Consider the following 284,363-nt stretch of genomic DNA (forward strand, 5'->3'; position numbering starts at 1 on the left):
TGCTGGGGGTAGTTGTCCTAATTCATACGCAGCCAGCTAAGTGTTACAGCAGGCTTGCGCAAAATTTTTTCCTAGCTCTGCGTTGCCTCTTACATTACTGCTGTCATCCTGTCCAGAGTGAAACAGTCTGCAGTGATTTTACATAGTCCAGGGCCCGTAGTGGTGGTGAGGCAGGGACAGTGAAAGACATATCCAGTCCATATAGGCAGTGGGCTTTTCCAAAAAAATTTGGGAAAAAAAATCTATTTGGGCTGCCTGTGACCGTCCTGACTGTACTGCGTCTCTGCTGGGGGTAGTTGTCCTAATTCATACGCAGCCAGCTAAGTGTTACAGCAGGCTTGCGCAAAATTCTTTCCTGGCTCTGCGTTGCCTCTTACATCACCGCTGTCATCCTGTCCAGAGTGAAACAGTCTGCAGTGATTTTACATAGTCCAGGGCCCGTAGTGGTGGTGAGGCAGGGACAGTGAAAGACATATCCAGTCTATATAGGCAGTGGGCTTTTCCAAAAAAATTTGGGAAAAAAAATCTATTTCGGCTGCCTGTGACCGTCCTGACTGTACTGCGTCTCTGCTGGGGGTAGTTGTCCTAATTCATACGCAGCCAGCTAAGTGTTACAGCAGGCTTGCGCAAAATTCTTTCCTGGCTCTATGTTGCCTCTTACATCAGCGCTGTCATCCTGTCCAGAGTGAAACAGTCTGCAATATTTTTACATAGTCCAGGGCCAGTAGTGGTGGTGAGGCAGGGACAGTGAAAGACATATCCAGTCTATATAGGCAGTGGGCTTTTCCAAAAAAATTTGGGAAAAAAAATCTATTTCGGCTGCCTGTGACCGTCCTGACTGTACTGCATCTCTGCTGGGGGTAGTTGTCCTAATTCATACGCAGCCAGCTAAGTGTTACAGCAGGCTTGCGCAAAATTATTTCCTGGCTCTGCGTTGCCTCTTACATCACCGCTGTCATCCTGTCCAGAGTGAAACAGTCTGCAGTTAATTTACATAGTCCAGGGCCAGCAGTGGTGGTGAGGCAGGGACAGTGAAAGACATATCCAGTCTATATAGGCAGTGGGCTTTTCCAAAAAAATTTGGGAAAAAACTCTATTTGGGCTGCCTGTGACCGTCCTGACTGTACTGCGTCTCTGCTGGGGGTAGTTGTCCTAATTCATATGCAGCCAGCTAAGTGTTACAGCAGGCTTGCGCAAAATTCTTTCCTGGCTCTGCGTTGCCTCTTACATCACCGCTGTCATCCTGTCCAGAGTGAAACAGTCTGCAGTAATTTTACATAGTCCAGGGTCAGTAGTGGTGGTGAGGCAGGAACAGTGAAAGACATATCCAGTCTATATAGGCAGTGGGCTTTTCCAAAAAAATTTGGGAAAAAAAATCTATTTGGGCTGCCTGTGACCGTCCTGACTGTACTGCGTCTCTGCTGGGGGTAGTTGTCCTAATTCATACGCAGCCAGCTAAGTGTTACAGCAGGCTTGCGCAAAATTTTTTCCTAGCTCTGCGTTGCCTCTTACATTACTGCTGTCATCCTGTCCAGAGTGAAACAGTCTGCAGTGATTTTACATAGTCCAGGGCCCGTAGTGGTGGTGAGGCAGGGACAGTGAAAGACATATCCAGTCCATATAGGCAGTGGGCTTTTCCAAAAAAATTTGGGAAAAAAAATCTATTTGGGCTGCCTGTGACCGTCCTGACTGTACTGCGTCTCTGCTGGGGGTAGTTGTCCTAATTCATACGCAGCCAGCTAAGTGTTACAGCAGGCTTGCGCAAAATTCTTTCCTGGCTCTGCGTTGCCTCTTACATCACCGCTGTCATCCTGTCCAGAGTGAAACAGTCTGCAGTGATTTTACATAGTCCAGGGCCCGTAGTGGTGGTGAGGCAGGGACAGTGAAAGACATATCCAGTCTATATAGGCAGTGGGCTTTTCCAAAAAAATTTGGGAAAAAAAATCTATTTGGGCTGCCTGTGACCGTCCTGACTGTACTGCGTCTCTGCTGGGGGTAGTTGTCCTAATTCATACGCAGCCAGCTAAGTGTTACAGCAGGCTTGCGCAAAATTCTTTCCTGGCTCTATGTTGCCTCTTACATCAGCGCTGTCATCCTGTCCAGAGTGAAACAGTCTGCAATATTTTTACATAGTCCAGGGCCAGTAGTGGTGGTGAGGCAGGGACAGTGAAAGACATATCCAGTCTATATAGGCAGTGGGCTTTTCCAAAAAAATTTGGGAAAAAAAATCTATTTCGGCTGCCTGTGACCGTCCTGACTGTACTGCGTCTCTGCTGGGGGTAGTTGTCCTAATTCATACGCAGCCAGCTAAGTGTTACAGCAGGCTTGCGCAAAATTCTTTCCTGGCTCTGCGTTGCCTCTTACATCACCGCTGTCATCCTGTCCAGAGTGAAACAGTCTGCAGTTAATTTACATAGTCCAGGGCCAGCAGTGGTGGTGAGGCAGGGACAGTGAAAGACATATCCAGTCTATATAGGCAGTGGGCTTTTCCAAAAAAATTTGGGAAAAAACTCTATTTGGGCTGCCTGTGACCGTCCTGACTGTACTCCGTCTCTGCTGGGGGTAGTTGTCCTAATTCATACGCAGCCAGCTAAGTGTTACAGCAGGCTTGCGCAAAATTCTTTCCTGGCTCTGTGTTGCCTCTTACATCACCGCTGTCATCCTGTCCAGAGTGAAACAGTCTGCAGTAATTTTACATAGTCCAGGGCCAGTAGTGGTGGTGAGGCAGGAACAGTGAAAGACATATCCAGTCTATATAGGCAGTGGGCTTTTCCAAAAAAATTTGGGAAAAAAAATCTATTTGGGCTGCCTGTGACCGTCCTGACTGTACTGCGTCTCTGCTGGGGGTAGTTGTCCTAATTCATACGCAGCCAGCTAAGTGTTACAGCAGGCTTGCGCAAAATTTTTTCCTAGCTCTGCGTTGCCTCTTACATCACTGCTGTCATCCTGTCCAGAGTGAAACAGTCTGCAGTGATTTTACATAGTCCAGGGCCCGTAGTGGTGGTGAGGCAGGGACAGTGAAAGACATATCCAGTCTATATAGGCAGTGGGCTTTTCCAAAAAAAATTGGGAAAAAAAATCTATTTCGGCTGCCTGTGACCGTCCTGACTGTACTGCATCTCTGCTGGGGGTAGTTGTCCTAATTCATACGCAGCCAGCTAAGTGTTACAGCAGGCTTGTGCAAAATTCTTTCCTGGCTCTGCGTTGCCTCTTACATCACCACTGTCATCCTGTCCAGAGTGAAACAGTGTGCAGTTAATTTACATAGTCCAGGGCCAGCAGTGGTGGTGAGGCAGGGACAGTGAAAGACATATCCAGTCTATATAGGCAGTGGGCTTTTCCAAAAAAATTTGGGAAAAAAAAATCTATTTGGGCTGCCTGTGACCGTCCTGACTGTACTGCCTCTCTGCTGGGGGTAGTTGTCCTAATTCATACGCAGCCAGCTAAGTGTTACAGCAGGCTTGCGCAAAATTCTTTCCTGGCTCTGCGTTGCCTCTTACATCACCGCTGTCATCCTGTCCAGAGTGAAACAGTCTGCAGTTAATTTACATAGTCCAGGGCCAGCAGTGGTGGTGAGGCAGGGACAGTGAAAGACACATCCAGTCTATATAGGCAGTGGGCTTTTCCAAAAAAATTTGGGAAAAAAAATCTATTTGGGCTGCCTGTGAGCGTCCTGACTGTAATTCATCTCTGCTGGGGGTAGTTGTCCTAATTCATATGCAGCCCGCTAAGTGTTACAGCAGGCTTGCGCAAAATTCTTTCCTGGCTCTGCGTTGCCTCTTACATCAGCGCTGTCATCCTGTCCAGAGTGAAACAGTCTGCAGTAATTTTACATAGTCGAGGGCCAGTAGTGGTGGTGAGGCAGGGACAGTGAAAGACATATCCAGTCTATATAGGCAGTGGGCTTTTCCAAAAAGATTTGGGAAAAAAAATCTATTTCGGCTGCCTGTGACCGTCCTGACTGTACTGCGTCTCTGCTGGGGGTTGTTGTCCTAATTCATACGCAGCCAGCTAAGTGTTACAGCAGGCTTGCGCAAAATTCTTTCCTGGCTCTGCGTTGCCTCTTACATCACCGCTGTCATCCTGTCCAGAGTGAAACAGTCTGCAATATTTTTACATAGTCCAGGGCCAGTAGTGGTGGTGAGGCAGGGACAGTGAAAGACATATCCAGTCTATATAGGCAGTGGGCTTTTCCCAAAAAATTTGAGAAAAAAATCTATTTGGGCTGCCTGTGACCGTCCTGACTGTACTGCGTCTCTGCTGGGGGTAGTTGTCCTAATTCATACGCAGCCAGCTAAGTGTTACAGCAGGCTTGCGCAAAATTTTTTCCTAGCTCTGCGTTGCCTCTTACATCACCGCTATCATCCTGTCCAGAGTGAAACAGTCTGCAGTGATTTTACATAGTCCAGGGCCCGTAGTGGTGGTGAGGCAGGGACAGTGAAAGACATATCCAGTCTATATAGGCAGTGGGCTTTTCCAAAAAAATTTGGGAAAAAAAATCTATTTCGGCTGCCTGTGACCGTCCTGACTGTACTGCATCTCTGCTGGGGGTAGTTGTCCTAATTCATACGCAGCCAGCTAAGTGTTACAGCAGGCTTGCGCAAAATTCTTTCCTGGCTCTGCGTTGCCTCTTACATCACCGCTGTCATCCTGTCCAGAGTGAAACAGTCTGCAGTTAATTTACATAGTCCAGGGCCAGCAGTGGTGGTGAGGCAGGGACAGTGAAAGACATATCCAGTCTATATAGGCAGTGGGCTTTTCCAAAAAAATTTGGGAAAAAACTCTATTTGGGCTGCCTGTGACCGTCCTGACTGTACTGCGTCTCTGCTGGGGGTAGTTGTCCTAATTCATACGCAGCCAGCTAAGTGTTACAGCAGGCTTGCGCAAAATTCTTTCCTGGCTCTGCGTTGCCTCTTACATCACCGCTGTCATCCTGTCCAGAGTGAAACAGTCTGCAGTAATTTTACATAGTCCAGGGCCCGTAGTGGTGGTGAGGCAGGAACAGTGAAAGACATATCCAGTCTATATAGGCAGTGGGCTTTTCCAAAAAAATTTGGGAAAAAAAATCTATTTGGGCTGCCTGTGACCGTCCTGACTGTACTGCGTCTCTGCTGGGGGTAGTTGTCCTAATTCATACGCAGCCAGCTAAGTGTTACAGCAGGCTTGCGCAAAATTTTTTCCTAGCTCTGCGTTGCCTCTTACATCACCGCTGTCATCCTGTCCAGAGTGAAACAGTCTGCAGTGATTTTACATAGTCCAGGGCCCGTAGTGGTGGTGAGGCAGGGACAGTGAAAGACATATCCAGTCTATATAGGCAGTGGGCTTTTCCAAAAAAATTTGGGAAAAAAATCTATTTGGGCTGCCTGTGACCGTCCTGACTGTACTGCGTCTCTGCTGGGGGTAGTTGTCCTAATTCATACGCAGCCAGCTAAGTGTTACAGCAGGCTTGCGCAAAATTCTTTCCTGGCTCTATGTTGCCTCTTACATCAGCGCTGTCATCCTGTCCAGAGTGAAACAGTCTGCAATATTTTTACATAGTCCAGGGCCAGTAGTGGTGGTGAGGCAGGGACAGTGAAAGACATATCCAGTCTATATAGGCAGTGGGCTTTTCCAAAAAAATTTGGGAAAAAAAATCTATTTCGGCTGCCTGTGACCGTCCTGACTGTACTGCATCTCTGCTGGGGGTAGTTGTCCTAATTCATACGCAGCCAGCTAAGTGTTACAGCAGGCTTGTGCAAAATTCTTTCCTGGCTCTGCGTTGCCTCTTACATCACCACTGTCATCCTGTCCAGAGTGAAACAGTGTGCAGTTAATTTACATAGTCCAGGGCCAGCAGTGGTGGTGAGGCAGGGACAGTGAAAGACATATCCAGTCTATATAGGCAGTGGGCTTTTCCAAAAAAATTTGGGAAAAAAAAAATCTATTTGGGCTGCCTGTGACCGTCCTGACTGTACTGCCTCTCTGCTGGGGGTAGTTGTCCTAATTCATACGCAGCCAGCTAAGTGTTACAGCAGGCTTGCGCAAAATTCTTTCCTGGCTCTGCGTTGCCTCTTACATCACCGCTGTCATCCTGTCCAGAGTGAAACAGTCTGCAGTTAATTTACATAGTCCAGGGCCAGCAGTGGTGGTGAGGCAGGGACAGTGAAAGACATATCCAGTCTATATAGGCAGTGGGCTTTTCCAAAAAAATTTGGGAAAAAAAAATCTATTTGGGCTGCCTGTGACCGTCCTGACTGTACTGCGTCTCTGCTGGGGGTAGTTGTCCTAATTCATACGCAGCCAGCTAAGTGTTACAGCAGGCTTGCGCAAAATTCTTTCCTGGCTCTATGTTGCCTCTTACATCAGCGCTGTCATCCTGTCCAGAGTGAAACAGTCTGCAATATTTTTACATAGTCCAGGGCCAGTAGTGGTGGTGAGGCAGGGACAGTGAAAGACATATCCAGTCTATATAGGCAGTGGGCTTTTCCAAAAAAATTTGGGAAAAAAAATCTATTTCGGCTGCCTGTGACCGTCCTGACTGTACTGCATCTCTGCTGGGGGTAGTTGTCCTAATTCATACGCAGCCAGCTAAGTGTTACAGCAGGCTTGCGCAAAATTCTTTCCTGGCTCTGCGTTGCCTCTTACATCACCGCTGTCATCCTGTCCAGAGTGAAACAGTCTGCAGTTAATTTACATAGTCCAGGGCCAGCAGTGGTGGTGAGGCAGGGACAGTGAAAGACATATCCAGTCTATATAGGCAGTGGGCTTTTCCAAAAAAATTTGGGAAAAAACTCTATTTGGGCTGCCTGTGACCGTCCTGACTGTACTGCGTCTCTGCTGGGGGTAGTTGTCCTAATTCATATGCAGCCAGCTAAGTGTTACAGCAGGCTTGCGCAAAATTCTTTCCTGGCTCTGCGTTGCCTCTTACATCACCGCTGTCATCCTGTCCAGAGTGAAACAGTCTGCAGTAATTTTACATAGTCCAGGGTCAGTAGTGGTGGTGAGGCAGGAACAGTGAAAGACATATCCAGTCTATATAGGCAGTGGGCTTTTCCAAAAAAATTTGGGAAAAAAAATCTATTTGGGCTGCCTGTGACCGTCCTGACTGTACTGCGTCTCTGCTGGGGGTAGTTGTCCTAATTCATACGCAGCCAGCTAAGTGTTACAGCAGGCTTGCGCAAAATTCTTTCCTGGCTCTATGTTGCCTCTTACTTCAGCGCTGTCATCCTGTCCAGAGTGAAACAGTCTGCAATATTTTTACATAGTCCAGGGCCAGTAGTGGTGGTGAGGCAGGGACAGTGAAAGACATATCCAGTCTATATAGGCAGTGGGCTTTTCCAAAAAAATTTGGGAAAAAACTCTATTTGGGCTGCCTGTGACCGTCCTGACTGTACTGCGTCTCTGCTGGGGGTAGTTGTCCTAATTCATACGCAGCCAGCTAAGTGTTACAGCAGGCTTGCGCAAAATTCTTTCCTGGCTCTGCGTTGCCTCTTACATCACCGCTGTCATCCTGTCCAGAGTGAAACAGTCTGCAGTTAATTTACATAGTCCAGGGCCAGTAGTGGTGGTGAGGCAGGGACAGTGAAAGACATATCCAGTCTATATAGGCAGTGGGCTTTTCCAAAAAAATTTGGGAAAAAAAATCTATTTCGGCTGCCTGTGACCGTCCTGACTGTACTGCATCTCTGCTGGGGGTAGTTGTCCTAATTCATACGCAGCCAGCTAAGTGTTACAGCAGGCTTGCGCAAAATTCTTTCCTGGCTCTGTGTTGCCTCTTACATCACCGCTGTCATCCTGTCCAGAGTGAAACAGTCTGCAGTAATTTTACATAGTCCAGGGCCAGTAGTGGTGGTGAGGCAGGGACAGTGAAAGACATATCCAGTCTATATAGGCAGTGGGCTTTTCCAAAAAAAATTTGGGAAAAAAAAATCTATTTGGGCTGCCTGTGACCGTCCTGACTGTACTGCGTCTCTGCTGGGGGTAGTTGTCCTAATTTATACGCAGCCAGCTAAGTGTTACAGCAAGCTTGCGCAAAATTCTTTCCTGGCTCTGCGTTGCCTCTTACATCACCGCTGTCATCCTGTCCAGAGTGAAACAGTCTGCAGTTAATTTACATAGTCCAGGGCCAGCAGTGGTGGTGAGGCAGGGACAGTGAAAGACACATCCAGTCTATATAGGCAGTGGGCTTTTCCAAAAAAATTTGGGAAAAAAAATCTATTTGGGCTGCCTGTGAGCGTCCTGACTGTAATACATCTCTGCTGGGGGTAGTTGTCCTTATTCATACGCAGCCAGCTAAGTGTTACAGCAGGCTTGCGCAAAATTCTTTCCTGGCTCTGCGTTGCCTCTTACATCACCGCTGTCATCCTGTCCAGAGTGAAACAGTCTGCAGTTAATTTACATAGTCCAGGGCCAGCAGTGGTGGTGAGGCAGGGACAGTGAAAGACATATCCAGTCTATATAGGCAGTGGGCTTTTCTAAAAAAATTTGGGAAAAAACTCTATTTGGGCTGCCTGTGACCGTCCTGACTGTACTCCGTCTCTGCTGGGGATAGTTGTCCTAATTCATACGCAGCCAGCTAAGTGTTACAGCAGGCTTGCGCAAAATTCTTTCCTGGCTCTGCGTTGCCTCTTACATCACCGCTGTCATCCTGTCCAGAGTGAAACAGTCTGCAGTAATTTTACATAGTCCAGGGCCAGTAGTGGTGGTGAGGCAGGAACAGTGAAAGACATATCCAGTCTATATAGGCAGTGGGCTTTTCCAAAAAAATTTGGGAAAAAAAATCTATTTGGGCTGCCTGTGACCGTCCTGACTGTACTGCGTCTCTGCTGGGGGTAGTTGTCCTAATTCATACGCAGCCAGCTAAGTGTTACAGCAGGCTTGCGCAAAATTTTTTCCTAGCTCTGCGTTGCCTCTTACATCACTGCTGTCATCCTGTCCAGAGTGAAACAGTCTGCAGTGATTTTACATAGTCCAGGGCCCGTAGTGGTGGTGAGGCAGGGACAGTGAAAGACATATCCAGTCTATATAGGCAGTGGGCTTTTCCAAAAAAATTTGGGAAAAAAAATCTATTTCGGCTGCCTGTGACCGTCCTGACTGTACTGCGTCTCTGCTGGGGGTAGTTGTCCTAATTCATACGCAGCCAGCTAAGTGTTACAGCAGGCTTGCGCAAAATTCTTTCCTGGCTCTATGTTGCCTCTTACATCAGCGCTGTCATCCTGTCCAGAGTGAAACAGTCTGCAATATTTTTACATAGTCCAGGGCCAGTAGTGGTGGTGAGGCAGGGACAGTGAAAGACATATCCAGTCTATATAGGCAGTGGGCTTTTCCAAAAAAATTTGGGAAAAAAAATCTATTTCGGCTGCCTGTGACCGTCCTGACTGTACTGCATCTCTGCTGGGGGTAGTTGTCCTAATTCATACGCAGCCAGCTAAGTGTTACAGCAGGCTTGCGCAAAATTCTTTCCTGGCTCTGCGTTGCCTCTTACATCACCGCTGTCATCCTGTCCAGAGTGAAACAGTCTGCAGTTAATTTACATAGTCCAGGGCCAGCAGTGGTGGTGAGGCAGGGACAGTGAAAGACACATCCAGTCTATATAGGCAGTGGGCTTTTCCAAAAAAATTTGGGAAAAAAAATCTATTTGGGCTGCCTGTGAGCGTCCTGACTGTAATACATCTCTGCTGGGGGTAGTTGTCCTAATTCATATGCAGCCAGCTAAGTGTTACAGCAGGCTTGCGCAAAATTCTTTCCTGGCTCTGCGTTGCCTCTTACATCAGCGCTGTCATCCTGTCCAGAGTGAAACAGTCTGCAGTAATTTTACATAGTTGAGGGCCAGTAGTGGTGGTGAGGCAGGGACAGTGAAAGACATATCCAGTCTATATAGGCAGTGGGCTTTTCCCAAAAAATTTGAGAAAAAAATCTATTTGGGCTGCCTGTGACCGTCCTGACTGTACTGCGTCTCTGCTGGGGGTAGTTGTCCTAATTCATACGCAGCCAGCTAAGTGTTACAGCAGGCTTGCGCAAAATTTTTTCCTAGCTCTGCGTTGCCTCTTACATCACCGCTGTCATCCTGTCCAGAGTGAAACAGTCTGCAGTGATTTTACATAGTCCAGGGCCCGTAGTGGTGGTGAGGCAGGGACAGTGAAAGACATATCCAGTCTATATAGGCAGTGGGCTTTTCCAAAAAAATTTGGGAAAAAAAATCTATTTCGGCTGCCTGTGACCGTCCTGACTGTACTGCATCTCTGCTGGGGGTAGTTGTCCTAATTCATACGCAGCCAGCTAAGTGTTACAGCAGGCTTGCGCAAAATTCTTTCCTGGCTCTGCGTTGCCTCTTACATCACCGCTGTCATCCTGTCCAGAGTGAAACAGTCTGCAGTTAATTTACATAGTCCAGGGCCAGCAGTGGTGGTGAGGCAGGGACAGTGAAAGACACATCCAGTCTATATAGGCAGTGGGCTTTTCCAAAAAAATTTGGGAAAAAAAATCTATTTGGGCTGCCTGTGAGCGTCCTGACTGTAATACATCTCTGCTGGGGGTAGTTGTCCTAATTCATATGCAGCCAGCTAAGTGTTACAGCAGGCTTGCGCAAAATTCTTTCCTGGCTCTGCGTTGCCTCTTACATCAGCGCTGTCATCCTGTCCAGAGTGAAACAGTCTGCAGTAATTTTACATAGTTGAGGGCCAGTAGTGGTGGTGAGGCAGGGACAGTGAAAGACATATCCAGTCTATATAGGCAGTGGGCTTTTCCCAAAAAATTTGAGAAAAAAATCTATTTGGGCTGCCTGTGACCGTCCTGACTGTACTGCGTCTCTGCTGGGGGTAGTTGTCCTAATTCATACGCAGCCAGCTAAGTGTTACAGCAGGCTTGCGCAAAATTTTTTCCTAGCTCTGCGTTGCCTCTTACATCACCGCTGTCATCCTGTCCAGAGTGAAACAGTCTGCAGTGATTTTACATAGTCCAGGGCCCGTAGTGGTGGTGAGGCAGGGACAGTGAAAGACATATCCAGTCTATATAGGCAGTGGGCTTTTCCAAAAAAATTTGGGAAAAAAAATCTATTTCGGCTGCCTGTGACCGTCCTGACTGTACTGCAACTCTGCTGGGGGTAGTTGTCCTAATTCATACGCAGCCAGCTAAGTGTTACAGCAGGCTTGCGCAAAATTCTTTCCTGGCTCTGCGTTGCCTCTTACATCACCGCTGTCATCCTGTCCAGAGTGAAACAGTCTGCAGTTAATTTACATAGTCCAGGGCCAGCAGTGGTGGTGAGGCAGGGACAGTGAAAGACATATCCAGTCTATATAGGCAGTGGGCTTTTCCAAAAAAATTTGGGAAAAAACTCTATTTGGGCTGCCTGTGACCATCCTGACTGTAATGCGTCTCTGCTGGGGGTAGTTGTCCTAATTCATACGCAGCCAGCTAAGTGTTACAGCAGGCTTGCGCAAAATTCTTTCCTGGCTCTGCGTTGCCTCTTACATCACCGCTGTCATCCTGTCCAGAGTGAAACAGTCTGCAGTGATTTTACATAGTCCAGGGCCCGTAGTGGTGGTGAGGCAGGGACAGTGAAAGACATATCCAGTCTATATAGGCAGTGGGCTTTTCCAAAAAAATTTGGGAAAAAACTCTATTTGGGCTGCCTGTGACCGTCCTGACTGTACTGCGTCTCTGCTGGGGGTAGTTGTCCTAATTCATACGCAGCCAGCTAAGTGTTACAGCAGGCTTGCGCAAAATTCTTTCCTGGCTCTGCGTTGCCTCTTACATCACCGCTGTCATCCTGTCCAGAGTGAAACAGTCTGCAGTTAATTTACATAGTCCAGGGCCAGCAGTGGTGGTGAGGCAGGGACAGTGAAAGACATATCCAGTCTATATAGGCAGTGGGCTTTTCCAAAAAAATTTGGGAAAAAACTCTATTTGGGCTGCCTGTGACCGTCCTGACTGTACTGCGTCTCTGCTGGGGGTTGTTGTCCTAATTCATACGCAGCCAGCTAAGTGTTACAGCAGGCTTGCGCAAAATTCTTTCCTGGCTCTGCGTTGCCTCTTACATCACCGCTGTCATCCTGTCCAGAGTGAAACAGTCTGCAGTAATTTTACATAGTCCAGGGCCAGTAGTGGTGGTGAGGCAGGGACAGTGAAAGACATATCCAGTCTATATAGGCAGTGGGCTTTTCCCAAAAAATTTGAGAAAAAAATCTATTTGGGCTGCCTGTGACCGTCCTGACTGTACTGCGTCTCTGCTGGGGGTAGTTGTCCTAATTCATACGCAGCCAGCTAAGTGTTACAGCAGGCTTGCGCAAAATTTTTTCCTAGCTCTGCGTTGCCTCTTACATCACCGCTGTCATCCTGTCCAGAGTGAAACAGTCTGCAGTGATTTTACATAGTCCAGGGCCCGTAGTGGTGGTGAGGCAGGGACAGTGAAAGACATATCCAGTCTATATAGGCAGTGGGCTTTTCCAAAAAAATTTGGGAAAAAAAATCTATTTCGGCTGCCTGTGACCGTCCTGACTGTACTGCATCTCTGCTGGGGGTAGTTGTCCTAATTCATACGCAGCCAGCTAAGTGTTACAGCAGGCTTGCGCAAAATTCTTTCCTGGCTCTGCGTTGCCTCTTACATCACCGCTGTCATCCTGTCCAGAGTGAAACAGTCTGCAGTTAATTTACATAGTCCAGGGCCAGCAGTGGTGGTGAGGCAGGGACAGTGAAAGACATATCCAGTCTATATAGGCAGTGGGCTTTTCCAAAAAAATTTGGGAAAAAACTCTATTTGGGCTGCCTGTGACCATCCTGACTGTACTGCGTCTCTGCTGGGGGTAGTTGTCCTAATTCATACGCAGCCAGCTAAGTGTTACAGCAGGCTTGCGCAAAATTCTTTCCTGGCTCTGCGTTGCCTCTTACATCACCGCTGTCATCCTGTCCAGAGTGAAACAGTCTGCAGTAATTTTACATAGTCCAGGGCCAGTAGTGGTGGTGAGGCAGGAACAGTGAAAGACATATCCAGTCTATATAGGCAGTGGGCTTTTCCAAAAAAATTTGGGAAAAAAAATCTATTTGGGCTGCCTGTGACCGTCCTGACTGTACTGCGTCTCTGCTGGGGGTAGTTGTCCTAATTCATACGCAGCCAGCTAAGTGTTACAGCAGGCTTGCGCAAAATTTTTTCCTAGCTCTGCGTTGCCTCTTACATCACCGCTGTCATCCTGTCCAGAGTGAAACAGTCTGCAGTGATTTTACATAGTCCAGGGCCCGTAGTGGTGGTGAGGCAGGGACAGTGAAAGACATATCCAGTCTATATAGGCAGTGGGCTTTTCCAAAAAAATTTGGGAAAAAACTCTATTTGGGCTGCCTGTGACCATCCTGACTGTACTGCGTCTCTGCTGGAGGTAGTTGTCCTAATTCATACGCAGCCAGCTAAGTGTTACAGCAGGCTTGCGCAAAATTCTTTCCTGGCTCTGCGTTGCCTCTTACATCACCGCTGTCATCCTGTCCAGAGTGAAACAGTCTGCAGTAATTTTACATAGTCCAGGGCCAGTAGTGGTGGTGAGGCAGGAACAGTGAAAGACATATCCAGTCTATATAGGCAGTGGGCTTTTCCAAAAAAATTTGGGAAAAAAAATCTATTTGGGCTGCCTGTGACCGTCCTGACTGTACTGCGTCTCTGCTGGGGGTAGTTGTCCTAATTCATACGCAGCCAGCTAAGTGTTACAGCAGGCTTGCGCAAAATTTTTTCCTAGCTCTGCGTTGCCTCTTACATCACCGCTGTCATCCTGTCCAGAGTGAAACAGTCTGCAGTGATTTTACATAGTCCAGGGCCCGTAGTGGTGGTGAGGCAGGGACAGTGAAAGACATATCCAGTCTATATAGGCAGTGGGCTTTTCCAAAAAAATTTGGGAAAAAAATCTATTTGGGCTGCCTGTGACCGTCCTGACTGTACTGCGTCTCTGCTGGGGGTAGTTGTCCTAATTCATACGCAGCCAGCTAAGTGTTACAGCAGGCTTGCGCAAAATTCTTTCCTGGCTCTATGTTGCCTCTTACATCAGCGCTGTCATCCTGTCCAGAGTGAAACAGTCTGCAATATTTTTACATAGTCCAGGGCCAGTAGTGGTGGTGAGGCAGGGACAGTGAAAGACATATCCAGTCTATATAGGCAGTGGGCTTTTCCAAAAAAATTTGGGAAAAAAAATCTATTTCGGCTGCCTGTGACCGTCCTGACTGTACTGCATATCTGCTGGGGGTAGTTGTCCTAATTCATACGCAGCCAGCTAAGTGTTACAGCAGGCTTGCGCAAAATTCTTTCCTGGCTCTGCGTTGCCTCTTACATCACCGCTGTCATCCTGTCCAGAGTGAAACAGTCTGCAGTTAATTTACATAGTCCAGGGCCAGCAGTGGTGGTGAGGCAGGGACAGTGAAAGACATATCCAGTCTATATAGGCAGTGGGCTTTTCCAAAAAAATTTGGGAAAAAACTCTATTTGGGCTGCCTGTGACCGTCCTGACTGTACTGCGTCTCTGCTGGGGGTTGTTGTCCTAATTCATACGCAGCCAGCTAAGTGTTACAGCAGGCTTGCGCAAAATTCTTTCCTGGCTCTGCGTTGCCTCTTACATCACCGCTGTCATCCTGTCCAGAGTGAAACAGTCTGCAGTAATTTTACATAGTCCAGGGCCAGTAGTGGTGGTGAGGCAGGGACAGTGAAAGACATATCCAGTCTATATAGGCAGCGGGCTTTTCCAAAAAAATTTGGGAAAAAAAATCTATTTGGGCTGCCTGTGACCGTCCTGACTGTACTGCGTCTCTGCTGGGGGTAGTTGTCCTAATTCATACGCAACCAGCTAAGTGTTACAGCAGGCTTGCGCAAAATTTTTTCCTAGCTCTGCGTTGCCTCTTACATCACCGCTGTCATCCTGTCCAGAGTGAAACAGTCTGCAGTGATTTTACATAGTCCAGGGCCCGTAGTGGTGGTGAGGCAGGGACAGTGAAAGACATATCCAGTCTATATAGGTCGTGGGCTTTTCCAAAAAAATTTGGTAAAAAAAATCTATTTCGGCTGCCTGTGACCGTCCTGACTGTACTGCATCTCTGCTGGGGGTAGTTGTCCTAATTCATACGCAGCCAGCTAAGTGTTACAGCAGGCTTGCGCAAAATTCTTTCCTGGCTCTGCGTTGCCTCTTACATCACCGCTGTCATCCTGTCCAGAGTGAAACAGTCTGCAGTTAATTTACATAGTCCAGGGCCAGCAGTGGTGGTGAGGCAGGGACAGTGAAAGACATATCCAGTCTATATAGGCAGTGGGCTTTTCCAAAAAAATTTGGGAAAAAACTCTATTTGGGCTGCCTGTGACCGTCCTGACTGTACTGCGTCTCTGCTGGGGGTAGTTGTCCTAATTCATACGCAGCCAGCTAAGTGTTACAGCAGGCTTGCGCAAAATTTTTTCCTAGCTCTGCGTTGCCTCTTACATCACCGCTGTCATCCTGTCCAGAGTGAAACAGTCTGCAGTAATTTTACATAGTCCAGGGCCCGTAGTGGTGGTGAGGCAGGAACAGTGAAAGACATATCCAGTCTATATAGGCAGTGGGCTTTTCCAAAAAAATTTGGGAAAAAAAATCTATTTGGGCTGCCTGTGACCGTCCTGACTGTACTGCGTCTCTGCTGGGGGTAGTTGTCCTAATTCATACGCAGCCAGCTAAGTGTTACAGCAGGCTTGCGCAAAATTCTTTCCTGGCTCTATGTTGCCTCTTACATCAGCGCTGTCATCCTGTCCAGAGTGAAACAGTCTGCAATATTTTTACATAGTCCAGGGCCAGTAGTGGTGGTGAGGCAGGGACAGTGAAAGACATATCCAGTCTATATAGGCAGTGGGCTTTTCCAAAAAAATTTGGGAAAAAAAATCTATTTCGGCTGCCTGTGACCGTCCTGACTGTACTGCATCTCTGCTGGGGGTAGTTGTCCTAATTCATACGCAGCCAGCTAAGTGTTACAGCAGGCTTGCGCAAAATTCTTTCCTGGCTCTGCGTTGCCTCTTACATCACCGCTGTCATCCTGTCCAGAGTGAAACAGTCTGCAGTTAATTTACATAGTCCAGGGCCAGCAGTGGTGGTGAGGCAGGGACAGTGAAAGACATATCCAGTCTATATAGGCAGTGGGCTTTTCCAAAAAAATTTGGGAAAAAACTCTATTTGGGCTGCCTGTGACCGTCCTGACTGTACTGCGTCTCTGCTGGGGGTAGTTGTCCTAATTCATACGCAGCCAGCTAAGTGTTACAGCAGGCTTGCGCAAAATTCTTTCCTGGCTCTGCGTTGCCTCTTACATCACCGCTGTCATCCTGTCCAGAGTGAAACAGTCTGCAATATTTTTACATAGTCCAGGGCCAGCAGTGGTGGTGAGGCAGGGACAGTGAAAGACATATCCAGTCTATATAGGCAGTGGGCTTTTCCAAAAAAATTTGGGAAAAAACTCTATTTGGGCTGCCTGTGACCGTCCTGACTGTACTCCGTCTCTGCTGGGGGTAGTTGTCCTAATTCATACGCAGCCAGCTAAGTGTTACAGCAGGCTTGCGCAAAATTTTTTCCTAGCTCTGCGTTGCCTCTTACATCACCGCTGTCATCCTGTCCAGAGTGAAACAGTCTGCAGTAATTTTACATAGTCCAGGGCCAGTAGTGGTGGTGAGGCAGGAACAGTGAAAGACATATCCAGTCTATATAGGCAGTGGGCTTTTCCAAAAAAATTTGGGAAAAAAAATCTATTTGGGCTGCCTGTGACCGTCCTGACTGTACTGCGTCTCTGCTGGGGGTAGTTGTCCTAATTCATACGCAGCCAGCTAAGTGTTACAGCAGGCTTGCGCAAAATTTTTTCCTAGCTCTGCGTTGCCTCTTACATCACTGCTGTCATCCTGTCCAGAGTGAAACAGTCTGCAGTGATTTTACATAGTCCAGGGCCCGAAGTGGTGGTGAGGCAGGGACAGTGAAAGACATATCCAGTCTATATAGGCAGTGGGCTTTTCCAAAAAAATTTGGGAAAAAAAATCTATTTGGGCTGCCTGTGACCGTCCTGACTGTACTGCGTCTCTGCTGGGGGTAGTTGTCCTAATTCATACGCAGCCAGCTAAGTGTTACAGCAGGCTTGCGCAAAATTCTTTCCTGGCTCTATGTTGCCTCTTACATCAGCGCTGTCATCCTGTCCAGAGTGAAACAGTCTGCAATATTTTTACATAGTCCAGGGCCAGTAGTGGTGGTGAGGCAGGGACAGTGAAAGACATATCCAGTCTATATAGGCAGTGGGCTTTTCCAAAAAAATTTGGGAAAAAAAATCTATTTCGGCTGCCTGTGACCGTCCTGACTGTACTGCATCTCTGCTGGGGGTAGTTGTCCTAATTCATACGCAGCCAGCTAAGTGTTACAGCAGGCTTGTGCAAAATTCTTTCCTGGCTCTGCGTTGCCTCTTACATCACCACTGTCATCCTGTCCAGAGTGAAACAGTGTGCAGTTAATTTACATAGTCCAGGGCCAGCAGTGGTGGTGAGGCAGGGACAGTGAAAGACATATCCAGTCTATATAGGCAGTGGGCTTTTCCAAAAAAATTTGGGAAAAAACTCTAATTGGGCTGCCTGTGACCGTCCTGACTGTACTGCGTCTCTGCTGGGGGTAGTTGTCCTAATTCATACGCAGCCAGCTAAGTGTTACAGCAGGCTTGCGCAAAATTCTTTCCTGGCTCTGCGTTGCCTCTTACATCACCGCTGTCATCCTGTCCAGAGTGAAACAGTCTGCAGTAATTTTCCATAGTCCAGGGCCAGTAGTGGTGGTGAGGAAGGGACAGTGAAAGACATATCCAGTCTATATAGGCAGTGGGCTTTTCCAAAAAAATTTGGGAAAAAAAAATCTATTTGGGCTGCCTGTGACCGTCCTGACTGTACTGCATCTCTGCTGGGGGTAGTTGTCCTAATTCATACGCAGCCAGCTAAGTGTTACAGCAGGCTTGCGCAAAATTCTTTCCTGGCTCTGCGTTGCCTCTTACATCACCGCTGTCATCCTGTCCAGAGTGAAACAGTCTGCAGTAATTTTACATAGTCCAGGGCCAGTAGTGGTGGTGAGGCAGGGACAGTGAAAGACATATCCAGTCTATATAGGCAGTGGGCTTTTCCAAAAAGATTTGGGAAAAAAAATCTATTTCGGCTGCCTGTGACCGTCCTGACTGTACTGCGTCTCTGCTGGGGGTAGTTGTCCTAATTCATACGCAGCCAGCTAAGTGTTACAGCAGGCTTGCGCAAAATTCTTTCCTGGCTCTGCGTTGCCTCTTACATCACCGCTGTCATCCTGTCCAGAGTGAAACAGTCTGCAATATTTTTACATAGTCCAGGGCCAGTAGTGGTGGTGAGGCAGGGACAGTGAAAGACATATCCAGTCTATATAGGCAGTGGGCTTTTCCAAAAAAATTTGGGAAAAAAAATCTATTTCGGCTGCCTGTGACCGTCCTGACTGTACTGCATCTCTGCTGGGGGTAGTTGTCCTAATTCATACGCAGCCAGCTAAGTGTTACAGCAGGCTTGCGCAAAATTCTTTCCTGGCTCTGCGTTGCCTCTTACATCACCGCTGTCATCCTGTCCAGAGTGAAACAGTCTGCAGTTAATTTACATAGTCCAGGGCCAGCAGTGGTGGTGAGGCAGGGACAGTGAAAGACATATCCAGTCTATATAGGCAGTGGGCTTTTCCAAAAAAATTTGGGAAAAAACTCTATTTGGGCTGCCTGTGACCGTCCTGACTGTACTGCGTCTCTGCTGGGGGTAGTTGTCCTAATTCATATGCAGCCAGCTAAGTGTTACAGCAGGCTTGCGCAAAATTCTTTCCTGGCTCTGCGTTGCCTCTTACATCACCGCTGTCATCCTGTCCAGAGTGAAACAGTCTGCAGTAATTTTACATAGTCCAGGGTCAGTAGTGGTGGTGAGGCAGGAACAGTGAAAGACATATCCAGTCTATATAGGCAGTGGGCTTTTCCAAAAAAATTTGGGAAAAAAAATCTATTTGGGCTGCCTGTGACCGTCCTGACTGTACTGCGTCTCTGCTGGGGGTAGTTGTCCTAATTCATACGCAGCCAGCTAAGTGTTACAGCAGGCTTGCGCAAAATTCTTTCCTGGCTCTATGTTGCCTCTTACTTCAGCGCTGTCATCCTGTCCAGAGTGAAACAGTCTGCAATATTTTTACATAGTCCAGGGCCAGTAGTGGTGGTGAGGCAGGGACAGTGAAAGACATATCCAGTCTATATAGGCAGTGGGCTTTTCCAAAAAAATTTGGGAAAAAACTCTATTTCGGCTGCCTGTGACCGTCCTGACTGTACTGCGTCTCTGCTGGGGGTAGTTGTCCTAATTCATACGCAGCCAGCTAAGTGTTACAGCAGGCTTGCGCAAAATTCTTTCCTGGCTCTGCGTTGCCTCTTACATCACCGCTGTCATCCTGTCCAGAGTGAAACAGTCTGCAGTTAATTTACATAGTCCAGGGCCAGTAGTGGTGGTGAGGCAGGGACAGTGAAAGACATATCCAGTCTATATAGGCAGTGGGCTTTTCCAAAAAAATTTGGGAAAAAAAATCTATTTCGGCTGCCTGTGACCGTCCTGACTGTACTGCATCTCTGCTGGGGGTAGTTGTCCTAATTCATACGCAGCCAGCTAAGTGTTACAGCAGGCTTGCGCAAAATTCTTTCCTGGCTCTGTGTTGCCTCTTACATCACCGCTGTCATCCTGTCCAGAGTGAAACAGTCTGCAGTAATTTTACATAGTCCAGGGCCAGTAGTGGTGGTGAGGCAGGGACAGTGAAAGACATATCCAGTCTATATAGGCAGTGGGCTTTTCCAAAAAAAATTTGGGAAAAAAAAAACTATTTGGGCTGCCTGTGACCGTCCTGACTGTACTGCGTCTCTGCTGGGGGTAGTTGTCCTAATTTATACGCAGCCAGCTAAGTGTTACAGCAAGCTTGCGCAAAATTCTTTCCTGGCTCTGCGTTGCCTCTTACATCACCGCTGTCATCCTGTCCAGAGTGAAACAGTCTGCAGTTAATTTACATAGTCCAGGGCCAGCAGTGGTGGTGAGGCAGGGCAGTGAAAGACACATCCAGTCTATATAGGCAGTGGGCTTTTCCAAAAAAATTTGGGAAAAAAAATCTATTTGGGCTGCCTGTGAGCGTCCTGACTGTAATACATCTCTGCTGGGGGTAGTTGTCCTTATTCATACGCAGCCAGCTAAGTGTTACAGCAGGCTTGCGCAAAATTCTTCCTGGCTCTGCGTTGCCTCTTACATCACCGCTGTCATCCTGTCCAGAGTGAAACAGTCTGCAGTTAATTTACATAGTCCAGGGCCAGCAGTGGTGGTGAGGCAGGGACAGTGAAACACATATCCAGTCTATATAGGCAGTGGGCTTTTCTAAAAAAATTTGGGAAAAAACTCTATTTGGGCTGCCTGTGACCGTCCTGACTGTACTCCGTCTCTGCTGGGGGTAGTTGTCCTAATTCATACGCAGCCAGCTAAGTGTTACAGCAGGCTTGCGCAAAATTCTTTCCTGGCTCTGCGTTGCCTCTTACATCACCGCTGTCATCCTGTCCAGAGTGAAACAGTCTGCAGTAATTTTACATAGTCCAGGGCCAGTAGTGGTGGTGAGGCAGGAACAGTGAAAGACATATCCAGTCTATATAGGCAGTGGGCTTTTCCAAAAAAATTTGGGAAAAAAAATCTATTTGGGCTGCCTGTGACCGTCCTGACTGTACTGCGTCTCTGCTGGGGGTAGTTGTCCTAATTCATACGCAGCCAGCTAAGTGTTACAGCAGGCTTGCGCAAAATTTTTTCCTAGCTCTGCGTTGCCTCTTACATCACTGCTGTCATCCTGTCCAGAGTGAAACAGTCTGCAGTGATTTTACATAGTCCAGGGCCCGTAGTGGTGGTGAGGCAGGGACAGTGAAAGACATATCCAGTCTATATAGGCAGTGGGCTTTTCCAAAAAAATTTGGGAAAAAAAATCTATTTCGGCTGCCTGTGACCGTCCTGACTGTACTGCGTCTCTGCTGGGGGTAGTTGTCCTAATTCATACGCAGCCAGCTAAGTGTTACAGCAGGCTTGCGCAAAATTCTTTCCTGGCTCTATGTTGCCTCTTACATCAGCGCTGTTATCCTGTCCAGAGTGAAACAGTCTGCAATATTTTTACATAGTCCAGGGCCAGTAGTGGTGGTGAGGCAGGGACAGTGAAAGACATATCCAGTCTATATAGGCAGTGGGCTTTTCCAAAAAAATTTGGGAAAAAAAATCTATTTCGGCTGCCTGTGACCGTCCTGACTGTACTGCATCTCTGCTGGGGGTAGTTGTCCTAATTCATACGCAGCCAGCTAAGTGTTACAGCAGGCTTGCGCAAAATTCTTTCCTGGCTCTGCGTTGCCTCTTACATCACCGCTGTCATCCTGTCCAGAGTGAAACAGTCTGCAGTTAATTTACATAGTCCAGGGCCAGCAGTGGTGGTGAGGCAGGGACAGTGAAAGACACATCCAGTCTATATAGGCAGTGGGCTTTTCCAAAAAAATTTGGGAAAAAAAATCTATTTGGGCTGCCTGTGAGCGTCCTGACTGTAATACATCTCTGCTGGGGGTAGTTGTCCTAATTCATATGCAGCCAGCTAAGTGTTACAGCAGGCTTGCGCAAAATTCTTTCCTGGCTCTGCGTTGCCTCTTACATCAGCGCTGTCATCCTGTCCAGAGTGAAACAGTCTGCAGTAATTTTACATAGTTGAGGGCCAGTAGTGGTGGTGAGGCAGGGACAGTGAAAGACATATCCAGTCTATATAGGCAGTGGGCTTTTCCCAAAAAATTTGAGAAAAAAATCTATTTGGGCTGCCTGTGACCGTCCTGACTGTACTGCATCTCTGCTGGGGGTAGTTGTCCTAATTCATACGCAGCCAGCTAAGTGTTACAGCAGGCTTGCGCAAAATTTTTTCCTAGCTCTGCGTTGCCTCTTACATCACCGCTGTCATCCTGTCCAGAGTGAAACAGTCTGCAGTGATTTTACATAGTCCAGGGCCCGTAGTGGTGGTGAGGCAGGGACAGTGAAAGACATATCCAGTCTATATAGGCAGTGGGCTTTTCCAAAAAAATTTGGGAAAAAAAATCTATTTCGGCTGCCTGTGACCGTCCTGACTGTACTGCAACTCTGCTGGGGGTAGTTGTCCTAATTCATACGCAGCCAGCTAAGTGTTACAGCAGGCTTGCGCAAAATTCTTTCCTGGCTCTGCGTTGCCTCTTACATCACCGCTGTCATCCTGTCCAGAGTGAAACAGTCTGCAGTTAATTTACATAGTCCAGGGCCAGCAGTGGTGGTGAGGCAGGGACAGTGAAAGACATATCCAGTCTATATAGGCAGTGGGCTTTTCCAAAAAAATTTGGGAAAAAACTCTATTTGGGCTGCCTGTGACCATCCTGACTGTACTGCGTCTCTGCTGGGGGTAGTTGTCCTAATTCATACGCAGCCAGCTAAGTGTTACAGCAGGCTTGCGCAAAATTCTTTCCTGGCTCTGCGTTGCCTCTTACATCACCGCTGTCATCCTGTCCAGAGTGAAACAGTCTGCAGTAATTTTACATAGTCCAGGGCCAGTAGTGGTGGTGAGGCAGGAACAGTGAAAGACATATCCAGTCTATATAGGCAGTGGGCTTTTCCAAAAAAATTTGGGAAAAAAAATCTATTTGGGCTGCCTGTGACCGTCCTGACTGTACTGCGTCTCTGCTGGGGGTAGTTGTCCTAATTCATACGCAGCCAGCTAAGTGTTACAGCAGGCTTGCGCAAAATTTTTTCCTAGCTCTGCGTTGCCTCTTACATCACCGCTGTCATCCTGTCCAGAGTGAAACAGTCTGCAGTGATTTTACATAGTCCAGGGCCCGTAGTGGTGGTGAGGCAGGGACAGTGAAAGACATATCCAGTCTATATAGGCAGTGGGCTTTTCCAAAAAAATTTGGGAAAAAACTCTATTTGGGCTGCCTGTGACCATCCTGACTGTACTGCGTCTCTGCTGGGGGTAGTTGTCCTAATTCATACGCAGCCAGCTAAGTGTTACAGCAGGCTTGCGCAAAATTCTTTCCTGGCTCTGCGTTGCCTCTTACATCACCGCTGTCATCCTGTCCAGAGTGAAACAGTCTGCAGTTAATTTACATAGTCCAGGGCCAGCAGTGGTGGTGAGGCAGGGACAGTGAAAGACATATCCAGTCTATATAGGCAGTGGGCTTTTCCAAAAAAATTTGGGAAAAAACTCTATTTGGGCTGCCTGTGACCGTCCTGACTGTACTGCGTCTCTGCTGGGGGTTGTTGTCCTAATTCATACGCAGCCAGCTAAGTGTTACAGCAGGCTTGCGCAAAATTCTTTCCTGGCTCTGCGTTGCCTCTTACATCAGCGCTGTCATCCTGTCCAGAGTGAAACAGTCTGCAGTAATTTTACATAGTCCAGGGCCAGTAGTGGTGGTGAGGCAGGGACAGTGAAAGACATATCCAGTCTATATAGGCAGTGGGCTTTTCCAAAAAAATTTGGGAAAAAAAATCTATTTCGGCTGCCTGTGACCGTCCTGACTGTACTGCATCTCTGCTGGGGGTAGTTGTCCTAATTCATACGCAGCCAGCTAAGTGTTACAGCAGGCTTGCGCAAAATTCTTTCCTGGCTCTGCGTTGCCTCTTACATCACCGCTGTCATCCTGTCCAGAGTGAAACAGTCTGCAGTTAATTTACATAGTCCAGGGCCAGCAGTGGTGGTGAGGCAGGGACAGTGAAAGACATATCCAGTCTATATAGGCAGTGGGCTTTTCCAAAAAAATTTGGGAAAAAACTCTATTTGGGCTGCCTGTGACCGTCCTGACTGTACTGCGTCTCTGCTGGGGGTAGTTGTCCTAATTCATACGCAGCCAGCTAAGTGTTACAGCAGGCTTGCGCAAAATTCTTTCCTGGCTCTGCGTTGCCTCTTACATCACCGCTGTCATCCTGTCCAGAGTGAAACAGTCTGCAATATTTTTACATAGTCCAGGGCCAGCAGTGGTGGTGAGGCAGGGACAGTGAAAGACATATCCAGTCTATATAGGCAGTGGGCTTTTCCAAAAAAATTTGGGAAAAAACTCTATTTGGGCTGCCTGTAACCGTCCTGACTGTACTCCGTCTCTGCTGGGGGTTGTTGTCCTAATTCATACGCAGCCAGCTAAGTGTTACAGCAGGCTTGCGCAAAATTTTTTCCTAGCTCTGCGTTGCCTCTTACATTACCGCTGTCATCCTGTCCAGAGTGAAACAGTCTGCAGTAATTTTACATAGTCCAGGGCCAGTAGTGGTGGTGAGGCAGGAACAGTGAAAGACATATCCAGTCTATATAGGCAGTGGGCTTTTCCAAAAAAATTTGGGAAAAAAAATCTATTTGGGCTGCCTGTGACCGTCCTGACTGTACTGCGTCTCTGCTGGGGGTAGTTGTCCTAATTCATACGCAGCCAGCTAAGTGTTACAGCAGGCTTGCGCAAAATTTTTTCCTAGTTCTGCGTTGCCTCTTACATCACTGCTGTCATCCTGTCCAGAGTGAAACAGTCTGCAGTGATTTTACATAGTCCAGGGCCCGTAGTGGTGGTGAGGCAGGGACAGTGAAAGACATATCCAGTCTATATAGGCAGTGGGCTTTTCCAAAAAAATTTGGGAAAAAAAATCTATTTGGGCTGCCTGTGACCGTCCTGACTGTACTGCGTCTCTGCTGGGGGTAGTTGTCCTAATTCATACGCAGCCAGCTAAGTGTTACAGCAGGCTTGCGCAAAATTCTTTCCTGGCTCTATGTTGCCTCTTACATCAGCGCTGTCATCCTGTCCAGAGTGAAACAGTCTGCAATATTTTTACATAGTCCAGGGCCAGTAGTGGTGGTGAGGCAGGGACAGTGAAAGACATATCCAGTCTATATAGGCAGTGGGCTTTTCCAAAAAAATTTGGGAAAAAAAATCTATTTCGGCTGCCTGTGACCGTCCTGACTGTACTGCATCTCTGCTGGGGGTAGTTGTCCTAATTCATACGCAGCCAGCTAAGTGTTACAGCAGGCTTGTGCAAAATTCTTTCCTGGCTCTGCGTTGCCTCTTACATCACCACTGTCATCCTGTCCAGAGTGAAACAGTGTGCAGTTAATTTACATAGTCCAGGGCCAGCAGTGGTGGTGAGGCAGGGACAGTGAAAGGCATATCCAGTCTATATAGGCAGTGGGCTTTTCCAAAAAAATTTGGGAAAAAACTCTAATTGGGCTGCCTGTGACCGTCCTGACTGTACTGCGTCTCTGCTGGGGGTAGTTGTCCTAATTCATACGCAGCCAGCTAAGTGTTACAGCAGGCTTGCGCAAAATTCTTTCCTGGCTCTGCGTTGCCTCTTACATCACCGCTGTCATCCTGTCCAGAGTGAAACAGTCTGCAGTAATTTTACATAGTCCAGGGCCAGTAGTGGTGGTGAGGAAGGGACAGTGAAAGACATATCCAGTCTATATAGGCAGTGGGCTTTTCCAAAAAAATTTGGGAAAAAAAATCTATTTGGGCTGCCTGTGACCGTCCTGACTGTACTGCATCTCTGCTGGGGGTAGTTGTCCTAATTCATACGCAGCCAGCTAAGTGTTACAGCAGGCTTGCGCAAAATTCTTTCCTGGCTCTGCGTTGCCTCTTACATCACCGCTGTCATCCTGTCCAGAGTGAAACAGTCTGCAGTAATTTTACATAGTCCAGGGCCAGTAGTGGTGGTGAGGCAGGGACAGTGAAAGACATATCCAGTCTATATAGGCAGTGGGCTTTTCCAAAAAAATTTGGGAAAAAACTCTATTTGGGCTGCCTGTGACCGTCCTGACTGTACTGCGTCTCTGCTGGGGGTAGTTGTCCTAATTCATACGCAGCCAGCTAAGTGTTACAGCAGGCTTGCGCAAAATTCTTTCCTGGCTCTGCGTTGCCTCTTACATCACCGCTGTCATCCTGTCCAGAGTGAAACAGTCTGCAATATTTTTACATAGTCCAGGGCCAGCAGTGGTGGTGAGGCAGGGACAGTGAAAGACATATCCAGTCTATATAGGCAGTGGGCTTTTCCAAAAAAATTTGGGAAAAAACTCTATTTGGGCTGCCTGTGACCGTCCTGACTGTACTCCGTCTCTGCTGGGGGTAGTTGTCCTAATTCATACGCAGCCAGCTAAGTGTTACAGCAGGCTTGCGCAAAATTTTTTCCTAGCTCTGCGTTGCCTCTTACATCACCGCTGTCATCCTGTCCAGAGTGAAACAGTCTGCAGTAATTTTACATAGTCCAGGGCCAGTAGTGGTGGTGAGGCAGGAACAGTGAAAGACATATCCAGTCTATATAGGCAGTGGGCTTTTCCAAAAAAATTTGGGAAAAAAAATCTATTTGGGCTGCCTGTGACCGTCCTGACTGTACTGCGTCTCTGCTGGTGGTAGTTGTCCTAATTCATACGCAGCCAGCTAAGTGTTACAGCAGGCTTGCGCAAAATTTTTTCCTAGCTCTGCGTTGCCTCTTACATCACTGCTGTCATCCTGTCCAGAGTGAAACAGTCTGCAGTGATTTTACATAGTCCAGGGCCCGTAGTGGTGGTGAGGCAGGGACAGTGAAAGACATATCCAGTCTATATAGGCAGTGGGCTTTTCCAAAAAAATTTGGGAAAAAAAATCTATTTCGGCTGCCTGTGACCGTCCTGACTGTACTGCATCTCTGCTGGGGGTAGTTGTCCTAATTCATACGCAGCCAGCTAAGTGTTACAGCAGGCTTGCGCAAAATTCTTTCCTGGCTCTGCGTTGCCTCTTACATCACCGCTGTCATCCTGTCCAGAGTGAAACAGTCTGCAGTTAATTTACATAGTCCAGGGCCAGCAGTGGTGGTGAGGCAGGGACAGTGAAAGACATATCCAGTCTATATAGGCAGTGGGCTTTTCCAAAAAAAATTGGGAAAAAACTCTATTTGGGCTGCCTGTGACCGTCCTGACTGTACTGCGTCTCTGCTGGGGGTAGTTGTCCTAATTCATACGCAGCCAGCTAAGTGTTACAGCAGGCTTGCGCAAAATTCTTTCCTGGCTCTGCGTTGCCTCTTACATCACCGCTGTCATCCTGTCCAGAGTGAAACAGTCTGCAGTAATTTTACATAGTCCAGGGCCAGTAGTGGTGGTGAGGCAGGAACAGTGAAAGACATATCCAGTCTATATAGGCAGTGGGCTTTTCCAAAAAAATTTGGGGAAAAAAATCTATTTGGGCTGCCTGTGACCGTCCTGACTGTACTGCGTCTCTGCTGGGGGTAGTTGTCCTAATTCATACGCAGCCAGCTAAGTGTTACAGCAGGCTTGCGCAAAATTTTTTCCTAGCTCTGCGTTGCCTCTTACATCACCGCTGTCATCCTGTCCAGAGTGAAACAGTCTGCAGTGATTTTACATAGTCCAGGGCCCGTAGTGGTGGTGAGGCAGGGACAGTGAAAGACATATCCAGTCTATATAGGCAGTGGGCTTTTCCAAACAAATTTGGGAAAAAAAATCTATTTGGGCTGCCTGTGACCGTCCTGACTGTACTGCGTCTCTGCTGGGGGTAGTTGTCCTAATTCATACGCAGCCAGCTAAGTGTTACAGCAGGCTTGCGCAAAATTCTTTCCTGGCTCTATGTTGCCTCTTACATCAGCGCTGTCATCCTGTCCAGAGTGAAACAGTCTGCAATATTTTTACATAGTCCAGGGCCAGTAGTGGTGGTGAGGCAGGGACAGTGAAAGACATATCCAGTCTATATAGGCAGTGGGCTTTTCCAAAAAAATTTGGGAAAAAAAATCTATTTCGGCTGCCTGTGACCGTCCTGACTGTACTGCATCTCTGCTGGGGGTAGTTGTCCTAATTCATACGCAGCCAGCTAAGTGTTACAGCAGGCTTGCGCAAAATTCTTTCCTGGCTCTGCGTTGCCTCTTACATCACCGCTGTCATCCTGTCCAGAGTGAAACAGTCTGCAGTTAATTTACATAGTCCAGGGCCAGCAGTGGTGGTGAGGCAGGGACAGTGAAAGACATATCCAGTCTATATAGGCAGTGGGCTTTTCCAAAAAAATTTGGGAAAAAACTCTATTTGGGCTGCCTGTGACCGTCCTGACTGTACTGCGTCTCTGCTGGGGGTAGTTGTCCTAATTCATACGCAGCCAGCTAAGTGTTACAGCAGGCTTGCGCAAAATTCTTTCCTGGCTCTGCGTTGCCTCTTACATCACCGCTGTCATCCTGTCCAGAGTGAAACAGTCTGCAATATTTTTACATAGTCCAGGGCCAGCAGTGGTGGTGAGGCAGGGACAGTGAAAGACATATCCAGTCTATATAGGCAGTGGGCTTTTCCAAAAAAATTTGGGAAAAAACTCTATTTGGGCTGCCTGTGACCGTCCTGACTGTACTCCGTCTCTGCTGGGGGTAGTTGTCCGAATTCATACGCAGCCAGCTAAGTGTTACAGCAGGCTTGCGCAAAATTTTTTCCTAGCTCTGCGTTGCCTCTTACATCACCGCTGTCATCCTGTCCAGAGTGAAACAGTCTGCAGTAATTTTACATAGTCCAGGGCCAGTAGTGGTGGTGAGGCAGGAACAGTGAAAGACATATCCAGTCTATATAGGCAGTGGGCTTTTCCAAAAAAATTTGGGAAAAAAAATCTATTTGGGCTGCCTGTGACCGTCCTGACTGTACTGCGTCTCTGCTGGGGGTAGTTGTCCTAATTCATACGCAGCCAGCTAAGTGTTACAGCAGGCTTGCGCAAAATTTTTTCCTAGCTCTGCGTTGCCTCTTACATCACTGCTGTCATCCTGTCCAGAGTGAAACAGTCTGCAGTGATTTTACATAGTCCAGGGCCCGTAGTGGTGGTGAGGCAGGGACAGTGAAAGACATATCCAGTCTATATAGGCAGTGGGCTTTTCCAAAAAAATTTGGGAAAAAAAATCTATTTGGGCTGCCTGTGACCGTCCTGACTGTACTGCGTCTCTGCTGGGGGTAGTTGTCCTAATTCATACGCAGCCAGCTAAGTGTTACAGCAGGCTTGCGCAAAATTCTTTCCTGGCTCTATGTTGCCTCTTACATCAGCGCTGTCATCCTGTCCAGAGTGAAACAGTCTGCAATATTTTTACATAGTCCAGGGCCAGTAGTGGTGGTGAGGCAGGGACAGTGAAAGACATATCCAGTCTATATAGGCAGTGGGCTTTTCCAAAAAAATTTGGGAAAAAAAATCTATTTCGGCTGCCTGTGACCGTCCTGACTGTACTGCATCTCTGCTGGGGGTAGTTGTCCTAATTCATACGCAGCCAGCTAAGTGTTACAGCAGGCTTGTGCAAAATTCTTTCCTGGCTCTGCGTTGCCTCTTACATCACCACTGTCAACCTGTCCAGAGTGAAACAGTGTGCAGTTAATTTACATAGTCCAGGGCCAGCAGTGGTGGTGAGGCAGGGACAGTGAAAGACATATCCAGTCTATATAGGCAGTGGGCTTTTCCAAAAAAATTTGGGAAAAAACTCTAATTGGGCTGCCTGTGACCGTCCTGACTGTACTGCGTCTCTGCTGGGGGTAGTTGTCCTAATTCATACGCAGCCAGCTAAGTGTTACAGCAGGCTTGCGCAAAATTCTTTCCTGGCTCTGCGTTGCCTCTTACATCACCGCTGTCATCCTGTCCAGAGTGAAACAGTCTGCAGTAATTTTACATAGTCCAGGGCCAGTAGTGGTGGTGAGGAAGGGACAGTGAAAGACATATCCAGTCTATATAGGCAGTGGGCTTTTCCAAAAAAATTTGGGAAAAAAAAATCTATTTGGGCTGCCTGTGACCGTCCTGACTGTACTGCATCTCTGCTGGGGGTAGTTGTCCTAATTCATACGCAGCCAGCTAAGTGTTACAGCAGGCTTGCGCAAAATTCTTTCCTGGCTCTGCGTTGCCTCTTACATCACCGCTGTCATCCTGTCCAGAGTGAAACAGTCTGCAGTTAATTTACATAGTCCAGGGCCAGTAGTGGTGGTGAGGCAGGGACAGTGAAAGACATATCCAGTCTATATAGGCAGTGGGCTTTTCCAAAAAGATTTGGGAAAAAAAATCTATTTGGGCTGCCTGTGACCGTCCTGACTGTACTGCGTCTCTGCTGGGGGTAGTTGTCCTAATTCATACGCAGCCAGCTAAGTGTTACAGCAGGCTTGCGCAAAATTCTTTCCTGGCTCTGCGTTGCCTCTTACATCACCGCTGTCATCCTGTCCAGAGTGAAACAGTCTGCAATATTTTTACATAGTCCAGGGCCAGTAGTGGTGGTGAGGCAGGGACAGTGAAAGACATATCCAGTCTATATAGGCAGTGGGCTTTTCCCAAAAAATTTGAGAAAAAAATCTATTTGGGCTGCCTGTGACCGTCCTGACTGTACTGCGTCTCTGCTGGGGGTAGTTGTCCTAATTCATACGCAGCCAGCTAAGTGTTACAGCAGGCTTGCGCAAAATTCTTTCCTGGCTCTGCGTTGCCTCTTACATCACCGCTGTCATCCTGTCCAGAGTGAAACAGTCTGCAGTAATTTTACATAGTCCAGGGCCAGTAGTGGTGGTGAGGAAGGGACAGTGAAAGACATATCCAGTCTATATAGGCAGTGGGCTTTTCCAAAAAAATTTGGGAAAAAAAAATCTATTTGGGCTGCCTGTGACCGTCCTGACTGTACTGCATCTCTGCTGGGGGTAGTTGTCCTAATTCATACGCAGCCAGCTAAGTGTTACAGCAGGCTTGCGCAAAATTCTTTCCTGGCTCTGCGTTGCCTCTTACATCACCGCTGTCATCCTGTCCAGAGTGAAACAGTCTGCAGTTAATTTACATAGTCCAGGGCCAGTAGTGGTGGTGAGGCAGGGACAGTGAAAGACATATCCAGTCTATATAGGCAGTGGGCTTTTCCAAAAAGATTTGGGAAAAAAAATCTATTTCGGCTGCCTGTGACCGTCCTGACTGTACTGCGTCTCTGCTGGGGGTAGTTGTCCTAATTCATACGCAGCCAGCTAAGTGTTACAGCAGGCTTGCGCAAAATTCTTTCCTGGCTCTGCGTTGCCTCTTACATCACCGCTGTCATCCTGTCCAGAGTGAAACAGTCTGCAATATTTTTACATAGTCCAGGGCCAGTAGTGGTGGTGAGGCAGGGACAGTGAAAGACATATCCAGTCTATATAGGCAGTGGGCTTTTCCCAAAAAATTTGAGAAAAAAATCTATTTGGGCTGCCTGTGACCGTCCTGACTGTACTGCGTCTCTGCTGGGGGTAGTTGTCCTAATTCATACGCAGCCAGCTAAGTGTTACAGCAGGCTTGCGCAAAATTTTTTCCTAGCTCTGCGTTGCCTCTTACATCACCGCTGTCATCCTGTCCAGAGTGAAACAGTCTGCAGTGATTTTACATAGTCCAGGGCCCGTAGTGGTGGTGAGGCAGGGACAGTGAAAGACATATCCAGTCTATATAGGCAGTGGGCTTTTCCAAAAAAATTTGGGAAAAAAAATCTATTTCGGCTGCCTGTGACCGTCCTGACTGTACTGCATCTCTGCTGGGGGTAGTTGTCCTAATTCATACGCAGCCAGCTAAGTGTTACAGCAGGCTTGCGCAAAATTCTTTCCTGGCTCTGCGTTGCCTCTTACATCACCGCTGTCATCCTGCCCAGAGTGAAACAGTCTGCAGTTAATTTACATAGTCCAGGGCCAGCAGTGGTGGTGAGGCAGGGACAGTGAAAGACATATCCAGTCTATATAGGCAGTGGGCTTTTCCAAAAAAAATTGGGAAAAAACTCTATTTGGGCTGCCTGTGACCGTCCTGACTGTACTGCGTCTCTGCTGGGGGTAGTTGTCCTAATTCATACGCAGCCAGCTAAGTGTTACAGCAGGCTTGCGCAAAATTCTTTCCTGGCTCTGCGTTGCCTCTTACATCACCGCTGTCATCCTGTCCAGAGTGAAACAGTCTGCAGTAATTTTACATAGTCCAGGGCCAGTAGTGGTGGTGAGGCAGGAACAGTGAAAGACATATCCAGTCTATATAGGCAGTGGGCTTTTCCAAAAAAATTTGGGGAAAAAAATCTATTTGGGCTGCCTGTGACCGTCCTGACTGTACTGCGTCTCTGCTGGGGGTAGTTGTCCTAATTCATACGCAGCCAGCTAAGTGTTACAGCAGGCTTGCGCAAAATTTTTTCCTAGCTCTGCGTTGCCTCTTACATCACCGCTGTCATCCTGTCCAGAGTGAAACAGTCTGCAGTGATTTTACATAGTCCAGGGCCCGTAGTGGTGGTGAGGCAGGGACAGTGAAAGACATATCCAGTCTATATAGGCAGTGGGCTTTTCCAAAAAAATTTGGGAAAAAAAATCTATTTGGGCTGCCTGTGACCGTCCTGACTGTACTGCGTCTCTGCTGGGGGTAGTTGTCCTAATTCATACGCAGCCAGCTAAGTGTTACAGCAGGCTTGCGCAAAATTCTTTCCTGGCTCTATGTTGCCTCTTACATCAGCGCTGTCATCCTGTCCAGAGTGAAACAGTCTGCAATATTTTTACATAGTCCAGGGCCAGTAGTGGTGGTGAGGCAGGGACAGTGAAAGACATATCCAGTCTATATAGGCAGTGGGCTTTTCCAAAAAAATTTGGGAAAAAAAATCTATTTCGGCTGCCTGTGACCGTCCTGACTGTACTGCATCTCTGCTGGGGGTAGTTGTCCTAATTCATACGCAGCCAGCTAAGTGTTACAGCAGGCTTGCGCAAAATTCTTTCCTGGCTCTGCGTTGCCTCTTACATCACCGCTGTCATCCTGTCCAGAGTGAAACAGTCTGCAATATTTTTACATAGTCCAGGGCCAGCAGTGGTGGTGAGGCAGGGACAGTGAAAGACATATCCAGTCTATATAGGCAGTGGGCTTTTCCAAAAAAATTTGGGAAAAAACTCTATTTGGGCTGCCTGTGACCGTCCTGACTGTACTCCGTCTCTGCTGGGGGTAGTTGTCCTAATTCATACGCAGCCAGCTAAGTGTTACAGCAGGCTTGCGCAAAATTTTTTCCTAGCTCTGCGTTGCCTCTTACATCACCGCTGTCATCCTGTCCAGAGTGAAACAGTCTGCAGTAATTTTACATAGTCCAGGGCCAGTAGTGGTGGTGAGGCAGGAACAGTGAAAGACATATCCAGTCTATATAGGCAGTGGGCTTTTCCAAAAAAATTTGGGAAAAAAAATCTATTTGGGCTGCCTGTGACCGTCCTGACTGTACTGCGTCTCTGCTGGGGGTAGTTGTCCTAATTCATACGCAGCCAGCTAAGTGTTACAGCAGGCTTGCGCAAAATTTTTTCCTAGCTCTGCGTTGCCTCTTACATCACTGCTGTCATCCTGTCCAGAGTGAAACAGTCTGCAGTGATTTTACATAGTCCAGGGCCCGTAGTGGTGGTGAGGCAGGGACAGTGAAAGACATATCCAGTCTATATAGGCAGTGGGCTTTTCCAAAAAAATTTGGGAAAAAAAAATCTATTTGGGCTGCCTGTGACCGTCCTGACTGTACTGCGTCTCTGCTGGGGGTAGTTGTCCTAATTCATACGCAGCCAGCTAAGTGTTACAGCAGGCTTGCGCAAAATTCTTTCCTGGCTCTATGTTGCCTCTTACATCAGCGCTGTCATCCTGTCCAGAGTGAAACAGTCTGCAATATTTTTACATAGTCCAGGGCCAGTAGTGGTGGTGAGGCAGGGACAGTGAAAGACATATCCAGTCTATATAGGCAGTGGGCTTTTCCAAAAAAATTTGGGAAAAAAAATCTATTTTGGCTGCCTGTGACCGTCCTGACTGTACTGCATCTCTGCTGGGGGTAGTTGTCCTAATTCATACGCAGCCAGCTAAGTGTTACAGCAGGCTTGCGTAAAATTTTTTCCTAGCTCTGCGTTGCCTCTTACATCACCGCTGTCATCCTGTCCAGAGTGAAACAGTCTGCAGTGATTTTACATAGTCCAGGGCCCGTAGTGGTGGTGAGGCAGGGACAGTGAAAGACATATCCAGTCTATATAGGCAGTGGGCTTTTCCAAAAAAATTTGGGAAAAAAAATCTATTTGGGCTGCCTGTGACCGTCCTGACTGTACTGCGTCTCTGCTGGGGGTAGTTGTCCTAATTCATACGCAGCCAGCTAAGTGTTACAGCAGGTTTGCGCAAAATTCTTTCCTGGCTCTATGTTGCCTCTTACATCAGCGCTGTCATCCTGTCCAGAGTGAAACAGTCTGCAATATTTTTACATAGTCCAGGGCCAGTAGTGGTGGTGAGGCAGGGACAGTGAAAGACATATCCAGTCTATATAGGCAGTGGGCTTTTCCAAAAAAATTTGGGAAAAAAAATCTATTTCGGCTGCCTGTGACCGTCCTGACTGTACTGCATCTCTGCTGGGGGTAGTTGTCCTAATTCATACGCAGCCAGCTAAGTGTTACAGCAGGCTTGCGCAAAATTCTTTCCTGGCTCTGCGTTGCCTCTTACATCACCGCTGTCATCCTGTCCAGAGTGAAACAGTCTGCAGTTAATTTACATAGTCCAGGGCCAGCAGTGGTGGTGAGGCAGGGACAGTGAAAGACATATCCAGTCTATATAGGCAGTGGGCTTTTCCAAAAAAATTTGGGAAAAAACTCTATTTGGGCTGCCTGTGACCGTCCTGACTGTACTGCGTCTCTGCTGGGGGTAGTTGTCCTAATTCATACGCAGCCAGCTAAGTGTTACAGCAGGCTTGCGCAAAATTCTTTCCTGGCTCTGCGTTGCCTCTTACATCACCGCTGTCATCCTGTCCAGAGTGAAACAGTCTGCAATATTTTTACATAGTCCAGGGCCAGCAGTGGTGGTGAGGCAGGGACAGTGAAAGACATATCCAGTCTATATAGGCAGTGGGCTTTTCCAAAAAAATTTGGGAAAAAACTCTATTTGGGCTGCCTGTGACCGTCCTGACTGTACTCCGTCTCTGCTGGGGGTAGTTGTCCTAATTCATACGCAGCCAGCTAAGTGTTACAGCAGGCTTGCGCAAAATTTTTTCCTAGCTCTGCGTTGCCTCTTACATCACCGCTGTCATCCTGTCCAGAGTGAAACAGTCTGCAGTAATTTTACATAGTCCAGGGCCAGTAGTGGTGGTGAGGCAGGAACAGTGGAAGACATATCCAGTCTATATAGACAGTGGGCTTTTCCAAAAAAATTTGGGAAAAAAAATCTATTTGGGCTGCCTGTGACCGTCCTGACTGTACTGCGTCTCTGCTGGGGGTAGTTGTCCTAATTCATACGCAGCCAGCTAAGTGTTACAGCAGGCTTGCGCAAAATTTTTTCCTAGCTCTGCGTTGCCTCTTACATCACCACTGTCATCCTGTCCAGAGTGAAACAGTCTGCAGTGATTTTACATAGTCCAGGGCCCGTAGTGGTGGTGAGGCAGGGACAGTGAAAGACATATCCAGTCTATATAGGCAGTGGGCTTTTCCAAAAAAATTTGGGAAAAAAAATCTATTTGGGCTGCCTGTGACCGTCCTGACTGTACTGCGTCTCTGCTGGGGGTAGTTGTCCTAATTCATACGCAGCCAGCTAAGTGTTACAGCAGGCTTGCGCAAAATTCTTTCCTGGCTCTGCGTTGCCTCTTACATCACCGCTGTCATCCTGTCCAGAGTGAAACAGTCTGCAGTAATTTTACATAGTCCAGGGCCAGTAGTGGTGGTGAGGCAGGGACAGTGAAAGACATATCCAGTCTATATAGGCAGTGGGCTTTTCCAAAAAAATTTGGGAAAAAAAAAATCTATTTGGGCTGCCTGTGACCGTCCTGACTGTACTGCATCTCTGCTGGGGGTAGTTGTCCTAATTCATACGCAGCCAGCTAAGTGTTACAGCAGGCTTGCGCAAAATTCTTTCCTGGCTCTGCGTTGCCTCTTACATCACCGCTGTCATCCTGACCAGAGTGAAACAGTCTGCAGTAATTTTACATAGTCCAGGGCCAGTAGTGGTGGTGAGGCAGGGACAGTGAAAGACATATCCAGTCTATATAGGCAGTGGGCTTTTCCAAAAAGATTTGGGAAAAAAAATCTATTTCGGCTGCCTGTGACCGTCCTGACTGTACTGCGTCTCTGCTGGGGGTAGTTGTCCTAATTCATACGCAGCCAGCTAAGTGTTACAGCAGGCTTGCGCAAAATTCTTTCCTGGCTCTGCGTTGCCTCTTACATCACCGCTGTCATCCTGTCCAGAGTGAAACCGTCTGCAATATTTTTACATAGTCCAGGGCCAGTAGTGGTGGTGAGGCAGGGACAGTGAAAGACATATCCAGTCTATATAGGCAGTGGGCTTTTCCCAAAAAATTTGAGAAAAAAATCTATTTGGGCTGCCTGTGACCGTCCTGACTGTACTGCGTCTCTGCTGGGGGTAGTTGTCCTAATTCATACGCAGCCAGCTAAGTGTTACAGCAGGCTTGCGCAAAATTTTTTCCTAGCTCTGCGTTGCCTCTTACATCACCGCTGTCATCCTGTCCAGAGTGAAACAGTCTGCAGTGATTTTACATAGTCCAGGGCCCGTAGTGGTGGTGAGGCAGGGACAGTGAAAGACATATCCAGTCTATATAGGCAGTGGGCTTTTCCAAAAAAATTTGGGAAAAAAAATCTATTTCGGCTGCCTGTGACCGTCCTGACTGTACTGCATCTCTGCTGGGGGTAGTTGTCCTAATTCATACGCAGCCAGCTAAGTGTTACAGCAGGCTTGCGCAAAATTCTTTCCTGGCTCTGCGTTGCCTCTTACATCACCGCTGTCATCCTGTCCAGAGTGAAACAGTCTGCAGTTAATTTACATAGTCCAGGGCCAGCAGTGGTGGTGAGGCAGGGACAGTGAAAGACATATCCAGTCTATATAGGCAGTGGGCTTTTCCAAAAAAAATTGGGAAAAAACTCTATTTGGGCTGCCTGTGACCGTCCTGACTGTACTGCGTCTCTGCTGGGGGTAGTTGTCCTAATTCATACGCAGCCAGCTAAGTGTTACAGCAGGCTTGCGCAAAATTCTTTCCTGGCTCTGCGTTGCCTCTTACATCACCGCTGTCATCCTGTCCAGAGTGAAACAGTCTGCAGTAATTTTACATAGTCCAGGGCCAGTAGTGGTGGTGAGGCAGGAACAGTGAAAGACATATCCAGTCTATATAGGCAGTGGGCTTTTCCAAAAAAATTTGGGGAAAAAAATCTATTTGGGCTGCCTGTGACCGTCCTGACTGTACTGCGTCTCTGCTGGGGGTAGTTGTCCTAATTCATACGCAGCCAGCTAAGTGTTACAGCAGGCTTGCGCAAAATTTTTTCCTAGCTCTGCGTTGCCTCTTACATCACCGCTGTCATCCTGTCCAGAGTGAAACAGTCTGCAGTGATTTTACATAGTCCAGGGCCCGTAGTGGTGGTGAGGCAGGGACAGTGAAAGACATATCCAGTCTATATAGGCAGTGGGCTTTTCCAAAAAAATTTGGGAAAAAAAATCTATTTGGGCTGCCTGTGACCGTCCTGACTGTACTGCGTCTCTGCTGGGGGTAGTTGTCCTAATTCATACGCAGCCAGCTAAGTGTTACAGCAGGCTTGCGCAAAATTCTTTCCTGGCTCTGCGTTGCCTCTTACATCAGCGCTGTCATCCTGTCCAGAGTGAAACAGTCTGCAATATTTTTACATAGTCCAGGGCCAGTAGTGGTGGTGAGGCAGGGACAGTGAAAGACATATCCAGTCTATATAGGCAGTGGGCTTTTCCAAAAAAATTTGGGAAAAAAAATCTATTTCGGCTGCCTGTGACCGTCCTGACTGTACTGCATCTCTGCTGGGGGTAGTTGTCCTAATTCATACGCAGCCAGCTAAGTGTTACAGCAGGCTTGCGCAAAATTCTTTCCTGGCTCTGCGTTGCCTCTTACATCACCGCTGTCATCCTGTCCAGAGTGAAACAGTCTGCAGTTAATTTACATACTCCAGGGCCAGCAGTGGTGGTGAGGCAGGGACAGTGAAAGACATATCCAGTCTATATAGGCAGTGGGCTTTTCCAAAAAAATTTGGGAAAAAACTCTATTTGGGCTGCCTGTGACCGTCCTGACTGTACTGCGTCTCTGCTGGGGGTAGTTGTCCTAATTCATACGCAGCCAGCTAAGTGTTACAGCAGGCTTGCGCAAAATTCTTTCCTGGCTCTGCGTTGCCTCTTACATCACCGCTGTCATCCTGTCCAGAGTGAAACAGTCTGCAGTAATTTTACATAGTCCAGGGCCAGTAGTGGTGGTGAGGCAGGGACAGTGAAAGACATATCCAGTCTATATAGGCAGTGGGCTTTTCCAAAAAAAATTTGGGAAAAAAAAATCTATTTGGGCTGCCTGTGACCGTCCTGACTGTACTGCGTCTCTGCTGGGGGTAGTTGTCCTAATTCATATGCAGCCAGCTAAGTGTTACAGCAGGCTTGCGCAAAATTCTTTCCTGGCTCTATATTGCCTCTTACATCAGCGCTGTCATCCTGTCCAGAGTGAAACAGTCTGAAATATTTTTACATAGTCCAGGGCCAGTAGTGGTGGTGAGGCAGGGACAGTGAAAGACATATCCAGTCTATATAGGCAGTGGGCTTTTCCAAAAAAATTTGGGAAAAAAAATCTATTTCGGCTGCCTGTGACCGTCCTGACTGTACTGCATCTCTGCTGGGGGTAGTTGTCCTAATTCATACGCAGCCAGCTAAGTGTTACAGCAGGCTTGCGCAAAATTCTTTCCTGGCTCTGCGTTGCCTCTTACATCACTGCTGTCATCCTGTCCAGAGTGAAACAGTCTGCAGTTAATTTACATAGTCCAGGGCCAGCAGTGGTGGTGAGGCAGGGACAGTGAAAGACATATCCAGTCTATATAGGCAGTGGGCTTTTCCCAAAAAATTTGGGAAAAAACTCTATTTGGGCTGCCTGTGACCGTCCTGACTGTACTGCGTCTCTGCTGGGGGTAGTTGTCCTAATTCATACGCAGCCAGCTAAGTGTTACAGCAGGCTTGCGCAAAATTCTTTCCTGGCTCTATGTTGCCTCTTACATCAGCGCTGTCATCCTGTCCAGAGTGAAACAGTCTGCAATATTTTTACATAGTCCAGGGCCAGTAGTGGTGGTGAGGCAGGGACAGTGAAAGACATATCCAGTCTATATAGGCAGTGGGCTTTTCCAAAAAAATTTGGGAAAAGAAATCTATTTCGGCTGCCTGTGACCGTCCTGACTGTACTGCATCTCTGCTGGGGGTAGTTGTCCTAATTCATACGCAGCCAGCTAAGTGTTACAGCAGGCTTGCGCAAAATTCTTTCCTGGCTCTGCGTTGCCTCTTACATCACCGCTGTCATCCTGTCCAGAGTGAAACAGTCTGCAGTTAATTTACATAGTCCAGGGCCAGCAGTGGTGGTGAGGCAGGGACAGTGAAAGACATATCCAGTCTATATAGGCAGTGGGCTTTTCCAAAAAAATTTGGGAAAAAAAATCTATTTCGGCTGCCTGTGACCGTCCTGACTGTACTGCATCTCTGCTGGGGGTAGTTGTCCTAATTCATACGCAGCCAGCTAAGTGTTACAGCAGGCTTGCGCAAAATTCTTTCCTGGCTCTGCGTTGCCTCTTACATCACCGCTGTCATCCTGTCCAGAGTGAAACAGTCTGCAGTAATTTTACATAGTCCAGGGCCAGCAGTGGTGGTGAGGCAGGGACAGTGAAAGACATATCCAGTCTATATAGGCAGTGGGCTTTTACAAAAAAAATTTGGGAAAAAAAAATCTATTTGGGCTGCCTGTGACCGTCCTGACTGTACTGCGTCTCTGCTGGGGGTAGTTGTCCTAATTCATACGCAGCCAGCTAAGTGTTACAGCAGGCTTGCGCAAAATTCTTTCCTGGCTCTATGTTGCCTCTTACATCAGCGCTGTCATCCTGTCCAGAGTGAAACAGTCTGCAATATTTTTACATAGTCCAGGGCCAGTAGTGGTGGTGAGGCAGGGACAGTGAAAGACATATCCAGTCTATATAGGCAGTGGGCTTTTCCAAAAAAATTTGGGAAAAAAAATCTATTTCGGCTGCCTGTGACCGTCCTGACTGTACTGCATCTCTGCTGGGGGTAGTTGTCCTAATTCATACGCAGCCAGCTAAGTGTTACAGCAGGCTTGCGCAAAATTCTTTCCTGGCTCTGCGTTGCCTCTTACATCACCGCTGTCATCCTGTCCAGAGTGAAACAGTCTGCAGTTAATTTACATAGTCCAGGGCCAGCAGTGGTGGTGAGGCAGGGACAGTGAAAGACATATCCAGTCTATATAGGCAGTGGGCTTTTCCAAAAAAATTTGGGAAAAAACTCTATTTGGGCTGCCTGTGACCGTCCTGACTGTACTGCGTCTCTGCTGGGGGTAGTTGTCCTAATTCATACGCAGCCAGCTAAGTGTTACAGCAGGCTTGCGCAAAATTCTTTCCTGGCTCTGCGTTGCCTCTTACATCACCGCTGTCATCCTGTCCAGAGTGAAACAGTCTGCAGTAATTTTACATAGTCCAGGGCCAGTAGTGGTGGTGAGGCAGGGACAGTGAAAGACATATCCAGTCTATATAGGCAGTGGGCTTTTCCAAAAAAAATTTGGGAAAAAAAAATCTATTTGGGCTGCCTGTGACCGTCCTGACTGTACTGCGTCTCTGCTGGGGGTAGTTGTCCTAATTCATATGCAGCCAGCTAAGTGTTACAGCAGGCTTGCGCAAAATTCTTTCCTGGCTCTATGTTGCCTCTTACATCAGCGCTGTCATCCTGTCCAGAGTGAAACAGTCTGAAATATTTTTACATAGTCCAGGGCCAGTAGTGGTGGTGAGGCAGGGACAGTGAAAGACATATCCAGTCTATATAGGCAGTGGGCTTTTCCAAAAAAATTTGGGAAAAAAAATCTATTTCGGCTGCCTGTGACCGTCCTGACTGTACTGCATCTCTGCTGGGGGTAGTTGTCCTAATTCATACGCAGCCAGCTAAGTGTTACAGCAGGCTTGCGCAAAATTCTTTCCTGGCTCTGCGTTGCCTCTTACATCACCGCTGTCATCCTGTCCAGAGTGAAACAGTCTGCAGTTAATTTACATAGTCCAGGGCCAGCAGTGGTGGTGAGGCAGGGACAGTGAAAGACATATCCAGTCTATATAGGCAGTGGGCTTTTCCAAAAAAATTTGGGAAAAAACTCTATTTGGGCTGCCTGTGACCGTCCTGACTGTACTGCGTCTCTGCTGGGGGTAGTTGTCCTAATTCATACGCAGCCAGCTAAGTGTTACAGCAGGCTTGCGCAAAATTCTTTCCTGGCTCTATGTTGCCTCTTACATCAGCGCTGTCATCCTGTCCAGAGTGAAACAGTCTGCAATATTTTTACATAGTCCAGGGCCAGTAGTGGTGGTGAGGCAGGGACAGTGAAAGACATATCCAGTCTATATAGGCAGTGGGCTTTTCCAAAAAAATTTGGGAAAAAACTCTATTTGGGCTGCCTGTGACCGTCCTGACTGTACTGCGTCTCTGCTGGGGGTAGTTGTCCTAATTCATACGCAGCCAGCTAAGTGTTACAGCAGGCTTGCGCAAAATTCTTTCCTGGCTCTGCGTTGCCTCTTACATCACCGCTGTCATCCTGTCCAGAGTGAAACAGTCTGCAGTAATTTTACATAGTCCAGGGCCAGTAGTGGTGGTGAGGCAGGGACAGTGAAAGACATATCCAGTTTATATAGGCAGTGGGCTTTTCCAAAAAAAATTTGGGAAAAAAAAATCTATTTGGGCTGCCTGTGACCGTCCTGACTGTACTGCGTCTCTGCTGGGGGTAGTTGTCCTAATTCATACGCAGCCAGCTAAGTGTTACAGCAGGCTTGCGCAAAATTCTTTCCTGGCTCTGCGTTGCCTCTTACATCACCGCTGTCATCCTGTCCAGAGTGAAACAGTCTGCAGTTAATTTACATAGTCCAGGGCCAGCAGTGGTGGTGAGGCAGGGACAGTGAAAGACATATCCAGTCTATATAGGCAGTGGGCTTTTCCAAAAAAATTTGGGAAAAAACTCTATTTGGGCTGCCTGTGACCGTCCTGACTGTACTCCGTCTCTGCTGGGGGTAGTTGTCCTAATTCATACGCAGCCAGCTAAGTGTTACAGCAGGCTTGCGCAAAATTCTTTCCTGGCTCTGCGTTGCCTCTTACATCACCGCTGTCATCCTGTCCAGAGTGAAACAGTCTGCAGTAATTTTACATAGTCCAGGGCCAGTAGTGGTGGTGAGGCAGGAACAGTGAAAGACATATCCAGTCTATATAGGCAGTGGGCTTTTCCAAAAAAATTTGGGAAAAAAAATCTATTTGGGCTGCCTGTGACCGTCCTGACTGTACTGCGTCTCTGCTGGGGGTAGTTGTCCTAATTCATACGCAGCCAGCTAAGTGTTACAGCAGGCTTGCGCAAAATTTTTTCCTAGCTCTGCGTTGCCTCTTACATCACTGCTGTCATCCTGTCCAGAGTGAAACAGTCTGCAGTGATTTTACATAGTCCAGGGCCCGTAGTGGTGGTGAGGCAGGGACAGTGAAAGACATATCCAGTCTATATAGGCAGTGGGCTTTTCCAAAAAAATTTGGGAAAAAAAATCTATTTCGGCTGCCTGTGACCGTCCTGACTGTACTGCATCTCTGCTGGGGGTAGTTGTCCTAATTCATACGCAGCCAGCTAAGTGTTACAGCAGGCTTGCGCAAAATTCTTTCCTGGCTCTATGTTGCCTCTTACATCAGCGCTGTCATCCTGTCCAGAGTGAAACAGTCTGCAATATTTTTACATAGTCCAGGGCCAGTAGTGGTGGTGAGGCAGGGACAGTGAAAGACATATCCAGTCTATATAGGCAGTGGGCTTTTCCAAAAAAATTTGGGAAAAAAAATCTATTTCGGCTGCCTGTGACCGTCCTGACTGTACTGCATCTCTGCTGGGGGTAGTTGTCCTAATTCATACGCAGCCAGCTAAGTGTTACAGCAGGCTTGTGCAAAATTCTTTCCTGGCTCTGCGTTGCCTCTTACATCACCACTGTCATCCTGTCCAGAGTGAAACAGTGTGCAGTTAATTTACATAGTCCAGGGCCAGCAGTGGTGGTGAGGCAGGGACAGTGAAAGACATATCCAGTCTATATAGGCAGTGGGCTTTTCCAAAAAAATTTGGGAAAAAACTCTATTTGGGCTGCCTGTGACCGTCCTGACTGTACTGCGTCTCTGCTGGGGGTAGTTGTCCTAATTCATACGCAGCCAGCTAAGTGTTACAGCAGGCTTGCGCAAAATTCTTTCCTGGCTCTATGTTGCCTCTTACATCAGCGCTGTCATCCTGTCCAGAGTGAAACAGTCTGAAATATTTTTACATAGTCCAGGGCCAGTAGTGGTGGTGAGGCAGGGACAGTGAAAGACATATCCAGTCTATATAGGCAGTGGGCTTTTCCAAAAAAATTTGGGAAAAAAAATCTATTTCGGCTGCCTGTGACCGTCCTGACTGTACTGCATCTCTGCTGGGGGTAGTTGTCCTAATTCATACGCAGCCAGCTAAGTGTTACAGCAGGCTTGCGCAAAATTCTTTCCTGGCTCTGCGTTGCCTCTTACATCACCGCTGTCATCCTGTCCAGAGTGAAACAGTCTGCAGTTAATTTACATAGTCCAGGGCCAGCAGTGGTGGTGAGGCAGGGACAGTGAAAGACATATCCAGTCTATATAGGTAGTGGGCTTTTCCAAAAAAATTTGGGAAAAAACTCTATTTGGGCTGCCTGTGACCGTCCTGACTGTACTGCGTCTCTGCTGGGGGTAGTTGTCCTAATTCATACGCAGCCAGCTAAGTGTTACAGCAGGCTTGCGCAAAATTCTTTCCTGGCTCTGCGTTGCCTCTTACATCACCGCTGTCATCCTGTCCAGAGTGAAACAGTCTGCAGTAATTTTACATAGTCCAGGGCCCGTAGTGGTGGTGAGGCAGGGACAGTGAAAGACATATCCAGTCTATATAGGCAGTGGGCTTTTCCAAAAAAAATTTGGGAAAAAAAAATCTATTTGGGCTGCCTGTGACCGTCCTGACTGTACTGCGTCTCTGCTGGGGGTAGTTGTCCTAATTCATACGCAGCCAGCTAAGTGTTACAGCAGGCTTGCGCAAAATTCTTTCCTGGCTCTGCGTTGCCTCTTACATCACCGCTGTCATCCTGTCCAGAGTGAAACAGTCTGCAGTTAATTTACATAGTCCAGGGCCAGCAGTGGTGGTGAGGCAGGGACAGTGAAAGACATATCCAGTCTATATAGGCAGTGGGCTTTTCCAAAAAAATTTGGGAAAAAACTCTATTTGGGCTGCCTGTGACCGTCCTGACTGTACTCCGTCTCTGCTGGGGGTAGTTGTCCTAATTCATACGCAGCCAGCTAAGTGTTACAGCAGGCTTGCGCAAAATTCTTTCCTGGCTCTGCGTTGCCTCTTACATCACCGCTGTCATCCTGTCCAGAGTGAAACAGTCTGCAGTAATTTTACATAGTCCAGGGCCAGCAGTGGTGGTGAGGCAGGAACAGTGAAAGACATATCCAGTCTATATAGGCAGTGGGCTTTTCCAAAAAAATTTGGGAAAAAAAATCTATTTGGGCTGCCTGTGACCGTCCTGACTGTACTGCGTCTCTGCTGGGGGTAGTTGTCCTAATTCATACGCAGCCAGCTAAGTGTTACAGCAGGCTTGCGCAAAATTTTTTCCTAGCTCTGCGTTGCCTCTTACATCACTGCTGTCATCCTGTCCAGAGTGAAACAGTGTGCAGTGATTTTACATAGTCCAGGGCCCGTAGTGGTGGTGAGGCAGGGACAGTGAAAGACATATCCAGTCTATATAGGCAGTGGGCTTTTCCAAAAAAATTTGGGAAAAAAAATCTATTTCGGCTGCCTGTGACCGTCCTGACTGTACTGCGTCTCTGCTGGGGGTAGTTGTCCTAATTCATACGCAGCCAGCTAAGTGTTACAGCAGGCTTGCGCAAAATTCTTTCCTGGCTCTATGTTGCCTCTTACATCAGCGCTGTCATCCTGTCCAGAGTGAAACAGTCTGCAATATTTTTACATAGTCCAGGGCCAGTAGTGGTGGTGAGGCAGGGACAGTGAAAGACATATCCAGTCTATATAGGCAGTGGGCTTTTGCAAAAAAATTTGGGAAAAAAAATCTATTTCGGCTGCCTGTGACCGTCCTGACTGTACTGCGTCTCTGCTGGGGGTAGTTGTCCTAATTCATACGCAGCCAGCTAAGTGTTACAGCAGGCTTGCGCAAAATTCTTTCCTGGCTCTGCGTTGCCTCTTACATCACCGCTGTCATCCTGTCCAGAGTGAAACAGTCTGCAGTTAATTTACATAGTCCAGGGCCAGCAGTGGTGGTGAGGCAGGGACAGTGAAAGACATATCCAGTCTATATAGGCAGTGGGCTTTTCCAAAAAAATTTGGGAAAAAACTCTATTTGGGCTGCCTGTGACCGTCCTGACTGTACTGCGTCTCTGCTGGGGGTAGTTGTCCTAATTCATACGCAGCCAGCTAAGTGTTACAGCAGGCTTGCGCAAAATTCTTTCCTGGCTCTGCGTTGCCTCTTACATCACCGCTGTCATCCTGTCCAGAGTGAAACAGTCTGCAGTAATTTTACATAGTCCAGGGCCCGTAGTGGTGGTGAGGCAGGGACAGTGAAAGACATATCCAGTCTATATAGGCAGTGGGCTTTTCCAAAAAAAATTTGGGAAAAAAAAATCTATTTGGGCTGCCTGTGACCGTCCTGACTGTACTGCGTCTCTGCTGGGGGTAGTTGTCCTAATTCATACGCAGCCAGCTAAGTGTTACAGCAGGCTTGCGCAAAATTCTTTCCTGGCTCTGCGTTGCCTCTTACATCACCGCTGTCATCCTGTCCAGAGTGAAACAGTCTGCAGTTAATTTACATAGTCCAGGGCCAGCAGTGGTGGTGAGGCAGGGACAGTGAAAGACATATCCAGTCTATATAGGCAGTGGGCTTTTCCAAAAAAATTTGGGAAAAAACTCTATTTGGGCTGCCTGTGACCGTCCTGACTGTACTCCGTCTCTGCTGGGGGTAGTTGTCCTAATTCATACGCAGCCAGCTAAGTGTTACAGCAGGCTTGCGCAAAATTCTTTCCTGGCTCTGCGTTGCCTCTTACATCACCGCTGTCATCCTGTCCAGAGTGAAACAGTCTGCAGTAATTTTACACAGTCAAGGGCCAGCAGTGGTGGTGAGGCAGGAACAGTGAAAGACATATCCAGTCTATATAGGCAGTGGGCTTTTCCAAAAAAATTTGGGAAAAAAAATCTATTTGGGCTGCCTGTGACCGTCCTGACTGTACTGCGTCTCTGCTGGGGGTAGTTGTCCTAATTCATACGCAGCCAGCTAAGTGTTACAGCAGGCTTGCGCAAAATTTTTTCCTAGCTCTGCGTTGCCTCTTACATCACTGCTGTCATCCTGTCCAGAGTGAAACAGTCTGCAGTGATTTTACATAGTCCAGGGCCCGTAGTGGTGGTGAGGCAGGGACAGTGAAAGACATATCCAGTCTATATAGGCAGTGGGCTTTTCCAAAAAAATTTTGGAAAAAAAATCTATTTCGGCTGCCTGTGACCGTCCTGACTGTACTGCGTCTCTGCTGGGGGTAGTTGTCCTAATTCATACGCAGCCAGCTAAGTGTTACAGCAGGCTTGCGCAAAATTCTTTCCTGGCTCTATGTTGCCTCTTACATCAGCGCTGTCATCCTGTCCAGAGTGAAACAGTCTGCAATATTTTTACATAGTCCAGGGCCAGTAGTGGTGGTGAGGCAGGGACAGTGAAAGACATATCCAGTCTATATAGGCAGTGGGCTTTTCCAAAAAAATTTGGGAAAAAAAATCTATTTCGGCTGCCTGTGACCGTCCTGACTGTACTGCATCTCTGCTAGGGGTAGTTGTCCTAATTCATACGCAGCCAGCTAAGTGTTACAGCAGGCTTGTGCAAAATTCTTTCCTGGCTCTGCGTTGCCTCTTACATCACCACTGTCATCCTGTCCAGAGTGAAACAGTGTGCAGTTAATTTACATAGTCCAGGGCCAGCAGTGGTGGTGAGGCAGGGACAGTGAAAGACATATCCAGTCTATATAGGCAGTGGGCTTTTCCAAAAAAATTTGGGAAAAAACTCTAATTGGGCTGCCTGTGACCGTCCTGACTGTACTGCGTCTCTGCTGGGGGTAGTTGTCCTAATTCATACGCAGCCAGCTAAGTGTTACAGCAGGCTTGCGCAAAATTCTTTCCTGGCTCTGCGTTGCCTCTTACATCACCGCTGTCATCCTGTCCAGAGTGAAACAGTCTGCAGTAATTTTACATAGTCCAGGGCCAGTAGTGGTGGTGAGGCAGGGACAGTGAAAGACATATCCAGTCTATATAGGCAGTGGGCTTTTCCAAAAAGATTTGGGAAAAAAAATCTATTTCGGCTGCCTGTGACCGTCCTGACTGTACTGCGTCTCTGCTGGGGGTAGTTGTCCTAATTCATACGCAGCCAGCTAAGTGTTACAGCAGGCTTGCGAAAAATTCTTTCCTGGCTCTGCGTTGCCTCTTACATCACCGCTGTCATCCTGTCCAGAGTGAAACAGTCTGCAATATTTTTACATAGTCCAGGGCCAGTAGTGGTGGTGAGGCAGGGACAGTGAAAGACATATCCAGTCTATATAGGCAGTGGGCTTTTCCAAAAAAATTTGGGAAAAAAAATCTATTTGGGCTGCCTGTGACCGTCCTGACTGTACTGCGTCTCTGCTGGGGGTAGTTGTCCTAATTCATACGCAGCCAGCTAAGTGTTACAGCAGGCTTGCGCAAAATTTTTTCCTAGCTCTGCGTTGCCTCTTACATCACCGCTGTCATCCTGTCCAGAGTGAAACAGTCTGCAGTGATTTTACATAGTCCAGGGCCCGTAGTGGTGGTGAGGCAGGGACAGTGAAAGACATATCCAGTCTATATAGGCAGTGGGCTTTTCCAAAAAAATTTGGGAAAAAAAATCTATTTCGGCTGCCTGTGACCGTCCTGACTGTACTGCATCTCTGCTGGGGGTAGTTGTCCTAATTCATACGCAGCCAGCTAAGTGTTACAGCAGGCTTGCGCAAAATTCTTTCCTGGCTCTGCGTTGCCTCTTACATCACCGCTGTCATCCTGTCCAGAGTGAAACAGTCTGCAGTTAATTTACATAGTCCAGGGCCAGCAGTGGTGGTGAGGCAGGGACAGTGAAAGACACATCCAGTCTATATAGGCAGTGGGCTTTTCCAAAAAAATTTGGGAAAAAAAATCTATTTGGGCTGCCTGTGAGCGTCCTGACTGTAATACATCTCTGCTGGGGGTAGTTGTCCTAATTCATACGCAGCCAGCTAAGTGTTACAGCAGGCTTGCGCAAAATTCTTTCCTGGCTCTGCGTTGCCTCTTACATCACCGCTGTCATCCTGTCCAGAGTGAAAGTCTGCAGTAATTTTACATAGTCCAGGGCCAGTAGTGGTGGTGAGGCAGGAACAGTGAAAGACATATCCAGTCTATATATGCAGTGGGCTTTTCCAAAAAAATTTGGGAAAAAAAATCTATTTGGGCTGCCTGTGACCGTCCTGACAGTACTGCGTCTCTGCTGGGGGGTAGTTGTCCTAATTCATACGCAGCCAGCTAAGTGTTACAGCAGGCTTGCGCAAAATTTTTTCCTAGCTCTGCGTTGCCTCTTACATCACCGCTGTCATCCTGTCCAGAGTGAAACAGTCTGCAGTGATTTTACATAGTCCAGGGCCCGTAGTGGTGGTGAGGCAGGGACAGTGAAAGACATATCCAGTCTATATAGGCAGTGGGCTTTTCCAAAAAAATTTGGGAAAAAAAATCTATTTGGGCTGCCTGTGACCGTCCTGACTGTACTGCGCCTCTGCTGGGGGTAGTTGTCCTAATTCATACGCAGCCAGCTAAGTGTTACAGCAGGCTTGCGCAAAATTCTTTCCTGGCTCTGCGTTGCCTCTTACATCACCGCTGTCATCCTGTCCAGAGTAAAACAGTCTGCAGTAATTTTACATAGTCCAGGGCCAGTAGTGGTGGTGAGGCAGGGACAGTGAAAGACATATCCAGTCTATATAGGCAGTGGGCTTTTCCAAAAAAAATTTGGGAAAAAAAAAATCTATTTGGGCTGCCTGTGACCGTCCTGACTGTACTGCGTCTCTGCTGGGGGTAGTTGTCCTAATTCATACGCAGCCAGCTAAGTGTTACAGCAGGCTTGCGCAAAATTCTTTCCTGGCTCTATGTTGCCTCTTACATCAGCGCTGTCATCCTGTCCAGAGTGAAACAGTCTGCAATATTTTTACATAGTCCAGGGCCAGTAGTGGTGGTGAGGCAGGGACAGTGAAAGACATATCCAGTCTATATAGGCAGTGGGCTTTTCCAAAAAAATTTGGGAAAAAAAATCTATTTCGGCTGCCTGTGACCGTCCTGACTGTACTGCGTCTCTGCTGGGGGTAGTTGTCCTAATTCATACGCAGTCAGCTAAGTGTTACAGCAGGCTTGCGCAAAATTCTTTCCTGGCTCTGCGTTGCCTCTTACATCACCGCTGTCATCCTGTCCAGAGTGAAACAGTCTGCAGTGATTTTACATAGTCCAGGGCCCGTAGTGGTGGTGAGGCAGGGACAGTGAAAGACATATCCAGTCTATATAGGCAGTGGGCTTTTCCAAAAAAATTTGGGAAAAAAAATCTATTTGGGCTGCCTGTGACCGTCCTGACTGTACTGCGTCTCTGCTGGGGGTAGTTGTCCTAATTCATACGCAGCCAGCTAAGTGTTACAGCAGGCTTGCGCAAAATTCTTTCCTGGCTCTATGTTGCCTCTTACATCAGCGCTGTCATCCTGTCCAGAGTGAAACAGTCTGCAATATTTTTACATAGTCCAGGGCCAGTAGTGGTGGTGAGGCAGGGACAGTGAAAGACATATCCAGTCTATATAGGCAGTGGGCTTTTCCAAAAAAATTTGGGAAAAAAAATCTATTTCGGCTGCCTGTGACCGTCCTGACTGTACTGCATCTCTGCTGGGGGTAGTTGTCCTAATTCATACGCAGCCAGCTAAGTGTTACAGCAGGCTTGCGCAAAATTCTTTCCTGGCTCTGCGTTGCCTCTTACATCACCGCTGTCATCCTGTCCAGAGTGAAACAGTCTGCAGTTAATTTACATAGTCCAGGGCCAGCAGTGGTGGTGAGGCAGGGACAGAGAAAGACATATCCAGTCTATATAGGCAGTGGGCTTTTCCAAAAAAATTTGGGAAAGAAAATCTATTTGGGCTGCCTGTGAGCGTCCTGACTGTACTGCGTCTCTGCTGGGGGTAGTTGTCCTAATTCATACGCAGCCAGCTAAGTGTTACAGCAGGCTTGCGCAAAATTCTTTCCTGGCTCTATGTTGCCTCTTACTTCAGCGCTGTCATCCTGTCCAGAGTGAAATAGTCTGCAATATTTTTACATAGTCCAGGGCCAGCAGTGGTGGTGAGGCAGGGACAGTGAAAGACATATCCAGTCTATATAGGCAGTGGGCTTTTCCAAAAAAAATTGGGAAAAAACTCTATTTGGGCTGCCTGTGACCGTCCTGACTGTACTGCGTCTCTGCTGGGGGTAGTTGTCCTAATTCATACGCAGCCAGCTAAGTGTTACAGCAGGCTTGCGCAAAATTCTTTCCTGGCTCTGCGTTGCCTCTTACATCACCGCTGTCATCCTGTCCAGAGTGAAACAGTCTGCAGTTAATTTACATAGTCCAGGGCCAGCAGTGGTGGTGAGGCAGGGACAGTGAAAGACATATCCAGTCTATATAGGCAGTGGGCTTTTCCAAAAAAATTTGGGAAAAAACTCTATTTGGGCTGCCTGTGACCGTCCTGACTGTACTCCGTCTCTGCTGGGGGTAGTTGTCCTAATTCATACGCAGCCAGCTAAGTGTTACAGCAGGCTTGCGCAAAATTCTTTCCTGGCTCTGCGTTGCCTCTTACATCACCGCTGTCATCCTGTCCAGAGTGAAACAGTCTGCAGTAATTTTACATAGTCCAGGGCCAGCAGTGGTGGTGAGGCAGGAACAGTGAAAGACATATCCAGTCTATATAGGCAGTGGGCTTTTCCAAAAAAATTTGGGAAAAAAAATCTATTTGGGCTGCCTGTGACCGTCCTGACTGTACTGCGTCTCTGCTGGGGGTAGTTGTCCTAATTCATACGCAGCCAGCTAAGTGTTACAGCAGGCTTGCGCAAAATTTTTTCCTAGCTCTGCGTTGCCTCTTACATCACTGCTGTCATCCTGTCCAGAGTGAAACAGTCTGCAGTGATTTTACATAGTCCAGGGCCCGTAGTGGTGGTGAGGCAGGGACAGTGAAAGACATATCCAGTCTATATAGGCAGTGGGCTTTTCCAAAAAAATTTGGGAAAAAAAATCTATTTCGGCTGCCTGTGACCGTCCTGACTGTACTGCGTCTCTGCTGGGGGTAGTTGTCCTAATTCATACGCAGCCAGCTAAGTGTTACAGCAGGCTTGCGCAAAATTCTTTCCTGGCTCTATGTTGCCTCTTACATCAGCGCTGTCATCCTGTCCAGAGTGAAACAGTCTGCAATATTTTTACATAGTCCAGGGCCAGTAGTGGTGGTGAGGCAGGGACAGTGAAAGACATATCCAGTCTATATAGGCAGTGGGCTTTTGCAAAAAAATTTGGGAAAAAAAATCTATTTCGGCTGCCTGTGACCGTCCTGACTGTACTGCGTCTCTGCTGGGGGTAGTTGTCCTAATTCATACGCAGCCAGCTAAGTGTTACAGCAGGCTTGTGCAAAATTCTTTCCTGGCTCTGCGTTGCCTCTTACATCACCACTGTCATCCTGTCCAGAGTGAAACAGTGTGCAGTTAATTTACATAGTCCAGGGCCAGCAGTGGTGGTGAGGCAGGGACAGTGAAAGACATATCCAGTCTATATAGGCAGTGGGCTTTTCCAAAAAAATTTGGGAAAAAACTCTATTTGGGCTGCCTGTGACCGTCCTGACTGTACTGCGTCTCTGCTGGGGGTAGTTGTCCTAATTCATACGCAGCCAGCTAAGTGTTACAGCAGGCTTGCGCAAAATTCTTTCCTGGCTCTATGTTGCCTCTTACATCAGCGCTGTCATCCTGTCCAGAGTGAAACAGTCTGCAATATTTTTACATAGTCCTGGCCCAGTAGTGGTGGTGAGGCAGGGACAGTGAAAGACATATCCAGTCTATATAGGCAGTGGGCTTTTCCAAAAAAATTTGGGAAAAAAAATCTATTTCGGCTGCCTGTGACCGTCCTGACTGTACTGCATCTCTGCTGGGGGTAGTTGTCCTAATTCATACGCAGCCAGCTAAGTATTACAGCAGGCTTGCGCAAAATTCTTTCCTGGCTCTGCGTTGCCTCTTACATCACCGCTGTCATCCTGTCCAGAGTGAAACAGTCTGCAGTTAATTTACATAGTCCAGGGCCAGCAGTGGTGGTGAGGCAGGGACAGTGAAAGACATATCCAGTCTATATAGGCAGTGGGCTTTTCCAAAAAAATTTGGGAAAAAACTCTATTTGGGCTGCCTGTGACCGTCCTGACTGTACTGCGTCTCTGCTGGGGGTAGTTGTCCTAATTCATACGCAGCCAGCTAAGTGTTACAGCAGGCTTGCGCAAAATTCTTTCCTGGCTCTGCGTTGCCTCTTACATCACCGCTGTCATCCTGTCCAGAGTGAAACAGTCTGCAGTAATTTTACATAGTCCAGGGCCCGTAGTGGTGGTGAGGCAGGGACAGTGAAAGACATATCCAGTCTATATAGGCAGTGGGCTTTTCCAAAAAAAATTTGGGAAAAAAAAATCTATTTGGGCTGCCTGTGACCGTCCTGACTGTACTGCGTCTCTGCTGGGGGTAGTTGTCCTAATTCATACGCAGCCAGCTAAGTGTTACAGCAGGCTTGCGCAAAATTCTTTCCTGGCTCTGCGTTGCCTCTTACATCACCGCTGTCATCCTGTCCAGAGTGAAACAGTCTGCAGTTAATTTACATAGTCCAGGGCCAGCAGTGGTGGTGAGGCAGGGACAGTGAAAGACATATCCAGTCTATATAGGCAGTGGGCTTTTCCAAAAAAATTTGGGAAAAAACTCTATTTGGGCTGCCTGTGACCGTCCTGACTGTACTCCGTCTCTGCTGGGGGTAGTTGTCCTAATTCATACGCAGCCAGCTAAGTGTTACAGCAGGCTTGCGCAAAATTCTTTCCTGGCTCTGCGTTGCCTCTTACATCACCGCTGTCATCCTGTCCAGAGTGAAACAGTCTGCAGTAATTTTACATAGTCCAGGGCCAGCAGTGGTGGTGAGGCAGGAACAGTGAAAGACATATCCAGTCTATATAGGCAGTGGGCTTTTCCAAAAAAATTTGGGAAAAAAAATCTATTTGGGCTGCCTGTGACCGTCCTGACTGTACTGCATCTCTGCTGGGGGTAGTTGTCCTAATTCATACGCAGCCAGCTAAGTGTTACAGCAGGCTTGTGCAAAATTCTTTCCTGGCTCTGCGTTGCCTCTTACATCACCACTGTCATCCTGTCCAGAGTGAAACATTGTGCAGTTAATTTACATAGTCCAGGGCCAGCAGTGGTGGTGAGGCAGGGACAGTGAAAGACATATCCAGTCTATATAGGCAGTGGGCTTTTCCAAAAAGATTTGGGAAAAAAAATCTATTTCGGCTGCCCGTGACCGTCCTGACTGTACTGCGTCTCTGCTGGGGGTAGTTGTCCTAATTCATACGCAGCCAGCTAAGTGTTACAGCAGGCTTGCGCAAAATTCTTTCCTGGCTCTGCGTTGCCTCTTACATCACCGCTGTCATCCTGTCCAGAGTGAAACAGTCTGCAATATTTTTACATAGTCCAGGGCCAGTAGTGGTGGTGAGGCAGGGACAGTGAAAGACATATCCAGTCTATATAGGCAGTGGGCTTTTCCAAAAAAATTTGGGAAAAAAAAATCTATTTGGGCTGCCTGTGACCGTACTGACTGTACTGCGTCTCTGCTGGGGGTAGTTGTCCTAATTCATACGCAGCCAGCTAAGTGTTACAGCAGGCTTGCGCAAAATTTTTTCCTAGCTCTGCGTTGCCTCTTACATCACCGCTGTCATCCTGTCCAGAGTGAAACAGTCTGCAGTGATTTTACATAGTCCAGGGCCCGTAGTGGTGGTGAGGCAGGGACAGTGAAAGACATATCCAGTCTATATAGGCAGTGGGCTTTTCCAAAAAAATTTGGGAAAAAAAATCTATTTGGGCTGCCTGTGACCGTCCTGACTGTACTGCGTCTCTGCTGGGGGTAGTTGTCCTAATTCATACGCAGCCAGCTAAGTGTTACAGCAGGCTTGCGCAAAATTTTTTCCTAGCTCTGCGTTGCCTCTTACATCACCGCTGTCATCCTGTCCAGAGTGAAACAGTCTGCAGTGATTTTACATAGTCCAGGGCCCGTAGTGGTGGTGAGGCAGGGACAGTGAAAGACATATCCAGTCTATATAGGCAGTGGGCTTTTCCAAAAAAATTTGGGAAAAAAAATCTATTTCGGCTGCCTGTGACCGTCCTGACTGTACTGCATCTCTGCTGGGGGTAGTTGTCCTAATTCATACGCAGCCAGCTAAGTGTTACAGCAGGCTTGCGCAAAATTCTTTCCTGGCTCTGCGTTGCCTCTTACATCACCGCTGTCATCCTGTCCAGAGTGAAACAGTCTGCAGTTAATTTACATAGTCCAGGGCCAGTAGTGGTGGTGAGGCAGGGACAGTGAAAGACATATCCAGTCTATATAGGCAGTGGGCTTTTCCAAAAAAGTTTGGGAAAAAAAATCTATTTGGGCTGCCTGTGACCGTCCTGACTGTACTGCGTCTCTGCTGGGGGTAGTTGTCCTAATTCATACGCAGCCAGCTAAGTGTTACAGCAGGCTTGCGCAAAATTCTTTCCTGGCTCTATGTTGCCTCTTACATCAGCGCTGTCATCCTGTCCAGAGTGAAACAGTCTGCAATATTTTTACATAGTCCAGGGCCAGTAGTGGTGGTGAGGCAGGGACAGTGAAAGACATATCCAGTCTATATAGGCAGTGGGCTTTTCCAAAAAAATTTGGGAAAAAAAATCTATTTGGGCTGCCTGTGACCGTCCTGACTGTACTGCATCTCTGCTGGGGGTAGTTGTCCTAATTCATACGCAGCCAGCTAAGTGTTACAGCAGGCTTGTGCAAAATTCTTTCCTGGCTCTGCGTTGTCTCTTACATCACCACTGTCATCCTGTCCAGAGTGAAACATTGTGCAGTTAATTTACATAGTCCAGGGCCAGCAGTGGTGGTGAGGCAGGGACAGTGAAAGACATATCCAGTCTATATAGGCAGTGGGCTTTTCCAAAAAAATTTGGGAAAAAACTCTAATTGGGCTGCCTGTGACCGTCCTGACTGTACTGCGTCTCTGCTGGGGGTAGTTGTCCTAATTCATACGCAGCCAGCTAAGTGTTACAGCAGGCTTGCGCAAAATTCTTTCCTGGCTCTGCGTTGCCTCTTACATCACCGCTGTCATCCTGTCCAGAGTGAAACAGTCTGCAGTAATTTTACATAGTCCAGGGCCAGTAGTGGTGGTGAGGCAGGGACAGTGAAAGACATATCCAGTCTATATAGGCAGTGGGCTTTTCCAAAAAGATTTGGGAAAAAAAATCTATTTCGGCTGCCCGTGACCGTCCTGACTGTACTGCGTCTCTGCTGGGGGTAGTTGTCCTAATTCATACGCAGCCAGCTAAGTGTTACAGCAGGCTTGCGCAAAATTCTTTCCTGGCTCTGCGTTGCCTCTTACATCACCGCTGTCATCCTGTCCAGAGTGAAACAGTCTGCAATATTTTTACATAGTCCAGGGCCAGTAGTGGTGGTGAGGCAGGGACAGTGAAAGACATATCCAGTCTATATAGGCAGTGGGCTTTTCCAAAAAAATTTGGGAAAAAAAATCTATTTGGGCTGCCTGTGACCGTCCTGACTGTACTGCGTCTCTGCTGGGGGTAGTTGTCCTAATTCATACGCAGCCAGCTAAGTGTTACAGCAGGCTTGCGCAAAATTTTTTCCTAGCTCTGCGTTGCCTCTTACATCACCGCTGTCATCCTGTCCAGAGTGAAACAGTCTGCAGTGATTTTACATAGTCCAGGGCCCGTAGTGGTGGTGAGGCAGGGACAGTGAAAGACATATCCAGTCTATATAGGCAGTGGGCTTTTCCAAAAAAATTTGGGAAAAAAAATCTATTTCGGCTGCCTGTGACCGTCCTGACTGTACTGCATCTCTGCTGGGGGTAGTTGTCCTAATTCATACGCAGCCAGCTAAGTGTTACAGCAGGCTTGCGCAAAATTCTTTCCTGGCTCTGCGTTGCCTCTTACATCACCGCTGTCATCCTGTCCAGAGTGAAACAGTCTGCAGTTAATTTACATAGTCCAGGGCCAGTAGTGGTGGTGAGGCAGGGACAGTGAAAGACATATCCAGTCTATATAGGCAGTGGGCTTTTCCAAAAAAATTTGGGAAAAAAAATCTATTTGGGCTGCCTGTGACCGTCCTGACTGTACTGCGTCTCTGCTGGGGGTAGTTGTCCTAATTCATACGCAGCCAGCTAAGTGTTACAGCAGGCTTGCGCAAAATTTTTTCCTAGCTCTGCGTTGCCTCTTACATCACCGCTGTCATCCTGTCCAGAGTGAAACAGTCTGCAGTGATTTTACATAGTCCAGGGCCCGTAGTGGTGGTGAGGCAGGGACAGTGAAAGACATATCCAGTCTATATAGGCAGTGGGCTTTTCCAAAAAAATTTGGGAAAAAAAATCTATTTCGGCTGCCTGTGACCGTCCTGACTGTACTGCATCTCTGCTGGGGGTAGTTGTCCTAATTCATACGCAGCCAGCTAAGTGTTACAGCAGGCTTGCGCAAAATTCTTTCCTGGCTCTGCGTTGCCTCTTACATCACCGCTGTCATCCTGTCCAGAGTGAAACAGTCTGCAGTTAATTTACATAGTCCAGGGCCAGCAGTGGTGGTGAGGCAGGGACAGTGAAAGACACATCCAGTCTATATAGGCAGTGGGCTTTTCCAAAAAAATTTGGGAAAAAAAATCTATTTGGGCTGCCTGTGAGCGTCCTGACTGTAATACATCTCTGCTGGGGGTAGTTGTCCTAATTCATACGCAGCCAGCTAAGTGTTACAGCAGGCTTGCGCAAAATTCTTTCCTGGCTCTGCGTTGCCTCTTACATCACCGCTGTCATCCTGTCCAGAGTGAAACAGTCTGCAATATTTTTACATAGTCCAGGGCCGGTAGTGGTGGTGAGGCAGGGACAGTGAAAGACATATCCAGTCTATACAGGCAGTGGGCTTTTCCAAAAAAATTTGGGAAAAAAAATCTATTTGGGCTGCCTGTGACCGTCCTGACTGTACTGCGTCTCTGCTGGGGGTAGTTGTCCTAATTCATACGCAGCCAGCTAAGTGTTACAGCAGGCTTGCGCAAAATTTTTTCCTAGCTCTGCGTTGCCTCTTACATCACCGCTGTCATCCTGTCCAGAGTGAAACAGTCTGCAGTGATTTTACATAGTCCAGGGCCCGTAGTGGTGGTGAGGCAGGGACAGTGAAAGACATATCCAGTCTATATAGGCAGTGGGCTTTTCCAAAAAAATTTGGGAAAAAAAATCTATTTCGGCTGCCTGTGACCGTCCTGACTGTACTGCATCTCTGCTGGGGGTAGTTGTCCTAATTCATACGCAGCCAGCTAAGTGTTACAGCAGGCTTGCGCAAAATTCTTTCCTGGCTCTGCGTTGCCTCTTACATCACCGCTGTCATCCTGTCCAGAGTGAAACAGTCTGCAGTTAATTTACATAGTCCAGGGCCAGTAGTGGTGGTGAGGCAGGGACAGTGAAAGACATATCCAGTCTATATAGGCAGTGGGCTTTTCCAAAAAAATTTGGGAAAAAAAAATCTATTTGGGCTGCCTGTGACCGTCCTGACTGTACTGCATCTCTGCTGGGGGTAGTTGTCCTAATTCATACGCAGCCAGCTAAGTGTTACAGCAGGCTTGTGCAAAATTCTTTCCTGGCTCTGCGTTGCCTCTTACATCACCACTGTCATCCTGTCCAGAGTGAAACAGTGTGCAGTTAATTTACATAGTCCAGGGCCAGCAGTGGTGGTGAGGCAGGGACAGTGAAAGACATATCCAGTCTATATAGGCAGTGGGCTTTTCCAAAAAAATTTGGGAAAAAACTCTAATTGGGCTGCCTGTGACCGTCCTGACTGTACTGCGTCTCTGCTGGGGGTAGTTGTCCTAATTCATACGCAGCCAGCTAAGTGTTACAGCAGGCTTGCGCAAAATTCTTTCCTGGCTCTGCGTTGCCTCTTACATCACCGCTGTCATCCTGTCCAGAGTGAAACAGTCTGCAGTAATTTTACATAGTCCAGGGCCAGTAGTGGTGGTGAGGCAGGGACAGTGAAAGACATATCCAGTCTATATAGGCAGTGGGCTTTTCCAAAAAGATTTGGGAAAAAAAATCTATTTCGGCTGCCTGTGACCGTCCTGACTGTACTGCGTCTCTGCTGGGGGTAGTTGTCCTAATTCATACGCAGCCAGCTAAGTGTTACAGCAGGCTTGCGCAAAATTCTTTCCTGGCTCTGCGTTGCCTCTTACATCACCGCTGTCATCCTGTCCAGAGTGAAACAGTCTGCAATATTTTTACATAGTCCAGGGCCAGTAGTGGTGGTGAGGCAGGGACAGTGAAAGACATATCCAGTCTATATAGGCAGTGGGCTTTTCCAAAAAAATTTGGGAAAAAAAATCTATTTGGGCTGCCTGTGACCGTCCTGACTGTACTGCGTCTCTGCTGGGGGTAGTTGTCCTAATTCATACGCAGCCAGCTAAGTGTTACAGCAGGCTTGCGCAAAATTTTTTCCTAGCTCTGCGTTGCCTCTTACATCACCGCTGTCATCCTGTCCAGAGTGAAACAGTCTGCAGTGATTTTACATAGTCCAGGGCCCGTAGTGGTGGTGAGGCAGGGACAGTGAAAGACATATCCAGTCTATATAGGCAGTGGGCTTTTCCAAAAAAATTTGGGAAAAAAAATCTATTTCGGCTGCCTGTGACCGTCCTGACTGTACTGCATCTCTGCTGGGGGTAGTTGTCCTAATTCATACGCAGCCAGCTAAGTGTTACAGCAGGCTTGCGCAAAATTCTTTCCTGGCTCTGCGTTGCCTCTTACATCACCGCTGTCATCCTGTCCAGAGTGAAACAGTCTGCAGTTAATTTACATAGTCCAGGGCCAGCAGTGGTGGTGAGGCAGGGACAGTGAAAGACACATCCAGTCTATATAGGCAGTGGGCTTTTCCAAAAAAATTTGGGAAAAAAAATCTATTTGGGCTGCCTGTGAGCGTCCTGACTGTAATACATCTCTGCTGGGGGTAGTTGTCCTAATTCATACGCAGCCAGCTAAGTGTTACAGCAGGCTTGCGCAAAATTCTTTCCTGGCTCTGCGTTGCCTCTTACATCACCGCTGTCATCCTGTCCAGAGTGAAACAGTCTGCAGTAATTTTACATAGTCCAGGGCCCGTAGTGGTGGTGAGGCAGGAACAGTGAAAGACATATCCAGTCTATATATGCAGTGGGCTTTTCCAAAAAAATTTGGGAAAAAAAATCTATTTGGGCTGCCTGTGACCGTCCTGACAGTACTGCGTCTCTGCTGGGGGGTAGTTGTCCTAATTCATACGCAGCCAGCTAAGTGTTACAGCAGGCTTGCGCAAAATTTTTTCCTAGCTCTGCGTTGCCTCTTACATCACCGCTGTCATCCTGTCCAGAGGGAAACAGTCTGCAGTGATTTTACATAGTCCAGGGCCCGTAGTGGTGGTGAGGCAGGGACAGTGAAAGACATATCCAGTCTATATAGGCAGTGGGCTTTTCCAAAAAAAATTTGGGAAAAAAAAATCTATTTGGGCTGCCTGTGACCGTCCTGACTGTACTGCGTCTCTGCTGGGGGTAGTTGTCCTAATTCATACGCAGCCAGCTAAGTGTTACAGCAGGCTTGCGCAAAATTCTTTCCTGGCTCTATGTTGCCTCTTACATCAGCGCTGTCATCCTGTCCAGAGTGAAACAGTCTGCAATATTTTTACATAGTCCAGGGCCAGTAGTGGTGGTGAGGCAGGGACAGTGAAAGACATATCCAGTCTATATAGGCAGTGGGCTTTTCCAAAAAAATTTGGGAAAAAAAATCTATTTCGGCTGCCTGTGACCGTCCTGACTGTACTGCGTCTCTGCTGGGGGTAGTTGTCCTAATTCATACGCAGTCAGCTAAGTGTTACAGCAGGCTTGCGCAAAATTCTTTCCTGGCTCTGCGTTGCCTCTTACATCACCGCTGTCATCCTGTCCAGAGTGAAACAGTCTGCAGTGATTTTACATAGTCCAGGGCCCGTAGTGGTGGTGAGGCAGGGACAGTGAAAGACATATCCAGTCTATATAGGCAGTGGGCTTTTCCAAAAAAATTTGGGAAAAAAAATCTATTTCGGCTGCCTGTGACCGTCCTGACTGTACTGCATCTCTGCTGGGGGTAGTTGTCCTAATTCATACGCAGCCAGCTAAGTGTTACAGCAGGCTTGCGCAAAATTCTTTCCTGGCTCTGCGTTGCCTCTTACATCACCGCTGTCATCCTGTCCAGAGTGAAACAGTCTGCAGTTAATTTACATAGTCCAGGGCCAGCAGTGGTGGTGAGGCAGGGACAGTGAAAGACATATCCAGTCTATATAGGCAGTGGGCTTTTCCAAAAAAATTTGGGAAAAAACTCTATTTGGGCTGCCTGTGACCGTCCTGACTCTACTGCGTCTCTGCTGGGGGTAGTTGTCCTAATTCATACGCAGCCAGCTAAGTGTTACAGCAGGCTTGCGCAAAATTCTTTCCTGGCTCTGCGTTGCCTCTTACATCACCGCTGTCATCCTGTCCAGAGTGAAACAGTCTGCAGTAATTTTACATAGTCCAGGGCCCGTAGTGGTGGTGAGGCAGGGACAGTGAAAGACATATCCAGTCTATATAGGCAGTGGGCTTTTCCAAAAAAAATTTGGGAAAAAAAAATCTATTTGGGCTGCCTGTGACCGTCCTGACTGTACTGCGTCTCTGCTGGGGGTAGTTGTCCTAATTCATACGCAGCCAGCTAAGTGTTACAGCAGGCTTGCGCAAAATTCTTTCCTGGCTCTGCGTTGCCTCTTACATCACCGCTGTCATCCTGTCCAGAGTGAAACAGTCTGCAGTTAATTTACATAGTCCAGGGCCAGCAGTGGTGGTGAGGCAGGGACAGTGAAAGACATATCCAGTCTATATAGGCAGTGGGCTTTTCCAAAAAAATTTGGGAAAAAACTCTATTTGGGCTGCCTGTGACCGTCCTGACTGTACTCCGTCTCTGCTGGGGGTAGTTGTCCTAATTCATACGCAGCCAGCTAAGTGTTACAGCAGGCTTGCGCAAAATTCTTTCCTGGCTCTGCGTTGCCTCTTACATCACCGCTGTCATCCTGTCCAGAGTGAAACAGTCTGCAGTAATTTTACATAGTCCAGGGCCAGCAGTGGTGGTGAGGCAGGAACAGTGAAAGACATATCCAGTCTATATAGGCAGTGGGCTTTTCCAAAAAAATTTGGGAAAAAAAATCTATTTCGGCTGCCTGTGACCGTCCTGACTGTACTGCATCTCTGCTGGGGGTAGTTGTCCTAATTCATACGCAGCCAGCTAAGTGTTACAGCAGGCTTGCGCAAAATTCTTTCCTGGCTCTGCGTTGCCTCTTACATCACCGCTGTCATCCTGTCCAGAGTGAAACAGTCTGCAGTTAATTTACATAGTCCAGGGCCAGTAGTGGTGGTGAGGCAGGGACAGTGAAAGACATATCCAGTCTATATAGGCAGTGGGCTTTTCCAAAAAAGTTTGGGAAAAAAAATCTATTTGGGCTGCCTGTGACCGTCCTGACTGTACTGCGTCTCTGCTGGGGGTAGTTGTCCTAATTCATACGCAGCCAGCTAAGTGTTACAGCAGGCTTGCGCAAAATTCTTTCCTGGCTCTATGTTGCCTCTTACATCAGCGCTGTCATCCTGTCCAGAGTGAAACAGTCTGCAATATTTTTACATAGTCCAGGGCCAGTAGTGGTGGTGAGGCAGGGACAGTGAAAGACATATCCAGTCTATATAGGCAGTGGGCTTTTCCAAAAAAATTTGGGAAAAAAAATCTATTTGGGCTGCCTGTGACCGTCCTGACTGTACTGCATCTCTGCTGGGGGTAGTTGTCCTAATTCATACGCAGCCAGCTAAGTGTTACAGCAGGCTTGTGCAAAATTCTTTCCTGGCTCTGCGTTGCCTCTTACATCACCACTGTCATCCTGTCCAGAGTGAAACATTGTGCAGTTAATTTACATAGTCCAGGGCCAGCAGTGGTGGTGAGGCAGGGACAGTGAAAGACATATCCAGTCTATATAGGCAGTGGGCTTTTCCAAAAAAATTTGGGAAAAAACTCTAATTGGGCTGCCTGTGACCGTCCTGACTGTACTGCGTCTCTGCTGGGGGTAGTTGTCCTAATTCATACGCAGCCAGCTAAGTGTTACAGCAGGCTTGCGCAAAATTCTTTCCTGGCTCTGCGTTGCCTCTTACATCACCGCTGTCATCCTGTCCAGAGTGAAACAGTCTGCAGTAATTTTACATAGTCCAGGGCCAGTAGTGGTGGTGAGGCAGGGACAGTGAAAGACATATCCAGTCTATATAGGCAGTGGGCTTTTCCAAAAAGATTTGGGAAAAAAAATCTATTTCGGCTGCCCGTGACCGTCCTGACTGTACTGCGTCTCTGCTGGGGGTAGTTGTCCTAATTCATACGCAGCCAGCTAAGTGTTACAGCAGGCTTGCGCAAAATTCTTTCCTGGCTCTGCGTTGCCTCTTACATCACCGCTGTCATCCTGTCCAGAGTGAAACAGTCTGCAATATTTTTACATAGTCCAGGGCCAGTAGTGGTGGTGAGGCAGGGACAGTGAAAGACATATCCAGTCTATATAGGCAGTGGGCTTTTCCAAAAAAATTTGGGAAAAAAAATCTATTTGGGCTGCCTGTGACCGTCCTGACTGTACTGCGTCTCTGCTGGGGGTAGTTGTCCTAATTCATACGCAGCCAGCTAAGTGTTACAGCAGGCTTGCGCAAAATTTTTTCCTAGCTCTGCGTTGCCTCTTACATCACCGCTGTCATCCTGTCCAGAGTGAAACAGTCTGCAGTGATTTTACATAGTCCAGGGCCCGTAGTGGTGGTGAGGCAGGGACAGTGAAAGACATATCCAGTCTATATAGGCAGTGGGCTTTTCCAAAAAAATTTGGGAAAAAAAATCTATTTGGGCTGCCTGTGACCGTCCTGACTGTACTGCGTCTCTGCTGGGGGTAGTTGTCCTAATTCATACGCAGCCAGCTAAGTGTTACAGCAGGCTTGCGCAAAATTTTTTCCTAGCTCTGCGTTGCCTCTTACATCACCGCTGTCATCCTGTCCAGAGTGAAACAGTCTGCAGTGATTTTACATAGTCCAGGGCCCGTAGTGGTGGTGAGGCAGGGACAGTGAAAGACATATCCAGTCTATATAGGCAGTGGGCTTTTCCAAACAAATTTGGGAAAAAAAATCTATTTCGGCTGCCTGTGACCGTCCTGACTGTACTGCATCTCTGCTGGGGGTAGTTGTCCTAATTCATACGCAGCCAGCTAAGTGTTACAGCAGGCTTGCGCAAAATTCTTTCCTGGCTCTGCGTTGCCTCTTACATCACCGCTGTCATCCTGTCCAGAGTGAAACAGTCTGCAGTTAATTTACATAGTCCAGGGCCAGTAGTGGTGGTGAGGCAGGGACAGTGAAAGACATATCCAGTCTATATAGGCAGTGGGCTTTTCCAAAAAAGTTTGGGAAAAAAAATCTATTTGGGCTGCCTGTGACCGTCCTGACTGTACTGCGTCTCTGCTGGGGGTAGTTGTCCTAATTCATACGCAGCCAGCTAAGTGTTACAGCAGGCTTGCGCAAAATTCTTTCCTGGCTCTATGTTGCCTCTTACATCAGCGCTGTCATCCTGTCCAGAGTGAAACAGTCTGCAATATTTTTACATAGTCCAGGGCCAGTAGTGGTGGTGAGGCAGGGACAGTGAAAGACATATCCAGTCTATATAGGCAGTGGGCTTTTCCAAAAAAATTTGGGAAAAAAAATCTATTTGGGCTGCCTGTGACCGTCCTGACTGTACTGCATCTCTGCTGGGGGTAGTTGTCCTAATTCATACGCAGCCAGCTAAGTGTTACAGCAGGCTTGTGCAAAATTCTTTCCTGGCTCTGCGTTGCCTCTTACATCACCACTGTCATCCTGTCCAGAGTGAAACATTGTGCAGTTAATTTACATAGTCCAGGGCCAGCAGTGGTGGTGAGGCAGGGACAGTGAAAGACATATCCAGTCTATATAGGCAGTGGGCTTTTCCAAAAAAATTTGGGAAAAAACTCTAATTGGGCTGCCTGTGACCGTCCTGACTGTACTGCGTCTCTGCTGGGGGTAGTTGTCCTAATTCATACGCAGCCAGCTAAGTGTTACAGCAGGCTTGCGCAAAATTCTTTCCTGGCTCTGCGTTGCCTCTTACATCACCGCTGTCATCCTGTCCAGAGTGAAACAGTCTGCAGTAATTTTACATAGTCCAGGGCCAGTAGTGGTGGTGAGGCAGGGACAGTGAAAGACATATCCAGTCTATATAGGCAGTGGGCTTTTCCAAAAAGATTTGGGAAAAAAATCTATTTCGGCTGCCCGTGACCGTCCTGACTGTACTGCGTCTCTGCTGGGGGTAGTTGTCCTAATTCATACGCAGCCAGCTAAGTGTTACAGCAGGCTTGCGCAAAATTCTTTCCTGGCTCTGCGTTGCCTCTTACATCACCGCTGTCATCCTGTCCAGAGTGAAACAGTCTGCAGTGATTTTACATAGTCCAGGGCCCGTAGTGGTGGTGAGGCAGGGACAGTGAAAGACATATCCAGTCTATATAGGCAGTGGGCTTTTCCAAAAAAATTTGGGAAAAAAAATCTATTTCGGCTGCCTGTGACCGTCCTGACTGTACTGCATCTCTGCTGGGGGTAGTTGTCCTAATTCATACGCAGCCAGCTAAGTGTTACAGCAGGCTTGCGCAAAATTCTTTCCTGGCTCTGCGTTGCCTCTTACATCACCGCTGTCATCCTGTCCAGAGTGAAACAGTCTGCAGTTAATTTACATAGTCCAGGGCCAGTAGTGGTGGTGAGGCAGGGACAGTGAAAGACATATCCAGTCTATATAGGCAGTGGGCTTTTCCAAAAAAATTTGGGAAAAAAAATCTATTTGGGCTGCCTGTGACCGTCCTGACTGTACTGCGTCTCTGCTGGGGGTAGTTGTCCTAATTCATACGCAGCCAGCTAAGTGTTACAGCAGGCTTGCGCAAAATTTTTTCCTAGCTCTGCGTTGCCTCTTACATCACCGCTGTCATCCTGTCCAGAGTGAAACAGTCTGCAGTGATTTTACATAGTCCAGGGCCCGTAGTGGTGGTGAGGCAGGGACAGTGAAAGACATATCCAGTCTATATAGGCAGTGGGCTTTTCCAAAAAAATTTGGGAAAAAAAATCTATTTCGGCTGCCTGTGACCGTCCTGACTGTACTGCATCTCTGCTGGGGGTAGTTGTCCTAATTCATACGCAGCCAGCTAAGTGTTACAGCAGGCTTGCGCAAAATTCTTTCCTGGCTCTGCGTTGCCTCTTACATCACCGCTGTCATCCTGTCCAGAGTGAAACAGTCTGCAGTTAATTTACATAGTCCAGGGCCAGCAGTGGTGGTGAGGCAGGGACAGTGAAAGACACATCCAGTCTATATAGGCAGTGGGCTTTTCCAAAAAAATTTGGGAAAAAAAATCTATTTGGGCTGCCTGTGAGCGTCCTGACTGTAATACATCTCTGCTGGGGGTAGTTGTCCTAATTCATACGCAGCCAGCTAAGTGTTACAGCAGGCTTGCGCAAAATTCTTTCCTGGCTCTGCGTTGCCTCTTACATCACCGCTGTCATCCTGTCCAGAGTGAAACAGTCTGCAATATTTTTACATAGTCCAGGGCCAGTAGTGGTGGTGAGGCAGGGACAGTGAAAGACATATCCAGTCTATACAGGCAGTGGGCTTTTCCAAAAAAATTTGGGAAAAAAAATCTATTTGGGCTGCCTGTGACCGTCCTGACTGTACTGCGTCTCTGCTGGGGGTAGTTGTCCTAATTCATACGCAGCCAGCTAAGTGTTACAGCAGGCTTGCGCAAAATTTTTTCCTAGCTCTGCGTTGCCTCTTACATCACCGCTGTCATCCTGTCCAGAGTGAAACAGTCTGCAGTGATTTTACATAGTCCAGGGCCCGTAGTGGTGGTGAGGCAGGGACAGTGAAAGACATATCCAGTCTATATAGGCAGTGGGCTTTTCCAAAAAAATTTGGGAAAAAAAATCTATTTCGGCTGCCTGTGACCGTCCTGACTGTACTGCATCTCTGCTGGGGGTAGTTGTCCTAATTCATACGCAGCCAGCTAAGTGTTACAGCAGGCTTGCGCAAAATTCTTTCCTGGCTCTGCGTTGCCTCTTACATCACCGCTGTCATCCTGTCCAGAGTGAAACAGTCTGCAGTTAATTTACATAGTCCAGGGCCAGTAGTGGTGGTGAGGCAGGGACAGTGAAAGACATATCCAGTCTATATAGGCAGTGGGCTTTTCCAAAAAAATTTGGGAAAAAAAACTCTATTTGGGCTGCCTGTGACCGTCCTGACTGTACTGCATCTCTGCTGGGGGTAGTTGTCCTAATTCATACGCAGCCAGCTAAGTGTTACAGCAGGCTTGTGCAAAATTCTTTCCTGGCTCTGCGTTGCCTCTTACATCACCACTGTCATCCTGTCCAGAGTGAAACAGTGTGCAGTTAATTTACATAGTCCAGGGCCAGCAGTGGTGGTGAGGCAGGGACAGTGAAAGACATATCCAGTCTATATAGGCAGTGGGCTTTTCCAAAAAAATTTGGGAAAAAACTCTAATTGGGCTGCCTGTGACCGTCCTGACTGTACTGCGTCTCTGCTGGGGGTAGTTGTCCTAATTCATACGCAGCCAGCTAAGTGTTAAAGCAGGCTTGCGCAAAATTCTTTCCTGGCTCTGCGTTGCCTCTTACATCACCGCTGTCATCCTGTCCAGAGTGAAACAGTCTGCAGTAATTTTACATAGTCCAGGGCCAGTAGTGGTGGTGAGGCAGGGACAGTGAAAGACATATCCAGTCTATATAGGCAGTGGGCTTTTCCAAAAAGATTTGGGAAAAAAAATCTATTTCGGCTGCCTGTGACCGTCCTGACTGTACTGCGTCTCTGCTGGGGGTAGTTGTCCTAATTCATACGCAGCCAGCTAAGTGTTACAGCAGGCTTGCGCAAAATTCTTTCCTGGCTCTGCGTTGCCTCTTACATCACCGCTGTCATCCTGTCCAGAGTGAAACAGTCTGCAATATTTTTACATAGTCCAGGGCCAGTAGTGGTGGTGAGGCAGGGACAGTGAAAGACATATCCAGTCTATATAGGCAGTGGGCTTTTCCAAAAAAATTTGGGAAAAAAAATCTATTTGGGCTGCCTGTGACCGTCCTGACTGTACTGCGTCTCTGCTGGGGGTAGTTGTCCTAATTCATACGCAGCCAGCTAAGTGTTACAGCAGGCTTGCGCAAAATTTTTTCCTAGCTCTGCGTTGCCTCTTACATCACCGCTGTCATCCTGTCCAGAGTGAAACAGTCTGCAGTGATTTTACATAGTCCAGGGCCCGTAGTGGTGGTGAGGCAGGGACAGTGAAAGACATATCCAGTCTATATAGGCAGTGGGCTTTTCCAAAAAAATTTGGGAAAAAAAATCTATTTCGGCTGCCTGTGACCGTCCTGACTGTACTGCATCTCTGCTGGGGGTAGTTGTCCTAATTCATACGCAGCCAGCTAAGTGTTACAGCAGGCTTGCGCAAAATTCTTTCCTGGCTCTGCGTTGCCTCTTACATCACCGCTGTCATCCTGTCCAGAGTGAAACAGTCTGCAGTTAATTTACATAGTCCAGGGCCAGCAGTGGTGGTGAGGCAGGGACAGTGAAAGACACATCCAGTCTATATAGGCAGTGGGCTTTTCCAAAAAAATTTGGGAAAAAAAATCTATTTGGGCTGCCTGTGAGCGTCCTGACTGTAATACATCTCTGCTGGGGGTAGTTGTCCTAATTCATACGCAGCCAGCTAAGTGTTACAGCAGGCTTGCGCAAAATTCTTTCCTGGCTCTGCGTTGCCTCTTACATCACCGCTGTCATCCTGTCCAGAGTGAAACAGTCTGCAGTAATTTTACATAGTCCAGGGCCCGTAGTGGTGGTGAGGCAGGAACAGTGAAAGACATATCCAGTCTATATATGCAGTGGGCTTTTCCAAAAAAATTTGGGAAAAAAAATCTATTTGGGCTGCCTGTGACCGTCCTGACAGTACTGCGTCTCTGCTGGGGGGTAGTTGTCCTAATTCATACGCAGCCAGCTAAGTGTTACAGCAGGCTTGCGCAAAATTTTTTCCTAGCTCTGCGTTGCCTCTTACATCACCGCTGTCATCCTGTCCAGAGTGAAACAGTCTGCAGTGATTTTACATAGTCCAGGGCCCGTAGTGGTGGTGAGGCAGGGACAGTGAAAGACATATCCAGTCTATATAGGCAGTGGGCTTTTCCAAAAAAAATTTGGGAAAAAAAAATCTATTTGGGCTGCCTGTGACCGTCCTGACTGTACTGCGTCTCTGCTGGGGGTAGTTGTCCTAATTCATACGCAGCCAGCTAAGTGTTACAGCAGGCTTGCGCAAAATTCTTTCCTGGCTCTATGTTGCCTCTTACATCAGCGCTGTCATCCTGTCCAGAGTGAAACAGTCTGCAATATTTTTACATAGTCCAGGGCCAGTAGTGGTGGTGAGGCAGGGACAGTGAAAGACATATCCAGTCTATATAGGCAGTGGGCTTTTCCAAAAAAATTTGGGAAAAAAAATCTATTTCGGCTGCCTGTGACCGTCCTGACTGTACTGCGTCTCTGCTGGGGGTAGTTGTCCTAATTCATACGCAGTCAGCTGAGTGTTACAGCAGGCTTGCGCAAAATTCTTTCCTGGCTCTGCGTTGCCTCTTACATCACCGCTGTCATCCTGTCCAGAGTGAAACAGTCTGCAGTGATTTTACATAGTCCAGGGCCCGTAGTGGTGGTGAGGCAGGGACAGTGAAAGACATATCCAGTCTATATAGGCAGTGGGCTTTTCCAAAAAAATTTGGGAAAAAAAATCTATTTGGGCTGCCTGTGACCGTCCTGACTGTACTGCGTCTCTGCTGGGGGTAGTTGTCCTAATTCATACGCAGCCAGCTAAGTGTTACAGCAGGCTTGCGCAAAATTCTTTCCTGGCTCTATGTTGCCTCTTACATCAGCGCTGTCATCCTGTCCAGAGTGAAACAGTCTGCAATATTTTTACATAGTCCAGGGCCAGTAGTGGTGGTGAGGCAGGGACAGTGAAAGACATATCCAGTCTATATAGGCAGTGGGCTTTTCCAAAAAAATTTGGGAAAAAAAATCTATTTCGGCTGCCTGTGACCGTCCTGACTGTACTGCATCTCTGCTGGGGGTAGTTGTCCTAATTCATACGCAGCCAGCTAAGTGTTACAGCAGGCTTGCGCAAAATTCTTTCCTGGCTCTGCGTTGCCTCTTACATCACCGCTGTCATCCTGTCCAGAGTGAAACAGTCTGCAGTTAATTTACATAGTCCAGGGCCAGCAGTGGTGGTGAGGCAGGGACAGTGAAAGACATATCCAGTCTATATAGGCAGTGGGCTTTTCCAAAAAAATTTGGGAAAAAACTCTATTTGGGCTGCCTGTGACCGTCCTGACTCTACTGCGTCTCTGCTGGGGGTAGTTGTCCTAATTCATACGCAGCCAGCTAAGTGTTACAGCAGGCTTGCGCAAAATTCTTTCCTGGCTCTGCGTTGCCTCTTACATCACCGCTGTCATCCTGTCCAGAGTGAAACAGTCTGCAGTAATTTTACATAGTCCAGGGCCCGTAGTGGTGGTGAGGCAGGGACAGTGAAAGACATATCCAGTCTATATAGGCAGTGGGCTTTTCCAAAAAAAATTTGGGAAAAAAAAATCTATTTGGGCTGCCTGTGACCGTCCTGACTGTACTGCGTCTCTGCTGGGGGTAGTTGTCCTAATTCATACGCAGCCAGCTAAGTGTTACAGCAGGCTTGCGCAAAATTCTTTCCTGGCTCTGCGTTGCCTCTTACATCACCGCTGTCATCCTGTCCAGAGTGAAACAGTCTGCAGTTAATTTACATAGTCCAGGGCCAGCAGTGGTGGTGAGGCAGGGACAGTGAAAGACATATCCAGTCTATATAGGCAGTGGGCTTTTCCAAAAAAATTTGGGAAAAAACTCTATTTGGGCTGCCTGTGACCGTCCTGACTGTACTCCGTCTCTGCTGGGGGTAGTTGTCCTAATTCATACGCAGCCAGCTAAGTGTTACAGCAGGCTTGCGCAAAATTCTTTCCTGGCTCTGCGTTGCCTCTTACATCACCGCTGTCATCCTGTCCAGAGTGAAACAGTCTGCAGTAATTTTACATAGTCCAGGGCCAGCAGTGGTGGTGAGGCAGGAACAGTGAAAGACATATCCAGTCTATATAGGCAGTGGGCTTTTCCAAAAAAATTTGGGAAAAAAAATCTATTTGGGCTGCCTGTGACCGTCCTGACTGTACTGCGTCTCTGCTGGGGGTAGTTGTCCTAATTCATACGCAGCCAGCTAAGTGTTACAGCAGGTTTGCGCAAAATTTTTTCCTAGCTCTGCGTTGCCTCTTACATCACTGCTGTCATCCTGTCCAGAGTGAAACAGTCTGCAGTGATTTTACATAGTCCAGGGCCCGTAGTGGTGGTGAGGCAGGGACAGTGAAAGACATATCCAGTCTATATAGGCAGTGGGCTTTTCCAAAAAAATTTGGGAAAAAAAATCTATTTGGGCTGCCTGTGACCGTCCTGACTGTACTGCGTCTCTGCTGGGGGTAGTTGTCCTAATTCATACGCAGCCAGCTAAGTGTTACAGCAGGCTTGCGCAAAATTCTTTCCTAGCTCTATGTTGCCTCTTACATCAGCGCTGTCATCCTGTCCAGAGTGAAACAGTCTGCAATATTTTTACATAGTCCAGGGCCAGTAGTGGTGGTGAGGCAGGGACAGTGAAAGACATATCCAGTCTATATAGGCAGTGGGCTTTTCCAAAAAAATTTGGGAAAAAAAATCTATTTCGGCTGCCTGTGACCGTCCTGACTGTACTGCATCTCTGCTGGGGGTAGTTGTCCTAATTCATACGCAGCCAGCTAAGTGTTACAGCAGGCTTGTGCAAAATTCTTTCCTGGCTCTGCGTTGCCTCTTACATCACCGCTGTCATCCTGTCCAGAGTGAAACAGTCTGCAGTGATTTTACATAGTCCAGGGCCCGTAGTGGTGGTGAGGCAGGGACAGTGAAAGACATATCCAGTCTATATAGGCAGTGGGCTTTTCCAAAAAAATTTGGGAAAAAAAATCTATTTCGGCTGCCTGTGACCGTCCTGACTGTACTGCGTCTCTGCTGGGGGTAGTTGTCCTAATTCATACGCAGCCAGCTAAGTGTTACAGCAGGCTTGCGCAAAATTCTTTCCTGGCTCTATGTTGCCTCTTACATCAGCGCTGTCATCCTGTCCAGAGTGAAACAGTCTGCAATATTTTTACATAGTCCTGGGCCAGTAGTGGTGGTGAGGCAGGGACAGTGAAAGACATATCCAGTCTATATAGGCAGTGGGCTTTTCCAAAAAAATTTGGGAAAAAAAATCTATTTGGGCTGCCTGTGACCGTCCTGACTGTACTGCGCCTCTGCTGGGGGTAGTTGTCCTAATTCATACGCAGCCAGCTAAGTGTTACAGCAGGCTTGCGCAAAATTCTTTCCTGGCTCTGCGTTGCCTCTTACATCACCGCTGTCATCCTGTCCAGAGTAAAACAGTCTGCAGTAATTTTACATAGTCCAGGGCCAGTAGTGGTGGTGAGGCAGGGACAGTGAAAGACATATCCAGTCTATATAGGCAGTGGGCTTTTCCAAAAAAAATTTGGGAAAAAAAAAATCTATTTGGGCTGCCTGTGACCGTCCTGACTGTACTGCGTCTCTGCTGGGGGTAGTTGTCCTAATTCATACGCAGCCAGCTAAGTGTTACAGCAGGCTTGCGCAAAATTCTTTCCTGGCTCTATGTTGCCTCTTACATCAGCGCTGTCATCCTGTCCAGAGTGAAACAGTCTGCAATATTTTTACATAGTCCAGGGCCAGTAGTGGTGGTGAGGCAGGGACAGTGAAAGACATATCCAGTCTATATAGGCAGTGGGCTTTTCCAAAAAAAATTGGGAAAAAACTCTATTTGGGCTGCCTGTGACCGTCCTGACTGTACTGCGTCTCTGCTGGGGGTAGTTGTCCTAATTCATACGCAGCCAGCTAAGTGTTACAGCAGGCTTGCGCAAAATTCTTTCCTGGCTCTGCGTTGCCTCTTACATCACCGCTGTCATCCTGTCCAGAGTGAAACAGTCTGCAGTTAATTTACATAGTCCAGGGCCAGCAGTGGTGGTGAGGCAGGGACAGTGAAAGACATATCCAGTCTATATAGGCAGTGGGCTTTTCCAAAAAAATTTGGGAAAAAACTCTATTTGGGCTGCCTGTGACCGTCCTGACTGTACTCCGTCTCTGCTGGGGGTAGTTGTCCTAATTCATACGCAGCCAGCTAAGTGTTACAGCAGGCTTGCGCAAAATTCTTTCCTGGCTCTGCGTTGCCTCTTACATCACCGCTGTCATCCTGTCCAGAGTGAAACAGTCTGCAGTAATTTTACATAGTCCAGGGCCAGCAGTGGTGGTGAGGCAGGAACAGTGAAAGACATATCCAGTCTATATAGGCAGTGGGCTTTTCCAAAAAAATTTGGGAAAAAAAATCTATTTGGGCTGCCTGTGACCGTCCTGACTGTACTGCGTCTCTGCTGGGGGTAGTTGTCCTAATTCATACGCAGCCAGCTAAGTGTTACAGCAGGCTTGCGCAAAATTTTTTCCTAGCTCTGCGTTGCCTCTTACATCACTGCTGTCATCCTGTCCAGAGTGAAACAGTCTGCAGTGATTTTACATAGTCCAGGGCCCGTAGTGGTGGTGAGGCAGGGACAGTGAAAGACATATCCAGTCTATATAGGCAGTGGGCTTTTCCAAAAAAATTTGGGAAAAAAAATCTATTTCGGCTGCCTGTGACCGTCCTGACTGTACTGCGTCTCTGCTGGGGGTAGTTGTCCTAATTCATACGCAGCCAGCTAAGTGTTACAGCAGGCTTGCGCAAAATTCTTTCCTGGCTCTATGTTGCCTCTTACATCAGCGCTGTCATCCTGTCCAGAGTGAAACAGTCTGCAATATTTTTACATAGTCCAGGGCCAGTAGTGGTGGTGAGGCAGGGACAGTGAAAGACATATCCAGTCTATATAGGCAGTGGGCTTTTGCAAAAAAATTTGGGAAAAAAAATCTATTTCGGCTGCCTGTGACCGTCCTGACTGTACTGCGTCTCTGCTGGGGGTAGTTGTCCTAATTCATACGCAGCCAGCTAAGTGTTACAGCAGGCTTGTGCAAAATTCTTTCCTGGCTCTGCGTTGCCTCTTACATCACCACTGTCATCCTGTCCAGAGTGAAACAGTGTGCAGTTAATTTACATAGTCCAGGGCCAGCAGTGGTGGTGAGGCAGGGACAGTGAAAGACATATCCAGTCTATATAGGCAGTGGGCTTTTCCAAAAAATTTTGGGAAAAAACTCTATTTGGGCTGCCTGTGACCGTCCTGACTGTACTGCGTCTCTGCTGGGGGTAGTTGTCCTAATTCATACGCAGCCAGCTAAGTGTTACAGCAGGCTTGCGCAAAATTCTTTCCTGGCTCTATGTTGCCTCTTACATCAGCGCTGTCATCCTGTCCAGAGTGAAACAGTCTGCAATATTTTTACATAGTCCTGGGCCAGTAGTGGTGGTGAGGCAGGGACAGTGAAAGACATATCCAGTCTATATAGGCAGTGGGCTTTTCCAAAAAAATTTGGGAAAAAAAATCTATTTCGGCTGCCTGTGACCGTCCTGACTGTACTGCATCTCTGCTGGGGGTAGTTGTCCTAATTCATACGCAGCCAGCTAAGTGTTACAGCAGGCTTGCGCAAAATTCTTTCCTGGCTCTGCGTTGCCTCTTACATCACCGCTGTCATCCTGTCCAGAGTGAAACAGTCTGCAGTTAATTTACATAGTCCAGGGCCAGCAGTGGTGGTGAGGCAGGGACAGTGAAAGACATATCCAGTCTATATAGGCAGTGGGCTTTTCCAAAAAAATTTGGGAAAAAACTCTATTTGGGCTGCCTGTGACCGTCCTGACTGTACTGCGTCTCTGCTGGGGGTAGTTGTCCTAATTCATACGCAGCCAGCTAAGTGTTACAGCAGGCTTGCGCAAAATTCTTTCCTGGCTCTGCGTTGCCTCTTACATCACCGCTGTCATCCTGTCCAGAGTGAAACAGTCTGCAGTAATTTTACATAGTCCAGGGCCCGTAGTGGTGGTGAGGCAGGGACAGTGAAAGACATATCCAGTCTATATAGGCAGTGGGCTTTTCCAAAAAAAATTTGGGAAAAAAAAATCTATTTGGGCTGCCTGTGACCGTCCTGACTGTACTGCGTCTCTGCTGGGGGTAGTTGTCCTAATTCATACGCAGCCAGCTAAGTGTTACAGCAGGCTTGCGCAAAATTCTTTCCTGGCTCTGCGTTGCCTCTTACATCACCGCTGTCATCCTGTCCAGAGTGAAACAGTCTGCAGTTAATTTACATAGTCCAGGGCCAGCAGTGGTGGTGAGGCAGGGACAGTGAAAGACATATCCAGTCTATATAGGCAGTGGGCTTTTCCAAAAAAATTTGGGAAAAAACTCTATTTGGGCTGCCTGGGACCGTCCTGACTGTACTCCGTCCCTGCTGGGGGTAGTTGTCCTAATTCATACGCAGCCAGCTAAGTGTTACAGCAGGCTTGCGCAAAATTCTTTCCTGGCTCTGCGTTGCCTCTTACATCACCGCTGTCATCCTGTCCAGAGTGAAACAGTCTGCAGTAATTTTACATAGTCCAGGGCCAGCAGTGGTGGTGAGGCAGGAACAGTGAAAGACATATCCAGTCTATATAGGCAGTGGGCTTTTCCAAAAAAATTTGGGAAAAAAAATCTATTTGGGCTGCCTGTGACCGTCCTGACTGTACTGCGTCTCTGCTGGGGGTAGTTGTCCTAATTCATACGCAGCCAGCTAAGTGTTACAGCAGGTTTGCGCAAAATTTTTTCCTAGCTCTGCGTTGCCTCTTACATCACTGCTGTCATCCTGTCCAGAGTGAAACAGTCTGCAGTGATTTTACATAGTCCAGGGCCCGTAGTGGTGGTGAGGCAGGGACAGTGAAAGACATATCCAGTCTATATAGGCAGTGGGCTTTTCCAAAAAAATTTGGGAAAAAAAATCTATTTGGGCTGCCTGTGACCGTCCTGACTGTACTGCGTCTCTGCTGGGGGTAGTTGTCCTAATTCATACGCAGCCAGCTAAGTGTTACAGCAGGCTTGCGCAAAATTCTTTCCTGGCTCTATGTTGCCTCTTACATCAGCGCTGTCATCCTGTCCAGAGTGAAACAGTCTGCAATATTTTTACATAGTCCAGGGCCAGTAGTGGTGGTGAGGCAGGGACAGTGAAAGACATATCCAGTCTATATAGGCAGTGGGCTTTTCCAAAAAAAATTGGGAAAAAACTCTATTTGGGCTGCCTGTGACCGTCCTGACTGTACTGCGTCTCTGCTGGGGGTAGTTGTCCTAATTCATACGCAGCCAGCTAAGTGTTACAGCAGGCTTGCGCAAAATTCTTTCCTGGCTCTGCGTTGCCTCTTACATCACCGCTGTCATCCTGTCCAGAGTGAAACAGTCTGCAGTTAATTTACATAGTCCAGGGCCAGCAGTGGTGGTGAGGCAGGGACAGTGAAAGACATATCCAGTCTATATAGGCAGTGGGCTTTTCCAAAAAATTTTGGGAAAAAACTCTATTTGGGCTGCCTGTGACCGTCCTGACTGTACTGCGTCTCTGCTGGGGGTAGTTGTCCTAATTCATACGCAGCCAGCTAAGTGTTACAGCAGGCTTGCGCAAAATTCTTTCCTGGCTCTATGTTGCCTCTTACATCAGCGCTGTCATCCTGTCCAGAGTGAAACAGTCTGCAATATTTTTACATAGTCCTGGGCCAGTAGTGGTGGTGAGGCAGGGACAGTGAAAGACATATCCAGTCTATATAGGCAGTGGGCTTTTCCAAAAAAATTTGGGAAAAAAAATCTATTTCGGCTGCCTGTGACCGTCCTGACTGTACTGCATCTCTGCTGGGGGTAGTTGTCCTAATTCATACGCAGCCAGCTAAGTGTTACAGCAGGCTTGCGCAAAATTCTTTCCTGGCTCTGCGTTGCCTCTTACATCACCGCTGTCATCCTGTCCAGAGTGAAACAGTCTGCAGTTAATTTACATAGTCCAGGGCCAGCAGTGGTGGTGAGGCAGGGACAGTGAAAGACATATCCAGTCTATATAGGCAGTGGGCTTTTCCAAAAAAATTTGGGAAAAAACTCTATTTGGGCTGCCTGTGACCGTCCTGACTGTACTGCGTCTCTGCTGGGGGTAGTTGTCCTAATTCATACGCAGCCAGCTAAGTGTTACAGCAGGCTTGCGCAAAATTCTTTCCTGGCTCTGCGTTGCCTCTTACATCACCGCTGTCATCCTGTCCAGAGTGAAACAGTCTGCAGTAATTTTACATAGTCCAGGGCCCGTAGTGGTGGTGAGGCAGGGACAGTGAAAGACATATCCAGTCTATATAGGCAGTGGGCTTTTCCAAAAAAAATTTGGGAAAAAAAAATCTATTTGGGCTGCCTGTGACCGTCCTGACTGTACTGCGTCTCTGCTGGGGGTAGTTGTCCTAATTCATACGCAGCCAGCTAAGTGTTACAGCAGGCTTGCGCAAAATTCTTTCCTGGCTCTGCGTTGCCTCTTACATCACCGCTGTCATCCTGTCCAGAGTGAAACAGTCTGCAGTTAATTTACATAGTCCAGGGCCAGCAGTGGTGGTGAGGCAGGGACAGTGAAAGACATATCCAGTCTATATAGGCAGTGGGCTTTTCCAAAAAAATTTGGGAAAAAACTCTATTTGGGCTGCCTGGGACCGTCCTGACTGTACTCCGTCCCTGCTGGGGGTAGTTGTCCTAATTCATACGCAGCCAGCTAAGTGTTACAGCAGGCTTGCGCAAAATTCTTTCCTGGCTCTGCGTTGCCTCTTACATCACCGCTGTCATCCTGTCCAGAGTGAAACAGTCTGCAGTAATTTTACATAGTCCAGGGCCAGCAGTGGTGGTGAGGCAGGAACAGTGAAAGACATATCCAGTCTATATAGGCAGTGGGCTTTTCCAAAAAAATTTGGGAAAAAAAATCTATTTGGGCTGCCTGTGACCGTCCTGACTGTACTGCGTCTCTGCTGGGGGTAGTTGTCCTAATTCATACGCAGCCAGCTAAGTGTTACAGCAGGTTTGCGCAAAATTTTTTCCTAGCTCTGCGTTGCCTCTTACATCACTGCTGTCATCCTGTCCAGAGTGAAACAGTCTGCAGTGATTTTACATAGTCCAGGGCCCGTAGTGGTGGTGAGGCAGGGACAGTGAAAGACATATCCAGTCTATATAGGCAGTGGGCTTTTCCAAAAAAATTTGGGAAAAAAAATCTATTTGGGCTGCCTGTGACCGTCCTGACTGTACTGCGTCTCTGCTGGGGGTAGTTGTCCTAATTCATACGCAGCCAGCTAAGTGTTACAGCAGGCTTGCGCAAAATTCTTTCCTGGCTCTATGTTGCCTCTTACATCAGCGCTGTCATCCTGTCCAGAGTGAAACAGTCTGCAATATTTTTACATAGTCCAGGGCTAGTAGTGGTGGTGAGGCAGGGACAGTGAAAGACATATCCAGTCTATATAGGCAGTGGGCTTTTCCAAAAAAAATTGGGAAAAAACTCTATTTGGGCTGCCTGTGACCGTCCTGACTGTACTGCGTCTCTGCTGGGGGTAGTTGTCCTAATTCATACGCAGCCAGCTAAGTGTTACAGCAGGCTTGCGCAAAATTCTTTCCTGGCTCTGCGTTGCCTCTTACATCACCGCTGTCATCCTGTCCAGAGTGAAACAGTCTGCAGTTAATTTACATAGTCCAGGGCCAGCAGTGGTGGTGAGGCAGGGACAGTGAAAGACATATCCAGTCTATATAGGCAGTGGGCTTTTCCAAAAAAATTTGGGAAAAAACTCTATTTGGGCTGCCTGTGACCGTCCTGACTGTACTCCGTCTCTGCTGGGGGTAGTTGTCCTAATTCATACGCAGCCAGCTAAGTGTTACAGCAGGCTTGCGCAAAATTCTTTCCTGGCTCTGCGTTGCCTCTTACATCACCGCTGTCATCCTGTCCAGAGTGAAACAGTCTGCAGTAATTTTACATAGTCCAGGGCCAGCAGTGGTGGTGAGGCAGGAACAGTGAAAGACATATCCAGTCTATATAGGCAGTGGGCTTTTCCAAAAAAATTTGGGAAAAAAAATCTATTTGGGCTGCCTGTGACCGTCCTGACTGTACTGCGTCTCTGCTGGGGGTAGTTGTCCTAATTCATACGCAGCCAGCTAAGTGTTACAGCAGGCTTGCGCAAAATTTTTTCCTAGCTCTGCGTTGCCTCTTACATCACTGCTGTCATCCTGTCCAGAGTGAAACAGTCTGCAGTGATTTTACATAGTCCAGGGCCCGTAGTGGTGGTGAGGCAGGGACAGTGAAAGACATATCCAGTCTATATAGGCAGTGGGCTTTTCCAAAAAAATTTGGGAAAAAAAATCTATTTCGGCTGCCTGTGACCATCCTGACTGTACTGCGTCTCTGCTGGGGGTAGTTGTCCTAATTCATACGCAGCCAGCTAAGTGTTACAGCAGGCTTGCGCAAAATTCTTTCCTGGCTCTATGTTGCCTCTTACATCAGCGCTGTCATCCTGTCCAGAGTGAAACAGTCTGCAATATTTTTACATAGTCCAGGGCCAGTAGTGGTGGTGAGGCAGGGACAGTGAAAGACATATCCAGTCTATATAGGCAGTGGGCTTTTGCAAAAAAATTTGGGAAAAAAAATCTATTTCGGCTGCCTGTGACCGTCCTGACTGTACTGCGTCTCTGCTGGGGGTAGTTGTCCTAATTCATACGCAGCCAGCTAAGTGTTACAGCAGGCTTGTGCAAAATTCTTTCCTGGCTCTGCGTTGCCTCTTACATCACCACTGTCATCCTGTCCAGAGTGAAACAGTGTGCAGTTAATTTACATAGTCCAGGGCCAGCAGTGGTGGTGAGGCAGGGACAGTGAAAGACATATCCAGTCTATATAGGCAGTGGGCTTTTCCAAAAAAATTTGGGAAAAAACTCTATTTGGGCTGCCTGTGACCGTCCTGACTGTACTGCGTCTCTGCTGGGGGTAGTTGTCCTAATTCATACGCAGCCAGCTAAGTGTTACAGCAGGCTTGCGCAAAATTCTTTCCTGGCTCTATGTTGCCTCTTACATCAGCGCTGTCATCCTGTCCAGAGTGAAACAGTCTGCAATATTTTTACATAGTCCTGGGCCAGTAGTGGTGGTGAGGCAGGGACAGTGAAAGACATATCCAGTCTATATAGGCAGTGGGCTTTTCCAAAAAAATTTGGGAAAAAAAATCTATTTCGGCTGCCTGTGACCGTCCTGACTGTACTGCATCTCTGCTGGGGGTAGTTGTCCTAATTCATACGCAGCCAGCTAAGTGTTACAGCAGGCTTGCGCAAAATTCTTTCCTGGCTCTGCGTGGCCTCTTACATCACCGCTGTCATCCTGTCCAGAGTGAAACAGTCTGCAGTTAATTTACATAGTCCAGGGCCAGCAGTGGTGGTGAGGCAGGGACAGTGAAAGACATATCCAGTCTATATAGGCAGTGGGCTTTTCCAAAAAAATTTGGGAAAAAACTCTATTTGGGCTGCCTGTGACCGTCCTGACTGTACTGCGTCTCTGCTGGGGGTAGTTGTCCTAATTCATACGCAGCCAGCTAAGTGTTACAGCAGGCTTGCGCAAAATTCTTTCCTGGCTCTGCGTTGCCTCTTACATCACCGCTGTCATCCTGTCCAGAGTGAAACAGTCTGCAGTAATTTTACATAGTCCAGGGCCCGTAGTGGTGGTGAGGCAGGGACAGTGAAAGACATATCCAGTCTATATAGGCAGTGGGCTTTTCCAAAAAAAATTTGGGAAAAAAAAATCTATTTGGGCTGCCTGTGACCGTCCTGACTGTACTGCGTCTCTGCTGGGGGTAGTTGTCCTAATTCATACGCAGCCAGCTAAGTGTTACAGCAGGCTTGCGCAAAATTCTTTCCTGGCTCTGCGTTGCCTCTTACATCACCGCTGTCATCCTGTCCAGAGTGAAACAGTCTGCAGTTAATTTACATAGTCCAGGGCCAGCAGTGGTGGTGAGGCAGGGACAGTGAAAGACATATCCAGTCTATATAGGCAGTGGGCTTTTCCAAAAAAATTTGGGAAAAAACTCTATTTGGGCTGCCTGTGACCGTCCTGACTGTACTCCGTCTCTGCTGGGGGTAGTTGTCCTAATTCATACGCAGCCAGCTAAGTGTTACAGCAGGCTTGCGCAAAATTCTTTCCTGGCTCTGCGTTGCCTCTTACATCACCGCTGTCATCCTGTCCAGAGTGAAACAGTCTGCAGTAATTTTACATAGTCCAGGGCCAGCAGTGGTGGTGAGGCAGGAACAGTGAAAGAAATATCCAGTCTATATAGGCAGTGGGCTTTTCCAAAAAAATTTGGGAAAAAAAATCTATTTGGGCTGCCTGTGACCGTCCTGACTGTACTGCGTCTCTGCTGGGGGTAGTTGTCCTAATTCATACGCAGCCAGCTAAGTGTTACAGCAGGTTTGCGCAAAATTTTTTCCTAGCTCTGCGTTGCCTCTTACATCACTGCTGTCATCCTGTCCAGAGTGAAACAGTCTGCAGTGATTTTACATAGTCCAGGGCCCGTAGTGGTGGTGAGGCAGGGACAGTGAAAGACATATCCAGTCTATATAGGCAGTGGGCTTTTCCAAAAAAATTTGGGAAAAAAAATCTATTTGGGCTGCCTGTGACCGTCCTGACTGTACTGCGTCTCTGCTGGGGGTAGTTGTCCTAATTCATACGCAGCCAGCTAAGTGTTACAGCAGGCTTGCGCAAAATTCTTTCCTGGCTCTATGTTGCCTCTTACATCAGCGCTGTCATCCTGTCCAGAGTGAAACAGTCTGCAATATTTTTACATAGTCCAGGGCCAGTAGTGGTGGTGAGGCAGGGACAGTGAAAGACATATCCAGTCTATATAGGCAGTGGGCTTTTCCAAAAAAATTTGGGAAAAAAAATCTATTTCGGCTGCCTGTGACCGTCCTGACTGTACTGCATCTCTGCTGGGGGTAGTTGTCCTAATTCATACGCAGCCAGCTAAGTGTTACAGCAGGCTTGCGCAAAATTCTTTCCTGGCTCTGCGTTGCCTCTTACATCACCGCTGTCATCCTGTCCAGAGTGAAACAGTCTGCAGTTAATTTACATAGTCCAGGGCCAGCAGTGGTGGTGAGGCAGGGACAGAGAAAGACATATCCAGTCTATATAGGCAGTGGGCTTTTCCAAAAAAATTTGGGAAAGAAAATCTATTTGGGCTGCCTGTGAGCGTCCTGACTGTACTGCGTCTCTGCTGGGGGTAGTTGTCCTAATTCATACGCAGCCAGCTAAGTGTTACAGCAGGCTTGCGCAAAATTCTTTCCTGGCTCTATGTTGCCTCTTACTTCAGCGCTGTCATCCTGTCCAGAGTGAAACAGTCTGCAATATTTTTACATAGTCCAGGGCCAGTAGTGGTGGTGAGGCAGGGACAGTGAAAGACATATCCAGTCTATATAGGCAGTGGGCTTTTCCAAAAAAAATTGGGAAAAAACTCTATTTGGGCTGCCTGTGACCGTCCTGACTGTACTGCGTCTCTGCTGGGGGTAGTTGTCCTAATTCATACGCAGCCAGCTAAGTGTTACAGCAGGCTTGCGCAAAATTCTTTCCTGGCTCTGCGTTGCCTCTTACATCACCGCTGTCATCCTGTCCAGAGTGAAACAGTCTGCAGTTAATTTACATAGTCCAGGGCCAGCAGTGGTGGTGAGGCAGGGACAGTGAAAGACATATCCAGTCTATATAGGCAGTGGGCTTTTCCAAAAAAATTTGGGAAAAAACTCTATTTGGGCTGCCTGTGACCGTCCTGACTGTACTCCGTCTCTGCTGGGGGTAGTTGTCCTAATTCATACGCAGCCAGCTAAGTGTTACAGCAGGCTTGCGCAAAATTCTTTCCTGGCTCTGCGTTGCCTCTTACATCACCGCTGTCATCCTGTCCAGAGTGAAACAGTCTGCAGTAATTTTACATAGTCCAGGGCCCGTAGTGGTGGTGAGGCAGGGACAGTGAAAGACATATCCAGTCTATATAGGCAGTGGGCTTTTCCAAAAAAAATTTGGGAAAAAAAAATCTATTTGGGCTGCCTGTGACCGTCCTGACTGTACTGCGTCTCTGCTGGGGGTAGTTGTCCTAATTCATACGCAGCCAGCTAAGTGTTACAGCAGGCTTGCGCAAAATTCTTTCCTGGCTCTGCGTTGCCTCTTACATCACCGCTGTCATCCTGTCCAGAGTGAAACAGTCTGCAGTAATTTTACATAGTCCAGGGCCAGCAGTGGTGGTGAGGCAGGAACAGTGAAAGACATATCCAGTCTATATAGGCAGTGGGCTTTTCCAAAAAAATTTGGGAAAAAAAATCTATTTGGGCTGCCTGTGACCGTCCTGACTGTACTGCGTCTCTGCTGGGGGTAGTTGTCCTAATTCATACGCAGCCAGCTAAGTGTTACAGCAGGCTTGCGCAAAATTTTTTCCTAGCTCTGCGTTGCCTCTTACATCACTGCTGTCATCCTGTCCAGAGTGAAACAGTCTGCAGTGATTTTACATAGTCCAGGGCCCGTAGTGGTGGTGAGGCAGGGACAGTGAAAGACATATCCAGTCTATATAGGCAGTGGGCTTTTCCAAAAACATTTGGGAAAAAAAATCTATTTCGGCTGCCTGTGACCGTCCTGACTGTACTGCGTCTCTGCTGGGGGTAGTTGTCCTAATTCATACGCAGCCAGCTAAGTGTTACAGCAGGCTTGCGCAAAATTCTTTCCTGGCTCTATGTTGCCTCTTACATCAGCGCTGTCATCCTGTCCAGAGTGAAACAGTCTGCAATATTTTTACATAGTCCAGGGCCAGTAGTGGTGGTGAGGCAGGGACAGTGAAAGACATATCCAGTCTATATAGGCAGTGGGCTTTTCCAAAAAAATTTGGGAAAAAAAATCTATTTGGGCTGCCTGTGACCGTCCTGACTGTACTGCATCTCTGCTGGGGGTAGTTGTCCTAATTCATACGCAGCCAGCTAAGTGTTACAGCAGGCTTGTGCAAAATTCTTTCCTGGCTCTGCGTTGCCTCTTACATCACCACTGTCATCCTGTCCAGAGTGAAACAGTGTGCAGTTAATTTACATAGTCCAGGGCCAGCAGTGGTGGTGAGGCAGGGACAGTGAAAGACATATCCAGTCTATATAGGCAGTGGGCTTTTCCAAAAAAATTTGGGAAAAAACTAATTGGGCTGCCTGTGACCGTCCTGACTGTACTGCATCTCTGCTGGGGGTAGTTGTCCTAATTCATACGCAGCCAGCTAAGTGTTACAGCAGGCTTGTGCAAAATTCTTTCCTGGCTCTGCGTTGCCTCTTACATCACCGCTGTCATCCTGTCCAGAGTGAAACAGTCTGCAGTAATTTTACATAGTCCAGGGCCAGTAGTGGTGGTGAGGCAGGAACAGTGAAAGACATATCCAGTCTATATATGCAGTGGGCTTTTCCAAAAAAATTTGGGAAAAAAAATCTATTTGGGCTGCCTGTGACCGTCCTGACAGTACTGCGTCTCTGCTGGGGGGTAGTTGTCCTAATTCATACGCAGCCAGCTAAGTGTTACAGCAGGCTTGCGCAAAATTTTTTCCTAGCTCTGCGTTGCCTCTTACATCACCGCTGTCATCCTGTCCAGAGTGAAACAGTCTGCAGTGATTTTACATAGTCCAGGGCCCGTAGTGGTGGTGAGGCAGGGACAGTGAAAGACATATCCAGTCTATATAGGCAGTGGGCTTTTCCAAAAAAATTTGGGAAAAAAAATCTATTTCGGCTGCCTGTGACCGTCCTGACTGTACTGCGTCTCTGCTGGGGGTAGTTGTCCTAATTCATACGCAGTCAGCTAAGTGTTACAGCAGGCTTGCGCAAAATTCTTTCCTGGCTCTGCGTTGCCTCTTACATCACCGCTGTCATCCTGTCCAGAGTGAAACAGTCTGCAGTTAATTTACATAGTCCAGGGCCAGCAGTGGTGGTGAGGCAGGGACAGTGAAAGACATATCCAGTCTATATAGGCAGTGGGCTTTTCCAAAAAAATTTGGGAAAAAACTCTATTTGGGCTGCCTGTGACCGTCCTGACTGTACTGCGTCTCTGCTGGGGGTAGTTGTCCTAATTCATACGCAGCCAGCTAAGTGTTACAGCAGGCTTGCGCAAAATTCTTTCCTGGCTCTGCGTTGCCTCTTACATCACCGCTGTCATCCTGTCCAGAGTGAAACAGTCTGCAGTAATTTTACATAGTCCAGGGCCCGTAGTGGTGGTGAGGCAGGGACAGTGAAAGACATATCCAGTCTATATAGGCAGTGGGCTTTTCCAAAAAAATTTGGGAAAAAACTCTATTTGGGCTGCCTGTGACCGTCCTGACTGTACTCCGTCTCTGCTGGGGGTAGTTGTCCTAATTCATACGCAGCCAGCTAAGTGTTACAGCAGGCTTGCGCAAAATTCTTTCCTGGCTCTGCGTTGCCTCTTACATCACCGCTGTCATCCTGTCCAGAGTGAAACAGTCTGCAGTAATTTTACATAGTCCAGGGCCAGCAGTGGTGGTGAGGCAGGAACAGTGAAAGACATATCCAGTCTATATAGGCAGTGGGCTTTTCCAAAAAAATTTGGGAAAAAAAATCTATTTGGGCTGCCTGTGACCGTCCTGACTGTACTGCGTCTCTGCTGGGGGTAGTTGTCCTAATTCATACGCAGCCAGCTAAGTGTTACAGCAGGCTTGCGCAAAATTTTTTCCTAGCTCTGCGTTGCCTCTTACATCACTGCTGTCATCCTGTCCAGAGTGAAACAGTCTGCAGTGATTTTACATAGTCCAGGGCCCGTAGTGGTGGTGAGGCAGGGACAGTGAAAGACATATCCAGTCTATATAGGCAGTGGGCTTTTCCAAAAAAATTTGGGAAAAAAAATCTATTTCGGCTGCCTGTGACCGTCCTGACTGTACTGCGTCTCTGCTGGGGGTAGTTGTCCTAATTCATACGCAGCCAGCTAAGTGTTACAGCAGGCTTGCGCAAAATTCTTTCCTGGCTCTATGTTGCCTCTTACATCAGCGCTGTCATCCTGTCCAGAGTGAAACAGTCTGCAATATTTTTACATAGTCCAGGGCCAGTAGTGGTGGTGAGGCAGGGACAGTGAAAGACATATCCAGTCTATATAGGCAGTGGGCTTTTCCAAAAAAATTTGGGAAAAAAAATCTATTTCGGCTGCCTGTGACCGTCCTGACTGTACTGCATCTCTGCTGTGGGTAGTTGTCCTAATTCATACGCAGCCAGCTAAGTGTTACAGCAGGCTTGTGCAAAATTCTTTCCTGGCTCTGCGTTGCCTCTTACATCACCGCTGTCATCCTGTCCAGAGTGAAACAGTCTGCAGTAATTTTACATAGTCCAGGGCCAGTAGTGGTGGTGAGGCAGGGACAGTGAAAGACCTATCCAGTCTATATAGGAAGCGGGCTTTTCCAAAAAAATTTAGGAAAAAAAATCTATTTGGGCTGCCTGTGACCGTCCTGACTGTACTGCGTCTTTGCTGGGGGTAGTTGTCCTAATTCATACGCAGCCAGCTAAGTGTTACAGCAGGCTTGCGCAAAATTCTTTCCTGGCTCTGCGTTGCCTCTTACATCACCGCTGTCATCCTGTCCAGAGTGAAACAGTCTGCAGTAATTTTACATAGTCCAGGGCCCGTAGTGGTGGTGAGGCAGGGACAGTGAAAGACATATCCAGTCTATATAGGCAGTGGGCTTTTCCAAAAAAAATTTGGGAAAAAAAAATCTATTTGGGCTGCCTGTGACCGTCCTGACTGTACTGCGTCTCTGCTGGGGGTAGTTGTCCTAATTCATACGCAGCCAGCTAAGTGTTACAGCAGGCTTGCGCAAAATTCTTTCCTGGCTCTGCGTTGCCTCTTACATCACCGCTGTCATCCTGTCCAGAGTGAAACAGTCTGCAGTAATTTTACATAGTCCAGGGCCAGCAGTGGTGGTGAGGCAGGAACAGTGAAAGACATATCCAGTCTATATAGGCAGTGGGCTTTTCCAAAAAAATTTGGGAAAAAAAATCTATTTGGGCTGCCTGTGACCGTCCTGACTGTACTGCGTCTCTGCTGGGGGTAGTTGTCCTAATTCATACGCAGCCAGCTAAGTGTTACAGCAGGCTTGCGCAAAATTTTTTCCTAGCTCTGCGTTGCCTCTTACATCACTGCTGTCATCCTGTCCAGAGTGAAACAGTCTGCAGTGATTTTACATAGTCCAGGGCCCGTAGTGGTGGTGAGGCAGGGACAGTGAAAGACATATCCAGTCTATATAGGCAGTGGGCTTTTCCAAAAAAATTTGGGAAAAAAAATCTATTTGGGCTGCCTGTGACCGTCCTGACTGTACTGCGTCTCTGCTGGGGGTAGTTGTCCTAATTCATACGCAGCCAGCTAAGTGTTACAGCAGGCTTGCGCAAAATTCTTTCCTGGCTCTATGTTGCCTCTTACATCAGCGCTGTCATCCTGTCCAGAGTGAAACAGTCTGCAATATTTTTACATAGTCCAGGGCCAGTAGTGGTGGTGAGGCAGGGACAGTGAAAGACATATCCAGTCTATATAGGCAGTGGGCTTTTCCAAAAAAATTTGGGAAAAAAAATCTATTTCGGCTGCCTGTGACCGTCCTGACTGTACTGCATCTCTGCTGTGGGTAGTTGTCCTAATTCATACGCAGCCAGCTAAGTGTTACAGCAGGCTTGTGCAAAATTCTTTCCTGGCTCTGCCTTGCCTCTTACATCACCGCTGTCATCCTGTCCAGAGTGAAACAGTCTGCAGTAATTTTACATAGTCCAGGGCCAGTAGTGGTGGTGAGGCAGGGACAGTGAAAGACCTATCCAGTCTATATAGGAAGCGGGCTTTTCCAAAAAAATTTAGGAAAAAAAATCTATTTGGGCTGCCTGTGACCGTCCTGACTGTACTGCGTCTTTGCTGGGGGTAGTTGTCCTAATTCATACGCAGCCAGCTAAGTGTTACAGCAGGCTTGCGCAAAATTCTTTCCTGGCTCTGCGTTGCCTCTTACATCACCGCTGTCATCCTGTCCAGAGTGAAACAGTCTGCAGTTAATTTACATAGTCCAGGGCCAGCAGTGGTGGTGAGGCAGGGACAGTGAAAGACATATCCAGTCTATATAGGCAGTGGGCTTTTCCAAAAAAATTTGGGAAAAAACTCTATTTGGGCTGCCTGTGACCGTCCTGACTGTACTCCGTCTCTGCTGGGGGTAGTTGTCCTAATTCATACGCAGCCAGCTAAGTGTTACAGCAGGCTTGCGCAAAATTCTTTCCTGGCTCTGCGTTGCCTCTTACATCACCGCTGTCATCCTGTCCAGAGTGAAACAGTCTGCAGTAATTTTACATAGTCCAGGGCCAGCAGTGGTGGTGAGGCAGGAACAGTGAAAGACATATCCAGTCTATATAGGCAGTGGGCTTTTCCAAAAAAATTTGGGAAAAAAAATCTATTTGGGCTGCCTGTGACCGTCCTGACTGTACTGCGTCTCTGCTGGGGGTAGTTGTCCTAATTCATACGCAGCCAGCTAAGTGTTACAGCAGGCTTGCGCAAAATTTTTTCCTAGCTCTGCGTTGCCTCTTACATCACTGCTGTCATCCTGTCCAGAGTGAAACAGTCTGCAGTGATTTTACATAGTCCAGGGCCCGTAGTGGTGGTGAGGCAGGGACAGTGAAAGACATATCCAGTCTATATAGGCAGTGGGCTTTTCCAAAAAAATTTGGGAAAAAAAATCTATTTCGGCTGCCTGTGACCGTCCTGACTGTACTGCGTCTCTGCTGGGGGTAGTTGTCCTAATTCATACGCAGCCAGCTAAGTGTTACAGCAGGCTTGCGCAAAATTCTTTCCTGGCTCTATGTTGCCTCTTACATCAGCGCTGTCATCCTGTCCAGAGTGAAACAGTCTGCAATATTTTTACATAGTCCAGGGCCAGTAGTGGTGGTGAGGCAGGGACAGTGAAAGACATATCCAGTCTATATAGGCAGTGGGCTTTTCCAAAAAAATTTGGGAAAAAAAATCTATTTCGGCTGCCTGTGACCGTCCTGACTGTACTGCATCTCTGCTGGGGGTAGTTGTCCTAATTCATACGCAGCCAGCTAAGTGTTACAGCAGGCTTGTGCAAAATTCTTTCCTGGCTCTGCGTTGCCTCTTACATCACCGCTGTCATCCTGTCCAGAGTGAAACAGTCTGCAGTAATTTTACATAGTCCAGGGCCAGTAGTGGTGGTGAGGCAGGGACAGTGAAAGACCTATCCAGTCTATATAGGAAGCGGGCTTTTCCAAAAAAATTTGGGAAAAAAAATCTATTTGGGCTGCCTGTGACCGTCCTGACTGTACTGCGTCTCTGCTGGGGGTAGTTGTCCTAATTCATACGCAGCCAGCTAAGTGTTACAGCAGGCTTGCGCAAAATTCTTTCCTGGCTCTGCGTTGCCTCTTACATCACCGCTGTCATCCTGTCCAGAGTGAAACAGTCTGCAGTTAATTTACATAGTCCAGGGCCAGCAGTGGTGGTGAGGCAGGGACAGTGAAAGACATATCCAGTCTATATAGGCAGTGGGCTTTTCCAAAAAAATTTGGGAAAAAACTCTATTTGGGCTGCCTGTGACCGTCCTGACTGTACTCCGTCTCTGCTGGGGGTAGTTGTCCTAATTCATACGCAGCCAGCTAAGTGTTACAGCAGGCTTGCGCAAAATTCTTTCCTGGCTCTGCGTTGCCTCTTACATCACCGCTGTCATCCTGTCCAGAGTGAAACAGTCTGCAGTAATTTTACATAGTCCAGGGCCAGCAGTGGTGGTGAGGCAGGAACAGTGAAAGACATATCCAGTCTATATAGGCAGTGGGCTTTTCCAAAAAAATTTGGGAAAAAAAATCTATTTGGGCTGCCTGTGACCGTCCTGACTGTACTGCGTCTCTGCTGGGGGTAGTTGTCCTAATTCATACGCAGCCAGCTAAGTGTTACAGCAGGCTTGCGCAAAATTTTTTCCTAGCTCTGCGTTGCCTCTTACATCACTGCTGTCATCCTGTCCAGAGTGAAACAGTCTGCAGTGATTTTACATAGTCCAGGGCCCGTAGTGGTGGTGAGGCAGGGACAGTGAAAGACATATCCAGTCTATATAGGCAGTGGGCTTTTCCAAAAAAATTTGGGAAAAAAAATCTATTTCGGCTGCCTGTGACCGTCCTGACTGTACTGCGTCTCTGCTGGGGGTAGTTGTCCTAATTCATACGCAGCCAGCTAAGTGTTACAGCAGGCTTGCGCAAAATTCTTTCCTGGCTCTATGTTGCCTCTTACATCAGCGCTGTCATCCTGTCCAGAGTGAAACAGTCTGCAATATTTTTACATAGTCCAGGGCCAGTAGTGGTGGTGAGGCAGGGACAGTGAAAGACATATCCAGTCTATATAGGCAGTGGGCTTTTCCAAAAAAATTTGGGAAAAAAAATCTATTTCGGCTGCCTGTGACCGTCCTGACTGTACTGCATCTCTGCTGGGGGTAGTTGTCCTAATTCATACGCAGCCAGCTAAGTGTTACAGCAGGCTTGTGCAAAATTCTTTCCTGGCTCTGCGTTGCCTCTTACATCACCGCTGTCATCCTGTCCAGAGTGAAACAGTCTGCAGTAATTTTACATAGTCCAGGGCCAGTAGTGGTGGTGAGGCAGGGACAGTGAAAGACCTATCCAGTCTATATAGGAAGCGGGCTTTTCCAAAAAAATTTGGGAAAAAAAATCTATTTGGGCTGCCTGTGACCGTCCTGACTGTACTGCGTCTCTGCTGGGGGTAGTTGTCCTAATTCATACGCAGCCAGCTAAGTGTTACAGCAGGCTTGCGCAAAATTTTTTCCTAGCTCTGCGTTGCCTCTTACATCACTGCTGTCATCCTGTCCAGAGTGAAACAGTCTGCAGTGATTTTACATAGTCCAGGGCCCGTAGTGGTGGTGAGGCAGGGACAGTGAAAGACATATCCAGTCTATATAGGCAGTGGGCTTTTCCAAAAAAATTTGGGAAAAAAAATCTATTTGGGCTGCCTGTGACCGTCCTGACTGTACTGCGTCTCTGCTGGGGGTAGTTGTCCTAATTCATACGCAGCCAGCTAAGTGTTACAGCAGGCTTGCGCAAAATTCTTTCCTGGCTCTATGTTGCCTCTTACATCAGCGCTGTCATCCTGTCCAGAGTGAAACAGTCTGCAATATTTTTACATAGTCCAGGGCCAGTAGTGGTGGTGAGGCAGGGACAGTGAAAGACATATCCAGTCTATATAGGCAGTGGGCTTTTCCAAAAAAATTTGGGAAAAAAAATCTATTTCGGCTGCCTGTGACCGTCCTGACTGTACTGCATCTCTGCTGTGGGTAGTTGTCCTAATTCATACGCAGCCAGCTAAGTGTTACAGCAGGCTTGTGCAAAATTCTTTCCTGGCTCTGCGTTGCCTCTTACATCACCGCTGTCATCCTGTCCAGAGTGAAACAGTCTGCAGTAATTTTACATAGTCCAGGGCCAGTAGTGGTGGTGAGGCAGGGACAGTGAAAGACCTATCCAGTCTATATAGGAAGCGGGCTTTTCCAAAAAAATTTAGGAAAAAAAATCTATTTGGGCTGCCTGTGACCGTCCTGACTGTACTGCGTCTTTGCTGGGGGTAGTTGTCCTAATTCATACGCAGCCAGCTAAGTGTTACAGCAGGCTTGCGCAAAATTCTTTCCTGGCTCTGCGTTGCCTCTTACATCACCGCTGTCATCCTGTCCAGAGTGAAACAGTCTGCAGTAATTTTACATAGTCCAGGGCCAGCAGTGGTGGTGAGGCAGGAACAGTGAAAGACATATCCAGTCTATATAGGCAGTGGGCTTTTCCAAAAAAATTTGGGAAAAAAAATCTATTTGGGCTGCCTGTGACCGTCCTGACTGTACTGCGTCTCTGCTGGGGGTAGTTGTCCTAATTCATACGCAGCCAGCTAAGTGTTACAGCAGGCTTGCGCAAAATTTTTTCCTAGCTCTGCGTTGCCTCTTACATCACTGCTGTCATCCTGTCCAGAGTGAAACAGTCTGCAGTGATTTTACATAGTCCAGGGCCCGTAGTGGTGGTGAGGCAGGGACAGTGAAAGACATATCCAGTCTATATAGGCAGTGGGCTTTTCCAAAAAAATTTGGGAAAAAAAATCTATTTCGGCTGCCTGTGACCGTCCTGACTGTACTGCGTCTCTGCTGGGGGTAGTTGTCCTAATTCATACGCAGCCAGCTAAGTGTTACAGCAGGCTTGCGCAAAATTCTTTCCTGGCTCTATGTTGCCTCTTACATCAGCGCTGTCATCCTGTCCAGAGTGAAACAGTCTGCAATATTTTTACATAGTCCAGGGCCAGTAGTGGTGGTGAGGCAGGGACAGTGAAAGACATATCCAGTCTATATAGGCAGTGGGCTTTTCCAAAAAAATTTGGGAAAAAAAATCTATTTCGGCTGCCTGTGACCGTCCTGACTGTACTGCATCTCTGCTGGGGGTAGTTGTCCTAATTCATACGCAGCCAGCTAAGTGTTACAGCAGGCTTGTGCAAAATTCTTTCCTGGCTCTGCGTTGCCTCTTACATCACCACTGTCATCCTGTCCAGAGTGAAACAGTGTGCAGTTAATTTACATAGTCCAGGGCCAGCAGTGGTGGTGAGGCAGGGACAGTGAAAGACATATCCAGTCTATATAGGCAGTGGGCTTTTCCAAAAAAATTTGGGAAAAAACTCTAATTGGGCTGCCTGTGACCGTCCTGACTGTACTGCGTCTCTGCTGGGGGTAGTTGTCCTAATTCATACGCAGCCAGCTAAGTGTTACAGCAGGCTTGCGCAAAATTCTTTCCTGGCTCTGCGTTGCCTCTTACATCACCGCTGTCATCCTGTCCAGAGTGAAACAGTCTGCAGTAATTTTACATAGTCCAGGGCCAGTAGTGGTGGTGAGGCAGGGACAGTGAAAGACATATCCAGTCTATATAGGCAGTGGGCTTTTCCAAAAAGATTTGGGAAAAAAAATCTATTTGGGCTGCCTGTGACCGTCCTGACTGTACTGCGTCTCTGCTGGGGGTAGTTGTCCTAATTCATACGCAGCCAGCTAAGTGTTACAGCAGGCTTGCGCAAAATTCTTTCCTGGCTCTGCGTTGCCTCTTACATCACCGCTGTCATCCTGTCCAGAGTGAAACAGTCTGCAATATTTTTACATAGTCCAGGGCCAGTAGTGGTGGTGAGGCAGGGACAGTGAAAGACATATCCAGTCTATATAGGCAGTGGGCTTTTCCAAAAAAATTTGGGAAAAAAAATCTATTTGGGCTGCCTGTGACCGTCCTGACTGTACTGCGTCTCTGCTGGGGGTAGTTGTCCTAATTCATACGCAGCCAGCTAAGTGTTACAGCAGGCTTGCGCAAAAATTTTTCCTAGCTCTGCGTTGCCTCTTACATCACCGCTGTCATCCTGTCCAGAGTGAAACAGTCTGCAGTGATTTTACATAGTCCAGGGCCCGTAGTGGTGGTGAGGCAGGGACAGTGAAAGACATATCCAGTCTATATAGGCAGTGGGCTTTTCCAAAAAAATTTGGGAAAAAAAATCTATTTCGGCTGCCTGTGACCGTCCTGACTGTACTGCATCTCTGCTGGGGGTAGTTGTCCTAATTCATACGCAGCCAGCTAAGTGTTACAGCAGGCTTGCGCAAAATTCTTTCCTGGCTCTGCGTTGCCTCTTACATCACCGCTGTCATCCTGTCCAGAGTGAAACAGTCTGCAATATTTTTACATAGTCCAGGGCCAGTAGTGGTGGTGAGGCAGGGACAGTGAAAGACATATCCAGTCTATATAGGCAGTGGGCTTTTCCAAAAAAATTTGGGAAAAAAAATCTATTTGGGCTGCCTGTGACCGTCCTGACTGTACTGCGTCTCTGCTGGGGGTAGTTGTCCTAATTCATACGCAGCCAGCTAAGTGTTACAGCAGGCTTGCGCAAAATTTTTTCCTAGCTCTGCGTTGCCTCTTACATCACCGCTGTCATCCTGTCCAGAGTGAAACAGTCTGCAGTGATTTTACATAGTCCAGGGCCCGTAGTGGTGGTGAGGCAGGGCCAGTGAAAGACATATCCAGTCTATATAGGCAGTGGGCTTTTCCAAAAAAATTTGGGAAAAAAAATCTATTTCGGCTGCCTGTGACCGTCCTGACTGTACTGCATCTCTGCTGGGGGTAGTTGTCCTAATTCATACGCAGCCAGCTAAGTGTTACAGCAGGCTTGCGCAAAATTCTTTCCTGGCTCTGCGTTGCCTCTTACATCACCGCTGTCATCCTGTCCAGAGTGAAACAGTCTGCAGTTAATTTACATAGTCCAGGGCCAGCAGTGGTGGTGAGGCAGGGACAGTGAAAGACATATCCAGTCTATATAGGCAGTGGGCTTTTCCAAAAAAATTTGGGAAAAAACTCTATTTGGGCTGCCTGTGACCGTCCTGACTGTACTCCGTCTCTGCTGGGGGTAGTTGTCCTAATTCATACGCAGCCAGCTAAGTGTTACAGCAGGCTTGCGCAAAATTCTTTCCTGGCTCTGCGTTGCCTCTTACATCACCGCTGTCATCCTGTCCAGAGTGAAACAGTCTGCAGTAATTTTACATAGTCCAGGGCCAGCAGTGGTGGTGAGGCAGGAACAGTGAAAGACATATCCAGTCTATATAGGCAGTGGGCTTTTCCAAAAAAATTTGGGAAAAAAAATCTATTTGGGCTGCCTGTGACCGTCCTGACTGTACTGCGTCTCTGCTGGGGGTAGTTGTCCTAATTCATACGCAGCCAGCTAAGTGTTACAGCAGGCTTGCGCAAAATTTTTTCCTAGCTCTGCGTTGCCTCTTACATCACTGCTGTCATCCTGTCCAGAGTGAAACAGTCTGCAGTGATTTTACATAGTCCAGGGCCCGTAGTGGTGGTGAGGCAGGGACAGTGAAAGACATATCCAGTCTATATAGGCAGTGGGCTTTTCCAAAAAAATTTGGGAAAAAAAATCTATTTCGGCTGCCTGTGACCGTCCTGACTGTACTGCGTCTCTGCTGGGGGTAGTTGTCCTAATTCATACGCAGCCAGCTAAGTGTTACAGCAGGCTTGCGCAAAATTCTTTCCTGGCTCTATGTTGCCTCTTACATCAGCGCTGTCATCCTGTCCAGAGTGAAACAGTCTGCAATATTTTTACATAGTCCAGGGCCAGTAGTGGTGGTGAGGCAGGGACAGTGAAAGACATATCCAGTCTATATAGGCAGTGGGCTTTTCCAAAAAAATTTGGGAAAAAAAATCTATTTCGGCTGCCTGTGACCGTCCTGACTGTACTGCATCTCTGCTGGGGGTAGTTGTCCTAATTCATACGCAGCCAGCTAAGTGTTACAGCAGGCTTGTGCAAAATTCTTTCCTGGCTCTGCGTTGCCTCTTACATCACCACTGTCATCCTGTCCAGAGTGAAACAGTGTGCAGTTAATTTACATAGTCCAGGGCCAGCAGTGGTGGTGAGGCAGGGACAGTGAAAGACATATCCAGTCTATATAGGCAGTGGGCTTTTCCAAAAAAATTTGGGAAAAAACTCTAATTGGGCTGCCTGTGACCGTCCTGACTGTACTGCGTCTCTGCTGGGGGTAGTTGTCCTAATTCATACGCAGCCAGCTAAGTGTTACAGCAGGCTTGCGCAAAATTCTTTCCTGGCTCTGCGTTGCCTCTTACATCACCGCTGTCATCCTGTCCAGAGTGAAACAGTCTGCAGTAATTTTACATAGTCCAGGGCCAGTAGTGGTGGTGAGGCAGGGACAGTGAAAGACATATCCAGTCTATATAGGCAGTGGGCTTTTCCAAAAAGATTTGGGAAAAAAAATCTATTTGGGCTGCCTGTGACCGTCCTGACTGTACTGCGTCTCTGCTGGGGGTAGTTGTCCTAATTCATACGCAGCCAGCTAAGTGTTACAGCAGGCTTGCGCAAAATTCTTTCCTGGCTCTGCGTTGCCTCTTACATCACCGCTGTCATCCTGTCCAGAGTGAAACAGTCTGCAATATTTTTACATAGTCCAGGGCCAGTAGTGGTGGTGAGGCAGGGATAGTGAAAGACATATCCAGTGTCAGGACAGTGTCCGGGATATGGGGGTCCCTGAGATATCCCGCAACCCCTGTCCCTGCCTACTTGCCCCCCTGGGCTAACCCCCAGGGCGACAACTGGGCGGCGGTCCCTACCCTCACTAGGGAAGCGGGACACGGGAAGACAAACAGACACTGAAGACAAACAACGGTAGAATGGTCAGACAATCCGGGTCGGCAACAGGAGGGTACGCAGTACAGGGGGGTCAGGCAAAAACGTAGTCAAGGTCCAAAAGCAGAGGTCAGGAAAGCCGGGGTCACAAACAGGAGTCAAAAGAATACGCGGGTGCAGCTGGAAGACCAAACTAACACTGGCAAGGGCTGAAAGGAAAACACACCTTTTTAAATGCTGTCAGCGCTCCCGCCCCAGAAGCCGATTGGGGCGGGGAGCCTGACAGCAGCAGGGCTAATCAGGGAGGTGCTGGGGACACACCCCCAGTCTGCAGCACAGACAGTTACTAGGGAAGCCAGCCTGGTAGTCAAGTGCCTAGAGAAGCACCTGCTGCCTCCCTAGCAACCCGGCGGCGACCAGTCTGACAGCGGCCCGGGGAGATCACAAGAACCGGGGCTCCCCTACGCCGCACTCCTGTAACCCGGGTGGCAGGACCGGTGGTGTGGGCACGGGGCCCCCGAGAATTGCTGGTTCTGACAGTACCCCCCCTTCTACGGGGGGACACCGGACCCCCATGGCCAGGAGCGGGCTTGAGCGGGAAGGCCCTGTGGAATGATCGGACTAGGCGTGGGGCATGAACGTCCCTGGCAGGGACCCACGTCCTATCCTCAGGGCCAAATCCACTCCAGTGGACCAGGTACTGCAGTACACCTCTAACCCGTCGGGCGTCAACAAGCCTTTCTACTTCATACTCCAGTTCCCCCTGTACCAAAGAAGGAGGGGGCGGGTTCTGGGTGGGTAGAACTGGAGTCACGTATTTTTTAAGCAAGCTTTTATGAAAAACCTTGTGGACCTTCCAGGAGTCCGGAAGTGACAACTTATATGACATCGGGTTGATAACCTGCGACACAGTAAATGGGCCAATGAACCGAGGAGCAAGTTTCAGGGAGGGAACCTTAAGTCTCAGATTTTTGGATGACAATAAAACCTGCTCCCCGACCACAAAAGGTGCCGAGATAGTACATCTTTTCTCAGAGTATTTACGTAGCTTCTCTTGGGAGCCCTGAAGGTTCTTACGAACCTGGGCCCAAACTGTGCACAGTTCCTCAGAGGATATGTCAGCGGCCGGATTGTTCGAGACAAGGGGAGTAGAAAGCGAGAATCGGGGATGGAACCCATAGTTACAAAAAAAAGGTGACACTTGAGATGACGAGTTAACATGGTTGTTAATAGCAAATTCGGCGAGAGGCAGGTAGTTGGCCCACTGAAACTGGTTATCAGAGACAAAAAGTCGCAGGTACTGGATAAGTTCTTGATTCATCCGTTCTGTTTGTCCGTTACTCTCGGGATGGAAGGCGGAGGAAAAAGACAAATTGACATTTAGGTTTTTACAAAAAGCTCGCCAGAAGCGAGCGACGAACTGTACCCCTCTATCTGACACAATATCCTCGGGGATCCCATGTAGCCGAACAATCTCCTTGATGAACATTTCAGACAGAAGTTTGGCGTTAGGTAACTTGCAAAGCGGAACGAAATGTGACATTTTAGAAAAACGGTCAACTATGACCCAAATGACCGTATTCCCCAGCGAGGATGGCAGATCAGTAATAAAATCCATGGACAAATGGGACCATGGCCTGGACGGAATGGGCAAGGGAAGAAGAGGACCCTCAGGACGTCTCCTGAGATTCTTCCCCCTTGCGCAAACCGGGCACGCGGACACAAATAACCGTACATCCCTGGCCATGTGCGGCCACCAATAGAGTCTGGATACTAACTCTAGTGTACCCCTGATAAATGGCGGGGGCGTTACACAAGCCAAAAGGCATTACTAGGTATTCAAAATGACCGAGAGGCGTATTGAAGGCAGTTTTCCACTCATCCCCCTCCCGAATGCGAATGAGGTTGTATGCCCCCCTGAGATCAAGTTTAGAAAACCATTGGGCACCAGCGACCTGGTTGAGGAGGTCAGGAATGAGCGGAAGGGCATACTGGTTTCTGACTGTGATCTTATTTAGCTCTCTATAGTCAATACAGGGCCGGAGACCCCCATCCTTTTTCTCGACGAAGAAAAACCCGGCACCCACCGGGGATTCTGAGGGCCGGATGTGCCCCTTGGCCAAGCTGTCCTGGATATAGTCCCTCATGGATTCTCTCTCTGGAACCGTAACATTATAAATGCGGCCCTTAGGAAGTTTGGCCCCAGGAATCAAATCGATTTTACAGTCCCATTCCCTATGAGGGGGCAGGGCTTCAGATAATTGCTTGGAGAAGACATCCGAGAACTCGGAGAGGTAATCTGGTAGGGGAATCCCCTCGCAGGTGGAGATCCCCACCTCCACCGGACATAGGTGGTTGGCACAGCGGGGACCCCACTCTACCAGTTCCAACGTGTCCCAATTTACTACCGGGTTGTGCTCCCGGAGCCAGGGGAGACCTAGGACGACGTCCACAGACAAATCTCTCATCACCAGAAATGTGCAGGTTTCAACATGTAGGGCTCCTATAGTAAACCTTACCTCAGGGGTAACCAGATTAACTACCCCTGCTTGCAGTGGAGTGGAGTCCACTCCTGAAACAAGAATCGGAGTCTCTAAACGTAACAGAACCCCGGACAGTTGAGCAACGAAATTAAAGTTAACGAAATTAGCAGCAGCCCCAGAATCAACGAAGGCTTGCCCAGTACGGTGGAAAGAATGGAATTCTAGGGTGCAAGGCAATAACATTTTGGACAACACAGGGAGTACCTTGGCTCCTAGACAGTCCTCCGGACAACTGCCTAGGAGCGGACGTTTCCCCTGCCATGGCTTCTTGGCGCAGGTTGCAATGCGGTGACCCGGCTCCCCACAGTAGAAGCAGAGGTTCTTCTTCAGGCGATTTTCCCGTCGTTGCTTGGGGTTCATGGCTCCCAGCTCCATGGCCTCGGTGGTGGGAGGTGGAAAAGTCGGGTCAGTAGAAGAAGTGGGCGTGGGGAGTGGAGTGGTCCGAGCGGCGTGTCTGGCCCTCAAACGTCGGTCAGCCCGAATAGCCAGCGACATGGCTTGCTCCAGGGTTCTTGGCTCCGGGTGGGCCACGAGTAGGTCCTTAAGACCCTCAGACAGACCGGTCAAAAATAGGTCTTTTAGGGCGGCATCATTCCACCCGGATTCTGTACAGTGCTGGCGGAATTGGGAACAGTAGTCCTCCGCCATCTTGCAACCCTGGCGCAGGGCCAGAAGCTTGGAGACTGCGTAGCCGGCACGGTCGGGTTCGTCATAAATTTGACCCAAGGCGGAAAAAAAGGCGTCAAGGGATAGTCGGGCGGGAGAGCCAGCAGGTAATGAGAAAGCCCAATTTTGGGGCTCTCCCCTCAGGCGGGTAATTACAATTCCCACTTTCTGGTATTCAGTACCAGAGGAGTGGGGGCGGAGATCAAAGTAGAGCTTGCAGCTCTCTCTAAATGCGAAAAACTGACTTCTCTCTCCGGAGAAACAATCCGGAAGCGTGGCTCGAGGTTCTGTCATTGTTCCTGGAGCGGAAGGGGGCTGCATGGGACCTGCAGCTGCCGCTTGTTCCTGTCGCTGCAAGCGGGCTGTTAGGTCCTGGGCAAGGTTCGTAAGGAACTGGACCTGGTTCGCTAAAGTTGCCATGGCCTCCATCGAGGGGTTCAGAGTTGCCGGGCGGATGCAAGGGTCTGACCTTCGTTCGGCCAGTGTTACTGTCAGGACAGTGTCCGGGATATGGGGGTCCCTGAGATATCCCGCAACCCCTGTCCCTGCCTACTTGCCCCCCTGGGCTAACCCCCAGGGCGACAACTGGGCGGCGGTCCCTACCCTCACTAGGGAAGCGGGACACGGGAAGACAAACAGACACTGAAGACAAACAACGGTAGAATGGTCAGACAATCCGGGTCGGCAACAGGAGGGTACGCAGTACAGGGGGGTCAGGCAAAAACGTAGTCAAGGTCCAAAAGCAGAGGTCAGGAAAGCCGGGGTCACAAACAGGAGTCAAAAGAATACGCGGGTGCAGCTGGAAGACCAAACTAACACTGGCAAGGGCTGAAAGGAAAACACACCTTTTTAAATGCTGTCAGCGCTCCCGCCCCAGAAGCCGATTGGGGCGGGGAGCCTGACAGCAGCAGGGCTAATCAGGGAGGTGCTGGGGACACACCCCCAGTCTGCAGCACAGACAGTTACTAGGGAAGCCAGCCTGGTAGTCAAGTGCCTAGAGAAGCACCTGCTGCCTCCCTAGCAACCCGGCGGCGACCAGTCTGACAGCGGCCCGGGGAGATCACAAGAACCGGGGCTCCCCTACGCCGCACTCCTGTAACCCGGGTGGCAGGACCGGTGGTGTGGGCACGGGGCCCCCGAGAATTGCTGGTTCTGACATCCAGTCTATATAGGCAGTGGGCTTTTCCAAAAAAATTTGGGAAAAAAAATCTATTTGGGCTGCCTGTGAGCGTCCTGACTGTACTGCGTCTCTGCTGGGGGTAGTTGTCCTAATTCATACGCAGCCAGCTAAGTGTTACAGCAGGCTTGCGCAAAAATTTTTCCTAGCTCTGCGTTGCCTCTTACATCACCGCTGTCATCCTGTCCAGAGTGAAACAGTCTGCAGTGATTTTACATAGTCCAGGGCCCGTAGTGGTGGTGAGGCAGGGACAGTGAAAGACATATCCAGTCTATATAGGCAGTGGGCTTTTCCAAAAAAATTTGGGAAAAAAAATCTATTTCGGCTGCCTGTGACCGTCCTGACTGTACTGCATCTCTGCTGGGGGTAGTTGTCCTAATTCATACGCAGCCAGCTAAGTGTTACAGCAGGCTTGCGCAAAATTCTTTCCTGGCTCTGCGTTGCCTCTTACATCACCGCTGTCATCCTGTCCAGAGTGAAACAGTCTGCAATATTTTTACATAGTCCAGGGCCAGTAGTGGTGGTGAGGCAGGGACAGTGAAAGACATATCCAGTCTATATAGGCAGTGGGCTTTTCCAAAAAAATTTGGGAAAAAAAATCTATTTGGGCTGCCTGTGACCGTCCTGACTGTACTGCGTCTCTGCTGGGGGTAGTTGTCCTAATTCATACGCAGCCAGCTAAGTGTTACAGCAGGCTTGCGCAAAATTTTTTCCTAGCTCTGCGTTGCCTCTTACATCACCGCTGTCATCCTGTCCAGAGTGAAACAGTCTGCAGTGATTTTACATAGTCCAGGGCCCGTAGTGGTGGTGAGGCAGGGCCAGTGAAAGACATATCCAGTCTATATAGGCAGTGGGCTTTTCCAAAAAAATTTGGGAAAAAAAATCTATTTCGGCTGCCTGTGACCGTCCTGACTGTACTGCATCTCTGCTGGGGGTAGTTGTCCTAATTCATACGCAGCCAGCTAAGTGTTACAGCAGGCTTGCGCAAAATTCTTTCCTGGCTCTGCGTTGCCTCTTACATCACCGCTGTCATCCTGTCCAGAGTGAAACAGTCTGCAGTTAATTTACATAGTCCAGGGCCAGTAGTGGTGGTGAGGCAGGGACAGTGAAAGACATATCCAGTCTATATAGGCAGTGGGCTTTTCCAAAAAAATTTGGGAAAAAAAATCTATTTGGGCTGCCTGTGACCGTCCTGACTGTACTGCGTCTCTGCTGGGGGTAGTTGTCCTAATTCATACGCAGCCAGCTAAGTGTTACAGCAGGCTTGCGCAAAAATTTTTCCTAGCTCTGCGTTGCCTCTTACATCACCGCTGTCATCCTGTCCAGAGTGAAACAGTCTGCAGTGATTTTACATAGTCCAGGGCCCGTAGTGGTGGTGAGGCAGGGACAGTGAAAGACATATCCAGTCTATATAGGCAGTGGGCTTTTCCAAAAAAATTTGGGAAAAAAAATCTATTTCGGCTGCCTGTGACCGTCCTGACTGTACTGCATCTCTGCTGGGGGTAGTTGTCCTAATTCATACGCAGCCAGCTAAGTGTTACAGCAGGCTTGCGCAAAATTCTTTCCTGGCTCTGCGTTGCCTCTTACATCACCGCTGTCATCCTGTCCAGAGTGAAACAGTCTGCAATATTTTTACATAGTCCAGGGCCAGTAGTGGTGGTGAGGCAGGGACAGTGAAAGACATATCCAGTCTATATAGGCAGTGGGCTTTTCCAAAAAAATTTGGGAAAAAAAATCTATTTGGGCTGCCTGTGACCGTCCTGACTGTACTGCGTCTCTGCTGGGGGTAGTTGTCCTAATTCATACGCAGCCAGCTAAGTGTTACAGCAGGCTTGCGCAAAATTTTTTCCTGGCTCTGCGTTGCCTCTTACATCACCGCTGTCATCCTGTCCAGAGTGAAACAGTCTGCAGTGATTTTACATAGTCCAGGGCCCGTAGTGGTGGTGAGGCAGGGCCAGTGAAAGACATATCCAGTCTATATAGGCAGTGGGCTTTTCCAAAAAAATTTGGGAAAAAAAATCTATTTCGGCTGCCTGTGACCGTCCTGACTGTACTGCATCTCTGCTGGGGGTAGTTGTCCTAATTCATACGCAGCCAGCTAAGTGTTACAGCAGGCTTGCGCAAAATTCTTTCCTGGCTCTGCGTTGCCTCTTACATCACCGCTGTCATCCTGTCCAGAGTGAAACAGTCTGCAGTTAATTTACATAGTCCAGGGCCAGCAGTGGTGGTGAGGCAGGGACAGTGAAAGACACATCCAGTCTATATAGGCAGTGGGCTTTTCCAAAAAAATTTGGGAAAAAAAATCTATTTGGGCTGCCTGTGAGCGTCCTGACTGTAATACATCTCTGCTGGGGGTAGTTGTCCTAATTCATACGCAGCCAGCTAAGTGTTACAGCAGGCTTGCGCAAAATTCTTTCCTGGCTCTGCGTTGCCTCTTACATCACCGCTGTCATCCTGTCCAGAGTGAAACAGTCTGCAGTTAATTTACATAGTCCAGGGCCAGCAGTGGTGGTGAGGCAGGGACAGTGAAAGACACATCCAGTCTATATAGGCAGTGGGCTTTTCCAAAAAAATTTGGGAAAAAAAATCTATTTGGGCTGCCTGTGAGCGTCCTGACTGTAATACATCTCTGCTGGGGGTAGTTGTCCTAATTCATACGCAGCCAGCTAAGTGTTACAGCAGGCTTGCGCAAAATTCTTTCCTGGCTCTGCGTTGCCTCTTACATCACCGCTGTCATCCTGTCCAGAGTGAAACAGTCTGCAGTGATTTTACATAGTCCAGGGCCCGTAGTGGTGGTGAGGCAGGGACAGTGAAAGACATATCCAGTCTATATAGGCAGTGGGCTTTTCCAAAAAAAATTTGGGAAAAAAAAATCTATTTGGGCTGCCTGTGACCGTCCTGACTGTACTGCGTCTCTGCTGGGGGTAATTGTCCTAATTCATACGCAGCCAGCTAAGTGTTACAGCAGGCTTGCGCAAAATTCTTTCCTGGCTCTATGTTGCCTCTTACATCAGCGCTGTCATCCTGTCCAGAGTGAAACAGTCTGCAATATTTTTACATAGTCCAGGGCCAGTAGTGGTGGTGAGGCAGGGACAGTGAAAGACATATCCAGTCTATATAGGCAGTGGGCTTTTCCAAAAAAATTTGGGAAAAAAAATCTATTTCGGCTGCCTGTGACCGTCCTGACTGTACTGCGTCTCTGCTGGGGGTAGTTGTCCTAATTCATACGCAGTCAGCTAAGTGTTACAGCAGGCTTGCGCAAAATTCTTTCCTGGCTCTGCGTTGCCTCTTACATCACCGCTGTCATCCTGTCCAGAGTGAAACAGTCTGCAGTGATTTTACATAGTCCAGGGCCCGTAGTGGTGGTGAGGCAGGGACAGTGAAAGACATATCCAGTCTATATAGGCAGTGGGCTTTTCCAAAAAAATTTGGGAAAAAAAATCTATTTGGGCTGCCTGTGACCGTCCTGACTGTACTGCATCTCTGCTGGGGGTAGTTGTCCTAATTCATACGCAGCCAGCTAAGTGTTACAGCAGGCTTGCGCAAAATTCTTTCCTGGCTCTGCGTTGCCTCTTACATCACCGCTGTCATCCTGTCCAGAGTGAAACAGTCTGCAGTTAATTTACATAGTCCAGGGCCAGCAGTGGTGGTGAGGCAGGGACAGAGAAAGACATATCCAGTCTATATAGGCAGTGGGCTTTTCCAAAAAAATTTGGGAAAGAAAATCTATTTGGGCTGCCTGTGAGCGTCCTGACTGTACTGCGTCTCTGCTGGGGGTAGTTGTCCTAATTCATACGCAGCCAGCTAAGTGTTACAGCAGGCTTGCGCAAAATTCTTTCCTGGCTCTATGTTGCCTCTTACTTCAGCGCTGTCATCCTGTCCAGAGTGAAACAGTCTGCAATATTTTTACATAGTCCAGGGCCAGTAGTGGTGGTGAGGCAGGGACAGTGAAAGACATATCCAGTCTATATAGGCAGTGGGCTTTTCCAAAAAAAATTGGGAAAAAACTCTATTTGGGCTGCCTGTGACCGTCCTGACTGTACTGCGTCTCTGCTGGGGGTAGTTGTCCTAATTCATACGCAGCCAGCTAAGTGTTACAGCAGGCTTGCGCAAAATTCTTTCCTGGCTCTGCGTTGCCTCTTACATCACCGCTGTCATCCTGTCCAGAGTGAAACAGTCTGCAGTTAATTTACATAGTCCAGGGCCAGCAGTGGTGGTGAGGCAGGGACAGTGAAAGACATATCCAGTCTATATAGGCAGTGGGCTTTTCCAAAAAAATTTGGGAAAAAACTCTATTTGGGCTGCCTGTGACCGTCCTGACTGTACTGCGTCTCTGCTGGGGGTAGTTGTCCTAATTCATATGCAGCCAGCTAAGTGTTACAGCAGGCTTGCGCAAAATTCTTTCCTGGCTCTGCGTTGCCTCTTACATCACCGCTGTCATCCTGTCCAGAGTGAAACAGTCTGCAGTAATTTTACATAGTCCAGGGCCAGTAGTGGAGGTGAGGCAGGAACAGTGAAAGACATATCCAGTCTATATAGGCAGTGGGCTTTTCCAAAAAAATTTGGGAAAAAAAATCTATTTGGGCTGCCTGTGACCGTCCTGACTGTACTGCGTCTCTGCTGGGGGTAGTTGTCCTAATTCATACGCAGCCAGCTAAGTGTTACAGCAGGCTTGCGCAAAATTTTTTCCTAGCTCTGCGTTGCCTCTTACATCACTGCTGTCATCCTGTCCAGAGTGAAACAGTCTGCAGTGATTTTACATAGTCCAGGGCCCGTAGTGGTGGTGAGGCAGGGACAGTGAAAGACATATCCAGTCCATATAGGCAGTGGGCTTTTCCAAAAAAAATTTGGGAAAAAAAATCTATTTGGGCTGCCTGTGACCGTCCTGACTGTACTGCGTCTCTGCTGGGGGTAGTTGTCCTAATTCATACGCAGCCAGCTAAGTGTTACAGCAGGCTTGCGCAAAATTCTTTCCTGGCTCTATGTTGCCTCTTACATCAGCGCTGTCATCCTGTCCAGAGTGAAACAGTCTGCAATATTTTTACATAGTCCAGGGCCAGTAGTGGTGGTGAGGCAGGGACAGTGAAAGACATATCCAGTCTATATAGGCAGTGGGCTTTTCCAAAAAAATTTGGGAAAAAAAATCTATTTCGGCTGCCTGTGACCGTCCTGACTGTACTGCATCTCTGCTGGGGGTAGTTGTCCTAATTCATACGCAGCCAGCTAAGTGTTACAGCAGGCTTGCGCAAAATTCTTTCCTGGCTCTGCGTTGCCTCTTACATCACCGCTGTCATCCTGTCCAGAGTGAAACAGTCTGCAGTAATTTTACATAGTCCAGGGCCAGTAGTGGTGGTGAGGCAGGGACAGTGAAAGACATATCCAGTCTATATAGGCAGTGGGCTTTTCCAAAAAAAATTTGGGAAAAAAAAATCTATTTGGGCTGCCTGTGACCGTCCTGACTGTACTGCGTCTCTGCTGGGGGTAGTTGTCCTAATTCATACGCAGCCAGCTAAGTGTTACAGCAGGCTTGCGCAAAATTCTTTCCTGGCTCTGCGTTGCCTCTTACATCACCGCTGTCATCCTGTCCAGAGTGAAACAGTCTGCAGTTAATTTACATAGTCCAGGGCCAGCAGTGGTGGTGAGGCAGGGACAGTGAAAGACACATCCAGTCCATATAGGCAGTGGGCTTTTCCAAAAAAATTTGGGAAAAAAAATCTATTTGGGCTGCCTGTGAGCGTCCTGACTGTAATACATCTCTGCTGGGGGTAGTTGTCCTTATTCATATGCAGCCAGCTAAGTGTTACAGCAGGCTTGCGCAAAATTCTTTCCTGGCTCTGCGTTGCCTCTTACATCACCGCTGTCATCCTGTCCAGAGTGAAACAGTCTGCAGTAATTTTACATAGTCCAGGGCCAGTAGTGGTGGTGAGGCAGGAACAGTGAAAGACATATCCAGTCTATATAGGCAGTGGGCTTTTCCCAAAAAATTTGGGGAAAAAAATCTATTTGGGCTGCCTGTGACCGTCCTGACTGTACTGCGTCTCTGCTGGGGGTAGTTGTCCTAATTCATACGCAGCCAGCTAAGTGTTACAGCAGGCTTGCGCAAAATTCTTTCCTGGCTCTGCGTTGCCTCTTACATCACCGCTGTCATCCTGTCCAGAGTGAAACAGTCTGCAGTTAATTTACATAGTCCAGGGCCAGCAGTGGTGGTGAGGCAGGGACAGTGAAAGACATATCCAGTCTATATAGGCAGTGGGCTTTTCCAAAAAAATTTGGGAAAGAAAATCTATTTGGGCTGCCTGTGACCGTCCTGACTGTACTGCGTCTCTGCTGGGGGTAGTTGTCCTAATTCATACGCAGCCAGCTAAGTGTTACAGCAGGCTTGCGCAAAATTCTTTCCTGGCTCTGCGTTGCCTCTTACATCACCGCTGTCATCCTGTCCAGAGTGAAACAGTCTGCAATATTTTTACATAGTCCAGGGCCAGTAGTGGTGGTGAGGCAGGGACAGTGAAAGACATATCCAGTCTATATAGGCAGTGGGCTTTTCCCAAAAAATTTGAGAAAAAAATCTATTTGGGCTGCCTGTGACCGTCCTGACTGTACTGCGTCTCTGCTGGGGGTAGTTGTCCTAATTCATACGCAGCCGGCTAAGTGTTTCAGCAGGCTTGCGCAAAATTCTTTCCTGGCCCTGCGTTGCCTCTTACATCACCGCTGTCATCCTGTCCAGAGTGAAACAGTCTGCAGTAATTTTACATAGTCCAGGGCCAGTAGTGGTGGTGAGGCAGGGACAGTGAATGACCTATCCAGTCTATATAGGAAGCGGGCTTTTCCAAAAAAATTTAGGAAAAAAAATCTATTTGGGATGCCTGTGACCGTCCTGACTGTACTGCGTCTTTGCTGGGGGTAGTTGTCCTAATTGATACGCAGCCAGCTAAGTGTTACAGCAGGCTTGCGCAAAATTCTTTCCTGGCTCTGCGTTGCCTCTTACATCACCGCTGTCATCCTGTCCAGAGTGAAACAGTCTGCAGTAATTTTACATAGTCCAGGGCCAGTAGTGGTGGTGAGGCAGGAACAGTGAAAGACATATCCAGTCTATATAGGCAGTGGGCTTTTCCCAAAAAATTTGGGGAAAAAAATCTATTTGGGCTGCCTGTGACCGTCCTGACTGTACTCCGTCTCTGCTGGGGGTAGTTGTCCTAATTCATACACAGCCAGCTAAGTGTTACAGCAGGCTTGCGCAAAATTCTTTCGTGGCTCTGCGTTGCCTCTTACATCACCGCTGTCATCCTGTCCAGAGTGAAACAGTCTGCAGTTAATTTACATAGTCCAGGGCCAGCAGTGGTGGTGAGGCAGGGACAGTGAAAGACACATCCAGTCTATATAGGCAGTGGGCTTTTCCAAAAAAATTTGGGAAAAAAAATCTATTTGGGCTGCCTGTGAGCGTCCTGACTGTAATACATCTCTGCTGGGGGTGGTTGTCCTTATTCATATGCAGCCAGCTAAGTGTTACAGCAGGCTTGCGCAAAATTCTTTCCTGGCTCTGCGTTGCCTCTTACATCACCGCTGTCATCCTGTCCAGAGTGAAACAGTCTGCAGTAATTTTACATAGTCCAGGGCCAGTAGTGGTGGTGAGGCAGGAACAGTGAAAGACATATCCAGTCTATATAGGCAGTGGGCTTTTCCCAAAAAATTTGGGGAAAAAAATCTATTTGGGCTGCCTGTGACCGTCCTGACTGTACTGCGTCTCTGCTGGGGGTAGTTGTCCTAATTCATACGCAGCCAGCTAAGTGTTACAGCAGGCTTGCGCAAAATTCTTTCCTGGCTCTGCGTTGCCTCTTACATCACCGCTGTCATCCTGTCCAGAGTGAAACAGTCTGCAGTTAATTTACATAGTCCAGGGCCAGCAGTGGTGGTGAGGCAGGGACAGTGAAAGACATATCCAGTCTATATAGGCAGTGGGCTTTTCCAAAAAAATTTGGGAAAGAAAATCTATTTGGGCTGCCTGTGACCGTCCTGACTGTACTGCGTCTCTGCTGGGGATAGTTGTCCTAATTCATACGCAGCCAGCTAAGTGTTACAGCAGGCTTGCGCAAAATTCTTTCCTGGCTCTGCGTTGCCTCTTACATCACCGCTGTCATCCTGTCCAGAGTGAAACAGTCTGCAATATTTTTACATAGTCCAGGGCCAGTAGTGATGGTGAGGCAGGGACAGTGAAAGACATATCCAGTCTATATAGGCAGTGGGCTTTTCCCAAAAAATTTGAGAAAAAAATCTATTTGGGCTGCCTGTGACCGTCCTGACTGTACTGCGTCTCTGCTGGGGGTAGTTGTCCTAATTCATACGCAGCCAGCTAAGTGTTACACCAGGCTTGCGCAAAATTTTTTCCTAGCTCTGCGTTGCCTCTTACATCACCGCTGTCATCCTGTCCAGAGTGAAACAGTGTGCAGTTAATTTACATAGTCCAGGGCCAGCAGTGGTGGTGAGGCAGGGACAGTGAAAGACATATCCAGTCTATATAGGCAGTGGGCTTTTCCAAAAAAATTTGGGAAAAAGCTCTATTTGGGCTGCCTGTGACCGTCCTGACTGTACTGCGTCTCTGCTGGGGGTAGTTGTCCTAATTCATACGCAGCCAGCTAAGTGTTACAGCAGGCTTGCGCAAAATTCTTTCCTGGCTCTGCGTTGCCTCTTACATCACCGCTGTCATCCTGTCCAGAGTGAAACAGTCTGCAGTAATTTTACATAGTCCAGGGCCAGTAGTGGTGGTGAGGCAGGAACAGTGAAAGACATATCCAGTCTATATAGGCAGTGGGCTTTTCCAAAAAAATTTGGGAAAAAAAATCTATTTGGGCTGCCTGTGACCGTCCTGACTGTACTGCGTCTCTGCTGGGGGTAGTTGTCCTAATTCATACGCAGCCAGCTAAGTGTTACAGCAGGCTTGCGCAAAATTTTTTCCTAGCTCTGCGTTGCCTCTTACATCACTGCTGTCATCCTGTCCAGAGTGAAACAGTCTGCAGTGATTTTACATAGTCCAGGGCCCGTAGTGGTGGTGAGGCAGGGACAGTGAAAGACATATCCAGTCTATATAGGCAGTGGGCTTTTCCAAAAAAATTTGGGAAAAAAAATCTATTTGGGCTGCCTGTGACCGTCCTGACTGTACTGCGTCTCTGCTGGGGGTAGTTGTCCTAATTCATACGCAGCCAGCTAAGTGTTTCAGCAGGCTTGCGCAAAATTCTTTCCTGGCTCTATGTTGCCTCTTACATCAGCGCTGTCATCCTGTCCAGAGTGAAACAGTCTGCAATATTTTTACATAGTCCAGGGCCAGTAGTGGTGGTGAGGCAGGGACAGTGAAAGACATATCCAGTCTATATAGGCAGTGGGCTTTTCCAAAAAAATTTGGGAAAAAAAATCTATTTCGGCTGCCTGTGACCTTCCTGACTGTACTGCATCTCTGCTGGGGGTAGTTGTCCTAATTCATACGCAGCCAGCTAAGTGTTACAGCAGGCTTGCGCAAAATTCTTTCCTGGCTCTGCGTTGCCTCTTACATCACCGCTGTCATCCTGTCCAGAGTGAAACAGTCTGCAGTAATTTTACATAGTCCAGGGCCAGTAGTGGTGGTGAGGCAGGGACAGTGAAAGACCTATCCAGTCTATATAGGAAGCGGGCTTTTCCAAAAAAATTTAGGAAAAAAAATCTATTTGGGCTGCCTGTGACCGTCCTGACTGTACTCCGTCTCTGCTGGGGGTAGTTGTCCTAATTCATACGCAGCCAGCTAAGTGTTACAGCAGGCTTGCGCAAAATTCTTTCCTGGCTCTGCGTTGCCTCTTACATCACCGCTGTCATCCTGTCCAGAGTGAAACAGTCTGCAGTTAATTTACATAGTCCAGGGCCAGCAGTGGTGGTGAGGCAGGGACAGTAAAAGACATATCCAGTCTATATAGGCAGTGGGCTTTTCCAAAAAAATTTGGGAAAAAAAATCTATTTGGGCTGCCTGTGACCGTCCTGACTGTACTGCGTCTCTGCTGGGGGTAGTTGTCCTAATTCATACGCAGCCAGCTAAGTGTTACAGCAGGCTTGCGCAAAATTTTTTCCTAGCTCTGCGTTGCCTCTTACATCACCACTGTCATCCTGTCCAGAGTGAAACAGTCTGCAGTGATTTTACATAGTCCAGGGCCCGTAGTGGTGGTGAGGCAGGGACAGTGAAAGACATATCCAGTCTATATAGGCAGTGGGCTTTTCCAAAAAAATTTGGGAAAAAAAATCTATTTGGGCTGCCTGTGACCGTCCTGACTGTACTGCATATCTGCTGGGGGTAGTTGTCCTAATTCATACGCAGCCAGCTAAGTGTTACAGCAGGCTTGCGCAAAATTCTTTCCTGGCTCTGCGTTGCCTCTTACATCACCGCTGTCATCCTGTCCAGAGTGAAACAGTCTGCAGTTAATTTACATAGTCCAGGGCCATTAGTGGTGGTTAGGCAGGGACAGTGAAAGACATATCCAGTCTATATAGGCAGTGGGCTTTTCCAAAAAAATTTGGGAAAAAACTCTATTTGGGCTGCCTGTGACCGTCCTGACTGTACTGCGTCTCTGCTGGGGGTAGTTGTCCTAATTCATACGCAGCCAGCTAAGTGTTACAGCAGGCTTGCGCAAAATTTTTTTCCTAGCTCTGCGTTGCCTCTTACATCACCGCTGTCATCCTGTCCAGAGTGAAACAGTCTGCAGTGATTTTACATAGTCCAGGGCCCGTAGTGGTGGTGAGGCAGGGACAGTGAAAGACATATCCAGTCTATATAGGCAGTGGGCTTTTCCAAAAAAATTTGGGAAAAAAAATCTATTTGGGCTGCCTGTGACCGTCCTGACTGTACTGCGTCTCTGCTGGGGGTAGTTGTCCTAATTCATACGCAGCCAGCTAAGTGTTACAGCAGGCTTGCGCAAAATTTTTTCCTAGCTCTGCTTTGCCTCTTACATCACCGCTGTCATCCTGTCCAGAGTGAAACAGTCTGCAGTGATTTTACATAGTCCAGGGCCCGTAGTGGTGGTGAGGCAGGGACAGTGAAAGACATATCCAGTCTATATAGGCAGTGGGCTTTTCCAAAAAAATTTGGGAAAAAAAATCTATTTCGGCTGCCTGTGACCGTCCTGACTGTACTGCATCTCTGCTGGGGGTAGTTGTCCTAATTCATACGCAGCCAGCTAAGTGTTACAGCAGGCTTGCGCAAAATTCTTTCCTGGCTCTGCGTTGCCTCTTACATCACCGCTGTCATCCTGTCCAGAGTGAAACAGTCTGCAGTTAATTTACATAGTCCAGGGCCAGCAGTGGTGGTGAGGCAGGGACAGTGAAAGACATATCCAGTCTATATAGGCAGTGGGCTTTTCCGAAAAAATTTGGGAAAAAAAATCTATTTGGGCTGCCTGTGACCGTCCTGACTGTACTGCGTCTCTGCTGGGGGTAGTTGTCCTAATTCATACGCAGCCAGCTAAGTGTTTCAGCAGGCTTGCGCAAAATTCTTTCCTGGCTCTATGTTGCCTCTTACATCAGCGCTGTCATCCTGTCCAGAGTGAAACAGTCTGCAATATTTTTACATAGTACAGGGCCAGTAGTGGTGGTGAGGCAGGGACAGTGAAAGACATATCCAGTCTATATAGGCAGTGGGCTTTTCCAAAAAAATTTGGGAAAAAAAATCTATTTCGGCTGCCTGTGACCTTCCTGACTGTACTGCATCTCTGCTGGGGGTAGTTGTCCTAATTCATACGCAGCCAGCTAAGTGTTACAGCAGGCTTGCGCAAAATTCTTTCCTGGCTCTGCGTTGCCTCTTACATCACCGCTGTCATCCTGTCCAGAGTGAAACAGTGTGCAGTTAATTTACATAGTCCAGGGCCAGCAGTGGTGGTGAGGCAGGGACAGTGAAAGACATATCCAGTCTATATAGGCAGTGGGCTTTTCCAAAAAAATTTGGGAAAAAACTCTATTTGGGCTGCCTGTGACCGTCCTGACTGTACTGCGTCTCTGCTGGGGGTAGTTGTCCTAATTCATAAGCAGCCAGCTAAGTGTTACAGCAGGCTTGCGCAAAATTCTTTCCTGGCTCTGCGTTGCCTCTTACATCACCGCTGTCATCCTGTCCAGAGTGAAACAGTCTGCAGTAATTTTACATAGTCCAGGGCCAGTAGTGGTGGTGAGGCAGGGACAGTGAAAGACATATCCAGTCTATATAGGCAGTGGGCTTTTCCAAAAAAAATTTGGGAAAAAAAAATCTATTTGGGCTGCCTGTGACCGTCCTGACTGTACTGCGTCTCTGCTGGGGGTAGTTGTCCTAATTCATACGCAGCCAGCTAAGTGTTACAGCAGGCTTGCGCAAAATTCTTTCCTGGCTCTATGTTGCCTCTTACATCAGCGCTGTCATCCTGTCCAGAGTGAAACAGTCTGCAATATTTTTACATAGTCCAGGGCCAGTAGTGGTGGTGAGGCAGGGACAGTGAAAGACATATCCAGTCTATATAGGCAGTGGGCTTTTCCAAAAAAATTTGGGAAAAAACTCTATTTGGGCTGCCTGTGACCGTCCTGACTGTACTGCGTCTCTGCTGGGGGTAGTTGTCCTAATTCATACGCAGCCAGCTAAGTGTTACAGCAGGCTTGCGCAAAATTCTTTCCTGGCTCTGCGTTGCCTCTTACATCACCGCTGTCATCCTGTCCAGAGTGAAACAGTCTGCAGTTAATTTACATAGTCCAGGGCCAGCAGTGGTGGTGAGGCAGGGACAGTGAAAGACATATCCAGTCTATATAGGCAGTGGGCTTTTCCAAAAAAATTTGGGAAAAAACTCTATTTGGGCTGGCTGTTACCATCCTGACTGTACTGCGTCTCTGCTGGGGGTAGTTGTCCTAATTCATACGCAGCCAGCTAAGTGTTACAGCAGGCTTGCGCAAAATTCTTTCCTGGCTCTGCGTTGCCTCTTACATCACCGCTGTCATCCTGTCCAGAGTGAAACAGTCTGCAGTAATTTTACATAGTCCAGGGCCAGTAGTGGTGGTGAGGCAGGGACAGTGAAAGACCTATCCAGTCTATATAGGAAGCGGGCTTTTCCAAAAAAATTTGGGAAAAAAAATCTATTTGGGCTGCCTGTGACCGTCCTGACTGTACTCCGTCTCTGCTGGGGGTAGTTGTCCTAATTCATACGCAGCCAGCTAAGTGTTACAGCAGGCTTGCGCAAAATTCTTTCCTGGCTCTGCGTTGCCTCTTACATCACCGCTGTCATCCTGTCCAGAGTGAAACAGTCTGCAGTTAATTTACATAGTCCAGGGCCAGCAGTGGTGGTGAGGCAGGAACAGTGAAAGACATATCCAGTCTATATAGGCAGTGGGCTTTTCCAAAAAAATTTGGGAAAAAAAATCTATTTGGGCTGCCTGTGACCGTCCTGACTGTACTGCGTCTCTGCTGGGGGTAGTTGTCCTAATTCATACGCAGCCAGCTAAGTGTTTCAGCAGGCTTGCGCAAAATTCTTTCCTGGCTCTATGTTGCCTCTTACATCAGCGCTGTCATCCTGTCCAGAGTGAAACAGTCTGCAATATTTTTACATAGTCCAGGGCCAGTAGTGGTGGTGAGGCAGGGACAGTGAAAGACATATCCAGTCTATATAGGCAGTGGGCTTTTCCAAAAAAATTTGGGAAAAAAAATCTATTTCGGCTGCCTGTGACCTTCCTGACTGTACTGCATCTCTGCTGGGGGTAGTTGTCCTAATTCATACGCAGCCAGCTAAGTGTTACAGCAGGCTTGCGCAAAATTCTTTCCTGGCTCTGCGTTGCCTCTTACATCACCGCTGTCATCCTGTCCAGAGTGAAACAGTCTGCAGTTAATTTACATAGTCCAGGGCCAGCAGTGGTGGTGAGGCAGGGACAGTGAAAGACATATCCAGTCTATATAGGCAGTGAGCTTTTCCAAAAAAATTTGGGAAAAAACTCTATTTGGGCTGCCTGTGACCGTCCTGACTGTACTGCGTCTCTGCTGGGGGTAGTTGTCCTAATTCATACGCAGCCAGCTAAGTGTTACAGCAGGCTTGCACAAAATTCTTTCCTGGCTCTGCGTTGCCTCTTACATCACCGCTGTCATCCTGTCCAGAGTGAAACAGTCTGCAGTAATTTTACATAGTCCAGGGCCAGTAGTGGTGGTGAGGCAGGGACAGTGAAAGACCTATCCAGTCTATATAGGAAGCGGGCTTTTCCAAAAAAATTTAGGAAAAAAAATCTATTTGGGCTGCCTGTGACCGTCCTGACTGTACTCCGTCTCTGCTGGGGGTAGTTGTCCTAATTCATACGCAGCCAGCTAAGTGTTACAGCAGGCTTGCGCAAAATTCTTTCCTGGCTCTATGTTGCCTCTTACATCAGCGCTGTCATCCTGTCCAGAGTGAAACAGTCTGCAATATTTTTACATAGTCCAGGGCCAGTAGTGGTGGTGAGGCAGGGACAGTGAAAGACATATCCAGTCTATATAGGCAGTGGGCTTTTCCAAAAAAATTTGGGAAAAAACTCTATTTGGGCTGCCTGTGACCGTCCTGACTGTACTGCGTCTCTGCTGGGGGTAGTTGTCCTAATTCATACGCAGCCAGCTAAGTGTTACAGCAGGCTTGCGCAAAATTCTTTCCTGGCTCTGCGTTGCCTCTTACATCACCGCTGTCATCCTGTCCAGAGTGAAACAGTCTGCAGTTAATTTACATAGTCCAGGGCCAGCAGTGGTGGTGAGGCAGGGACAGTGAAAGACATATCCAGTCTATATAGGCAGTGGGCTTTTCCAAAAAAATTTGGGAAAAAACTCTATTTGGGCTGGCTGTGACCGTCCTGACTGTACTGCGTCTCTGCTGGGGGTAGTTGTCCTAATTCATACGCAGCCAGCTAAGTGTTACAGCAGCCTTGCGCAAAATTCTTTCCTGGCTCTGCATTGCCTCTTACATCACCGCTGTCATCCTGTCCAGAGTGAAACAGTCTGCAGTAATTTTACATAGTCCAGGGCCAGTAGTGGTGGTGAGGCAGGGACAGTGAAAGACTTATCCAGTCTATATAGGAAGCGGGCTTTTCCAAAAAAATTTGGGAAAAAAAATCTATTTGGGCTGCCTGTGACCGTCCTGACTGTACTCCGTCTCTGCTGGGGGTAGTTGTCCTAATTCATACGCAGCCAGCTAAGTGTTACAGCAGGCTTGCGCAAAATTCTTTCCTGGCTCTGCGTTGCCTCTTACATCACCGCTGTCATCCTGTCCAGAGTGAAACAGTCTGCAGTTAATTTACATAGTCCAGGGCCAGCAGTGGTGGTGAGGCAGGAACACTGAAAGACATATCCAGTCTATATAGGCAGTGGGCTTTTCCAAAAAAATTTGGGAAAAAAAATCTATTTGGGCTGCCTGTGACCGTCCTGACTGTACTGCGTCTCTGCTGGGGGTAGTTGTCCTAATTCATACGCAGCCAGCTAAGTGTTTCAGCAGGCTTGCGCAAAATTCTTTCCTGGCTCTATGTTGCCTCTTACATCAGCGCTGTCATCCTGTCCAGAGTGAAACAGTCTGCAATATTTTTACATAGTCCAGGGCCAGTAGTGGTGGTGAGGCAGGGACAGTGAAAGACATATCCAGTCTATATAGGCAGTGGGCTTTTCCAAAAAAATTTGGGAAAAAAAATCTATTTCGGCTGCCTGTGACCTTCCTGACTGTACTGCATCTCTGCTGGGGGTAGTTGTCCTAATTCATACGCAGCCAGCTAAGTGTTACAGCAGGCTTGCGCAAAATTCTTTCCTGGCTCTGCGTTGCCTCTTACATCACCGCTGTCATCCTGTCCAGAGTGAAACAGTCTGCAGTTAATTTACATAGTCCAGGGCCAGCAGTGGTGGTGAGGCAGGGACAGTGAAAGACATATCCAGTCTATATAGGCAGTGAGCTTTTCCAAAAACATTTGGGAAAAAACTCTATTTGGGCTGCCTGTGACCGTCCTGACTGTACTGCGTCTCTGCTGGGGGTAGTTGTCCTAATTCATACGCAGCCAGCTAAGTGTTACAGCAGGCTTGCGCAAAATTCTTTCCTGGCTCTGCGTTGCCTCTTACATCACCGCTGTCATCCTGTCCAGAGTGAAACAGTCTGCAGTAATTTTACATAGTCCAGGGCCAGTAGTGGTGGTGAGGCAGGGACAGTGAAAGACCTATCCAGTCTATATAGGAAGCGGGCTTTTCCAAAAAAATTTAGGAAAAAAAATCTATTTGGGCTGCCTGTGACCGTCCTGACTGTACTCCGTCTCTGCTGGGGGTAGTTGTCCTAATTCATACGCAGCCAGCTAAGTGTTACAGCAGGCTTGCGCAAAATTCTTTCCTGGCTCTATGTTGCCTCTTACATCAGCGCTGTCATCCTGTCCAGAGTGAAACAGTCTGCAATATTTTTACATAGTCCAGGGCCAGTAGTGGTGGTGAGGCAGGGACAGTGAAAGACATATCCAGTCTATATAGGCAGTGGGCTTTTCCAAAAAAATTTGGGAAAAAAAATCTATTTCGGCTGCCTGTGACCGTCCTGACTGTACTGCATCTCTGCTGGGGGTAGTTGTCCTAATTCATACGCAGCCAGCTAAGTGTTACAGCAGGCTTGCGCAAAATTCTTTCCTGGCTCTGCGTTGCCTCTTACATCACCGCTGTCATCCTGTCCAGAGTGAAACAGTCTGCAGTTAATTTACATAGTCCAGGGCCAGCAGTGGTGGTGAGGCAGGGACAGTGAAAGACATATCCAGTCTATATAGGCAGTGGGCTTTTCCAAAAAAATTTGGGAAAAAACTCTATTTGGGCTGCCTGTGACCGTCCTGACTGTACTGCGTCTCTGCTGGGGGTAGTTGTCCTAATTCATACGCAGCCAGCTAAGTGTTACAGCAGGCTTGCGCAAAATTCTTTCCTGGCTCTATGTTGCCTCTTACATCAGCGCTGTCATCCTGTCCAGAGTGAAACAGTCTGCAATATTTTTACATAGTCCAGGGCCAGCAGTGGTGGTGAGGCAGGGACAGTGAAAGACATATCCAGTCTATATAGGCAGTGGGCTTTTCCAAAAAAATTTGGGAAAAAAAATCTATTTCGGCTGCCTGTGACCGTCCTGACTGTACTGCATCTCTGCTGGGGGTAGTTGTCCTAATTCATACGCAGCCAGCTAAGTGTTACAGCAGGCTTGCGCAAAATTCTTTCCTGGCTCTGCGTTGCCTCTTACATCACCGCTGTCATCCTGTCCAGAGTGAAACAGTCTGCAGTTAATTTACATAGTCCAGGGCCAGCAGTGGTGGTGAGGCAGGGACAGTGAAAGACATATCCAGTCTATATAGGCAGTGGGCTTTTCCAAAAAAATTTGGGAAAAAACTCTATTTGGGCTGCCTGTGACCGTCCTGACTGTACTGCGTCTCTGCTGGGGGTAGTTGTCCTAATTCATACGCAGCCAGCTAAGTGTTACAGCAGGCTTGCGCAAAATTCTTTCGTGGCTCTGCGTTGCCTCTTACATCACCGCTGTCATCCTGTCCAGAGTGAAACAGTCTGCAGTAATTTTACATAGTCCAGGGCCAGTAGTGGTGGTGAGGCAGGGACAGTGAAAGACATATCCAGTCTATATAGGCAGTGGGCTTTTCCAAAAAAATTTGGGAAAAAAAATCTATTTGGGCTGCCTGTGACCGTCCTGACTGTACTGCGTCTCTGCTGGGGGTAGTTGTCCTAATTCATACGCAGCCAGCTAAGTGTTACAGCAGGCTTGCGCAAAATTTTTTCCTAGCTCTGCGTTGCCTCTTACATCACCGCTGTCATCCTGTCCAGAGTGAAACAGTCTGCAGTGATTTTACATAGTCCAGGGCCCGTAGTGGTGGTGAGGCAGGGACAGTGAAAGACATATCCAGTCTATATAGGCAGTGGGCTTTTCCAAAAAAATTTGGGAAAAAAAATCTATTTGGGCTGCCTGTGACCGTCCTGACTGTACTGCGTCTCTGCTGGGGGTAGTTGTCCTAATTCATACGCAGCCAGCTAAGTGTTACAGCAGGCTTGCGCAAAATTCTTTCCTGGCTCTGCGTTGCCTCTTACATCACCGCTGTCATCCTGTCCAGAGTGAAACAGTCTGCAGTAATTTTACATAGTCCAGGGCCAGTAGTGGTGGTGAGGCAGGGACAGTGAAAGACCTATCCAGTCTATATAGGAAGCGGGCTTTTCCAAAAAAATTTTGGAAAAAAAATCTATTTGGGCTGCCTGTGACCGTCCTGACTGTACTCCGTCTCTGCTGGGGGTAGTTGTCCTAATTCATACGCAGCCAGCTAAGTGTTACAGCAGGCTTGCGCAAAATTCTTTCCTGGCTCTATGTTGCCTCTTACATCAGCGCTGTCATCCTGTCCAGAGTGAAACAGTCTGCAGTAATTTTACATAGTCCAGGGCCAGTAGTGGTGGTGAGGCAGGGACAGTGAAAGACCTATCCAGTCTATATAGGAAGCGGGCTTTTCCAAAAAAATTTAGGAAAAAAAATCTATTTGGGCTGCCTGTGACCGTCCTGACTGTACTCCGTCTCTGCTGGGGGTAGTTGTCCTAATTCATACGCAGCCAGCTAAGTGTTACAGCAGGCTTGCGCAAAATTCTTTCCTGGCTCTATGTTGCCTCTTACATCAGCGCTGTCATCCTGTCCAGAGTGAAACAGTCTGCAATATTTTTACATAGTCCAGGGCCAGTAGTGGTGGTGAGGCAGGGACAGTGAAAGACATATCCAGTCTATATAGGCAGTGGGCTTTTCCAAAAAAATTTGGGAAAAAACTCTATTTGGGCTGCCTGTGACCGTCCTGACTGTACTGCGTCTCTGCTGGGGGTAGTTGTCCCAATTCATACGCAGCCAGCTAAGTGTTACAGCAGGCTTGCGCAAAATTCTTTCCTGGCTCTGCGTTGCCTCTTACATCACCGCTGTCATCCTGTCCAGAGTGAAACAGTCTGCAGTTAATTTACATAGTCCAGGGCCAGCAGTGGTGGTGAGGCAGGGACAGTGAAAGACATATCCAGTCTATATAGGCAGTGGGCTTTTCCAAAAAAATTTGGGAAAAAACTCTATTTGGGCTGGCTGTGACCGTCCTGACTGTACTGCGTCTCTGCTGGGGGTAGTTGTCCTAATTCATACGCAGCCAGCTAAGTGTTACAGCAGCCTTGCGCAAAATTCTTTCCTGGCTCTGCGTTGCCTCTTACATCACCGCTGTCATCCTGTCCAGAGTGAAACAGTCTGCAGTAATTTTACATAGTCCAGGGCCAGTAGTGGTGGTGAGGCAGGGACAGTGAAAGACCTATCCAGTCTATATAGGAAGCGGGCTTTTCCAAAAAAATTTGGGAAAAAAAATCTATTTGGGCTGCCTGTGACCGTCCTGACTGTACTCCGTCTCTGCTGGGGGTAGTTGTCCTAATTCATACGCAGCCAGCTAAGTGTTACAGCAGGCTTGCGCAAAATTCTTTCCTGGCTCTGCGTTGCCTCTTACATCACCGCTGTCATCCTGTCCAGAGTGAAACAGTCTGCAGTTAATTTACATAGTCCAGGGCCAGCAGTGGTGGTGAGGCAGGAACACTGAAAGACATATCCAGTCTATATAGGCAGTGGGCTTTTCCAAAAAAATTTGGGAAAAAAAATCTATTTGGGCTGCCTGTGACCGTCCTGACTGTACTGCGTCTCTGCTGGGGGTAGTTGTCCTAATTCATACGCAGCCAGCTAAGTGTTTCAGCAGGCTTGCGCAAAATTCTTTCCTGGCTCTATGTTGCCTCTTACATCAGCGCTGTCATCCTGTCCAGAGTGAAACAGTCTGCAATATTTTTACATAGTCCAGGGCCAGTAGTGGTGGTGAGGCAGGGACAGTGAAAGACATATCCAGTCTATATAGGCAGTGGGCTTTTCCAAAAAAATTTGGGAAAAAAAATCTATTTCGGCTGCCTGTGACCTTCCTGACTGTACTGCATCTCTGCTGGGGGTAGTTGTCCTAATTCATACGCAGCCAGCTAAGTGTTACAGCAGGCTTGCGCAAAATTCTTTCCTGGCTCTGCGTTGCCTCTTACATCACCGCTGTCATCCTGTCCAGAGTGAAACAGTCTGCAGTTAATTTACATAGTCCAGGGCCAGCAGTGGTGGTGAGGCAGGGACAGTGAAAGACATATCCAGTCTATATAGGCAGTGAGCTTTTCCAAAAACATTTGGGAAAAAACTCTATTTGGGCTGCCTGTGACCGTCCTGACTGTACTGCGTCTCTGCTGGGGGTAGTTGTCCTAATTCATACGCAGCCAGCTAAGTGTTACAGCAGGCTTGCGCAAAATTCTTTCCTGGCTCTGCGTTGCCTCTTACATCACCGCTGTCATCCTGTCCAGAGTGAAACAGTCTGCAGTAATTTTACATAGTCCAGGGCCAGTAGTGGTGGTGAGGCAGGGACAGTGAAAGACCTATCCAGTCTATATAGGAAGCGGGCTTTTCCAAAAAAATTTAGGAAAAAAAATCTCTTTGGGCTGCCTGTGACCGTCCTGACTGTACTCCGTCTCTGCTGGGGGTAGTTGTCCTAATTCATACGCAGCCAGCTAAGTGTTACAGCAGGCTTGCGCAAAATTCTTTCCTGGCTCTATGTTGCCTCTTACATCAGCGCTGTCATCCTGTCCAGAGTGAAACAGTCTGCAATATTTTTACATAGTCCAGGGCCAGTAGTGGTGGTGAGGCAGGGACAGTGAAAGACATATCCAGTCTATATAGGCAGTGGGCTTTTCCAAAAAAATTTGGGAAAAAAAATCTATTTCGGCTGCCTGTGACCGTCCTGACTGTACTGCATCTCTGCTGGGGGTAGTTGTCCTAATTCATACGCAGCCAGCTAAGTGTTACAGCAGGCTTGCGCAAAATTCTTTCCTGGCTCTGCGTTGCCTCTTACATCACCGCTGTCATCCTGTCCAGAGTGAAACAGTCTGCAGTTAATTTACATAGTCCAGGGCCAGCAGTGGTGGTGAGGCAGGGACAGTGAAAGACATATCCAGTCTATATAGGCAGTGGGCTTTTCCAAAAAAATTTGGGAAAAAACTCTATTTGGGCTGCCTGTGACCGTCCTGACTGTACTGCGTCTCTGCTGGGGGTAGTTGTCCTAATTCATACGCAGCCAGCTAAGTGTTACAGCAGGCTTGCGCAAAATTCTTTCCTGGCTCTATGTTGCCTCTTACATCAGCGCTGTCATCCTGTCCAGAGTGAAACAGTCTGCAATATTTTTACATAGTCCAGGGCCAGTAGTGGTGGTGAGGCAGGGACAGTGAAAGACATATCCAGTCTATATAGGCAGTGGGCTTTTCCAAAAAAATTTGGGAAAAAAAATCTATTTCGGCTGCCTGTGACCGTCCTGACTGTACTGCATCTCTGCTGGGGGTAGTTGTCCTAATTCATACGCAGCCAGCTAAGTGTTACAGCAGGCTTGCGCAAAATTCTTTCCTGGCTCTGCGTTGCCTCTTACATCACCGCTGTCATCCTGTCCAGAGTGAAACAGTCTGCAGTTAATTTACATAGTCCAGGGCCAGCAGTGGTGGTGAGGCAGGGACAGTGAAAGACATATCCAGTCTATATAGGCAGTGGGCTTTTCCAAAAAAATTTGGGAAAAAACTCTATTTGGGCTGCCTGTGACCGTCCTGACTGTACTGCGTCTCTGCTGGGGGTAGTTGTCCTAATTCATACGCAGCCAGCTAAGTGTTACAGCAGGCTTGCGCAAAATTCTTTCGTGGCTCTGCGTTGCCTCTTACATCACCGCTGTCATCCTGTCCAGAGTGAAACAGTCTGCAGTAATTTTACATAGTCCAGGGCCAGTAGTGGTGGTGAGGCAGGGACAGTGAAAGACATATCCAGTCTATATAGGCAGTGGGCTTTTCCAAAAAAATTTGGGAAAAAAAATCTATTTGGGCTGCCTGTGACCGTCCTGACTGTACTGCGTCTCTGCTGGGGGTAGTTGTCCTAATTCATACGCAGCCAGCTAAGTGTTACAGCAGGCTTGCGCAAAATTTTTTCCTAGCTCTGCGTTGCCTCTTACATCACCGCTGTCATCCTGTCCAGAGTGAAACAGTCTGCAGTGATTTTACATAGTCCAGGGCCCGTAGTGGTGGTGAGGCAGGGACAGTGAAAGACATATCCAGTCTATATAGGCAGTGGGCTTTTCCAAAAAAATTTGGGAAAAAAAATCTATTTCGGCTGCCTGTGACCGTCCTGACTGTACTGCATCTCTGCTGGGGGTAGTTGTCCTAATTCATACGCAGCCAGCTAAGTGTTACAGCAGGCTTGCGCAAAATTCTTTCCTGGCTCTGCGTTGCCTCTTACATCACCGCTGTCATCCTGTCCAGAGTGAAACAGTCTGCAGTTAATTTACATAGTCCAGGGCCAGCAGTGGTGGTGAGGCAGGGACAGTGAAAGACATATCCAGTCTATATAGGCAGTGGGCTTTTCCAAAAAAATTTGGGAAAAAACTCTATTTGGGCTGCCTGTGACCGTCCTGACTGTACTGCGTCTCTGCTGGGGGTAGTTGTCCTAATTCATACGCAGCTAGCTAAGTGTTACAGCAGGCTTGCGCAAAATTCTTTCGTGGCTCTGCGTTGCCTCTTACATCACCGCTGTCATCCTGTCCAGAGTGAAACAGTCTGCAGTAATTTTACATAGTCCAGGGCCAGTAGTGGTGGTGAGGCAGGGACAGTGAAAGACATATCCAGTCTATATAGGCAGTGGGCTTTTCCAAAAAAATTTGGGAAAAAAAATCTATTTGGGCTGCCTGTGACCGTCCTGACTGTACTGCGTCTCTGCTGGGGGTAGTTGTCCTAATTCATACGCAGCCAGCTAAGTGTTACAGCAGGCTTGCGCAAAATTTTTTCCTAGCTCTGCGTTGCCTCTTACATCACCGCTGTCATCCTGTCCAGAGTGAAACAGTCTGCAGTGATTTTACATAGTCCAGGGCCCGTAGTGGTGGTGAGGCAGGGACAGTGAAAGACATATCCAGTCTATATAGGCAGTGGGCTTTTCCAAAAAAATTTGGGAAAAAAAATCTATTTGGGCTGCCTGTGACCGTCCTGACTGTACTGCGTCTCTGCTGGGGGTAGTTGTCCTAATTCATACGCAGCCAGCTAAGTGTTACAGCAGGCTTGCGCAAAATTCTTTCCTGGCTCTGCGTTGCCTCTTACATCACCGCTGTCATCCTGTCCAGAGTGAAACAGTCTGCAGTAATTTTACATAGTCCAGGGCCAGTAGTGGTGGTGAGGCAGGGACAGTGAAAGACCTATCCAGTCTATATAGGAAGCGGGCTTTTCCAAAAAAATTTAGGAAAAAAAATCTATTTGGGCTGCCTGTGACCGTCCTGACTGTACTCCGTCTCTGCTGGGGGTAGTTGTCCTAATTCATACACAGCCAGCTAAGTGTTACAGCAGGCTTGCGCAAAATTCTTTCCTGGCTCTATGTTGCCTCTTACATCAGCGCTGTCATCCTGTCCAGAGTGAAACAGTCTGCAATATTTTTACATAGTCCAGGGCCAGTAGTGGTGGTGAGGCAGGGACAGTGAAAGACATATCCAGTCTATATAGGCAGTGGGCTTTTCCAAAAAAATTTGGGAAAAAAAATCTATTTCGGCTGCCTGTGACCGTCCTGACTGTACTGCATCTCTGCTGGGGGTAGTTGTCCTAATTCATACGCAGCCAGCTAAGTGTTACAGCAGGCTTGCGCAAAATTCTTTCCTGGCTCTGCGTTGCCTCTTACATCACCGCTGTCATCCTGTCCAGAGTGAAACAGTCTGCAGTTAATTTACATAGTCCAGGGCCAGCAGTGGTGGTGAGGCAGGGACAGTGAAAGACATATCCAGTCTATATAGGCAGTGGGCTTTTCCAAAAAAATTTGGGAAAAAACTCTATTTGGGCTGCCTGTGACCGTCCTGACTGTACTGCGTCTCTGCTGGGGGTAGTTGTCCTAATTCATACGCAGCCAGCTAAGTGTTACAGCAGGCTTGCGCAAAATTCTTTCGTGGCTCTGCGTTGCCTCTTACATCACCGCTGTCATCCTGTCCAGAGTGAAACAGTCTGCAGTAATTTTACATAGTCCAGGGCCAGTAGTGGTGGTGAGGCAGGGACAGTGAAAGACATATCCAGTCTATATAGGCAGTGGGCTTTTCCAAAAAAATTTGGGAAAAAAAATCTATTTGGGCTGCCTGTGACCGTCCTGACTGTACTGCGTCTCTGCTGGGGGTAGTTGTCCTAATTCATACGCAGCCAGCTAAGTGTTACAGCAGGCTTGCGCAAAATTTTTTCCTAGCTCTGCGTTGCCTCTTACATCACCGCTGTCATCCTGTCCAGAGTGAAACAGTCTGCAGTGATTTTACATAGTCCAGGGCCCGTAGTGGTGGTGAGGCAGGGACAGTGAAAGACATATCCAGTCTATATAGGCAGTGGGCTTTTCCAAAAAAATTTGGGAAAAAAAATCTATTTCGGCTGCCTGTGACCGTCCTGACTGTACTGCATCTCTGCTGGGGGTAGTTGTCCTAATTCATACGCAGCCAGCTAAGTGTTACAGCAGGCTTGCGCAAAATTCTTTCCTGGCTCTGCGTTGCCTCTTACATCACCGCTGTCATCCTGTCCAGAGTGAAACAGTCTGCAGTTAATTTACATAGTCCAGGGCCAGCAGTGGTGGTGAGGCAGGGACAGTGAAAGACATATCCAGTCTATATAGGCAGTGGGCTTTTCCAAAAAAATTTGGGAAAAAACTCTATTTGGGCTGCCTGTGACCGTCCTGACTGTACTGCGTCTCTGCTGGGGGTAGTTGTCCTAATTCATACGCAGCTAGCTAAGTGTTACAGCAGGCTTGCGCAAAATTCTTTCGTGGCTCTGCGTTGCCTCTTACATCACCGCTGTCATCCTGTCCAGAGTGAAACAGTCTGCAGTAATTTTACATAGTCCAGGGCCAGTAGTGGTGGTGAGGCAGGGACAGTGAAAGACATATCCAGTCTATATAGGCAGTGGGCTTTTCCAAAAAAATTTGGGAAAAAAAATCTATTTGGGCTGCCTGTGACCGTCCTGACTGTACTGCGTCTCTGCTGGGGGTAGTTGTCCTAATTCATACGCAGCCAGCTAAGTGTTACAGCAGGCTTGCGCAAAATTTTTTCCTAGCTCTGCGTTGCCTCTTACATCACCGCTGTCATCCTGTCCAGAGTGAAACAGTCTGCAGTGATTTTACATAGTCCAGGGCCCGTAGTGGTGGTGAGGCAGGGACAGTGAAAGACATATCCAGTCTATATAGGCAGTGGGCTTTTCCAAAAAAATTTGGGAAAAAAAATCTATTTGGGCTGCCTGTGACCGTCCTGACTGTACTGCGTCTCTGCTGGGGGTAGTTGTCCTAATTCATACGCAGCCAGCTAAGTGTTACAGCAGGCTTGCGCAAAATTCTTTCCTGGCTCTGCGTTGCCTCTTACATCACCGCTGTCATCCTGTCCAGAGTGAAACAGTCTGCAGTAATTTTACATAGTCCAGGGCCAGTAGTGGTGGTGAGGCAGGGACAGTGAAAGACCTATCCAGTCTATATAGGAAGCGGGCTTTTCCAAAAAAATTTAGGAAAAAAAATCTATTTGGGCTGCCTGTGACCGTCCTGACTGTACTCCGTCTCTGCTGGGGGTAGTTGTCCTAATTCATACGCAGCCAGCTAAGTGTTACAGCAGGCTTGCGCAAAATTCTTTCCTGGCTCTATGTTGCCTCTTACATCAGCGCTGTCATCCTGTCCAGAGTGAAACAGTCTGCAATATTTTTACATAGTCCAGGGCCAGTAGTGGTGGTGAAGCAGGGACAGTGAAAGACATATCCAGTCTATATAGGCAGTGGGCTTTTCCAAAAAAATTTGGGAAAAAAAATCTATTTGGGCTGCCTGTGACCGTCCTGACTGTACTGCATCTCTGCTGGGGGTAGTTGTCCTAATTCATACGCAGCCAGCTAAGTGTTACAGCAGGCTTGCGCAAAATTCTTTCCTGGCTCTGCGTTGCCTCTTACATCACCGCTGTCATCCTGTCCAGAGTGAAACAGTCTGCAGTTAATTTACATAGTCCAGGGCCAGCAGTGGTGGTGAGGCAGGGACAGTGAAAGACATATCCAGTCTATATAGGCAGTGGGCTTTTCCAAAAAAATTTGGGAAAAAACTCTATTTGGGCTGCCTGTGACCGTCCTGACTGTACTGCGTCTCTGCTGGGGGTAGTTGTCCTAATTCATACGCAGCCAGCTAAGTGTTACAGCAGGCTTGCGCAAAATTCTTTCCTGGCTCTATGTTGCCTCTTACATCAGCGCTGTCATCCTGTCCAGAGTGAAACAGTCTGCAATATTTTTACATAGTCCAGGGCCAGTAGTGGTGGTGAGGCAGGGACAGTGAAAGACATATCCAGTCTATATAGGCAGTGGGCTTTTCCAAAAAAATTTGGGAAAAAAAATCTATTTCGGCTGCCTGTGACCGTCCTGACTGTACTGCATCTCTGCTGGGGGTAGTTGTCCTAATTCATACGCAGCCAGCTAAGTGTTACAGCAGGCTTGCGCAAAATTCTTTCCTGGCTCTGCGTTGCCTCTTACATCACCGCTGTCATCCTGTCCAGAGTGAAACAGTCTGCAGTTAATTTACATAGTCCAGGGCCAGCAGTGGTGGTGAGGCAGGGACAGTGAAAGACATATCCAGTCTATATAGGCAGTGGGCTTTTCCAAAAAAATTTGGGAAAAAACTCTATTTGGGCTGCCTGTGACCGTCCTGACTGTACTGCGTCTCTGCTGGGGGTAGTTGTCCTAATTCATACGCAGCCAGCTAAGTGTTACAGCAGGCTTGCGCAAAATTCTTTCCTGGCTCTATGTTGCCTCTTACATCAGCGCTGTCATCCTGTCCAGAGTGAAACAGTCTGCAGTAATTTTACATAGTCCAGGGCCAGTAGTGGTGGTGAGGCAGGGACAGTGAAAGACCTATCCAGTCTATATAGGAAGCGGGCTTTTCCAAAAAAATTTAGGAAAAAAAATCTATTTGGGCTGCCTGTGACCGTCCTGACTGTACTCCGTCTCTGCTGGGGGTAGTTGTCCTAATTCATACGCAGCCAGCTAAGTGTTACAGCAGGCTTGCGCAAAATTCTTTCCTGGCTCTATGTTGCCTCTTACATCAGCGCTGTCATCCTGTCCAGAGTGAAACAGTCTGCAATATTTTTACATAGTCCAGGGCCAGTAGTGGTGGTGAGGCAGGGACAGTGAAAGACATATCCAGTCTATATAGGCAGTGGGCTTTTCCAAAAAAATTTGGGAAAAAACTCTATTTGGGCTGGCTGTGACCGTCCTGACTGTACTGCGTCTCTGCTGGGGGTAGTTGTCCTAATTCATACGCAGCCAGCTAAGTGTTACAGCAGCCTTGCGCAAAATTCTTTCCTGGCTCTGCGTTGCCTCTTACATCACCGCTGTCATCCTGTCCAGAGTGAAACAGTCTGCAGTAATTTTACATAGTCCAGGGCCAGTAGTGGTGGTGAGGCAGGGACAGTGAAAGACCTATCCAGTCTATATAGGAAGCGGGCTTTTCCAAAAAAATTTGGGAAAAAAAATCTATTTGGGCTGCCTGTGACCGTCCTGACTGTACTCCGTCTCTGCTGGGGGTAGTTGTCCTAATTCATACGCAGCCAGCTAAGTGTTACAGCAGGCTTGCGCAAAATTCTTTCCTGGCTCTGCGTTGCCTCTTACATCACCGCTGTCATCCTGTCCAGAGTGAAACAGTCTGCAGTTAATTTACATAGTCCAGGGCCAGCAGTGGTGGTGAGGCAGGAACACTGAAAGACATATCCAGTCTATATAGGCAGTGGGCTTTTCCAAAAAAATTTGGGAAAAAAAATCTATTTGGGCTGCCTGTGACCGTCCTGACTGTACTGCGTCTCTGCTGGGGGTAGTTGTCCTAATTCATACGCAGCCAGCTAAGTGTTTCAGCAGGCTTGCGCAAAATTCTTTCCTGGCTCTATGTTGCCTCTTACATCAGCGCTGTCATCCTGTCCAGAGTGAAACAGTCTGCAATATTTTTACATAGTCCAGGGCCAGTAGTGGTGGTGAGGCAGGGACAGTGAAAGACATATCCAGTCTATATAGGCAGTGGGCTTTTCCAAAAAAATTTGGGAAAAAAAATCTATTTCGGCTGCCTGTGACCTTCCTGACTGTACTGCATCTCTGCTGGGGGTAGTTGTCCTAATTCATACGCAGCCAGCTAAGTGTTACAGCAGGCTTGCGCAAAATTCTTTCCTGGCTCTGCGTTGCCTCTTACATCACCGCTGTCATCCTGTCCAGAGTGAAACAGTCTGCAGTTAATTTACATAGTCCAGGGCCAGCAGTGGTGGTGAGGCAGGGACAGTGAAAGACATATCCAGTCTATATAGGCAGTGAGCTTTTCCAAAAACATTTGGGAAAAAACTCTATTTGGGCTGCCTGTGACCGTCCTGACTGTACTGCGTCTCTGCTGGGGGTAGTTGTCCTAATTCATACGCAGCCAGCTAAGTGTTACAGCAGGCTTGCGCAAAATTCTTTCCTGGCTCTGCGTTGCCTCTTACATCACCGCTGTCATCCTGTCCAGAGTGAAACAGTCTGCAGTAATTTTACATAGTCCAGGGCCAGTAGTGGTGGTGAGGCAGGGACAGTGAAAGACCTATCCAGTCTATATAGGAAGCGGGCTTTTCCAAAAAAATTTAGGAAAAAAAATCTCTTTGGGCTGCCTGTGACCGTCCTGACTGTACTCCGTCTCTGCTGGGGGTAGTTGTCCTAATTCATACGCAGCCAGCTAAGTGTTACAGCAGGCTTGCGCAAAATTCTTTCCTGGCTCTATGTTGCCTCTTACATCAGCGCTGTCATCCTGTCCAGAGTGAAACAGTCTGCAATATTTTTACATAGTCCAGGGCCAGTAGTGGTGGTGAGGCAGGGACAGTGAAAGACATATCCAGTCTATATAGGCAGTGGGCTTTTCCAAAAAAATTTGGGAAAAAAAATCTATTTCGGCTGCCTGTGACCGTCCTGACTGTACTGCATCTCTGCTGGGGGTAGTTGTCCTAATTCATACGCAGCCAGCTAAGTGTTACAGCAGGCTTGCGCAAAATTCTTTCCTGGCTCTGCGTTGCCTCTTACATCACCGCTGTCATCCTGTCCAGAGTGAAACAGTCTGCAGTTAATTTACATAGTCCAGGGCCAGCAGTGGTGGTGAGGCAGGGACAGTGAAAGACATATCCAGTCTATATAGGCAGTGGGCTTTTCCAAAAAAATTTGGGAAAAAACTCTATTTGGGCTGCCTGTGACCGTCCTGACTGTACTGCGTCTCTGCTGGGGGTAGTTGTCCTAATTCATACGCAGCCAGCTAAGTGTTACAGCAGGCTTGCGCAAAATTCTTTCCTGGCTCTATGTTGCCTCTTACATCAGCGCTGTCATCCTGTCCAGAGTGAAACAGTCTGCAATATTTTTACATAGTCCAGGGCCAGTAGTGGTGGTGAGGCAGGGACAGTGAAAGACATATCCAGTCTATATAGGCAGTGGGCTTTTCCAAAAAAATTTGGGAAAAAAAATCTATTTCGGCTGCCTGTGACCGTCCTGACTGTACTGCATCTCTGCTGGGGGTAGTTGTCCTAATTCATACGCAGCCAGCTAAGTGTTACAGCAGGCTTGCGCAAAATTCTTTCCTGGCTCTGCGTTGCCTCTTACATCACCGCTGTCATCCTGTCCAGAGTGAAACAGTCTGCAGTTAATTTACATAGTCCAGGGCCAGCAGTGGTGGTGAGGCAGGGACAGTGAAAGACATATCCAGTCTATATAGGCAGTGGGCTTTTCCAAAAAAATTTGGGAAAAAACTCTATTTGGGCTGCCTGTGACCGTCCTGACTGTACTGCGTCTCTGCTGGGGGTAGTTGTCCTAATTCATACGCAGCCAGCTAAGTGTTACAGCAGGCTTGCGCAAAATTCTTTCGTGGCTCTGCGTTGCCTCTTACATCACCGCTGTCATCCTGTCCAGAGTGAAACAGTCTGCAGTAATTTTACATAGTCCAGGGCCAGTAGTGGTGGTGAGGCAGGGACAGTGAAAGACATATCCAGTCTATATAGGCAGTGGGCTTTTCCAAAAAAATTTGGGAAAAAAAATCTATTTGGGCTGCCTGTGACCGTCCTGACTGTACTGCGTCTCTGCTGGGGGTAGTTGTCCTAATTCATACGCAGCCAGCTAAGTGTTACAGCAGGCTTGCGCAAAATTTTTTCCTAGCTCTGCGTTGCCTCTTACATCACCGCTGTCATCCTGTCCAGAGTGAAACAGTCTGCAGTGATTTTACATAGTCCAGGGCCCGTAGTGGTGGTGAGGCAGGGACAGTGAAAGACATATCCAGTCTATATAGGCAGTGGGCTTTTCCAAAAAAATTTGGGAAAAAAAATCTATTTCGGCTGCCTGTGACCGTCCTGACTGTACTGCATCTCTGCTGGGGGTAGTTGTCCTAATTCATACGCAGCCAGCTAAGTGTTACAGCAGGCTTGCGCAAAATTCTTTCCTGGCTCTGCGTTGCCTCTTACATCACCGCTGTCATCCTGTCCAGAGTGAAACAGTCTGCAGTTAATTTACATAGTCCAGGGCCAGCAGTGGTGGTGAGGCAGGGACAGTGAAAGACATATCCAGTCTATATAGGCAGTGGGCTTTTCCAAAAAAATTTGGGAAAAAACTCTATTTGGGCTGCCTGTGACCGTCCTGACTGTACTGCGTCTCTGCTGGGGGTAGTTGTCCTAATTCATACGCAGCTAGCTAAGTGTTACAGCAGGCTTGCGCAAAATTCTTTCGTGGCTCTGCGTTGCCTCTTACATCACCGCTGTCATCCTGTCCAGAGTGAAACAGTCTGCAGTAATTTTACATAGTCCAGGGCCAGTAGTGGTGGTGAGGCAGGGACAGTGAAAGACATATCCAGTCTATATAGGCAGTGGGCTTTTCCAAAAAAATTTGGGAAAAAAAATCTATTTGGGCTGCCTGTGACCGTCCTGACTGTACTGCGTCTCTGCTGGGGGTAGTTGTCCTAATTCATACGCAGCCAGCTAAGTGTTACAGCAGGCTTGCGCAAAATTTTTTCCTAGCTCTGCGTTGCCTCTTACATCACCGCTGTCATCCTGTCCAGAGTGAAACAGTCTGCAGTGATTTTACATAGTCCAGGGCCCGTAGTGGTGGTGAGGCAGGGACAGTGAAAGACATATCCAGTCTATATAGGCAGTGGGCTTTTCCAAAAAAATTTGGGAAAAAAAATCTATTTGGGCTGCCTGTGACCGTCCTGACTGTACTGCGTCTCTGCTGGGGGTAGTTGTCCTAATTCATACGTAGCCAGCTAAGTGTTACAGCAGGCTTGCGCAAAATTCTTTCCTGGCTCTGCGTTGCCTCTTACATCACCGCTGTCATCCTGTCCAGAGTGAAACAGTCTGCAGTAATTTTACATAGTCCAGGGCCAGTAGTGGTGGTGAGGCAGGGACAGTGAAAGACCTATCCAGTCTATATAGGAAGCGGGCTTTTCCAAAAAAATTTAGGAAAAAAAATCTATTTGGGCTGCCTGTGACCGTCCTGACTGTACTCCGTCTCTGCTGGGGGTAGTTGTCCTAATTCATACGCAGCCAGCTAAGTGTTACAGCAGGCTTGCGCAAAATTCTTTCCTGGCTCTATGTTGCCTCTTACATCAGCGCTGTCATCCTGTCCAGAGTGAAACAGTCTGCAATATTTTTACATAGTCCAGGGCCAGTAGTGGTGGTGAGGCAGGGACAGTGAAAGACATATCCAGTCTATATAGGCAGTGGGCTTTTCCAAAAAAATTTGGGAAAAAAAATCTATTTCGGCTGCCTGTGACCGTCCTGACTGTACTGCATCTCTGCTGGGGGTAGTTGTCCTAATTCATACGCAGCCAGCTAAGTGTTACAGCAGGCTTGCGCAAAATTCTTTCCTGGCTCTGCGTTGCCTCTTACATCACCGCTGTCATCCTGTCCAGAGTGAAACAGTCTGCAGTTAATTTACATAGTCCAGGGCCAGCAGTGGTGGTGAGGCAGGGACAGTGAAAGACATATCCAGTCTATATAGGCAGTGGGCTTTTCCAAAAAAATTTGGGAAAAAACTCTATTTGGGCTGCCTGTGACCGTCCTGACTGTACTGCGTCTCTGCTGGGGGTAGTTGTCCTAATTCATACGCAGCCAGCTAAGTGTTACAGCAGGCTTGCGCAAAATTCTTTCCTGGCTCTATGTTGCCTCTTACATCAGCGCTGTCATCCTGTCCAGAGTGAAACAGTCTGCAATATTTTTACATAGTCCAGGGCCAGTAGTGGTGGTGAGGCAGGGACAGTGAAAGACATATCCAGTCTATATAGGCAGTGGGCTTTTCCAAAAAAATTTGGGAAAAAAAATCTATTTGGGCTGCCTGTGACCGTCCTGACTGTACTGCATCTCTGCTGGGGGTAGTTGTCCTAATTCATACGCAGCCAGCTAAGTGTTACAGCAGGCTTGCGCAAAATTCTTTCCTGGCTCTGCGTTGCCTCTTACATCACCGCTGTCATCCTGTCCAGAGTGAAACAGTCTGCAGTTAATTTACATAGTCCAGGGCCAGCAGTGGTGGTGAGGCAGGGACAGTGAAAGACATATCCAGTCTATATAGGCAGTGGGCTTTTCCAAAAAAATTTGGGAAAAAACTCTATTTGGGCTGCCTGTGACCGTCCTGACTGTACTGCGTCTCTGCTGGGGGTAGTTGTCCTAATTCATACGCAGCCAGCTAAGTGTTACAGCAGGCTTGCGCAAAATTCTTTCGTGGCTCTGCGTTGCCTCTTACATCACCGCTGTCATCCTGTCCAGAGTGAAACAGTCTGCAGTAATTTTACATAGTCCAGGGCCAGTAGTGGTGGTGAGGCCGGGACAGTGAAAGACATATCCAGTCTATATAGGCAGTGGGCTTTTCCAAAAAAATTTGGGAAAAAAAATCTATTTGGGCTGCCTGTGACCGTCCTGACTGTACTGCGTCTCTGCTGGGGGTAGTTGTCCTAATTCATACGCAGCCAGCTAAGTGTTACAGCAGGCTTGCGCAAAATTTTTTCCTAGCTCTGCGTTGCCTCTTACATCACCGCTGTCATCCTGTCCAGAGTGAAACAGTCTGCAGTGATTTTACATAGTCCAGGGCCCGTAGTGGTGGTGAGGCAGGGACAGTGAAAGACATATCCAGTCTATATAGGCAGTGGGCTTTTCCAAAAAAATTTGGGAAAAAAAATCTATTTCGGCTGCCTGTGACCGTCCTGACTGTACTGCATCTCTGCTGGGGGTAGTTGTCCTAATTCATACGCAGCCAGCTAAGTGTTACAGCAGGCTTGCGCAAAATTCTTTCCTGGCTCTGCGTTGCCTCTTACATCACCGCTGTCATCCTGTCCAGAGTGAAACAGTCTGCAGTTAATTTACATAGTCCAGGGCCAGCAGTGGTGGTGAGGCAGGGACAGTGAAAGACATATCCAGTCTATATAGGCAGTGGGCTTTTCCAAAAAAATTTGGGAAAAAACTCTATTTGGGCTGCCTGTGACCGTCCTGACTGTACTGCGTCTCTGCTGGGGGTAGTTGTCCTAATTCATACGCAGCCAGCTAAGTGTTACAGCAGGCTTGCGCAAAATTCTTTCGTGGCTCTGCGTTGCCTCTTACATCACCGCTGTCATCCTGTCCAGAGTGAAACAGTCTGCAGTAATTTTACATAGTCCAGGGCCAGTAGTGGTGGTGAGGCAGGGACAGTGAAAGACATATCCAGTCTATATAGGCAGTGGGCTTTTCCAAAAAAATTTGGGAAAAAAAATCTATTTGGGCTGCCTGTGACCGTCCTGACTGTACTGCGTCTCTGCTGGGGGTAGTTGTCCTAATTCATACGCAGCCAGCTAAGTGTTACAGCAGGCTTGCGCAAAATTTTTTCCTAGCTCTGCGTTGCCTCTTACATCACCGCTGTCATCCTGTCCAGAGTGAAACAGTCTGCAGTGATTTTACATAGTCCAGGGCCCGTAGTGGTGGTGAGGCAGGGACAGTGAAAGACATATCCAGTCTATATAGGCAGTGGGCTTTTCCAAAAAAATTTGGGAAAAAAAATCTATTTGGGCTGCCTGTGACCGTCCTGACTGTACTGCGTCTCTGCTGGGGGTAGTTGTCCTAATTCATACGCAGCCAGCTAAGTGTTACAGCAGGCTTGCGCAAAATTCTTTCCTGGCTCTGCGTTGCCTCTTACATCACCGCTGTCATCCTGTCCAGAGTGAAACAGTCTGCAGTAATTTTACATAGTCCAGGGCCAGTAGTGGTGGTGAGGCAGGAACAGTGAAAGACATATCCAGTCTATATAGGCAGTGGGCTTTTCCCAAAAGATTTGGGGAAAAAAATCTATTTGGGCTGCCTGTGACCGTCCTGACTGTACTGCGTCTCTGCTGGGGGTAGTTGTCCTAATTCATATGCAGCCAGCTAAGTGTTACAGCAGGCTTGCGCAAAATTCTTTCCTGGCTCTGCGTTGCCTCTTACATCACCGCTGTCATCCTGTCCAGAGTGAAACAGTCTGCAGTTAATTTACATAGTCCAGGGCCAGCAGTGGTGGTGAGGCAGGGACAGTGAAAGACATATCCAGTCTATATAGGCAGTGGGCTTTTCCAAAAAAATTTGGGAAAAAACTCTATTTGGGCTGGCTGTGACCGTCCTGACTGTACTGCGTCTCTGCTGGGGGTAGTTGTCCTAATTCATACGCAGCCAGCTAAGTGTTACAGCAGGCTTGCGCAAAATTCTTTCCTGGCTCTGCGTTGCCTCTTACATCACCGCTGTCATCCTGTCCAGAGTGAAACAGTCTGCAGTAATTTTACATAGTCCAGGGCCAGTAGTGGTGGTGAGGCAGGGACAGTGAAAGACCTATCCAGTCTATATAGGAAGCGGGCTTTTCCAAAAAAATTTGGGAAAAAAAATCTATTTGGGCTGCCTGTGACCGTCCTGACTGTACTCCGTCTCTGCTGGGGGTAGTTGTCCTAATTCATACGCAGCCAGCTAAGTGTTACAGCAGGCTTGCGCAAAATTCTTTCCTGGCTCTGCGTTGCCTCTTACATCACCGCTGTCATCCTGTCCAGAGTGAAACAGTCTGCAGTTAATTTACATAGTCCAGGGCCAGCAGTGGTGGTGAGGCAGGAACAGTGAAAGACATATCCAGTCTATATAGGCAGTGGGCTTTTCCAAAAAAATTTGGGAAAAAAAATCTATTTGGGCTGCCTGTGACCGTCCTGACTGTACTGCGTCTCTGCTGGGGGTAGTTGTCCTAATTCATACGCAGCCAGCTAAGTGTTACAGCAGGCTTGCGCAAAATTCTTTCCTGGCTCTGCGTTGCCTCTTACATCACCGCTGTCATCCTGTCCAGAGTGAAACAGTCTGCAGTTAATTTACATAGTCCAGGGCCAGCAGTGGTGGTGAGGCAGGGACAGTGAAAGACATATCCAGTCTATATAGGCAGTGGGCTTTTCCAAAAAAATTTGGGAAAAAACTCTATTTGGGCTGCCTGTGACCGTCCTGACTGTACTGCGTCTCTGCTGGGGGTAGTTGTCCTAATTCATACGCAGCCAGCTAAGTGTTACAGCAGGCTTGCGCAAAATTCTTTCGTGGCTCTGCGTTGCCTCTTACATCACCGCTGTCATCCTGTCCAGAGTGAAACAGTCTGCAGTAATTTTACATAGTCCAGGGCCAGTAGTGGTGGTGAGGCAGGGACAGTGAAAGACATATCCAGTCTATATAGGCAGTGGGCTTTTCCAAAAAAATTTGGGAAAAAAAATCTATTTGGGCTGCCTGTGACCGTCCTGACTGTACTGCGTCTCTGCTGGGGGTAGTTGTCCTAATTCATACGCAGCCAGCTAAGTGTTACAGCAGGCTTGCGCAAAATTTTTTCCTAGCTCTGCGTTGCCTCTTACATCACCGCTGTCATCCTGTCCAGAGTGAAACAGTCTGCAGTGATTTTACATAGTCCAGGGCCCGTAGTGGTGGTGAGGCAGGGACAGTGAAAGACATATCCAGTCTATATAGGCAGTGGGCTTTTCCAAAAAAATTTGGGAAAAAAAATCTATTTGGGCTGCCTGTGACCGTCCTGACTGTACTGCGTCTCTGCTGGGGGTAGTTGTCCTAATTCATACGCAGCCAGCTAAGTGTTACAGCAGGCTTGCGCAAAATTCTTTCCTGGCTCTGCGTTGCCTCTTACATCACCGCTGTCATCCTGTCCAGAGTGAAACAGTCTGCAGTAATTTTACATAGTCCAGGGCCAGTAGTGGTGGTGAGGCAGGAACAGTGAAAGACCTATCCAGTCTATATAGGCAGTGGGCTTTTCCCAAAAGATTTGGGGAAAAAAATCTATTTGGGCTGCCTGTGACCGTCCTGACTGTACTGCGTCTCTGCTGGGGGTAGTTGTCCTAATTCATATGCAGCCAGCTAAGTGTTACAGCAGGCTTGCGCAAAATTCTTTCCTGGCTCTGCGTTGCCTCTTACATCACCGCTGTCATCCTGTCCAGAGTGAAACAGTCTGCAGTTAATTTGCATAGTCCAGGGCCAGCAGTGGTGGTGAGGCAGGGACAGTGAAAGACATATCCAGTCTATATAGGCGTGGGCTTTTCCAAAAAAATTTGGGAAAGAAAATCTATTTGGGCTGCCTGTGACCGTCCTGACTGTACTGCGTCTCTGCTGGGGGTAGTTGTCCTAATTCATACGCAGCCAGCTAAGTGTTACAGCAGGCTTGCGCAAAATTCTTTCCTGGCTCTGCGTTGCTTCTTACATCACCGCTGTCATCCTGTCCAGAGTGAAACAGTCTGCAATATTTTTACATAGTCCAGGGCCAGTAGTGGTGGTGAGGCAGGGACCGTGAAAGACATATCCAGTCTATATAGGCAGTGGGCTTTTCCCAAAAAATTTGAGAAAAAAATCTATTTGGGCTGCCTGTGACCGTCCTGACTGTACTGCGTCTCTGCTGGGGGTAGTTGTCCTAATTCATACGCAGCCAGCTAAGTGTTACACCAGGCTTGCGCAAAATTTTTTCCTAGCTCTGCGTTGCCTCTTACATCACCGCTGTCATCCTGTCCAGAGTGAAACAGTGTGCAGTTAATTTACATAGTCCAGGGCCAGCAGTGGTGGTGAGGCAGGGACAGTGAAAGACATATCCAGTCTATATAGGCAGTGGGCTTTTCCAAAAAAATTTGGGAAAAAACTCTATTTGGGCTGCCTGTGACCGTCCTGACTGTACTGCGTCTCTGCTGGGGGTAGTTGTCCTAATTCATAAGCAGCCAGCTAAGTGTTACAGCAGGCTTGCGGAAAATTCTTTCCTGGCTCTGCGTTGCCTCTTACATCACCGCTGTCATCCTGTCCAGAGTGAAACAGTCTGCAGTAATTTTACATAGTCCAGGGCCAGTAGTGGTGGTGAGGCAGGGACAGTGAAAGACATATCCAGTCTATATAGGCAGTGGGCTTTTCCAAAAAAATTTGGGAAAAAAAATCTATTTGGGCTGCCTGTGACCGTCCTGACTGTACTGCGTCTCTGCTGGGGGTAGTTGTCCTAATTCATACGCAGCCAGCTAAGTGTTACAGCAGGCTTGCGCAAAATTTTTTCCTAGCTCTGCGTTGCCTCTTACATCACTGCTGTCATCCTGTCCAGAGTGAAACAGTCTGCAGTGATTTTACATAGTCCAGGGCCCGTAGTGGTGGTGAGGCAGGGACAGTGAAAGACATATCCAGTCTATATAGGCAGTGGGCTTTTCCAAAAAAATTTGGGAAAAAACTCTATTTGGGCTGCCTGTGACCGTCCTGACTGTACTGCGTCTCTGCTGGGGGTAGTTGTCCTAATTCATAAGCAGCCAGCTAAGTGTTACAGCAGGCTTGCGGAAAATTCTTTCCTGGCTCTGCGTTGCCTCTTACATCACCGCTGTCATCCTGTCCAGAGTGAAACAGTCTGCAGTAATTTTACATAGTCCAGGGCCAGTAGTGGTGGTGAGGCAGGGACAGTGAAAGACATATCCAGTCTATATAGGCAGTGGGCTTTTCCAAAAAAATTTGGGAAAAAAAATCTATTTGGGCTGCCTGTGACCGTCCTGACTGTACTGCGTCTCTGCTGGGGGTAGTTGTCCTAATTCATACGCAGCCAGCTAAGTGTTACAGCAGGCTTGCGCAAAATTTTTTCCTAGCTCTGCGTTGCCTCTTACATCACTGCTGTCATCCTGTCCAGAGTGAAACAGTCTGCAGTGATTTTACATAGTCCAGGGCCCGTAGTGGTGGTGAGGCAGGGACAGTGAAAGACATATCCAGTCTATATAGGCAGTGGGCTTTTCCAAAAAAATTTGGGAAAAAAAATCTATTTGGGCTGCCTGTGACCGTCCTGACTGTACTGCGTCTCTGCTGGGGGTAGTTGTCCTAATTCATACGCAGCCAGCTAAGTGTTTCAGCAGGCTTGCGCAAAATTCTTTCCTGGCTCTATGTTGCCTCTTACATCAGCGCTGTCATCCTGTCCAGAGTGAAACAGTCTGCAATATTTTTACATAGTCCAGGGCCAGTAGTGGTGGTGAGGCAGGGACAGTGAAAGACATATCCAGTCTATATAGGCAGTGGGCTTTTCCAAAAAAATTTGGGAAAAATAATCTATTTCGGCTGCCTGTGACCTTCCTGACTGTACTGCATCTCTGCTGGGGGTAGTTGTCCTAATTCATACGCAGCCAGCTAAGTGTTACAGCAGGCTTGCGCAAAATTCTTTCCTGGCTCTGCGTTGCCTCTTACATCACCGCTGTCATCCTGTCCAGAGTGAAACAGTCTGCAGTTAATTTACATAGTCCAGGGCCAGCAGTGGTGGTGAGGCAGGGACAGTGAAAGACATATCCAGTCTATATAGGCAGTGGGCTTTTCCCAAAAGATTTGGGGAAAAAAATCTATTTGGGCTGCCTGTGACCGTCCTGACTGTACTGCGTCTCTGCTGGGGGTAGTTGTCCTAATTCATATGCAGCCAGCTAAGTGTTACAGCAGGCTTGCGCAAAATTCTTTCCTGGCTCTGCGTTGCCTCTTACATCACCGCTGTCATCCTGTCCAGAGTGAAACAGTCTGCAGTTAATTTACATAGTCCAGGGCCAGCAGTGGTGGTGAGGCAGGGACAGTGAAAGACATATCCAGTCTATATAGGCAGTGGGCTTTTCCAAAAAAATTTGGGAAAGAAAATCTATTTGGGCTGCCTGTGACCGTCCTGACTGTACTGCATCTCTGCTGGGGGTAGTTGTCCTAATTCATACGCAGCCAGCTAAGTGTTACAGCAGGCTTGCGCAAAATTCTTTCCTGGCTCTGCGTTGCCTCTTACATCACCGCTGTCATCCTGTCCAGAGTGAAACAGTCTGCAATATTTTTACATAGTCCAGGGCCAGTAGTGGTGGTGAGGCAGGGACCGTGAAAGACATATCCAGTCTATATAGGCAGTGGGCTTTTCCCAAAAAATTTGAGAAAAAAATCTATTTGGGCTGCCTGTGACCGTCCTGACTGTACTGCGTCTCTGCTGGGGGTAGTTGTCCTAATTCATACGCAGCCAGCTAAGTGTTACACCAGGCTTGCGCAAAATTTTTTCCTAGCTCTGCGTTGCCTCTTACATCACCGCTGTCATCCTGTCCAGAGTGAAACAGTGTGCAGTTAATTTACATAGTCCAGGGCCAGCAGTGGTGGTGAGGCAGGGACAGTGAAAGACATATCCAGTCTATATAGGCAGTGGGCTTTTCCAAAAAAATTTGGGAAAAAACTCTATTTGGGCTGCCTGTGACCGTCCTGACTGTACTGCGTCTCTGCTGGGGGTAGTTGTCCTAATTCATAAGCAGCCAGCTAAGTGTTACAGCAGGCTTGCGCAAAATTCTTTCCTGGCTCTGCGTTGCCTCTTACATCACCGCTGTCATCCTGTCCAGAGTGAAACAGTCTGCAGTAATTTTACATAGTCCAGGGCCAGTAGTGGTGGTGAGGCAGGGACAGTGAAAGACATATCCAGTCTATATAGGCAGTGGGCTTTTCCAAAAAAATTTGGGAAAAAAAATCTATTTGGGCTGCCTGTGACCGTCCTGACTGTACTGCGTCTCTGCTGGGGGTAGTTGTCCTAATTCATACGCAGCCAGCTAAGTGTTACAGCAGGCTTGCGCAAAATTTTTTCCTAGCTCTGCGTTGCCTCTTACATCACTGCTGTCATCCTGTCCAGAGTGAAACAGTCTGCAGTGATTTTACATAGTCCAGGGCCCGTAGTGGTGGTGAGGCAGGGACAGTGAAAGACATATCCAGTCTATATAGGCAGTGGGCTTTTCCAAAAAAATTTGGGAAAAAAAATCTATTTGGGCTGCCTGTGACCGTCCTGACTGTACTGCGTCTCTGCTGGGGGTAGTTGTCCTAATTCATACGCAGCCAGCTAAGTGTTTCAGCAGGCTTGCGCAAAATTCTTTCCTGGCTCTATGTTGCCTCTTACATCAGCGCTGTCATCCTGTCCAGAGTGAAACAGTCTGCAATATTTTTACATAGTCCAGGGCCAGTAGTGGTGGTGAGGCAGGGACAGTGAAAGACATATCCAGTCTATATAGGCAGTGGGCTTTTCCAAAAAAATTTGGGAAAAATAATCTATTTCGGCTGCCTGTGACCTTCCTGACTGTACTGCATCTCTGCTGGGGGTAGTTGTCCTAATTCATACGCAGCCAGCTAAGTGTTACAGCAGGCTTGCGCAAAATTCTTTCCTGGCTCTGCGTTGCCTCTTACATCACCGCTGTCATCCTGTCCAGAGTGAAACAGTCTGCAGTTAATTTACATAGTCCAGGGCCAGCAGTGGTGGTGAGGCAGGGACAATGAAAGACATATCCAGTCTATATAGGCAGTGAGCTTTTCCAAAAAAATTTGGGAAAAAACTCTATTTGGGCTGCCTGTGACCGTCCTGACTGTACTGCGTCTCTGCTGGGGGTAGTTGTCCTAATTCATACGCAGCCAGCTAAGTGTTACAGCAGGCTTGCGCAAAATTCTTTCCTGGCTCTGCGTTGCCTCTTACATCACCGCTGTCATCCTGTCCAGAGTGAAACAGTCTGCAGTAATTTTACATAGTCCAGGGCCAGTAGTGGTGGTGAGGCAGGGACAGTGAAAGACCTATCCAGTCTATATAGGAAGCGGGCTTTTCCAAAAAAATTTAGGAAAAAAAATCTATTTGGGCTGCCTGTGACCGTCCTGACTGTACTCCGTCTCTGCTGGGGGTAGTTGTCCTAATTCATACGCAGCCAGCTAAGTGTTACAGCAGGCTTGCGCAAAATTCTTTCCTGGCTCTATGTTGCCTCTTACATCAGCGCTGTCATCCTGTCCAGAGTGAAACAGTCTGCAATATTTTTACATAGTCCAGGGCCAGTAGTGGTGGTGAGGCAGGGACAGTGAAAGACATATCCAGTCTATATAGGCAGTGGGCTTTTCCAAAAAAATTTGGGAAAAAAATTCTATTTCGGCTGCCTGTGACCGTCCTGACTGTACTGCATCTCTGCTGGGGGTAGTTGTCCTAATTCATACGCAGCCAGCTAAGTGTTACAGCAGGCTTGCGCAAAATTCTTTCCTGGCACTGCGTTGCCTCTTACATCACCGCTGTCATCCTGTCCAGAGTGAAACAGTCTGCAGTTAATTTACATAGTCCAGGGCCAGCAGTGGTGGTGAGGCAGGGACAGTGAAAGACATATCCAGTCTATATAGGCAGTGGGCTTTTCCAAAAAAATTTGGGAAAAAACTCTATTTGGGCTGCCTGTGACCGTCCTGACTGTACTGCGTCTCTGCTGGGGGTAGTTGTCCTAATTCATACGCAGCCAGCTAAGTGTTACAGCAGGCTTGCGCAAAATTCTTTCCTAGCTCTGCGTTGCCTCTTACATCACCGCTGTCATCCTGTCCAGAGTGAAACAGTCTGCAGTGATTTTACATAGTCCAGGGCCAGTACTGGTGGTGAGGCAGGGACAGTGAAAGACATATCCAGTCTATATAGGCAGTGGGCTTTTCCAAAAAAAATTGGGAAAAAAAATCTATTTGGGCTGCCTGTGACCGTCCTGACTGTACTGCGTCTCTGCTGGGGGTAGTTGTCCTAATTCATACGCAGCCAGCTAAGTGTTACAGCAGGCTTGCGCAAAATTTTTTCCTAGCTCTGCGTTGCCTCTTACATCACCGCTGTCATCCTGTCCAGAGTGAAACAGTCTGCAGTGATTTTACATAGTCCAGGGCCCGTAGTGGTGGTGAGGCAGGGACAGTGAAAGACATATCCAGTCTATATAGGCAGTGGGCTTTTCCAAAAAAATTTGGGAAAAAAAATCTATTTCGGCTGCCTGTGACCGTCCTGACTGTACTGCATCTCTGCTGGGGGTAGTTGTCCTAATTCATACGCAGCCAGCTAAGTGTTACAGCAGGCTTGCGCAAAATTCTTTCCTGGCTCTGCGTTGCCTCTTACATCACCGCTGTCATCCTGTCCAGAGTGAAACAGTCTGCAGTTAATTTACATAGTCCAGGGCCAGCAGTGGTGGTGAGGCAGGGACAGTGAAAGACATATCCAGTCTATATAGGCAGTGGGCTTTTCCAAAAAAATTTGGGAAAAAACTCTATTTGGGCTGCCTGTGACCGTCCTGACTGTACTGCGTCTCTGCTGGGGGTAGTTGTCCTAATTCATACGCAGCCAGCTAAGTGTTACAGCAGGCTTGCGCAAAATTCTTTCCTGGCTCTGCGTTGCCTCTTACATCACCGCTGTCATCCTGTCCAGAGTGAAACAGTCTGCAGTAATTTTACATAGTCCAGGGCCAGTAGTGGTGGTGAGGCAGGGACAGTGAAAGACCTATCCAGTCTATATAGGAAGCGGGCTTTTCCAAAAAAATTTAGGAAAAAAAATCTATTTGGGCTGCCTGTGACCGTCCTGACTGTACTCCGTCTCTGCTGGGGGTAGTTGTCCTAATTCATACGCAGCCAGCTAAGTGTTACAGCAGGCTTGCGCAAAATTCTTTCGTGGCTCTGCGTTGCCTCTTACATCACCGCTGTCATCCTGTCCAGAGTGAAACAGTCTGCAGTTAATTTACATAGTCCAGGGCCAGCAGTGGTGGTGAGGCAGGGACAGTAAAAGACATATCCAGTCTATATAGGCAGTGGGCTTTTCCAAAAAAATTTGGGAAAAAAAATCTATTTGGGCTGCCTGTGACCGTCCTGACTGTACTGCGTCTCTGCTGGGGGTAGTTGTCCTAATTCATACGCAGCCAGCTAAGTGTTACAGCAGGCTTGCGCAAAATTTTTTTCCTAGCTCTGCGTTGCCTCTTACATCACCGCTGTCATCCTGTCCAGAGTGAAACAGTCTGCAGTGATTTTACATAGTCCAGGGCCCGTAGTGGTGGTGAGGCAGGGACAGTGAAAGACATATCCAGTCTATATAGGCAGTGGGCTTTTCCAAAAAAATTTGGGAAAGAAAATCTATTTGGGCTGCCTGTGACCGTCCTGACTGTACTGCGTCTCTGCTGGGGGTAGTTGTCCTAATTCATACGCAGCCAGCTAAGTGTTACAGCAGGCTTGCGCAAAATTCTTTCCTGGCTCTGCGTTGCCTCTTACATCACCGCTGTCATCCTGTCCAGAGTGAAACAGTCTGCAATATTTTTACATAGTCCAGGGCCAGCAGTGGTGGTGAGGCAGGGACCGTGAAAGACATATCCAGTCTATATAGGCAGTGGGCTTTTCCCAAAAAATTTGAGAAAAAAATCTATTTGGGCTGCCTGTGACCGTCCTGACTGTACTGCGTCTCTGCTGGGGGTAGTTGTCCTAATTCATACGCAGCCAGCTAAGTGTTACACCAGGCTTGCGCAAAATTTTTTCCTAGCTCTGCGTTGCCTCTTACATCACCGCTGTCATCCTGTCCAGAGTGAAACAGTGTGCAGTTAATTTACATAGTCCAGGGCCAGCAGTGGTGGTGAGGCAGGGACAGTGAAAGACATATCCAGTCTATATAGGCAGTGGGCTTTTCCAAAAAAATTTGGGAAAAAACTCTATTTGGGCTGCCTGTGACCGTCCTGACTGTACTGCGTCTCTGCTGGGGGTAGTTGTCCTAATTCATAAGCAGCCAGCTAAGTGTTACAGCAGGCTTGCGCAAAATTCTTTCCTGGCTCTGCGTTGCCTCTTACATCACCGCTGTCATCCTGTCCAGAGTGCAACAGTCTGCAGTAATTTTACATAGTCCAGGGCCAGTAGTGGTGGTGAGGCAGGGACAGTGAAAGACATATCCAGTCTATATAGGCAGTGGGCTTTTCCAAAAAAATGTGGGAAAAAAAATCTATTTGGGCTGCCTGTGACCGTCCTGACTGTACTGCGTCTCTGCTGGGGGTAGTTGTCCTAATTCATACGCAGCCAGCTAAGTGTTACAGCAGGCTTGCGCAAAATTTTTTCCTAGCTCTGCGTTGCCTCTTACATCACTGCTGTCATCCTGTCCAGAGTGAAACAGTCTGCAGTGATTTTACATAGTCCAGGGCCCGTAGTGGTGGTGAGGCAGGGACAGTGAAAGACATATCCAGTCTATATAGGCAGTGGGCTTTTCCAAAAAAATTTGGGAAAAAAAATCTATTTGGGCTGCCTGTGACCGTCCTGACTGTACTGCGTCTCTGCTGGGGGTAGTTGTCCTAATTCATACGCAGCCAGCTAAGTGTTTCAGCAGGCTTGCGCAAAATTCTTTCCTGGCTCTATGTTGCCTCTTACATCAGCGCTGTCATCCTGTCCAGAGTGAAACAGTCTGCAATATTTTTACATAGTCCAGGGCCAGTAGTGGTGGTGAGGCAGGGACAGTGAAAGACATATCCAGTCTATATAGGCAGTGGGCTTTTCCAAAAAAATTTGGGAAAAATAATCTATTTCGGCTGCCTGTGACCTTCCTGACTGTACTACATCTCTGCTGGGGGTAGTTGTCCTAATTCATACGCAGCCAGCTAAGTGTTACAGCAGGCTTGCGCAAAATTCTTTCCTGGCTCTGCGTTGCCTCTTACATCACCGCTGTCATCCTGTCCAGAGTGAAACAGTCTGCAGTTAATTTACATAGTCCAGGGCCAGCAGTGGTGGTGAGGCAGGGACAGTGAAAGACATATCCAGTCTATATAGGCAGTGAGCTTTTCCAAAAAAATTTGGGAAAAAACTCTATTTGGGCTGCCTGTGACCGTCCTGACTGTACTGCGTCTCTGCTGGGGGTAGTTGTCCTAATTCATACGCAGCCAGCTAAGTGTTACAGCAGGCTTGCGCAAAATTCTTTCCTGGCTCTGCGTTGCCTCTTACATCACCGCTGTCATCCTGTCCAGAGTGAAACAGTCTGCAGTAATTTTACATAGTCCAGGGCCAGTAGTGGTGGTGAGGCAGGGACAGTGAAAGACCTATCCAGTCTATATAGGAAGCGGGCTTTTCCAAAAAAATTTAGGAAAAAAACTCTATTTGGGCTGCCTGTGACCGTCCTGACTGTACTGCGTCTCTGCTGGGGGTAGTTGTCCTAATTCATACGCAGCCAGCTAAGTGTTACAGCAGGCTTGCGCAAAATTCTTTCCTAGCTCTGCGTTGCCTCTTACATCACCGCTGTCATCCTGTCCAGAGTGAAACAGTCTGCAGTGATTTTACATAGTCCAGGGCCAGTAGTGGTGGTGAGGCAGGGACAGTGAAAGACATATCCAGTCTATATAGGCAGTGGGCTTTTCCAAAAAAATTTGGGAAAAAAATCTATTTCGGCTGCCTGTGACCGTCCTGACTGTACTGCGTCTCTGCTGGGGGTAGTTGTCCTAATTCATACGCAGCCAGCTAAGTGTTACAGCAGGCTTGCGCAAAATTTTTTCCTAGCTCTGCGTTGCCTCTTACATCACCGCTGTCATCCTGTCCAGAGTGAAACAGTCTGCAGTGATTTTACATAGTCCAGGGCCCGTAGTGGTGGTGAGGCAGGGACAGTGAAAGACATATCCAGTCTATATAGGCAGTGGGCTTTTCCAAAAAAATTTGGGAAAAAAAATCTATTTCGGCTGCCTGTGACCGTCCTGACTGTACTGCATCTCTGCTGGGGGTAGTTGTCCTAATTCATACGCAGCCAGCTAAGTGTTACAGCAGGCTTGCGCAAAATTCTTTCCTGGCTCTGCGTTGCCTCTTACATCACCGCTGTCATCCTGTCCAGAGTGAAACAGTCTGCAGTTAATTTACATAGTCCAGGGCCAGCAGTGGTGGTGAGGCAGGGACAGTGAAAGACATATCCAGTCTATATAGGCAGTGGGCTTTTCCAAAAAAATTTGGGAAAAAACTCTATTTGGGCTGCCTGTGACCGTCCTGACTGTACTGCGTCTCTGCTGGGGGTAGTTGTCCTAATTCATACGCAGCCAGCTAAGTGTTACAGCAGGCTTGCGCAAAATTCTTTCCTAGCTCTGCGTTGCCTCTTACATCACCGCTGTCATCCTGTCCAGAGTGAAACAGTCTGCAGTGATTTTACATAGTCCAGGGCCAGTAGTGGTGGTGAGGCAGGGACAGTGAAAGACATATCCAGTCTATATAGGCAGTGGGCTTTTCCAAAAAAATTTGGGAAAAAAAATCTATTTGGGCTGCCTGTGACCGTCCTGACTGTACTGCGTCTCTGCTGGGGGTAGTTGTCCTAATTCATACGCAGCCAGCTAAGTGTTACAGCAGGCTTGCGCAAAATTTTTTCCTAGCTCTGCGTTGCCTCTTACATCACCGCTGTCATCCTGTCCAGAGTGAAACAGTCTGCAGTGATTTTACATAGTCCAGGGCCCGTAGTGGTGGTGAGGCAGGGACAGTGAAAGACATATCCAGTCTATATAGGCAGTGGGCTTTTCCAAAAAAATTTGGGAAAAAAAATCTATTTCGGCTGCCTGTGACCGTCCTGACTGTACTGCATCTCTGCTGGGGGTAGTTGTCCTAATTCATACGCAGCCAGCTAAGTGTTACAGCAGGCTTGCGCAAAATTCTTTCCTGGCTCTGCGTTGCCTCTTACATCACCGCTGTCTTCCTGTCCAGAGTGAAACAGTCTGCAGTTAATTTACATAGTCCAGGGCCAGCAGTGGTGGTGAGGCAGGGACAGTGAAAGACATATCCAGTCTATATAGGCAGTGGGCTTTTCCAAAAAAATTTGGGAAAAAACTCTATTTGGGCTGCCTGTGACCGTCCTGACTGTACTGCGTCTCTGCTGGGGGTAGTTGTCCTAATTCATACGCAGCCAGCTAAGTGTTACAGCAGGCTTGCGCAAAATTCTTTCCTGGCTCTGCGTTGCCTCTTACATCACCGCTGTCATCCTGTCCAGAGTGAAACAGTCTGCAGTAATTTTACATAGTCCAGGGCCAGTAGTGGTGGTGAGGCAGGGACAGTGAATGACCCATCCAGTCTATATAGGAAGCGGGCTTTTCCAAAAAAATTTAGGAAAAAAAATCTATTTGGGCTGCCTGTGACCGTCCTGACTGTACTCCGTCTCTGCTGGGGGTAGTTGTCCTAATTCATACGCAGCCAGCTAAGTGTTACAGCAGGCTTGCGCAAAATTCTTTCCTGGCTCTGCGTTGCCTCTTACATCACCGCTGTCATCCTGTCCAGAGTGAAACAGTCTGCAGTTAATTTACATAGTCCAGGGCCAGCAGTGGTGGTGAGGCAGGGACAGTAAAAGACATATCCAGTCTATATAGGCAGTGGGCTTTTCCAAAAAAATTTGGGAAAAAAAATCTATTTGGGCTGCCTGTGACCGTCCTGACTGTACTGCGTCTCTGCTGGGGGTAGTTGTCCTAATTCATACGCAGCCAGCTAAGTGTTACAGCAGGCTTGCGCAAAATTTTTTCCTAGCTCTGCGTTGCCTCTTACATCACCGCTGTCATCCTGTCCAGAGTGAAACAGTCTGCAGTGATTTTACATAGTCCAGGGCCAGTAGTGGTGGTGAGGCAGGGACAGTGAAAGACCTATCCAGTCTATATAGGAAGCGGGCTTTTCCAAAAAAATTTAGGAAAAAAAATCTATTTGGGCTGCCTGTGACCGTCCTGACTGTACTCCGTCTCTGCTGGGGGTAGTTGTCCTAATTCATACGCAGCCAGCTAAGTGTTACAGCAGGCTTGCGCAAAATTCTTTCCTGGCTCTATGTTGCCTCTTACATCAGCGCTGTCATCCTGTCCAGAGTGAAACAGTCTGCAATATTTTTACATAGTCCAGGGCCAGTAGTGGTGGTGAGGCAGGGACAGTGAAAGACATATCCAGTCTATATAGGCAGTGGGCTTTTCCAAAAAAATTTGGGAAAAAAAATCTATTTCGGCTGCCTGTGACCGTCCTGACTGTACTGCATCTCTGCTGGGGGTAGTTGTCCTAATTCATACGCAGCCAGCTAAGTGTTACAGCAGGCTTGCGCAAAATTCTTTCCTGGCTCTGCGTTGCCTCTTACATCACCGCTGTCATCCTGTCCAGAGTGAAACAGTCTGCAGTTAATTTACATAGTCCAGGGCCAGCAGTGGTGGTGAGGCAGGGACAGTGAAAGACATATCCAGTCTATATAGGCAGTGGGCTTTTCCAAAAAAATTTGGGAAAAAACTCTATTTGGGCTGCCTGTGACCGTCCTGACTGTACTGCGTCTCTGCTGGGGGTAGTTGTCCTAATTCATACGCAGCCAGCTAAGTGTTACAGCAGGCTTGCGCAAAATTCTTTCCTAGCTCTGCGTTGCCTCTTACATCACCGCTGTCATCCTGTCCAGAGTGAAACAGTCTGCAGTGATTTTACATAGTCCAGGGCCAGTAGTGGTGGTGAGGCAGGGACAGTGAAAGACATATCCAGTCTATATAGGCAGTGGGCTTTTCCAAAAAAATTTGGGAAAAAAAATCTATTTGGGCTGCCTGTGACCGTCCTGACTGTACTGCGTCTCTGCTGGGGGTAGTTGTCCTAATTCATACGCAGCCAGCTAAGTGTTACAGCAGGCTTGCGCAAAATTTTTTCCTAGCTCTGCGTTGCCTCTTACATCACCGCTGTCATCCTGTCCAGAGTGAAACAGTCTGCAGTGATTTTACATAGTCCAGGGCCCGTAGTGGTGGTGAGGCAGGGACAGTGAAAGACATATCCAGTCTATATAGGCAGTGGGCTTTTCCAAAAAAATTTGGGAAAAAAAATCTATTTCGGCTGCCTGTGACCGTCCTGACTGTACTGCATCTCTGCTGGGGGTAGTTGTCCTAATTCATACGCAGCCAGCTAAGTGTTACAGCAGGCTTGCGCAAAATTCTTTCCTGGCTCTGCGTTGCCTCTTACATCACCGCTGTCATCCTGTCCAGAGTGAAACAGTCTGCAGTTAATTTACATAGTCCAGGGCCAGCAGTGGTGGTGAGGCAGGGACAGTGAAAGACATATCCAGTCTATATAGGCAGTGGGCTTTTCCAAAAAAATTTGGGAAAAAACTCTATTTGGGCTGCCTGTGACCGTCCTGACTGTACTGCGTCTCTGCTGGGGGTAGTTGTCCTAATTCATACGCAGCCAGCTAAGTGTTACAGCAGGCTTGCGCAAAATTCTTTCCTGGCTCTGCGTTGCCTCTTACATCACCGCTGTCATCCTGTCCAGAGTGAAACAGTCTGCAGTAATTTTACATAGTCCAGGGCCAGTAGTGGTGGTGAGGCAGGGACAGTGAAAGACCTATCCAGTCTATATAGGAAGCGGGCTTTTCCAAAAAAATTTAGGAAAAAAAATCTATTTGGGCTGCCTGTGACCGTCCTGACTGTACTCCGTCTCTGCTGGGGGTAGTTGTCCTAATTCATACGCAGCCAGCTAAGTGTTACAGCAGGCTTGCGCAAAATTCTTTCCTGGCTCTGCGTTGCCTCTTACATCACCGCTGTCATCCTGTCCAGAGTGAAACAGTCTGCAGTTAATTTACATAGTCCAGGGCCAGCAGTGGTGGTGAGGCAGGGACAGTAAAAGACATATCCAGTCTATATAGGCAGTGGGCTTTTCCAAAAAAATTTGGGAAAAAAAATCTATTTGGACTGCCTGTGACCGTCCTGACTGTACTGCGTCTCTGCTGGGGGTAGTTGTCCTAATTCATACGCAGCCAGCTAAGTGTTACAGCAGGCTTGCGCAAAATTTTTTCCTAGCTCTGCGTTGCCTCTTACATCACCGCTGTCATCCTGTCCAGAGTGAAACAGTCTGCAGTGATTTTACATAGTCCAGGGCCCGTAGTGGTGGTGAGGCAGGGACAGTGAAAGACATATCCAGTCTATATAGGCAGTGGGCTTTTCCAAAAAAATTTGGGAAAAAAAATCTATTTCGGCTGCCTGTGACCGTCCTGACTGTACTGCATCTCTGCTGGGGGTAGTTGTCCTAATTCATACGCAGCCAGCTAAGTGTTACAGCAGGCTTGCGCAAAATTCTTTCCTGGCTCTGCGTTGCCTCTTACATCACCGCTGTCATCCTGTCCAGAGTGAAACAGTCTGCAGTAATTTTACATAGTCCAGGGCCAGTAGTGGTGGTGAGGCAGGGACAGTGAAAGACATATCCAGTCTATATAGGCAGTGGGCTTTTCCCAAAAAATTTGGGGAAAAAAATCTATTTGGGCTGCCTGTGACCGTCCTGACTGTACTGCGTCTCTGCTGGGGGTAGTTGTCCTAATTCATACGCAGCCAGCTAAGTGTTACAGCAGGCTTGCGCAAAATTCTTTCCTGGCTCTGCGTTGCCTCTTACATCACCGCTGTCATCCTGTCCAGAGTGAAACAGTCTGCAGTTAATTTACATAGTCCAGGGCCAGCAGTGGTGGTGAGGCAGGGACAGTGAAAGACATATCCAGTCTATATAGGCAGTGGGGCTTTTCCAAAAAAATTTGGGAAAGAAAATCTATTTGGGCTGCCTGTGACCGTCCTGACTGTACTGCGTCTCTGCTGGGGGTAGTTGTCCTAATTCATACGCAGCCAGCTAAGTGTTACAGCAGGCTTGCGCAAAATTCTTTCCTGGCTCTGCGTTGCCTCTTACATCACCGCTGTCATCCTGTCCAGAGTGAAACAGTCTGCAATATTTTTACATAGTCCAGGGCCAGTAGTGGTGGTGAGGCAGGGACAGTGAAAGACATATCCAGTCTATATAGGCAGTGGGCTTTTCCCAAAAAATTTGAGAAAAAAATCTATTTGGGCTGCCTGTGACCGTCCTGACTGTACTGCGTCTCTGCTGGGGGTAGTTGTCCTAATTCATACGCAGCCAGCTAAGTGTTACACCAGGCTTGCGCAAAATTTTTTCCTAGCTCTGCGTTGCCTCTTACATCACCGCTGTCATCCTGTCCAGAGTGAAACAGTGTGCAGTTAATTTACATAGTCCAGGGCCAGCAGTGGTGGTGAGGCAGGGACAGTGAAAGACATATCCAGTCTATATAGGCAGTGGGCTTTTCCAAAAAAATTTGGGAAAAAACTCTATTTGGGCTGCCTGTGACCGTCCTGACTGTACTGCGTCTCTGCTGGGGGTAGTTGTCCTAATTCATAAGCAGCCAGCTAAGTGTTACAGCAGGCTTGCGCAAAATTCTTTCCTGGCTCTGCGTTGCCTCTTACATCACCGCTGTCATCCTGTCCAGAGTGAAACAGTCTGCAGTAATTTTACATAGTCCAGGGCCAGTAGTGGTGGTGAGGCAGGGACAGTGAAAGACATATCCAGTCTATATAGGCAGTGGGCTTTTCCAAAAAAAATATGGGAAAAAAAATCTATTTGGGCTGCCTGTGACCGTCCTGACTGTACTGCGTCTCTGCTGGGGGTAGTTGTCCTAATTCATACGCAGCCAGCTAAGTGTTACAGCAGGCTTGCGCAAAATTTTTTCCTAGCTCTGCGTTGCCTCTTACATCACCGCTGTCATCCTGTCCAGAGTGAAACAGTCTGCAGTGATTTTACATAGTCCAGGGCCCGTAGTGGTGGTGAGGCAGGGACAGTGAAAGACATATCCAGTCTATATAGGCAGTGGGCTTTTCCAAAAAAATTTGGGAAAAAACTCTATTTGGGCTGCCTGTGACCGTCCTGACTGTACTGCGTCTCTGCTGGGGGTAGTTGTCCTAATTCATACGCAGCCAGCTAAGTGTTACAGCAGGCTTGCGCAAAATTCTTTCCTAGCTCTGCGTTGCCTCTTACATCACCGCTGTCATCCTGTCCAGAGTGAAACAGTCTGCAGTGATTTTACATAGTCCAGGGCCAGTAGTGGTGGTGAGGCAGGGACAGTGAAAGACATATCCAGTCTATATAGGCAGTGGGCTTTTCCAAAAAAATTTGGGAAAAAAAATCTATTTGGGCTGCCTGTGACCGTCCTGACTGTACTGCGTCTCTGCTGGGGGTAGTTGTCCTAATTCATACGCAGCCAGCTAAGTGTTACAGCAGGCTTGCGCAAAATTTTTTCCTAGCTCTGCGTTGCCTCTTACATCACCGCTGTCATCCTGTCCAGAGTGAAACAGTCTGCAGTGATTTTACATAGTCCAGGGCCCGTAGTGGTGGTGAGGCAGGGACAGTGAAAGACATATCCAGTCTATATAGGCAGTGGGCTTTTCCAAAAAAATTTGGGAAAAAAAATCTATTTCGGCTGCCTGTGACCGTCCTGACTGTACTGCATCTCTGCTGGGGGTAGTTGTCCTAATTCATACGCAGCCAGCTAAGTGTTACAGCAGGCTTGCGCAAAATTCTTTCCTGGCTCTGCGTTGCCTCTTACATCACCGCTGTCATCCTGTCCAGAGTGAAACAGTCTGCAGTTAATTTACATAGTCCAGGGCCAGCAGTGGTGGTGAGGCAGGGACAGTGAAAGACATATCCAGTCTATATAGGCAGTGGGCTTTTCCAAAAAAATTTGGGAAAAAACTCTATTTGGGCTGCCTGTGACCGTCCTGACTGTACTGCGTCTCTGCTGGGGGTAGTTGTCCTAATTCATACGCAGCCAGCTAAGTGTTACAGCAGGCTTGCGCAAAATTCTTTCCTGGCTCTGCGTTGCCTCTTACATCACCGCTGTCATCCTGTCCAGAGTGAAACAGTCTGCAGTAATTTTACATAGTCCAGGGCCAGTAGTGGTGGTGAGGCAGGGACAGTGAAAGACCTATCCAGTCTATATAGGAAGCGGGCTTTTCCAAAAAAATTTAGGAAAAAAAATCTATTTGGGCTGCCTGTGACCGTCCTGACTGTACTCCGTCTCTGCTGGGGGTAGTTGTCCTAATTCATACGCAGCCAGCTAAGTGTTACAGCAGGCTTGCGCAAAATTCTTTCCTGGCTCTGCGTTGCCTCTTACATCACTGCTGTCATCCTGTCCAGAGTGAAACAGTCTGCAGTTAATTTACATAGTCCAGGGCCAGCAGTGGTGGTGAGGCAGGGACAGTAAAAGACATATCCAGTCTATATAGGCAGTGGGCTTTTCCAAAAAAATTTGGGAAAAAAAATCTATTTGGGCTGCCTGTGACCGTCCTGACTGTACTGCGTCTCTGCTGGGGGTAGTTGTCCTAATTCATACGCAGCCAGCTAAGTGTTACAGCAGGCTTGCGCAAAATTTTTTCCTAGCTCTGCGTTGCCTCTTACATCACCGCTGTCATCCTGTCCAGAGTGAAACAGTCTGCAGTGATTTTACATAGTCCAGGGCCAGTAGTGGTGGTGAGGCAGGGACAGTGAAAGACCTATCCAGTCTATATAGGAAGCGGGCTTTTCCAAAAAAATTTAGGAAAAAAAATCTATTTGGGCTGCCTGTGACCGTCCTGACTGTACTCCGTCTCTGCTGGGGGTAGTTGTCCTAATTCATACGCAGCCAGCTAAGTGTTACAGCAGGCTTGCGCAAAATTCTTTCCTGGCTCTATGTTGCCTCTTACATCAGCGCTGTCATCCTGTCCAGAGTGAAACAGTCTGCAATATTTTTACATAGTCCAGGGCCAGTAGTGGTGGTGAGGCAGGGACAGTGAAAGACATATCCAGTCTATATAGGCAGTGGGCTTTTCCAAAAAAATTTGGGAAAAAAAATCTATTTCGGCTGCCTGTGACCGTCCTGACTGTACTGCATCTCTGCTGGGGGTAGTTGTCCTAATTCATACGCAGCCAGCTAAGTGTTACAGCAGGCTTGCGCAAAATTCTTTCCTGGCTCTGCGTTGCCTCTTACATCACCGCTGTCATCCTGTCCAGAGTGAAACAGTCTGCAGTTAATTTACATAGTCCAGGGCCAGCAGTGGTGGTGAGGCAGGGACAGTGAAAGACATATCCAGTCTATATAGGCAGTGGGCTTTTCCAAAAAAATTTGGGAAAAAACTCTATTTGGGCTGCCTGTGACCGTCCTGACTGTACTGCGTCTCTGCTGGGGGTAGTTGTCCTAATTCATACGCAGCCAGCTAAGTGTTACAGCAGGCTTGCGCAAAATTCTTTCCTAGCTCTGCGTTGCCTCTTACATCACCGCTGTCATCCTGTCCAGAGTGAAACAGTCTGCAGTGATTTTACATAGTCCAGGGCCAGTAGTGGTGGTGAGGCAGGGACAGTGAAAGACATATCCAGTCTATATAGGCAGTGGGCTTTTCCAAAAAAATTTGGGAAAAAAAATCTATTTGGGCTGCCTGTGACCGTCCTGACTGTACTGCGTCTCTGCTGGGGGTAGTTGTCCTAATTCATACGCAGCCAGCTAAGTGTTACAGCAGGCTTGCGCAAAATTCTTTCCTGGCTCTGCGTTGCCTCTTACATCACCGCTGTCATCCTGTCCAGAGTGAAACAGTCTGCAGTAATTTTACATAGTCCAGGCCCAGTAGTGGTGGTGAGGCAGGGACAGTGAAAGACCTATCCAGTCTATATAGGAAGCGGGCTTTTCCAAAAAAATTTAGGAAAAAAAATCTATTTGGGCTGCCTGTGACCGTCCTGACTGTACTCCGTCTCTGCTGGGGGTAGTTGTCCTAATTCATACGCAGCCAGCTAAGTGTTACAGCAGGCTTGCGCAAAATTCTTTCCTGGCTCTGCGTTGCCTCTTACATCACCGCTGTCATCCTGTCCAGAGTGAAACAGTCTGCAGTTAATTTACATAGTCCAGGGCCAGCAGTGGTGGTGAGGCAGGGACAGTAAAAGACATATCCAGTCTATATAGGCAGTGGGCTTTTCCAAAAAAATTTGGGAAAAAAAATCTATTTGGGCTGCCTGTGACCGTCCTGACTGTACTGCGTCTCTGCTGGGGGTAGTTGTCCTAATTCATACGCAGCCAGCTAAGTGTTACAGCAGGCTTGCGCAAAATTTTTTCCTAGCTCTGCGTTGCCTCTTACATCACCGCTGTCATCCTGTCCAGAGTGAAACAGTCTGCAGTGATTTTACATAGTCCAGGGCCCGTAGTGGTGGTGAGGCAGGGACAGTGAAAGACATATCCAGTCTATATAGGCAGTGGGCTTTTCCAAAAAAATTTGGGGAAAAAAATCTATTTGGGCTGCCTGTGACCGTCCTGACTGTACTGCGTCTCTGCTGGGGGTAGTTGTCCTAATTCATACGCAGCCAGCTAAGTGTTACAGCAGGCTTGCGCAAAATTCTTTCCTGGCTCTGCGTTGCCTCTTACATCACCGCTGTCATCCTGTCCAGAGTGAAACAGTCTGCAGTTAATTTACATAGTCCAGGGCCAGCAGTGGTGGTGAGGCAGGGACAGTGAAAGACATATCCAGTCTATATAGGCAGTGGGGCTTTTCCAAAAAAATTTGGGAAAGAAAATCTATTTGGGCTGCCTGTGACCGTCCTGACTGTACTGCGTCTCTGCTGGGGGTAGTTGTCCTAATTCATACGCAGCCAGCTAAGTGTTACAGCAGGCTTGCGCAAAATTCTTTCCTGGCTCTGCGTTGCCTCTTACATCACCGCTGTCATCCTGTCCAGAGTGAAACAGTCTGCAATATTTTTACATAGTCCAGGGCCAGTAGTGGTGGTGAGGCAGGGACAGTGAAAGACATATCCAGTCTATATAGGCAGTGGGCTTTTCCCAAAAAATTTGAGAAAAAAATCTATTTGGGCTGCCTGTGACCGTCCTGACTGTACTGCGTCTCTGCTGGGGGTAGTTGTCCTAATTCATACGCAGCCAGCTAAGTGTTACACCAGGCTTGCGCAAAATTTTTTCCTAGCTCTGCGTTGCCTCTTACATCACCGCTGTCATCCTGTCCAGAGTGAAACAGTGTGCAGTTAATTTACATAGTCCAGGGCCAGCAGTGGTGGTGAGGCAGGGACAGTGAAAGACATATCCAGTCTATATAGGCAGTGGGCTTTTCCAAAAAAATTTGGGAAAAAACTCTATTTGGGCTGCCTGTGACCGTCCTGACTGTACTGCGTCTCTGCTGGGGGTAGTTGTCCTAATTCATAAGCAGCCAGCTAAGTGTTACAGCAGGCTTGCGCAAAATTCTTTCCTGGCTCTGCGTTGCCTCTTACATCACCGCTGTCATCCTGTCCAGAGTGAAACAGTCTGCAGTAATTTTACATAGTCCAGGGCCAGTAGTGGTGGTGAGGCAGGGACAGTGAAAGACATATCCAGTCTATATAGGCAGTGGGCTTTTCCAAAAAAAATTTGGGAAAAAAAAATCTATTTGGGCTGCCTGTGACCGTCCTGACTGTACTGCGTCTCTGCTGGGGGTAGTTGTCCTAATTCATACGCAGCCAGCTAAGTGTTACAGCAGGCTTGCGCAAAATTCTTTCCTGGCTCTATGTTGCCTCTTACATCAGCGCTGTCATCCTGTCCAGAGTGAAACAGTCTGCAATATTTTTACATAGTCCAGGGCCAGTAGTGGTGGTGAGGCAGGGACAGTGAAAGACATATCCAGTCTATATAGGCAGTGGGCTTTTCCAAAAAAATTTGGGAAAAAACTCTATTTGGGCTGCCTGTGACCGTCCTGACTGTACTGCGTCTCTGCTGGGGGTAGTTGTCCTAATTCATACGCAGCCAGCTAAGTGTTACAGCAGGCTTGCGCAAAATTCTTTCCTGGCTCTGCGTTGCCTCTTACATCACCGCTGTCATCCTGTCCAGAGTGAAACAGTCTGCAGTAATTTTACATAGTCCAGGGCCAGTAGTGGTGGTGAGGCAGGAACAGTGAAAGACATATCCAGTCTATATAGGCAGTGGGCTTTTCCAAAAAAATTTGGGAAAAAAAATCTATTTGGGCTGCCTGTGACCGTCCTGACTGTACTGCGTCTCTGCTGGGGGTAGTTGTCCTAATTCATACGCAGCCAGCTAAGTGTTACAGCAGGCTTGCGCAAAATTTTTTCCTAGCTCTGCGTTGCCTCTTACATCACTGCTGTCATCCTGTCCAGAGTGAAACAGTCTGCAGTGATTTTACATAGTCCAGGGCCCGTAGTGGTGGTGAGGCAGGGACAGTGAAAGACATATCCAGTCTATATAGGCAGTGGGCTTTTCCAAAAAAATTTGGGAAAAAAAATCTATTTGGGCTGCCTGTGACCGTCCTGACTGTACTGCGTCTCTGCTGGGGGTAGTTGTCCTAATTCATACGCAGCCAGCTAAGTGTTTCAGCAGGCTTGCGCAAAATTCTTTCCTGGCTCTATGTTGCCTCTTACATCAGCGCTGTCATCCTGTCCAGAGTGAAACAGTCTGCAATATTTTTACATAGTCCAGGGCCAGTAGTGGTGGTGAGGCAGGGACAGTGAAAGACATATCCAGTCTATATAGGCAGTGGGCTTTTCCAAAAAAATTTGGGAAAAAAAATCTATTTCGGCTGCCTGTGACCTTCCTGACTGTACTGCATCTCTGCTGGGGGTAGTTGTCCTAATTCATACGCAGCCAGCTAAGTGTTACAGCAGGCTTGCGCAAAATTCTTTCCTGGCTCTGCGTTGCCTCTTACATCACCGCTGTCATCCTGTCCAGAGTGAAACAGTCTGCAGTTAATTTACATAGTCCAGGGCCAGCAGTGGTGGTGAGGCAGGGACAGTGAAAGACATATCCAGTCTATATAGGCAGTGAGCTTTTCCAAAAAAATTTGGGAAAAAACTCTATTTGGGCTGCCTGTGACCGTCCTGACTGTACTGCGTCTCTGCTGGGGGTAGTTGTCCTAATTCATACGCAGCCAGCTAAGTGTTACAGCAGGCTTGCGCAAAATTCTTTCCTGGCTCTGCGTTGCCTCTTACATCACCGCTGTCATCCTGTCCAGAGTGAAACAGTCTGCAGTAATTTTACGTAGTCCAGGGCCAGTAGTGGTGGTGAGGCAGGGACAGTGAAAGACCTATCCAGTCTATATAGGAAGCGGGCTTTTCCAAAAAAATTTAGGAAAAAAAATCTATTTGGGCTGCCTGCGACCGTCCTGACTGTACTCCGTCTCTGCTGGGGGTAGTTGTCCTAATTCATATGCAGCCAGCTAAGTGTTACAGCAGGCTTGCGCAAAATTCTTTCCTGGCTCTGCGTTGCCTCTTACATCACCGCTGTCATCCTGTCCAGAGTGAAACAGTCTGCAGTTAATTTACATAGTCCAGGGCCAGCAGTGGTGGTGAGGCAGGGATAGTAAAAGACATATCCAGTCTATATAGGCAGTGGGCTTTTCCAAAAAAATTTGGGAAAAAAAATCTATTTGGGCTGCCTGTGACCGTCCTGACTGTACTGCGTCTCTGCTGGGGGTAGTTGTCCTAATTCATACGCAGCCAGCTAAGTGTTACAGCAGGCTTGCGCAAAATTTTTTCCTAGCTCTGCGTTGCCTCTTACATCACCGCTGTCATCCTGTCCAGAGTGAAACAGTCTGCAGTGATTTTACATAGTCCAGGGCCCGTAGTGGTGGTGAGGCAGGGACAGTGAAAGACATATCCAGTCTATATAGGCAGTGGGCTTTTCCAAAAAAATTTGGGAAAAAAAATCTATTTCGGCTGCCTGTGACCGTCCTGACTGTACTGCATCTCTGCTGGGGGTAGTTGTCCTAATTCATACGCAGCCAGCTAAGTGTTAGAGCAGGCTTGCGCAAAATTTTTTCCTAGCTCTGCGTTGCCTCTTACATCACCGCTGTCATCCTGTCCAGAGTGAAACAGTCTGCAGTGATTTTACATAGTCCAGGGCCCGTAGTGGTGGTGAGGCAGGGACAGTGAAAGACATATCCAGTCTATATAGGCAGTGGGCTTTTCCAAAAAAATTTGGGAAAAAAAATCTATTTCGGCTGCCTGTGACCGTCCTGACTGTACTGCATCTCTGCTGGGGGTAGTTGTCCTAATTCATACGCAGCCAGCTAAGTGTTACAGCAGGCTTGCACAAAATTCTTTCCTGGCTCTGCGTTGCCTCTTACATCAGCGCTGTCATCCTGTCCAGAGTGAAACAGTCTGCAATATTTTTACATAGTCCAGGGCCAGTAGTGGTGGTGAGGCAGGGACAGTGAAAGACATATCCAGTCTATATAGGCAGTGGGCTTTTCCAAAAAAATTTGGGAAAAAAAATCTATTTCGGCTGCCTGTGACCTTCCTGACTGTACTGCATCTCTGCTGGGGGTAGTTGTCCTAATTCATACGCAGCCAGCTAAGTGTTACAGCAGGCTTGCGCAAAATTCTTTCCTGGCTCTGCGTTGCCTCTTACATCACCGCTGTCATCCTGTCCAGAGTGAAACAGTCTGCAGTTAATTTACATAGTCCAGGGCCAGCAGTGGTGGTGAGGCAGGGACAGTGAAAGACATATCCAGTCTATATAGGCAGTGAGCTTTTCCAAAAAAATTTGGGAAAAAACTCTATTTGGGCTGCCTGTGACCGTCCTGACTGTACTGCGTCTCTGCTGGGGGTAGTTGTCCTAATTCATACGCAGCCAGCTAAGTGTTACAGCAGGCTTGCGCAAAATTCTTTCCTGGCTCTGCGTTGCCTCTTACATCACCGCTGTCATCCTGTCCAGAGTGAAACAGTCTGCAGTGATTTTACATAGTCCAGGGCCCGTAGTGGTGGTGAGGCAGGGACAGTGAAAGACATATCCAGTCTATATAGGCAGTGGGCTTTTCCAAAAAAATTTGGGAAAATAAATCTATTTCGGCTGCCTGTGACCGTCTTGACTGTACTGCATCTCTGCTGGGGGTAGTTGTCCTAATTCATACGCAGCCAGCTAAGTGTTACAGCAGGCTTGCACAAAATTCTTTCCTGGCTCTGCGTTGCCTCTTACATCACCGCTGTCATCCTGTCCAGAGTGAAACAGTCTGCAGTTAATTTACATAGTCCAGGGCCAGCAGTGGTGGTGAGGCAGGGACAGTGAAAGACATATCCAGTCTATATAGGCAGTGGGCTTTTCCAAAAAAATTTGGGAAAAAACTCTATTTGGGCTGCCTGTGACCGTCCTGACTGTACTGCGTCTCTGCTGGGGGTAGTTGTCCTAATTCATACGCAGCCAGCTAAGTGTTACAGCAGGCTTGCGCAAAATTCTTTCCTGGCTCTATGTTGCCTCTTACATCAGCGCTGTCATCCTGTCCAGAGTGAAACAGTCTGCAATATTTTTACATAGTCCAGGGCCAGTAGTGGTGGTGAGGCAGGGACAGTGAAAGACATATCCAGTCTATATAGGCAGTGGGCTTTTCCAAAAAAATTTGGGAAAAAAAATCTATTTCGGCTGCCTGTGACCTTCCTGACTGTACTGCATCTCTGCTGGGGGTAGTTGTCCTAATTCATACGCAGCCAGCTAAGTGTTACAGCAGGCTTGCGCAAAATTCTTTCCTGGCTCTGCGTTGCCTCTTACATCACCGCTGTCATCCTGTCCAGAGTGAAACAGTCTGCAGTTAATTTACATAGTCCAGGGCCAGCAGTGGTGGTGAGGCAGGGACAGTGAAAGACATATCCAGTCTATATAGGCAGTGAGCTTTTCCAAAAAAATTTGGGAAAAAACTCTATTTGGGCTGCCTGTGACCGTCCTGACTGTACTGCGTCTCTGCTGGGGGTAGTTGTCCTAATTCATACGCAGCCAGCTAAGTGTTACAGCAGGCTTGCGCAAAATTCTTTCCTGGCTCTGCGTTGCCTCTTACATCACCGCTGTCATCCTGTCCAGAGTGAAACAGTCTGCAGTAATTTTACATAGTCCAGGGCCAGTAGTGGTGGTGAGGCAGGGACAGTGAAAGACCTATCCAGTCTATATAGGAAGCGGGCTTTTCCAAAAAAATTTAGGAAAAAAAATCTATTTGGGCTGCCTGTGACCGTCCTGACTGTACTCCGTCTCTGCTGGGGGTAGTTATCCTAATTCATACGCAGCCAGCTAAGTGTTACAGCAGGCTTGCGCAAAATTCTTTCCTGGCTCTGCGTTGCCTCTTACATCACCGCTGTCATCCTGTCCAGAGTGAAACAGTCTGCAGTTAATTTACATAGTCCAGGGCCAGCAGTGGTGGTGAGGCAGGGACAGTGAAAGACATATCCAGTCTATATAGGCAGTGAGCTTTTCCAAAAAAATTTGGGAAAAAACTCTATTTGGGCTGCCTGTGACCGTCCTGACTGTACTGCGTCTCTGCTGGGGGTAGTTGTCCTAATTCATACGCAGCCAGCTAAGTGTTACAGCAGGCTTGCACAAAATTCTTTCCTGGCTCTGCGTTGCCTCTTACATCACCGCTGTCATCCTGTCCAGAGTGAAACAGTCTGCAGTAATTTTACATAGTCCAGGGCCAGTAGTGGTGGTGAGGCAGGGACAGTGAAAGACCTATCCAGTCTATATAGGAAGCGGGCTTTTCCAAAAAAATATAGGAAAAAAAATCTATTTGGGCTGCCTGTGACCGTCCTGACTGTACTCCGTCTCTGCTGGGGGTAGTTGTCCTAATTCATACGCAGCCAGCTAAGTGTTACAGCAGGCTTGCGCAAAATTCTTTCCTGGCTCTGCGTTGCCTCTTACATCACCGCTGTCATCCTGTCCAGAGTGAAACAGTCTGCAGTTAATTTACATAGTCCAGGGCCAGCAGTGGTGGTGAGGCAGGGACAGTAAAAGACATATCCAGTCTATATAGGCAGTGGGCTTTTCCAAAAAAATTTGGGAAAAAAAATCTATTTGGGCTGCCTGTGACCGTCCTGACTGTACTGCGTCTCTGCTGGGGGTAGTTGTCCTAATTCATACGCAGCCAGCTAAGTGTTACAGCAGGCTTGCGCAAAATTTTTTCCTAGCTCTGCGTTGCCTCTTACATCACCGCTGTCATCCTGTCCAGAGTGAAACAGTCTGCAGTGATTTTACATAGTCCAGGGCCCGTAGTGGTGGTGAGGCAGGGACAGTGAAAGACATATCCAGTCTATATAGGCAGTGGGCTTTTCCAAAAAAATTTGGGAAAAAAAATCTATTTGGGCTGCCTGTGACCGTCCTGACTGTACTGCATCTCTGCTGGGGGTAGTTGTCCTAATTCATACGCAGCCAGCTAAGTGTTACAGCAGGCTTGCGCAAAATTCTTTCCTGGCTCTGCGTTGCCTCTTACATCACCGCTGTCATCCTGTCCAGAGTGAAACAGTCTGCAGTTAATTTACATAGTCCAGGTCCAGCAGTGGTGGTGAGGCAGGGACAGTGAAAGACATATCCAGTCTATATAGGCAGTGGGCTTTTCCAAAAAAATTTGGGAAAAAACTCTATTTGGGCTGCCTGTGACCGTCCTGACTGTACTGCGTCTCTGCTGGGGGTAGTTGTCCTAATTCATACGCAGCCAGCTAAGTGTTACAGCAGGCTTGCGCAAAATTCTTTCCTGGCTCTGCGTTGCCTCTTACATCACCGCTGTCATCCTGTCCAGAGTGAAACAGTCTGCAGTAATTTTACATAGTCCAGGGCCAGTAGTGGTGGTGAGGCAGGAACAGTGAAAGACATATCCAGTCTATATAGGCAGTGGGCTTTTCCAAAAAAATTTGGGAAAAAAAATCTATTTGGGCTGCCTGTGACCGTCCTGACTGTACTGCGTCTCTGCTGGGGGTAGTTGTCCTAATTCATACGCAGCCAGCTAAGTGTTACAGCAGGCTTGCGCAAAATTTTTTCCTAGCTCTGCGTTGCCTCTTACATCACCGCTGTCATCCTGTCCAGAGTGAAACAGTCTGCAGTGATTTTACATAGTCCAGGGCCCGTAGTGGTGGTGAGGCAGGGACAGTGAAAGACATATCCAGTCTATATAGGCAGTGGGCTTTTCCAAAAAAATTTGGGAAAAAAAATCTATTTGGGCTGCCTGTGACCGTCCTGACTGTACTGCGTCTCTGCTGGGGGTAGTTGTCCTAATTCATACGCAGCCAGCTAAGTGTTACAGCAGGCTTGCGCAAAATTCTTTCCTGGCTCTATGTTGCCTCTTACATCAGCGCTGTCATCCTGTCCAGAGTGAAACAGTCTGCAATATTTTTACATAGTCCAGGGCCAGTAGTGGTGGTGAGGCAGGGACAGTGAAAGACATATCCAGTCTATATAGGCAGTGGGCTTTTCCAAAAAAATTTGGGAAAAAAAATCTATTTCGGCTGCCTGTGACCTTCCTGACTGTACTGCATCTCTGCTGGGGGTAGTTGTCCTAATTCATACGCAGCCAGCTAAGTGTTACAGCAGGCTTGCGCAAAATTCTTTCCTGGCTCTGCGTTGCCTCTTACATCACCGCTGTCATCCTGTCCAGAGTGAAACAGTCTGCAGTGATTTTACATAGTCCAGGGCCCGTAGTGGTGGTGAGGCAGGGACAGTGAAAGACATATCCAGTCTATATAGGCAGTGGGCTTTTCCAAAAAAATTTGGGAAAAAAATCTATTTCGGCTGCCTGTGACCGTCCTGACTGTACTGCATCTCTGCTGGGGGTAGTTGTCCTAATTCATACGCAGCCAGCTAAGTGTTACAGCAGGCTTGCGCAAAATTCTTTCCTGGCTCTGCGTTGCCTCTTACATCACCGCTGTCATCCTGTCCAGAGTGAAACAGTCTGCAGTTAATTTACATAGTCCAGGTCCAGCAGTGGTGGTGAGGCAGGGACAGTGAAAGACATATCCAGTCTATATAGGCAGTGGGCTTTTCCAAAAAAATTTGGGAAAAAACTCTATTTGGGCTGCCTGTGACCGTCCTGACTGTACTGCGTCTCTGCTGGGGGTAGTTGTCCTAATTCATACGCAGCCAGCTAAGTGTTACAGCAGGCTTGCGCAAAATTCTTTCCTGGCTCTGCGTTGCCTCTTACATCACCGCTGTCATCCTGTCCAGAGTGAAACAGTCTGCAGTAATTTTACATAGTCCAGGGCCAGTAGTGGTGGTGAGGCAGGAACAGTGAAAGACATATCCAGTCTATATAGGCAGTGGGCTTTTCCAAAAAAATTTGGGAAAAAAAATCTATTTGGGCTGCCTGTGACCGTCCTGACTGTGCTGCGTCTCTGCTGGGGGTAGTTGTCCTAATTCATACGCAGCCAGCTAAGTGTTACAGCAGGCTTGCGCAAAATTTTTTCCTAGCTCTGCGTTGCCTCTTACATCACCGCTGTCATCCTGTCCAGAGTGAAACAGTCTGCAGTGATTTTACATAGTCCAGGGCCCGTAGTGGTGGTGAGGCAGGGACAGTGAAAGACATATCCAGTCTATATAGGCAGTGGGCTTTTCCAAAAAAATTTGGGAAAAAAAATCTATTTGGGCTGCCTGTGACCGTCCTGACTGTACTGCGTCTCTGCTGGGGGTAGTTGTCCTAATTCATACGCAGCCAGCTAAGTGTTACAGCAGGCTTGCGCAAAATTCTTTCCTGGCTCTATGTTGCCTCTTACATCAGCGCTGTCATCCTGTCCAGAGTGAAACAGTCTGCAATATTTTTACATAGTCCAGGGCCAGTAGTGGTGGTGAGGCAGGGACAGTGAAAAACATATCCAGTCTATATAGGCAGTGGGCTTTTCCAAAAAAATTTGGGAAAAAAAATCTATTTCGGCTGCCTGTGACCGTCCTGACTGTACTGCATCTCTGCTGGGGGTAGTTGTCCTAATTCATACGCAGCCAGCTAAGTGTTACAGCAGGCTTGCGCAAAATTCTTTCCTGGCTCTGCGTTGCCTCTTACATCACCGCTGTCATCCTGTCCAGAGTGAAACAGTCTGCAGTAATTTTACATAGTCCAGGGCCAGTAGTGGTGGTGAGGCAGGAGCAGTGAAAGACATATCCAGTCTATATAGGCAGTGGGCTTTTCCAAAAAAATTTGGGAAAAAAAATCTATTTGGGCTGCCTGTGACCGTCCTGACTGTACTGCGTCTCTGCTGGGGGTAGTTGTCCTAATTCATACGCAGCCAGCTAAGTGTTACAGCAGGCTTGCGCAAAATTTTTTCCTAGCTCTGCGTTGCCTCTTACATCACCGCTGTCATCCTGTCCAGAGTGAAACAGTCTGCAGTGATTTTACATAGTCCAGGGCCCGTAGTGGTGGTGAGGCAGGGACAGTGAAAGACATATCCAGTCTATATAGGCAGTGGGTTTTTCCAAAAAAATTTGGGAAAAAAAATCTATTTGGGCTGCCTGTGACCGTCCTGACTGTACTGCGTCTCTGCTGGGGGTAGTTGTCCTAATTCATACGCAGCCAGCTAAGTGTTACAGCAGGCTTGCGCAAAATTCTTTCCTGGCTCTATGTTGCCTCTTACATCAGCGCTGTCATCCTGTCCAGAGTGAAACAGTCTGCAATATTTTTACATAGTCCAGGGCCAGTAGTGGTGGTGAGGCAGGGACAGTGAAAGACATATCCAGTCTATATAGGCAGTGGGCTTTTCCAAAAAAATTTGGGAAAAAAAATCTATTTCGGCTGCCTGTGACCTTCCTGACTGTACTGCATCTCTGCTGGGGGTAGTTGTCCTAATTCATACGCAGCCAGCTAAGTGTTACAGCAGGCTTGCGCAAAATTCTTTCCTGGCTCTGCGTTGCCTCTTACATCACCGCTGTCATCCTGTCCAGAGTGAAACAGTCTGCAGTGATTTTACATAGTCCAGGGCCCGTAGTGGTGGTGAGGCAGGGACAGTGAAAGACATATCCAGTCTATATAGGCAGTGGGCTTTTCCAAAAAAATTTGGGAAAAAAATCTATTTCGGCTGCCTGTGACCGTCCTGACTGTACTGCATCTCTGCTGGGGGTAGTTGTCCTAATTCATACGCAGCCAGCTAAGTGTTACAGCAGGCTTGCGCAAAATTCTTTCCTGGCTCTGCGTTGCCTCTTACATCACCGCTGTCATCCTGTCCAGAGTGAAACAGTCTGCAGTTAATTTACATAGTCCAGGTCCAGCAGTGGTGGTGAGGCAGGGACAGTGAAAGACATATCCAGTCTATATAGGCAGTGGGCTTTTCCAAAAAAATTTGGGAAAAAACTCTATTTGGGCTGCCTGTGACCGTCCTGACTGTACTGCGTCTCTGCTGGGGGTAGTTGTCCTAATTCATATGCAGCCAGCTAAGTGTTACAGCAGGCTTGCGCAAAATTCTTTCGTGGCTCTGCGTTGCCTCTTACATCACCGCTGTCATCCTGTCCAGAGTGAAACAGTCTGCAGTAATTTTACATAGTCCAGGGCCAGTAGTGGTGGTGAGGCAGGAACAGTGAAAGACATATCCAGTCTATATAGGCAGTGGGCTTTTCCAAAAAAATTTGGGAAAAAAAATCTATTTGGGCTGCCTGTGACCGTCCTGACTGTGCTGCGTCTCTGCTGGGGGTAGTTGTCCTAATTCATACGCAGCCAGCTAAGTGTTACAGCAGGCTTGCGCAAAATTTTTTCCTAGCTCTGCGTTGCCTCTTACATCACCGCTGTCATCCTGTCCAGAGTGAAACAGTCTGCAGTGATTTTACATAGTCCAGGGCCCGTAGTGGTGGTGAGGCAGGGACAGTGAAAGACATATCCAGTCTATATAGGCAGTGGGCTTTTCCAAAAAAATTTGGGAAAAAAAATCTATTTGGGCTGCCTGTGACCGTCCTGACTGTACTGCGTCTCTGCTGGGGGTAGTTGTCCTAATTCATACGCAGCCAGCTAAGTGTTACAGCAGGCTTGCGCAAAATTCTTTCCTGGCTCTATGTTGCCTCTTACATCAGCGCTGTCATCCTGTCCAGAGTGAAACAGTCTGCAATATTTTTACATAGTCCAGGGCCAGTAGTGGTGGTGAGGCAGGGACAGTGAAAGACATATCCAGTCTATATAGGCAGTGGGCTTTTCCAAAAAAATTTGGGAAAAAAAATCTATTTCGGCTGCCTGTGACCGTCCTGACTGTACTGCATCTCTGCTGGGGGTAGTTGTCCTAATTCATACGCAGCCAGCTAAGTGTTACAGCAGGCTTGCGCAAAATTCTTTCCTGGCTCTGCGTTGCCTCTTACATCACCGCTGTCATCCTGTCCAGAGTGAAACAGTCTGCAGTTAATTTACATAGTCCAGGGCCAGCAGTGGTGGTGAGGCAGGGACAGTGAAAGACATATCCAGTCTATATAGGCAGTGGGTTTTTCCAAAAAAATTTGGGAAAAAACTCTATTTGGGCTGCCTGTGACCGTCCTGACTGTACTGCGTCTCTGCTGGGGGTAGTTGTCCTAATTCATACGCAGCCAGCTAAGTGTTACAGCAGGCTTGCGCAAAATTCTTTCCTGGCTCTGCGTTGCCTCTTACATCACCGCTGTCATCCTGTCCAGAGTGAAACAGTCTGCAGTAATTTTACATAGTCCAGGGCCAGTAGTGGTGGTGAGGCAGGAACAGTGAAAGACATATCCAGTCTATATAGGCAGTGGGTTTTTCCAAAAAAATTTGGGAAAAAAAATCTATTTGGGCTGCCTGTGACCGTCCTGACTGTACTGCGTCTCTGCTGGGGGTAGTTGTCCTAATTCATACGCAGCCAGCTAAGTGTTACAGCAGGCTTGCGCAAAAATTTTTCCTAGCTCTGCGTTGCCTCTTACATCACCGCTGTCATCCTGTCCAGAGTGAAACAGTCTGCAGTGATTTTGCATAGTCCAGGGCCCGTAGTGGTGGTGAGGCAGGGACAGTGAAAGACATATCCAGTCTATATAGGCAGTGGGCTTTTCCAAAAAAATTTGGGGAAAAAAATCTATTTGGGCTGCCTGTGACCGTCCTGACTGTACTGCGTCTCTGCTGGGGGTAGTTGTCCTAATTCATACGCAGCCAGCTAAGTGTTACAGCAGGCTTGCGCAAAATTCTTTCCTGGCTCTATGTTGCCTCTTACATCAGCGCTGTCATCCTGTCCAGAGTGAAACAGTCTGCAATATTTTTACATAGTCCAGGGCCAGTAGTGGTGGTGAGGCAGGGACAGTGAAAGACATATCCAGTCTATATAGGCAGTGGGCTTTTCCAAAACCATTTGGGAAAAAAAATCTATTTCGGCTGCCTGTGACCGTCCTGACTGTACTGCATCTCTGCTGGGGGTAGTTGTCCTAATTCATACGCAGCCAGCTAAGTGTTACAGCAGGCTTGCGCAAAATTCTTTCCTGGCTCTGCGTTGCCTCTTAAATCACCGCTGTCATCCTGTCCAGAGTGAAACAGTCTGCAGTAATTTTACATAGTCCAGGGCCAGTAGTGGTGGTGAGGCAGGGACAGTGAAAGACCTATCCAGTCTATATAGGAAGCGGGCTTTTCCAAAAAAATTTAGGAAAAAAAATCTATTTGGGCTGCCTGTGACCGTCCTGACTGTACTCCGTCTCTGCTGGGGGTAGTTGTCCTAATTCATACGCAGCCAGCTAAGTGTTACAGCAGGCTTGCGCAAAATTTTTTCCTAGCTCTGCGTTGCCTCTTACATCACCGCTGTCATCCTGTCCAGAGTGAAACAGTCTGCAGTGATTTTACATAGTCCAGGGCCCGTAGTGGTGGTGAGGCAGGGACAGTGAAAGACATATCCAGTCTATATAGGCAGTGGGCTTTTCCAAAAAAATTTGGGAAAAAAAATCTATTTGGGCTGCCTGTGACCGTCCTGACTGTACTGCGTCTCTGCTGGGGGTAGTTGTCCTAATTCATACGCAGCCAGCTAAGTGTTACAGCAGGCTTGCGCAAAATTCTTTCCTGGCTCTATGTTGCCTCTTACATCAGCGCTGTCATCCTGTCCAGAGTGAAACAGTCTGCAATATTTTTACATAGTCCAGGGCCAGTAGTGGTGGTGAGGCAGGGACAGTGAAAGACATATCCAGTCTATATAGGCAGTGGGCTTTTCCAAAAAAATTTGGGAAAAAAAATCTATTTGGGCTGCCTGTGACCGTCCTGACTGTACTGCGTCTCTGCTGGGGGTAGTTGTCCTAATTCATACGCAGCCAGCTAAGTGTTACAGCAGGCTTGCGCAAAATTCTTTCCTGGCTCTATGTTGCCTCTTACATCAGCGCTGTCATCCTGTCCAGAGTGAAACAGTCTGCAATATTTTTACATAGTCCAGGGCCAGTAGTGGTGGTGAGGCAGGGACAGTGAAAGACATATCCAGTCTATATAGGCAGTGGGCTTTTCCAAAAAAATTTGGGAAAAAAAATCTATTTCGGCTGCCTGTGACCTTCCTGACTGTACTGCATCTCTGCTGGGGGTAGTTGTCCTAATTCATACGCAGCCAGCTAAGTGTTACAGCAGGCTTGCGCAAAATTCTTTCCTGGCTCTGCGTTGCCTCTTACATCACCGCTGTCATCCTGTCCAGAGTGAAACAGTCTGCAGTAATTTTACATAGTCCAGGGCCAGTAGTGGTGGTGAGGCAGGAACAGTGAAAGACATATCCAGTCTATATAGGCAGTGGGCTTTTCCAAAAAAATTTGGGAAAAAAAATCTATTTCGGCTGCCTGTGACCGTCCTGACTGTACTGCATCTCTGCTGGGGGTAGTTGTCCTAATTCATACGCAGCCAGCTAAGTGTTACAGCAGGCTTGCGCAAAATTCTTTCCTGGCTCTGCGTTGCCTCTTACATCACCGCTGTCATCCTGTCCAGAGTGAAACAGTCTGCAGTTAATTTACATAGTCCAGGGCCAGCAGTGGTGGTGAGGCAGGGACAGTGAAAGACATATCCAGTCTATATAGGCAGTGGGCTTTTCCAAAAAAATTTGGGAAAAAACTCTATTTGGGCTGCCTGTGACCGTCCTGACTGTACTGCGTCTCTGCTGGCGGTAGTTGTCCTAATTCATACGCAGCCAGCTAAGTGTTACAGCAGGCTTGCGCAAAATTCTTTCGTGGCTCTGCGTTGCCTCTTACATCACCGCTGTCATCCTGTCCAGAGTGAAACAGTCTGCAGTAATTTTACATAGTCCAGGGCCAGTAGTGGTGGTGAGGCAGGGACAGTGAAAGACATATCCAGTCTATATAGGCAGTGGGCTTTTCCCAAAAAAATTTTGGAAAAAAAAATCTATTTGGGCTGCCTGTGACCGTCCTGACTGTACTGCGTCTCTGCTGGGGGTAGTTGTCCTAATTCATACGCAGCCAGCTAAGTGTTACAGCAGGCTTGCGCAAAATTCTTTCCTGGCTCTATGTTGCCTCTTACTTCAGCGCTGTCATCCTGTCCAGAGTGAAACAGTCTGCAATATTTTTACATAGTCCAGGGCCAGTAGTGGTGGTGAGGCAGGGACAGTGAAAGACATATCCAGTCTATATAGGCAGTGGGCTTTTCCAAAAAAATTTGGGAAAAAAAATCTATTTCGGCTGCCTGTGACCGTCCTGACTGTACTGCATCTCTGCTGGGGGTAGTTGTCCTAATTCATACGCAGCCAGCTAAGTGTTACAGCAGGCTTGCGCAAAATTCTTTCCTGGCTCTGCGTTGCCTCTTACATCACCGCTGTCATCCTGTCCAGAGTGAAACAGTCTGCAGTTAATTTACATAGTCCAGGGCCAGCAGTGGTGGTGAGGCAGGGACAGTGAAAGACATATCCAGTCTATATAGGCAGTGGTCTTTTCCAAAAAAATTTGGGAAAAAACTCTATTTTGGCTGCCTGTGACCGTCCTGACTGTACTGCGTCTCTGCTGGGGGTAGTTGTCCTAATTCATACGCAGCCAGCTAAGTGTTACAGCAGGCTTGCGCAAAATTCTTTCCTGGCTCTGCGTTGCCTCTTACATCACCGCTGTCATCCTGTCCAGAGTGAAACAGTCTGCAGTAATTTTACATAGTCCAGGGCCAGTAGTGGTGGTGAGGCAGGAACAGTGAAAGACATATCCAGTCTATATAGGCAGTGGGCTTTTCCAAAAAAATTTGGGAAAAAAAATCTATTTGGGCTGCCTGTGACCGTCCTGACTGTACTGCGTCTCTGCTGGGGGTAGTTGTCCTAATTCATACGCAGCCAGCTAAGTGTTACAGCAGGCTTGCGCAAAATTTTTTCCTAGCTCTGCGTTGCCTCTTACATCACTGCTGTCATCCTGTCCAGAGTGAAACAGTCTGCAGTGATTTTACATAGTCCAGGGCCCGTAGTGGTGGTGAGGCAGGGACAGTGAAAGACATATCCAGTCTATATAGGCAGTGGGCTTTTCCAAAAAAATTTGGGAAAAAAAATCTATTTGGGCTGCCTGTGACCGTCCTGACTGTACTGCGTCTCTGCTGGGGGTAGTTGTCCTAATTCATACGCAGCCAGCTAAGTGTTACAGCAGGCTTGCGCAAAATTCTTTCCTGGCTCTATGTTGCTTCTTACATCAGCGCTGTCATCCTGTCCAGAGTGAAACAGTCTGCAATATTTTTACATAGTCCAGGGCCAGTAGTGGTGGTGAGGCAGGGACAGTGAAAGACATATCCAGTCTATATAGGCAGTGGGCTTTTCCAAAACAATTTGGGAAAAAAAATCTATTTCGGCTGCCTGTGACCGTCCTGACTGTACTGCATCTCTGCTGGGGGTAGTTGTCCTAATTCATACGCAGCCAGCTAAGTGTTACAGCAGGCTTGCGCAAAATTCTTTCCTGGCTCTGCGTTGCCTCTTACATCACCGCTGTCATCCTGTCCAGAGTGAAACAGTCTGCAGTGATTTTACATAGTCCAGGGCCCGTAGTGGTGGTGAGGCAGGGACAGTGAAAGACATATCCAGTCTATATAGGCAGTGGGCTTTTCCAAAACAATTTGGGAAAAAAAATCTATTTGGGCTGCTGTGACCGTCCTGACTGTACTGCGTCTCTGCTGGGGGTAGTTGTCCTAATTCATACGCAGCCAGCTAAGTGTTACAGCAGGCTTGCGCAAAATTCTTTCCTGGCTCTATGTTGCCTCTTACATCAGCGCTGTCATCCTGTCCAGAGTGAAACAGTCTGCAATATTTTTACATAGTCCAGGGCCAGTAGTGGTGGTGAGGCAGGGACAGTGAAAGACATATCCAGTCTATATAGGCAGTGGGCTTTTCCAAAAAAATTTGGGAAAAAAAATCTATTTGGGCTGCCTGTGACCGTCCTGACTGTACTGCATCTCTGCTGGGGGTAGTTGTCCTAATTCATACGCAGCCAGCTAAGTGTTACAGCAGGCTTGCGCAAAATTCTTTCGTGGCTCTGCGTTGCCTCTTACATCACCGCTGTCATCCTGTCCAGAGTGAAACAGTCTGCAGTAATTTTACATAGTCCAGGGCCAGTAGTGGTGGTGAGGCAGCGACAGTGAAAGACATATCCAGTCTATATAGGCAGTGGGCTTTTCCCAAAAAAATTTGGGAAAAAAAAATCTATTTGGGCTGCCTGTGACCGTCCTGACTGAACTGCGTCTCTGCTGGGGGTAGTTGTCCTAATTCATACGCAGCCAGCTAAGTGTTACAGCAGGCTTGCGCAAAATTCTTTCCTGGCTCTATGTTGCCTCTTACTTCAGCGCTGTCATCCTGTCCAGAGTGAAACAGTCTGCAATATTTTTACATAGTCCAGGGCCAGTAGTGGTGGTGAGGCAGGGACAGTGAAAGACATATCCAGTCTATATAGGCAGTGGGCTTTTCCAAAAAAATTTGGGAAAAAAAATCTATTTCGGCTGCCTGTGACCGTCCTGACTGTACTGCATCTCTGCTGGGGGTAGTTGTCCTAATTCATACGCAGCCAGCTAAGTGTTACAGCAGGCTTGCGCAAAATTCTTTCCTGGCTCTGCGTTGCCTCTTACATCACCGCTGTCATCCTGTCCAGAGTGAAACAGTCTGCAGTTAATTTACATAGTCCAGGGCCAGCAGTGGTAGTGAGGCAGGGACAGTGAAAGACATATCCAGTCTATATAGGCAGTGGGCTTTTCCAAAAAAATTTGGGAAAAAACTCTATTTTGGCTGCCTGTGACCATCCTGACTGTACTGCGTCTCTGCTGGGGGTAGTTGTCCTAATTCATACGCAGCCAGCTAAGTGTTACAGCAGGCTTGCGCAAAATTCTTTCCTGGCTCTGCGTTGCCTCTTACATCACCGCTGTCATCCTGTCCAGAGTGAAACAGTCTGCAGTAATTTTACATAGTCCAGGGCCAGTAGTGGTGGTGAGGCAGGAACTGTGAAAGACATATCCAGTCTATATAGGCAGTGGGCTTTTCCAAAAAAATTTGGGAAAAAAAATCTATTTGGGCTGCCTGTGACCGTCCTGACTGTACTGCGTCTCTGCTGGGGGTAGTTGTCCTAATTCATACGCAGCCAGCTAAGTGTTACAGCAGGCTTGCGCAAAATTCTTTCCTGGCTCTGCGTTGCCTCTTACATCACCGCTGTCATCCTGTCCAGAGTGAAACAGTCTGCAGTGATTTTACATAGTCCAGGGCCCGTAGTGGTGGTGAGGCAGGGACAGTGAAAGACATATCCAGTCTATATAGGCAGTGGGCTTTTCCAAAAAAATTTGGGAAAAAAAATCTATTTGGGCTGCTGTGACCGTCCTGACTGTACTGCGTCTCTGCTGGGGGTAGTTGTCCTAATTCATACGCAGCCAGCTAAGTGTTACAGCAGGCTTGCGCAAAATTCTTTCCTGGCTCTATGTTGCCTCTTACATCACCGCTGTCATCCTGTCCAGAGTGAAACAGTCTGCAATATTTTTACATAGTCCAGGGCCAGTAGTGGTGGTGAGGCAGGGACAGTGAAAGACATATCCAGTCTATATAGGCAGTGGGCTTTTCCAAAAAAATTTGGGAAAAAAAATCTATTTGGGCTGCCTGTGACCGTCCTGACTGTACTGCATCTCTGCTGGGGGTAGTTGTCCTAATTCATACGCAGCCAGCTAAGTGTTACAGCAGGCTTGCGCAAAATTCTTTCGTGGCTCTGCGTTGCCTCTTACATCACCGCTGTCATCCTGTCCAGAGTGAAACAGTCTGCAGTAATTTTACATAGTCCAGGGCCAGTAGTGGTGGTGAGGCAGCGACAGTGAAAGACATATCCAGTCTATATAGGCAGTGGGCTTTTCCCAAAAAAATTTGGGAAAAAAAAATCTATTTGGGCTGCCTGTGACCGTCCTGACTGAACTGCGTCTCTGCTGGGGGTAGTTGTCCTAATTCATACGCAGCCAGCTAAGTGTTACAGCAGGCTTGCGCAAAATTCTTTCCTGGCTCTATGTTGCCTCTTACTTCAGCGCTGTCATCCTGTCCAGAGTGAAACAGTCTGCAATATTTTTACATAGTCCAGGGCCAGTAGTGGTGGTGAGGCAGGGACAGTGAAAGACATATCCAGTCTATATAGGCAGTGGGCTTTTCCAAAAAAATTTGGGAAAAAAAATCTATTTCGGCTGCCTGTGACCGTCCTGACTGTACTGCATCTCTGCTGGGGGTAGTTGTCCTAATTCATACGCAGCCAGCTAAGTGTTACAGCAGGCTTGCGCAAAATTCTTTCCTGGCTCTGCGTTGCCTCTTACATCACCGCTGTCATCCTGTCCAGAGTGAAACAGTCTGCAGTTAATTTACATAGTCCAGGGCCAGCAGTGGTAGTGAGGCAGGGACAGTGAAAGACATATCCAGTCTATATAGGCAGTGGGCTTTTCCAAAAAAATTTGGGAAAAAACTCTATTTTGGCTGCCTGTGACCATCCTGACTGTACTGCGTCTCTGCTGGGGGTAGTTGTCCTAATTCATACGCAGCCAGCTAAGTGTTACAGCAGGCTTGCGCAAAATTCTTTCCTGGCTCTGCGTTGCCTCTTACATCACCGCTGTCATCCTGTCCAGAGTGAAACAGTCTGCAGTAATTTTACATAGTCCAGGGCCAGTAGTGGTGGTGAGGCAGGAACTGTGAAAGACATATCCAGTCTATATAGGCAGTGGGCTTTTCCAAAAAAATTTGGGAAAAAAAATCTATTTGGGCTGCCTGTGACCGTCCTGACTGTACTGCGTCTCTGCTGGGGGTAGTTGTCCTAATTCATACGCAGCCAGCTAAGTGTTACAGCAGGCTTGCGCAAAATTCTTTCCTGGCTCTGCGTTGCCTCTTACATCACCGCTGTCATCCTGTCCAGAGTGAAACAGTCTGCAGTGATTTTACATAGTCCAGGGCCCGTAGTGGTGGTGAGGCAGGGACAGTGAAAGACATATCCAGTCTATATAGGCAGTGGGCTTTTCCAAAAAAATTTGGGAAAAAAAATCTATTTGGGCTGCTGTGACCGTCCTGACTGTACTGCGTCTCTGCTGGGGGTAGTTGTCCTAATTCATACGCAGCCAGCTAAGTGTTACAGCAGGCTTGCGCAAAATTCTTTCCTGGCTCTGCGTTGCCTCTTACATCACCGCTGTCATCCTGTCCAGAGTGAAACAGTCTGCAGTTAATTTACATAGCCCAGGGCCAGCAGTGGTGGTGAGGCAGGGACAGAGAAAAAGATATCCAGTCTATATAGGCAGTGGGCGTTTCCAAAAAAATTTGGGAAAGAAAATCTATTTGGGCTGCCTGTGACCGTCCTGACTGTACTGCGTCTCTGCTGGGGGTAGTTGTCCTAATTCATACGCAGCCAGCTAAGTGTTACAGCAGGCTTGCGCAAAATTCTTTCCTGGCTCTATGTTGCCTCTTACATCAGCGCTGTCATCCTGTCCAGAGTGAAACAGTCTGCAATATTTTTACATAGTCCAGGGCCAGTAGTGGTGGTGAGGCAGGGACAGTGAAAGACATATCCAGTCTATATAGGCAGTGGGCTTTTCCAAAACAATTTGGGGAAAAAAATCTATTTCGGCTGCCTGTGACCGTCCTGACTGTACTGCATCTCTGCTGGGGGTAGTTGTCCTAATTCATACGCAGCCAGCTAAGTGTTACAGCAGGCTTGCGCAAAATTCTTTCCTGGCTCTATGTTGCCTCTTACATCACCGCTGTCATCCTGTCCAGAGTGAAACAGTCTGCAGTGATTTTGCATAGTCCAGGGCCCGTAGTGGTGGTGAGGCAGGGACAGTGAAAGACATATCCAGTCTATATAGGCAGTGGGCTTTTCCAAAAAAATTTGGGGAAAAAAATCTATTTGGGCTGCCTGTGACCGTCCTGACTGTACTGCGTCTCTGCTGGGGGTAGTTGTCCTAATTCATACGCAGCCAGCTAAGTGTTACAGCAGGCTTGCGCAAAATTCTTTCCTGGCTCTATGTTGCCTCTTACATCAGCGCTGTCATCCTGTCCAGAGTGAAACAGTCTGCAATATTTTTACATAGTCCAGGGCCAGTAGTGGTGGTGAGGCAGGGACAGTGAAAGACATATCCAGTCTATATAGGCAGTGGGCTTTTCCAAAACCATTTGGGAAAAAAAATCTATTTCGGCTGCCTGTGACCGTCCTGACTGTACTGCATCTCTGCTGGGGGTAGTTGTCCTAATTCATACGCAGCCAGCTAAGTGTTACAGCAGGCTTGCGCAAAATTCTTTCCTGGCTCTGCGTTGCCTCTTACATCACCGCTGTCATCCTGTCCAGAGTGAAACAGTCTGCAGTAATTTTACATAGTCCACGGCCAGTAGTGGTGGTGAGGCAGGGACAGTGAAAGACCTATCCAGTCTATATAGGAAGCGGGCTTTTCCAAAAAAATTTAGGAAAAAAAATCTATTTGGGCTGCCTGTGACCGTCCTGACTGTACTCCGTCTCTGCTGGGGGTAGTTGTCCTAATTCATACGCAGCCAGCTAAGTGTTACAGCAGGCTTGCGCAAAATTTTTTCCTAGCTCTGCGTTGCCTCTTACATCACCGCTGTCATCCTGTCCAGAGTGAAACAGTCTGCAGTGATTTTACATAGTCCAGGGCCCGTAGTGGTGGTGAGGCAGGGACAGTGAAAGACATATCCAGTCTATATAGGCAGTGGGCTTTTCCAAAAAAATTTGGGAAAAAAAATCTATTTGGGCTGCCTGTGACCGTCCTGACTGTACTGCGTCTCTGCTGGGGGTAGTTGTCCTAATTCATACGCAGCCAGCTAAGTGTTACAGCAGGCTTGCGCAAAATTCTTTCCTGGCTCTATGTTGCCTCTTACATCAGCGCTGTCATCCTGTCCAGAGTGAAACAGTCTGCAATATTTTTACATAGTCCAGGGCCAGTAGTGGTGGTGAGGCAGGGACAGTGAAAGACATATCCAGTCTATATAGGCAGTGGGCTTTTCCAAAAAAATTTGGGAAAAAAAATCTATTTGGGCTGCCTGTGACCGTCCTGACTGTACTGCGTCTCTGCTGGGGGTAGTTGTCCTAATTCATACGCAGCCAGCTAAGTGTTACAGCAGGCTTGCGCAAAATTCTTTCCTGGCTCTGCGTTGCCTCTTACATCACCGCTGTCATCCTGTCCAGAGTGAAACAGTCTGCAGTTAATTTACATAGTCCAGGGCCAGCAGTGGTGGTGAGGCAGGGACAGTGAAAGACATATCCAGTCTATATAGGCAGTGGGTTTTTCCAAAAAAATTTGGGAAAAAACTCTATTTGGGCTGCCTGTGACCGTCCTGACTGTACTGCGTCTCTGCTGGGGGTAGTTGTCCTAATTCATACGCAGCCAGCTAAGTGTTACAGCAGGCTTGCGCAAAATTCTTTCCTGGCTCTGCGTTGCCTCTTACATCACCGCTGTCATCCTGTCCAGAGTGAAACAGTCTGCAGTAATTTTACATAGTCCAGGGCCAGTAGTGGTGGTGAGGCAGGAACAGTGAAAGACATATCCAGTCTATATAGGCAGTGGGTTTTTCCAAAAAAATTTGGGAAAAAAAATCTATTTGGGCTGCCTGTGACCGTCCTGACTGTACTGCGTCTCTGCTGGGGGTAGTTGTCCTAATTCATACGCAGCCAGCTAAGTGTTACAGCAGGCTTGCGCAAAAATTTTTCCTAGCTCTGCGTTGCCTCTTACATCACCGCTGTCATCCTGTCCAGAGTGAAACAGTCTGCAGTGATTTTGCATAGTCCAGGGCCCGTAGTGGTGGTGAGGCAGGGACAGTGAAAGACATATCCAGTCTATATAGGCAGTGGGCTTTTCCAAAAAAATTTGGGGAAAAAAATCTATTTGGGCTGCCTGTGACCGTCCTGACTGTACTGCGTCTCTGCTGGGGGTAGTTGTCCTAATTCATACGCAGCCAGCTAAGTGTTACAGCAGGCTTGCGCAAAATTCTTTCCTGGCTCTATGTTGCCTCTTACATCAGCGCTGTCATCCTGTCCAGAGTGAAACAGTCTGCAATATTTTTACATAGTCCAGGGCCAGTAGTGGTGGTGAGGCAGGGACAGTGAAAGACATATCCAGTCTATATAGGCAGTGGGCTTTTCCAAAAAAATTTGGGAAAAAAAATCTATTTCGGCTGCCTGTGACCGTCCTGACTGTACTGCATCTCTGCTGGGGGTAGTTGTCCTAATTCATACGCAGCCAGCTAAGTGTTACAGCAGGCTTGCGCAAAATTCTTTCCTGGCTCTGCGTTGCCTCTTACATCACCGCTGTCATCCTGTCCAGAGTGAAACAGTCTGCAGTAATTTTACATAGTCCAGGGCCAGTAGTGGTGGTGAGGCAGGGACAGTGAAAGACCTATCCAGTCTATATAGGAAGCGGGCTTTTCCAAAAAAATTTAGGAAAAAAAATCTATTTGGGCTGCCTGTGACCGTCCTGACTGTACTCCGTCTCTGCTGGGGGTAGTTGTCCTAATTCATACGCAGCCAGCTAAGTGTTACAGCAGGCTTGCGCAAAATTTTTTCCTAGCTCTGCGTTGCCTCTTACATCACCGCTGTCATCCTGTCCAGAGCGAAACAGTCTGCAGTGATTTTACATAGTCCAGGGCCCGTAGTGGTGGTGAGGCAGGGACAGTGAAAGACATATCCAGTCTATATAGGCAGTGGGCTTTTCCAAAAAAATTTGGGAAAAAAAATCTATTTGGGCTGCCTGTGACCGTCCTGACTGTACTGCGTCTCTGCTGGGGGTAGTTGTCCTAATTCATACGCAGCCAGCTAAGTGTTACAGCAGGCTTGCGCAAAATTCTTTCCTGGCTCTATGTTGCCTCTTACATCAGCGCTGTCATCCTGTCCAGAGTGAAACAGTCTGCAATATTTTTACATAGTCCAGGGCCAGTAGTGGTGGTGAGGCAGGGACAGTGAAAGACATATCCAGTCTATATAGGCAGTGGGCTTTTCCAAAAAAATTTGGGAAAAAAAATCTATTTCGGCTGCCTGTGACCTTCCTGACTGTACTGCATCTCTGCTGGGGGTAGTTGTCCTAATTCATACGCAGCCAGCTAAGTGTTACAGCAGGCTTGCGCAAAATTCTTTCCTGGCTCTGCGTTGCCTCTTACATCACCGCTGTCATCCTGTCCAGAGTGAAACAGTCTGCAGTAATTTTACATAGTCCAGGGCCAGTAGTGGTGGTGAGGCAGGAACAGTGAAAGACATATCCAGTCTATATAGGCAGTGGGCTTTTCCAAAAAAATTTGGGAAAAAAAATCTATTTCGGCTGCCTGTGACCGTCCTGACTGTACTGCATCTCTGCTGGGGGTAGTTGTCCTAATTCATACGCAGCCAGCTAAGTGTTACAGCAGGCTTGCGCAAAATTCTTTCCTGGCTCTGCGTTGCCTCTTACATCACCGCTGTCATCCTGTCCAGAGTGAAACAGTCTGCAGTTAATTTACATAGTCCAGGGCCAGCAGTGGTGGTGAGGCAGGGACAGTGAAAGACATATCCAGTCTATATAGGCAGTGGGCTTTTCCAAAAAAATTTGGGAAAAAACTCTATTTGGGCTGCCTGTGACCGTCCTGACTGTACTGCGTCTCTGCTGGCGGTAGTTGTCCTAATTCATACGCAGCCAGCTAAGTGTTACAGCAGGCTTGCGCAAAATTCTTTCGTGGCTCTGCGTTGCCTCTTACATCACCGCTGTCATCCTGTCCAGAGTGAAACAGTCTGCAGTAATTTTACATAGTCCAGGGCCAGTAGTGGTGGTGAGGCAGGGACAGTGAAAGACATATCCAGTCTATATAGGCAGTGGGCTTTTCCCAAAAAAATTTTGGAAAAAAAAATCTATTTGGGCTGCCTGTGACCGTCCTGACTGTACTGCGTCTCTGCTGGGGGTAGTTGTCCTAATTCATACGCAGCCAGCTAAGTGTTACAGCAGGCTTGCGCAAAATTCTTTCCTGGCTCTATGTTGCCTCTTACTTCAGCGCTGTCATCCTGTCCAGAGTGAAACAGTCTGCAATATTTTTACATAGTCCAGGGCCAGTAGTGGTGGTGAGGCAGGGACAGTGAAAGACATATCCAGTCTATATAGGCAGTGGGCTTTTCCAAAAAAATTTGGGAAAAAAAATCTATTTGGGCTGCCTGTGACCGTCCTGACTGTACTGCGTCTCTGCTGGGGGTAGTTGTCCTAATTCATACGCAGCCAGCTAAGTGTTACAGCAGGCTTGCGCAAAATTCTTTCCTGGCTCTGCGTTGCCTCTTACATCACCGCTGTCATCCTGTCCAGAGTGAAACAGTCTGCAGTTAATTTACATAGTCCAGGGCCAGCAGTGGTGGTGAGGCAGGGACAGTGAAAGACATATCCAGTCTATATAGGCAGTGGGTTTTTCCAAAAAAATTTGGGAAAAAACTCTATTTGGGCTGCCTGTGACCGTCCTGACTGTACTGCGTCTCTGCTGGGGGTAGTTGTCCTAATTCATACGCAGCCAGCTAAGTGTTACAGCAGGCTTGCGCAAAATTCTTTCCTGGCTCTGCGTTGCCTCGTACATCACCGCTGTCATCCTGTCCAGAGTGAAACAGTCTGCAGTAATTTTACATAGTCCAGGGCCAGTAGTGGTGGTGAGGCAGGAACAGTGAAAGACATATCCAGTCTATATAGGCAGTGGGTTTTTCCAAAAAAATTTGGGAAAAAAAATCTATTTGGGCTGCCTGTGACCGTCCTGACTGTACTGCGTCTCTGCTGGGGGTAGTTGTCCTAATTCATACGCAGCCAGCTAAGTGTTACAGCAGGCTTGCGCAAAAATTTTTCCTAGCTCTGCGTTGCCTCTTACATCACCGCTGTCATCCTGTCCAGAGTGAAACAGTCTGCAGTGATTTTGCATAGTCCAGGGCCCGTAGTGGAGGTGAGGCAGGGACAGTGAAAGACATATCCAGTCTATATAGGCAGTGGGCTTTTCCAAAAAAATTTGGGGAAAAAAATCTATTTGGGCTGCCTGTGACCGTCCTGACTGTACTGCGTCTCTGCTGGGGGTAGTTGTCCTAATTCATACGCAGCCAGCTAAGTGTTACAGCAGGCTTGCGCAAAATTCTTTCCTGGCTCTATGTTGCCTCTTACATCAGCGCTGTCATCCTGTCCAGAGTGAAACAGTCTGCAATATTTTTACATAGTCCAGGGCCAGTAGTGGTGGTGAGGCAGGGACAGTGAAAGACATATCCAGTCTATATAGGCAGTGGGCTTTTCCAAAAAAATTTGGGAAAAAAAATCTATTTCGGCTGCCTGTGACCGTCCTGACTGTACTGCATCTCTGCTGGGGGTAGTTGTCCTAATTCATACGCAGCCAGCTAAGTGTTACAGCAGGCTTGCGCAAAATTCTTTCCTGGCTCTGCGTTGCCTCTTACATCACCGCTGTCATCCTGTCCAGAGTGAAACAGTCTGCAGTAATTTTACATAGTCCAGGGCCAGTAGTGGTGGTGAGGCAGGGACAGTGAAAGACCTATCCAGTCTATATAGGAAGCGGGCTTTTCCAAAAAAATTTAGGAAAAAAAATCTATTTGGGCTGCCTGTGACCGTCCTGACTGTACTCCGTCTCTGCTGGGGGTAGTTGTCCTAATTCATACGCAGCCAGCTAAGTGTTACAGCAGGCTTGCGCAAAATTTTTTCCTAGCTCTGCGTTGCCTCTTACATCACCGCTGTCATCCTGTCCAGAGTGAAACAGTCTGCAGTGATTTTACATAGTCCAGGGCCCGTAGTGGTGGTGAGGCAGGGACAGTGAAAGACATATCCAGTCTATATAGGCAGTGGGCTTTTCCAAAAAAATTTGGGAAAAAAAATCTATTTGGGCTGCCTGTGACCGTCCTGACTGTACTGCGTCTCTGCTGGGGGTAGTTGTACTAATTCATACGCAGCCAGCTAAGTGTTACAGCAGGCTTGCGCAAAATTCTTTCCTGGCTCTATGTTGCCTCTTACATCAGCGCTGTCATCCTGTCCAGAGTGAAACAGTCTGCAATATTTTTACATAGTCCAGGGCCAGTAGTGGTGGTGAGGCAGGGACAGTGAAAGACATATCCAGTCTATATAGGCAGTGGGCTTTTCCAAAAAAATTTGGGAAAAAAAATCTATTTCGGCTGCCTGTGACCTTCCTGACTGTACTGCATCTCTGCTGGGGGTAGTTGTCCTAATTCATACGCAGCCAGCTAAGTGTTACAGCAGGCTTGCGCAAAATTCTTTCCTGGCTCTGCGTTGCCTCTTACATCACCGCTGTCATCCTGTCCAGAGTGAAACAGTCTGCAGTAATTTTACATAGTCCAGGGCCAGTAGTGGTGGTGAGGCAGGAACAGTGAAAGACATATCCAGTCTATATAGGCAGTGGGCTTTTCCAAAAAAATTTGGGAAAAAAAATCTATTTCGGCTGCCTGTGACCGTCCTGACTGTACTGCATCTCTGCTGGGGGTAGTTGTCCTAATTCATACGCAGCCAGCTAAGTGTTACAGCAGGCTTGCGCAAAATTCTTTCCTGGCTCTGCGTTGCCTCTTACATCACCGCTGTCATCCTGTCCAGAGTGAAACAGTCTGCAGTTAATTTACATAGTCCAGGGCCAGCAGTGGTGGTGAGGCAGGGACAGTGAAAGACATATCCAGTCTATATAGGCAGTGGGCTTTTCCAAAAAAATTTGGGAAAAAACTCTATTTGGGCTGCCTGTGACCGTCCTGACTGTACTGCGTCTCTGCTGGCGGTAGTTGTCCTAATTCATACGCAGCCAGCTAAGTGTTACAGCAGGCTTGCGCAAAATTCTTTCGTGGCTCTGCGTTGCCTCTTACATCACCGCTGTCATCCTGTCCAGAGTGAAACAGTCTGCAGTAATTTTACATAGTCCAGGGCCAGTAGTGGTGGTGAGGCAGGGACAGTGAAAGACATATCCAGTCTATATAGGCAGTGGGCTTTTCCCAAAAAAATTTTGGAAAAAAAAATCTATTTGGGCTGCCTGTGACCGTCCTGACTGTACTGCGTCTCTGCTGGGGGTAGTTGTCCTAATTCATACGCAGCCAGCTAAGTGTTACAGCAGGCTTGCGCAAAATTCTTTCCTGGCTCTATGTTGCCTCTTACTTCAGCGCTGTCATCCTGTCCAGAGTGAAACAGTCTGCAATATTTTTACATAGTCCAGGGCCAGTAGTGGTGGTGAGGCAGGGACAGTGAAAGACATATCCAGTCTATATAGGCAGTGGGCTTTTCCAAAAAAATTTGGGAAAAAAAATCTATTTCGGCTGCCTGTGACCGTCCTGACTGTACTGCATCTCTGCTGGGGGTAGTTGTCCTAATTCATACGCAGCCAGCTAAGTGTTACAGCAGGCTTGCGCAAAATTCTTTCCTGGCTCTGCGTTGCCTCTTACATCACCGCTGTCATCCTGTCCAGAGTGAAACAGTCTGCAGTAATTTTACATAGTCCAGGGCCAGTAGTGGTGGTGAGGCAGGAACAGTGAAAGACATATCCAGTCTATATAGGCAGTGGGCTTTTCCAAAAAAATTTGGGAAAAAAAATCTATTTGGGCTGCCTGTGACCGTCCTGACTGTACTGCGTCTCTGCTGGGGGTAGTTGTCCTAATTCATACGCAGCCAGCTAAGTGTTACAGCAGGCTTGCGCAAAATTTTTTTCTAGCTCTGCGTTGCCTCTTACATCACTGCTGTTATCCTGTCCAGAGTGAAACAGTCTGCAGTGATTTTACATAGTCCAGGGCCCGTAGTGGTGGTGAGGCAGGGACAGTGAAAGACATATCCAGTCTATATAGGCAGTGGGCTTTTCCAAAAAAATTTGGGAAAAAAAATCTATTTGGGCTGCCTGTGACCGTCCTGACTGTACTGCGTCTCTGCTGGGGGTAGTTGTCCTAATTCATACGCAGCCAGCTAAGTGTTACAGCAGGCTTGCGCAAAATTCTTTCCTGGCTCTATGTTGCTTCTTACATCAGCGCTGTCATCCTGTCCAGAGTGAAACAGTCTGCAATATTTTTACATAGTCCAGGGCCAGTAGTGGTGGTGAGGCAGGGACAGTGAAAGACATATCCAGTCTATATAGGCAGTGGGCTTTTCCAAAACAATTTGGGAAAAAAAATCTATTTCGGCTGCCTGTGACCGTCCTGACTGTACTGCATCTCTGCTGGGGGTAGTTGTCCTAATTCATACGCAGCCAGCTAAGTGTTACAGCAGGCTTGCGCAAAATTCTTTCCTGGCTCTGCGTTGCCTCTTACATCACCGCTGTCATCCTGTCCAGAGTGAAACAGTCTGCAGTGATTTTACATAGTCCAGGGCCCGTAGTGGTGGTGAGGCAGGGACAGTGAAAGACATATCCAGTCTATATAGGCAGTGGGCTTTTCCAAAACAATTTGGGAAAAAAAATCTATTTGGGCTGCTGTGACCGTCCTGACTGTACTGCGTCTCTGCTGGGGGTAGTTGTCCTAATTCATACGCAGCCAGCTAAGTGTTACAGCAGGCTTGCGCAAAATTCTTTCCTGGCTCTATGTTGCCTCTTACATCAGCGCTGTCATCCTGTCCAGAGTGAAACAGTCTGCAATATTTTTACATAGTCCAGGGCCAGTAGTGGTGGTGAGGCAGGGACAGTGAAAGACATATCCAGTCTATATAGGCAGTGGGCTTTTCCAAAAAAATTTGGGAAAAAAAATCTATTTGGGCTGCCTGTGACCGTCCTGACTGTACTGCATCTCTGCTGGGGGTAGTTGTCCTAATTCATACGCAGCCAGCTAAGTGTTACAGCAGGCTTGCGCAAAATTCTTTCGTGGCTCTGCGTTGCCTCTTACATCACCGCTGTCATCCTGTCCAGAGTGAAACAGTCTGCAGTAATTTTACATAGTCCAGGGCCAGTAGTGGTGGTGAGGCAGGGACAGTGAAAGACATATCCAGTCTATATAGGCAGTGGGCTTTTCCCAAAAAAATTTGGGAAAAAAAAATCTATTTGGGCTGCCTGTGACCGTCCTGACTGAACTGCGTCTCTGCTGGGGGTAGTTGTCCTAATTCATACGCAGCCAGCTAAGTGTTACAGCAGGCTTGCGCAAAATTCTTTCCTGGCTCTATGTTGCCTCTTACTTCAGCGCTGTCATCCTGTCCAGAGTGAAACAGTCTGCAATATTTTTACATAGTCCAGGGCCAGTAGTGGTGGTGAGGCAGGGACAGTGAAAGACATATCCAGTCTATATAGGCAGTGGGCTTTTCCAAAAAAATTTGGGAAAAAAAATCTATTTCGGCTGCCTGTGACCGTCCTGACTGTACTGCATCTCTGCTGGGGGTAGTTGTCCTAATTCATACGCAGCCAGCTAAGTGTTACAGCAGGCTTGCGCAAAATTCTTTCCTGGCTCTGCGTTGCCTCTTACATCACCGCTGTCATCCTGTCCAGAGTGAAACAGTCTGCAGTTAATTTACATAGTCCAGGGCCAGCAGTGGTGGTGAGGCAGGGACAGTGAAAGACATATCCAGTCTATATAGGCAGTGGGCTTTTCCAAAAAAATTTGGGAAAAAACTCTATTTTGGCTGCCTGTGACCATCCTGACTGTACTGCGTCTCTGCTGGGGGTAGTTGTCCTAATTCATACGCAGCCAGCTAAGTGTTACAGCAGGCTTGCGCAAAATTCTTTCCTGGCTCTGCGTTGCCTCTTACATCACCGCTGTCATCCTGTCCAGAGTGAAACAGTCTGCAGTAATTTTACATAGTCCAGGGCCAGTAGTGGTGGTGAGGCAGGAACTGTGAAAGACATATCCAGTCTATATAGGCAGTGGGCTTTTCCAAAAAAATTTGGGAAAAAAAATCTATTTGGGCTGCCTGTGACCGTCCTGACTGTACTGCGTCTCTGCTGGGGGTAGTTGTCCTAATTCATACGCAGCCAGCTAAGTGTTACAGCAGGCTTGCGCAAAATTCTTTCCTGGCTCTGCGTTGCCTCTTACATCACCGCTGTCATCCTGTCCAGAGTGAAACAGTCTGCAGTGATTTTACATAGTCCAGGGCCCGTAGTGGTGGTGAGGCAGGGACAGTGAAAGACATATCCAGTCTATATAGGCAGTGGGCTTTTCCAAAAAAATTTGGGAAAAAAAATCTATTTGGGCTGCTGTGACCGTCCTGACTGTACTGCGTCTCTGCTGGGGGTAGTTGTCCTAATTCATACGCAGCCAGCTAAGTGTTACAGCAGGCTTGCGCAAAATTCTTTCCTGGCTCTGCGTTGCCTCTTACATCACCGCTGTCATCCTGTCCAGAGTGAAACAGTCTGCAGTTAATTTACATAGCCCAGGGCCAGCAGTGGTGGTGAGGCAGGGACAGAGAAAAAGATATCCAGTCTATATAGGCAGTGGGCGTTTCCAAAAAAATTTGGGAAAGAAAATCTATTTGGGCTGCCTGTGACCGTCCTGACTGTACTGCGTCTCTGCTGGGGGTAGTTGTCCTAATTCATACGCAGCCAGCTAAGTGTTACAGCAGGCTTGCGCAAAATTCTTTCCTGGCTCTATGTTGCCTCTTACATCAGCGCTGTCATCCTGTCCAGAGTGAAACAGTCTGCAATATTTTTACATAGTCCAGGGCCAGTAGTGGTGGTGAGGCAGGGACAGTGAAAGACATATCCAGTCTATATAGGCAGTGGGCTTTTCCAAAACAATTTGGGGAAAAAAATCTATTTCGGCTGCCTGTGACCGTCCTGACTGTACTGCATCTCTGCTGGGGGTAGTTGTCCTAATTCATACGCAGCCAGCTAAGTGTTACAGCAGGCTTGCGCAAAATTCTTTCCTGGCTCTGCGTTGCCTCTTACATCACCGCTGTCATCCTGTCCAGAGTGAAACAGTCTGCAGTTAATTTACATAGTCCAGGCCCAGCAGTGGTGGTGAGGCAGGGACAGTGAAAGACATATCCAGTCTATATAGGCAGTGGGCTTTTCCAAAAAAATTTGGGAAAAAACTCTATTTGGGCTGCCTGTGACCGTCCTGACTGTACTGCGTCTCTGCTGGGGGTAGTTGTCCTAATTCATACGCAGCCAGCTAAGTGTTACAGCAGGCTTGCGCAAAATTCTTTCCTGGCTCTGCGTTGCCTCTTACATCACCGCTGTCATCCTGTCCAGAGTGAAACAGTCTGCAGTAATTTTACATAGTCCAGGGCCAGTAGTGGTGGTGAGGCAGGGACAGTGAAAGACATATCCAGTCTATATAGGCAGTGGGCTTTTCCAAAAAAAATTTGGGAAAAAAAAATCTATTTGGGCTGCCTGTGACCGTCCTGACTGTACTGCGTCTCTGCTGGGGGTAGTTGTCCTAATTCATATGCAGCCAGCTAAGTGTTACAGCAGGCTTGCGCAAAATTCTTTCCTGGCTCTGCGTTGCCTCTTACATCACCGCTGTCATCCTGTCCAGAGTGAAACAGTCTGCAGTGATTTTACATAGTCCAGGGCCCGTAGTGGTGGTGAGGCAGGGACAGTGAAAGACATATCCAGTCTATATAGGCAGTGGGCTTTTCCAAAAAAATTTGGGAAAAAAAATCTATTTGGGCTGCCTGTGACCGTCCTGACTGTACTGCGTCTCTGCTGGGGGTAGTTGTCCTAATTCATACGCAGCCAGCTAAGTGTTACAGCAGGCTTGCGCAAAATTTTTTCCTAGCTCTGCGTTGCCTCTTACATCACTGCTGTCATCCTGTCCAGAGTGAAACAGTCTGCAGTGATTTTACATAGTCCAGGGCCCGTAGTGGTGGTGAGGCAGGGACAGTGAAAGACATATCCAGTCTATATAGGCAGTGGGCTTTTCCAAAAAAATTTGGGAAAGAAAATCTATTTGGGCTGCCTGTGACCGTCCTGACTGTACTGCGTCTCTGCTGGGGGTAGTTGTCCTAATTCATACGCAGCCAGCTAAGTGTTACAGCAGGCTTGCGCAAAATTCTTTCCTGGCTCTGCGTTGCCTCTTACATCACCGCTGTCATCCTGTCCAGAGTGAAACAGTCTGCAGTGATTTTACATAGTCCAGGGCCCGTAGTGGTGGTGAGGCAGGGACAGTGAAAGACATATCCAGTCTATATAGGCAGTGGGCTTTTCCAAGAAAATTTGGGAAAAAAAATCTATTTGGGCTGCCTGTGACCGTCCTGACTGTACTGCGTCTCTGCTGGGGGTAGTTGTCCTAATTCATACGCAGCCAGCTAAGTGTTACAGCAGGCTTGCGCAAAATTCTTTCCTGGCTCTATGTTGCCTCTTACATCAGCGCTGTCATCCTGTCCAGAGTGAAACAGTCTGCAATATTTTTACATAGTCCAGGGCCAGTAGTGGTGGTGAGGCAGGGACAGTGAAAGACATATCCAGTCTATATAGGCAGTGGGCTTTTCCAAAAAAATTTGGGAAAAAAAATCTATTTCGGCTGCCTGTGACCGTCCTGACTGTACTGCATCTCTGCTGGGGGTAGTTGTCCTAATTCATACGCAGCCAGCTAAGTGTTACAGCAGGCTTGCGCAAAATTCTTTCCTGGCTCTGCGTTGCCTCTTACATCACCGCTGTCATCCTGTCCAGAGTGAAACAGTCTGCAGTTAATTTACATAGTCCAGGGCCAGCAGTGGTGGTGAGGCAGGGACAGAGAAAAACATATCCAGTCTATATAGGCAGTGGGCGTTTCCAAAAAAATTTGGGAAAGAAAATCTATTTGGGCTGCCTGTGACCGTCCTGACTGTACTGCGTCTCTGCTGGGGGTAGCTGTCCTAATTCATACGCAGCCAGCTAAGTGTTACAGCAGGCTTGCGCAAAATTCTTTCCTGGCGCTATGTTGCCTCTTACTTCAGCGCTGTCATCCTGTCCAGAGTGAAACAGTCTGCAATATTTTTACATGGTCCAGGGCCCGTAGTGGTGGTGAGGCAGGGACAGTGAAAGACATATCCAGTCTATATAGGCAGTGGGCTTTTCCAAAAAAATTTGGGAAAAAACTCTATTTGGGCTGCCTGTGACCGTCCTGACTGTACTGCGTCTCTGCTGGGGGTAGTTGTCCTAATTCATACGCAGCCAGCTAAGTGTTACAGCAGGCTTGCGCAAAATTCTTTCCTGGCTCTGCGTTGCCTCTTACATCACCGCTGTCATCCTGTCCAGAGTGAAACAGTCTGCAGTTAATTTACATAGTCCAGGGCCAGCAGTGGTGGTGAGGCAGGGACAGTGAAAGACATATCCAGTCTATATAGGCAGTGGGCTTTTCCAAAAAAATTTGGGAAAAAACTCTATTTGGGCTGCCTGTGACCGTCCTGACTGTACTGCGTCTCTGCTGGGGGTAGTTGTCCTAATTCATACGCAGCCAGCTAAGTGTTACAGCAGGCTTGCGCAAAATTCTTTCCTGGCTCTATGTTGCCTCTTACTTCAGCGCTGTCATCCTGTCCAGAGTGAAACAGTCTGCAATATTTTTACATAGTCCAGGGCCAGTAGTGGTGGTGAGGCAGGAACAGTGAAAGACATATCCAGTCTATATAGGCAGTGGGCTTTTCCAAAAAAATTTGGGAAAAAAAATCTATTTGGGCTGCCTGTGACCGTCCTGACTGTACTGCGTCTCTGCTGGGGGTAGTTGTCCTAATTCATACGCAGCCAGCTAAGTGTTACAGCAGGCTTGCGCAAAATTTTTTCCTAGCTCTGCGTTGCCTCTTACATCACTGCTGTCATCCTGTCCAGAGTGAAACAGTCTGCAGTGATTTTACATAGTCCAGGGCCCGTAGTGGTGGTGAGGCAGGGACAGTGAAAGACATATCCAGTCTATATAGGCAGTGGGCTTTTCTAAAAAAATTTGGGAAAAAAAATCTATTTGGGCTGCCTGTGACCGTCCTGACTAAACTGCGTCTCTGCTGGGGGTAGTTGTCCTAATTCATACGCAGCCAGCTAAGTGTTACAGCAGGCTTGCGCAAAATTCTTTCCTGGCTCTATGTTGCCTCTTACATCAGCGCTGTCATCCTGTCCAGAGTGAAACAGTCTGCAATATTTTTACATAGTCCAGGGCCAGTAGTGGTGGTGAGGCAGGGACAGTGAAAGACATATCCAGTCTATATAGGCAGTGGGCTTTTCCAAAACAATTTGGGGAAAAAAATCTATTTGGGCTGCCTGTGACCGTCCTGACTGTACTGCGTCTCTGCTGGGGGTAGTTGTCCTAATTCATACGCAGCTAGCTAAGTGTTACAGCAGGCTTGCGCAAAATTCTTTCCTGGCTCTGCGTTGCCTCTTACATCACCGCTGTCATCCTGTCCAGAGTGAAACAGTCTGCAGTTAATTTGCATAGTCCAGGGCCAGCAGTGGTGGTGAGGCAGGGACAGTGAAAGATATATCCAGTCTATATAGGCAGTGGGCTTTTCCAAAAAAATTTGGGAAAAAACTCTATTTGGGCTGCCTGTGACCGTCCTGACTGTACTGCGTCTCTGCTGGGGGTAGTTGTCCTAATTCATACGCAGCCAGCTAAGTGTTACAGCAGGCTTGCGCAAAATTTTTTCCTGGCTCTGCGTTGCCTCTTAGATCACTGCTCTCATCCTGTCCAGAGTGAAACAGTCTGCAGTGATTTTACATAGTCCAGGGCCCGTAGTGGTGGTGAGGCAGGGACAGTGAAAGACATATCCAGTCTATATAGGCAGTGGGCTTTTCCAAAAACATTTGGGAAAAAAAATCTATTTGGGCTGCCTGTGACCGTCCTGACTGTACTGCGTCTCTGCTGGGGGTAGTTGTCCTAATTCATACGCAGCCAGCTAAGTGTTACAGCAGGCTTGCGCAAAATTCTTTCCTGGCTCTATGTTGCCTCTTACATCAGCGCTGTCATTCTGTCCAGAGTGAAACAGTCTGCAATATTTTTACATAGTCCAGGGCCAGTAGTGGTGGTGAGGCAGGGAAAGTGAAAGACATATCCAGTCTATATAGGCAGTGGGCTTTTCCAAAACAATTTGGGGAAAAAAATCTATTTGGGCTGCCTGTGACCGTCCTGACTGTACTGCATCTCTGCTGGGGGTAGTTGTCCTAATTCAGACGCAGCCAGCTAAGTGTTACAGCAGGCTTGCGCAAAATTCTTTCCTGGCTCTGCGTTGCCTCTTACATCACCGCTGTCATCCTGTCCAGAGTGAAACAGTCTGCAGTTAATTTACATAGTCCAGGGCCAGCAGTGGTGGTGAGGCAGGGACAGTGAAAGACATATCCAGTCTATATAGGCAGTGGGCTTTTCCAAAAAAATTTGGGAAAAAACTCTATTTGGGCTGCCTGTGACCGTCCTGACTGTACTGCGTCTCTGCTGGGGGTAGTTGTCCTAATTCATACGCAGCCAGCTAAGTGTTACAGCAGGCTTGCGCAAAATTCTTTCCTGGCTCTATGTTGCCTCTTACTTCAGCGCTGTCATCCTGTCCAGAGTGAAACAGTCTGCAATATTTTTACATAGTCCAGGGCCAGTAGTGGTGGTGAGGCAGGAACAGTGAAAGACATATCCAGTCTATATAGGCAGTGGGCTTTTCCAAAAAAATTTGGGAAAAAAAATCTATTTGGGCTGCCTGTGACCGTCCTGACTGTACTGCGTCTCTGCTGGGGGTAGTTGTCCTAATTCATACGCAGCCAGCTAAGTGTTACAGCAGGCTTGCGCAAAATTTTTTCCTGGCTCTGCGTTGCCTCTTAGATCACTGCTCTCATCCTGTCCAGAGTGAAACAGTCTGCAGTGATTTTACATAGTCCAGGGCCCGTAGTGGTGGTGAGGCAGGGACAGTGAAAGACATATCCAGTCTATATAGGCAGTGGGCTTTTCCAAAAACATTTGGGAAAAAAAATCTATTTGGGCTGCCTGTGACCGTCCTGACTGTACTGCGTCTCTGCTGGGGGTAGTTGTCCTAATTCATACGCAGCCAGCTAAGTGTTACAGCAGGCTTGCGCAAAATTCTTTCCTGGCTCTATGTTGCCTCTTACATCAGCGCTGTCATCCTGTCCAGAGTGAAACAGTCTGCAATATTTTTACATAGTCCAGGGCCAGTAGTGGTGGTGAGGCAGGGAAAGTGAAAGACATATCCAGTCTATATAGGCAGTGGGCTTTTCCAAAACAATTTGGGGAAAAAAATCTATTTGGGCTGCCTGTGACCGTCCTGACTGTACTGCATCTCTGCTGGGGGTAGTTGTCCTAATTCAGACGCAGCCAGCTAAGTGTTACAGCAGGCTTGCGCAAAATTCTTTCCTGGCTCTGCGTTGCCTCTTACATCACCGCTGTCATCCTGTCCAGAGTGAAACAGTCTGCAGTTAATTTACATAGTCCAGGGCCAGCAGTGGTGGTGAGGCAGGGACAGTGAAAGACATATCCAGTCTATATAGGCAGTGGGCTTTTCCAAAAAAATTTGGGAAAAAACTCTATTTGGGCTGCCTGTGACCGTCCTGACTGTACTGCGTCTCTGCTGGGGGTAGTTGTCCTAATTCATACGCAGCCAGCTAAGTGTTACAGCAGGCTTGCGCAAAATTCTTTCCTGGCTCTGCGTTGCCTCTTACATCACCGCTGTCATCCTGTCCAGAGTGAAACAGTCTGCAGTAATTTTACATAGTCCAGGGCCAGTAGTGGTGGTGAGGCAGGGACAGTGAAAGACATATCCAGTCTATATAGGCAGTGGGCTTTTCCAAAAAAAATTTGGGAAAAAAACAATCTATTTGGGCTGCCTGTGACCGTCCTGACTGTACTGCGTCTCTGCTGGGGATAGTTGTCCTAATTCATACGCAGCCAGCTAAGTGTTACAGCAGGCTTGCGCAAAATTCTTTCCTGGCTCTGCGTTGCCTCTTACATCACCGCTGTCATCCTGTCCAGAGTGAAACAGTCTGCAGTGATTTTACATAGTCCAGGGCCCCTAGTAGTGGTGAGGCAGGGACAGTGAAAGACATATCCAGTCTATATAGGCAGTGGGCTTTTCCAAAAAAAATTTGGGAAAAAAAAATCTATTTGGGCTGCCTGTGACCGTCCTGACTGTACTGCGTCTCTGCTGGGGGTAGTTGTCCTAATTCATATGCAGCCAGCTAAGTGTTACAGCAGGCTTGCGCAAAATTCTTTCCTGGCTCTGCGTTGCCTCTTACATCACCGCTGTCATCCTGTCCAGAGTGAAACAGTCTGCAGTTAATTTACATAGTCCAGGGCCAGCAGTGGTGGTGAGGCAGGGACAGAGAAAAACATATCCAGTCTATATAGGCAGTGGGCGTTTCCAAAAAAATTTGGGAAAGAAAATCTATTTGGGCTGCCTGTGACCGTCCTGACTGTACTGCGTCTCTGCTGGGGGTAGTTGTCCTAATTCATACGCAGCCAGCTAAGTGTTACAGCAGGCTTGCGCAAAATTCTTTCCTGACTCTATGTTGCCTCTTACTTCAGCGCTGTCATCCTGTCCAGAGTGAAACAGTCTGCAATATTTTTACATAGTCCAGGGCCAGTAGTGGTGGTGAGGCAGGGACAGTGAAAGACATATCCAGTCTATATAGGCAGTGGGCTTTTCCAAAAAAATTTGGGAAAAAAAATCTATTTGGGCTGCCTGTGACCGTCCTGACTGTACTGCGTCTCTGCTGGGGGTAGTTGTCCTAATTCATACGCAGCCAGCTAAGTGTTACAGCAGGCTTGCGCAAAATTCTTTCCTGGCTCTGCGTTGCCTCTTACATCACCGCTGTCATCCTGTCCAGAGTGAAACAGTCTGCAGTAATTTTACATAGTCCAGGGCCAGTAGTGGTGGTGAGGCAGGGACAGTGAAAGACCTATCCAGTCTATATAGGAAGCGGGCTTTTCCAAAAAAATTTAGGAAAAAAAATCTATTTGGGCTGCCTGTGACCGTCCTGACTGTACTCCGTCTCTGCTGGGGGTAGTTGTCCTAATTCATACGCAGCCAGCTAAGTGTTACAGCAGGCTTGCGCAAAATTTTTTCCTAGCTCTGCGTTGCCTCTTACATCACCGCTGTCATCCTGTCCAGAGTGAAACAGTCTGCAGTGATTTTACATAGTCCAGGGCCCGTAGTGGTGGTGAGGCAGGGACAGTGAAAGACATATCCAGTCTATATAGGCAGTGGGCTTTTCCAAAAAAATTTGGGAAAAAAAATCTATTTGGGCTGCCTGTGACCGTCCTGACTGTACTGCGTCTCTGCTGGGGGTAGTTGTCCTAATTCATACGCAGCCAGCTAAGTGTTACAGCAGGCTTGCGCAAAATTCTTTCCTGGCTCTATGTTGCCTCTTACATCAGCGCTGTCATCCTGTCCAGAGTGAAACAGTCTGCAATATTTTTACATAGTCCAGGGCCAGTAGTGGTGGTGAGGCAGGGACAGTGAAAGACATATCCAGTCTATATAGGCAGTGGGCTTTTCCAAAAAAATTTGGGAAAAAAAATCTATTTCGGCTGCCTGTGACCTTCCTGACTGTACTGCATCTCTGCTGGGGGTAGTTGTCCTAATTCATACGCAGCCAGCTAAGTGTTACAGCAGGCTTGCGCAAAATTCTTTCCTGGCTCTGCGTTGCCTCTTACATCACCGCTGTCATCCTGTCCAGAGTGAAACAGTCTGCAGTAATTTTACATAGTCCAGGGCCAGTAGTGGTGGTGAGGCAGGAACAGTGAAAGACATATCCAGTCTATATAGGCAGTGGGCTTTTCCAAAAAAATTTGGGAAAAAAAATCTATTTCGGCTGCCTGTGACCGTCCTGACTGTACTGCATCTCTGCTGGGGGTAGTTGTCCTAATTCATACGCAGCCAGCTAAGTGTTACAGCAGGCTTGCGCAAAATTCTTTCCTGGCTCTGCGTTGCCTCTTACATCACCGCTGTCATCCTGTCCAGAGTGAAACAGTCTGCAGTTAATTTACATAGTCCAGGGCCAGCAGTGGTGGTGAGGCAGGGACAGTGAAAGACATATCCAGTCTATATAGGCAGTGGGCTTTTCCAAAAAAATTTGGGAAAAAACTCTATTTGGGCTGCCTGTGACCGTCCTGACTGTACTGCGTCTCTGCTGGCGGTAGTTGTCCTAATTCATACGCAGCCAGCTAAGTGTTACAGCAGGCTTGCGCAAAATTCTTTCGTGGCTCTGCGTTGCCTCTTACATCACCGCTGTCATCCTGTCCAGAGTGAAACAGTCTGCAGTAATTTTACATAGTCCAGGGCCAGTAGTGGTGGTGAGGCAGGGACAGTGAAAGACATATCCAGTCTATATAGGCAGTGGGCTTTTCCCAAAAAAATTTTGGAAAAAAAAATCTATTTGGGCTGCCTGTGACCGTCCTGACTGTACTGCGTCTCTGCTGGGGGTAGTTGTCCTAATTCATACGCAGCCAGCTAAGTGTTACAGCAGGCTTGCGCAAAATTCTTTCCTGGCTCTATGTTGCCTCTTACTTCAGCGCTGTCATCCTGTCCAGAGTGAAACAGTCTGCAATATTTTTACATAGTCCAGGGCCAGTAGTGGTGGTGAGGCAGGGACAGTGAAAGACATATCCAGTCTATATAGGCAGTGGGCTTTTCCAAAAAAATTTGGGAAAAAAAATCTATTTCGGCTGCCTGTGACCGTCCTGACTGTACTGCATCTCTGCTGGGGGTAGTTGTCCTAATTCATACGCAGCCAGCTAAGTGTTACAGCAGGCTTGCGCAAAATTCTTTCCTGGCTCTGCGTTGCCTCTTACATCACCGCTGTCATCCTGTCCAGAGTGAAACAGTCTGCAGTAATTTTACATAGTCCAGGGCCAGTAGTGGTGGTGAGGCAGGAACAGTGAAAGACATATCCAGTCTATATAGGCAGTGGGCTTTTCCAAAAAAATTTGGGAAAAAAAATCTATTTGGGCTGCCTGTGACCGTCCTGACTGTACTGCGTCTCTGCTGGGGGTAGTTGTCCTAATTCATACGCAGCCAGCTAAGTGTTACAGCAGGCTTGCGCAAAATTTTTTTCTAGCTCTGCGTTGCCTCTTACATCACTGCTGTTATCCTGTCCAGAGTGAAACAGTCTGCAGTGATTTTACATAGTCCAGGGCCCGTAGTGGTGGTGAGGCAGGGACAGTGAAAGACATATCCAGTCTATATAGGCAGTGGGCTTTTCCAAAAAAATTTGGGAAAAAAAATCTATTTGGGCTGCCTGTGACCGTCCTGACTGTACTGCGTCTCTGCTGGGGGTAGTTGTCCTAATTCATACGCAGCCAGCTAAGTGTTACAGCAGGCTTGCGCAAAATTCTTTCCTGGCTCTATGTTGCTTCTTACATCAGCGCTGTCATCCTGTCCAGAGTGAAACAGTCTGCAATATTTTTACATAGTCCAGGGCCAGTAGTGGTGGTGAGGCAGGGACAGTGAAAGACATATCCAGTCTATATAGGCAGTGGGCTTTTCCAAAACAATTTGGGAAAAAAAATCTATTTCGGCTGCCTGTGACCGTCCTGACTGTACTGCATCTCTGCTGGGGGTAGTTGTCCTAATTCATACGCAGCCAGCTAAGTGTTACAGCAGGCTTGCGCAAAATTCTTTCCTGGCTCTGCGTTGCCTCTTACATCACCGCTGTCATCCTGTCCAGAGTGAAACAGTCTGCAGTGATTTTACATAGTCCAGGGCCCGTAGTGGTGGTGAGGCAGGGACAGTGAAAGACATATCCAGTCTATATAGGCAGTGGGCTTTTCCAAAACAATTTGGGAAAAAAAATCTATTTGGGCTGCTGTGACCGTCCTGACTGTACTGCGTCTCTGCTGGGGGTAGTTGTCCTAATTCATACGCAGCCAGCTAAGTGTTACAGCAGGCTTGCGCAAAATTCTTTCCTGGCTCTATGTTGCCTCTTACATCAGCGCTGTCATCCTGTCCAGAGTGAAACAGTCTGCAATATTTTTACATAGTCCAGGGCCAGTAGTGGTGGTGAGGCAGGGACAGTGAAAGACATATCCAGTCTATATAGGCAGTGGGCTTTTCCAAAAAAATTTGGGAAAAAAAATCTATTTGGGCTGCCTGTGACCGTCCTGACTGTACTGCATCTCTGCTGGGGGTAGTTGTCCTAATTCATACGCAGCCAGCTAAGTGTTACAGCAGGCTTGCGCAAAATTCTTTCGTGGCTCTGCGTTGCCTCTTACATCACCGCTGTCATCCTGTCCAGAGTGAAACAGTCTGCAGTAATTTTACATAGTCCAGGGCCAGTAGTGGTGGTGAGGCAGGGACAGTGAAAGACATATCCAGTCTATATAGGCAGTGGGCTTTTCCCAAAAAAATTTGGGAAAAAAAAATCTATTTGGGCTGCCTGTGACCGTCCTGACTGAACTGCGTCTCTGCTGGGGGTAGTTGTCCTAATTCATACGCAGCCAGCTAAGTGTTACAGCAGGCTTGCGCAAAATTCTTTCCTGGCTCTATGTTGCCTCTTACTTCAGCGCTGTCATCCTGTCCAGAGTGAAACAGTCTGCAATATTTTTACATAGTCCAGGGCCAGTAGTGGTGGTGAGGCAGGGACAGTGAAAGACATATCCAGTCTATATAGGCAGTGGGCTTTTCCAAAAAAATTTGGGAAAAAAAATCTATTTCGGCTGCCTGTGACCGTCCTGACTGTACTGCATCTCTGCTGGGGGTAGTTGTCCTAATTCATACGCAGCCAGCTAAGTGTTACAGCAGGCTTGCGCAAAATTCTTTCCTGGCTCTGCGTTGCCTCTTACATCACCGCTGTCATCCTGTCCAGAGTGAAACAGTCTGCAGTTAATTTACATAGTCCAGGGCCAGCAGTGGTGGTGAGGCAGGGACAGTGAAAGACATATCCAGTCTATATAGGCAGTGGGCTTTTCCAAAAAAATTTGGGAAAAAACTCTATTTTGGCTGCCTGTGACCATCCTGACTGTACTGCGTCTCTGCTGGGGGTAGTTGTCCTAATTCATACGCAGCCAGCTAAGTGTTACAGCAGGCTTGCGCAAAATTCTTTCCTGGCTCTGCGTTGCCTCTTACATCACCGCTGTCATCCTGTCCAGAGTGAAACAGTCTGCAGTAATTTTACATAGTCCAGGGCCAGTAGTGGTGGTGAGGCAGGAACTGTGAAAGACATATCCAGTCTATATAGGCAGTGGGCTTTTCCAAAAAAATTTGGGAAAAAAAATCTATTTGGGCTGCCTGTGACCGTCCTGACTGTACTGCGTCTCTGCTGGGGGTAGTTGTCCTAATTCATACGCAGCCAGCTAAGTGTTACAGCAGGCTTGCGCAAAATTCTTTCCTGGCTCTGCGTTGCCTCTTACATCACCGCTGTCATCCTGTCCAGAGTGAAACAGTCTGCAGTGATTTTACATAGTCCAGGGCCCGTAGTGGTGGTGAGGCAGGGACAGTGAAAGACATATCCAGTCTATATAGGCAGTGGGCTTTTCCAAAAAAATTTGGGAAAAAAAATCTATTTGGGCTGCTGTGACCGTCCTGACTGTACTGCGTCTCTGCTGGGGGTAGTTGTCCTAATTCATACGCAGCCAGCTAAGTGTTACAGCAGGCTTGCGCAAAATTCTTTCCTGGCTCTGCGTTGCCTCTTACATCACCGCTGTCATCCTGTCCAGAGTGAAACAGTCTGCAGTTAATTTACATAGCCCAGGGCCAGCAGTGGTGGTGAGGCAGGGACAGAGAAAAAGATATCCAGTCTATATAGGCAGTGGGCGTTTCCAAAAAAATTTGGGAAAGAAAATCTATTTGGGCTGCCTGTGACCGTCCTGACTGTACTGCGTCTCTGCTGGGGGTAGTTGTCCTAATTCATACGCAGCCAGCTAAGTGTTACAGCAGGCTTGCGCAAAATTCTTTCCTGGCTCTATGTTGCCTCTTACATCAGCGCTGTCATCCTGTCCAGAGTGAAACAGTCTGCAATATTTTTACATAGTCCAGGGCCAGTAGTGGTGGTGAGGCAGGGACAGTGAAAGACATATCCAGTCTATATAGGCAGTGGGCTTTTCCAAAACAATTTGGGGAAAAAAATCTATTTCGGCTGCCTGTGACCGTCCTGACTGTACTGCATCTCTGCTGGGGGTAGTTGTCCTAATTCATACGCAGCCAGCTAAGTGTTACAGCAGGCTTGCGCAAAATTCTTTCCTGGCTCTGCGTTGCCTCTTACATCACCGCTGTCATCCTGTCCAGAGTGAAACAGTCTGCAGTTAATTTACATAGTCCAGGCCCAGCAGTGGTGGTGAGGCAGGGACAGTGAAAGACATATCCAGTCTATATAGGCAGTGGGCTTTTCCAAAAAAATTTGGGAAAAAACTCTATTTGGGCTGCCTGTGACCGTCCTGACTGTACTGCGTCTCTGCTGGGGGTAGTTGTCCTAATTCATACGCAGCCAGCTAAGTGTTACAGCAGGCTTGCGCAAAATTCTTTCCTGGCTCTGCGTTGCCTCTTACATCACCGCTGTCATCCTGTCCAGAGTGAAACAGTCTGCAGTAATTTTACATAGTCCAGGGCCAGTAGTGGTGGTGAGGCAGGGACAGTGAAAGACATATCCAGTCTATATAGGCAGTGGGCTTTTCCAAAAAAAATTTGGGAAAAAAAAATCTATTTGGGCTGCCTGTGACCGTCCTGACTGTACTGCGTCTCTGCTGGGGGTAGTTGTCCTAATTCATATGCAGCCAGCTAAGTGTTACAGCAGGCTTGCGCAAAATTCTTTCCTGGCTCTGCGTTGCCTCTTACATCACCGCTGTCATCCTGTCCAGAGTGAAACAGTCTGCAGTGATTTTACATAGTCCAGGGCCCGTAGTGGTGGTGAGGCAGGGACAGTGAAAGACATATCCAGTCTATATAGGCAGTGGGCTTTTCCAAAAAAATTTGGGAAAAAAAATCTATTTGGGCTGCCTGTGACCGTCCTGACTGTACTGCGTCTCTGCTGGGGGTAGTTGTCCTAATTCATACGCAGCCAGCTAAGTGTTACAGCAGGCTTGCGCAAAATTTTTTCCTAGCTCTGCGTTGCCTCTTACATCACTGCTGTCATCCTGTCCAGAGTGAAACAGTCTGCAGTGATTTTACATAGTCCAGGGCCCGTAGTGGTGGTGAGGCAGGGACAGTGAAAGACATATCCAGTCTATATAGGCAGTGGGCTTTTCCAAAAAAATTTGGGAAAAAAAATCTATTTGGGCTGCTGTGACCGTCCTGACTGTACTGCGTCTCTGCTGGGGGTAGTTGTCCTAATTCATACGCAGCCAGCTAAGTGTTACAGCAGGCTTGCGCAAAATTCTTTCCTGGCTCTGCGTTGCCTCTTACATCACCGCTGTCATCCTGTCCAGAGTGAAACAGTCTGCAGTTAATTTACATAGCCCAGGGCCAGCAGTGGTGGTGAGGCAGGGACAGAGAAAAAGATATCCAGTCTATATAGGCAGTGGGCGTTTCCAAAAAAATTTGGGAAAGAAAATCTATTTGGGCTGCCTGTGACCGTCCTGACTGTACTGCGTCTCTGCTGGGGGTAGTTGTCCTAATTCATACGCAGCCAGCTAAGTGTTACAGCAGGCTTGCGCAAAATTCTTTCCTGGCTCTATGTTGCCTCTTACATCAGCGCTGTCATCCTGTCCAGAGTGAAACAGTCTGCAATATTTTTACATAGTCCAGGGCCAGTAGTGGTGGTGAGGCAGGGACAGTGAAAGACATATCCAGTCTATATAGGCAGTGGGCTTTTCCAAAACAATTTGGGGAAAAAAATCTATTTCGGCTGCCTGTGACCGTCCTGACTGTACTGCATCTCTGCTGGGGGTAGTTGTCCTAATTCATACGCAGCCAGCTAAGTGTTACAGCAGGCTTGCGCAAAATTCTTTCCTGGCTCTGCGTTGCCTCTTACATCACCGCTGTCATCCTGTCCAGAGTGAAACAGTCTGCAGTTAATTTACATAGTCCAGGCCCAGCAGTGGTGGTGAGGCAGGGACAGTGAAAGACATATCCAGTCTATATAGGCAGTGGGCTTTTCCAAAAAAATTTGGGAAAAAACTCTATTTGGGCTGCCTGTGACCGTCCTGACTGTACTGCGTCTCTGCTGGGGGTAGTTGTCCTAATTCATACGCAGCCAGCTAAGTGTTACAGCAGGCTTGCGCAAAATTCTTTCCTGGCTCTGCGTTGCCTCTTACATCACCGCTGTCATCCTGTCCAGAGTGAAACAGTCTGCAGTAATTTTACATAGTCCAGGGCCAGTAGTGGTGGTGAGGCAGGGACAGTGAAAGACATATCCAGTCTATATAGGCAGTGGGCTTTTCCAAAAAAAATTTGGGAAAAAAAAATCTATTTGGGCTGCCTGTGACCGTCCTGACTGTACTGCGTCTCTGCTGGGGGTAGTTGTCCTAATTCATATGCAGCCAGCTAAGTGTTACAGCAGGCTTGCGCAAAATTCTTTCCTGGCTCTGCGTTGCCTCTTACATCACCGCTGTCATCCTGTCCAGAGTGAAACAGTCTGCAGTGATTTTACATAGTCCAGGGCCCGTAGTGGTGGTGAGGCAGGGACAGTGAAATACATATCCAGTCTATATAGGCAGTGGGCTTTTCCAAAAAAATTTGGGAAAAAAAATCTATTTGGGCTGCCTGTGACCGTCCTGACTGTACTGCGTCTCTGCTGGGGGTAGTTGTCCTAATTCATACGCAGCCAGCTAAGTGTTACAGCAGGCTTGCGCAAAATTTTTTCCTAGCTCTGCGTTGCCTCTTACATCACTGCTGTCATCCTGTCCAGAGTGAAACAGTCTGCAGTGATTTTACATAGTCCAGGGCCCGTAGTGGTGGTGAGGCAGGGACAGTGAAAGACATATCCAGTCTATATAGGCAGTGGGCTTTTCCAAAAAAATTTGGGAAAGAAAATCTATTTGGGCTGCCTGTGACCGTCCTGACTGTACTGCGTCTCTGCTGGGGGTAGTTGTCCTAATTCATACGCAGCCAGCTAAGTGTTACAGCAGGCTTGCGCAAAATTCTTTCCTGGCTCTGCGTTGCCTCTTACATCACCGCTGTCATCCTGTCCAGAGTGAAACAGTCTGCAGTGATTTTACATAGTCCAGGGCCCGTAGTGGTGGTGAGGCAGGGACAGTGAAAGACATATCCAGTCTATATAGGCAGTGGGCTTTTCCAAGAAAATTTGGGAAAAAAAATCTATTTGGGCTGCCTGTGACCGTCCTGACTGTACTGCGTCTCTGCTGGGGGTAGTTGTCCTAATTCATACGCAGCCAGCTAAGTGTTACAGCAGGCTTGCGCAAAATTCTTTCCTGGCTCTATGTTGCCTCTTACATCAGCGCTGTCATCCTGTCCAGAGTGAAACAGTCTGCAATATTTTTACATAGTCCAGGGCCAGTAGTGGTGGTGAGGCAGGGACAGTGAAAGACATATCCAGTCTATATAGGCAGTGGGCTTTTCCAAAAAAATTTGGGAAAAAAAATCTATTTCGGCTGCCTGTGACCGTCCTGACTGTACTGCATCTCTGCTGGGGGTAGTTGTCCTAATTCATACGCAGCCAGCTAAGTGTTACAGCAGGCTTGCGCAAAATTCTTTCCTGGCTCTGCGTTGCCTCTTACATCACCGCTGTCATCCTGTCCAGAGTGAAACAGTCTGCAGTTAATTTACATAGTCCAGGGCCAGCAGTGGTGGTGAGGCAGGGACAGAGAAAAACATATCCAGTCTATATAGGCAGTGGGCGTTTCCAAAAAAATTTGGGAAAGAAAATCTATTTGGGCTGCCTGTGACCGTCCTGACTGTACTGCGTCTCTGCTGGGGGTAGCTGTCCTAATTCATACGCAGCCAGCTAAGTGTTACAGCAGGCTTGCGCAAAATTCTTTCCTGGCGCTATGTTGCCTCTTACTTCAGCGCTGTCATCCTGTCCAGAGTGAAACAGTCTGCAATATTTTTACATGGTCCAGGGCCCGTAGTGGTGGTGAGGCAGGGACAGTGAAAGACATATCCAGTCTATATAGGCAGTGGGCTTTTCCAAAAAAATTTGGGAAAAAACTCTATTTGGGCTGCCTGTGACCGTCCTGACTGTACTGCGTCTCTGCTGGGGGTAGTTGTCCTAATTCATACGCAGCCAGCTAAGTGTTACAGCAGGCTTGCGCAAAATTCTTTCCTGGCTCTGCGTTGCCTCTTACATCACCGCTGTCATCCTGTCCAGAGTGAAACAGTCTGCAGTTAATTTACATAGTCCAGGGCCAGCAGTGGTGGTGAGGCAGGGACAGTGAAAGACATATCCAGTCTATATAGGCAGTGGGCTTTTCCAAAAAAATTTGGGAAAAAACTCTATTTGGGCTGCCTGTGACCGTCCTGACTGTACTGCGTCTCTGCTGGGGGTAGTTGTCCTAATTCATACGCAGCCAGCTAAGTGTTACAGCAGGCTTGCGCAAAATTCTTTCCTGGCTCTATGTTGCCTCTTACTTCAGCGCTGTCATCCTGTCCAGAGTGAAACAGTCTGCAATATTTTTACATAGTCCAGGGCCAGTAGTGGTGGTGAGGCAGGAACAGTGAAAGACATATCCAGTCTATATAGGCAGTGGGCTTTTCCAAAAAAATTTGGGAAAAAAAATCTATTTGGGCTGCCTGTGACCGTCCTGACTGTACTGCGTCTCTGCTGGGGGTAGTTGTCCTAATTCATACGCAGCCAGCTAAGTGTTACAGCAGGCTTGCGCAAAATTTTTTCCTAGCTCTGCGTTGCCTCTTACATCACTGCTGTCATCCTGTCCAGAGTGAAACAGTCTGCAGTGATTTTACATAGTCCAGGGCCCGTAGTGGTGGTGAGGCAGGGACAGTGAAAGACATATCCAGTCTATATAGGCAGTGGGCTTTTCTAAAAAAATTTGGGAAAAAAAATCTATTTGGGCTGCCTGTGACCGTCCTGACTAAACTGCGTCTCTGCTGGGGGTAGTTGTCCTAATTCATACGCAGCCAGCTAAGTGTTACAGCAGGCTTGCGCAAAATTCTTTCCTGGCTCTATGTTGCCTCTTACATCAGCGCTGTCATCCTGTCCAGAGTGAAACAGTCTGCAATATTTTTACATAGTCCAGGGCCAGTAGTGGTGGTGAGGCAGGGACAGTGAAAGACATATCCAGTCTATATAGGCAGTGGGCTTTTCCAAAACAATTTGGGGAAAAAAATCTATTTGGGCTGCCTGTGACCGTCCTGACTGTACTGCGTCTCTGCTGGGGGTAGTTGTCCTAATTCATACGCAGCTAGCTAAGTGTTACAGCAGGCTTGCGCAAAATTCTTTCCTGGCTCTGCGTTGCCTCTTACATCACCGCTGTCATCCTGTCCAGAGTGAAACAGTCTGCAGTTAATTTGCATAGTCCAGGGCCAGCAGTGGTGGTGAGGCAGGGACAGTGAAAGATATATCCAGTCTATATAGGCAGTGGGCTTTTCCAAAAAAATTTGGGAAAAAACTCTATTTGGGCTGCCTGTGACCGTCCTGACTGTACTGCGTCTCTGCTGGGGGTAGTTGTCCTAATTCATACACAGCCAGCTAAGTGTTACAGCAGGCTTGCGCAAAATTCTTTCCTGGCTCTATGTTGCCTCTTACTTCAGCGCTGTCATCCTGTCCAGAGTGAAACAGTCTGCAATATTTTTACATAGTCCAGGGCCAGTAGTGGTGGTGAGGCAGGAACAGTGAAAGACATATCCAGTCTATATAGGCAGTGGGCTTTTCCAAAAAAATTTGGGAAAAAAAATCTATTTGGGCTGCCTGTGACCGTCCTGACTGTACTGCGTCTCTGCTGGGGGTAGTTGTCCTAATTCATACGCAGCCAGCTAAGTGTTACAGCAGGCTTGCGCAAAATTTTTTCCTGGCTCTGCGTTGCCTCTTAGATCACTGCTCTCATCCTGTCCAGAGTGAAACAGTCTGCAGTGATTTTACATAGTCCAGGGCCCGTAGTGGTGGTGAGGCAGGGACAGTGAAAGACATATCCAGTCTATATAGGCAGTGGGCTTTTCCAAAAACATTTGGGAAAAAAAATCTATTTGGGCTGCCTGTGACCGTCCTGACTGTACTGCGTCTCTGCTGGGGGTAGTTGTCCTAATTCATACGCAGCCAGCTAAGTGTTACAGCAGGCTTGCGCAAAATTCTTTCCTGGCTCTATGTTGCCTCTTACATCAGCGCTGTCATCCTGTCCAGAGTGAAACAGTCTGCAATATTTTTACATAGTCCAGGGCCAGTAGTGGTGGTGAGGCAGGGAAAGTGAAAGACATATCCAGTCTATATAGGCAGTGGGCTTTTCCAAAACAATTTGGGGAAAAAAATCTATTTGGGCTGCCTGTGACCGTCCTGACTGTACTGCATCTCTGCTGGGGGTAGTTGTCCTAATTCAGACGCAGCCAGCTAAGTGTTACAGCAGGCTTGCGCAAAATTCTTTCCTGGCTCTGCGTTGCCTCTTACATCACCGCTGTCATCCTGTCCAGAGTGAAACAGTCTGCAGTTAATTTACATAGTCCAGGGCCAGCAGTGGTGGTGAGGCAGGGACAGTGAAAGACATATCCAGTCTATATAGGCAGTGGGCTTTTCCAAAAAAATTTGGGAAAAAACTCTATTTGGGCTGCCTGTGACCGTCCTGACTGTACTGCGTCTCTGCTGGGGGTAGTTGTCCTAATTCATACGCAGCCAGCTAAGTGTTACAGCAGGCTTGCGCAAAATTCTTTCCTGGCTCTGCGTTGCCTCTTACATCACCGCTGTCATCCTGTCCAGAGTGAAACAGTCTGCAGTAATTTTACATAGTCCAGGGCCAGTAGTGGTGGTGAGGCAGGGACAGTGAAAGACATATCCAGTCTATATAGGCAGTGGGCTTTTCCAAAAAAAATTTGGGAAAAAAACAATCTATTTGGGCTGCCTGTGACCGTCCTGACTGTACTGCGTCTCTGCTGGGGATAGTTGTCCTAATTCATACGCAGCCAGCTAAGTGTTACAGCAGGCTTGCGCAAAATTCTTTCCTGGCTCTGCGTTGCCTCTTACATCACCGCTGTCATCCTGTCCAGAGTGAAACAGTCTGCAGTGATTTTACATAGTCCAGGGCCCCTAGTAGTGGTGAGGCAGGGACAGTGAAAGACATATCCAGTCTATATAGGCAGTGGGCTTTTCCAAAAAAAATTTGGGAAAAAAAAATCTATTTGGGCTGCCTGTGACCGTCCTGACTGTACTGCGTCTCTGCTGGGGGTAGTTGTCCTAATTCATATGCAGCCAGCTAAGTGTTACAGCAGGCTTGCGCAAAATTCTTTCCTGGCTCTGCGTTGCCTCTTACATCACCGCTGTCATCCTGTCCAGAGTGAAACAGTCTGCAGTTAATTTACATAGTCCAGGGCCAGCAGTGGTGGTGAGGCAGGGACAGAGAAAAACATATCCAGTCTATATAGGCAGTGGGCGTTTCCAAAAAAATTTGGGAAAGAAAATCTATTTGGGCTGCCTGTGACCGTCCTGACTGTACTGCGTCTCTGCTGGGGGTAGTTGTCCTAATTCATACGCAGCCAGCTAAGTGTTACAGCAGGCTTGCGCAAAATTCTTTCCTGACTCTATGTTGCCTCTTACTTCAGCGCTGTCATCCTGTCCAGAGTGAAACAGTCTGCAATATTTTTACATAGTCCAGGGCCAGTAGTGGTGGTGAGGCAGGGACAGTGAAAGACATATCCAGTCTATATAGGCAGTGGGCTTTTCCAAAAAAATTTGGGAAAAAAAATCTATTTGGGCTGCCTGTGACCGTCCTGACTGTACTGCGTCTCTGCTGGGGGTAGTTGTCCTAATTCATACGCAGCCAGCTAAGTGTTACAGCAGGCTTGCGCAAAATTTTTTCCTAGCTCTGCGTTGCCTCTTACATCACTGCTCTCATCCTGTCCAGAGTGAAACAGTCTGCAGTGATTTTACATAGTCCAGGGCCCGTAGTGGTGGTGAGGCAGGGACAGTGAAAGACATATCCAGTCTATATAGGCAGTGGGATTTTCCAAAAAAATTTGGGAAAAAAAATCTATTTGGGCTGCCTGTGACCGTCCTGACTGTACTGCGTCTCTGCTGGGGGTAGTTGTCCTAATTCATACGCAGCCAGCTAAGTGTTACAGCAGGCTTGCGCAAAATTCTTTCCTGGCTCTATGTTGCCTCTTACATCAGCGCTGTCATCCTGTCCAGAGTGAAACAGTCTGCAATATTTTTACATAGTCCAGGGCCAGTAGTGGTGGTGAGGCAGGGACAGTGAAAGACATATCCAGTCTATATAGGCAGTGGGCTTTTCCAAAACAATTTGGGGAAAAAAATCTATTTCGGCTGCCTGTGAACGTCCTGACTGTACTGCATCTCTGCTGGGGGTAGTTGTCCTAATTCATACGCAGCCAGCTAAGTGTTACAGCAGGCTTGCGCAAAATTCTTTCCTGGCTCTGCGTTGCCTCTTACATCACCGCTGTCATCCTGTCCAGAGTGAAACAGTCTGCAGTTAATTTACATAGTCCAGGGCCAGCAGTGGTGGTGAGGCAGGGACAGTGAAAGACATATCCAGTCTATATAGGCAGTGGGCTTTTCCAAAAAAATTTGGGAAAAAACTCTATTTGGGCTGCCTGTGACCGTCCTGACTGTACTGCGTCTCTGCTGGGGGTAGTTGTCCTAATTCATACGCAGCCAGCTAAGTGTTACAGCAGGCTTGCGCAAAATTCTTTCCTGGCTCTGCGTTGCCTCTTACATCACCGCTGTCATCCTGTCCAGAGTGAAACAGTCTGCAGTAATTTTACATAGTCCAGGGCCAGTAGTGGTGGTGAGGCAGGGACAGTGAAAGACATATCCAGTCTATATAGGCAGTGGGCTTTTCCAAAAAAAATTTGGGAAAAAAAAATCTATTTGGGCTGCCTGTGACCGTCCTGACTGTACTGCGTCTCTGCTGGGGATTGTTGTCCTAATTCATACGCAGCCAGCTAAGTGTTACAGCAGGCTTGCGCAAAATTCTTTCCTGGCTCTGCGTTGCCTCTTACATCACCGCTGTCATCCTGTCCAGAGTGAAACAGTCTGCAGTGATTTTACATAGTCCAGGGCCAGTAGTGGTGGTGAGGCAGGGACAGTGAAAGACAAATCCAGTCTATATAGGCAGTGGGCTTTTCCAAAAAAAATTTGGGAAAAAAAAATCTATTTGGGCTGCCTGTGACCGTCCTGACTGTACTGCGTCTCTGCTGGGGGTAGTTGTCCTAATTCATATGCAGCCAGCTAAGTGTTACAGCAGGCTTGCGCAAAATTCTTTCCTGGCTCTGCGTTGCCTCTTACATCACCGCTGTCATCCTGTCCAGAGTGAAACAGTCTGCACTGATTTTACATAGTCCAGGGCCCGTAGTGGTGGTGAGGCAGGGACAGTGAAAGACATATCCAGTCTATATAGGCAGTGGGCTTTTCCAAAAAAATTTGGGAAAAAAAATCTATTTGGGCTGCCTGTGACCGTCCTGACTGTACTGCGTCTCTGCTGGGGGTAGTTGTCCTAATTCATACGCAGCCAGCTAAGTGTTACAGCAGGCTTGCGCAAAATTCTTTCCTGGCTCTATGTTGCCTCTTACATCAGCGCTGTCATCCTGTCCAGAGTGAAACAGTCTGCAATATTTTTACATAGTCCAGGGCCAGTAGTGGTGGTGAGGCAGGGACAGTGAAAGACATATCCAGTCTATATAGGCAGTGGGCTTTTCCAAAAAAATTTGGGGAAAAAAATCTATTTCGGCTGCCTGTGACCGTCCTGACTGTACTGCATCTCTGCTGGGGGTAGTTGTCCTAATTCATACGCAGCCAGCTAAGTGTTACAGCAGGCTTGCGCAAAATTCTTTCCTGGCTCTGCGTTGCCTCTTACATCACCGCTGTCATCCTGTCCAGAGTGAAACAGTCTGCAGTTAATTTACATAGTCCAGGGCCAGCAGTGGTGGTGAGGCAGGGACAGAGAAAAACATATCCAGTCTATATAGGCAGTGGGCGTTTCCAAAAAAATGTGGGAAAGAAAATCTATTTGGGCTGCCTGTGACCGTCCTGACTGTACTGCGTCTCTGCTGGGGGTAGTTGTCCTAATTCATACGCAGCCAGCTAAGTGTTACAGCAGGCTTGCGCAAAATTCTTTCCTGGCTCTATGTTGCCTCTTACTTCAGCGCTGTCATCCTGTCCAGAGTGAAACAGTCTGCAATATTTTTACATAGTCCAGGGCCAGTAGTGGTGGTGAGGCAGGGACAGTGAAAGACATATCCAGTCTATATAGGCAGTGGGCTTTTCCAAAAAAATTTGGGAAAAAAAATCTATTTGGGCTGCCTGTGACCGTCCTGACTGTACTGCGTCTCTGCTGGGGGTAGTTGTCCTAATTCATACGCAGCCAGCTAAGTGTTACAGCAGGCTTGCGCAAAATTTTTTCCTAGCTCTGCGTTGCCTCTTACATCACTGCTGTCATCCTGTCCAGAGTGAAACAGTCTGCAGTGATTTTACATAGTCCAGGGCCCGTAGTGGTGGTGAGGCAGGGACAGTGAAAGACATATCCAGTCTATATAGGCAGTGGGCTTTTCCAAAAAAATTTGGGAAAAAAAATCTATTTGGGCTGCCTGTGACCGTCCTTACTGTACTGCGTCTCTGCTGGGGGTAGTTGTCCTAATTCATACGCAGCCAGCTAAGTGTTACAGCAGGCTTGCGCAAAATTCTTTCCTGGCTCTGCGTTGCCTCTTACATCACCGCTGTCATCCTGTCCAGAGTGAAACAGTCTGCAGTAATTTTACATAGTCCAGGGCCAGTAGTGGTGGTGAGGCAGGGACAGTGAAAGACATATCCAGTCTATATAGGCAGTGGGCTTTTCCAAAAAAATTTGGGAAAAAACTCTATTTGGGCTGCCTGTGACCGTCCTGACTGTACTGCGTCTCTGCTGGGGGTAGTTGTCCTAATTCATACGCAGCCAGTTAAGTGTTACAGCAGGCTTGCGCAAAATTCTTTCCTGGCTCTGCGTTGCCTCTTACATCACCGCTGTCATCCTGTCCAGAGTGAAACAGTCTGCAGTAATTTTACATAGTCCACGGCCAGTAGTGGTGGTGAGGCAGGAACAGTGAAAGACATATCCAGTCTATATAGGCAGTGGGCTTTTCCAAAAAAATTTGGGAAAAAAAATCTATTTGGGCTGCCTGTGACCGTCCTGACTGTACTGCGTCTCTGCTGGGGGTAGTTGTCCTAATTCATACGCAGCCAGCTAAGTGTTACAGCAGGCTTGCGCAAAATTTTTTCCTAGCTCTGCGTTGCCTCTTACATCACTGCTGTCATCCTGTCCAGAGTGAAACAGTCTGCAGTGATTTTACATAGTCCAGGGCCCGTAGTGGTGGTGAGGCAGGGACAGTGAAAGACATATCCAGTCTATATAGGCAGTGGGCTTTTCCAAAAAAATTTGGGAAAAAAAATCTATTTGGGCTGCCTGTGACCGTCCTGACTGTACTGCGTCTCTGCTGGGGGTAGTTGTCCTAATTCATACGCAGCCAGCTAAGTGTTACAGCAGGCTTGCGCAAAATTCTTTCCTGGCTCTATGTTGCCTCTTACATCAGCGCTGTCATCCTGTCCAGAGTGAAACAGTCTGCAATATTTTTACATAGTCCAGGGCCAGTAGTGGTGGTGAGGCAGGGACAGTGAAAGACATATCCAATCTATATAGGCAGTGGGCTTTTCCAAAAAAATTTGGGAAAAAAAATCTATTTCGGCTGCCTGTGACCGTCCTGACTGTACTGCATCTCTGCTGGGGGTAGTTGTCCTAATTCATACGCAGCCAGCTAAGTGTTACAGCAGGCTTGCGCAAAATTCTTTCCTGGCTCTGCGTTGCCTCTTACATCACCGCTGTCATCCTGTCCAGAGTGAAACAGTCTGCAGTAATTTTACATAGTCCACGGCCAGTAGTGGTGGTGAGGCAGGAACAGTGAAAGACATATCCAGTCTATATAGGCAGTGGGCTTTTCCAAAAAAATTTGGGAAAAAAAATCTATTTGGGCTGCCTGTGACCGTCCTGACTGTACTGCGTCTCTGCTGGGGGTAGTTGTCCTAATTCATACGCAGCCAGCTAAGTGTTACAGCAGGCTTGCGCAAAATTTTTTCCTAGCTCTGCGTTGCCTCTTACATCACTGCTGTCATCCTGTCCAGAGTGAAACAGTCTGCAGTGATTTTACATAGTCCAGGGCCCGTAGTGGTGGTGAGGCAGGGACAGTGAAAGACATATCCAGTCTATATAGGCAGTGGGCTTTTCCAAAAAAATTTGGGAAAAAAAATCTATTTGGGCTGCCTGTGACCGTCCTGACTGTACTGCGTCTCTGCTGGGGGTAGTTGTCCTAATTCATACGCAGCCAGCTAAGTGTTACAGCAGGCTTGCGCAAAATTCTTTCCTGGCTCTATGTTGCCTCTTACATCAGCGCTGTCATCCTGTCCAGAGTGAAACAGTCTGCAATATTTTTACATAGTCCAGGGCCAGTAGTGGTGGTGAGGCAGGGACAGTGAAAGACATATCCAATCTATATAGGCAGTGGGCTTTTCCAAAAAAATTTGGGAAAAAAAATCTATTTCGGCTGCCTGTGACCGTCCTGACTGTACTGCATCTCTGCTGGGGGTAGTTGTCCTAATTCATACGCAGCCAGCTAAGTGTTACAGCAGGCTTGCGCAAAATTCTTTCCTGGCTCTGCGTTGCCTCTTACATCACCGCTGTCATCCTGTCCAGAGTGAAACAGTGTGCAGTTAATTTACATAGTCCAGGGCCAGCAGTGGTGGTCAGGCAGGGACAGTGAAAGACATATCCAATCTATATAGGCAGTGGGCTTTTCCAAAAAAATTTGGGAAAAAAAATCTATTTCGGCTGCCTGTGACCGTCCTGACTGTACTGCATCTCTGCTGGGGGTAGTTGTCCTAATTCATACGCAGCCAGCTAAGTGTTACAGCAGGCTTGCGCAAAATTCTTTCCTGGCTCTGCGTTGCCTCTTACATCACCGCTGTCATCCTGTCCAGAGTGAAACAGTCTGCAGTAATTTTACATAGTCCAGGGCCAGTAGTGGTGGTGAGGCAGGGACAGTGAAAGACATATCCAGTCTATATAGGCAGTGGGCTTTTCCAAAAAAATTTGGGAAAAAAAATCTATTTGGGCTGCCTGTGACCGTCCTGACTGTACTGCGTCTCTGCTGGGGGTAGTTGTCCTAATTCATACGCAGCCAGCTAAGTGTTACAGCAGGCTTGCGCAAAATTCTTTCCTGGCTCTATGTTGCCTCTTACATCAGCGCTGTCATCCTGTCCAGAGTGAAACAGTCTGCAATATTTTTACATAGTCCAGGGCCAGTAGTGGTGGTGAGGCAGGGACAGTGAAAGTCATATCCAGTCTATATAGGCAGTGGGCTTTTCCAAAAAAATTTGGGAAAAAAAATCTATTTCGGCTGCCTGTGACCGTCCTGACTGTACTGCATCTCTGCTGGGGGTAGTTGTCCTAATTCATACGCAGCCAGCTAAGTGTTACAGCAGGCTTGCGCAAAATTCTTTCCTGGCTCTGCGTTGCCTCTTACATCACCGCTGTCATCCTGTCCAGAGTGAAACAGTCTGCAGTTAATTTACATAGTCCAGGGCCAGCAGTGGTGGTGAGGCAGGGACAGAGAAAAACATATCCAGTCTATATAGGCAGTGGGCGTTTCCAAAAAAATGTGGGAAAGAAAATCGCTTTGGGCTGCCTGTGACCGGCCTGACTGTACTGCGTCTCTGCTGGGGGTAGTTGTCCTAATTCATACGCAGCCAGCTAAGTGTTACAGCAGGCTTGCGCAAAATTCTTTCCTGGCTCTATGTTGCCTCTTACTTCAGCGCTGTCATCCTGTCCAGAGTGAAACAGTCTGCAATATTTTTACATAGTCCAGGGCCAGTAGTGGTGGTGAGGCAGGGACAGTGAAAGACATATCCAGTCTATATAGGCAGTGGGCTTTTCCAAAAAAATTTGGGAAAAAAAATCTATTTGGGCTGCCTGTGACCGTCCTAACTGTACTGCGTCTCTGCTGGGGGTAGTTGTCCTAATTCATACGCAGCCAGCTAAGTGTTACAGCAGGCTTGCGCAAAATTTTTTCCTAGCTCTGCGTTGCCTCTTACATCACTGCTGTCATCCTGTCCAGAGTGAAACAGTCTGCAGTGATTTTACATAGTCCAGGGCCCGTAGTGGTGGTGAGGCAGGGACAGTGAAAGACATATCCAGTCTATATAGGCAGTGGGCTTTTCCAAAAAAATTTGGGAAAAAAAATCTATTTGGGCTGCCTGTGACCGTCCTTACTGTACTGCGTCTCTGCTGGGGGTAGTTGTCCTAATTCATACGCAGCCAGCTAAGTGTTACAGCAGGCTTGCGCAAAATTCTTTCCTGGCTCTGCGTTGCCTCTTACATCACCGCTGTCATCCTGTCCAGAGTGAAACAGTCTGCAGTAATTTTACATAGTCCAGGGCCAGTAGTGGTGGTGAGGCAGGGACAGTGAAAGACATATCCAGTCTATATAGGCAGTGGGCTTTTCCAAAAAAATTTGGGAAAAAACTCTATTTGGGCTGCCTGTGACCGTCCTGACTGTACTGCGTCTCTGCTGGGGGTAGTTGTCCTAATTCATACGCAGCCAGTTAAGTGTTACAGCAGGCTTGCGCAAAATTCTTTCCTGGCTCTGCGTTGCCTCTTACATCACCGCTGTCATCCTGTCCAGAGTGAAACAGTCTGCAGTAATTTTACATAGTCCACGGCCAGTAGTGGTGGTGAGGCAGGAACAGTGAAAGACATATCCAGTCTATATAGGCAGTGGGCTTTTCCAAAAAAATTTGGGAAAAAAAATCTATTTGGGCTGCCTGTGACCGTCCTGACTGTACTGCGTCTCTGCTGGGGGTAGTTGTCCTAATTCATACGCAGCCAGCTAAGTGTTACAGCAGGCTTGCGCAAAATTTTTTCCTAGCTCTGCGTTGCCTCTTACATCACTGCTGTCATCCTGTCCAGAGTGAAACAGTCTGCAGTGATTTTACATAGTCCAGGGCCAGTAGTGGTGGTGAGGCAGGGACAGTGAAAGACATATCCAATCTATATAGGCAGTGGGCTTTTCCAAAAAAATTTGGGAAAAAAAATCTATTTCGGCTGCCTGTGACCGTCCTGACTGTACTGCATCTCTGCTGGGGGTAGTTGTCCTAATTCATACGCAGCCAGCTAAGTGTTACAGCAGGCTTGCGCAAAATTCTTTCCTGGCTCTGCGTTGCCTCTTACATCACCGCTGTCATCCTGTCCAGAGTGAAACAGTCTGCAGTAATTTTACATAGTCCAGGGCCAGTAGTGGTGGTGAGGCAGGGACAGTGAAAGACATATCCAGTCTATATAGGCAGTGGGCTTTTCCAAAAAAATTTGGGAAAAAAAATCTATTTGGGCTGCCTGTGACCGTCCTGACTGTACTGCGTCTCTGCTGGGGGTAGTTGTCCTAATTCATACGCAGCCAGCTAAGTGTTACAGCAGGCTTGCGCAAAATTCTTTCCTGGCTCTATGTTGCCTCTTACATCAGCGCTGTCATCCTGTCCAGAGTGAAACAGTCTGCAATATTTTTACATAGTCCAGGGCCAGTAGTGGTGGTGAGGCAGGGACAGTGAAAGTCATATCCAGTCTATATAGGCAGTGGGCTTTTCCAAAAAAATTTGGGAAAAAAAATCTATTTCGGCTGCCTGTGACCGTCCTGACTGTACTGCATCTCTGCTGGGGGTAGTTGTCCTAATTCATACGCAGCCAGCTAAGTGTTACAGCAGGCTTGCGCAAAATTCTTTCCTGGCTCTGCGTTGCCTCTTACATCACCGCTGTCATCCTGTCCAGAGTGAAACAGTCTGCAGTTAATTTACATAGTCCAGGGCCAGCAGTGGTGGTGAGGCAGGGACAGAGAAAAACATATCCAGTCTATATAGGCAGTGGGCGTTTCCAAAAAAATGTGGGAAAGAAAATCGCTTTGGGCTGCCTGTGACCGGCCTGACTGTACTGCGTCTCTGCTGGGGGTAGTTGTCCTAATTCATACGCAGCCAGCTAAGTGTTACAGCAGGCTTGCGCAAAATTCTTTCCTGGCTCTATGTTGCCTCTTACTTCAGCGCTGTCATCCTGTCCAGAGTGAAACAGTCTGCAATATTTTTACATAGTCCAGGGCCAGTAGTGGTGGTGAGGCAGGGACAGTGAAAGACATATCCAGTCTATATAGGCAGTGGGCTTTTCCAAAAAAATTTGGGAAAAAAAATCTATTTGGGCTGCCTGTGACCGTCCTAACTGTACTGCGTCTCTGCTGGGGGTAGTTGTCCTAATTCATACGCAGCCAGCTAAGTGTTACAGCAGGCTTGCGCAAAATTTTTTCCTAGCTCTGCGTTGCCTCTTACATCACTGCTGTCATCCTGTCCAGAGTGAAACAGTCTGCAGTGATTTTACATAGTCCAGGGCCCGTAGTGGTGGTGAGGCAGGGACAGTGAAAGACATATCCAGTCTATATAGGCAGTGGGCTTTTCCAAAAAAATTTGGGAAAAAAAATCTATTTGGGCTGCCTGTGACCGTCCTTACTGTACTGCGTCTCTGCTGGGGGTAGTTGTCCTAATTCATACGCAGCCAGCTAAGTGTTACAGCAGGCTTGCGCAAAATTCTTTCCTGGCTCTGCGTTGCCTCTTACATCACCGCTGTCATCCTGTCCAGAGTGAAACAGTCTGCAGTAATTTTACATAGTCCAGGGCCAGTAGTGGTGGTGAGGCAGGGACAGTGAAAGACATATCCAGTCTATATAGGCAGTGGGCTTTTCCAAAAAAATTTGGGAAAAAACTCTATTTGGGCTGCCTGTGACCGTCCTGACTGTACTGCGTCTCTGCTGGGGGTAGTTGTCCTAATTCATACGCAGCCAGTTAAGTGTTACAGCAGGCTTGCGCAAAATTCTTTCCTGGCTCTGCGTTGCCTCTTACATCACCGCTGTCATCCTGTCCAGAGTGAAACAGTCTGCAGTAATTTTACATAGTCCACGGCCAGTAGTGGTGGTGAGGCAGGAACAGTGAAAGACATATCCAGTCTATATAGGCAGTGGGCTTTTCCAAAAAAATTTGGGAAAAAAAATCTATTTGGGCTGCCTGTGACCGTCCTGACTGTACTGCGTCTCTGCTGGGGGTAGTTGTCCTAATTCATACGCAGCCAGCTAAGTGTTACAGCAGGCTTGCGCAAAATTTTTTCCTAGCTCTGCGTTGCCTCTTACATCACTGCTGTCATCCTGTCCAGAGTGAAACAGTCTGCAGTGATTTTACATAGTCCAGGGCCAGTAGTGGTGGTGAGGCAGGGACAGTGAAAGACATATCCAATCTATATAGGCAGTGGGCTTTTCCAAAAAAATTTGGGAAAAAAAATCTATTTCGGCTGCCTGTGACCGTCCTGACTGTACTGCATCTCTGCTGGGGGTAGTTGTCCTAATTCATACGCAGCCAGCTAAGTGTTACAGCAGGCTTGCGCAAAATTCTTTCCTGGCTCTGCGTTGCCTCTTACATCACCGCTGTCATCCTGTCCAGAGTGAAACAGTCTGCAGTAATTTTACATAGTCCAGGGCCAGTAGTGGTGGTGAGGCAGGGACAGTGAAAGACATATCCAGTCTATATAGGCAGTGGGCTTTTCCAAAAAAATTTGGGAAAAAAAATCTATTTGGGCTGCCTGTGACCGTCCTGACTGTACTGCGTCTCTGCTGGGGGTAGTTGTCCTAATTCATACGCAGCCAGCTAAGTGTTACAGCAGGCTTGCGCAAAATTCTTTCCTGGCTCTATGTTGCCTCTTACATCAGCGCTGTCATCCTGTCCAGAGTGAAACAGTCTGCAATATTTTTACATAGTCCAGGGCCAGTAGTGGTGGTGAGGCAGGGACAGTGAAAGTCATATCCAGTCTATATAGGCAGTGGGCTTTTCCAAAAAAATTTGGGAAAAAAAATCTATTTCGGCTGCCTGTGACCGTCCTGACTGTACTGCATCTCTGCTGGGGGTAGTTGTCCTAATTCATACGCAGCCAGCTAAGTGTTACAGCAGGCTTGCGCAAAATTCTTTCCTGGCTCTGCGTTGCCTCTTACATCACCGCTGTCATCCTGTCCAGAGTGAAACAGTCTGCAGTTAATTTACATAGTCCAGGGCCAGCAGTGGTGGTGAGGCAGGGACAGAGAAAAACATATCCAGTCTATATAGGCAGTGGGCGTTTCCAAAAAAATGTGGGAAAGAAAATCGCTTTGGGCTGCCTGTGACCGGCCTGACTGTACTGCGTCTCTGCTGGGGGTAGTTGTCCTAATTCATACGCAGCCAGCTAAGTGTTACAGCAGGCTTGCGCAAAATTCTTTCCTGGCTCTATGTTGCCTCTTACTTCAGCGCTGTCATCCTGTCCAGAGTGAAACAGTCTGCAATATTTTTACATAGTCCAGGGCCAGTAGTGGTGGTGAGGCAGGGACAGTGAAAGACATATCCAGTCTATATAGGCAGTGGGCTTTTCCAAAAAAATTTGGGAAAAAAAATCTATTTGGGCTGCCTGTGACCGTCCTAACTGTACTGCGTCTCTGCTGGGGGTAGTTGTCCTAATTCATACGCAGCCAGCTAAGTGTTACAGCAGGCTTGCGCAAAATTTTTTCCTAGCTCTGCGTTGCCTCTTACATCACTGCTGTCATCCTGTCCAGAGTGAAACAGTCTGCAGTGATTTTACATAGTCCAGGGCCAGTAGTGGTGGTGAGGCAGGGACAGTGAAAGACATATCCAATCTATATAGGCAGTGGGCTTTTCCAAAAAAATTTGGGAAAAAAAATCTATTTCGGCTGCCTGTGACCGTCCTGACTGTACTGCATCTCTGCTGGGGGTAGTTGTCCTAATTCATACGCAGCCAGCTAAGTGTTACAGCAGGCTTGCGCAAAATTCTTTCCTGGCTCTGCGTTGCCTCTTACATCACCGCTGTCATCCTGTCCAGAGTGAAACAGTGTGCAGTTAATTTACATAGTCCAGGGCCAGCAGTGGTGGTGAGGCAGGGACAGTGAAAGACATATCCAGTTTATATAGGCAGTGGGCTTTTCCAAAAAAATTTGGGAAAAAACTCTATTTGGGCTGCCTGTGACCGTCCTGACTGTACTGCGTCTCTGCTGGGGGTAGTTGTCCTAATTCATACGCAGCCAGCTAAGTGTTACAGCAGGCTTGCGCAAAATTCTTTCCTGGCTCTGTGTTGCCTCTTACATCACCGCTGTCATCCTGTCCAGAGTGAAACAGTCTGCAGTAATTTTACATAGTCCAGGGCCAGTAGTGGTGGTGAGGCAGGGACAGTGAAAGACATATCCAGTCTATATAGGCAGTGGGCTTTTCCAAAAAAAATTTGGGAAAAAAAAATCTATTTCGGCTGCCTGTGACCGTCCTGACTGTACTGCATCTCTGCTGGGGGTAGTTGTCCTAATTCATACGCAGCCAGCTAAGTGTTACAGCAGGCTTGCGCAAAATTCTTTCCTGGCTCTGTGTTGCCTCTTACATCACCGCTGTCATCCTGTCCAGAGTGAAACAGTCTGCAGTCATTTTACATAGTCCAGGGCCAGTAGTGGTGGTGAGGCAGGGACAGTGAAAGACATATCCAGTCTATATAGGCAGTGGGCTTTTCGAAAAAAAATTTGGGAAAAAAAAATCTATTTGGGCTGCCTGTGACCGTCCTGACTGTACCTCGTCTCTGCTGGGGGTAGTTGTCCTAATTCATACGCAGCCAGCTAAGTGTTACAGCAGGCTTGCGCAAAATTCTTTCCTGGCTCTGCGTTGCCTCTTACATCACCGCTGTCATCCTGTCCAGAGTGAAATAGTCTGCAGTTAATTTACATAGTCCAGGGCCAGCAGTGGTGGTGAGGCAGGGACAGTGAAAGACATATCCAGTCTATATAGGCAGTGGGCTTTTCCAAAACAATTTGGGAAAGAAAATCTATTTGGGCTGCCTGTGACCGTCCTGACTGTACTGCGTCTCTGCTGGGGGTAGTTGTCCTAATTCATGCGCAGCCAGCTAAGTGTTACAGCAGGCTTGCGCAAAATTCTTTCCTGGCTCTGCGTTGCCTCTTACATCACCGCTGTCATCCTGTCCAGAGTGAAACAGTCTGCAATATTTTTACATAGTCCAGGGCCAGTAGTGGTGGTGAGGCAGGGACAGTGAAAGACATATCCAGTCTATATAGGCAGTGGGCTTTTCCCAAAAAATTTGGGGAAAAAAATCTATTTGGGCTGCCTGTGACCGTCCTGACTGTACTGCGTCTCTGCTGGGGGTAGTTGTCCTAATTCATACGCAGCCAGCTAAGTGTTACAGAAGGCTTGTGCAAAATTCTTTCCTGGCTCTGCGTTGCCTCTTACATCACCGCTGTCATCCTGTCCAGAGTGAAACAGTCTGCAGTTAATTTGCATAGTCCAGGGCCAGCAGTGGTGGTGAGGCAGGGACAGTGAAAGACATATCCAGTCTATATAGGCAGTGGGCTTTTCCAAAAAAATTTGGGAAAAAACTCTATTTGGGCTGCCTGTGACCGTCCTGACTGTACTGCGTCTCTGCTGGGGGTAGTTGTCCTAATTCATACGCAGCCAGCTAAGTGTTACAGCAGGCTTGCGCAAAATTCTTTCCTGGCTCTATGTTGCCTCTTACTTCAGCGCTGTCATCCTGTCCAGAGTGAAACAGTCTGCAATATTTTTACATAGTCCAGGGCCAGTAGTGGTGGTGAGGCAGGAACAGTGAAAGACATATCCAGTCTATATAGGCAGTGGGCTTTTCCAAAAAAATTTGGGAAAAAAAATCTATTTGGGCTGCCTGTGACCGTCCTGACTGTACTGCGTCTCTGCTGGGGGTAGTTGTCCTAATTCATACGCAGCCAGCTAAGTGTTACAGCAGGCTTGCGCAAAATTTTTTCCTAGCTCTGCGTTGCCTCTTACATCACTGCTCTCATCCTGTCCAGAGTGAAACAGTCTGCAGTGATTTTACATAGTCCAGGGCCCGTAGTGGTGGTGAGGCAGGGACAGTGAAAGACATATCCAGTCTATATAGGCAGTGGGATTTTCCAAAAAAATTTGGGAAAAAAAATCTATTTGGGCTGCCTGTGACCGTCCTGACTGTACTGCGTCTCTGCTGGGGGTAGTTGTCCTAATTCATACGCAGCCAGCTAAGTGTTACAGCAGGCTTGCGCAAAATTCTTTCCTGGCTCTATGTTGCCTCTTACATCAGCGCTGTCATCCTGTCCAGAGTGAAACAGTCTGCAATATTTTTACATAGTCCAGGGCCAGTAGTGGTGGTGAGGCAGGGACAGTGAAAGACATATCCAGTCTATATAGGCAGTGGGCTTTTCCAAAACAATTTGGGGAAAAAAATCTATTTCGGCTGCCTGTGACCGTCCTGACTGTACTGCATCTCTGCTGGGGGTAGTTGTCCTAATTCATACGCAGCCAGCTAAGTGTTACAGCAGGCTTGCGCAAAATTCTTTCCTGGCTCTGCGTTGCCTTATACATCACCGCTGTCATCCTGTCCAGAGTGAAACAGTCTGCAGTTAATTTACATAGTCCAGGGCCAGCAGTGGTGGTGAGGCAGGGACAGTGAAAGACATATCCAGTCTATATAGGCAGTGGGCTTTTCCAAAAAAATTTGGGAAAAAACTCTATTTGGGCTGCCTGTGACCGTCCTGACTGTACTGCGTCTCTGCTGGGGGTAGTTGTCCTAATTCATACGCAGCCAGCTAAGTGTTACAGCAGGCTTGCGCAAAATTCTTTCCTGGCTCTGCGTTGCCTCTTACATCACCGCTGTCATCCTGTCCAGAGTGAAACAGTCTGCAGTAATTTTACATAGTCCAGGGCCAGTAGTGGTGGTGAGGCAGGGACAGTGAAAGACATATCCAGTCTATATAGGCAGTGGGCTTTTCCAAAAAAAATTTGGGAAAAAAAAATCTATTTGGGCTGCCTGTGACCGTCCTGACTGTACTGCGTCTCTGCTGGGGGTAGTTGTCCTAATTCATACGCAGCCAGCTAAGTGTTACAGCAGGCTTGCGCAAAATTCTTTCCTGGCTCTATGTTGCCTCTTACATCAGCGCTGTCATCCTGTCCAGAGTGAAACAGTCTGCAATATTTTTACATAGTCCAGGGCCAGTAGTGGTGGTGAGGCAGGGACAGTGAAAGACATATCCAGTCTATATAGGCAATGGGCTTTTCCCAAAAAATTTGGGGAAAAAAATCTATTTGGGCTGCCTGTGACCGTCCTGACTGTACTGCGTCTCTGCTGGGGGTAGTTGTCCTAATTCATACGCAGCCAGCTAAGTGTTACAGAAGGCTTGTGCAAAATTCTTTCCTAGCTCTGCGTTGCCTCTTACATCACCGCTGTCATCCTGTCCAGAGTGAAACAGTCTGCAGTTAATTTGCATAGTCCAGGGCCAGCAGTGGTGGTGAGGCAGGGACAGTGAAAGACACATCCAGTCTATATAGGCAGTGGGCTTTTCCAAAAAAATTTGGGAAAAAACTCTATTTGGGCTGCCTGTGACCGTCCTGACTGTACTGCGTCTCTGCTGGGGGTAGTTGTCCTAATTCATACGCAGCCAGCTAAGTGTTACAGCAGGCTTGCGCAAAATTCTTTCCTGGCTCTATGTTGCCTCTTACTTCAGCGCTGTCATCCTGTCCAGAGTGAAACAGTCTGCAATATTTTTACATAGTCCAGGGCCAGTAGTGGTGGTGAGGCAGGAACAGTGAAAGACATATCCAGTCTATATAGGCAGTGGGCTTTTCCAAAAAAAATTGGGAAAAAAAATCTATTTGGGCTGCCTGTGACCGTCCTGACTGTACTGCGTCTCTGCTGGGGGTAGTTGTCCTAATTCATACGCAGCCAGCTAAGTGTTACAGCAGGCTTGCGCAAAATTCTTTCCTGGCTCTATGTTGCCTCTTACATCAGCGCTGTCATCCTGTCCAGAGTGAAACAGTCTGCAATATTTTTACATAGTCCAGGGCCAGTAGTGGTGGTGAGGCAGGGACAGTGAAAGACATATCCAGTCTATATAGGCAGTGGGCTTTTCCAAAACAATTTGGGGAAAAAAATCTATTTCGGCTGCCTGTGACCGTCCTGACTGTACTGCATCTCTGCTGGGGGTAGTTGTCCTAATTCATACGCAGCCAGCTAAGTGTTACAGCAGGCTTGCGCAAAATTCTTTCCTGGCTCTGCGTTGCCTCTTACATCACCGCTGTCATCCTGTCCAGAGTGAAACAGTCTGCAGTTAATTTACATAGTCCAGGGCCACCAGTGGTGGTGAGGCAGGGACAGTGAAAGACATATCCAGTCTATATAGGCACTGGGCTTTTCCAAAAAAATTTGGGAAAAAACTCTATTTGGGCTGCCTGTGACCGTCCTGACTGTACTGCGTCTCTGCTGGGGGTAGTTGTCCTAATTCATACGCAGCCAGCTAAGTGTTACAGCAGGCTTGCGCAAAATTCTTTCCTGGCTCTGCGTTGCCTCTTACATCACCGCTGTCATCCTGTCCAGAGTGAAACAGTCTGCAGTAATTTTACATAGTCCAGGGCCAGTAGTGGTGGTGAGGCAGGGACAGTGAAAGACATATCCAGTCTATATAGGCAGTGGGCTTTTCCAAAAAAAATTTGGGAAAAAAAAATCTATTTGGGCTGCCTGTGACCGTCCTGACTGTACTGCGTCTCTGCTGGGGGTAGTTGTCCTAATTCATACGCAGCCAGCTAAGTGTTACAGCAGGCTTGCGCAAAATTCTTTCCTGGCTCTATGTTGCCTCTTACATCAGCGCTGTCATCCTGTCCAGAGTGAAACAGTCTGCAATATTTTTACATAGTCCAGGGCCAGTAGTGGTGGTGAGGCAGGGACAGTGAAAGACATATCCAGTCTATATAGGCAATGGGCTTTTCCAAAAAAATTTGGGAAAAAAAATCTATTTCGGCTGCCTGTGACCGTCCTGACTGTACTGCATCTCTGCTGGGGGTAGTTGTCCTAATTCATACGCAGCCAGCTAAGTGTTACAGCAGGCTTGCGCAAAATTCTTTCCTGGCTCTGCGTTGCCTCTTACATCACCACTGTCATCCTGTCCAGAGTGAAACAGTCTGCAGTTAATTTACATAGTCCAGGGCCAGCAGTGGTGGTGAGGCAGGGACAGAGAAAAACATATCCAGTCTATATAGGCAGTGGGCGTTTCCAAAAAAATGTGGGAAAGAAAATCTATTTGGGCTGCCTGTGACCGTCCTGACTGTACTGCGTCTCTGCTGGGGGTAGTTGTCCTAATTCATACGCAGCCAGCTAAGTGTTACAGCAGGCTTGCGCAAAATTCTTTCCTGGCTCTATGTTGCCTCTTACTTCAGCGCTGTCATCCTGTCCAGAGTGAAACAGTCTGCAATATTTTTACATAGTCCAGGGCCAGTAGTGGTGGTGAGGCAGGGACAGTGAAAGACATATCCAGTCTATATAGGCAGTGGGCTTTTCCAAAAAAATTTGGGAAAAAAATCTATTTGGGCTGCCTGTGACCGTCCTGACTGTACTGCGTCTCTGCTGGGGGTAGTTTTCCTAATTCATACGCAGCCAGCTAAGTGTTACAGCAGGCTTGCGCAAAATTCTTTCCTGGCTCTGCGTTGCCTCTTACATCACCGCTGTCATCCTGTCCAGAGTGAAACAGTCTGCAGTAATTTTACATAGTCCAGGGCCAGTAGTGGTGGTGAGGCAGGGACAGTGAAAGACCTATCCAGTCTATATAGGAAGCGGGCTTTTCCAAAAAAATTTAGGAAAAAAAATCTATTTGGGCTGCCTGTGACCGTCCTGACTGTACTGCGTCTTTGCTGGGGGTAGTTGTCCTAATTCATACGCAGCCAGCTAAGTGTTACAGCAGGCTTGCGCAAAATTCTTTCCTGGCTCTGCGTTGCCTCTTACATCACCGCTGTCATCCTGTCCAGAGTGAAACAGTCTGCAGTAATTTTACATAGTCCAGGGCCAGTAGTGGTGGTGAGGCAGGAACAGTGAAAGACATATCCAGTCTATATAGGCAGTGGGCTTTTCCCCAAAAATTTTGGGAAAAAAATCTATTTGGGCTGCCTGTGACCGTCCTGACTGTACTCCGTCTCTGCTGGGGGTAGTTGTCCTAATTCATACACAGCCAGCTAAGTGTTACAGCAGGCTTGCGCAAAATTCTTTCCTGGCTCTGCGTTGCCTCTTACATCACCGCTGTCATCCTGTCCAGAGTGAAACAGTCTGCAATATTTTTACATAGTCCAGGGCCAGTAGTGGTGGTGAGGCAGGGACAGTGAAAGACATATCCAGTCTATATAGGCAGTGGGCTTTTCCAAAAAAATTTGGGAAAAAACTCTATTTGGGCTGCCTGTGACCGTCCTGACTGTACTGCGTCTCTGCTGGGGGTAGTTGTCCTAATTCATACGCAGCCAGCTAAGTGTTACAGCAGGCTTGCGCAAAATTCTTTCCTGGCTCTATGTTGCCTCTTACATCAGCGCTGTCATCCTGTCCAGAGTGAAACAGTCTGCAATATTTTTACATAGTCCAGGGCCAGTAGTGGTGGTGAGGCAGGGACAGTGAAAGACATATCCAGTCTATATAGGCAATGGGCTTTTCCAAAAAAATTTGGGAAAAAAAATCTATTTCGGCTGCCTGTGACCGTCCTGACTGTACTGCATCTCTGCTGGGGGTAGTTGTCCTAATTCATACGCAGCCAGCTAAGTGTTACAGCAGGCTTGCGCAAAATTCTTTCCTGGCTCTGCGTTGCCTCTTACATCACCACTGTCATCCTGTCCAGAGTGAAACAGTCTGCAGTTAATTTACATAGTCCAGGGCCAGCAGTGGTGGTGAGGCAGGGACAGAGAAAAACATATCCAGTCTATATAGGCAGTGGGCGTTTCCAAAAAAATGTGGGAAAGAAAATCTATTTGGGCTGCCTGTGACCGTCCTGACTGTACTGCGTCTCTGCTGGGGGTAGTTGTCCTAATTCATACGCAGCCAGCTAAGTGTTACAGCAGGCTTGCGCAAAATTCTTTCCTGGCTCTATGTTGCCTCTTACTTCAGCGCTGTCATCCTGTCCAGAGTGAAACAGTCTGCAATATTTTTACATAGTCCAGGGCCAGTAGTGGTGGTGAGGCAGGGACAGTGAAAGACATATCCAGTCTATATAGGCAGTGGGCTTTTCCAAAAAAATTTGGGAAAAAAATCTATTTGGGCTGCCTGTGACCGTCCTGACTGTACTGCGTCTCTGCTGGGGGTAGTTGTCCTAATTCATACGCAGCCAGCTAAGTGTTACAGCAGGCTTGCGCAAAATTCTTTCCTGGCTCTGCGTTGCCTCTTACATCACCGCTGTCATCCTGTCCAGAGTGAAACAGTCTGCAGTAATTTTACATAGTCCAGGGCCAGTAGTGGTGGTGAGGCAGGGACAGTGAAAGACATATCCAGTCTATATAGGCAGTGGGCTTTTCCAAAAAAATTTGGGAAAAAACTCTATTTGGGCTGCCTGTGACCGTCCTGACTGTACTGCGTCTCTGCTGGGGGTAGTTGTCCTAATTCATACGCAGCCAGTTAAGTGTTACAGCAGGCTTGCGCAAAATTCTTTCCTGGCTCTGCGTTGCCTCTTACATCACCGCTGTCATCCTGTCCAGAGTGAAACAGTCTGCAGTAATTTTACATAGTCCAGGGCCAGTAGTGGTGGTGAGGCAGGAACAGTGAAAGACATATCCAGTCTATATAGGCAGTGGGCTTTTCCAAAAAAATTTGGGAAAAAAAATCTATTTGGGCTGCCTGTGACCGTCCTGACTGTACTGCGTCTCTGCTGGGGGTAGTTGTCCTAATTCATACGCAGCCAGCTAAGTGTTACAGCAGGCTTGCGCAAAATTTTTTCCTAGCTCTGCGTTGCCTCTTACATCACTGCTGTCATCCTGTCCAGAGTGAAACAGTCTGCAGTGATTTTACATAGTCCAGGGCCCGTAGTGGTGGTGAGGCAGGGACAGTGAAAGACATATCCAGTCTATATAGGCAGTGGGCTTTTCCAAAAAAATTTGGGAAAAAAAATCTATTTGGGCTGCCTGTGACCGTCCTGACTGTACTGCGTCTCTGCTGGGGGTAGTTGTCCTAATTCATACGCAGCCAGCTAAGTGTTACAGCAGGCTTGCGCAAAATTCTTTCCTGGCTCTATGTTGCCTCTTACATCAGCGCTGTCATCCTGTCCAGAGTGAAACAGTCTGCAATATTTTTACATAGTCCAGGGCCAGTAGTGGTGGTGAGGAAGGGACAGTGAAAGACATATCCAATCTATATAGGCAGTGGGCTTTTCCAAAAAAATTTGGGAAAAAAAATCTATTTCGGCTGCCTGTGACCGTCCTGACTGTACTGCATCTCTGCTGGGGTAGTTGTCCTAATTCATACGCAGCCAGCTAAGTGTTACAGCAGGCTTGCGCAAAATTCTTTCCTGGCTCTGCGTTGCCTCTTACATCACCGCTGTCATCCTGTCCAGAGTGAAACAGTGTGCAGTTAATTTACATAGTCCAGGGCCAGCAGTGGTGGTGAGGCAGGGACAGTGAAAGACATATCCAGTTTATATAGGCAGTGGGCTTTTCCAAAAAAAATTTGGGAAAAAAAAATCTATTTGGGCTGCCTGTGACCGTCCTGACTGTACTGCGTCTCTGCTGGGGGTAGTTGTCCTAATTCATACGCAGCCAGCTAAGTGTTACAGCAGGCTTGCGCAAAATTCTTTCCTGGCTCTGTGTTGCCTCTTACATCACCGCTGTCATCCTGTCCAGAGTGAAACAGTCTGCAGTAATTTTACATAGTCCAGGGCCAGTAGTGGTGGTGAGGCAGGGACAGTGAAAGACATATCCAGTCTATATAGGCAGTGGGCTTTTCCAAAAAAAATTTGGGAAAAAAAAATCTATTTGGGCTGCCTGTGACCGTCCTGACTGTACTGCGTCTCTGCTGGGGGTAGTTGTCCTAATTCATACGCAGCCAGCTAAGTGTTACAGCAGGCTTGCGCAAAATTCTTTCCTGGCTCTGCGTTGCCTCTTACATCACCGCTGTCATCCTGTCCAGAGTGAAACAGTCTGCAGTAATTTTACATAGTCCAGGGCCAGTAGTGGTGGTGAGGCAGGAACAGTGAAAGACATATCCAGTCTATATAGGCAGTGGGCTTTTCCAAAAAAATTTGGGAAAAAACTCTATTTGGGCTGCCTGTGACCGTCCTGACTGTACTGCGTCTCTGCTGGGGGTAGTTGTCCTAATTCATACGCAGCCAGCTAAGTGTTACAGCAGGCTTGCGCAAAATTCTTTCCTGGCTCTGCGTTGCCTCTTACATCACCGCTGTCATCCTGTCCAGAGTGAAACAGTCTGCAGTTAATTTACATAGTCCAGGGCCAGCAGTGGTGGTGAGGCAGGGACAGTGAAAGACATATCCAGTCTATATAGGCAGTGTGCTTTTCCAAAAAAATTTGGGAAAAAAAATCTATTTGGGCTGCCTGTGACCGTCCTGACTGTACTGCGTCTCTGCTGGGGGTAGTTGTCCTAATTCATACGCAGCCAGCTAAGTGTTACAGCAGGCTTGCGCAAAATTCTTTCCTGGCTCTATGTTGCCTCTTACATCAGCGCTGTCATCCTGTCCAGAGTGAAACAGTCTGCAATATTTTTACATAGTCCAGGGCCAGTAGTGGTGGTGAGGCAGGGACAGTGAAAGACATATCCAGTCTATATAGGCAGTGGGCTTTTCCAAAACAATTTGGGGAAAAAAATCTATTTCGGCTGCCTGTGACCGTCCTGACTGTACTGCGTCTCTGCTGGGGGTAGTTGTCCTAATTCATACGCAGCCAGCTAAGTGTTACAGCAGGCTTGCGCAAAATTCTTTCCTGGCTCTGCGTTGCCTCTTACATCACCGCTGTCATCCTGTCCAGAGTGAAACAGTCTGCAGTAATTTTACATAGTCCAGGGCCAGTAGTGGTGGTGAGGCAGGGACAGTGAAAGACCTATCCAGTCTATATAGGAAGCGGGCTTTTCCAAAAAAATTTAGGAAAAAAAATCTATTTGGGCTGCCTGTGACCGTCCTGACTGTACTGCGTCTCTGCTGGGGGTAGTTGTCCTAATTCATATGCAGCCAGCTAAGTGTTGCAGCAGGCTTGCGCAAAATTCTTTCCTGGCTCTGCGTTGCCTCTTACATCACCGCTGTCATCCTGTCCAGAGTGAAACAGTCTGCAATATTTTTACATAGTCCAGGGCCAGTAGTGGTGGTGAGGCAGGGACAGTGAAAGACATATCCAGTCTATATAGGCAGTGGGCTTTTCCAAAAAAATTTGGGAAAAAAAATCTATTTGGGCTGCCTGTGACCGTCCTGACTGTACTGCGTCTCTGCTGGGGGTAGTTGTCCTAATTCATACGCAGCCAGCTAAGTGTTACAGCAGGCTTGCGCAAAATTCTTTCCTGGCTCTGCGTTGCCTCTTACATCACCGCTGTCATCCTGTCCAGAGTGAAACAGTCTGCAGTAATTTTACATAGTCCAGGGCCAGTAGTGGTGGTGAGGCAGGGACAGTGAAAGACCTATCCAGTCTATATAGGAAGCGGGCTTTTCCAAAAAAATTTAGGAAAAAAAATCTATTTGGGCTGCCTGTGACCGTCCTGACTGTACTGCGTCTTTGCTGGGGGTAGTTGTCCTAATTCATACGCAGCCAGCTAAGTGTTACAGCAGGCTTGCGCAAAATTCTTTCCTGGCTCTGCGTTGCCTCTTACATCACCGCTGTCATCCTGTCCAGAGTGAAACAGTCTGCAGTAATTTTACATAGTCCAGGGCCAGTAGTGGTGGTGAGGCAGGAACAGTGAAAGACATATCCAGTCTATATAGGCAGTGGGCTTTTCCCCAAAAATTTTGGGAAAAAAATCTATTTGGGCTGCCTGTGACCGTCCTGACTGTACTCCGTCTCTGCTGGGGGTAGTTGTCCTAATTCATACACAGCCAGCTAAGTGTTACAGCAGGCTTGCGCAAAATTCTTTCCTGGCTCTGCGTTGCCTCTTACATCACCGCTGTCATCCTGTCCAGAGTGAAACAGTCTGCAATATTTTTACATAGTCCAGGGCCAGTAGTGGTGGTGAGGCAGGGACAGTGAAAGACATATCCAGTCTATATAGGCAGTGGGCTTTTCCAAAAAAATTTGGGAAAAAACTCTATTTGGGCTGCCTGTGACCGTCCTGACTGTACTGCGTCTCTGCTGGGGGTAGTTGTCCTAATTCATACGCAGCCAGCTAAGTGTTACAGCAGGCTTGCGCAAAATTCTTTCCTGGCTCTGCGTTGCCTCTTACATCACCGCTGTCATCCTGTCCAGAGTGAAACAGTCTGCAGTTAATTTACGTAGTCCAGGGCCAGCAGTGGTGGTGAGGCAGGGACAGTGAAAGACATATCCAGTCTATATAGGCAGTGGGCTTTTCCAAAAAAATTTGGGAAAAAACTCTATTTGGGCTGCCTGTGACCGTCCTGACTGTACTGCGTCTCTGCTGGGGGTAGTTGTCCTAATTCATACGCAGCCAGCTAAGTGTTACAGCAGGCTTGCGCAAAATTCTTTCCTGGCTCTATGTTGCCTCTTACTTCAGCGCTGTCATCCTGTCCAGAGTGAAACAGTCTGCAATATTTTTACATAGTCCAGGGCCAGTAGTGGTGGTGAGGCAGGGACAGTGAAAGACATATCCAGTCTATATAGGCAGTGGGCTTTTCCAAAAAAATTTGGGAAAAAAAATCTATTTGGGCTGCCTGTGACCGTCCTGACTGTACTGCGTCTCTGCTGGGGGTAGTTGTCCTAATTCATACGCAGCCAGCTAAGTGTTACAGCAGGCTTGCGCAAAATTTTTTCCTAGCTCTGCGTTGCCTCTTACATCACTGCTGTCATCCTGTCCAGAGTGAAACAGTCTGCAGTGATTTTACATAGTCCAGGGCCCGTAGTGGTGGTGAGGCAGGGACAGTGAAAGACATATCCAGTCTATATAGGCAGTGGGCTTTTCCAAAAAAATTTGGGAAAAAAAATCTATTTGGGCTGCCTGTGACCGTCCTGACTGTACTGCGTCTCTGCTGGGGGTAGTTTTCCTAATTCATACGCAGCCAGCTAAGTGTTACAGCAGGCTTGCGCAAAATTCTTTCCAGGCTCTATGTTGCCTCTTACATCAGCGCTGTCATCCTGTCCAGAGTGAAACAGTCTGCAATATTTTTACATAGTCCAGGGCCAGTAGTGGTGGTGAGGCAGGGACAGTGAAAGACATATCCAGTCTATATAGGCAGTGGGCTTTTCCAAAACAATTTGGGGAAAAAAATCTATTTCGGCTGCCTGTGACCGTCCTGACTGTACTGCGTCTCTGCTGGGGGTAGTTGTCCTAATTCATACGCAGCCAGCTAAGTGTTACAGCAGGCTTGCGCAAAATTCTTTCCTGGCTCTGCGTTGCCTCTTACATCACCGCTGTCATCCTGTCCAGAGTGAAACAGTCTGCAGTAATTTTACATAGTCCAGGGCCAGTAGTGGTGGTGAGGCAGGGACAGTGAAAGACCTATCCAGTCTATATAGGAAGCGGGCTTTTCCAAAAAAATTTGGGAAAAAAAATCTATTTGGGCTGCCTGTGACCGTCCTGACTGTACTGCGTCTCTGCTGGGGGTAGTTGTCCTAATTCATACGCAGCCAGCTAAGTGTTGCAGCAGGCTGGCGCAAAATTCTTTCCTGGCTCTGCGTTGCCTCTTACATCACCGCTGTCATCCTGTCCAGAGTGAAACAGTCTGCAATATTTTTACATAGTCCAGGGCCAGTAGTGGTGGTGAGGCAGGGACAGTGAAAGACATATCCAGTCTATATAGGCAGTGGGCTTTTCTAAAAAAATTTGGGAAAAAACTCTATTTGGGCTGCCTGTGACCGTCCTGACTGTACTGCGTCTTTGCTGGGGGTAGTTGTCCTAATTCATACGCAGCCAGCTAAGTGTTACAGCAGGCTTGCGCAAAATTCTTTCCTGGCTCTGCGTTGCCTCTTACATCACCGCTGTCATCCTGTCCAGAGTGAAACAGTCTGCAGTAATTTTACATAGTCCAGGGCCAGTAGTGGTGGTGAGGCAGGGACAGTGAAAGACATATCCAGTCTATATAGGCAGTGGGCTTTTCCAAAAAAAATTTGGGAAAAAAAAATCTATTTGGGCTGCCTGTGACCGTCCTGACTGTACTGCGTCTCTGCTGGGGGTAGTTTGTCCTAATTCATACGCAGCCAGCTAAGTGTTACAGCAGGCTTGCGCAAAATTCTTTCCTGGCTCTGCGTTGCCTCTTACATCACCGCTGTCATCCTGTCCAGAGTGAAACAGTCTGCAGTTAATTTACATAGTCCAGGGCCAGCAGTGGTGGTGAGGCAGGGACAGTGAAAGACATATCCAGTCTATATAGGCAGTGGGCTTTTCCAAAACAATTTGGGAAAGAAAATCTATTTGGGCTGCCTGTGACCGTCCTGACTGTACTGCGTCTCTGCTGGGGGTAGTTGTCCTAATTCATACGCAGCCAGCTAAGTGTTACAGCAGGCTTGCGCAAAATTCTTTCCTGGCTCTGCGTTGCCTCTTACATCACCGCTGTCATCCTGTCCAGAGTGAAACAGTCTGCAGTTACTTTACATAGTCCAGGGCCAGCAGTGGTGGTGAGGCAGGGACAGTGAAAGACACATCCAGTCTATATAGGCAGTGGGCTTTTCCAAAAAAATTTGGGAAAAAAAATCTATTTGGGCTGCCTGTGAGCGTCCTGACTGTAATACATCTCTGCTGGGGGTAGTTGTCCTTATTCATATGCAGCCAGCTAAGTGTTACAGCAGGCTTGCGCAAAATTCTTTCCTGGCTCTGTGTTGCCTCTTACATCACCGCTGTCATCCTGTCCAGAGTGAAACAGTCTGCAGTAATTTTACATAGTCCAGGGCCAGTAGTGGTGGTGAGGCAGGAACAGTGAAAGACATATCCAGTCTATATAGGCAGTGGGCTTTTCCCAAAAAATTTGGGGAAAAAAATCTATTTGGGCTGCCTGTGACCGTCCTGACTGTACTGCGTCTCTGCTGGGGGTAGTTTGTCCTAATTCATACGCAGCCAGCTAAGTGTTACAGCAGGCTTGCGCAAAATTCTTTCCTGGCTCTGCGTTGCCTCTTACATCACCGCTGTCATCCTGTCCAGAGTGAAACAGTCTGCAGTTAATTTACATAGTCCAGGGCCAGCAGTGGTGGTGAGGCAGGGACAGTGAAAGACATATCCAGTCTATATAGGCAGTGGGCTTTTCCAAAACAATTTGGGAAAGAAAATCTATTTGGGCTGCCTGTGACCGTCCTGACTGTACTGCGTCTCTGCTGGGGGTAGTTGTCCTAATTCATACGCAGCCAGCTAAGTGTTACAGCAGGCTTGCGCAAAATTCTTTCCTGGCTCTGCGTTGCCTCTTACATCACCGCTGTCATCCTGTCCAGAGTGAAACAGTCTGCAATATTTTTACATAGTCCAGGGCCAGTAGTGGTGGTGAGGCAGGGACAGTGAAAGACATATCCAGTCTATATAGGCAGTGGGCTTTTCCCAAAAAATTTGGGGAAAAAAATCTATTTGGGCTGCCTGTGACCGTCCTGACTGTACTGCGTCTCTGCTGGGGGTAGTTGTCCTAATTCATACGCATCCAGCTAAGTGTTACAGCAGGCTTGCGCAAAATTCTTTCCTGGCTCTGCGTTGCCTCTTACATCACCACTGTCATCCTGTCCAGAGTGAAACAGTCTGCAGTAATTTTACATAGTCCAGGGCCAGTAGTGGTGGTGAGGCAGGGACAGTGAAAGACCTATCCAGTCTATATAGGAAGCGGGCTTTTCCAAAAAAATTTAGGAAAAAAAATCTATTTGGGCTGCCTGTGACCGTCCTGACTGTACTGCGTCTTTGCTGGGGGTAGTTGTCCTAATTCATACGCAGCCAGCTAAGTGTTACAGCAGGCTTGCGCAAAATTCTTTCCAGGCTCTATGTTGCCTCTTACATCAGCGCTGTCATCCTGTCCAGAGTGAAACAGTCTGCAATATTTTTACATAGTCCAGGGCCAGTAGTGGTGGTGAGGCAGGGACAGTGAAAGACATATCCAGTCTATATAGGCAGTGGGCTTTTCCAAAACAATTTGGGGAAAAAAATCTATTTCGGCTGCCTGTGACCGTCCTGACTGTACTGCGTCTCTGCTGGGGGTAGTTGTCCTAATTCATACGCAGCCAGCTAAGTGTTACAGCAGGCTTGCGCAAAATTCTTTCCTGGCTCTGCGTTGCCTCTTACATCACCGCTGTCATCCTGTCCAGAGTGAAACAGTCTGCAGTAATTTTACATAGTCCAGGGCCAGTAGTGGTGGTGAGGCAGGGACAGTGAAAGACCTATCCAGTCTATATAGGAAGCGGGCTTTTCCAAAAAAATTTGGGAAAAAAAATCTATTTGGGCTGCCTGTGACCGTCCTGACTGTACTGCGTCTCTGCTGGGGGTAGTTGTCCTAATTCATACGCAGCCAGCTAAGTGTTGCAGCAGGCTGGCGCAAAATTCTTTCCTGGCTCTGCGTTGCCTCTTACATCACCGCTGTCATCCTGTCCAGAGTGAAACAGTCTGCAATATTTTTACATAGTCCAGGGCCAGTAGTGGTGGTGAGGCAGGGACAGTGAAAGACATATCCAGTCTATATAGGCAGTGGGCTTTTCCCAAAAAATTTTGGAAAAAAAATCTATTTGGGCTGCCTGTGACCGTCCTGACTGTACTGCGTCTCTGCTGGGGGTAGTTGTCCTAATTCATACGCAGCCAGCTAAGTGTTACAGCAGGCTTGCGCAAAATTCTTTCCTGGCTCTGCGTTGCCTCTTACATCACCGCTGTCATCCTGTCCAGAGTGAAACAGTCTGCAGTAATTTTACATAGTCCAGGGCCAGTAGTGGTGGTGAGGCAGGGACAGTGAAAGACATATCCAGTCTATATAGGCAGTGGGCTTTTCTAAAAAAATTTGGGAAAAAACTCTATTTGGGCTGCCTGTGACCGTCCTGACTGTACTGCGTCTTTGCTGGGGGTAGTTGTCCTAATTCATACGCAGCCAGCTAAGTGTTACAGCAGGCTTGCGCAAAATTCTTTCCTGGCTCTGCGTTGCCTCTTACATCACCGCTGTCATCCTGTCCAGAGTGAAACAGTCTGCAGTAATTTTACATAGTCCAGGGCCAGTAGTGGTGGTGAGGCAGGGACAGTGAAAGACATATCCAGTCTATATAGGCAGTGGGCTTTTCCAAAAAAAATTTGGGAAAAAAAAATCTATTTGGGCTGCCTGTGACCGTCCTGACTGTACTGCGTCTCTGCTGGGGGTAGTTTGTCCTAATTCATACGCAGCCAGCTAAGTGTTACAGCAGGCTTGCGCAAAATTCTTTCCTGGCTCTGCGTTGCCTCTTACATCACCGCTGTCATCCTGTCCAGAGTGAAACAGTCTGCAGTTAATTTACATAGTCCAGGGCCAGCAGTGGTGGTGAGGCAGGGACAGTGAAAGACATATCCAGTCTATATAGGCAGTGGGCTTTTCCAAAACAATTTGGGAAAGAAAATCTATTTGGGCTGCCTGTGACCGTCCTGACTGTACTGCGTCTCTGCTGGGGGTAGTTGTCCTAATTCATACGCAGCCAGCTAAGTGTTACAGCAGGCTTGCGCAAAATTCTTTCCTGGCTCTGCGTTGCCTCTTACATCACCGCTGTCATCCTGTCCAGAGTGAAACAGTCTGCAGTTAATTTACATAGTCCAGGGCCAGCAGTGGTGGTGAGGCAGGGACAGTGAAAGACACATCCAGTCTATATAGGCAGTGGGCTTTTCCAAAAAAATTTGGGAAAAAAAATCTATTTGGGCTGCCTGTGAGCGTCCTGACTGTAATACATCTCTGCTGGGGGTAGTTGTCCTTATTCATATGCAGCCAGCTAAGTGTTACAGCAGGCTTGCGCAAAATTCTTTCCTGGCTCTGTGTTGCCTCTTACATCACCGCTGTCATCCTGTCCAGAGTGAAACAGTCTGCAGTAATTTTACATAGTCCAGGGCCAGTAGTGGTGGTGAGGCAGGAACAGTGAAAGACATATCCAGTCTATATAGGCAGTGGGCTTTTCCCAAAAAATTTGGGGAAAAAAATCTATTTGGGCTGCCTGTGACCGTCCTGACTGTACTGCGTCTCTGCTGGGGGTAGTTTGTCCTAATTCATACGCAGCCAGCTAAGTGTTACAGCAGGCTTGCGCAAAATTCTTTCCTGGCTCTGCGTTGCCTCTTACATCACCGCTGTCATCCTGTCCAGAGTGAAACAGTCTGCAGTTAATTTACATAGTCCAGGGCCAGCAGTGGTGGTGAGGCAGGGACAGTGAAAGACATATCCAGTCTATATAGGCAGTGGGCTTTTCCAAAACAATTTGGGAAAGAAAATCTATTTGGGCTGCCTGTGACCGTCCTGACTGTACTGCGTCTCTGCTGGGGGTAGTTGTCCTAATTCATACGCAGCCAGCTAAGTGTTACAGCAGGCTTGCGCAAAATTCTTTCCTGGCTCTGCGTTGCCTCTTACATCACCGCTGTCATCCTGTCCAGAGTGAAACAGTCTGCAATATTTTTACATAGTCCAGGGCCAGTAGTGGTGGTGAGGCAGGGACAGTGAAAGACATATCCAGTCTATATAGGCAGTGGGCTTTTCCCAAAAAATTTGGGGAAAAAAATCTATTTGGGCTGCCTGTGACCGTCCTGACTGTACTGCGTCTCTGCTGGGGGTAGTTGTCCTAATTCATACGCAGCCAGCTAAGTGTTACAGCAGGCTTGCGCAAAATTCTTTCCTGGCTCTGCGTTGCCTCTTACATCACCACTGTCATCCTGTCCAGAGTGAAACAGTCTGCAGTAATTTTACATAGTCCAGGGCCAGTAGTGGTGGTGAGGCAGGGACAGTGAAAGACCTATCCAGTCTATATAGGAAGCGGGCTTTTCCAAAAAAATTTAGGAAAAAAAATCTATTTGGGCTGCCTGTGACCGTCCTGACTGTACTGCGTCTTTGCTGGGGGTAGTTGTCCTAATTCATACGCAGCCAGCTAAGTGTTACAGCAGGCTTGCGCAAAATTCTTTCCTGGCTCTGCGTTGCCTCTTACATCACCGCTGTCATCCTGTCCAGAGTGAAACAGTCTGCAGTAATTTTACATAGTCCAGGGCCAGTAGTGGTGGTGAGGCAGGAACAGTGAAAGACATATCCAGTCTATATAGGCAGTGGGCTTTTCCAAAAAAATTTGGGAAAAAACTCTATTTGGGCTGCCTGTGACCGTCCTGACTGTACTGCGTCTCTGCTGGGGGTAGTTGTCCTAATTCATACGCAGCCAGCTGAGTGTTACAGCAGGCTTGCGCAAAAGTCTTTCCTGGCTCTGCGTTGCCTCTTACATCACCGCTGTCATCCTGTCCAGAGTGAAACAGTCTGCAGTTAATTTACATAGTCCAGGGCCAGCAGTGGTGGTGAGGCAGGGACAGTGAAAGACATATCCAGTCTATATAGGCAGTGGGCTTTTCCAAAAAAATTTGGGAAAAAAAATCTATTTGGGCTGCCTGTGACCGTCCTGACTGTACTGCGTCTCTGCTGGGGGTAGTTGTCCTAATTCATACGCAGCCAGCTAAGTGTTACAGCAGGCTTGCGCAAAATTCTTTCCTGGCTCTATGTTGCCTCTTACATCAGCGCTGTCATCCTGTCCAGAGTGAAACAGTCTGCAATATTTTTACATAGTCCAGGGCCAGTAGTGGTGGTGAGGCAGGGACAGTGAAAGACATATCCAGTCTATATAGGCAGTGGGCTTTTCCAAAACAATTTGGGGAAAAAATCTATTTCGGCTGCCTGTGACCGTCCTGACTGTACTGCGTCTCTGCTGGGGGTAGTTGTCCTAATTCATACGCAGCCAGCTAAGTGTTACAGCAGGCTTGCGCAAAATTCTTTCCTGGCTCTGCGTTGCCTCTTACATCACCGCTGTCATCCTGTCCAGAGTGAAACAGTCTGCAGTAATTTTACATAGTCCAGGGCCAGTAGTGGTGGTGAGGCAGGGACAGTGAAAGACCTATCCAGTCTATATAGGAAGCGGGCTTTTCCAAAAAAATTTAGGAAAAAAAATCTATTTGGGCTGCCTGTGACCGTCCTGACTGTACTGCGTCTCTGCTGGGGGTAGTTGTCCTAATTCATACGCAGCCAGCTAAGTGTTGCAGCAGGCTTGCGCAAAATTCTTTCCTGGCTCTGCGTTGCCTCTTACATCACCGCTGTCATCCTGTCCAGAGTGAAACAGTCTGCAATATTTTTACATAGTCCAGGGCCAGTAGTGGTGGTGAGGCAGGGACAGTGAAAGACATATCCAGTCTATATAGGCAGTGGGCTTTTCCAAAAAAATTTGGGAAAAAAAATCTATTTGGGCTGCCTGTGACCGTCCTGACTGTACTGCGTCTCTGCTGGGGGTAGTTGTCCTAATTCATACGCAGCCAGCTAAGTGTTACAGCAGGCTTGCGCAAAATTCTTTCCTGGCTCTGCGTTGCCTCTTACATCACTGCTGTCATCCTGTCCAGAGTGAAACAGTCTGCAGTAATTTTACATAGTCCAGGGCCAGTAGTGGTGGTGAGGCAGGGACAGTGAAAGACCTATCCAGTCTATATAGGAAGCGGGCTTTTCCAAAAAAATTTAGGAAAAAAAATCTATTTGGGCTGCCTGTGACCGTCCTGACTGTACTGCGTCTTTGCTGGGGGTAGTTGTCCTAATTCATACGCAGCCAGCTAAGTGTTACAGCAGGCTTGCGCAAAATTCTTTCCTGGCTCTGCGTTGCCTCTTACATCACCGCTGTCATCCTGTCCAGAGTGAAACAGTCTGCAGTAATTTTACATAGTCCAGGGCCAGTAGTGGTGGTGAGGCAGGAACAGTGAAAGACATATCCAGTCTATATAGGCAGTGGGCTTTTCCCCAAAAATTTGGGGAAAAAAATCTATTTGGGCTGCCTGTGACCGTCCTGACTGTACTCCGTCTCTGCTGGGGGTAGTTGTCCTAATTCATACACAGCCAGCTAAGTGTTACAGCAGGCTTGCGCAAAATTCTTTCCTGGCTCTGCGTTGCCTCTTACATCACCGCTGTCATCCTGTCCAGAGTGAAACAGTCTGCAATATTTTTACATAGTCCAGGGCCAGTAGTGGTGGTGAGGCAGGGACAGTGAAAGACATATCCAGTCTATATAGGCAGTGGGCTTTTCCAAAAAAATTTGGGAAAAAACTCTATTTGGGCTGCCTGTGACCGTCCTGACTGTACTGCGTCTCTGCTGGGGGTAGTTGTCCTAATTCATACGCAGCCAGCTAAGTGTTACAGCAGGCTTGCGCAAAATTCTTTCCTGGCTCTGCGTTGCCTCTTACATCACCGCTGTCATCATGTCCAGAGTGAAACAGTCTGCAGTTAATTTACATAGTCCAGGGCCAGCAGTGGTGGTGAGGCAGGGACAGTGAAAGACATATCCAGTCTATATAGGCAGTGGGCTTTTCCAAAAAAATTTGGGAAAAAACTCTATTTGGGCTGCCTGTGACCGTCCTGACTGTACTGCGTCTCTGCTGGGGGTAGTTGTCCTAATTCATACGCAGCCAGCTAAGTGTTACAGCAGGCTTGCGCAAAATTCTTTCCTGGCTCTATGTTGCCTCTTACTTCAGCGCTGTCATCCTGTCCAGAGTGAAACAGTCTGCAATATTTTTACATAGTCCAGGGCCAGTAGTGGTGGTGAGGCAGGGACAGTGAAAGACATATCCAGTCTATATAGGCAGTGGGCTTTTCCAAAAAAATTTGGGAAAAAAAATCTATTTGGGCTGCCTGTGACCGTCCTGACTGTACTGCGTCTCTGCTGGGGGTAGTTGTCCTAATTCATACGCAGCCAGCTAAGTGTTACAGCAGGCTTGCGCAAAATTCTTTCCTGGCTCTGCGTTGCCTCTTACATCACCGCTGTCATCCTGTCCAGAGTGAAACAGTCTGCAGTTAATTTACATAGTCCAGGGCCAGCAGTGGTGGTGAGGCAGGGACAGTGAAAGACATATCCAGTCTATATAGGCAGTGGGCTTTTCCAAAACAATTTGGGAAAGAAAATCTATTTGGGCTGCCTGTGACCGTCCTGACTGTACTGCGTCTCTGCTGGGGGTAGTTGTCCTAATTCATACGCAGCCAGCTAAGTGTTACAGCAGGCTTGCGCAAAATTCTTTCCTGGCTCTGCGTTGCCTCTTACATCACCGCTGTCATCCTGTCCAGAGTGAAACAGTCTGCAGTAATTTTACATAGTCCAGGGCCAGTAGTGGTGGTGAGGCAGGGACAGTGAAAGACCTATCCAGTCTATATAGGAAGCGGGCTTTTCCAAAAAAATTTAGGAAAAAAAATCTATTTGGGCTGCCTGTGACCGTCCTGACTGTACTGCGTCTCTGCTGGGGGTAGTTGTCCTAATTCATACGCAGCCAGCTAAGTGTTACAGCAGGCTTGCGCAAAATTCTTTCCTGGCTCTGCGTTGCCTCTTACATCACCGCTGTCATCCTGTCCAGAGTGAAACAGTCTGCAGTTAATTTACATAGTCCAGGGCCAGCAGTGGTGGTGAGGCAGGGACAGTGAAAGACATATCCAGTCTATATAGGCAGTGGGCTTTTCCAAAACAATTTGGGAAAGAAAATCTATTTGGGCTGCCTGTGACCGTCCTGACTGTACTCCGTCTCTGCTGGGGGTAGTTGTCCTAATTCATACACAGCCAGCTAAGTGTTACAGAAGGCTTGCGCAAAATTCTTTCCTGGCTCTGCGTTGCCTCTTACATCACCGCTGTCATCCTGTCCAGAGTGAAACAGTCTGCAATATTTTTACATAGTCCAGGGCCAGTAGTGGTGGTGAGGCAGGGACAGTGAAAGACATATCCAGTCTATATAGGCAGTGGGCTTTTCCAAAAAAATTTGGGAAAAAACTCTATTTGGGCTGCCTGTGACCGTCCTGACTGTACTGCGTCTCTGCTGGGGGTAGTTGTCCTAATTCATACGCAGCCAGCTAAGTGTTACAGCAGGCTTGCGCAAAATTCTTTCCTGGCTCTGCGTTGCCTCTTACATCACCGCTGTCATCCTGTCCAGAGTGAAACAGTCTGCAGTTAATTTACATAGTCCAGGGCCAGCAGTGGTGGTGAGGCAGGGACAGTGAAAGACATATCCAGTCTATATAGGCAGTGGGCTTTTCCAAAAAAATTTGGGAAAAAACTCTATTTGGGCTGCCTGTGACCGTCCTGACTGTACTGCGTCTCTGCTGGGGGTAGTTGTCCTAATTCATACGCAGCCAGCTAAGTGTTACAGCAGGCTTGCGCAAAATTCTTTCCTGGCTCTATGTTGCCTCTTACTTCAGCGCTGTCATCCTGTCCAGAGTGAAACAGTCTGCAATATTTTTACATAGTCCAGGGCCAGTAGTGGTGGTGAGGCAGGGACAGTGAAAGACATATCCAGTCTATATAGGCAGTGTGCTTTTCCAAAAAAATTTGGGAAAAAAAATCTATTTGGGCTGCCTGTGACCGTCCTGACTGTACTGCGTCTCTGCTGGGGGTAGTTGTCCTAATTCATACGCAGCCAGCTGAGTGTTACAGCAGGCTTGCGCAAAAGTCTTTCCTGGCTCTGCGTTGCCTCTTACATCACCGCTGTCATCCTGTCCAGAGTGAAACAGTCTGCAGTTAATTTACATAGTCCAGGGCCAGCAGTGGTGGTGAGGCAGGGACAGTGAAAGACATATCCAGTCTATATAGGCAGTGGGCTTTTCCAAAAAAATTTGGGAAAAAAAATCTATTTGGGCTGCCTGTGACCGTCCTGACTGTACTGCGTCTCTGCTGGGGGTAGTTGTCCTAATTCATACGCAGCCAGCTAAGTGTTACAGCAGGCTTGCGCAAAATTCTTTCCTGGCTCTATGTTGCCTCTTACATCAGCGCTGTCATCCTGTCCAGAGTGAAACAGTCTGCAATATTTTTACATAGTCCAGGGCCAGTAGTGGTGGTGAGGCAGGGACAGTGAAAGACATATCCAGTCTATATAGGCAGTGGGCTTTTCCAAAACAATTTGGGGAAAAAATCTATTTCGGCTGCCTGTGACCGTCCTGACTGTACTGCGTCTCTGCTGGGGGTAGTTGTCCTAATTCATACGCAGCCAGCTAAGTGTTACAGCAGGCTTGCGCAAAATTCTTTCCTGGCTCTGCGTTGCCTCTTACATCACCGCTGTCATCCTGTCCAGAGTGAAACAGTCTGCAGTAATTTTACATAGTCCAGGGCCAGTAGTGGTGGTGAGGCAGGGACAGTGAAAGACCTATCCAGTCTATATAGGAAGCGGGCTTTTCCAAAAAAATTTAGGAAAAAAAATCTATTTGGGCTGCCTGTGACCGTCCTGACTGTACTGCGTCTCTGCTGGGGGTAGTTGTCCTAATTCATACGCAGCCAGCTAAGTGTTGCAGCAGGCTTGCGCAAAATTCTTTCCTGGCTCTGCGTTGCCTCTTACATCACCGCTGTCATCCTGTCCAGAGTGAAACAGTCTGCAATATTTTTACATAGTCCAGGGCCAGTAGTGGTGGTGAGGCAGGGACAGTGAAAGACATATCCAGTCTATATAGGCAGTGGGCTTTTCCAAAAAAATTTGGGAAAAAACTCTATTTGGGCTGCCTGTGACCGTCCTGACTGTACTGCGTCTCTGCTGGGGGTAGTTGTCCTAATTCATACGCAGCCAGCTGAGTGTTACAGCAGGCTTGCGCAAAAGTCTTTCCTGGCTCTGCGTTGCCTCTTACATCACCGCTGTCATCCTGTCCAGAGTGAAACAGTCTGCAGTTAATTTACATAGTCCAGGGCCAGCAGTGGTGGTGAGGCAGGGACAGTGAAAGACATATCCAGTCTATATAGGCAGTGGGCTTTTCCAAAAAAATTTGGGAAAAAAAATCTATTTGGGCTGCCTGTGACCGTCCTGACTGTACTGCGTCTCTGCTGGGGGTAGTTGTCCTAATTCATACGCAGCCAGCTAAGTGTTACAGCAGGCTTGCGCAAAATTCTTTCCTGGCTCTATGTTGCCTCTTACATCAGCGCTGTCATCCTGTCCAGAGTGAAACAGTCTGCAATATTTTTACATAGTCCAGGGCCAGTAGTGGTGGTGAGGCAGGGACAGTGAAAGACATATCCAGTCTATATAGGCAGTGGGCTTTTCCAAAACAATTTGGGGAAAAAATCTATTTCGGCTGCCTGTGACCGTCCTGACTGTACTGCGTCTCTGCTGGGGGTAGTTGTCCTAATTCATACGCAGCCAGCTAAGTGTTACAGCAGGCTTGCGCAAAATTCTTTCCTGGCTCTGCGTTGCCTCTTACATCACCGCTGTCATCCTGTCCAGAGTGAAACAGTCTGCAGTAATTTTACATAGTCCAGGGCCAGTAGTGGTGGTGAGGCAGGGACAGTGAAAGACCTATCCAGTCTATATAGGAAGCGGGCTTTTCCAAAAAAATTTAGGAAAAAAAATCTATTTGGGCTGCCTGTGACCGTCCTGACTGTACTGCGTCTCTGCTGGGGGTAGTTGTCCTAATTCATACGCAGCCAGCTAAGTGTTGCAGCAGGCTTGCGCAAAATTCTTTCCTGGCTCTGCGTTGCCTCTTACATCACCGCTGTCATCCTGTCCAGAGTGAAACAGTCTGCAATATTTTTACATAGTCCAGGGCCAGTAGTGGTGGTGAGGCAGGGACAGTGAAAGACATATCCAGTCTATATAGGCAGTGGGCTTTTCCAAAAAAATTTGGGAAAAAAAATCTATTTGGGCTGCCTGTGACCGTCCTGACTGTACTGCGTCTCTGCTGGGGGTAGTTGTCCTAATTCATACGCAGCCAGCTAAGTGTTACAGCAGGCTTGCGCAAAATTCTTTCCTGGCTCTGCGTTGCCTCTTACATCACTGCTGTCATCCTGTCCAGAGTGAAACAGTCTGCAGTAATTTTACATAGTCCAGGGCCAGTAGTGGTGGTGAGGCAGGGACAGTGAAAGACCTATCCAGTCTATATAGGAAGCGGGCTTTTCCAAAAAAATTTAGGAAAAAAAATCTATTTGGGCTGCCTGTGACCGTCCTGACTGTACTGCGTCTTTGCTGGGGGTAGTTGTCCTAATTCATACGCAGCCAGCTAAGTGTTACAGCAGGCTTGCGCAAAATTCTTTCCTGGCTCTGCGTTGCCTCTTACATCACCGCTGTCATCCTGTCCAGAGTGAAACAGTCTGCAGTAATTTTACATAGTCCAGGGCCAGTAGTGGTGGTGAGGCAGGAACAGTGAAAGACATATCCAGTCTATATAGGCAGTGGGCTTTTCCCCAAAAATTTGGGGAAAAAAATCTATTTGGGCTGCCTGTGACCGTCCTGACTGTACTCCGTCTCTGCTGGGGGTAGTTGTCCTAATTCATACACAGCCAGCTAAGTGTTACAGCAGGCTTGCGCAAAATTCTTTCCTGGCTCTGCGTTGCCTCTTACATCACCGCTGTCATCCTGTCCAGAGTGAAACAGTCTGCAATATTTTTACATAGTCCAGGGCCAGTAGTGGTGGTGAGGCAGGGACAGTGAAAGACATATCCAGTCTATATAGGCAGTGGGCTTTTCCAAAAAAATTTGGGAAAAAACTCTATTTGGGCTGCCTGTGACCGTCCTGACTGTACTGCGTCTCTGCTGGGGGTAGTTGTCCTAATTCATACGCAGCCAGCTAAGTGTTACAGCAGGCTTGCGCAAAATTCTTTCCTGGCTCTGCGTTGCCTCTTACATCACCGCTGTCATCATGTCCAGAGTGAAACAGTCTGCAGTTAATTTACATAGTCCAGGGCCAGCAGTGGTGGTGAGGCAGGGACAGTGAAAGACATATCCAGTCTATATAGGCAGTGGGCTTTTCCAAAAAAATTTGGGAAAAAACTCTATTTGGGCTGCCTGTGACCGTCCTGACTGTACTGCGTCTCTGCTGGGGGTAGTTGTCCTAATTCATACGCAGCCAGCTAAGTGTTACAGCAGGCTTGCGCAAAATTCTTTCCTGGCTCTATGTTGCCTCTTACTTCAGCGCTGTCATCCTGTCCAGAGTGAAACAGTCTGCAATATTTTTACATAGTCCAGGGCCAGTAGTGGTGGTGAGGCAGGGACAGTGAAAGACATATCCAGTCTATATAGGCAGTGGGCTTTTCCAAAAAAATTTGGGAAAAAAAATCTATTTGGGCTGCCTGTGACCGTCCTGACTGTACTGCGTCTCTGCTGGGGGTAGTTGTCCTAATTCATACGCAGCCAGCTAAGTGTTACAGCAGGCTTGCGCAAAATTCTTTCCTGGCTCTGCGTTGCCTCTTACATCACCGCTGTCATCCTGTCCAGAGTGAAACAGTCTGCAGTTAATTTACATAGTCCAGGGCCAGCAGTGGTGGTGAGGCAGGGACAGTGAAAGACATATCCAGTCTATATAGGCAGTGGGCTTTTCCAAAACAATTTGGGAAAGAAAATCTATTTGGGCTGCCTGTGACCGTCCTGACTGTACTGCGTCTCTGCTGGGGGTAGTTGTCCTAATTCATACGCAGCCAGCTAAGTGTTACAGCAGGCTTGCGCAAAATTCTTTCCTGGCTCTGCGTTGCCTCTTACATCACCGCTGTCATCCTGTCCAGAGTGAAACAGTCTGCAGTAATTTTACATAGTCCAGGGCCAGTAGTGGTGGTGAGGCAGGGACAGTGAAAGACCTATCCAGTCTATATAGGAAGCGGGCTTTTCCAAAAAAATTTAGGAAAAAAAATCTATTTGGGCTGCCTGTGACCGTCCTGACTGTACTGCGTCTCTGCTGGGGGTAGTTGTCCTAATTCATACGCAGCCAGCTAAGTGTTACAGCAGGCTTGCGCAAAATTCTTTCCTGGCTCTGCGTTGCCTCTTACATCACCGCTGTCATCCTGTCCAGAGTGAAACAGTCTGCAGTTAATTTACATAGTCCAGGGCCAGCAGTGGTGGTGAGGCAGGGACAGTGAAAGACATATCCAGTCTATATAGGCAGTGGGCTTTTCCAAAACAATTTGGGAAAGAAAATCTATTTGGGCTGCCTGTGACCGTCCTGACTGTACTCCGTCTCTGCTGGGGGTAGTTGTCCTAATTCATACACAGCCAGCTAAGTGTTACAGAAGGCTTGCGCAAAATTCTTTCCTGGCTCTGCGTTGCCTCTTACATCACCGCTGTCATCCTGTCCAGAGTGAAACAGTCTGCAATATTTTTACATAGTCCAGGGCCAGTAGTGGTGGTGAGGCAGGGACAGTGAAAGACATATCCAGTCTATATAGGCAGTGGGCTTTTCCAAAAAAATTTGGGAAAAAACTCTATTTGGGCTGCCTGTGACCGTCCTGACTGTACTGCGTCTCTGCTGGGGGTAGTTGTCCTAATTCATACGCAGCCAGCTAAGTGTTACAGCAGGCTTGCGCAAAATTCTTTCCTGGCTCTGCGTTGCCTCTTACATCACCGCTGTCATCCTGTCCAGAGTGAAACAGTCTGCAGTTAATTTACATAGTCCAGGGCCAGCAGTGGTGGTGAGGCAGGGACAGTGAAAGACATATCCAGTCTATATAGGCAGTGGGCTTTTCCAAAAAAATTTGGGAAAAAACTCTATTTGGGCTGCCTGTGACCGTCCTGACTGTACTGCGTCTCTGCTGGGGGTAGTTGTCCTAATTCATACGCAGCCAGCTAAGTGTTACAGCAGGCTTGCGCAAAATTCTTTCCTGGCTCTATGTTGCCTCTTACTTCAGCGCTGTCATCCTGTCCAGAGTGAAACAGTCTGCAATATTTTTACATAGTCCAGGGCCAGTAGTGGTGGTGAGGCAGGGACAGTGAAAGACATATCCAGTCTATATAGGCAGTGTGCTTTTCCAAAAAAATTTGGGAAAAAAAATCTATTTGGGCTGCCTGTGACCGTCCTGACTGTACTGCGTCTCTGCTGGGGGTAGTTGTCCTAATTCATACGCAGCCAGCTAAGTGTTACAGCAGGCTTGCGCAAAATTTTTTCCTAGCTCTGCGTTGCCTCTTACATCACTGCTGTCATCCTGTCCAGAGTGAAACAGTCTGCAGTGATTTTACATAGTCCAGGGCCCGTAGTGGTGGTGAGGCAGGGACAGTGAAAGACATATCCAGTCTATATAGGCAGTGGGCTTTTCCAAAAAAATTTGGGAAAAAAAATCTATTTGGGCTGCCTGTGACCGTCCTGACTGTACTGCGTCTCTGCTGGGGGTAGTTGTCCTAATTCATACGCAGCCAGCTAAGTGTTACAGCAGGCTTGCGCAAAATTCTTTCCTGGCTCTATGTTGCCTCTTACATCAGCGCTGTCATCCTGTCCAGAGTGAAACAGTCTGCAATATTTTTACATAGTCCAGGGCCAGTAGTGGTGGTGAGGCAGGGACAGTGAAAGACATATCCAGTCTATATAGGCAGTGGGCTTTTCCAAAACAATTTGGGGAAAAAAATCTATTTCGGCTGCCTGTGACCGTCCTGACTGTACTGCGTCTCTGCTGGGGGTAGTTGTCCTAATTCATACGCAGCCAGCTAAGTGTTACAGCAGGCTTGCGCAAAATTCTTTCCTGGCTCTGCGTTGCCTCTTACATCACCGCTGTCATCCTGTCCAGAGTGAAACAGTCTGCAGTAATTTTACATAGTCCAGGGCCAGTAGTGGTGGTGAGGCAGGGACAGTGAAAGACCTATCCAGTCTATATAGGAAGCGGGCTTTTCCAAAAAAATTTGGGAAAAAAAATCTATTTGGGCTGCCTGTGACCGTCCTGACTGTACTGCGTCTCTGCTGGGGGTAGTTGTCCTAATTCATACGCAGCCAGCTAAGTGTTGCAGCAGGCTTGCGCAAAATTCTTTCCTGGCTCTGCGTTGCCTCTTACATCACCGCTGTCATCCTGTCCAGAGTGAAACAGTCTGCAATATTTTTACATAGTCCAGGGCCAGTAGTGGTGGTGAGGCAGGGACAGTGAAAGACATATCCAGTCTATATAGGCAGTGGGCTTTTCCCAAAAAATTTTGGAAAAAAAATCTATTTGGGCTGCCTGTGACCGTCCTGACTGTACTGCGTCTCTGCTGGGGGTAGTTGTCCTAATTCATACGCAGCCAGCTAAGTGTTACAGCAGGCTTGCGCAAAATTCTTTCCTGGCTCTGCGTTGCCTCTTACATCACCGCTGTCATCCTGTCCAGAGTGAAACAGTCTGCAGTAATTTTACATAGTCCAGGGCCAGTAGTGGTGGTGAGGCAGGGACAGTGAAAGACATATCCAGTCTATATAGGCAGTGGGCTTTTCCAAAAAAATTTGGGAAAAAACTCTATTTGGGCTGCCTGTGACCGTCCTGACTGTACTGCGTCTTTGCTGGGGGTAGTTGTCCTAATTCATACGCAGCCAGCTAAGTGTTACAGCAGGCTTGCGCAAAATTCTTTCCTGGCTCTGCGTTGCCTCTTACATCACCGCTGTCATCCTGTCCAGAGTGAAACAGTCTGCAGTAATTTTACATAGTCCAGGGCCAGTAGTGGTGGTGAGGCAGGGACAGTGAAAGACATATCCAGTCTATATAGGCAGTGGGCTTTTCCAAAAAAAATTTGGGAAAAAAAAATCTATTTGGGCTGCCTGTGACCGTCCTGACTGTACTGCGTCTCTGCTGGGGGTAGTTTGTCCTAATTCATACGCAGCCAGCTAAGTGTTACAGCAGGCTTGCGCAAAATTCTTTCCTGGCTCTGCGTTGCCTCTTACATCACCGCTGTCATCCTGTCCAGAGTGAAACAGTCTGCAGTTAATTTACATAGTCCAGGGCCAGCAGTGGTGGTGAGGCAGGGACAGTGAAAGACATATCCAGTCTATATAGGCAGTGGGCTTTTCCAAAACAATTTGGGAAAGAAAATCTATTTGGGCTGCCTGTGACCGTCCTGACTGTACTGCGTCTCTGCTGGGGGTAGTTGTCCTAATTCATACGCAGCCAGCTAAGTGTTACAGCAGGCTTGCGCAAAATTCTTTCCTGGCTCTGCGTTGCCTCTTACATCACCGCTGTCATCCTGTCCAGAGTGAAACAGTCTGCAGTTAATTTACATAGTCCAGGGCCAGCAGTGGTGGTGAGGCAGGGACAGTGAAAGACACATCCAGTCTATATAGGCAGTGGGCTTTTCCAAAAAAATTTGGGAAAAAAAATCTATTTGGGCTGCCTGTGAGCGTCCTGACTGTAATACATCTCTGCTGGGGGTAGTTGTCCTTATTCATATGCAGCCAGCTAAGTGTTACAGCAGGCTTGCGCAAAATTCTTTCCTGGCTCTGTGTTGCCTCTTACATCACCGCTGTCATCCTGTCCAGAGTGAAACAGTCTGCAGTAATTTTACATAGTCCAGGGCCAGTAGTGGTGGTGAGGCAGGAACAGTGAAAGACATATCCAGTCTATATAGGCAGTGGGCTTTTCCCAAAAAATTTGGGGAAAAAAATCTATTTGGGCTGCCTGTGACCGTCCTGACTGTACTGCGTCTCTGCTGGGGGTAGTTTGTCCTAATTCATACGCAGCCAGCTAAGTGTTACAGCAGGCTTGCGCAAAATTCTTTCCTGGCTCTGCGTTGCCTCTTACATCACCGCTGTCATCCTGTCCAGAGTGAAACAGTCTGCAGTTAATTTACATAGTCCAGGGCCAGCAGTGGTGGTGAGGCAGGGACAGTGAAAGACATATCCAGTCTATATAGGCAGTGGGCTTTTCCAAAACAATTTGGGAAAGAAAATCTATTTGGGCTGCCTGTGACCGTCCTGACTGTACTGCGTCTCTGCTGGGGGTAGTTGTCCTAATTCATACGCAGCCAGCTAAGTGTTACAGCAGGCTTGCGCAAAATTCTTTCCTGGCTCTGCGTTGCCTCTTACATCACCGCTGTCATCCTGTCCAGAGTGAAACAGTCTGCAATATTTTTACATAGTCCAGGGCCAGTAGTGGTGGTGAGGCAGGGACAGTGAAAGACATATCCAGTCTATATAGGCAGTGGGCTTTTCCCAAAAAATTTGGGGAAAAAAATCTATTTGGGCTGCCTGTGACCGTCCTGACTGTACTGCGTCTCTGCTGGGGGTAGTTGTCCTAATTCATACGCAGCCAGCTAAGTGTTACAGCAGGCTTGCGCAAAATTCTTTCCTGGCTCTGCGTTGCCTCTTACATCACCACTGTCATCCTGTCCAGAGTGAAACAGTCTGCAGTAATTTTACATAGTCCAGGGCCAGTAGTGGTGGTGAGGCAGGGACAGTGAAAGACATATCCAGTCTATATAGGCAGTGGGCTTTTCCAAAAAAATTTGGGAAAAAACTCTATTTGGGCTGCCTGTGACCGTCCTGACTGTACTGCGTCTTTGCTGGGGGTAGTTGTCCTAATTCATACGCAGCCAGCTAAGTGTTACAGCAGGCTTGCGCAAAATTCTTTCCTGGCTCTGCGTTGCCTCTTACATCACCGCTGTCATCCTGTCCAGAGTGAAACAGTCTGCAGTAATTTTACATAGTCCAGGGCCAGTAGTGGTGGTGAGGCAGGGACAGTGAAAGACATATCCAGTCTATATAGGCAGTGGGCTTTTCCAAAAAAAATTTGGGAAAAAAAAATCTATTTGGGCTGCCTGTGACCGTCCTGACTGTACTGCGTCTCTGCTGGGGGTAGTTTGTCCTAATTCATACGCAGCCAGCTAAGTGTTACAGCAGGCTTGCGCAAAATTCTTTCCTGGCTCTGCGTTGCCTCTTACATCACCGCTGTCATCCTGTCCAGAGTGAAACAGTCTGCAGTTAATTTACATAGTCCAGGGCCAGCAGTGGTGGTGAGGCAGGGACAGTGAAAGACATATCCAGTCTATATAGGCAGTGGGCTTTTCCAAAACAATTTGGGAAAGAAAATCTATTTGGGCTGCCTGTGACCGTCCTGACTGTACTGCGTCTCTGCTGGGGGTAGTTGTCCTAATTCATACGCAGCCAGCTAAGTGTTACAGCAGGCTTGCGCAAAATTCTTTCCTGGCTCTGCGTTGCCTCTTACATCACCGCTGTCATCCTGTCCAGAGTGAAACAGTCTGCAGTTAATTTACATAGTCCAGGGCCAGCAGTGGTGGTGAGGCAGGGACAGTGAAAGACACATCCAGTCTATATAGGCAGTGGGCTTTTCCAAAAAAATTTGGGAAAAAAAATCTATTTGGGCTGCCTGTGAGCGTCCTGACTGTAATACATCTCTGCTGGGGGTAGTTGTCCTTATTCATATGCAGCCAGCTAAGTGTTACAGCAGGCTTGCGCAAAATTCTTTCCTGGCTCTGTGTTGCCTCTTACATCACCGCTGTCATCCTGTCCAGAGTGAAACAGTCTGCAGTAATTTTACATAGTCCAGGGCCAGTAGTGGTGGTGAGGCAGGAACAGTGAAAGACATATCCAGTCTATATAGGCAGTGGGCTTTTCCCAAAAAATTTGGGGAAAAAAATCTATTTGGGCTGCCTGTGACCGTCCTGACTGTACTGCGTCTCTGCTGGGGGTAGTTTGTCCTAATTCATACGCAGCCAGCTAAGTGTTACAGCAGGCTTGCGCAAAATTCTTTCCTGGCTCTGCGTTGCCTCTTACATCACCGCTGTCATCCTGTCCAGAGTGAAACAGTCTGCAGTTAATTTACATAGTCCAGGGCCAGCAGTGGTGGTGAGGCAGGGACAGTGAAAGACATATCCAGTCTATATAGGCAGTGGGCTTTTCCAAAACAATTTGGGAAAGAAAATCTATTTGGGCTGCCTGTGACCGTCCTGACTGTACTGCGTCTCTGCTGGGGGTAGTTGTCCTAATTCATACGCAGCCAGCTAAGTGTTACAGCAGGCTTGCGCAAAATTCTTTCCTGGCTCTGCGTTGCCTCTTACATCACCGCTGTCATCCTGTCCAGAGTGAAACAGTCTGCAATATTTTTACATAGTCCAGGGCCAGTAGTGGTGGTGAGGCAGGGACAGTGAAAGACATATCCAGTCTATATAGGCAGTGGGCTTTTCCCAAAAAATTTGGGGAAAAAAATCTATTTGGGCTGCCTGTGACCGTCCTGACTGTACTGCGTCTCTGCTGGGGGTAGTTGTCCTAATTCATACGCAGCCAGCTAAGTGTTACAGCAGGCTTGCGCAAAATTCTTTCCTGGCTCTGCGTTGCCTCTTACATCACCACTGTCATCCTGTCCAGAGTGAAACAGTCTGCAGTAATTTTACATAGTCCAGGGCCAGTAGTGGTGGTGAGGCAGGGACAGTGAAAGACCTATCCAGTCTATATAGGAAGCGGGCTTTTCCAAAAAAATTTAGGAAAAAAAATCTATTTGGGCTGCCTGTGACCGTCCTGACTGTACTGCGTCTTTGCTGGGGGTAGTTGTCCTAATTCATACGCAGCCAGCTAAGTGTTACAGCAGGCTTGCGCAAAATTCTTTCCTGGCTCTGCGTTGCCTCTTACATCACCGCTGTCATCCTGTCCAGAGTGAAACAGTCTGCAGTAATTTTACATAGTCCAGGGCCAGTAGTGGTGGTGAGGCAGGAACAGTGAAAGACATATCCAGTCTATATAGGCAGTGGGCTTTTCCAAAAAAATTTGGGAAAAAACTCTATTTGGGCTGCCTGTGACCGTCCTGACTGTACTGCGTCTCTGCTGGGGGTAGTTGTCCTAATTCATACGCAGCCAGCTAAGTGTTACAGCAGGCTTGCGCAAAATTCTTTCCTGGCTCTGCGTTGCCTCTTACATCACCGCTGTCATCCTGTCCAGAGTGAAACAGTCTGCAGTTAATTTACATAGTCCAGGGCCAGCAGTGGTGGTGAGGCAGGGACAGTGAAAGACATATCCAGTCTATATAGGCAGTGGGCTTTTCCAAAAAAATTTGGGAAAAAAAATCTATTTGGGCTGCCTGTGACCGTCCTGACTGTACTGCGTCTCTGCTGGGGGTAGTTGTCCTAATTCATACGCAGCCAGCTAAGTGTTACAGCAGGCTTGCGCAAAATTCTTTCCTGGCTCTATGTTGCCTCTTACATCAGCGCTGTCATCCTGTCCAGAGTGAAACAGTCTGCAATATTTTTACATAGTCCAGGGCCAGTAGTGGTGGTGAGGCAGGGACAGTGAAAGACATATCCAGTCTATATAGGCAGTGGGCTTTTCCAAAACAATTTGGGGAAAAAATCTATTTCGGCTGCCTGTGACCGTCCTGACTGTACTGCGTCTCTGCTGGGGGTAGTTGTCCTAATTCATACGCAGCCAGCTAAGTGTTACAGCAGGCTTGCGCAAAATTCTTTCCTGGCTCTGCGTTGCCTCTTACATCACCGCTGTCATCCTGTCCAGAGTGAAACAGTCTGCAGTAATTTTACATAGTCCAGGGCCAGTAGTGGTGGTGAGGCAGGGACAGTGAAAGACCTATCCAGTCTATATAGGAAGCGGGCTTTTCCAAAAAAATTTAGGAAAAAAAATCTATTTGGGCTGCCTGTGACCGTCCTGACTGTACTGCGTCTCTGCTGGGGGTAGTTGTCCTAATTCATACGCAGCCAGCTAAGTGTTGCAGCAGGCTTGCGCAAAATTCTTTCCTGGCTCTGCGTTGCCTCTTACATCACCGCTGTCATCCTGTCCAGAGTGAAACAGTCTGCAATATTTTTACATAGTCCAGGGCCAGTAGTGGTGGTGAGGCAGGGACAGTGAAAGACATATCCAGTCTATATAGGCAGTGGGCTTTTCCAAAAAAATTTGGGAAAAAAAATCTATTTGGGCTGCCTGTGACCGTCCTGACTGTACTGCGTCTCTGCTGGGGGTAGTTGTCCTAATTCATACGCAGCCAGCTAAGTGTTACAGCAGGCTTGCGCAAAATTCTTTCCTGGCTCTGCGTTGCCTCTTACATCACCGCTGTCATCCTGTCCAGAGTGAAACAGTCTGCAGTAATTTTACATAGTCCAGGGCCAGTAGTGGTGGTGAGGCAGGGACAGTGAAAGACATATCCAGTCTATATAGGAAGCGGGCTTTTCCAAAAAAATTTAGGAAAAAAAATCTATTTGGGCTGCCTGTGACCGTCCTGACTGTACTGCGTCTTTGCTGGGGGTAGTTGTCCTAATTCATACGCAGCCAGCTAAGTGTTACAGCAGGCTTGCGCAAAATTCTTTCCTGGCTCTGCGTTGCCTCTTACATCACCGCTGTCATCCTGTCCAGAGTGAAACAGTCTGCAGTAATTTTACATAGTCCAGGGCCAGTAGTGGTGGTGAGGCAGGAACAGTGAAAGACATATCCAGTCTATATAGGCAGTGGGCTTTTCCCCAAAAATTTGGGGAAAAAAATCTATTTGGGCTGCCTGTGACCGTCCTGACTGTACTCCGTCTCTGCTGGGGGTAGTTGTCCTAATTCATACACAGCCAGCTAAGTGTTACAGCAGGCTTGCGCAAAATTCTTTCCTGGCTCTGCGTTGCCTCTTACATCACCGCTGTCATCCTGTCCAGAGTGAAACAGTCTGCAATATTTTTACATAGTCCAGGGCCAGTAGTGGTGGTGAGGCAGGGACAGTGAAAGACATATCCAGTCTATATAGGCAGTGGGCTTTTCCAAAAAAATTTGGGAAAAAACTCTATTTGGGCTGCCTGTGACCGTCCTGACTGTACTGCGTCTCTGCTGGGGGTAGTTGTCCTAATTCATACGCAGCCAGCTAAGTGTTACAGCAGGCTTGCGCAAAATTCTTTCCTGGCTCTGCGTTGCCTCTTACATCACCGCTGTCATCATGTCCAGAGTGAAACAGTCTGCAGTTAATTTACATAGTCCAGGGCCAGCAGTGGTGGTGAGGCAGGGACAGTGAAAGACATATCCAGTCTATATAGGCAGTGGGCTTTTCCAAAAAAATTTGGGAAAAAACTCTATTTGGGCTGCCTGTGACCGTCCTGACTGTACTGCGTCTCTGCTGGGGGTAGTTGTCCTAATTCATACGCAGCCAGCTAAGTGTTAAAGCAGGCTTGCGCAAAATTCTTTCCTGGCTCTATGTTGCCTCTTACTTCAGCGCTGTCATCCTGTCCAGAGTGAAACAGTCTGCAATATTTTTACATAGTCCAGGGCCAGTAGTGGTGGTGAGGCAGGGACAGTGAAAGACATATCCAGTCTATATAGGCAGTGGGCTTTTCCAAAAAAATTTGGGAAAAAAAATCTATTTGGGCTGCCTGTGACCGTCCTGCCTGTACTGCGTCTCTGCTGGGGGTAGTTGTCCTAATTCATACGCAGCCAGCTAAGTGTTACAGCAGGCTTGCGCAAAATTTTTTCCTAGCTCTGCGTTGCCTCTTACATCACTGCTGTCATCCTGTCCAGAGTGAAACAGTCTGCAGTGATTTTACATAGTCCAGGGCCCGTAGTGGTGGTGAGGCAGGGACAGTGAAAGACATATCCAGTCTATATAGGCAGTGGGCTTTTCCAAAAAAATTTGGGAAAAAAAATCTATTTGGGCTGCCTGTGACCGTCCTGACTGTACTGCGTCTCTGCTGGGGGTAGTTGTCCTAATTCATACGCAGCCAGCTAAGTGTTACAGCAGGCTTGCGCAAAATTCTTTCCTGGCTCTATGTTGCCTCTTACATCAGCGCTGTCATCCTGTCCAGAGTGAAACAGTCTGCAATATTTTTACATAGTCCAGGGCCAGTAGTGGTGGTGAGGCAGGGACAGTGAAAGACATATCCAGTCTATATAGGCAGTGGGCTTTTCCAAAACAATTTGGGGAAAAAAATCTATTTCGGCTGCCTGTGACCGTCCTGACTGTACTGCGTCTCTGCTGGGGGTAGTTGTCCTAATTCATACGCAGCCAGCTAAGTGTTACAGCAGGCTTGCGCAAAATTCTTTCCTGGCTCTGCGTTGCCTCTTACATCACCGCTGTCATCCTGTCCAGAGTGAAACAGTCTGCAGTAATTTTACATAGTCCAGGGCCAGTAGTGGTGGTGAGGCAGGGACAGTGAAAGACCTATCCAGTCTATATAGGAAGCGGGCTTTTCCAAAAAAATTTAGGAAAAAAAATCTATTTGGGCTGCCTGTGACCGTCCTGACTGTACTGCGTCTCTGCTGGGGGTAGTTGTCCTAATTCATACGCAGCCAGCTAAGTGTTGCAGCAGGCTTGCGCAAAATTCTTTCCTGGCTCTGCGTTGCCTCTTACATCACCGCTGTCATCCTGTCCAGAGTGAAACAGTCTGCAATATTTTTACATAGTCCAGGGCCAGTAGTGGTGGTGAGGCAGGGACAGTGAAAGACATATCCAGTCTATATAGGCAGTGGGCTTTTCCAAAAAAATTTGGGAAAAAAAATCTATTTGGGCTGCCTGTGACCGTCCTGACTGTACTGCGTCTCTGCTGGGGGTAGTTGTCCTAATTCATACGCAGCCAGCTAAGTGTTACAGCAGGCTTGCGCAAAATTCTTTCCTGGCTCTGCGTTGCCTCTTACATCACCGCTGTCATCCTGTCCAGAGTGAAACAGTCTGCAGTAATTTTACATAGTCCAGGGCCAGTAGTGGTGGTGAGGCAGGGACAGTGAAAGACCTATCCAGTCTATATAGGAAGCGGGCTTTTCCAAAAAAATTTAGATAAAAAAATCTATTTGGGCTGCCTGTGACCGTCCTGACTGTACTGCGTCTTTGCTGGGGGTAGTTGTCCTAATTCATACGCAGCCAGCTAAGTGTTACAGCAGGCTTGCGCAAAATTCTTTCCTGGCTCTGCGTTGCCTCTTACATCACCGCTGTCATCCTGTCCAGAGTGAAACAGTCTGCAGTAATTTTACATAGTCCAGGGCCAGTAGTGGTGGTGAGGCAGGAACAGTGAAAGACATATCCAGTCTATATAGGCAGTGGGCTTTTCCCCAAAAATTTGGGGAAAAAAATCTATTTGGGCTGCCTGTGACCGTCCTGACTGTACTCCGTCTCTGCTGGGGGTAGTTGTCCTAATTCATACACAGCCAGCTAAGTGTTACAGCAGGCTTGCGCAAAATTCTTTCCTGGCTCTGCGTTGCCTCTTACATCACCGCTGTCATCCTGTCCAGAGTGAAACAGTCTGCAATATTTTTACATAGTCCAGGGCCAGTAGTGGTGGTGAGGCAGGGACAGTGAAAGACATATCCAGTCTATATAGGCAGTGGGCTTTTCCAAAAAAATTTGGGAAAAAACTCTATTTGGGCTGCCTGTGACCGTCCTGACTGTACTGCGTCTCTGCTGGGGGTAGTTGTCCTAATTCATACGCAGCCAGCTAAGTGTTACAGCAGGCTTGCGCAAAATTCTTTCCTGGCTCTATGTTGCCTCTTACTTCAGCGCTGTCATCCTGTCCAGAGTGAAACAGTCTGCAATATTTTTACATAGTCCAGGGCCAGTAGTGGTGGTGAGGCAGGGACAGTGAAAGACATATCCAGTCTATATAGGCAGTGGGCTTTTCCAAAAAAATTTGGGAAAAAAAATCTATTTGGGCTGCCTGTGACCGTCCTGACTGTACTGCGTCTCTGCTGGGGGTAGTTGTCCTAATTCATACGCAGCCAGCTAAGTGTTACAGCAGGCTTGCGCAAAATTTTTTCCTAGCTCTGCGTTGCCTCTTACATCACTGCTGTCATCCTGTCCAGAGTGAAACAGTCTGCAGTGATTTTACATAGTCCAGGGCCCGTAGTGGTGGTGAGGCAGGGACAGTGAAAGACATATCCAGTCTATATAGGCAGTGGGCTTTTCCAAAAAAATTTGGGAAAAAAAATCTATTTGGGCTGCCTGTGACCGTCCTGACTGTACTGCGTCTCTGCTGGGGGTAGTTGTCCTAATTCATACGCAGCCAGCTAAGTGTTACAGCAGGCTTGCGCAAAATTCTTTCCTGGCTCTATGTTGCCTCTTACATCAGCGCTGTCATCCTGTCCAGAGTGAAACAGTCTGCAATATTTTTACATAGTCCAGGGCCAGTAGTGGTGGTGAGGCAGGGACAGTGAAAGACATATCCAGTCTATATAGGCAGTGGGCTTTTCCAAAACAATTTGGGGAAAAAAATCTATTTCGGCTGCCTGTGACCGTCCTGACTGTACTGCGTCTCTGCTGGGGGTAGTTGTCCTAATTCATACGCAGCCAGCTAAGTGTTACAGCAGGCTTGCGCAAAATTCTTTCCTGGCTCTGCGTTGCCTCTTACATCACCGCTGTCATCCTGTCCAGAGTGAAACAGTCTGCAGTAATTTTACATAGTCCAGGGCCAGTAGTGGTGGTGAGGCAGGGACAGTGAAAGACCTATCCAGTCTATATAGGAAGCGGGCTTTTCCAAAAAAATTTAGGAAAAAAAATCTATTTGGGCTGCCTGTGACCGTCCTGACTGTACTGCGTCTCTGCTGGGGGTAGTTGTCCTAATTCATACGCAGCCAGCTAAGTGTTGCAGCAGGCTTGCGCAAAATTCTTTCCTGGCTCTGCGTTGCCTCTTACATCACCGCTGTCATCCTGTCCAGAGTGAAACAGTCTGCAATATTTTTACATAGTCCAGGGCCAGTAGTGGTGGTGAGGCAGGGACAGTGAAAGACATATCCAGTCTATATAGGCAGTGGGCTTTTCCCAAAAAATTTTGGAAAAAAAATCTATTTGGGCTGCCTGTGACCGTCCTGACTGTACTGCGTCTCTGCTGGGGGTAGTTGTCCTAATTCATACGCAGCCAGCTAAGTGTTACAGCAGGCTTGCGCAAAATTCTTTCCTGGCTCTGCGTTGCCTCTTACATCACCGCTGTCATCCTGTCCAGAGTGAAACAGTCTGCAGTAATTTTACATAGTCCAGGGCCAGTAGTGGTGGTGAGGCAGGGACAGTGAAAGACATATCCAGTCTATATAGGCAGTGGGCTTTTCCAAAAAAATTTGGGAAAAAACTCTATTTGGGCTGCCTGTGACCGTCCTGACGGTACTGCGTCTTTGCTGGGGGTAGTTGTCCTAATTCATACGCAGCCAGCTAAGTGTTACAGCAGGCTTGCGCAAAATTCTTTCCTGGCTCTGCGTTGCCTCTTACATCACCGCTGTCATCCTGTCCAGAGTGAAACAGTCTGCAGTAATTTTACATAGTCCAGGGCCAGTAGTGGTGGTGAGGCAGGGACAGTGAAAGACATATCCAGTCTATATAGGCAGTGGGCTTTTCCAAAAAAAATTTGGGAAAAAAAAATCTATTTGGGCTGCCTGTGACCGTCCTGACTGTACTGCGTCTCTGCTGGGGGTAGTTTGTCCTAATTCATACGCAGCCAGCTAAGTGTTACAGCAGGCTTGCGCAAAATTCTTTCCTGGCTCTGCGTTGCCTCTTACATCACCGCTGTCATCCTGTCCAGAGTGAAACAGTCTGCAGTTAATTTACATAGTCCAGGGCCAGCAGTGGTGGTGAGGCAGGGACAGTGAAAGACATATCCAGTCTATATAGGCAGTGGGCTTTTCCAAAACAATTTGGGAAAGAAAATCTATTTGGGCTGCCTGTGACCGTCCTGACTGTACTGCGTCTCTGCTGGGGGTAGTTGTCCTAATTCATACGCAGCCAGCTAAGTGTTACAGCAGGCTTGCGCAAAATTCTTTCCTGGCTCTGCGTTGCCTCTTACATCACCGCTGTCATCCTGTCCAGAGTGAAACAGTCTGCAGTAATTTTACATAGTCCAGGGCCAGTAGTGGTGGTGAGGCAGGGACAGTGAAAGACCTATCCAGTCTATATAGGAAGCGGGCTTTTCCAAAAAAATTTAGGAAAAAAAATCTATTTGGGCTGCCTGTGACCGTCCTGACTGTACTGCGTCTCTGCTGGGGGTAGTTGTCCTAATTCATACGCAGCCAGCTAAGTGTTGCAGCAGGCTTGCGCAAAATTCTTTCCTGGCTCTGCGTTGCCTCTTACATCACCGCTGTCATCCTGTCCAGAGTGAAACAGTCTGCAATATTTTTACATAGTCCAGGGCCAGTAGTGGTGGTGAGGCAGGGACAGTGAAAGACATATCCAGTCTATATAGGCAGTGGGCTTTTCCCAAAAAATTTGGGGAAAAAAATCTATTTGGGCTGCCTGTGACCGTCCTGACTGTACTGCGTCTCTGCTGGGGGTAGTTGTCCTAATTCATACGCAGCCAGCTAAGTGTTACAGCAGGCTTGCGCAAAATTCTTTCCTGGCTCTGTGTTGCCTCTTACATCACCGCTGTCATCCTGTCCAGAGTGAAACAGTCTGCAGTAATTTTACATAGTCCAGGGCCAGTAGTGGTGGTGAGGCAGGAACAGTGAAAGACATATCCAGTCTATATAGGCAGTGGGCTTTTCCCAAAAAATTTGGGGAAAAAAATCTATTTGGGCTGCCTGTGACCGTCCTGACTGTACTGCGTCTCTGCTGGGGGTAGTTTGTCCAAATTCATACGCAGCCAGCTAAGTGTTACAGCAGGCTTGCGCAAAATTCTTTCCTGGCTCTGCGTTGCCTCTTACATCACCGCTGTCATCCTGTCCAGAGTGAAACAGTCTGCAGTTAATTTACATAGTCCAGGGCCAGCAGTGGTGGTGAGGCAGGGACAGTGAAAGACATATCCAGTCTATATAGGCAGTGGGCTTTTCCAAAACAATTTGGGAAAGAAAATCTATTTGGGCTGCCTGTGACCGTCCTGACTGTACTGCGTCTCTGCTGGGGGTAGTTGTCCTAATTCATACGCAGCCAGCTAAGTGTTACAGCAGGCTTGCGCAAAATTCTTTCCTGGCTCTGCGTTGCCTCTTACATCACCGCTGTCATCCTGTCCAGAGTGAAACAGTCTGCAATATTTTTACATAGTCCAGGGCCAGTAGTGGTGGTGAGGCAGGGACAGTGAAAGACATATCCAGTCTATATAGGCAGTGGGCTTTTCCCAAAAAATTTGGGGAAAAAAATCTATTTGGGCTGCCTGTGACCGTCCTGACTGTACTGCGTCTCTGCTGGGGGTAGTTGTCCTAATTCATACGCAGCCAGCTAAGTGTTACAGCAGGCTTGCGCAAAATTCTTTCCTGGCTCTGTGTTGCCTCTTACATCACCGCTGTCATCCTGTCCAGAGTGAAACAGTCTGCAGTAATTTTACATAGTCCAGGGCCAGTAGTGGTGGTGAGGCAGGAACAGTGAAAGACATATCCAGTCTATATAGGCAGTGGGCTTTTCCCAAAAAATTTGGGGAAAAAAATCTATTTGGGCTGCCTGTGACCATCCTGACTGTACTGCGTCTCTGCTGGGGGTAGTTTGTCCTAATTCATACGCAGCCAGCTAAGTGTTACAGCAGGCTTGCGCAAAATTCTTTCCTGGCTCTGCGTTGCCTCTTACATCACCGCTGTCATCCTGTCCAGAGTGAAACAGTCTGCAGTTAATTTACATAGTCCAGGGCCAGCAGTGGTGGTGAGGCAGGGACAGTGAAAGACATATCCAGTCTATATAGGCAGTGGGCTTTTCCAAAACAATTTGGGAAAGAAAATCTATTTGGGCTGCCTGTGACCGTCCTGACTGTACTGCGTCTCTGCTGGGGGTAGTTGTCCTAATTCATACGCAGCCAGCTAAGTGTTACAGCAGGCTTGCGCAAAATTCTTTCCTGGCTCTGCGTTGCCTCTTACATCACCGCTGTCATCCTGTCCAGAGTGAAACAGTCTGCAATATTTTTACATAGTCCAGGGCCAGTAGTGGTGGTGAGGCAGGGACAGTGAAAGACATATCCAGTCTATATAGGCAGTGGGCTTTTCCCCAAAAATTTGGGGAAAAAAATCTATTTGGGCTGCCTGTGACCGTCCTGACTGTACTGCGTCTCTGCTGGGGGTAGTTGTCCTAATTCATACGCAGCCAGCTAAGTGTTACAGCAGGCTTGCGCAAAATTCTTTCCTGGCTCTGCGTTGCCTCTTACATCACCACTGTCATCCTGTCCAGAGTGAAACAGTCTGCAGTAATTTTACATAGTCCAGGGCCAGTAGTGGTGGTGAGGCAGGGACAGTGAAAGACCTATCCAGTCTATATAGGAAGCGGGCTTTTCCAAAAAAATTTAGGAAAAAAAATCTATTTGGGCTGCCTGTGACCGTCCTGACTGTACTGCGTCTTTGCTGGGGGTAGTTGTCCTAATTCATACGCAGCCAGCTAAGTGTTACAGCAGGCTTGCGCAAAATTCTTTCCTGGCTCTGCGTTGCCTCTTACATCACCGCTGTCATCCTGTCCAGAGTGAAACAGTCTGCAGTAATTTTACATAGTCCAGGGCCAGTAGTGGTGGTGAGGCAGGAACAGTGAAAGACATATCCAGTCTATATAGGCAGTGGGCTTTTCCAAAAAAATTTGGGAAAAAACTCTATTTGGGCTGCCTGTGACCGTCCTGACTGTACTGCGTCTCTGCTGGGGTAGTTGTCCTAATTCATACGCAGCCAGCTAAGTGTTACAGCAGGCTTGCGCAAAATTCTTTCCTGGCTCTGCGTTGCCTCTTACATCACCGCTGTCATCCTGTCCAGAGTGAAACAGTCTGCAGTTAATTTACATAGTCCAGGGCCAGCAGTGGTGGTGAGGCAGGGACAGTGAAAGACCTATCCAGTCTATATAGGAAGCGGGCTTTTCCAAAAAAATTTAGGAAAAAAAATCTATTTGGGCTGCCTGTGACCGTCCTGACTGTACTGCGTCTTTGCTGGGGGTAGTTGTCCTAATTCATACGCAGCCAGCTAAGTGTTACAGCAGGCTTGCGCAAAATTCTTTCATGGCTCTGCGTTGCCTCTTACATCACCGCTGTCATCCTGTCCAGAGTGAAACAGTCTGCAGTAATTTTACATAGTCCAGGGCCAGTAGTGGTGGTGAGGCAGGAACAGTGAAAGACATATCCAGTCTATATAGGCAGTGGGCTTTTCCAAAAAAATTTGGGAAAAAACTCTATTTGGGCTGCCTGTGACCGTCCTGACTGTACTGCGTCTCTGCTGGGGGTAGTTGTCCTAATTCATACGCAGCCAGCTAAGTGTTACAGCAGGCTTGCGCAAAATTCTTTCCTGGCTCTGCGTTGCCTCTTACATCACCGCTGTCATCCTGTCCAGAGTGAAACAGTCTGCAGTTAATTTACATAGTCCAGGGCCAGCAGTGGTGGTGAGGCAGGGACAGTGAAAGACATATCCAGTCTATATAGGCAGTGGGCTTTTCCAAAAAAATTTGGGAAAAAAAATCTATTTGGGCTGCCTGTGACCGTCCTGACTGTACTGCGTCTCTGCTGGGGGTAGTTGTCCTAATTCATACGCAGCCAGCTAAGTGTTACAGCAGGCTTGCGCAAAATTCTTTCCTGGCTCTATGTTGCCTCTTACATCAGCGCTGTCATCCTGTCCAGAGTGAAACAGTCTGCAATATTTTTACATAGTCCAGGGCCAGTAGTGGTGGTGAGGCAGGGACAGTGAAAGACATATCCAGTCTATATAGGCAGTGGGCTTTTCCAAAACAATTTGGGGAAAAAAATCTATTTGGGCTGCCTGTGACCGTCCTGACTGTACTGCGTCTCTGCTGGGGGTAGTTGTCCTAATTCATACGCAGCCAGCTAAGTGTTACAGCAGGCTTGCGCAAAATTCTTTCCTGGCTCTGCGTTGCCTCTTACATCACCGCTGTCATCCTGTCCAGAGTGAAACAGTCTGCAGTAATTTTACATAGTCCAGGGCCAGTAGTGGTGGTGAGGCAGGGACAGTGAAAGACCTATCCAGTCTATATAGGAAGCGGGCTTTTCCAAAAAAATTTAGGAAAAAAAATCTATTTGGGCTGCCTGTGACCGTCCTGACTGTACTGCGTCTTTGCTGGGGGTAGTTGTCCTAATTCATACGCAGCCAGCTAAGTGTTACAGCAGGCTTGCGCAAAATTCTTTCCTGGCTCTGCGTTGCCTCTTACATCACCGCTGTCATCCTGTCCAGAGTGAAACAGTCTGCAGTAATTTTACATAGTCCAGGGCCAGTAGTGGTGGTGAGGCAGGAACAGTGAAAGACATATCCAGTCTATATAGGCAGTGGGCTTTTCCCCAAAAATTTGGGGAAAAAAATCTATTTGGGCTGCCTGTGACCGTCCTGACTGTACTCCGTCTCTGCTGGGGGTAGTTGTCCTAATTCATACACAGCCAGCTAAGTGTTACAGCAGGCTTGCGCAAAATTCTTTCCTGGCTCTGCGTTGCCTCTTACATCACCGCTGTCATCCTGTCCAGAGTGAAACAGTCTGCAGTAATTTTACATAGTCCAGGGCCAGTAGTGGTGGTGAGGCAGGGACAGTGAAAGACCTATCCAGTCTATATAGGAAGCGGGCTTTTCCAAAAAAATTTAGGAAAAAAAATCTATTTGGGCTGCCTGTGACCGTCCTGACTGTACTGCGTCTCTGCTGGAGGTAGTTGTCCTAATTCATACGCAGCCAGCTAAGTGTTACAGCAGGCTTGCGCAAAATTCTTTCCTGGCTCTGCGTTGCCTCTTACATCACCGCTGTCATCCTGTCCAGAGTGAAACAGTCTGCAGTAATTTTACATAGTCCAGGGCCAGTAGTGGTGGTGAGGCAGGGACAGTGAAAGACCTATCCAGTCTATATAGGAAGCGGGCTTTTCCAAAAAAATTTAGGAAAAAAAATCTATTTGGGCTGCCTGTGACCGTCCTGACTGTACTGCGTCTTTGCTGGGGGTAGTTGTCCTAATTCATACGCAGCCAGCTAAGTGTTACAGCAGGCTTGCGCAAAATTCTTTCCTGGCTCTGCGTTGCCTCTTACATCACCGCTGTCATCCTGTCCAGAGTGAAACAGTCTGCAGTAATTTTACATAGTCCAGGGCCAGTAGTGGTGGTGAGGCAGGAACAGTGAAAGACATATCCAGTCTATATAGGCAGTGGGCTTTTCCCCAAAAATTTGGGGAAAAAAATCTATTTGGGCTGCCTGTGACCGTCCTGACTGTACTCCGTCTCTGCTGGGGGTAGTTGTCCTAATTCATACACAGCCAGCTAAGTGTTACAGCAGGCTTGCGCAAAATTCTTTCCTGGCTCTGCGTTGCCTCCTACATCACCGCTGTCATCCTGTCCAGAGTGAAACAGTCTGCAATATTTTTACATAGTCCAGGGCCAGTAGTGGTGGTGAGGCAGGGACAGTGAAAGACATATCCAGTCTATATAGGCAGTGGGCTTTTCCAAAAAAATTTGGGAAAAAACTCTATTTGGGCTGCCTGTGACCGTCCTGACTGTACTGCGTCTCTGCTGGGGGTAGTTGTCCTAATTCAAACGCAGCCAGCTAAGTGTTACAGCAGGCTTGCGCAAAATTCTTTCCTGGCTCTGCGTTGCCTCTTACATCACCGCTGTCATCCTGTCCAGAGTGAAACAGTCTGCAGTTAATTTACATAGTCCAGGGCCCGTAGTGGTGGTGAGGCAGGGACAGTGAAAGACATATCCAGTCTATATAGGCAGTGGGCTTTTCCAAAAAAATTTGGGAAAAAAAATCTATTTGGGCTGCCTGTGACCGTCCTGACTGTACTGCGTCTCTGCTGGGGGTAGTTGTCCTAATTCATACGCAGCCAGCTAAGTGTTACAGCAGGCTTGCGCAAAATTCTTTCCTGGCTCTATGTTGCCTCTTACATCAGCGCTGTCATCCTGTCCAGAGTGAAACAGTCTGCAATATTTTTACATAGTCCAGGGCCAGTAGTGGTGGTGAGGCAGGGACAGTGAAAGACATATCCAGTCTATATAGGCAGTGGGCTTTTCCAAAACAATTTGGGGAAAAAAATCTATTTCGGCTGCCTGTGACCGTCCTGACTGTACTGCGTCTCTGCTGGGGGTAGTTGTCCTAATTCATACGCAGCCAGCTAAGTGTTACAGCAGGCTTGCGCAAAATTCTTTCCTGGCTCTGCGTTGCCTCTTACATCACCGCTGTCATCCTGTCCAGAGTGAAACAGTCTGCAGTAATTTTACATAGTCCAGGGCCAGTAGTGGTGGTGAGGCAGGGACAGTGAAAGACCTATCCAGTCTATATAGGAAGCGGGCTTTTCCAAAAAAATTTAGGAAAAAAAATCTATTTGGGCTGCCTGTGACCGTCCTGACTGTACTGCGTCTCTGCTGGGGGTAGTTGTCCTAATTCATACGCAGCCAGCTAAGTGTTGCAGCAGGCTTGCGCAAAATTCTTTCCTGGCTCTGCGTTGCCTCTTACATCACCGCTGTCATCCTGTCCAGAGTGAAACAGTCTGCAATATTTTTACATAGTCCAGGGCCAGTAGTGGTGGTGAGGCAGGGACAGTGAAAGACATATCCAGTCTATATAGGCAGAGATTTTTTTTCCAAAATTTTTTGGGAAAAGCACAATTTGGGCTGCCTGTGACCGTCCTGACTGTACTGCGTCTCTGCTGGGGGTAGTTGTCCTAATTCATACGCAGCCAGCTAAGTGTTACAGCAGGCTTGCGCAAAATTCTTTCCTGGCTCTGCGTTGCCTCTTACATCACCGCTGTCATCCTGTCCAGAGTGAAACAGTCTGCAGTAATTTTACATAGTCCAGGGCCAGTAGTGGTGGTGAGGCAGGGACAGTGAAAGACATATCCAGTCTATATAGGCAGTGGGCTTTTCCAAATAAATTTGGGAAAAAACTCTATTTGGGCTGCCTGTGACCGTCCTGACTGTACTGCGTCTTTGCTGGGGGTAGTTGTCCTAATTCATACGCAGCCAGCTAAGTGTTACAGCAGGCTTGCGCAAAATTCTTTCCTGGCTCTGCGTTGCCTCTTACATCACCGCTGTCATCCTGTCCAGAGTGAAACAGTCTGCAGTAATTTTACATAGTCCAGGGCCAGTAGTGGTGGTGAGGCAGGGACAGTGAAAGACATATCCAGTCTATATAGGCAGTGGGCTTTTCCAAAAAAAATTTGGGAAAAAAAAATCTATTTGGGCTGCCTGTGACCGTCCTGACTGTACTGCGTCTCTGCTGGGGGTAGTTTGTCCTAATTCATACGCAGCCAGCTAAGTGTTACAGCAGGCTTGCGCAAAATTCTTTCCTGGCTCTGCGTTGCCTCTTACATCACCGCTGTCATCCTGTCCAGAGTGAAACAGTCTGCAATACTTTTACATAGTCCAGGGCCAGTAGTGGTGGTGAGGCAGGGACAGTGAAAGACATATCCAGTCTATATAGGCAGTGGGCTTTTCCCAAAAAATTTGGGGAAAAAAATCTATTTGGGCTGCCTGTGACCGTCCTGACTGTACTGCGTCTCTGCTGGGGGTAGTTGTCCTAATTCATACGCAGCCAGCTAAGTGTTACAGCAGGCTTGCGCAAAATTCTTTCCTGGCTCTGCGTTGCCTCTTACATCACCGCTGTCATCCTGTCCAGAGTGAAACAGTCTGCAGTAATTTTACATAGTCCAGGGCCAGTAGTGGTGGTGAGGCAGGGACAGTGAAAGACCTATCCAGTCTATATAGGAAGCGGGCTTTTCCAAAAAAATTTAGGAAAAAAAATCTATTTGGGCTGCCTGTGACCGTCCTGACTGTACTGCGTCTTTGCTGGGGCTAGTTGTCCTAATTCATACGCAGCCAGCTAAGTGTTACAGCAGGCTTGCGCAAAATTCTTTCCTGGCTCTGCGTTGCCTCTTACATCACCGCTGTCATCCTGTCCAGAGTGAAACAGTCTGCAGTAATTTTACATAGTCCAGGGCCAGTAGTGGTGGTGAGGCAGGAACAGTGAAAGACATATCCAGTCTATATAGGCAGTGGGCTTTTCCCCAAAAATTTGGGGAAAAAAATCTATTTGGGCTGCCTGTGACCGTCCTGACTGTACTCCGTCTCTGCTGGGGGTAGTTGTCCTAATTCATACACAGCCAGCTAAGTGTTACAGCAGGCTTGCGCAAAATTCTTTCCTGGCTCTGCGTTGCCTCTTACATCACCGCTGTCATCCTGTCCAGAGTGAAACAGTCTGCAATATTTTTACATAGTCCAGGGCCAGTAGTGGTGGTGAGGCAGGGACAGTGAAAGACATATCCAGTCTATATAGGCAGAGATTTTTTTTCCAAAATTTTTTGGGAAAAGCACAATTTGGGCTGCCTGTGACCGTCCTGACTGTACTGCGTCTCTGCTGGGGGTAGTTGTCCTAATTCATACGCAGCCAGCTAAGTGTTACAGCAGGCTTGCGCAAAATTCTTTCCTGGCTCTGCGTTGCCTCTTACATCACCGCTGTCATCCTGTCCAGAGTGAAACAGTCTGCAGTAATTTTACATAGTCCAGGGCCAGTAGTGGTGGTGAGGCAGGGACAGTGAAAGACATATCCAGTCTATATAGGCAGTGGGCTTTTCCAAATAAATTTGGGAAAAAACTCTATTTGGGCTGCCTGTGACCGTCCTGACTGTACTGCGTCTTTGCTGGGGGTAGTTGTCCTAATTCATACGCAGCCAGCTAAGTGTTACAGCAGGCTTGCGCAAAATTCTTTCCTGGCTCTGCGTTGCCTCTTACATCACCGCTGTCATCCTGTCCAGAGTGAAACAGTCTGCAGTAATTTTACATAGTCCAGGGCCAGTAGTGGTGGTGAGGCAGGGACAGTGAAAGACATATCCAGTCTATATAGGCAGTGGGCTTTTCCAAAAAAAATTTGGGAAAAAAAAATCTATTTGGGCTGCCTGTGACCGTCCTGACTGTACTGCGTCTCTGCTGGGGGTAGTTTGTCCTAATTCATACGCAGCCAGCTAAGTGTTACAGCAGGCTTGCGCAAAATTCTTTCCTGGCTCTGCGTTGCCTCTTACATCACCGCTGTCATCCTGTCCAGAGTGAAACAGTCTGCAATACTTTTACATAGTCCAGGGCCAGTAGTGGTGGTGAGGCAGGGACAGTGAAAGACATATCCAGTCTATATAGGCAGTGGGCTTTTCCCAAAAAATTTGGGGAAAAAAATCTATTTGGGCTGCCTGTGACCGTCCTGACTGTACTGCGTCTCTGCTGGGGGTAGTTGTCCTAATTCATACGCAGCCAGCTAAGTGTTACAGCAGGCTTGCGCAAAATTCTTTCCTGGCTCTGCGTTGCCTCTTACATCACCGCTGTCATCCTGTCCAGAGTGAAACAGTCTGCAGTAATTTTACATAGTCCAGGGCCAGTAGTGGTGGTGAGGCAGGGACAGTGAAAGACCTATCCAGTCTATATAGGAAGCGGGCTTTTCCAAAAAAATTTAGGAAAAAAAATCTATTTGGGCTGCCTGTGACCGTCCTGACTGTACTGCGTCTTTGCTGGGGCTAGTTGTCCTAATTCATACGCAGCCAGCTAAGTGTTACAGCAGGCTTGCGCAAAATTCTTTCCTGGCTCTGCGTTGCCTCTTACATCACCGCTGTCATCCTGTCCAGAGTGAAACAGTCTGCAGTAATTTTACATAGTCCAGGGCCAGTAGTGGTGGTGAGGCAGGAACAGTGAAAGACATATCCAGTCTATATAGGCAGTGGGCTTTTCCCCAAAAATTTGGGGAAAAAAATCTATTTGGGCTGCCTGTGACCGTCCTGACTGTACTCCGTCTCTGCTGGGGGTAGTTGTCCTAATTCATACACAGCCAGCTAAGTGTTACAGCAGGCTTGCGCAAAATTCTTTCCTGGCTCTGCGTTGCCTCTTACATCACCGCTGTCATCCTGTCCAGAGTGAAACAGTCTGCAGTTAATTTACATAGTCCAGGGCCAGCAGTGGTGGTGAGGCAGGGACAGTGAAAGACATATCCAGTCTATATAGGCAGTGGGCTTTTCCCAAAAAATTTGGGGAAAAAAATCTATTTGGGCTGCCTGTGACCGTCCTGACTGTACTGCGTCTCTGCTGGGGGTAGTTGTCCTAATTCATACGCAGCCAGCTAAGTGTTACAGCAGGCTTGCGCAAAATTCTTTCCTGGCTCTGCGTTGCCTCTTACATCACCGCTGTCATCCTGTCCAGAGTGAAACAGTCTGCAGTAATTTTACATAGTCCAGGGCCAGTAGTGGTGGTGAGGCAGGAACAGTGAAAGACATATCCAGTCTATATAGGCAGTGGGCTTTTCCCCAAAAATTTGGGGAAAAAAATCTATTTGGGCTGCCTGTGACCGTCCTGACTGTACTCCGTCTCTGCTGGGGGTAGTTGTCCTAATTCATACACAGACAGCTAAGTGTTACAGCAGGCTTGCGCAAAATTCTTTCCTGGCTCTGCGTTGCCTCTTACATCACCGCTGTCATCCTGTCCAGAGTGAAACAGTCTGCAGTTAATTTACATAGTCCAGGGCCAGCAGTGGTGGTGAGGCAGGGACAGTGAAAGACATATCCAGTCTATATAGGCAGTGGGCTTTTCCAAAAAAATTTGGGAAAGAAAATCTATTTGGGCTGCCTGTGACCGTCCTGACTGTACTGCGTCTCTGCTGGGGGTAGTTGTCCTAATTCATACGCAGCCAGCTAAGTGTTACAGCAGGCTTGCGCAAAATTCTTTCCTGGCTCTGCGTTGCCTCTTACATCAGCGCTGTCATCCTGTCCAGAGTGAAACAGTCTGCAGTAATTTTACATAGTCCAGGGCCAGCAGTGGTGGTGAGGCAGGGACAGTGAAAGACATATCCAGTCTATATAGGCAGTGGGCTTTTCCAAAAATATTTGGGAAAAAAAATCTATTTGGGCTGCCTGTGACCGTCCTGACTGTACTGCGTCTCTGCTGGGGGTAGTTGTCCTAATTCATACGCAGCCAGCTAAGTGTTACAGCAGGCTTGCGCAAAATTCTTTCCTGGCTCTGCGTTGCCTCTTACATCACCGCTGTCATCCTGTCCAGAGTGAAACAGTCTGCAGTAATTTTACATAGTCCAGGGCCAGTAGTGGTGGTGAGGCAGGGACAGTGAAAGACATATCCAGTCTATATAGGCAGTGGGCTTTTCCAAAAAAAATTTGGGAAAAAAAAATCTATTTGGGCTGCCTGTGACCGTCCTGACTGTAATACATCTCTGCTGGGGGTAGTTGTCCTAATTCATATGCAGCCAGCTAAGTGTTACAGCAGGCTTGCGCAAAATTCTTTCCTGGCTCTATGTTGCCTCTTACTTCAGCGCTGTCATCCTGTCCAGAGTGAAACAGTCTGCAATATTTTTACATAGTCCAGGGCCAGTAGTGGTAGTGAGGCAGGGACAGTGAAAGACATATCCAGTCTATATAGGCAGTGCGCTTTTCCAAAAAAATTTGGGAAAAAACTCTATTTGGGCTGCCTGTGACCGTCCTGACTGTACTGCGTCTCTGCTGGGGGTAGTTGTCCTAATTCATACGCAGCCAGCTAAGTGTTACAGCAGGCTTGCGCAAAATTTTTTCCTAGCTCTGCGTTGCCTCTTACATCACCGCTGTCATCCTGTCCAGAGTGAAACAGTTTGCAGTGATTTTACATAGTCCAGGGCCCGTAGTGGTGGTGAGGCAGGGACAGTGAAAGACATATCCAGTCTATATAGGCAGTGGGCTTTTCCAAAAAAAATTGGGAAAAAAAATCTATTTGGGCTGCCTGTGACCATCCTGACTGTACTGCATCTCTGCTGGGGGTAGTTGTCCTAATTCATACGCAGCCAGCTAAGTGTTACAGCAGGCTTGCGCAAAATTCTTTCCTGGCTCTATGTTGCCTCTTACATCAGCGCTGTCATCCTGTCCAGAGTGAAACAGTCTGCAATATTTTTACATAGTCCAGGGCCAGTAGTGGTGGTGAGGCAGGGACAGTGAAAGACATATCCAGTCTATATAGGCAGTGGGCTTTTCCAAAAAAATTTGGGAAAAAAAATCTATTTGGGCTGCCTGTGACCGTCCTGACTGTACTGCGTCTCTGCTGGGGGTAGTTGTCCTAATTCATACACAGCCAGCTAAGTGTTACAGCAGGCTTGCGCAAAATTCTTTCCTGGCTCTGCGTTGCCTCTTACATCACCGCTGTCATCCTGTCCAGAGTGAAACAGTCTGCAATATTTTTACATAGTCCAGGGCCAGTAGTGTTGGTGAGGCAGGGACAGTGAAAGACATATCCAGTCTATATAGGCAGTGGGCTTTTCCCAAAAAATTTGAGAAAAAAATCTATTTGGGCTGCCTGTGACCGTCCTGACTGTACTGCGTCTCTGCTGGGGGTAGTTGTCCTAATTCATACGCAGCCAGCTAAGTGTTACAGCAGGCTTGCGCAGAATTCTTTCCTGGCTCTGCGTTGCCTCTTACATCACCGCTGTCATCCTGTCCAGAGTGAAACAGTCTGCAGTAATTTTACATAGTCCAGGGCCAGTAGTGGTGGTGAGGCAGGGACAGTGAAAGACCTATCCAGTCTATATAGGAAGCGGGCTTTTCCAAAAAAATTTAGGAAAAAAAATCTATTTGGGCTGCCTGTGACCGTCCTGACTGTACTGCGTCTTTGCTGGGGGTAGTTGTCCTAATTCATACGCAGCCAGCTAAGTGTTACAGCAGGCTTGCGCAAAATTCTTTCCTGGCTCTGCGTTGCCTCTTACATCACCGCTGTCATCCTGTCCAGAGTGAAACAGTCTGCAGTAATTTTACATAGTCCAGGGCCAGTAGTGGTGGTGAGGCAGGAACAGTGAAAGACATATCCAGTCTATATAGGCAGTGGGCTTTTCCCCAAAAATTTGGGGAAAAAAATCTATTTGGGCTGCCTGTGACCGTCCTGACTGTACTCCGTCTCTGCTGGGGGTAGTTGTCCTAATTCATACGCAGCCAGCTAAGTGTTACAGCAGGCTTGCGCAAAATTCTTTCCTGGCTCTGCGTTGCCTCTTACATCACCGCTGTCATCCTGTCCAGAGTGAAACAGTCTGCAGTAATTTTACATAGTCCAGGGCCAGTAGTGGTGGTGAGGCAGGGACAGTGAAAGACATATCCAGTCTATATAGGCAGTGGGCTTTTCCCAAAAAAATTTGGGAAAAAAAATCTATTTGGGCTGCCTGTGACCGTCCTGACTGTACTGCGTCTCTGCTGGGGGTAGTTGTCCTAATTCATACGCAGCCAGCTAAGTGTTACAGCAGGCTTGCGCAAAATTCTTTCCTGGCTCTGCGTTGCCTCTTACATCACCGCTGTCATCCTGTCCAGAGTGAAACAGTCTGCAGTTAATTTACATAGTCCAGGGCCAGCAGTGGTGGTGAGGCAGGGACAGTGAAAGACACATCCAGTCTATATAGGCAGTGGGCTTTTCCAAAAAAATTTGGGAAAAAAAATCTATTTGGGCTGCCTGTGAGCGTCCTGACTGTAATACGTCTCTGCTGGGGGTAGTTGTCCTAATTCATATGCAGCCAGCTAAGTGTTACAGCAGGCTTGCGCAAAATTCTTTCCTGGCTCTGCGTTGCCTCTTACATCAGCGCTGTCATCCTGTCCAGAGTGAAACAGTCTGCAGTAATTTTACATAGTCCAGGGCCAGTAGTGGTGGTGAGGCAGGGACAGTGAAAGACATATCCAGTCTATATAGGCAGTGGGCTTTTCCAAAAATATTTGGGAAAAAAAATCTATTTGGGCTGCCTGTGACCGTCCTGACTGTACTGCGTCTCTGCTGGGGGTAGTTGTCCTAATTCATACGCAGCCAGCTAAGTGTTACAGCAGGCTTGCGCAAAATTCTTTCCTGGCTCTGCGTTGCCTCTTACATCACCGCTGTCATCCTGTCCAGAGTGAAACAGTCTGCAGTTAATTTACATAGTCCAGGGCCAGCAGTGGTGGTGAGGCAGGGACAGTGAAAGACACATCCAGTCTATATAGGCAGTGGGCTTTTCCAAAAAAATTTGGGAAAAAAAATCTATTTGGGCTGCCTGTGAGCGTCCTGACTGTAATACGTCTCTGCTGGGGGTAGTTGTCCTAATTCATATGCAGCCAGCTAAGTGTTACAGCAGGCTTGCGCAAAATTCTTTCCTGGCTCTGCGTTGCCTCTTACATCAGCGCTGTCATCCTGTCCAGAGTGAAACAGTCTGCAGTAATTTTACATAGTCCAGGGCCAGTAGTGGTGGTGAGGCAGGGACAGTGAAAGACATATCCAGTCTATATAGGCAGTGGGCTTTTCCAAAAATATTTGGGAAAAAAAATCTATTTGGGCTGCCTGTGACCGTCCTGACTGTACTGCGTCTCTGCTGGGGGTAGTTGTCCTAATTCATACGCAGCCAGCTAAGTGTTACAGCAGGCTTGCGCAAAATTCTTTCCTGGCTCTGCGTTGCCTCATACATCACCGCTGTCATCCCGTCCAGAGTGAAACAGTCTGCAATATTTTTACATAGTCCAGGGCCAGTAGTGGTGGTGAGGCAGGGACAGTGAAAGACATATCCAGTCTATATAGGCAGTGGGCTTTTCCAAAAAAATTTGGGAAAAAAAATCTATTTGGGCTGCCTGTGACCGTCCTGACTGTACTGCGTCTCTGCTGGGGGTAGTTGTCCTAATTCATACGCAGCCAGCTAAGTGTTACAGCAGGCTTGCGCAAAATTCTTTCCTGGCTCTGCGTTACCTCTTACATCACCGCTGTCATCCTGTCCAGAGTGAAACAGTCTGCTGTAACAGTCTGCAGTTAATTTACATAGTCCAGGGCCAGCAGTGGTGGTGAGGCAGGGACAGTGAAAGACATATCCAGTCTATATAGGATGCGGGCTTTTCCAAAAAAATTTGGGAAAAAACTCTATTTGGGCTGCCTGTGACCGTCCTGACTGTACTGCGTCTCTGCTGGGGGTAGTTGTCCTAATTCATACGCAGCCAGCTAAGTGTTACAGCAGGCTTGCGCAAAATTCTTTCCTGGCTCTGCGTTGCCTCTTACATCACCGCTGTCATCCTGTCCAGAGTGAAACAGTCTGCAGTAATTTTACATAGTCCAGGGCCAGTAGTGGTGGTGAGGCAGGAACAGTGAAAGACATATCCAGTCTATATAGGCAGTGGGCTTTTCCCAAAAAATTTGGGGAAAAAAATCTATTTGGGCTGCCTGTGACCGTCCTGACTGTACTGCGTCTCTGCTGGGGGTAGTTGTCCTAATTCATACGCAGCCAGCTAAGTGTTACAGCAGGCTTGCGCAAAATTCTTTCCTGGCTCTGCGTTGCCTCTTACATCACCGCTGTCATCATGTCCAGAGTGAAACAGTCTGCAGTTAATTTACATAGTCCAGGGCCAGCAGTGGTGGTGAGGCAGGGACAGTGAAAGACATATCCAGTCTATATAGGCAGTGGGCTTTTCCAAAAAAATTTGGGAAAGAAAATCTATTTGGGCTGCCTGTGACCGTCCTGACTGTACTGCGTCTCTGCTGGGGGTAGTTGTCCTAATTCATACGCAGCCAGCTAAGTGTTACAGCAGGCTTGCGCAAAATTCTTTCCTGGCTCTATGTTGCCTCTTACTTCAGCGCTGTCATCCTGTCCAGAGTGAAACAGTCTGCAATATTTTTACATAGTCCAGGGCCAGTAGTGGTGGTGAGGCAGGGACAGTGAAAGACATATCCAGTCTATATAGGCAGTGGGCTTTTCCCAAAAAATTTGGGGGAAAAAATCTATTTGGGCTGCCTGTGACCGTCCTGACTGTACTGCGTCTCTGCTGGGGGTAGTTGTCCTAATTCATACACAGCCAGCTAAGTGTTACAGCAGGCTTGCGCAAAATTCTTTCCTGGCTCTGCGTTGCCTCTTACATCACCGCTGTCATCCTGTCCAGAGTGAAACAGTCTGCAATATTTTTACATAGTCCAGGGCCAGTAGTGTTGGTGAGGCAGGGACAGTGAAAGACATATCCAGTCTATATAGGCAGTGGGCTTTTCCCAAAAAATTTGAGAAAAAAATCTATTTGGGCTGCCTGTGACCGTCCTGACTGTACTGCGTCTCTGCTGGGGGTAGTTGTCCTAATTCATACGCAGCCAGCTAAGTGTTACAGCAGGCTTGCGCAGAATTCTTTCCTGGCTCTGCGTTGCCTCTTACATCACCGCTGTCATCCTGTCCAGAGTGAAACAGTCTGCAGTAATTTTACATAGTCCAGGGCCAGTAGTGGTGGTGAGGCAGGGACAGTGAAAGACCTATCCAGTCTATATAGGAAGCGGGCTTTTCCAAAAAAATTTAGGAAAAAAAATCTATTTGGGCTGCCTGTGACCGTCCTGACTGTACTGCGTCTTTGCTGGGGGTAGTTGTCCTAATTCATACGCAGCCAGCTAAGTGTTACAGCAGGCTTGCGCAAAATTCTTTCCTGGCTCTGCGTTGCCTCTTACATCACCGCTGTCATCCTGTCCAGAGTGAAACAGTCTGCAGTAATTTTACATAGTCCAGGGCCAGTAGTGGTGGTGAGGCAGGAACAGTGAAAGACATATCCAGTCTATATAGGCAGTGGGCTTTTCCCCAAAAATTTGGGGAAAAAAATCTATTTGGGCTGCCTGTGACCGTCCTGACTGTACTCCGTCTCTGCTGGGGGTAGTTGTCCTAATTCATACGCAGCCAGCTAAGTGTTACAGCAGGCTTGCGCAAAATTCTTTCCTGGCTCTGCGTTGCCTCTTACATCACCGCTGTCATCCTGTCCAGAGTGAAACAGTCTGCAGTAATTTTACATAGTCCAGGGCCAGTAGTGGTGGTGAGGCAGGGACAGTGAAAGACATATCCAGTCTATATAGGCAGTGGGCTTTTCCCAAAAAAATTTGGGAAAAAAAATCTATTTGGGCTGCCTGTGACCGTCCTGACTGTACTGCGTCTCTGCTGGGGGTAGTTGTCCTAATTCATACGCAGCCAGCTAAGTGTTACAGCAGGCTTGCGCAAAATTCTTTCCTGGCTCTGCGTTGCCTCTTACATCACCGCTGTCATCCTGTCCAGAGTGAAACAGTCTGCAGTTAATTTACATAGTCCAGGGCCAGCAGTGGTGGTGAGGCAGGGACAGTGAAAGACACATCCAGTCTATATAGGCAGTGGGCTTTTCCAAAAAAATTTGGGAAAAAAAATCTATTTGGGCTGCCTGTGAGCGTCCTGACTGTAATACGTCTCTGCTGGGGGTAGTTGTCCTAATTCATATGCAGCCAGCTAAGTGTTACAGCAGGCTTGCGCAAAATTCTTTCCTGGCTCTGCGTTGCCTCTTACATCAGCGCTGTCATCCTGTCCAGAGTGAAACAGTCTGCAGTAATTTTACATAGTCCAGGGCCAGTAGTGGTGGTGAGGCAGGGACAGTGAAAGACATATCCAGTCTATATAGGCAGTGGGCTTTTCCAAAAATATTTGGGAAAAAAAATCTATTTGGGCTGCCTGTGACCGTCCTGACTGTACTGCGTCTCTGCTGGGGGTAGTTGTCCTAATTCATACGCAGCCAGCTAAGTGTTACAGCAGGCTTGCGCAAAATTCTTTCCTGGCTCTGCGTTGCCTCATACATCACCGCTGTCATCCCGTCCAGAGTGAAACAGTCTGCAATATTTTTACATAGTCCAGGGCCAGTAGTGGTGGTGAGGCAGGGACAGTGAAAGACATATCCAGTCTATATAGGCAGTGGGCTTTTCTCAAAAAATTTGGGGAAAAAAATCTATTTGGGCTGCCTGTGACCGTCCTGACTGTACTGCGTCTTTGCTGGGGGTAGTTGTCCTAATACATACGCAGCCAGCTAAGTGTTACAGCAGGCTTGCGCAAAATTCTTTCCTGGCTCTGCGTTACCTCTTACATCACCGCTGTCATCCTGTCCAGAGTGAAACAGTCTGCAATATTTTTACATAGTCCAGGGCCAGTAGTGGTGGTGAGGCAGGAACAGTGAAAGACATATCCAGTCTATATAGGCAGTGGGCTTTTCCAAAAAAATTTGGGAAAAAAAATCTATTTGGGCTGCCTGTGACCGTCCTGACTGTACTGCGTCTCTGCTGGGGGTAGTTGTCCTAATTCATACGCAGCCAGCTAAGTGTTACAGCAGGCTTGCGCAAAATTTTTTCCTAGCTCTGCGTTGCCTCTTACATCACCGCTGTCATCCTGTCCAGAGTGAAACAGTCTGCAGTGATTTTACATAGTCCAGGGCCCGTAGTGGTGGTGAGGCAGGGACAGTGAAAGACATATCCAGTCTATATAGGCAGTGGGCTTTTCCAAAAAAAATTGGGAAAAAAAATCTATTTGGGCTGCCTGTGACCATCCTGACTGTACTGCATCTCTGCTGGGGGTAGTTGTCCTAATTCATACGCAGCCAGCTAAGTGTTACAGCAGGCTTGCGCAAAATTCTTTCCTGGCTCTATGTTGCCTCTTACATCAGCGCTGTCATCCTGTCCAGAGTGAAACAGTCTGCAATATTTTTACATAGTCCAGGGCCAGTAGTGGTGGTGAGGCAGGGACAGTGAAAGACATATCCAGTCTATATAGGCAGTGGGCTTTTCCCAAAAAATTTGGGGAAAAAAATCTATTTGGGCTGCCTGTGACCGTCCTGACTGTACTGCGTCTCTGCTGGGGGTAGTTGTCCTAATTCATACGCAGCCAGCTAAGTGTTACAGCAGGCTTGCGCAAAATTCTTTCCTGGCTCTGCGTTGCCTCTTACATCACCGCTGTCATCATGTCCAGAGTGAAACAGTCTGCAGTTAATTTACATAGTCCAGGGCCAGCAGTGGTGGTGAGGCAGGTACAGTGAAAGACATATCCAGTCTATATAGGCAGTGGGCTTTTCCAAAAAAATTTGGGAAAGAAAATCTATTTGGGCTGCCTGTGACCGTCCTGACTGTACTGCGTCTCTGCTGGGGGTAGTTGTCCTAATTCATACGCAGCCAGCTAAGTGTTACAGCAGGCTTGCGCAAAATTCTTTCCTGGCTCTATGTTGCCTCTTACTTCAGCGCTGTCATCCTGTCCAGAGTGAAACAGTCTGCAATATTTTTACATAGTCCAGGGCCAGTAGTGGTGGTGAGGCAGGGACAGTGAAAGACATATCCAGTCTATATAGGCAGTGGGCTTTTCCCAAAAAATTTGGGGGAAAAAATCTATTTGGGCTGCCTGTGACCGTCCTGACTGTACTGCGTCTCTGCTGGGGGTAGTTGTCCTAATTCATACACAGCCAGCTAAGTGTTACAGCAGGCTTGCGCAAAATTCTTTCCTGGCTCTGCGTTGCCTCTTACATCACCGCTGTCATCCTGTCCAGAGTGAAACAGTCTGCAATATTTTTACATAGTCCAGGGCCAGTAGTGTTGGTGAGGCAGGGACAGTGAAAGACATATCCAGTCTATATAGGCAGTGGGCTTTTCCCAAAAAATTTGAGAAAAAAATCTATTTGGGCTGCCTGTGACCGTCCTGACTGTACTGCGTCTCTGCTGGGGGTAGTTGTCCTAATTCATACGCAGCCAGCTAAGTGTTACAGCAGGCTTGCGCAGAATTCTTTCCTGGCTCTGCGTTGCCTCTTACATCACCGCTGTCATCCTGTCCAGAGTGAAACAGTCTGCAGTAATTTTACATAGTCCAGGGCCAGTAGTGGTGGTGAGGCAGGGACAGTGAAAGACCTATCCAGTCTATATAGGAAGCGGGCTTTTCCAAAAAAATTTAGGAAAAAAAATCTATTTGGGCTGCCTGTGACCGTCCTGACTGTACTGCGTCTTTGCTGGGGGTAGTTGTCCTAATTCATACGCAGCCAGCTAAGTGTTACAGCAGGCTTGCGCAAAATTCTTTCCTGGCTCTGCGTTGCCTCTTACATCACCGCTGTCATCCTGTCCAGAGTGAAACAGTCTGCAGTAATTTTACATAGTCCAGGGCCAGTAGTGGTGGTGAGGCAGGAACAGTGAAAGACATATCCAGTCTATATAGGCAGTGGGCTTTTCCCCAAAAATTTGGGGAAAAAAATCTATTTGGGCTGCCTGTGACCGTCCTGACTGTACTCCGTCTCTGCTGGGGGTAGTTGTCCTAATTCATACGCAGCCAGCTAAGTGTTACAGCAGGCTTGCGCAAAATTCTTTCCTGGCTCTGCGTTGCCTCTTACATCACCGCTGTCATCCTGTCCAGAGTGAAACAGTCTGCAGTAATTTTACATAGTCCAGGGCCAGTAGTGGTGGTGAGGCAGGGACAGTGAAAGACATATCCAGTCTATATAGGCAGTGGGCTTTTCCCAAAAAAATTTGGGAAAAAAAATCTATTTGGGCTGCCTGTGACCGTCCTGACTGTACTGCGTCTCTGCTGGGGGTAGTTGTCCTAATTCATACGCAGCCAGCTAAGTGTTACAGCAGGCTTGCGCAAAATTCTTTCCTGGCTCTGCGTTGCCTCTTACATCACCGCTGTCATCCTGTCCAGAGTGAAACAGTCTGCAGTTAATTTACATAGTCCAGGGCCAGCAGTGGTGGTGAGGCAGGGACAGTGAAAGACACATCCAGTCTATATAGGCAGTGGGCTTTTCCAAAAAAATTTGGGAAAAAAAATCTATTTGGGCTGCCTGTGAGCGTCCTGACTGTAATACGTCTCTGCTGGGGGTAGTTGTCCTAATTCATATGCAGCCAGCTAAGTGTTACAGCAGGCTTGCGCAAAATTCTTTCCTGGCTCTGCGTTGCCTCTTACATCAGCGCTGTCATCCTGTCCAGAGTGAAACAGTCTGCAGTAATTTTACATAGTCCAGGGCCAGTAGTGGTGGTGAGGCAGGGACAGTGAAAGACATATCCAGTCTATATAGGCAGTGGGCTTTTCCAAAAATATTTGGGAAAAAAAATCTATTTGGGCTGCCTGTGACCGTCCTGACTGTACTGCGTCTCTGCTGGGGGTAGTTGTCCTAATTCATACGCAGCCAGCTAAGTGTTACAGCAGGCTTGCGCAAAATTCTTTCCTGGCTCTGCGTTGCCTCATACATCACCGCTGTCATCCCGTCCAGAGTGAAACAGTCTGCAATATTTTTACATAGTCCAGGGCCAGTAGTGGTGGTGAGGCAGGGACAGTGAAAGACATATCCAGTCTATATAGGCAGTGGGCTTTTCTCAAAAAATTTGGGGAAAAAAATCTATTTGGGCTGCCTGTGACCGTCCTGACTGTACTGCGTCTTTGCTGGGGGTAGTTGTCCTAATACATACGCAGCCAGCTAAGTGTTACAGCAGGCTTGCGCAAAATTCTTTCCTGGCTCTGCGTTACCTCTTACATCACCGCTGTCATCCTGTCCAGAGTGAAACAGTCTGCAATATTTTTACATAGTCCAGGGCCAGTAGTGGTGGTGAGGCAGGAACAGTGAAAGACATATCCAGTCTATATAGGCAGTGGGCTTTTCCAAAAAAATTTGGGAAAAAAAATCTATTTGGGCTGCCTGTGACCGTCCTGACTGTACTGCGTCTCTGCTGGGGGTAGTTGTCCTAATTCATACGCAGCCAGCTAAGTGTTACAGCAGGCTTGCGCAAAATTTTTTCCTAGCTCTGCGTTGCCTCTTACATCACCGCTGTCATCCTGTCCAGAGTGAAACAGTCTGCAGTGATTTTACATAGTCCAGGGCCCGTAGTGGTGGTGAGGCAGGGACAGTGAAAGACATATCCAGTCTATATAGGCAGTGGGCTTTTCCAAAAAAAATTGGGAAAAAAAATCTATTTGGGCTGCCTGTGACCATCCTGACTGTACTGCATCTCTGCTGGGGGTAGTTGTCCTAATTCATACGCAGCCAGCCAAGTGTTACAGCAGGCTTGCGCAAAATTCTTTCCTGGCTCTATGTTGCCTCTTACATCAGCGCTGTCATCCTGTCCAGAGTGAAACAGTCTGCAATATTTTTACATAGTCCAGGGCCAGTAGTGGTGGTGAGGCAGGGACAGTGAAAGACATATCCAGTCTATATAGGCAGTGGGCTTTTCCAAAAAAATTTGGGAAAAAAAATCTATTTGGGCTGCCTGTGACCGTCCTGACTGTACTGCGTCTCTGCTGGGGGTAGTTGTCCTAATTCATACGCAGCCAGCTAAGTGTTACAGCAGGCTTGCGCAAAATTCTTTCCTGGCTCTGCGTTACCTCTTACATCACCGCTGTCATCCTGTCCAGAGTGAAACAGTCTGCTGTAACAGTCTGCAGTTAATTTACATAGTCCAGGGCCAGCAGTGGTGGTGAGGCAGGGACAGTGAAAGACATATCCAGTCTATATAGGAAGCGGGCTTTTCCAAAAAAATTTGGGAAAAAACACTATTTGGGCTGCCTGTGACCGTCCTGACTGTACTGCGTCTCTGCTGGGGGTAGTTGTCCTAATTCATACGCAGCCAGCTAAGTGTTACAGCAGGCTTGCGCAAAATTCTTTCCTGGCTCTGCGTTGCCTCTTACATCACCGCTGTCATCCTGTCCAGAGTGAAACAGTCTGCAGTAATTTTACATAGTCCAGGGCCAGTAGTGGTGGTGAGGCAGGGACAGTGAAAGACCTATCCAGTCTATATAGGAAGCGGGCTTTTCCAAAAAAATTTAGGAAAAAAAATCTATTTGGGCTGCCTGTGACCGTCCTGACTGTACTGCGTCTTTGCTGGGGCTAGTTGTCCTAATTCATACGCAGCCAGCTAAGTGTTACAGCAGGCTTGCGCAAAATTCTTTCCTGGCTCTGCGTTGCCTCTTACATCACCGCTGTCATCCTGTCCAGAGTGAAACAGTCTGCAGTAATTTTACATAGTCCAGGGCCAGTAGTGGTGGTGAGGCAGGAACAGTGAAAGACATATCCAGTCTATATAGGCAGTGGGCTTTTCCCCAAAAATTTGGGGAAAAAAATCTATTTGGGCTGCCTGTGACCGTCCTGACTGTACTCCGTCTCTGCTGGGGGTAGTTGTCCTAATTCATACACAGCCAGCTAAGTGTTACAGCAGGCTTGCGCAAAATTCTTTCCTGGCTCTGCGTTGCCTCTTACATCACCGCTGTCATCCTGTCCAGAGTGAAACAGTCTGCAGTTAATTTACATAGTCCAGGGCCAGCAGTGGTGGTGAGGCAGGGACAGTGAAAGACATATCCAGTCTATATAGGCAGTGGGCTTTTCCCAAAAAATTTGGGGAAAAAAATCTATTTGGGCTGCCTGTGACCGTCCTGACTGTACTGCGTCTCTGCTGGGGGTAGTTGTCCTAATTCATACGCAGCCAGCTAAGTGTTACAGCAGGCTTGCGCAAAATTCTTTCCTGGCTCTATGTTGCCTCTTACTTCAGCGCTGTCATCCTGTCCAGAGTGAAACAGTCTGCAATATTTTTACATAGTCCAGGGCCAGTAGTGGTGGTGAGGCAGGGACAGTGAAAGACATATCCAGTCTATATAGGCAGTGGGCTTTTCCCAAAAAATTTGGGGGAAAAAATCTATTTGGGCTGCCTGTGACCGTCCTGACTGTACTGCGTCTCTGCTGGGGGTAGTTGTCCTAATTCATACACAGCCAGCTAAGTGTTACAGCAGGCTTGCGCAAAATTCTTTCCTGGCTCTGCGTTGCCTCTTACATCACCGCTGTCATCCTGTCCAGAGTGAAACAGTCTGCAATATTTTTACATAGTCCAGGGCCAGTAGTGTTGGTGAGGCAGGGACAGTGAAAGACATATCCAGTCTATATAGGCAGTGGGCTTTTCCCAAAAAATTTGAGAAAAAAATCTATTTGGGCTGCCTGTGACCGTCCTGACTGTACTGCGTCTCTGCTGGGGGTAGTTGTCCTAATTCATACGCAGCCAGCTAAGTGTTACAGCAGGCTTGCGCAGAATTCTTTCCTGGCTCTGCGTTGCCTCTTACATCACCGCTGTCATCCTGTCCAGAGTGAAACAGTCTGCAGTAATTTTACATAGTCCAGGGCCAGTAGTGGTGGTGAGGCAGGGACAGTGAAAGACCTATCCAGTCTATATAGGAAGCGGGCTTTTCCAAAAAAATTTAGGAAAAAAAATCTATTTGGGCTGCCTGTGACCGTCCTGACTGTACTGCGTCTTTGCTGGGGGTAGTTGTCCTAATTCATACGCAGCCAGCTAAGTGTTACAGCAGGCTTGCGCAAAATTCTTTCCTGGCTCTGCGTTGCCTCTTACATCACCGCTGTCATCCTGTCCAGAGTGAAACAGTCTGCAGTAATTTTACATAGTCCAGGGCCAGTAGTGGTGGTGAGGCAGGGACAGTGAAAGACATATCCAGTCTATATAGGCAGTGGGCTTTTCTCAAAAAATTTGGGGAAAAAAATCTATTTGGGCTGCCTGTGACCGTCCTGACTGTACTGCGTCTTTGCTGGGGGTAGTTGTCCTAATACATACGCAGCCAGCTAAGTGTTACAGCAGGCTTGCGCAAAATTCTTTCCTGGCTCTGCGTTACCTCTTACATCACCGCTGTCATCCTGTCCAGAGTGAAACAGTCTGCAATATTTTTACATAGTCCAGGGCCAGTAGTGGTGGTGAGGCAGGACCAGTGAAAGACATATCCAGTCTATATAGGCAGTGGGCTTTTCCAAAAAAATTTGGGAAAAAAAATCTATTTGGGCTGCCTGTGACCGTCCTGACTGTACTGCGTCTCTGCTGGGGGTAGTTGTCCTAATTCATACGCAGCCAGCTAAGTGTTACAGCAGGCTTGCGCAAAATTTTTTCCTAGCTCTGCGTTGCCTCTTACATCACCGCTGTCATCCTGTCCAGAGTGAAACAGTCTGCAGTGATTTTACATAGTCCAGGGCCCGTAGTGGTGGTGAGGCAGGGACAGTGAAAGACATATCCAGTCTATATAGGCAGTGGGCTTTTCCAAAAAAAATTGGGAAAAAAAATCTATTTGGGCTGCCTGTGACCATCCTGACTGTACTGCATCTCTGCTGGGGGTAGTTGTCCTAATTCATACGCAGCCAGCTAAGTGTTACAGCAGGCTTGCGCAAAATTCTTTCCTGGCTCTATGTTGCCTCTTACATCAGCGCTGTCATCCTGTCCAGAGTGAAACAGTCTGCAATATTTTTACATAGTCCAGGGCCAGTAGTGGTGGTGAGGCAGGGACAGTGAAAGACATATCCAGTCTATATAGGCAGTGGGCTTTTCCAAAAAAATTTGGGAAAAAAAATCTATTTGGGCTGCCTGTGACCGTCCTGACTGTACTGCGTCTCTGCTGGGGGTAGTTGTCCTAATTCATACGCAGCCAGCTAAGTGTTACAGCAGGCTTGCGCAAAATTCTTTCCTGGCTCTGCGTTACCTCTTACATCACCGCTGTCATCCTGTCCAGAGTGAAACAGTCTGCTGTAACAGTCTGCAGTTAATTTACATAGTCCAGGGCCAGCAGTGGTGGTGAGGCAGGGACAGTGAAAGACATATCCAGTCTATATAGGAAGCGGGCTTTTCCAAAAAAATTTGGGAAAAAACACTATTTGGGCTGCCTGTGACCGTCCTGACTGTACTGCGTCTCTGCTGGGGGTAGTTGTCCTAATTCATACGCAGCCAGCTAAGTGTTACAGCAGGCTTGCGCAAAATTCTTTCCTGGCTCTGCGTTGCCTCTTACATCACCGCTGTCATCCTGTCCAGAGCGAAACAGTCTGCAGTAATTTTACATAGTCCAGGGCCAGTAGTGGTGGTGAGGCAGGGACAGTGAAAGAC

This window comes from Eleutherodactylus coqui, chromosome 9 (assembly GCF_035609145.1).
Source record: "Eleutherodactylus coqui strain aEleCoq1 chromosome 9, aEleCoq1.hap1, whole genome shotgun sequence".
NCBI lineage: Eukaryota > Metazoa > Chordata > Amphibia > Anura > Eleutherodactylidae > Eleutherodactylus > Eleutherodactylus coqui.